The 259941-nt window shown below is 53.3% G+C and overlaps 58 protein-coding genes across 58 annotated transcripts; 29 read left to right on the forward strand and 29 right to left on the reverse strand.

The window, feature by feature from the left end:
* Positions 1-313: 313 nt before the first annotated feature.
* On the reverse strand, positions 314-4948 carry HER10_EVM0012863 (uncharacterized protein). Its single transcript, XM_035482243.1, has 4 exons — positions 4244-4948; positions 3343-4178; positions 2635-3282; positions 314-2582 (listed from the first exon to the last, which is right to left on the reverse strand). Exons 1-4 carry the CDS (start codon positions 4909-4911, stop codon positions 2308-2310), a joined length of 2427 nt encoding a protein of 808 aa, XP_035339049.1. The 5' UTR covers positions 4912-4948; the 3' UTR covers positions 314-2307.
* A 1002-nt stretch (positions 4949-5950) lies between these two features.
* HER10_EVM0005159 (uncharacterized protein) lies at positions 5951-7538 on the reverse strand. The gene is made up of 3 exons (XM_035474783.1): positions 7374-7538; positions 6780-7312; positions 5951-6725 (listed from the first exon to the last, which is right to left on the reverse strand). Exons 1-3 carry the CDS (start codon positions 7464-7466, stop codon positions 6650-6652), a joined length of 702 nt encoding a protein of 233 aa, XP_035338323.1. The 5' UTR covers positions 7467-7538; the 3' UTR covers positions 5951-6649.
* A 183-nt stretch (positions 7539-7721) lies between these two features.
* On the forward strand, positions 7722-10319 carry HER10_EVM0002277 (DNA polymerase alpha/epsilon subunit B; the record flags this gene model as incomplete). Its single annotated transcript, XM_035471996.1, has 2 exons — positions 7722-8604; positions 8657-10319. Exons 1-2 carry the CDS (start codon positions 7874-7876, stop codon positions 10317-10319), a joined length of 2394 nt encoding a protein of 797 aa, XP_035338069.1. The 5' UTR covers positions 7722-7873.
* A 740-nt stretch (positions 10320-11059) lies between these two features.
* HER10_EVM0002316 (uncharacterized protein) lies at positions 11060-15171 on the forward strand. The gene is made up of 2 exons (XM_035482889.1): positions 11060-12676; positions 12727-15171. Exons 1-2 carry the CDS (start codon positions 12338-12340, stop codon positions 14929-14931), a joined length of 2544 nt encoding a protein of 847 aa, XP_035338072.1. The 5' UTR covers positions 11060-12337; the 3' UTR covers positions 14932-15171.
* A 2306-nt stretch (positions 15172-17477) lies between these two features.
* Positions 17478-18962, forward strand: HER10_EVM0004761 (uncharacterized protein). The gene has a single exon (XM_035474394.1). It carries the CDS (start codon positions 18107-18109, stop codon positions 18626-18628), a length of 522 nt encoding a protein of 173 aa, XP_035338292.1. The 5' UTR covers positions 17478-18106; the 3' UTR covers positions 18629-18962.
* HER10_EVM0000566 (uncharacterized protein) lies at positions 18940-19934 on the reverse strand. The gene is made up of 2 exons (XM_035470341.1): positions 19484-19934; positions 18940-19416 (listed from the first exon to the last, which is right to left on the reverse strand). Exons 1-2 carry the CDS (start codon positions 19710-19712, stop codon positions 19313-19315), a joined length of 333 nt encoding a protein of 110 aa, XP_035337916.1. The 5' UTR covers positions 19713-19934; the 3' UTR covers positions 18940-19312.
* Positions 19935-20535: 601 nt separating this feature from the next.
* On the forward strand, positions 20536-22010 carry HER10_EVM0010280 (domain found in IF2B/IF5; the record flags this gene model as incomplete). The annotated part of the gene is made up of 5 exons (XM_035479745.1): positions 20536-20547; positions 20863-21004; positions 21062-21703; positions 21777-21800; positions 21865-22010. 5 exons carry the CDS (start codon positions 20536-20538, stop codon positions 22008-22010), a joined length of 966 nt encoding a protein of 321 aa, XP_035338827.1.
* Positions 22011-22706: 696 nt separating this feature from the next.
* Positions 22707-24458, forward strand: HER10_EVM0011758 (FAD dependent oxidoreductase; the record flags this gene model as incomplete). Its single annotated transcript, XM_035481180.1, has 2 exons — positions 22707-22982; positions 23184-24458. The coding sequence occupies 2 exons, from the start codon at positions 22707-22709 to the stop codon at positions 24456-24458; spliced, it is 1551 nt and encodes a 516-aa protein (XP_035338951.1).
* Positions 24459-25275: 817 nt separating this feature from the next.
* Positions 25276-29593, reverse strand: HER10_EVM0006254 (allergen Asp F7). The gene has a single exon (XM_035475845.1). It carries the CDS (start codon positions 26667-26669, stop codon positions 25797-25799), a length of 873 nt encoding a protein of 290 aa, XP_035338427.1. The 5' UTR covers positions 26670-29593; the 3' UTR covers positions 25276-25796.
* A 1363-nt stretch (positions 29594-30956) lies between these two features.
* HER10_EVM0012676 (uncharacterized protein) lies at positions 30957-32387 on the reverse strand (the record flags this gene model as incomplete). Its single annotated transcript, XM_035482066.1, has 3 exons — positions 31905-32387; positions 31547-31714; positions 30957-31272 (listed from the first exon to the last, which is right to left on the reverse strand). Exons 1-3 carry the CDS (start codon positions 32186-32188, stop codon positions 30957-30959), a joined length of 768 nt encoding a protein of 255 aa, XP_035339029.1. The 5' UTR covers positions 32189-32387.
* Positions 32388-33731: 1344 nt separating this feature from the next.
* On the forward strand, positions 33732-36215 carry HER10_EVM0004301 (polarity establishment/cellular polarization; the record flags this gene model as incomplete). Its single annotated transcript, XM_035473950.1, has 1 exon — positions 33732-36215. One exon carries the CDS (start codon positions 33732-33734, stop codon positions 36213-36215), a length of 2484 nt encoding a protein of 827 aa, XP_035338254.1.
* Positions 36216-38443: 2228 nt separating this feature from the next.
* Positions 38444-41496, forward strand: HER10_EVM0003710 (protein phosphatase 2C). Its single transcript, XM_035473375.1, has 6 exons — positions 38444-38995; positions 39306-39615; positions 39733-39806; positions 39873-39957; positions 40019-40225; positions 40282-41496. The coding sequence occupies exons 1-6, from the start codon at positions 38960-38962 to the stop codon at positions 40578-40580; spliced, it is 1011 nt and encodes a 336-aa protein (XP_035338207.1). The 5' UTR covers positions 38444-38959; the 3' UTR covers positions 40581-41496.
* A 271-nt stretch (positions 41497-41767) lies between these two features.
* HER10_EVM0006514 (uncharacterized protein) lies at positions 41768-44716 on the reverse strand. Its single transcript, XM_035476097.1, has one exon. The coding sequence runs from the start codon at positions 44624-44626 to the stop codon at positions 41942-41944; it is 2685 nt and encodes an 894-aa protein (XP_035338456.1). The 5' UTR covers positions 44627-44716; the 3' UTR covers positions 41768-41941.
* Positions 44717-44913: 197 nt separating this feature from the next.
* On the reverse strand, positions 44914-46942 carry HER10_EVM0007714 (meiotically up-regulated 65 protein). The gene is made up of 2 exons (XM_035477260.1): positions 46062-46942; positions 44914-46003 (listed from the first exon to the last, which is right to left on the reverse strand). Exons 1-2 carry the CDS (start codon positions 46420-46422, stop codon positions 44955-44957), a joined length of 1410 nt encoding a protein of 469 aa, XP_035338582.1. The 5' UTR covers positions 46423-46942; the 3' UTR covers positions 44914-44954.
* A 1056-nt stretch (positions 46943-47998) lies between these two features.
* On the forward strand, positions 47999-48513 carry HER10_EVM0006870 (uncharacterized protein; the record flags this gene model as incomplete). The annotated part of the gene is made up of 3 exons (XM_035476443.1): positions 47999-48107; positions 48171-48274; positions 48346-48513. The coding sequence occupies 3 exons, from the start codon at positions 47999-48001 to the stop codon at positions 48511-48513; spliced, it is 381 nt and encodes a 126-aa protein (XP_035338500.1).
* A 275-nt stretch (positions 48514-48788) lies between these two features.
* HER10_EVM0010919 (PRP1 splicing factor) lies at positions 48789-51623 on the reverse strand (the record flags this gene model as incomplete). The annotated part of the gene is made up of 1 exon (XM_035480363.1): positions 48789-51623. One exon carries the CDS (start codon positions 51621-51623, stop codon positions 48789-48791), a length of 2835 nt encoding a protein of 944 aa, XP_035338880.1.
* Positions 51624-51988: 365 nt separating this feature from the next.
* HER10_EVM0009516 (dimethyladenosine transferase) lies at positions 51989-53508 on the forward strand (the record flags this gene model as incomplete). Its single annotated transcript, XM_035479002.1, has 8 exons — positions 51989-52087; positions 52140-52196; positions 52253-52390; positions 52445-52552; positions 52606-52773; positions 52833-52961; positions 53014-53088; positions 53143-53508. The coding sequence occupies 8 exons, from the start codon at positions 51989-51991 to the stop codon at positions 53506-53508; spliced, it is 1140 nt and encodes a 379-aa protein (XP_035338752.1).
* Positions 53509-60394: 6886 nt separating this feature from the next.
* On the forward strand, positions 60395-64799 carry HER10_EVM0001293 (phospholipid metabolism enzyme regulator). Its single transcript, XM_035471048.1, has 2 exons — positions 60395-62238; positions 62482-64799. The coding sequence occupies exons 1-2, from the start codon at positions 61083-61085 to the stop codon at positions 63912-63914; spliced, it is 2589 nt and encodes an 862-aa protein (XP_035337975.1). The 5' UTR covers positions 60395-61082; the 3' UTR covers positions 63915-64799.
* A 1048-nt stretch (positions 64800-65847) lies between these two features.
* On the forward strand, positions 65848-66746 carry HER10_EVM0011892 (uncharacterized protein). Its single transcript, XM_035481305.1, has 3 exons — positions 65848-66224; positions 66386-66470; positions 66595-66746. The coding sequence occupies exons 1-3, from the start codon at positions 66007-66009 to the stop codon at positions 66676-66678; spliced, it is 387 nt and encodes a 128-aa protein (XP_035338961.1). The 5' UTR covers positions 65848-66006; the 3' UTR covers positions 66679-66746.
* Positions 66747-67170: 424 nt separating this feature from the next.
* HER10_EVM0004940 (uncharacterized protein) lies at positions 67171-70183 on the reverse strand. Its single transcript, XM_035474567.1, has 2 exons — positions 69099-70183; positions 67171-69048 (listed from the first exon to the last, which is right to left on the reverse strand). The coding sequence occupies exons 1-2, from the start codon at positions 69721-69723 to the stop codon at positions 67781-67783; spliced, it is 1893 nt and encodes a 630-aa protein (XP_035338308.1). The 5' UTR covers positions 69724-70183; the 3' UTR covers positions 67171-67780.
* A 1720-nt stretch (positions 70184-71903) lies between these two features.
* Positions 71904-72731, reverse strand: HER10_EVM0004379 (ribosomal protein L7Ae/L30e/S12e/Gadd45 family protein). The gene is made up of 3 exons (XM_035474027.1): positions 72593-72731; positions 72349-72535; positions 71904-72193 (listed from the first exon to the last, which is right to left on the reverse strand). Exons 1-3 carry the CDS (start codon positions 72637-72639, stop codon positions 72095-72097), a joined length of 333 nt encoding a protein of 110 aa, XP_035338264.1. The 5' UTR covers positions 72640-72731; the 3' UTR covers positions 71904-72094.
* A 218-nt stretch (positions 72732-72949) lies between these two features.
* Positions 72950-75717, forward strand: HER10_EVM0007856 (ribosomal protein L10.e). Its single transcript, XM_035477398.1, has 3 exons — positions 72950-73082; positions 73333-73717; positions 73778-75717. The coding sequence occupies exons 1-3, from the start codon at positions 73038-73040 to the stop codon at positions 74011-74013; spliced, it is 666 nt and encodes a 221-aa protein (XP_035338603.1). The 5' UTR covers positions 72950-73037; the 3' UTR covers positions 74014-75717.
* A 748-nt stretch (positions 75718-76465) lies between these two features.
* HER10_EVM0012228 (uncharacterized protein) lies at positions 76466-79335 on the forward strand. The gene has a single exon (XM_035481626.1). It carries the CDS (start codon positions 77353-77355, stop codon positions 79078-79080), a length of 1728 nt encoding a protein of 575 aa, XP_035338986.1. The 5' UTR covers positions 76466-77352; the 3' UTR covers positions 79081-79335.
* Positions 79336-81582: 2247 nt separating this feature from the next.
* HER10_EVM0001329 (uncharacterized protein) lies at positions 81583-85677 on the forward strand. The gene has a single exon (XM_035482854.1). The coding sequence runs from the start codon at positions 82336-82338 to the stop codon at positions 85237-85239; it is 2904 nt and encodes a 967-aa protein (XP_035337981.1). The 5' UTR covers positions 81583-82335; the 3' UTR covers positions 85240-85677.
* Positions 85678-85806: 129 nt separating this feature from the next.
* Positions 85807-89933, reverse strand: HER10_EVM0012472 (ribosomal protein L19). Its single transcript, XM_035481866.1, has 4 exons — positions 89493-89933; positions 87459-89403; positions 86750-87406; positions 85807-86692 (listed from the first exon to the last, which is right to left on the reverse strand). Exons 1-4 carry the CDS (start codon positions 89544-89546, stop codon positions 86067-86069), a joined length of 3282 nt encoding a protein of 1093 aa, XP_035339009.1. The 5' UTR covers positions 89547-89933; the 3' UTR covers positions 85807-86066.
* Positions 89934-90188: 255 nt separating this feature from the next.
* Positions 90189-91288, forward strand: HER10_EVM0010192 (haloacid dehalogenase-like hydrolase; the record flags this gene model as incomplete). The annotated part of the gene is made up of 2 exons (XM_035479660.1): positions 90189-90428; positions 90658-91288. The coding sequence occupies exons 1-2, from the start codon at positions 90298-90300 to the stop codon at positions 91286-91288; spliced, it is 762 nt and encodes a 253-aa protein (XP_035338814.1). The 5' UTR covers positions 90189-90297.
* Positions 91003-94740, reverse strand: HER10_EVM0007822 (uncharacterized protein). Its single transcript, XM_035477366.1, has 4 exons — positions 93496-94740; positions 93286-93443; positions 92703-93234; positions 91003-92646 (listed from the first exon to the last, which is right to left on the reverse strand). Exons 1-4 carry the CDS (start codon positions 93769-93771, stop codon positions 92059-92061), a joined length of 1554 nt encoding a protein of 517 aa, XP_035338599.1. The 5' UTR covers positions 93772-94740; the 3' UTR covers positions 91003-92058.
* A 3121-nt stretch (positions 94741-97861) lies between these two features.
* Positions 97862-102787, forward strand: HER10_EVM0005683 (SH2 domain-containing protein). The gene is made up of 4 exons (XM_035475289.1): positions 97862-98272; positions 98330-98503; positions 98555-102182; positions 102239-102787. The coding sequence occupies exons 1-4, from the start codon at positions 98102-98104 to the stop codon at positions 102499-102501; spliced, it is 4236 nt and encodes a 1411-aa protein (XP_035338372.1). The 5' UTR covers positions 97862-98101; the 3' UTR covers positions 102502-102787.
* A 370-nt stretch (positions 102788-103157) lies between these two features.
* On the reverse strand, positions 103158-106632 carry HER10_EVM0007502 (beta-1,3-endoglucanase). The gene is made up of 5 exons (XM_035477057.1): positions 105556-106632; positions 105432-105498; positions 105183-105375; positions 105089-105127; positions 103158-105019 (listed from the first exon to the last, which is right to left on the reverse strand). The coding sequence occupies exons 1-5, from the start codon at positions 105951-105953 to the stop codon at positions 103209-103211; spliced, it is 2508 nt and encodes an 835-aa protein (XP_035338566.1). The 5' UTR covers positions 105954-106632; the 3' UTR covers positions 103158-103208.
* A 1019-nt stretch (positions 106633-107651) lies between these two features.
* HER10_EVM0006926 (meiotic recombination protein DMC1) lies at positions 107652-109450 on the reverse strand. The gene has a single exon (XM_035476497.1). It carries the CDS (start codon positions 109424-109426, stop codon positions 108485-108487), a length of 942 nt encoding a protein of 313 aa, XP_035338509.1. The 5' UTR covers positions 109427-109450; the 3' UTR covers positions 107652-108484.
* A 407-nt stretch (positions 109451-109857) lies between these two features.
* HER10_EVM0012493 (MOSC domain-containing protein) lies at positions 109858-112486 on the reverse strand (the record flags this gene model as incomplete). Its single annotated transcript, XM_035481887.1, has 2 exons — positions 111346-112486; positions 109858-111278 (listed from the first exon to the last, which is right to left on the reverse strand). Exons 1-2 carry the CDS (start codon positions 111563-111565, stop codon positions 109858-109860), a joined length of 1641 nt encoding a protein of 546 aa, XP_035339012.1. The 5' UTR covers positions 111566-112486.
* A 5573-nt stretch (positions 112487-118059) lies between these two features.
* Positions 118060-120842, reverse strand: HER10_EVM0011374 (BAR domain-containing protein). Its single transcript, XM_035480807.1, has 3 exons — positions 120174-120842; positions 118818-120063; positions 118060-118753 (listed from the first exon to the last, which is right to left on the reverse strand). The coding sequence occupies exons 1-3, from the start codon at positions 120207-120209 to the stop codon at positions 118731-118733; spliced, it is 1305 nt and encodes a 434-aa protein (XP_035338910.1). The 5' UTR covers positions 120210-120842; the 3' UTR covers positions 118060-118730.
* Positions 120843-121330: 488 nt separating this feature from the next.
* On the forward strand, positions 121331-123052 carry HER10_EVM0007941 (cysteine desulfurase IscS; the record flags this gene model as incomplete). The annotated part of the gene is made up of 2 exons (XM_035477479.1): positions 121331-122431; positions 122630-123052. 2 exons carry the CDS (start codon positions 121331-121333, stop codon positions 123050-123052), a joined length of 1524 nt encoding a protein of 507 aa, XP_035338607.1.
* A 1416-nt stretch (positions 123053-124468) lies between these two features.
* On the forward strand, positions 124469-125078 carry HER10_EVM0011719 (uncharacterized protein; the record flags this gene model as incomplete). Its single annotated transcript, XM_035481142.1, has 2 exons — positions 124469-124765; positions 124833-125078. 2 exons carry the CDS (start codon positions 124469-124471, stop codon positions 125076-125078), a joined length of 543 nt encoding a protein of 180 aa, XP_035338949.1.
* Positions 125079-129988: 4910 nt separating this feature from the next.
* HER10_EVM0013389 (FACT complex subunit SPT16) lies at positions 129989-134345 on the forward strand. The gene is made up of 5 exons (XM_035482750.1): positions 129989-130760; positions 130869-130953; positions 131016-131137; positions 131195-132800; positions 132856-134345. The coding sequence occupies exons 1-5, from the start codon at positions 130581-130583 to the stop codon at positions 133959-133961; spliced, it is 3099 nt and encodes a 1032-aa protein (XP_035339103.1). The 5' UTR covers positions 129989-130580; the 3' UTR covers positions 133962-134345.
* Positions 134346-134349: 4 nt separating this feature from the next.
* HER10_EVM0002393 (LEM3 family/CDC50 family protein) lies at positions 134350-136642 on the reverse strand. The gene is made up of 7 exons (XM_035472106.1): positions 136449-136642; positions 136307-136343; positions 136143-136239; positions 135694-136087; positions 135297-135638; positions 135081-135243; positions 134350-135018 (listed from the first exon to the last, which is right to left on the reverse strand). The coding sequence occupies exons 1-7, from the start codon at positions 136546-136548 to the stop codon at positions 134904-134906; spliced, it is 1248 nt and encodes a 415-aa protein (XP_035338077.1). The 5' UTR covers positions 136549-136642; the 3' UTR covers positions 134350-134903.
* Positions 136643-138875: 2233 nt separating this feature from the next.
* On the forward strand, positions 138876-141490 carry HER10_EVM0011849 (cAMP-dependent protein kinase regulatory subunit). Its single transcript, XM_035483160.1, has 2 exons — positions 138876-140584; positions 140638-141490. Exons 1-2 carry the CDS (start codon positions 140099-140101, stop codon positions 141337-141339), a joined length of 1188 nt encoding a protein of 395 aa, XP_035338956.1. The 5' UTR covers positions 138876-140098; the 3' UTR covers positions 141340-141490.
* Positions 141491-141576: 86 nt separating this feature from the next.
* Positions 141577-142529, reverse strand: HER10_EVM0010692 (breast carcinoma amplified sequence 2). Its single transcript, XM_035480144.1, has 2 exons — positions 142296-142529; positions 141577-142233 (listed from the first exon to the last, which is right to left on the reverse strand). The coding sequence occupies exons 1-2, from the start codon at positions 142330-142332 to the stop codon at positions 141644-141646; spliced, it is 627 nt and encodes a 208-aa protein (XP_035338860.1). The 5' UTR covers positions 142333-142529; the 3' UTR covers positions 141577-141643.
* A 1645-nt stretch (positions 142530-144174) lies between these two features.
* Positions 144175-145875, forward strand: HER10_EVM0009380 (CFEM domain-containing protein; the record flags this gene model as incomplete). Its single annotated transcript, XM_035478869.1, has 4 exons — positions 144175-144288; positions 144343-144478; positions 144532-145204; positions 145262-145875. 4 exons carry the CDS (start codon positions 144175-144177, stop codon positions 145785-145787), a joined length of 1449 nt encoding a protein of 482 aa, XP_035338735.1. The 3' UTR covers positions 145788-145875.
* Positions 145876-146650: 775 nt separating this feature from the next.
* HER10_EVM0012879 (uncharacterized protein) lies at positions 146651-148593 on the forward strand (the record flags this gene model as incomplete). Its single annotated transcript, XM_035482259.1, has 4 exons — positions 146651-147181; positions 147249-147653; positions 147702-148108; positions 148194-148593. The coding sequence occupies exons 1-4, from the start codon at positions 146855-146857 to the stop codon at positions 148591-148593; spliced, it is 1539 nt and encodes a 512-aa protein (XP_035339051.1). The 5' UTR covers positions 146651-146854.
* A 1180-nt stretch (positions 148594-149773) lies between these two features.
* On the reverse strand, positions 149774-151988 carry HER10_EVM0003485 (uncharacterized protein; the record flags this gene model as incomplete). The annotated part of the gene is made up of 3 exons (XM_035473160.1): positions 149774-150026; positions 150156-150312; positions 151964-151988. 3 exons carry the CDS (start codon positions 151986-151988, stop codon positions 149774-149776), a joined length of 435 nt encoding a protein of 144 aa, XP_035338185.1.
* A 4775-nt stretch (positions 151989-156763) lies between these two features.
* HER10_EVM0011879 (bZIP transcription factor) lies at positions 156764-158942 on the reverse strand. The gene is made up of 3 exons (XM_035481293.1): positions 157939-158942; positions 157694-157879; positions 156764-157632 (listed from the first exon to the last, which is right to left on the reverse strand). Exons 1-3 carry the CDS (start codon positions 158110-158112, stop codon positions 157291-157293), a joined length of 702 nt encoding a protein of 233 aa, XP_035338959.1. The 5' UTR covers positions 158113-158942; the 3' UTR covers positions 156764-157290.
* A 4683-nt stretch (positions 158943-163625) lies between these two features.
* Positions 163626-166448, reverse strand: HER10_EVM0005927 (TPR domain-containing protein). The gene is made up of 4 exons (XM_035475529.1): positions 165968-166448; positions 165227-165909; positions 165060-165164; positions 163626-164991 (listed from the first exon to the last, which is right to left on the reverse strand). The coding sequence occupies exons 1-4, from the start codon at positions 166324-166326 to the stop codon at positions 164621-164623; spliced, it is 1518 nt and encodes a 505-aa protein (XP_035338395.1). The 5' UTR covers positions 166327-166448; the 3' UTR covers positions 163626-164620.
* Positions 166449-166650: 202 nt separating this feature from the next.
* HER10_EVM0000044 (cytochrome b5-like Heme/Steroid binding domain-containing protein) lies at positions 166651-167772 on the forward strand. The gene is made up of 4 exons (XM_035469841.1): positions 166651-166871; positions 167170-167207; positions 167264-167321; positions 167376-167772. The coding sequence occupies exons 1-4, from the start codon at positions 166781-166783 to the stop codon at positions 167555-167557; spliced, it is 369 nt and encodes a 122-aa protein (XP_035337881.1). The 5' UTR covers positions 166651-166780; the 3' UTR covers positions 167558-167772.
* A 1009-nt stretch (positions 167773-168781) lies between these two features.
* HER10_EVM0000052 (uncharacterized protein) lies at positions 168782-169879 on the reverse strand. The gene has a single exon (XM_035482819.1). It carries the CDS (start codon positions 169602-169604, stop codon positions 169353-169355), a length of 252 nt encoding a protein of 83 aa, XP_035337883.1. The 5' UTR covers positions 169605-169879; the 3' UTR covers positions 168782-169352.
* Positions 169880-172438: 2559 nt separating this feature from the next.
* Positions 172439-176273, forward strand: HER10_EVM0002718 (uncharacterized protein). Its single transcript, XM_035482903.1, has 5 exons — positions 172439-173758; positions 173821-174093; positions 174157-175014; positions 175067-175709; positions 175770-176273. Exons 1-5 carry the CDS (start codon positions 173202-173204, stop codon positions 175917-175919), a joined length of 2481 nt encoding a protein of 826 aa, XP_035338115.1. The 5' UTR covers positions 172439-173201; the 3' UTR covers positions 175920-176273.
* A 6948-nt stretch (positions 176274-183221) lies between these two features.
* Positions 183222-185831, forward strand: HER10_EVM0007786 (uncharacterized protein). Its single transcript, XM_035477331.1, has one exon. The coding sequence runs from the start codon at positions 183821-183823 to the stop codon at positions 185636-185638; it is 1818 nt and encodes a 605-aa protein (XP_035338594.1). The 5' UTR covers positions 183222-183820; the 3' UTR covers positions 185639-185831.
* Positions 185832-189833: 4002 nt separating this feature from the next.
* HER10_EVM0012823 (NADH-ubiquinone oxidoreductase 24 kDa subunit) lies at positions 189834-193909 on the reverse strand. The gene is made up of 3 exons (XM_035482205.1): positions 193676-193909; positions 193256-193546; positions 189834-193069 (listed from the first exon to the last, which is right to left on the reverse strand). Exons 1-3 carry the CDS (start codon positions 193799-193801, stop codon positions 192695-192697), a joined length of 792 nt encoding a protein of 263 aa, XP_035339043.1. The 5' UTR covers positions 193802-193909; the 3' UTR covers positions 189834-192694.
* On the forward strand, positions 190498-192258 carry HER10_EVM0001537 (kelch domain-containing protein; the record flags this gene model as incomplete). The annotated part of the gene is made up of 1 exon (XM_035471281.1): positions 190498-192258. One exon carries the CDS (start codon positions 190498-190500, stop codon positions 192256-192258), a length of 1761 nt encoding a protein of 586 aa, XP_035337995.1.
* Positions 193910-196227: 2318 nt separating the features above from the next.
* Positions 196228-197983, forward strand: HER10_EVM0012691 (AMP-binding enzyme; the record flags this gene model as incomplete). Its single annotated transcript, XM_035482080.1, has 2 exons — positions 196228-197853; positions 197909-197983. 2 exons carry the CDS (start codon positions 196228-196230, stop codon positions 197981-197983), a joined length of 1701 nt encoding a protein of 566 aa, XP_035339030.1.
* A 216-nt stretch (positions 197984-198199) lies between these two features.
* On the reverse strand, positions 198200-200432 carry HER10_EVM0002916 (uncharacterized protein). The gene is made up of 4 exons (XM_035472608.1): positions 199922-200432; positions 199575-199864; positions 199406-199517; positions 198200-199353 (listed from the first exon to the last, which is right to left on the reverse strand). The coding sequence occupies exons 1-4, from the start codon at positions 200154-200156 to the stop codon at positions 198635-198637; spliced, it is 1356 nt and encodes a 451-aa protein (XP_035338129.1). The 5' UTR covers positions 200157-200432; the 3' UTR covers positions 198200-198634.
* Positions 200433-200715: 283 nt separating this feature from the next.
* Positions 200716-203985, forward strand: HER10_EVM0010880 (Spc97/Spc98 family protein). The gene is made up of 2 exons (XM_035480325.1): positions 200716-201014; positions 201093-203985. The coding sequence occupies exons 1-2, from the start codon at positions 200869-200871 to the stop codon at positions 203626-203628; spliced, it is 2682 nt and encodes an 893-aa protein (XP_035338877.1). The 5' UTR covers positions 200716-200868; the 3' UTR covers positions 203629-203985.
* A 608-nt stretch (positions 203986-204593) lies between these two features.
* HER10_EVM0002482 (uncharacterized protein) lies at positions 204594-210559 on the reverse strand. The gene is made up of 3 exons (XM_035472191.1): positions 207170-210559; positions 206283-206914; positions 204594-206229 (listed from the first exon to the last, which is right to left on the reverse strand). Exons 1-3 carry the CDS (start codon positions 209136-209138, stop codon positions 205465-205467), a joined length of 3366 nt encoding a protein of 1121 aa, XP_035338091.1. The 5' UTR covers positions 209139-210559; the 3' UTR covers positions 204594-205464.
* Positions 210560-215485: 4926 nt separating this feature from the next.
* HER10_EVM0001551 (uncharacterized protein) lies at positions 215486-218261 on the reverse strand. Its single transcript, XM_035471295.1, has 2 exons — positions 217512-218261; positions 215486-217453 (listed from the first exon to the last, which is right to left on the reverse strand). The coding sequence occupies exons 1-2, from the start codon at positions 217893-217895 to the stop codon at positions 215798-215800; spliced, it is 2040 nt and encodes a 679-aa protein (XP_035337997.1). The 5' UTR covers positions 217896-218261; the 3' UTR covers positions 215486-215797.
* A 493-nt stretch (positions 218262-218754) lies between these two features.
* On the reverse strand, positions 218755-222767 carry HER10_EVM0010702 (KilA-N domain-containing protein). Its single transcript, XM_035480154.1, has 3 exons — positions 220981-222767; positions 220792-220924; positions 218755-220727 (listed from the first exon to the last, which is right to left on the reverse strand). Exons 1-3 carry the CDS (start codon positions 221630-221632, stop codon positions 219401-219403), a joined length of 2112 nt encoding a protein of 703 aa, XP_035338861.1. The 5' UTR covers positions 221633-222767; the 3' UTR covers positions 218755-219400.
* A 22429-nt stretch (positions 222768-245196) lies between these two features.
* Positions 245197-246308, forward strand: HER10_EVM0001272 (BRCA1 C Terminus domain-containing protein; the record flags this gene model as incomplete). Its single annotated transcript, XM_035471027.1, has 3 exons — positions 245197-245252; positions 245364-246095; positions 246164-246308. The coding sequence occupies 3 exons, from the start codon at positions 245197-245199 to the stop codon at positions 246306-246308; spliced, it is 933 nt and encodes a 310-aa protein (XP_035337972.1).
* Positions 246309-247881: 1573 nt separating this feature from the next.
* On the reverse strand, positions 247882-250265 carry HER10_EVM0013179 (AMP-binding enzyme; the record flags this gene model as incomplete). Its single annotated transcript, XM_035482543.1, has 4 exons — positions 249801-250265; positions 249209-249738; positions 248410-249151; positions 247882-248324 (listed from the first exon to the last, which is right to left on the reverse strand). The coding sequence occupies exons 1-4, from the start codon at positions 250180-250182 to the stop codon at positions 247882-247884; spliced, it is 2097 nt and encodes a 698-aa protein (XP_035339077.1). The 5' UTR covers positions 250183-250265.
* A 2654-nt stretch (positions 250266-252919) lies between these two features.
* Positions 252920-255188, reverse strand: HER10_EVM0005744 (mmc protein). Its single transcript, XM_035475348.1, has 2 exons — positions 254438-255188; positions 252920-254282 (listed from the first exon to the last, which is right to left on the reverse strand). Exons 1-2 carry the CDS (start codon positions 254591-254593, stop codon positions 254010-254012), a joined length of 429 nt encoding a protein of 142 aa, XP_035338379.1. The 5' UTR covers positions 254594-255188; the 3' UTR covers positions 252920-254009.
* Between the last annotated feature and the right edge of the window lie 4753 nt (positions 255189-259941).

Below are 259941 nucleotides of genomic sequence, written 5' to 3' on the forward strand. Positions count from 1 at the left end.
ACAGAAATGACAATGGGACTTTCAAAGCTTGCAAAAACTCGGTCGGTGTGGTGTGCTGACAATCGGAGTCTGTGGCCAAGAAAGTGAGAAAAGGGCAAAGTATAGAGCACGTTTCGTCGCTTTCTCGGTCGTCCCTTGGTCCTTGTCCTGATCTTCGGTGACTTTGCAAATCTTACATCTGGTGTTTTCTCTCCCCCTCCCCCGCGCGTGCCCCTTTCCCGCCCTCACTTTCTTGCTGGCGCTGCCACTTCGCCGCCCCCTTCCCGTCCCGGGCCCATCCCTCCTTTGGACCATTTTTAGTAACCTGATATCGGCTGGGTGTCGTCCTTAACTGCAGAGTTGCGACCGTTGTTTCCCTGGGAAATCTTGCACTGGATGGACCCTCAAAGAGGGGGACCAAGGGAACCCTACACTATCCGTACGGTAGTACCGTAGTATGGATACACGGACACGGACGATGATCGTTGGCTTGGATATAGATTGAACGGCGAGAAGTCCGTGATTCCGCGATGCGCGATGCGCGGCACCAGGAATACGTGTAAGTTGTGATATTGTCAGCATCACTAAGACGAAAAGCAAGCGCCCTGCCTTGATCAATGCTGCTGACTGCGGCTGCTACCACGGATACCATACTATGGAAGAAAAATATCCGATCCGAGGCAGAAAGTTTCCTCAAAAGCCGATTCGAAGCTAAGCATGGTATTCCTCCGAACCTCGAGAGCGAAAGAGAAACAGAGAGTATTCGAAGACTCAGTATTGACCTTGCTGCCAAGTGACCCGCATCCCATTTCTTGGCATCTCCACGTCCGGTATTGTGTCGTGTGAGCTTCTGCAGGTTCGCGACTCGCAGTCGCAAGCAAAAGGCGGGAATGCCGGTTTCTCAATCGGATTCCGGCGGGATGGCAAAGGCCGGCTGTCCCGGAGATTATCGACCGTTGCCGTAAAAAGGACTCCATAATCTCCACCGAAACTTACAACTCGCCGAAACGCGCCCTCGGTCGGCGGGATGTTAGGTGGCGGTGGTGGCCGACGTGGTCGTCGTATGTCGTCGTCAATATTCCACCTTCGGCACAGGAGGGGACGTACGTAATCAAACCCCTCCCCATTCCGTGTGTATCGTCTGGAGTTCCCGTCCCGAGCCCCAGAGTGTATCGTCTGAAGTGGTCCGCGACGTCCCAAGACCCGAGTCCTGTGGGCGGGGGGCCGTCTTTCTCATCCAGGGCCTCTATCAGTTGTCCAGGGCCTCCATCCAGGGCGAATAAACATTCACCCACCCACCTGTGCTGGGAGGGGAGAGGAATCACCGTCATGGTTCGTTGAAACTGACACTTACCCCTTTCAGGGTCCATTGCCGCTGCCTGTCTCCCTGCCCACTGCCTTCCTCTTTTTTGACTTTCTCGTGGCACACCGCACAGGACTCGCGGACGGAGGTGGATTCTGCTTTGAGCAGAAAAGGATTCGGTCTCGACTTTTGCATTCCTCTGCCCGTCCCCCGTGTACGAAATACGGACACAATTCAGGGCAGTCTCCAAAGTTTATAGTTCAATCCTTTTCTTGGCGCTTGTTTCCATGAGGCTCTGCTAAAACACGCCCGAGGGGTCAGCATTTCGATTTGATCTTGAGTGCGGGATCCGTAGGTCTGAATAGTGATGATCGTCTCTAGGACACACACCACGGAGCTGGCTGCCAATTTGAGCCAAGATCCTCGCCGCCTTTGCGCTTTGGAGCTTCATATTTCGCGGCGTGTTAGTCCCGGACTCTAAAATCGTGAGGCTCTGCTTCGGTGCCGTGGCCGCCGATTGATGCACTGGCTGTAAGGGGTCTCGGGCTCGAGTTGGTCTCCGAGATGGACAAAGTTCTCGTAATGATGCCGTGGTCGCGCCGTGGTGATATGATGCTTGACGAATTCAACTCCTATTCGTGATGCAAAATAGTGTGTCTAATTCACCCCCACGCCTCGTTTCGAGTACAACCCGATGTCCTCTAGATCTCGACCTGGTGGTGTGGAAACACACGATTCCGCTTTCGCCTCAGCTGAGACGACTGGACCAGAGCCACGCTCTTCTGCTGCCGCTGTGTACTGCCCCAAAAGAAACCAAAAAGAACACCACACACCATCCCTCTCCCCCGTACCAAAACTCCCTTGTTCGCATATCCTAACGCTGTGACATGACCGATCGATCGGCATGTCTTCCCATGTCTATCGCTGAGCCCACCGTTTTCAAAGTACTTCCCAAGTTAACCCCCTGAAGAAAACGGAGGGGAGTAAACATCCTCGAGGGATAACGGATCAACCAAGACGGATCTTCAGTCTGCTTCGGCTAGTTGCATTATCAACCTAGCAGCCATATCTAGGAAAGGGAAAGGACTTGTGACATCCTTTTCTTCGAGCAGTCTCTTGTCGGCCGTCTCGTAGCCAGAGCATTTGAAGTCCACGAGATAGACGCCGTGTTCCATCTCGTATATTTGGATGTCCACGTGCAAGGCTACAAAATCACGCTTGCCCTCATCATCGCCAACAACATGAAAGCTATCTGGGGTCTTGCTACCCTCTGTGGGGGTTCCTGAGGCCTGATGCAGTGCTGTAGTCTGGTTAGTGGGAAGCTCCAGACCAGGAAGTATGCAAAAACCTACTCGACGTCTCCCATCGGACCTTGATATGCCAGGGGTCGGCTGGTAGCTTATATCGCTTGAGAGGATCAATACTGCTGGTTGAATCATTGGCCCCCTGCGGAGCGTATTCCTCCACGAAGCTACCGTCGTTGCTGGGTTGATCGGCCTCGTTGCCGTGGACTTTCTCATAGTCTTCGTCTGGCACATAGGTCGCTCCGAGCTTGTTCAAGGCCTTGTGAATACACAAGAGGGCTTCCCAAGGCGCATTGCGCGAGCGAATACCGAATTGCCACCTCACAGGCTTTGTCTTCTTCGCCTGAACGACGGGCGTCATGCCTTGTGGCCGTTTGCTAGAATCGTCGAGTCTGACCTGACTGTTCCTGGAGTGAGGCTTGAGATGCCTTGCTGTCTCTTCCCTTTCTGCATCCGTGCGGGCAGATGAGCCTGGCTCGTTGACGACGATTGTTGGCGCCGGATGGTCCTCGGGGCCAGCCTTCTCACGCTCCATGTACTCTTTATGATAGGTTGGCAAACTGCTCGGCAGAATTCCGATCTTGCTGATGTAGGGTCGTTGTCCACCGACGGTTGAGCCACCCGACCTCGCGGATGATGCACTTGGGAGTGGACTACTAGAGCCATCTTGATCTACTGAAAGTGATGACATAGCCTCTGTTGAAATATTAGACGGGAATTCATCGTATGGACAGGCCCTCACTGGTATATACGTACCATTCACTTGCATGAGTTTGTTCTCGCGAACAATCATGTACGCGTCTTTAATGGCCGACGGTTCCGCAGCCTGCAAAGCCTCCTCTACGTCCTTCTTTCCGTAACCCATGGTCTTACTGATCTTCTCTGTGACCTCGTTGTGCAACTTCTCCTGGACTCTAGGGGGGGCATTGGGTGCAATGTCACTCTTCTGGATGGCCTTGTTAGGGTCCACGCCTGTGTTGAAGAACTCCTCGACCGGCGGCGCCAGATAAGGCGGCAGGTCAGTCATGAACCAGGGGTCCTGACGGATATCATCAATAGTGGCACGTTGCACAGGATTGACGACCAGCATCTTCTTTATGAGGCCTGCAGCACCAGAGTTCATCCACTGCGGTATGCTGTATGTGCCGCGTGCAATCTTTGCGAAGAGACTGGGTATATGCTCATCGTCAAAGGGGAGTCTGCCCACTAGCAGGACGTAAAGAATCACGCCACAACTCCACACATCCACCTCCGGGCCAGCGTAAAGCTTGCCACCAATGACTTCGGGTGCGGCATAATTTGGACTACCGCAACTCGTCTTCAGGAAGTTTCCGTCCGTCATGATGTTGCTCAAACCAAAGTCGGCAATCTTGACATTGAGGTTATCGTCCAGAAGAAGGTTCTCGGGCTTCAGGTCTCGATGCACGATCTTGTGTCGGTGGCAGTACTCGACGGCGCATAGCATCTGTTGAAAGAATCTACGCGCCTCAGGCTCCTTCATCCGGCCGTTTTGCACTATATAGTCGAAAAGCTCTCCGCCTGCATATTCAAGGACCATGATGATCTCGTTGGGGGTCTTGATAACAGTGTATCTGTGTTGATTTGGGTTAGCGATAGGCCTGAAGCGAGCAAGCGTCGTCTCAGATATGCCACATACAATTTGATAATGTGAGGATGCCGCAGAAGCTGTAGGTATTCGATCTCACGCTCCACGCGACCAGCCATATCTCTGCTGATGAGCTTCTTCCTCGCGATTATCTTGAGAGCGACCTGTTGGCCAGTACCATTGTGGATAGCCAGCTTCACTTTTCCAAAGGAGCCCTCGCCCAAGGTCTTGATGATCTTGTAGGCACCAATGCGCTGCTCCGTCTTGATCTTCTCCCGCAGCGGGGCGGTGGTATCGACGGGCGGTCCCATATTGGCGATGTTTACGGCACCGGGCACAGGCGGTTGGAGTTCGTGATGGCCGGCGGCGGAGGCGGCAGCATCGGAGGCGGCACCGTGCTGCTGGGAGCGTCGTCGGATCTGGGAGGGCGAGAGACTGATATGGAGCTCCTCCTCATCGAAACCGGAAGCCATATTGTCGGTCGGGAGGGGGGATGGGGGGGGCTCAGGTCGTTTTGTTTGAATGGGGTTGTGGCCGGAGCAAGCCTTTGGACCACACTCAAGTGGGCATGACGAAGTTGGATGTGGATTGTGGAGGGGAACATGGACTGGTGAGGTGGAGTGGCTGCCAAGAAGCTCCCTGGCTCGTCTCGTTTGTGCCAGGCTGTTCTGCACCTTCAGGCTTCCTGACCCCCCTTCTTTTTCCATCTGCCTGCCCATGCCAGGTGCCACCCGCCGACTCTTGCCCGCAATGGTGGGGAGAAAGTGCGCTGTGGTCTGTGCTTCAACGAGTCCCGTCCCTCCAGGTCATACCTATTTGTGCCCCAACCTACAGGCTATTATTACTCACCACAACCTGATGAAAGAATCATCGCGAATTACCTACCTTAGGCAGATATTTTCTGCTGCAGGCTGAGCCCAAAGAATAGTATACTTAGCAGCGCTGCTCTCATTCTTAGTAACTACGCTTCCAAGGTAGCTCAGAAAGGTATTCATTGATATGGTCCTCCTGACACCATCTCAACCCCCGTTCCATTGGGCCCAACATGGAAATCCAAGTAGAGTTTAAGGTGGGTGAGCAGATAATGGCTAGAGAGATAATCCAACTCACCTTGGGTATCATATCCCTCATTACCACAGGCTGCGGTGTGAGGCGGCCGCTGATAAGTGACAGCTCATAATCATACCGCTGAGTGAGCCGGTCCAACTATATCAGGTCGCATCATCAGTAAGGTTGGTGGCTGTAGCCTCATGACTACATGATACTTACGCCCGTTCTGAGAACAGACAGACACAACTGCCGTTGCAGGATCGAACATCGCCTGACGATATCAATACTTGCTCATTCGTCGGCATTGAATCAAACAAATATCAGGATCAGGTAATCCATAGTTACTCTCCGTCAGGTTGTATGAGCATGAATAAACATTCGTCCCAAGTCATATTCAAGCGCACCAACTACACACAATGACACGAGATATTCGATGTTGATAAGTAGTGACTAGACCTGACCAGTAGATGGATCGCGGCTCGAGGCATACTGTGGCAGCGTATCATTTTCACATACTGCGCCAATGGTCACAGAACCTCTTACGCAGTAATTACTACCTTGGGTTTGGATACAGAATAGGCTCTTGGCCACAGGAAATCCCTCGCCCTTGACTCAAGGAAGCAGAGCCCAACTGATCGCTGGCATCGCTACCCGTCTGCATGTCATCCTATGGACGGCCCGGCAACTCAGGCCACCCAGGGATCAAGGCGCTGCAGCTGCTTGCATCGGCTAAACAACCCTGATCAATCCTACCATCCAAAGGAACAACGGCCCTGTGACCCAAGTATCTGTACCATTTGGAAAAATATCGAGATGCAAAGATTCGAGGATCAAAATCTTTCAAGACTATCGATGACAATTCCAGGGTTGGTCGGTAAAACATACCCGAACTGACTCAACCGAGAATATCAACCGGCGGTCTGGAATCTGGTGCATGTGCCCGCTTCTGTTCTTGGGCTCCTTTCGTCCATGTGCATATTATGGCGGGAGTCGAGGACGGGGTTGTGGGGGGAAACCGTGTCTGCAGGACGAAAGATTCTGCAGCAACTCCATTCCCGAGGTTAAAGGAGCAAGCTCACGATCCCCTCCGATGGCTTGTTCCTTGCCAATTGCTCAAATAAAAGACCAAGTGGAGGCGGGTGGGTTCTTCAAACTCGCGTAGGCTTCGTCTAGCCTTCTTCCTCCCAAGTTACAATTCGATGCCAAAAAGGTACCTATTCGCCGAAGAAAGTGACCAGATGTTCATCCTGGAAACCGACTGACAGAATCTCGTCAATATATGCAGTCGTAAAGTGGTGAGCTACTATTACATGATGAGTGTACAATTTTACAGCGAGCATCCGGGAGTCGGCTAGCTGCTCCCCCCCCCCCCCCTGATGCTCTAGTCCTCCGATACTTGCGGGGCGATTACGAATGGTCTTTGTCGTCTTCCTCGCGAAGTCTCTCAACGAGCTTTTCTGAAAGATAAGGACTCAATCCGAGACTATTCGTGTTAGTCTGTCTGTCAAGTTTGTTTCATGGAGGCTTCGCAACTTACATTCCCTCGTTGGTGATAATTCGATATGTTCCACTTGGCTCAAGCTGACCAATTATGTTGCCGCTTTGATCGACTTCAACGCTGCCCAGGATATCTTCAGGCCAGGCAATGCGACCAAAATCTGGAGGGTTTCTTGAATCACTAAGGTGGACGTAACCACCATGCCCACCTCCTCCAGCGCCGCCTTGGGCACTGGCACCACCAGCACCACCGCCTCCGGCGCCGCCGCCGCCACCGACCTTGCTCGACGAACGCCTCTTGTTCTTCTGGGCAAAGAGTGCTCCTCCAGAGCCAAGATTGGCCCCGCCAGGCCCTGCAAAGGCTTGTGCCTGTGCTAAGAGGTCCTTGTCTTTATGCGCATGCTCCGCAAGAACTTCATAGAGGATCTTGGTAAAGGTCTGGTTCTCGATAAATGATCGTGGCGTCGGAGGATCGGTCGTAGAGAATCCAATGGCTATTCTCTGGTTCGGTGGCTCATCTTCGAGGTAGGATAGGAGGAAAGAGGCTCGTGATGCATCGGCAGGGAAGACTTTCTGCGCGGTAGAAACGGTCAGCCGCTTCATCGGCACGCATGGCAGGGGGACAGGAACTCACGATGCGCGGGTTGGACGGCAAGCTGGACATGGGACGGAAGAAATTGATTCTAGAAACATGCCTCGGCATAAGTCGAGCTACTGGTGCCAGCATTGTGAGTATAATGGTCGGAGGGGTGCGAAAGACAGGAGCGGCGCTTTGCAATTGAGAGGCTTTGTCTTGTCGAATTTTGGCGCAGATAGCTCCGATTTCCTTCGATGACAGCATGCCAGCTGCCCGGAGTCCAGGAAGCTTGAGCCACCACCTCCTCCAGCCACAGCCACAGCACTCAACCCCACTTCCGCTGACTGTGGCGCGGGGTTAAGAGAGCGCGATCAATTAATCAAGACGCGTTGCTTCGCTGCGATGGACGCGTCTCACTTAAGCATTTGGCGTCCCTCGCGACTGTTCTCGACAACCGCTCTGTGACAAGTGCGACAACCGCCACTCCGAAGAAGATCCTCGAATTTTGATACACTGCCAACTCCATACCATTCACATCACGAAGAAACGTCGCAGTCATGGATCCGCCACCGTCAATATCTCCTAAGCGCAAAATGCCCATGGCCAACATCTTTGCCGCAAGGACGCCTGCCCCTCCATCTTCTGCGATACCCTCGTCCTCACCCGCATTCGGCACCCCGGTCCATCCTTTGAAGCCTTTCAAAGTCTCAGCGCCGACGAAACACGCGATCCTCCCAATCATTCTACCCCCAGCCACACTACGACCACTGGCATTCCGAACCTTCACGAAGAAACACAGTCTAACCCTTGCCTCCTCCGCCTTACAAGAATTGGCTACATTTATCGGCCGGCATTGTGGTTCCGCATGGCGAGAGGAGGGACTCGCAGAGAAGGTCCTGGAGGAGGTGGCAAAGTCATGGAAAAGCCGTAATGGCGGAGTTATCGTCGATGGCGCAAGCCCAGAGCTCAAAGATATCCTGAAAAACTTGGAGGGGAACATGAGCGGGGGCAAGATTGTGGCCGGCGCCAGAGGCTTGAGTCGACAGAATAGTCTTTTGATCGAACCAGGGCAAGATGTGGATATGTCAAACGCGAGATTGGGTCTGCGACCGGCACAGGCATCCTTGGCTCGAGAGGACAGTCAACAGAGCTTTGGCATGTCTAGTCTGGGCGTCGAGGAAGAAGAGGACGACGAGAGTATCAAGGATCCGCGGAAGTGGTTCAACGTCGTTGATGCCTACGATCAGCCAAGATACTCCTACAACGTTGCCAAGAAGCATTTCGAGAGGTGAGACATAGGTTTTGCCCGAGGTAGGAACTTACTCTCTAACGATGAGCAGGGAAACTTCAAAACCTTCGCTCCTACCGCCAGCATCACACAAAACTGCGCTATTCAGAAACAGGTACAATGTCATACACCAAAGATTGCTCAGGAACGAGTCCTTCCAGACGTCAGCAGTTGCAAGCACGAGGGCTCCTTCGGGCAAACGGTCATCATCAAACCAACTGAACCACAAGATTACCCCAATCGCCAATCTTTTAGGTCGCCACGGTAGCCACCACATGCTTTTAGGCATATTGAATGTGTTGCCTGCGGGAGGCCTCGCGATTAGCGACCTGACGGCCACTATTGCCCTAGATGTGTCACAAGCTGTTGCAATCCCCGAAGATTCGGCTTGGTTCGCTCCTGGAATGATTGTGCTCGTGGATGGTGTTTACGAGGAAGAAGAGGAGTCCGTTGGCAAGGGACTGAGTGGTAGCAGCGGTGTCGGAGGAACACTAGGCGGCAGGTTCCAAGGCTTCTTCATCGGTCAACCCCCATGCGAGAAGAGGAGAGCCACATTAGGAGTCAGCGGTCCCGATGGCGGCCAGGATCACACCATAGGAGGTGGATTCGGCTGGATCGATTTCCTCGGCGTGGGAAGCGAACGAGCCGTCGGATCCAAGATGCGGAAGCTTGAACAGCGGCTACTGCCCCGCCACTCTGCCGAGGAGGTGCCTAGTAGAGGGCGGATGGTGATCATCGGCGAGTTGAACCTTGACCAACCACGAACGTTGCAAGCCTTGCGGAGGATACTCGCGATATATGCAGCTGAGCCCGAAGGCTCAAGTCCAATGACTTTCGTTGTCACGGGTAACTTCACCCAGCATGCTGTTCTTGCCAGGGGTGGTAGCGGCGGCAGCATTGAGTACAAAGAATATTTTGACGCCTTGGCCTCGGCCCTGTCCGACTACCCCACGCTCCTCCAAACGTCTACCTTTGTGTTCGTCCCTGGAGACAATGACGGATGGGTGTCAGCGTTCACTGCCGGCGCTGCGACCCCGCTGCCCCGAAAAGGAGCACCGGATGTCTTCACATCACGCATTAGACGCGTTTTCGCGGCGGCAAATGCAGAGCTCGGGGCCAAGAGCGATGGCGAGGCCATCTGGACATCGAACCCAAGTCGTTTGACACTCTTTGGCCCAAATCACGAAGTTGTCGTCTTCCGAGATGATATCTCAGCCCGTCTCCGCCGCACGGCAGTCCGCCTCAAGTCATCGAAACAGAATGCCGGCGAGGATGAGGAGAACCAGCGTCCCGAAGACGGAAGCGGAGCAGACGACGTCATTATGGCAGGGAACGACCAGGTTGAAGCAGACGAGGCTATGGACGTTGACATCCCTAGCGAGAAGCCCGCTGTCAAAGAGGTCAATTCGAGCCTGCCTCAAGACATCCATACGGCGCGGAAGCTCGTCAAGACGATCTTGGACCAAGGGTATCTGTCGCCTTTCCATCAAGCGACCCGCCCAGTACACTGGGATTTTGCGACGGCTCTGCACCTTTACCCTTTGCCAACATCAATGGTCCTTGTAGACACGACGGCGCCGCCGTTTTGTGTGACGTATGAGGGGTGTCATGTCATGAACCCGGGCAGTATTCTTGTGCCTGGACGGACGCGAGTCGGTCGCTGGATAGAGTATGAGATTGGCAAAATTGGCAAGTTACGGGAGACGACTTTTTGAGTTACAGCATAGCGGTCTGGCGTTTTTCAATAGACCTGGGGCCGGAGTCGTGGCTACCTAATAAGGGCCGTTGGCAATTGGGCTTGAGAATAATACCACCATTTCCAAGAAAAGACAAATCCCTTGAATGATGAGATGAATCCAAACATGAAATAACGTCTACTCTGTGTTTATTTCGTCCTTTGATGGGCACGTATTCACCAGCCTAGAGTTATCTCTCCAGTGTTCAACGGCTGGGGCGTTGGCTTCTGAGGAGATGGACGTATTGGCTCTTAAGCTACTCAAGACAATATAACAAAGTGATACTTCTCTCAAGTTGAGGGGTCGGTCACCGTTGATAGAAATGGCAGCCTGCTTCCGGTGCCTGAGCAGAGGCCATAATTGGTTGAAATCCTGCTTGAGAAGTTTTTGATGATCTCTTCATGGGCTTCATTGGCTGCGTGGGCTCTATGCAAGTAGCAATGCAGCACTCGACATGGCTATGCCGCAGACGCTGCTTCCTAGCACAGACCAGGCTACTCGAAAGATATGCTATTGGGTTCCGGCTCTAGATACAGAGTTCGAGAGGTACAAGCTGAAGGTCTTGATTATCACCAAGGCATTAGGTTGAAGTTCCACTTCCACGTGGAGAAGCATGTTTCCCAAGCACGCGGGAGGAATGAGCTGCACGTGAGTCGTCACTCCACGCGAACTTTCCTGGCTTAGCGCACCGCTAGACCACGGGAGGCAGGAGATTCGTCCAGCTGTGAGAGAGTAAGGTAGGTTGCGTAACGTGAAGATAGGTGACATTCTCTCTCTCTCTCTCCAGACTCCAGCCAGTCATAGCAGCCCAGACCTGATTTGCGCTTGACCGCTGCTGAAACGGAGTTGTTGACCAAAATGTGGAAGTCGGCCCACGTACTGGGTGTTCTTGCGGCATTCGTTCCCGCACTTGGACACATTTCTGCGATTCCCTCCCAGATTGCCCGTCGAATTCGAGCGTGCACTAACAGCACATACCGCTACCCTGGTCGACATTCCCATAGTGGGATAGGTACCCGATGGTCTTGTCTCTCTATCCCATCTTTCTTCCGTCTCAAGTCCTAGCATCCGTCGGACCCGACCTTGAGGTACCTTGGTATGCTGTGGTCTCGGCGAGCGTACTTCAGGTGTCCAACACTGTCCGTCTGTGTTCACCCAGACACAGTTTGGCTTTGTGTATTGTTATCGAGGAAGAACACAATACCTTAGAACAAGAGATGAAAGTCCATGGCGGCCCAGACCGCGGGCCAAATTAAGCGAGAAAGCACCAACGCCAAGTTCGGCCGGGTCTGGCCTCCACTCCTCCGCAGCATACCTTCCAAAACACAGTGCTCCGGTTCGGCCCAATCAAGTCAGCGGCAGACCACTCACCTTCAATCGCCTCGCATCGCCTTGTCCTGGGCGCCACTGGAGCACGCCCTGCATCGTGGGGAATCTCGATCGAGATCTCACAGAATTTCCATATCTTCCGCCCAAAGCCCCATTCGGCCTTCCCGGGCAGTTTCGACCGCCGATCTTCCTCCAAGACGACGCAGGAGGCACAACTGAATGACTTGGCTTTCGCCAGCATCGCGAACACCACTCGCCAGCACTGCGTGCGCGCTTGCGTTGCCATCCAGGTTGTGTGGGCAGCCTCGGCCTCAAGCTCATCCTTGCTGACTGACATTGTCAGTGACGCCAGCTCCGTTTTCGAACAATCTACCTTGTTTCTGCATCTCAGCTTGGATTGTTGCTGCCGCTCCTGCTGCTCTTGACGCTTGTTAGAGCGTAAGAAGAAACGCTTGGTAGCCTTTCAGACGCCACTTCACGAGCCGTGGGACCTACTATTTGGTTACCATCGTCAGCGGTTGCTGCTACCTACCGTCTGAATCCGCCGCAACGACGTTGCACCCGTTTATTTTGGAGTTCATGGGTCTGGACATCACGGCATTCCGTCCCCGCTCTCAGTGAACCGCCGTTGGCAGGACCGCGCCCTCACAAGCATTCAAAAAAAAGCCATGGCATTGTCACCGGGTGGCATCGTTCCGGCTCAGCTGGGCTTCCTTGCCATCTTCAACCCGTCGTTGGGTCATTCTGATGAGACTCTTGACGATCAAATTGTTTACTACTCTTCAGTCAGCACCCAACGACATAAACGGCGTCACCGCTCACGTGCAAAGCCAACTGAGAATCTGTCTCAAGAGGAGCGCAATGAGCGTCTTCGTCAGATTGGTCTTGCCCAGGGCATGGTTGAGTTCAGCAAGAGCTTCTCTGGCGGCCAGCCTGTCGACTCCATCGACACGGACAAGACACGTGTGGTCCTCCATGAGCTGGAGCAAGACTGGTGGATTCTTGCGGTACGTTTCACCTTACACTGACTTGTTTTTCCGTTGCTGATTGCCTGCAGTCCATTGATCTTACTCGTATTCCTTTGCCGCCCAAGCTCCAGACAGGGAAAGCACAAGAAACCCCAGAAGAGGTTGTCGAGTATTCATCTAAGGAGATTAAGCCGTCATCTCTTCTGTTGCAGGATCTGCTCCGTGCTCATACCATCTTTCTGCTTCATCATGGCACCTCACTCAGTGCCTTGTTTGTTCGCTCCCGAAGAATGAAGTTCGTCAGCCTGCTTGGTCGGTATTGGGACCTGTTTTTGTCAACTTGGAACGTAATGCTGCAAGGAAACCCAATTCGCACAATATTTGGAGGCATCAACATCGCTGCCTCTGGCGAACTGGGCATTGGCGTCGGCGAAGAGGAGCGGGGCAGTGGAGAACGAGAGGTGTTGGAAGGGCTCGTCACTAGAGTTGAGGGTCTTAAAGACCTGGTGGTCTCAAAATTTGGATCATTGGATGCCGATGGGGAGTCGAAAAACGGCAAGGAGCCGAAGAGGTCTTGGCTGGGTACCGGACAAGACCCAGGCCCTGAAGACGGTGCCATTTTTCTGGGAACAGGAGCGTTATCTCGCAAGTCCGTGAGAGATATCACCCTATGGATGGAAGACTTGTATACTTGGGGAGAAAATGCCTACGGCGTCATCGATAGTCCGACATCTCTTCGCGCTGGCCGACGGGTGAAGAGATCTGAGCCGGCCCCGGAAGCCAAACCAGCACCAGCCCTGGCGCCTGCGACGAAGCCAGCAGTGCGGCCGCCGGTTCGCCCCAACAACCATCGATCAAATTCCGGCTCTGCTTCTGGGAGCTCGACCTCGACGAGAACACTGGCCGAGCGGCGTGGACTTGATATTGGTACGGTGAAAGAAGCCAAAAGGCCAAGCGACACCAAGGACAATTCGGCCCCGGTTCCCAAGGGCGACGACACCGAAGCCGACACTGAAGCCGCTACCGCCTCTACCGCTACGCCAAGTCAAGGAGAGAGCGATGGCCACATGGACAAACTTATGACGGTTATGAAGTTGGGGTACGGCACGTATTGGTCAATCGGCAAATCGGATACTTCTTCGTCTGCGGTTAAGAGCCAACTATCTGCCGTTGCTGCGTTTCAAACTGGGGAGTCCTCTAAGGCTGCGGCGAACCCGCATTTGAAACCTAAGCAGATGGAAGATGACGAGGGACACTACCTCATTGGCCTGATGGGTGATGTCGAGGAGGGTAGTGGCGATGAGGAAAACGGAGCCTCAGATGAGGCAGCTGAGCCCGAATCGAACTCTCGTACCATGCTACGCACCGTCCACGTTGAGCTTGACAAAGTTGGTACGGATCGCCTAGAGTCAGATGTCGTGAGGAACCTCGGCAACCTCACTAACGACGTGACGCCTCTCGGAGCCAACGCCGTGAGCTCGAACCCAACATTTGGAAACCAGGACTCAAACAAGGCAAGCAAGATGCGCGTCGTCGTTTACGTAAACAAACCCTTCATATTTACTTTCCTCTTTGAGTTGAGGACCGATTCCCTAGCTTGGAACTCGTTCTACAAGTCTCTTCATTTCCAGTTGGCGCCTTTACGAAAGCCACTTTTATCTTCGATCCAATATCGGCCAGAGAGGCCGGAGTCCAGTTCCTCATCGTCCAATATCTACGATCTCGTATGGGACGCTGAGGCTATGACGGTACACTCGACCATACCCAATATTCCGGACCACACACAAGCATTCCTACCAAACGCAGCATTACCCTGGTCAAGGGTGGAAGCGATGAACACACATATGCAACTACTCAATATTTTCAACCTTACCAGGCCGGAAATGAATCAGCTCGAGAGAACTTGCAAGACCAACCGTGGCTGGTGGGTCGTCTGGCAGCGCATCCTGAATCGACACGCCCCGAGCGGCGATGCATATCAGCCAGCGCAGAATTACGAGGACGACGCTCAGTCGACGTCGGATAGGGACATTTCCCCAGCGAGCGGCGATGGATCCAGCACAGCGCGACCGACATCGCCTACGCCGCCGAGCCCAACGGTCAGCAAGGAGATTATCCTGATCCGTAGGGCGAGCGATCACGCCGGCTACCGCGGCGTCAGCTCGTCGTTCGCCGAGGGCGGCGTAGGACTGACGGGATCTGGGTGGGGCGGTGACGGCGCGGGCCGTCTTGCGTCGGGGATCGGCATTGATACACGGAAGTATATTGAGGGGCTTTTGAACTTTAGCCGGTAAAGAACATGATGTAGTTTTTCTAGATTTCTCCAAGATCTAGGGCGGCCGGGTGGGTGGTCAGTTTTCCTTCCCTTCTCCGACTTCTAGGTTGAGAGACACGCGGAGTACGCGGGGAGCGCAAAAACGGATTAGCTATGGCTATGGCGGTTGGGTTCATGTCAATAACAGGGGAGACATCATGATGATACGCATCAGCGGTGGATTTTTTTTTTTCCTCGCCAAGAACATGATTAGATGCGGGTAATTTTTTGTCAATGAATGACCAAAGGTCGATATCTCATGACCGTGCGTAAACCCATTGCACTCAAGTAACGTCATGATTCCTTTCCTGGCGTACTTTTTTAGGACGAAAGTGCCCGGCTTGGCTTCGGGCTAATTTTGAGCCCACGGCGTGTGTCTGTGTGTCTGCTCTGTTTTACCGCACTAGACTTGTTAGTAACAGCAGGTCATAGTATCTGCGCTAGAGAAATTGTAATTCTTCTATTGCCGCAGTAGCTTGACAGCGGCTCGGTAGCCATGACGCCATGGGATCTAGAAGTGCGACTCGTGACATTTGGATCTGGGTGTTGAGTTGAGTGTGAGCAAGTGTCCTCAACGTCACGATCCAGGGCTGTAGTGTAAGGCGAGCAGGATCGGCTTCGGCCCTGGGCAGAGGGCTTCCTGAAGGCGACAACAGGTGGGTATCTGATTAGGTCTGGAAATGGGACATTAGAGGGCTTATGAAGAATGAATGACCACTTGGCAGAGCGAGCTACCTGGACGAAAGAACTGCAGGGTGACTCCAAGCCCTTTAGGTTGGATGAATGTGGTTTCTTTTGTCGGTGCCGCCAGTCACCATGGCTGCTTCACTTGTAGGGACAAAATACGTCTCAGATGCCGAGAGTCGAATGTTGTGAGGGGGAAACAAAGACCGTGATACTTCCAATGCCACTAATGAGCGGCTGAGGTCTCTCATCGCTCCGTTTTATATCCCCAATGGAACTAAACGAAAGTTAGAGCGCAAGACACTGAATGAAGACGTACGAAGATTCAAAGAGATCTTCTGAATCTCTATGTTCATATGATGCTAATTATAACTAGAAACTGTCCGCTCTCAAAGGACAAAAAAAGGTCAATCAGGACCTAGGGGACTATGGGCTGGTAGTGAGGGTGTAAACCATGACCGTGAGTTCACCACGCCGGAAGCTTGTTGAATAGTACGCGGGTGTGGCTGTTTGTCCGTGGGAAGCCACCTCGGGTTTTGCTGCCCATGCGTTTCCTGTTATTTGCCTTGATTACCATTACTCCTGGCTGAATATCCGTGAGGGTCTGGATGGATGGCAGCTCAAGTTCGACGCGACAGACTTTCCCAAGCGCGGGATATGCTGGCTTCACCTTGTTTCACCGAAGTAGTCGCACAAGGTTCGATAGGACGACAGCGATCGCAACAAGGGTAGAGAAACAATTGACCAGGGCTTAGATGTGCTGCGGATGGCTGAAATGGATGCTTTCTCTAGGGGTTGCTGGGCTGCGGCCGATTTCCCCCCCCAAAGCAACAGCGAATCGCCAGGAAACAGAGGGGGATTTGCTGCAGGGGCCGGCAAACGCACGGCAGACATGGGCGAATCGAAGGAGGGGCAGAAGGATTTCCAAGGATCCCAGAGAAGTGGGAGGGGGACTGCGAGGCTCTTCACCTGCCAACCGGCATCACCCCGCCGGTAATAACCTACGGAGCGCAGCATGTGGGATTGCAAGGTAGGGAAAGAGTCTGACAGAATTGGCAGGGCTCAGAGCACCGAGAAAAGTCTTTTCACCTTCCATCCCTACCACAGGAAAGCTGAATGGGAAACTCATGAACCCTGCAGGAAGGGCGAAAACAGAGCCACAATTGCCAATGAGAGCCGCCCAACCACGAGCGCTGCGGCCTTGCTCCCTTTTTGCTTGCGGCCTCCCAAGAGTTTCCCAACAAGTCGACAAGTTGTCCGAGAAGAGGGCCCAGTGGTCCACGGCTTTCGGGCACGTCGGGAGCGGCGCCACCAGAAACGCGCCACCATCTGTAAGAAATCTTTCCCTCTCAGCTCCGAGTTGCTCCCTCCCCCTGCAAAAGTTCTACTGCCTTGGTCTCAGAAGCTAGCTATTGCCAGTTGGACATGCCCTATCCGTCAGTACGGGGCAGGTCGGTGGGCGCGAAATGTATGACGGTCGCGGATGTCCTAGGGATTCGTTGGGCTGAACGCGGTCTCGTCCAAGCCGTCTAGCGGCATCGTCGGAGCCGTCTTGGACCCTTGGATGATGCCATTAGACCGCGTTAGGCATGTCAGGCGCTCGAGCAATGTCAAGCTTGAAGCTGCAAAGCAATGCGTGGGAGCTCGCGCCCTACAGAACGGTGTCATGTACAGTGTCCTGCGTATGCGTATGTGTAAGTACATCGAGGCTCAGATGCCAGTAGATAGAGCACGGAACTGAGGTAGGTAGGTGGAGGGAGGTACGTACCGTGTTAGTGTTGATGGTGTTGTGTTGTATTTTGCGCGCGTGAAGGGAAGACATTGGCTGGTGAGGTCATAGTTCCCGCAAGTGCCGATCCATCATCGAAGCTCTATTGCCCTCTTGTCCTTGTCCGCGCGCAGCTTCCGCAGCAGCAGCGCACAATGTCCATGCCCGGTGCCGAAAGAGTTCTTCTTCACCTTACGCAGTAGAGGCGGCTTAGGTTAGGTTACCATCCATGTCCGACTGACTTTTCAACCTGGGAAGAACCCTCCTCGACCGATCCCATCCCACCCTCCCAACTTATTAAAGATACCCTTGTCTGCTGCTCATTGCGACGGCCTTTCCGCCACGACCTTAATCACCCGACAACCAAAGTCCAGATCCAGAACTGTCTTATTTGTCCCACGCCACCTTTTAAGACTCTGTTCGACTTTTGTCCTCCTCCACATCATACACACAGTCACAGTCCGAAATCAACACTTCGTTGTTTGTCTGACAATACCATCAGCAAAGATTCACCATCGTCATCAAGCACCAGTCACGCCACAGCATCCAGCTTCGTCTTAGACACAGCTATAAACCAATCGTCGACATCAATCATACATCCCAGTGCTTATAGAAGACCGTTCTCTCGGCCTTTCAAGCTCTCTAGATATCTGAACTCGCTTTTGCCGAATACCCACGACAAACGATATACGACCAGCCCAACATGATGGAATCAATGTTGCAGGTCCTCGTCCGAGGTGTACAGATCCTCTGGGTCCTCCTCGTCACAGCACTGATTGGCAATGTCATCGCTCTCAACATCAATAGCGCCGGCTCCGCTATGGCCGCCATCAACTTCTCCATGTTCGTCGCCGTCCTCAGCTGGCTGGCGGCTCTCTACGGCCTTGCCGCCGCCTTTGTCTCGGCCATCGCCATCCCCATTGTATTGCTGGCCCTTGACGGCGCCGCCATTCTCTTCACCTTCATCGACGCCATTGTCCTCTCCGCCAAGCTGCGCGCAGTCAACTGTGGCTCTCTGAACAGGAGCGACCTGCCGAGCGACTACATCGTCTGGGGTTCCGGCGATGATGAGAAGCGATGCCGCGAAATCCAGGCCAGCACCGTCTTCATGTGGTTCCTGTTTGCCAGCTTCTGCGCAGGAGGCTTCTTCACCTTCATGAACTTCCGTCGCGGCGGTGGCTCTGTCCGCAGCTCCCGCCCTAGCATGGCTCAAGTCGGCGTCTAAGTCTACGATTTTCTCAACTATACGCGACGTAGACTGCAATATGAAATAGAAAACAAACGGGGTATGGAATTGGACGGATTGGCTGGGTAGGACATTTGGTCATCGCAAGACTTGCGGCAAGGCCACTGAGTCCTAGCGGCGTTGGCGGCAGGTTATTGTTTAACTTTACCTTTCACGATGGCATGTAGTAATAATGAATGACAGGATATGGGTACGGGATGACATGGATATACTGTCATGGATACGGCGGGGCCTACAATGCCGGGGCATTGGCCATGGAGCCATCAACAGCTCTTTGTAGTACAACAACGAATTGATATCATTCCACGACTTTACCCTATTCTTACTACATGTGATGCCAACCTAGGATCATAGGATACCGGTTATGTGATCACCTCCGAGCATGACCAAATGGAGACTGAGCCTACTGCGATTGTGAGCCAGTTGACCCCCTTGGCATCGAGATATGCTTGATTAATTCGTTCAAATGTTGATTTAGATCTAGTTCTCTGGGCCGGGCTGGATGCCTCACCTCAATATGTGCCGCCTGATCTTCTATGACGGCTTGCCCTCAACGCCAACCATGTATACACGCCGAACACCATGCAGGATGTTCCAGGCTTGGTAGTAGAATGCCCAAAGTCTCGTTTTTCCAAAGAGCCCAGTAAGCCCCAAATGCGCTTCTTATAATGTTGCCGCTGCCTCAGCCGCGCCGGCGGCCTTAAAGGCGCCCTTGTTCGTCCACCGCACCTCCACGTTGTGCATCCATTCCATGTATCGTGACCAGCCTGTGGGTATACCGTGTCAGCATCTTGAACGACGACAAGAGATTTGAGAGACCGGGGCGAGGCTTACTCCAGTATGCAAACTTGCGACCAAAGTATTTGCCGGCAAAGGGTACAACGATCATGGTCAAGAGGAGCTGAACCTGCTCTAGACTACGCTCCCATTCCTCCTGGGCGTCTGATTCGTCCTCGGAGTCTAGCACGCTGCTCGATATTGAAGGCAGGGAGTCAATCTCGTCGTTATCGGAGGAAGGTGAGACGTCGTCGTGCAGGATGAAGGAGTCGGTGGATGCCATCATGTCGGGGAAGGCAGGCGTCGTCGGCAGCTCGGTTCTCGGGTTCAGGTGGTATCGAGCTAGGTCGGCACGCTGCTTCTCGAGGATAGCTAGAGACTGTCCCTTGCACGCGTCCGCTTGATGTTCGTAGCTGTTGTGATATAAGACGACCCTCTTGATGGGCGTTCGCGGGGGAGGGTTGATTCAAGGTCCGCGATGTCTCTCCAATGGTTAATGCCGGTGCAGCTTGAATGGGCCAACAGCGGAGATCGGAACGCCTGGAGCTCTGCTCCCCCCCCGTTTCCTCAACCAGAAACGGCAATCAGGACGGCCACTCGCAGACGTTGGGAACCTCGATTGTAATTGGCTTGCAAGTCGCTTTTGGTGGATCCTACTGACGCTGCTGCAGGCGAGGGGGCGACAGACGGCAACGGGCCTAAACGGAGGGAGTCACCTTACGGTCACGTGAGACGTACTATCACTGAGTCACAGCCCACCCTCACCTGTCGGGCGCGCAGCCGCTACCTTACAGTGGGCAAAGATAGTCGTCTTCCACCACCCTCACGTCACACCCCCTCAAGAAAATCTCCCAACTGCTGCAGCCAATTCTCAACTCTGCTCTAACAAATTCGCATTACCGAACCATTTTGTGACGGACCACAGACAGCCTCCTTCCGCCATTTCACAGACCGGTCGTTTGGGATTTCTGCACCATATCGCGCCGACAGTAGACTCGTTCAGTCGCACCGTGGACCAGCCCAGATTAATACCAACCCAAAGGAATTCGCCAGGCGCCGCCCCAGGATACCTAACCGAGACTCGGTTCAGTGAGACACAGGCCGCAATCATGGATGTCGAAGTAAGTTACCGTTGCTAGCCCTCCCTCATGCGCACTTCTGAGCACCACCACCCACTGGCCCCTCCACCAATCCCATGCTTAATTACCCCACTGCGAACCGGAACCAGACACGAATTGAACAGAACATTTTCCGTGACTCAACCTCTGTCAAACCGCCCGAGCTGCTGGACATCATCACCACCTGACCGTTGTTCGACCCCCCGTCCCCTCCTCTACAGATCCAGTTTTTTTTTTCTTTCTCAATTCCTCAAACGGAGAAAAAAGATCCAAACATCATTGAATATCGTTTTCTAACATAGGTGCCTCCCCCCACAGGATACCACTCCCGCCCCCGAACGCAAACAGCGCAAATCCGTCGCCTTCACAGACGAGCAAGTAGTAGTCGACGCAGACGGTTCAGTCACAATGGTCAACGCCACCGAGGAACCCAAGGAGACAGCCCAGTCGCACACGCCCCGTACGCCGCCGCTTACCGCAGCCCTTGAAGCCTTACATGCTGATGCCAATTCTCAAGCTGGAGCCGAAGATGCGACGGCCCCTGTCCCCGATGTTGCTGAAGATGGCGGCCTCGACCTGTCAATGAAGAAAAAGAAGAAGAAGAAGGTTCCCAAGGAAGGTGACGACGCTGAGGAGGCTGCCGCTGGCGAGGATGGCGGTCTTGACCTGTCGATCAAGAAAAAGAAGAAGAAGACGAAGGTTCCCAAGGACGGCGATGAGGACGAGTTCGCCGCTAAGCTCAAGGCCCTGGAGCTCAAGGACGAGGAGGGCGGCGCCGAGGCCGAGGGTGCTGTCGACGATGGCGACATGGACCAAGGTACCGGTATCTGGCAGCACGACGAGACCAAGGCCCTCAGCTACAGCCTGCTCCTGAACCGCTTCTTCCACCAGCTGTCTCAGAAGAACCCCGACCACGCTCTGAGCGGCTCCAAGAGCTACAAGATCCCGCCCCCGCAGTGCATGCGTGAAGGCAACAAGAAGACCATCTTTGCCAACATTGCCGAAATTTGCAAGCGCATGAAGAGAACCGAAGAGCACGTCACGGCCTACCTCTTCTCCGAATTGGGTACCAGTGGTTCCGTCGACGGCAGCAGACGCCTTGTTATCAAGGGTCGTTTCCAGCAGAAGCAGCTCGAGAACGTGTTGCGCAAGTACATCAGTGAGTCTTTGCTCCGTGCCCCTGACGTTTGCTGCCGCGTAGATGCTAACTAAAGTTCTTTTCTTTCCCACAGTCGAGTACGTCACCTGCAAGACCTGTAAGCTTACGAACAAAATACCCCACCGTTGCGTCTCGATGCGATTACTAACAACCGACTCCAGGCAAGTCCGCCGACACCGAGCTGTCCAAGGGAGAGAACCGTCTGTACTTCATTACCTGCAACTCTTGCGGTTCGAGACGTTCCGTCACCGCCATCAAGACCGGTTTCTCCGCCCAGATCGGAAAGAGAAGAAAGATGCAGGGTTAAGCGACGACAACCAAATTACGACCCCACAGATCAGATACGAGAAAAGAGTTGGAGAGGTGTTTCTTCTACGCTATTTACGTCCTTTAGCGTACTCTTGTCTTGTAGATCTGACCTTCGCTGGCCCAGGCAGTGTGCACTGCGGCATTCACGGCTGCGGCGCTCCGGGTGGCCAATGGATTGATGGCACAATAGAGAAAATTGGCGTTTCCACCCTTAAAAATTGGTACGGTAGTCGGGCAGTAATGTCAAATTTCTTGATGATACTTATGTCTTTTGGCAATTTTGGAACACGCGTATCTGCAGTAAGCAGCAGTCTGTGGATATCTACGATAGCAGTGACGCAGGCCGCGGACGTGTGTCGATGATGCCGCGTTTCGGCTTTCGTATGGTGGGAGGAGTGCAAGGGCCGGAGGGGCAAGGCCGGCCGACCTCACATGTGCGGCGACCTATGGTCAACCACCACCACCACTTTGCTCACGCAAGCACATGACTGATCAGTTCACGCGACCAACATCACATAAATACCCACATTGACGACTGCATTTTATATCGAATTCTGGCTGCAGTACAAGTCTCTAACATCCAATTCACAGCATTCGAAAAACGGCACATCGCGGCTTTAGCAGGCTTATCAACAACCCCTCAACCCCGATAAGAAACCCCGAGCACATCAACCTAACCCTCAACAGCAAAGCAATGACAGGCGAAACTCTCCAGCCGGGCCAAGCCGACCTGCCCTCGGCCAAGAGCACGGCGTCGTACTGGCACCGCGAGCCATCCAAGACGCTGCTCGGCCACAGGACCACACGAGACCTGCCGCCGACCGCGGACGTCGTCGTCGTCGGCAGCGGCATCACGGGTGCGTTCGCTGCCAAGGAGTTGCTGGAGCGGGCTGGTGCCGGCGCTGGTGGGGAGGGAAAGAGGATTGTTCTGCTTGAGGCGCGGGAGGTTTGTTGGGGGGCTACTGGACGGGTGAGTTCTTTCAATTTCTTGTGTATTTTGAGGATGTCTCGTTATGGAAGTTCTTCCATTATTTGGAGGGGTTTAGACGGGTGTGACTTTCTTATTATCGTCTCACTCACTCATACACGCCGTACTATCTATCCCCACCAACATCCCAAGCCCTTCAATTTACCTTGAGAAGAAACCATTAGGACTAACTTGACCGTCCAGAACGGCGGCCACTGCCAACCGGTAGCCTACAACCCAAACACGGCCATCGCAACCTTTGAGCTCGCAAACTACGCCCATCTCCGCGACCTCATCGCCAGCAACGCCATCCCCTGCGACTGGGTCTCCCTCCGCGGCGTCCACGCCCTTCTGACGCCCGACCTGGTCGACGCCGCCCGCAAGCAAATCGCCGCGCTGCCGCCCCGCTTCGCGTCCCTCGCGCGCCTCGTCACGGACGCGGAGGAGCTCGCAGACCTCCGGATCCCGGACGCCGCCGGCGCCGTCGTGCAGGAGGAGGCGGCGAGCGTGTGGCCCTACAAGCTCGTGTCGTGGATCTTTGAGGATCTGCTGCGGAGGTTTGGAGTCGACAAGGTTGATGGCGACAACGGCAAGCAAGGTGTCTCCTTCAACATCCAGACCTCTACGCCCGTCACACGCCTCCAACATCTTGCCCCCTCGACCCCGTCCAGCGCACCATCATGGATCCTCCACACCCCTCGCGGCCAGATCGCCACCGCACAAGTCCTCCTCGCCTCAAACGCCTACACCTCGCGCCTCCTCCCCCGCTTCGCAGACCTCGTCGTCCCCGTCCGAGGCCAGGTCGCCGCCCTCTTCCCGCCCCGGCCGCGCGCCGAGCTCGGGAGGAGCTACGTCTTCATGGCGAGCTCTGACGCTGTGAAGGGTGAGCCGAACCAGGATGATTACCTCATACAGCGGCCCGGCCCTGGGCTGGAGATGATCCTGGGCGGTGGACGGGCGAATGGGACGCTGCGCGGAGTGGGCATTTCTGATGATGATGAGGTTGATCCTGTTGTTGCTTCGTATTTGAGGCGGGCTGGGGCGAAGAACCTCGACCTTGCTAGTACTGCTAATAATACTGACGGTACTAGCAAGGCGCAGGACGAAGAGGACAGTGCCACCAGCACCAACAGCAAGAAGGAGCTTGAAGCGAGTCACGAGTGGACGGGCATCATGGCTTTTTCACGCGACGGCAGGCCGTGGGTCGGAAAGGTGCCAGCCGGCACCGTCCTCGGCGGCGGGGAAGGGCTGTGGGTCTGCGCCGGGTATACTGGGCACGGGATGCCGCAAGCCGCGCTGTGCGGGCAGGCTGTGGCTGGTATGATGATGGGCGGCGGCGGCGGTAGTAGTAGGGAGAGTGACGTGGATGAGGAGGAGAGGCTTCCGGCTGAGTTCTTGGTCAGTGAGGAGAGGGCTGAGAAGGCGAGGGCTTTGCCTTCCATCAAGGAAATGGATGACCTGGACATGTTTTTGTTGTAGATAGAGGTGCCTGTCATGGCTAATCTCTGTGCAACTTCGCAATAGGGGCGTGTGTAAACGACGCATTTCCTCTGCGAGTTTTCGATATCATCCCCTGTACAGCCTAGGTAGCTCTTCCAGCTACGAAAGTCCCCAGTCTGTGGCAATGAGTAGATCATTTAGACCTCGCCTTCTAACTCAACGGGGTATCAGGATATCGGTCCTCCGTGAATAGATTCCCTCGCCAAAATGGAATAACAATGAGGGCAAGGCGCATTGTGAAGATGGGACTGAACTTGGGCCATCTCTCCGTCTCTCGTCCTCGGCTCGTGAAACCGAACTGTACCAAACAAGTCAAGTCGAGTGAGGCGCAGGCACATGAGGAATGCTGAACCGCCGCCCGGCTCGCTGGACTGGCCCAGGACGATCCGGATCGTTGCGGAGCGAGACACCCACAAGCCTGGATATCAGAGACAATCGCCTCCGCAGACTCCAGGGAAGAGGAGGCTTTGGCTCTGGGGCTCGACGGCTAATACAGCCACGGTAACAGATGCGATGCAGAATGTCTCTGTCAGGCTGGGCGATGTTTGCTTTTTCTCTCCTCTTTGGAGTTTAGGACGTCACCTGAGCTGGTCGTTGGAATGTTCAACTGTGTCATTTTGCGAACCAGTGGGAGGCTAAGTTTTGCCCCTCCTTTGCCTACCATGGTGAACATTTCGTCAAATGTCATAAATGTCATTGCGTTTCGAGGGGAATCTCAAGAGGGTTCTCAGACATTCGGAATGCTAAGACGTGAAAGAGGGCAGTCACTCGGCCGATTGTCCAGGAAACGCGGAGAGTGGGATTGCAGATCGAGTTCCAATGATGGGATTTTTTCTCCTTTATATTTTCGTCCTGGAAACCATACTGGTCCCAATAGCCCATTCGGGGATACCATATGGTGGTAACCACCCCTAATAGATATATACATTGAAAGTTAAGTTTAGAAACTGACCGGTGGACAAGCATACCCACAAACAGAACACCAAATGCATCCGCCCATGATGGACCCACGAATGGAGTACGCATCCACAGGTATAGAGATATTCGTCATCACGTCATCAAAACCGTAGTTTTGTTTGTTGTCTCTTTGTTATCCAATCCAGTCCCGTGCTGTGAACCAGGCGCCGTCCCCATTCAAGAGGGGTGAAATGTGACCATAATTGTTATTGAGATTCGGGTGAAAAATGGCTGTCCTGGGAAAATACCATGATGGGTGATCAGCGCGGCACGTCCATTGGGAAGCGGCATGGCAAAAGACGATGAAGCACCCGCGGAACCCCAGGGAGGCTGGAGCGAGAGCGCGCACCAGTGCGCCTCTTAGTCAAGGAACTTCCACTCGACAGTTCCGCGACCAACGCCAAGGTCGCCGAAGAGGTCGAGGAAGGTCTTCTCGCTGACGTCAATGTCATCCGCCTTGCAGCCCATGCACTTGTCGCGGACGGTGGCAGTGGTGGTCTTGCCGTCGCAGGTGATCTGAACCTTCTTTCCACAGTACGGGTTACCGTTGGACTGGGCACCCATGACCGCGACAGAGATGGCAACGATGTTCTCCGTGTTGTCCTTGCCGCTGTCGTCCTCACCGCAGGCGCCAAGACCAACAGCGTAGTAAGTCAGGTCACCAGTGCGCGTGTTGCCACCAGATCCACCGCCGGAACCACCAGAAGCAGCGGAAGTGGTCGCGGGAGCAGCCTGGCTGGTAGTAGGTTGAGGCGCGGGCGCGGGAGTAGTGGACGTGGTAGGAGCCGGCGGGGGAGCAACGTAGAGAGAGGTTGAAGTCGGGACGGGCTCGGGAGTCGGGGTCTGGGGAGCAGGGACGGGCGTAGATGTGGTGGTGGGGACGGGAGCGGGCGCCTGCTGCTGAATGGATTCCTTGATGGGAGAAGCAGCCGCGGAAGGCTTGGTGGAGGTTGACAAGGTGGTGTAAGACGGCTGGTCGGCGGGCTCGAAGAACTGGGCGGGAACGGAGGTGGTAGGAAGCGCCGAGCTGGTGGACGAGACCTCGGGTTCAACCCAAACGGTGGAGGTTGAATCAACATATTCGGTCACGTAGGCGGTCTCGGTTACCCACTCGGTGACGAGGTGACGCTTCTGGTGCTTGCCGTGGACATGGCGGCGTTTGCTTCCATGCTGATGGGGCTGGGCAATGGCAGTGGTAGCCAGGACGGCGCAGAGGAAGGCGGCGGTCTTCATTTTGGCTTGAAGACTGTTGGTTGGTAGTCGAAGTGGTTTTGGTTTGTGTGATTCAGGAGACTTATACGGCCTCTTGATAGTAAAGTTGGTGATCGTCCTTTCCGTCAAGGTGGAGTTGGAAGCGAAATGAATGCAATGGGCTAAGCCTCTTGATCAGGGAATGTGCTTGCTACAGCGTGGAAAGCCTGGTTGGGTTCAAGGTTGTCGATGGGAGCTCGGAGCAGTCCTCGGTATGCACTTGATGTTTTGAGGCAGGCTGATTGGTTCTGTAGAGTTGGGATGAAAAGGGAGTTCACTGAACTCTCTGTGTGACGACAAGACGGGATGAATCCGTTGGTTGGTAGTTTGGATGAACCTCGAAACAGTCTTCTGTGAAGGAATGAATTGGTAGGACTGATAGTTGGTCGAGCACTGCTCAAGGGTCCAAGAAAAATGAATGAATGGGTTTGTGGTCAAACAAGAGGGAGCGTTGTTGGATGAGGAAAAGAGAGAAAAAAGAAAGATCAAAAAAGGTGTACGAAACTGGGAAGCGGATGTCGACCGGGATTTGTATGGCAGGCAAAAACTGCACCAGACGACAGGCACACAAACACGACACGACGTTGGAGTCTTGGACAGCAACATCCAGGGCAGGCCGCAGGGCCAGGCACAGGTGAGCCACTTCGGGACTGGCGAGACTGGGCGAGGTGGGAAGAGGGGGGCGCGGAAAGCAGGGCTCAGGGGGTGTGCGTGGTGGAGGAGGAGGAGGCCTGCAGGTCCTGCTAGCGCTGGCACCATTCATCCAATGCCACCACCCTCTCGCCCAACCAAGTGACGAAGGAGCTGCTGACGGTGCCATCGGTACCTGAGAGAGCATGGAAGCGCTGTCAAGGCACAACCAGGGCCGCACCGTAGGGACGGGTAGCGTCCTACAGAAGTCGCAAAAGCCCCGAGAGGGAATAAACAGCAAAAGTGGGGGGTGACTGCAGTTCCTCCACTGAGAATAGCAGTCACCAAAGATGGACCAACCTGGCATTAGGATGAAGTGCGAAGAGAATAACCCTGTGGTCTTAGAGATCCTCCACCTTGGCCGAGGCAGTTTCTCTGCATTTTCTGTACGAATCGTGAATCGACACTGAGATGGTTGACTCCACGGCAACTGTTGTTCGCTGAACCTGGCTCTGGGGCTGGATGTCCGAAAAAAGAACGTACCAAGACAGAAGAAGCAACTTGAACGGTCCATGGAGGTGCGAGAATAGCCCGTTGGATCCGTTAGCGCAGCCTCTTGGCCGACCTGCTCGCTGCATCATTGGCAACGCTCCACCAAGGGACAATCCTCACAAAAAAAAGACGTGCTTCAGGCCATTTCTGGCGGGCCGGGCTTGCTTCGTAGCCTTGAAGGGGATGGACTCGACTCCTTGATACGGGCGTGGCCCCCTCTTGACCCTCCAACAAGGCTCGATCGATCCGCCATCTTGATGTTTGCTGGCCGTTCGCCTAAACAACCCCAGGACCCCAAAACTGTCGTTGTCTGGAAGTCAAGCCGTTAGTCATGGGAAGCAGGGCGGACTACTGCACGCTAACCCAGACATCAGACAAGCGGAACTGGGTGCCGAGGAAACGTCAGCCGTTCATCGTTCTGGCCAGTCATTGAACCAGCAACTGCCAACGTCGTGACTCGTTTTGGGACTGAGAGGAAACCATCGTCGTGTGGACGGCAATTGGGTTGTCGGGAAGTGGAAAGAAGATCGGACAACACGAGGTGGGCAGCGAGGCGCAGGCCATGGATCTTGGAGTACGGGGGCGGCAGGATATAGCCGAAAGTCGTAAAGTCTTGCCAAGTCAGCAAGCATCACAAAGCCAAGTATTGAGTCCATCACATGTCTCTAGGGCCTTACCGAGACCGATTCCCTCGCGGCTGGTCTGGTAAGTTCTGTCTGGTCTCTGCCAGCTGAGGTGCTCTGCTATTCTGTCGCGACAATCGCTTGATGGCGGTAGACGGCTGATGGGCGAAAGGCTTGACCACACGCCTCCTTGTCCCCAGTGACTGTGTGACTCCGTCCCATGTCCTTGCTATTGCCCGCTCGTCCAACCTTTCACTTCGTCTCCCCACGGACTCAAATCTCTCTGTCCAACTTGCTTTGTCGCTTGTCACAATGCCATCTTGTTTCCTTCCCCGGCATTGCATGATTGGATGAACCGTCGGACAGGTGCTTGTTCCTTGAAACACGCGGAAACTGGGAAAAGGGCTCCAGCTTTTTCCGCTAGTCAAGAGTCCAGGGGGGAAAGAGGCCCAGACAGTGCCAGGGTCCGAACACCGTTGAACGTCCCTCCTTGGGAATCCTGGATGCGAAAGAATGACGATCAGCCGGTGGCTCCGGGGGGGCCCAGAGAGTACCGCAGTCGAGGACGGGTATCTGCTTGTCACCCGCCAATCTTTACGCACATTCGGTAAGGAACTCTGTACTGCGCGGAGGCCTGCGACGTATTGCTGGAATGTGGACGGCTCGTTGCCGCGCTGGAAAGACAGGAAATATTCCAGTGCTTCTTTTGCTTCTTCTTCTTTTTTTGGTCGGATGAAGCAGTGTCCAGCGCCCATGGCGGCTGTATGCGATGTAACATTGAACAGACTGTGCGCCCACGGAAACATTGAGAAACAATGGTCGAGAAATTGGGGATGTTACCTTGCCACGCCGCGGCTGCCCCCATCAGCGCAGGTATCCGTATCCATACCCAACGTCAGCACCACACTGCAGCGCATGTGTGGATTGTTCCTGAAGTCCAGGCCAGTGCCGAGGGGCCGTCGTTGGAACGTCAAGTCGCGAGAGAGAAGAGAGACCGAGAGTAACACTAACAAGGCTCCCGAAGGTATACTGTGTATGTGCCTGAGGCATGGGATGGGCACCTGCCAGCCCGAAGGAAGGAAGGGGGGAACTTGGCTGCTTGGGAAAGGGCCCAAGGGGGAAGAAGAAAATGGCAGGAGAAACGAACAGACAGAATCCCAGGAACGATACAACAATAGAACCGAATAAGGCGACGTCCAGCGCCCACGGCTCCGAGCAAATCCAGCCTGCACGGGTTCCTTGCAGCTGCAAGGTACGCGCCAATCACAATTAGACTTTGCCCTGAGCCCCCTCTCTCAGCGCAACCCTCACAGCCCGTCTGGCCCCCTGGCCCGGCTCTGATCCCGGACGATCAGCAGCTCAGGCAATGCCACATCACTTTAACCACTCACCCACTGGGCCAGCAGCAGCTCTTGCAAGCCATTGCCCTGGAACTGTGTTTGTTGGTTCCCTTCAATCCCTCCCTCTCCTCTTTGGCCTGACACGACACGCATCTTCTCTGGGGGCCCATTCTGCCACTTGCGGACTTGCCAACCAACCTGCAGTAGTCGGTGGGTATTCTAACACGTCGGATCACGTTCCACGAGCGCCAAATCTGCAGACATTTTCCACTCTGGCATCTCACTGGATGAGCCCTTAAAGGGCGTGCAGGAGCCTTCAGCTGGCTGAAAGCCAATGTGGAAAGAAAAACCCTCACACCTTCTTCATTCCAGTTGCCGGTGTGTGTTGGACGTTGAAGTTGTGATACTTGACCAGGTCACCAACATCGGCCGCAGCAACTGTTGTATCTCATTATTCTTGATGGTCCCGGGCAAGTCGAGTAATACTTGTGCAGAGTGATGGCATAGACCAAGCAGTCGAACATCGCAGTTCGGGTTGTTTTTAAATCCCGCTCCATCGTCTCCACCGTTCCTGACGATCAACATGGCGTATGAACTATTAATGGAATGGTGCATTGATGAATTGCTTTCTATTGATGTTGATATTGCCCATCTCACTGACGACACGGATGGAACTCCCTGCCTCTCGTCGTTGATATTGACGTAAGTTCCGGGGCATAATTGCCGTCACTCAAAGTCACCCACTCGAAATGCCGCAAGCTGGTCTTTGCTTGCCGGGGTACGGGATGCGATCAGGGAACCACGTGCAAGCTTGGCCATCATCTGGCTCTTCTGCGGTCTGCATTGTGCCGCTGGGTGAGCCACTTGCATGGCAGAATGACGGCCTCCGATATGTTTGTATCATCTCCGACGGCCACCTTGAACTTTGCTTGCGACTACGTTCCCTCTGTTGTTAACCCATGGCTCGAGTACTTTGGCAGATATGGCATCGTCTAGCAGAAGCAGAGTCTCTTCAACCGATAAGGAGCTCTCGTGCTTGTGAACATCTGGTGTCCCGCGGCCGAGTCGCAATGCTCTATCGCTCCAGAAATGGGGTCGCCATTCGAAGATCACATCAAATCTCATCACTTTCGGTTCCCGTTTGAAGTCGGCTTCTTGCTTGCAAAAGTGTAGAGGAACAGGCCCTCTCTGCTGAAGACAGGGCGATCTTCGTCGACAATTTCCGTCACCAGGAACGCCTTTTGTGCCTTCTTGAGAAATTGCATGTCCGCACGTCTCCTCTTCTTGAAGCAGAAGTAGATAATCGCGTCTGGTTCCAACGCTAACAGGTTTGTCAGAGTCTCCAGCAAAAGTGGGAATGCCGGCTCGAAGTAGACGCAATCGGCTGCCAGAATGACATTGGGCTTGAAATCGACAACCTCTTGTGATAGCGGACCGCCCCTAAGCTATTGATCAGTCATCCGTACATCAGCCGAACGATAGCCCGAGTCCCTTCGAGTTTCCTGCAGAAGAACGCCTTCGGACGTTCATGTGGACCGTGTGAGTTCGAATCCATTCGAGGGTCTCGAGCATCTCCAAGATCTCGAAGCACCCTAGGCTTCATACCGTGCACATAGCCATCTTGGCCCCCGTGGCGTCCAAGTCCCCCGGACGGATCCTCTGGGGATGGGTGCGCACGGCTGGGAGCAAGCGAGCTGGGGGGTAAATTACTCACCAGTTCAGGATCATGGGCTTAACTTTGTCTTCGAGGCCATTCAACTTGGTGTTCCGTTCCATCAGCTCGAACATCTCGTCTTGGTCTGTGAGGTACAGCGTTTCCTGCAATCCACAACCTAAAGCCACAGCCAGTCCGACGAGTCCGCCGCCGGCGCCCAGCTCAAGTCTGTTTGCTCCGAAAAGCCCCGAGTCAGCTCAGTCCATAGAAATGATGTCTCATCGTGCGATGACGGCGCTTGGACTAGGGCCCGATATCATGCTGCATGGTATGAACCAGTAGTAGAACATGACAGACCACGAGGCTGAGAAAAGAAGCAGACGTGGCAGTACGCAATAGAGGTGGCTTGATAACTAACATTCTCGCGCCCTTGAGGTTCTCTCGGTGGTAGCGCAGCATGTGTTTTGTAAGCACCATGCCTGCAGGCCAGGTTTGACCGCCGCATCCCGAGGCGAGATCTTCATGGAGTTGAAGGGGAGTTGACAGGAGGCCGGACATGTCATAGGCTGACGTAGTTGCGGCCTTGTAGGTGGGGAGCGGTGTGAAGTCTTCGCCGATGGCCAAGGGCGAAAACTCAGGCGAGGGAGAGCGGTCGAGTGACTCCATCTTCTCTGGTATGAGGGGGTTGTTGAGAATCTGCATAATGCTATTGTGTGTGAAAAGCAGCCCAGGGAGCGCACGGAAACAGCTTGAAGTAATAAGGCGAGGCAAAGTCAGTTGAGCTTATTGGCAGTAGGTCGACACAAGCGGCTGAGCGATGCTCTTTCTACTTAGGCAGGCAGTGATTGTCGGGAAACGGTGCAGATCAACCTAAAGCAAAGGTCAGGTGTTAGAGGTAAAGATGGCAGGCACGGAAGAGCGGTATCGCTGGCCTTTTTTGCATGGGATTTTATTTTTATTTTATTTCAACGTCCGTTTTGCTGAGGCCGACGACAATCTAGACTTTCCGATAAGGGGAGGTGCGTTTTGCCTCAAGCGGGGTTGCCCCTTCCTCTCTGCGCGCTTTCCGCTTCAACCCTGTTCAGGGTCCTGCACTCTCCGCTCTTTCCAATTTGTCTGGCAACGACGGTTGATTTGAGCCTCACTGGCGACTGGGTAGAAGCGTGGCTTGTGTGGGTGGAAATCGGAAGAAGCCTTCGTTACACTCCGATATTGCGGGATACCCAAGTATGGCTTACCTAATAAACAGAGAACCACACATCCTGCTCTCCTGCCTCTCCAAAGTACTCCCGATTACACCATCGTATGCTCCTGTCAAACACAAGACCGAATAAGCTTGACGAATGTATTGTCCAATGTAGAGCAATGGACTGTTTAATCAACCCTTGAACTAACCCGCAGAACAAACCTGATACGTTCCGGACCTCGTTCAACCACACGTTCCGAGTGGACATGTCTCATCCCGCCTCCCTCTATGCCTCAGGGCCTAACGTATCCCCAACACCTTTGAGGCGCTTCAACCCGCCGCTGGAATGCAGTTCTCAATTAGTCGCCTTCTGACACTCCAAGTATGGCAAGTGAACCTTTGCCACGCTGAAACGATTGCTTCTTCGAGTGAAGTAGTACCCTCCGTTGACCGACCACATGGAAGGGCGGCAGTTCGGGGAGGACGCGCCCACCCGCAAATCTCTTCTCAGGGCGTGAGCACTGGCACGAAGGGAGACACGTAGCACCAGAAAATGAGAGCCATGGACCACGAGATTCGCGCCGAGGATATCCTCTACGGGTAAAGTTATCGTCCTAGGCTTCTCTCGTTTCTGATGAGATAACCTTCTGTTTGACATGGTCTTCTCTGGTTGATTTTGTTTTTGTTTTCCGCTTCTCTGGCTCGCAGATGCCGCTCCTTTCGTACAACGCATCAGTCATGGCAATGTACGTGATGTTGTCTGTGTTCCTGAGTCTAGCTGCGCTTGCAGGAGCCGTACCAGTCGTTTACTTCCCATTCAACTCTCAGCTACCACCAGCGACGAGGATATCGGAGCCATTTTCGTACACTCTTTCACCTCAAACGTTTTCTTCGCAATCCCGACTATCTTACAGCCTACTGAACTCGCCGGCATGGCTTTCGATCGATGCTAGCACCGGCCGGCTCTCTGGAACCCCCGAGGATAAAGATGTTCCGGCAGGAGAAGTGGTGGGCATCCCGGTGGACATCGTTGCAACAGACGATTCTGGGTCTGCTACGATGACGGCCACCCTCGTGGTGACGAGGAGGCCTACACCCAAGCTCAGTATCCCGCTTTCAGAGCAAATTAAGAATTTTGGCGATACATCATCTCCATCTGCCGTCGTGGCTTCTCCCGCCTCCGACTTCTCCTTCACATTCGCCAAGGACACGTTCTCTTATGCTGGAGATGGGCTAAACTACTACGCCACTTCCGCAGATAGCAGCCCTTTGCCTTCGTGGATCAAGTTTGACGCCGGCAGCCTCACATTTGCCGGGAAAACACCACCATTCGAGTCTCTCGTCCAGCCGCCCCAAAAATTCGACTTCAGCCTCGTTGGTTCTGATATTATCGGATTCTCGGCTGTATCCGTTGTGTTCTCTATCGTTGTTGGTGCCCACAGATTGACAACAGACACGCCTACCATCGAAATCAACGCAACGCGAGGGACGAATGTGTCATATACGGCACTCGCCGGCAGTATTAGGTTGGATGGGAATTCCACAACGCCATCCGAGCTGAACCTCACCGTATCCGGCCTTCCGAGCTGGCTCTCGGTCGATAATAATACTTTCGAAATCCAGGGTAATCCCCCTGAGGATGCGAAATCTTCAAACTCTACGCTCACTTTCCGGGATGTTTACTCTGATACTCTTGACATTATTCTATCGGTGTTCGTCGTTACGCGAATCTTCCGGAACACAAACTTGAGCATCGAGGCGACACCGGGAAAGAACTTCACATTCGACGTGGAACCGTATCTATGGACGCCTTCAGACATTGATCTAAGTATCGACTCCTCGGCAGACTGGATCAACGTCGATGGCTTGGTCATATCGGGAATGCCGCCTAAGACTACATCCCCCGAGAATATTACAGTCAACGTCAAGGCGGCATCCAAAAGCTCAGAGGAGACCGAGACGGTGACGGCAGACTTGGAAGTCTTACCTCTGCCAGCCACTACTACCACTGATTCCCCCACATCTTCTACTAAGCCAACGAATCCTGCGCCTACAAGCGACCCGCAACAAGGCTTGAAAGCTGGTTATATCGCACTGGCGATTCTCCTACCACTTCTATTCCTCGCCATTGTTGTTCTCTTAATCATATGTTGCCGGAGGAGGAGGCAAAAGCGAGAATCGATCCACGAGAACTTCAAAAACAGCATATCGGAACCAGTCCCTGGATCGTTTGTGATGAACGGAGGGGCTCACAGCAGAGACGGATCATCGGTTGGGGATATGAAGAAGCCTGAAGACAATCGACGCAGCAGGGGTTATTTCAACTCTGCTGTACAAAAGATGAGACAATCGAGGACGCTTTCGACCATCACCGGCTCTCGTATGTCACAGTCAAACACGAACAACCGCTCATCATACTGGAGGGGATCCGAAAGAAGCCCTACGCCGAGATCCCCGTCCGTCACGTCGTCTTGGCTTACAGAGGGCGTCCTGTTTCACCCTCAGCACACGCATCAGGGATCGACGAGCACCTACGACGGCCCGAGTGACGTATTATCTGGGTCTTCTGGCTTTCTCCAGGGTCAACGAGATGACTCTTTCCGGAGCGTGCTCGACGTCACCATCCCATCTATCAACGCGGAAACAAGTAGTATCCAGGCAACGCCTGACCTTGCTTACACGAGCCCGTGGGGAGAGCCATCCAGATTGACCCTCGACAGGTCGCAGTTGTTGCCGGGCGCTTCTGGCTCTGACAGTCTGGCCTCGATCCCAGAACAGCCAACGCCATTGGGCTCAAATCCCACGAATGGCAATAGGTTTTCGCCGTCACAACGACCACGAAAAGCATTCCCTATCATGAGTGACTTGGGATCACAAAGCAGTCTTCGCAGCTCGAGATCGGGATCCGGAAGGGGCAGGTTCGTTCGACAGGATTCAAGGCCGGACTCGCGTCATGGCTCAGTTTCACGACCGATCAGCAGGAAGTCTGACTCAAGTCCCTTCTTCGGCGGTCGCTCTGTCGTTCCCTCGCGCAATAGGTACATTCTGGACAGCGACGACTCTGATTCCCTGGAGTCGGCAAGGGGCACAGAGAACTGGCGGACGATACCGCCACCGAGAGACTCGCTCGGCATCGCATACGAGGAATTGACACGAAGCTCTCCCTTTATGAGGCACACGCCATCGCTGTCTCCTCGGCCCCTCAGCATCATCAAGAAAGACTCGAGCGGGCCGGTGAACAGGGACAGCCGGGTAGGCAAGCAAACTCCTCTGTCACGGCAATCATCATCCAGCTCCAACATCATGGCAGGACGCTGGAATAGGGACTCTCTCATGCAGCGACGTGCCTCGGGCAACCGGCCTGATTACGCATCATCAAGGGCAAGCAGCGAAGTGCTGGGCAAGGGGAAAGGGCTGGCGCGATACTCGTCAGGGCCCGAGTCGGAGGGATCTGGCTGGGTGACGGAAGCCGGAACAGTGGGGAACAAGGGCCCTCGGAGTCGGCGGGACAGCAGCAGTGAGGATTTCCGCGTGTTCATGTGAGAAAGGGTGACGAGGATGGGCGGGATGGCCACACCTCGTTACCCCGCGATATAACTTGTCTCTCGTTCAGAAGCGTCTTTGCGATTTTGTTATACCCGCCCCGAGCAGAGTCGCTTGCTCAAATGTTTTGTTTTTTACTTGATTTAGTCCGTTCTTTGACGATGGAAATTGGGAACTATGGATATGAGGATCTAGTAATATTTTTGCATGGAGAAGAGATAACGACCACTACCCGCAACCCTGTCCAGGGAAACCCAGACCGTAATGTTGAATTGGCGATGCCACAAAAGTTTATTATCTAATAGGGCGGACCCCTTTTTTGTGTCTTTGTTTAGCAAAATCCCGCTGAGTCTGTGCTTCCGGAAATGGAAGGCTTGTAAGTTGTGGGGGGCTGGCTACTCCGTAACTTGGCTAGCATCGCGCCCAAGGCAGCACCAGATGGCAGATGCCCAGCAAAATGAACGGCTTAGGTAAGCCAGTCAAAGTGGAGACCATTCACTCTCATGGGTCCCTGCCTGTCCTGTGCCCCAGCCTCGGATTGGCACGATTGGATATGTAGGTAGGTATTTTAGGGAAAAGCGGCCTCTGGGGTTAATACTAGTCACTTAGATCGGATTCCCCGAAGCGACAGCAAAGAGCTTGGACCTCCTTTACCGTCCATTCATGTCTGGTTGTTCAGGTCCTAGCTTCGCTCGGGCCAAGAAGGGAACGGGGGAAAGAAGGAGCACAGGAGAGAGGGGAGGGCCTGAAAGGGGAGGGGGGAGATGGGATTGTTTTGTTTTGGCGGTAGAGCCAGAGAGGGGCGGGAGGCCCTTGCATGAGAACCGTGCAGTACCCGTAGATATGGCAGGTGGGTAGGTTGGACTTTGACTAAACGCGATGATGGAAGTCTGTGTGTTTCTCGATGCTTTGGTCGTGGCTTGCAGATAATAGCACTCGTGCTCACCGAGTTCAACATTGGTTCCCCATGGTCTGAAATCCAGACTCTCGTAGCCGGTCACCTCCATGGATATCGGCAGTGAGAGTCCAATAGAACCTGGACCTCGATCCAAATGCCTTACCTTAGCTTCTGTGTGGATATTTGCCCGCTTGGGTAGCATGATACGGTAGGTTGTTTGTGGTAAGCTCGCGACGTCGGGTATGACGCAACTGCAGGTAAAGTCGTCTCTTTTCAGCAGGTAGTTCCGTATCGGATCCGTAGCACGCAAACCTTGCTGGGTTTTTCTTTTGAGCAGAACAACTTACAGGCAGGCAATGACGACGAAGTTCTTGCACTTGCCGCCTCCATGAGGGTTAACGTGTCTCCTTGGGTGTCGGCTAGGTGGCGGCCGTTTGCCAGTCTCACTGGGGCGAAATATGCAAGTAAGAATGAGAGGCGCAAGCAAATCCCGCTCCGGCCGGAGACGTTGCGTTGGTCTATGGAATTGGCTACCTACACAGTTTCGCCTTGTCAAATCGTCGTTGTGAGGCTCGCTAGAACTTCGGGTCAAGTTTGTTCACTCGGTGAAATACGTTCTTGGTAAATAAGGTCTTTCTTACAAGTGTTCAAGGTGACTGACTCCAGGTAGGCAAGGTTGATAGATACCCACATACGCTGTTGCTGAAAGGGACTGAGTTGAGGAGACATTGGTAATGTGACCAACCCCTCGTACAGATTTGATTGTTGTTGGTGCAAGGCAGTGGATGCCGCGAAGAGACCCAGACTCATACCCAGACGTAGCACTGCCAGAGAAGGTATCCGTAGCGTGGCCTTTCTATCCGTACCCGATTTCGCCTCACAGTCCTGTCGCCAACTGACCTTTGAACGGATATACAAGACTGGCCCCTTTCCTGTCGTGCGCTACCTTGGTTCCTTACATCAGGATAGTTGGTAGGTAAGTAAGTAAGGTAACCTACCTTAAGGTGTGTAGTATCTTTATGGTGGTCGAGATTGGTAGTACGTACCGCCTCCTCGCGGCGTTGGAGTCACCACACTTCCGACTTTACTATGGAAGGTACCTACCTACCTACCTAGGTACCTTAGGTAGGTAGGTAGAGCAAGTCGGGGCCAGCAATCCGGGCAAGCAACTGCTTGCCCCAGCTTAAGGTAGGTTGTTGTCCGCGGCTGGGCTGTCCTATCCTGCCCTGTCCTGTCCCGCGTTGCTTGCGCTTTCCGTATCGCACTGTTGACCCCGGGGCTACCTACCGCTACCACACACGCTCTCGCTCTGCCTTACAACACACCAACTCACCACTCACCACAACACGCGACCTGGTCTCTGTTCATCACCCATCCAGAAAACTCTTCCTACTCACAACCTCACCCACACCGAGCTACGATTGAGTTCGGGTCATTTTTTCCCTCCTTCTACCTCCCTCACTTCTCTTGCGCAACCTCACAATTTGGGCGCGACCAATTTCCTCGCATTACCGCACCCCGAACTCGACCCTCTGCTACCTGTGATAGCAGACCCAACATCTCTTAGGGATCGACGCCTGTCCCCTGCCCATTTCCCTTGCGATTCGGATACCCCGCTTCCTCTCGAGTGTGCGCGATCTAGAACCTTTTGCTACCGCACCACCTTCCTGTCACCTCGCCTCTTTTTTTCCTCACAGCCTTCTTGCGCACGCACGACTGGCCCTGAAAAAAATTTCTCCTCTCTGGCAACCTTACGATACCGACGTACGCTTCCGACTACGATTTGACCGACCAAACATCCAGTCGAACCCGGTAGCTGCGCTGCCGACTCATTGCATCCGTCACCATGGGTCAAACTCTCTCCGAGCCCGTTGTCGAGAAGGTATGTCATAATCTACCGCTACCCTCACCTCTCCCGAGACGCGCTGCTTTCCCTCGATATGCCCATCATTACATCCTCATACTTAATCTACTTCCTTTGCGGCCTCTTTCTCTTTGTTCGCAGCCAGCCCCGGGGTCCCCTCCGACCCCTCGCTTGCCTCGGCCGTTCCTGCCTGTGACATCGCGCGGGCAGGCGACACAGCAAGGTGGCTTGGATCTGTTTTTTCGCAGCAATGTTCACCCGATGACGTATTCCTACAACTCAACAGACTCTTGGTTCAACCTACTAACTTCACTTTCCACAATTATAGTCCTCGGCCAAGGGCGAAGATGAGCGCCTTCTCTACGGCGTCTCTGCCATGCAGGGCTGGCGCATAAGCATGGAGGATGCTCACATCACCATCCTCGACCTTCTCACCCCCGGCAGCGACGAAGCCAAGAAACACGAGTCAAAACTCTCCTTCTTTGGAGTATTTGACGGACATGGCGGCGACAAAGTAGCCTTGTTTGCTGGAGAGAACATTCACGACATCATCAAGAAGCAGGAGACCTTCAAGAAGGGCAACTACGAACAGGCGTTGAAGGATGGCTTCTTGGCAACCGATCGGGCGATTCTCAACGGTAAATTCACAACCTAGGATCTGGCAGTACCTGGAGGCTCAGCTGTGCTGCGGTTTTGGCCCTCACCAATTGTTGCCCCCTATGCTGCATACATGAGCTAACCTTGGGGTGTACCAGATCCCAAGTACGAAGAGGAGGTTTCTGGCTGCACTGCCTGCGTTGGCCTGATCTCGGACAACAAGATCTACGTTGTGAGTTTGCTTACGTCCGCTTTTGCGCGATGTATTCGCATTACTTACCGACCGTTCCGCGACTAGGCAAACGCTGGCGACTCGAGAAGCGTTCTTGGTATCAAGGGACGGGCTAAGCCCCTGTCCCAGGACCACAAGCCCCAGCTCGAGGGTGAGTACTAGGCCATGGCAAAGGCAACAATACCTGAAGCTGACTTGGAATCCTCCCATAGCCGAGAAGTCTCGTATCACAGCCGCCGGTGGCTTTGTCGACTTTGGCCGTGTTAACGGCAATCTTGCTCTCTCCCGCGCCATTGGTGACTTCGAGTTCAAGAAGAGCGCAGAGCTCTCGCCCGAGGCCCAGATCGTCACCGCCTTCCCTGACGTCGAGACCCACGAGATCAGCGACGACGATGAGTTCTTGGTCATTGCTTGCGACGGTAAGCTGGAAGCGCCGGATATGAGGAAAGAGATCACAGGCTGACAACATTCTTAGGTATCTGGGATTGCCAGTCTTCTCAGGCTGTTGTCGAGTTCGTCCGTCGTGGTATTGCGGCTAAGCAGGAGCTGGACAAGATCTGCGAGAACATGATGGACAACTGCTTGGCCTCCAACTCGGAGACCGGAGGTGTTGGCTGCGACAACATGACCATGTGCATCATCGGTCTTCTGCGCGGCAAGACCAAGGAGGAGTGGTACGAGGAGATTGCCAAGCGGGTTGCTGCTGGAGACGGACCTTGCGCCCCTCCCGAATACGGTACGACTGAATCCACGTCCGAATCCACATCTTCCTAAGGAGTTGAGCGCGCGCCGACCTCCATTTGCACTATCATGAGACCACACTCTCTATCCCCATAATACAACCATTATCCCCCTTTTTGTAGCCATCGTTTGTTTTTGTGTCCCATAATTTCTTTCCAAAGGAGGAGCGCTGATCCATCACCTGCAACTAGCTGAATTCCGCGGTCCTGGAGTTCACCACAACTTCGACGACAGTGACAGCGGCTACGACGTGGATGTGGAGAACAAGGGCAAGCCCTTCGGCATTGGTGGCTACAAGGGCCGCATCATCTTCCTTGGCGACGGCACTGAGGTTCTGACCGACTCTGACGACACGGAGATGTTTGACAACGCTGAGGAGGACAAGGACCTCGAGAGCCAGGTCTCCAAGGCCTCTTCGGCAACCAGCAAGGATAGCGAGGCTGAGGACAAGTCGGCCCCGAAGACGGAGGAGGTCAAGGCGGCGGACAAGACCACGGAAGAGTCAAAGTCGGCCGCAGTCCCCGCGTCTACAGAGGAGAGCAAGGAGAAGTGAGCTCAGCGGCCGGGAATATTGACTTTCTATACCTTGATGAATGACGTGGGCGTGCACTCGGGCCTGAAAGAGACCGGACTCAACGGATCCGTATGACTTTTAAGAGGCTTGAGAGACTTTTTCAATGGCTTGGCTGGAATGGATGAATGGATGTTTCTCGTGTTGTTTTCCTCATCATGTTGGGTGTCCCGGAGGCCGTTGACAGGGTTGTGATTAGGCATAGTGGGATGATGAAAGCAGTCGCGGCAGCTCGATGGGGGAGAGAGGGAGAGAGAGGGCTGGCCGCATGTTGAGAGAGTTCAAAAGACTCAATCTTTGCGTGCTCCTAGCTAGTAGCCCTCTGCGGGCTTACCTAGTTGTCACGCTTACTTATGATCATTTGCATAACCCCACCAACCCCTTTTTATACTTGCTACTTTCTTAACCTTCCTCCTATTGAGAAGAGGAGTCTTTCTCTCTCATTGGCCTCTAGAGATCTAACGTGTCTTGTTCTTGAACCAGCTGTGAGTAAAATTGGCCAAAGAGTATCGATACATGCATACCTTGGAAACTAGTAACGAAGACATGGAATGGATGAATACAGTAGTACACTTATATCATACCAGCTCCTTTGGTCATGCTCAAGGATGCAATTTCACATTTTGGAAAATATTTATCATCAAAGTATGTCTTTTTGTACAGAATTCTATGGGTATTTTGCACTCCCCGAGCCCCAGCTGCCTCTTAGCTATCCAACAAGAAGAAGGGGGTTTTGTTGTACATAGTTGTCTCTAATATAAATAATTTTGCAAAATGGCTGTTTTCCTAGGTAGACGCTTTGACTCTGGTCCCCATTTTGAGCCTACACGTCTTGAATTGCCGGTATTGTGAGCCCGTCGGTCGGCACTATCGTTGTCTTGTAATTGTCAACAGACGGTGATGGTTGGCTGTCTGTGTCAACCGATGAAGATGGCTGGCCTTCTTTCGTTGACGGTATTGTGATACCTTCAATCGGCACCATTGTCGTCTTGTCCTCGTTCACGGACGATGATGTTATCTGGTCGTCTCCATCAACGGATGACGGTGGCAAGTCATCCGTGGCTGCAACATGCTCAATCTTCAACTGCATGTGATGCGTCCGTAGGCCCTTCCCGTTCCGCTGGTACATAACCATGATTCCCGGCGTAGTGACGGTACGCAGTGGCATGGGAGGGGAATGCTGCAGGCTCTGCCGCTTGGCCTTCTTGACCGCTGCGATGATTTTCCCGTCGGCTTCCCAGGCCCACGAGAGGAGCTGATGGAGCGGGTACCAAGGTCGCATTTTGTGCTCCCGGAAATACTCGTGCGTGGCCTTGCTGATCCGGGCACCGTTGACTTGGTTCGGCCCTGTTACGTCCTGATCGAACCAGGTTGGCAGAGCAGAGGGGGCCGCGTGGGCTTTAGCATTCGGCTCGATGGCGTGCTGCAGAACATTTTCCGGGTTGACGCCGTACCGCCAGTTGCTGATTTGATTGCGCATATCTGAGCTGGTTCTGCCCGCTATACAAGCATAACGCCAGATGACGCCCATAGCATTGGGCCTGTCGAGCCTGAAGGCAAGGAAGAAGAGTATGTGGTATGATTGCTCGTTCATCGCGACGAAGTGCTTGTGGGCCTTCTCCAAAGCGGCCGTGGCGAATATGAGATGGCGCTGGGTTTTCGCATGTTGAAGCATCGTGTTGAGCGTGAGCGTGGTAGGAAAGGTATTTCGAGACTCGGCCATGATGTCCCAGAGGTCGCAGCACGAGGCGAAATTGCCCATACGTCCGAGTTCGTTCATAATGGCGTGCATGACTGGCCTCGATGACCAGCCCGTACCGTACTTGGCGGTCAGGGTCTCGAGGAATGAGCGGATACCAGGCCAGTTGTGTTCCAGCTTACGTATGTCCTCCGTGACGAGTTGCTTCGTGACGAGTGGCACGACGCCGGGATCCAGAAGCAGGCCGAGCGAGTGCATGAGTCGAAGAACATGCTGAATGATTTGTTTGCTCTCAATCATCTCCATATATAACGCCCATGTTTTCGCGTTTGGCTGGCAACCATAGCTAATCATCATCCCTAACACGCCGTGAAAGTTGCGGAGATCTTTCAACTTGGCACAGTTTTCCAGCATAATGTTGAAGACGCCGGTATCCATCGAAAAAGGTGCATCTCGCTGGCTCTGGAAAAGGTCCCGGGCGTGATTACGATAGGCATTACCACGTAGCTCAATAAATCGCAAAGCCTGTTTGAATGCGCGCCTCGACCGCGCATGTCTTGAAGACTCGTCTGTGAACGCGCTGAAAAGGAGCTTGAGAGCCGCGTTGTCGGCAGCAGGGCCCGCACCGTACATCTTGTACTTGTCATGCGTAGTGATCCTTGCGTTTGTGATGGCGGTTATGTAGGCCAAGAACGAATCAGGCGTCCATTCTTTCGGCTTCGGGATACTTTCGTATTTGTGTTTGTGTGAGTATTCCCTCATATACGCTGGACGCTGCTCTGCCTCGGAACTTTTCCACACAGTTTCATTTTTTGCTCCAGCTACCTCGTCACGCCGTGTTGTAGAGAAGTTGCTGCCGATAGCTCCTTCTATGCTGATCGTGCTGTCGGCTCGAGCGGCGAGTCTAGAGATTTCTCGGCTCGCGTGTTCCAAAGCATCCTCGTCGCCTGAGAGGAAAAGATATCCCACTTCACTGAGTGTCCCTTCTTTATCCTTTGGCCATCGCATCTCAATATGACATCTCGTTTGTTCGTGTATGTCCCAAATAGTTTGATCGACGTCGTGAAGGAGCGTATATGCGAGTTCAACCCCGACTGTGATCTTACGCACATTGCGCTGCCATGGCCCCTTGACAGGCCGTGTCTGTCGTCGAAGAAGGTCCAAAGTATTGCGCCAGTTGCTGAATGACCCCTTTTTGACCTGTCGGACCGTCTCGAGCCAGATTTGCCTGGTTATGCTTTGGTGAAATCGTTGAACACTGGCTCGAGATTCTCGCTGGGGCTGGTAACGTATCGTCGGCGTAACGAGTATAGAGTCATGCTGTACTTGGGTAGGGCCCGTCTTGTTCGGTCGTTTGAACTTGCGTTCGCTGGCATCTTTGAGCAGGTACTCAACAGGTTTACGACGCTCGCCGATGGTATCAAGTGGATGCAACGTCGTAGGTTTACGTGTTTCCTTCGGCTTTGTGTCCGGACCGTCACCTAGCGTCAAGTTCTCAAATCTCGGTGGCGTCTTGATCTTTTCATCTTCGACGGTCGGGACTTCCAAGGTAGTATTCACGGCGGTATCGCAGGTCGGGTTGATGCCATGGTTCGCTTCTTCGTCTTCGATTCGAGATCGCGGCGTGGGAGTCTCAACCGCGCTGGGCCTGACTGCATCGGTAGCTGTGTGCACCCATTGACGAGGAAGTGGTAGTTGAGCTCGAGGCGCCCGAGACCATCTTTGAGGAACCCTGGAAATCGGAGAGATCCCAGAAGAGCCGATACGGTGAGATCGGACTCTCAATGATAGCGTGATTCCCAGGGACATTTGCTATGAATGGCCCATGTTGTGTGCTGGGCTTGAAATTTGTTGCATTTGGTGTGATGGAACCAATGCCATCAGTTTCGCTGAAGTCGCGGGCAAGCTATCCGCAGAAGAATTTCCACTTCGCGCCGATTGATCCCGGTCTTTCGGCCCCAGAAATTTGACCCGACCCCTGCCGGCCGACAACAGTGTGGGCGACACTGATCTTACTATTTTGCACTGTTCATTCAACTACTTCACAGCAAGGTATCCGTACTGCAGGCAATGACTAGCAAGTTTGTATATATGAAGTCGGGTATACAAGAAAAGAATGATTACCACACCGTCCCTATTACTTCTTTGGCGAACCAGGTAAGGCACCCGAGTTGGGCTGCGCAGGACCGCTCTGATCAACACCTTCCCACCCCTTATTCCATCCCTCATCTTCTGCAACAGCGTGTTTGGCTTCGCCATTCTCTGCAAGCCCCTTGACATCGCTCCAATACGAAAGCCTCTTGACTTCTTCGTCTGCGTGCTTGATTGCCGCTGCAAGGTGTTTCCTTCTCTCTTCTCTTTCTTTTGCCTTGTCTGCATCTTCGTGCTTCTCTTCGTCTGCAACGACAGCTTCGTCATAAATCTGGGTCAAGCGACTCAACAGCAGTCTTCTCGAGGCCTGAAACACAAATATGCCCATAACATCGTGCATCTCCTCCTGTAAGTGCTCAAGGTTGTCTTTGGCATGCGCGAGATAATTCTCAAAAGCCTCAATCTTTTCGCGGTCGATGCGAGAGCCTCGAAGTACGGCCATAAGAGTCCACACGTCTTCAATGTCTTGCTTCTCCTCTGCCACACTGGTCTGTACACTCGCCTTGCTGACGCTTTCTCGCCGGCTACGTGCCACACTAGAGGAACGGCTGTGATTGGCAGGCGTAACGGTGAAGTAGTCGGAGTTCAGCATGTGCGGGTCTTCCGATATGTCTTCCGGTTTCTTCTTGATGCGCTTGCGAACCCAGCATCTCCTCCGGACGAAGGAATTCCACCATTTCGGACCATGCCAGGAATATCTCTTGGAGAACATAAACGAGTACTCCCAGCCGAACTCGTCCATGGCCACACCTTCTTCGCGATGTATCTTCCACTCAGGCCATACCCACTCCCAGGATGGGTCGGGTACTTGTGCTGTCTTGGTTGTGGTGGGACTCGTCTTGTGAAATTGGTTCGTCCAAGGCGACGGGTCGAGGTTGCCCAAAGCCTTGCCGGAAAATAGGGCAACCCGGCAAACAAAGCAGCCTCGCTCGTTCTCCCACAACACATCAATAGCTGTTTCTCGATCCGCCGTGGCTGGCCTCCGTCGTTGACTGCTGCTTCTGCCGGGCATTGTGCCTTCCATGGGCGTGGGTTCTGTTTCAATATGTAGTATCAGAACCTGCACCATTAGTTAGACATGGCTATCTCTTACCTTCGACTTCGATAGACGGTGCTGTGGTGGCCGTTGTCGTTTGGGGTTCAAGAGTGGGAGCACTCCGATGCCCAGCGGCCTTCGACTGCTGACTTTGTTCTGGCTCTGCTGAGCGTCCAGACGTACTGGCATCCTGATCGGTATTGTGTTCCGTACTGCGGTTCCCATTCGGTTCCGCATCGTGACTCCCAGTAGTGTCCTCATCACGGAGTAACTGCGAACCGGTCGACGCGCGGGTAGGTCTGCTAAGGCTTTCGGTGCTCGGTGAACCGCGGTTATCGTGGTTGACTAGGCTGATCTCGTGGTCATAGTCACTATCTTTCAAGCCGGTGACCCGACGAGAGCTTCGAAAGGAAGGCATCGCTCTAACGCTGTATCGCAGCCTCGCTCGCCCGGTGTCTGAGCGCTTCCGTGTTGATGCCCGCCCTGAGGCTCAATGCCGGAGTGAGACCCGAACGGCACCCTTGAGGGTGAAAGGGGGTTCGTCGTTGGTGGGGGGAGAATTGGAATCCGGGCCGGAGGTGCTTTAGCTTCCTTCTCGGAGGTGATTGGCGGCTCTCGCCCTGGAATGGTGGAATACAGAAGCGTAGTCTGAGTGGGCTACCTGAACATTGTGTCGAATCTGCTCACACAAATGATGTTACCAAGCGCGCCCCGTCGACGGGTGGGAATGGAAAAGAGGCCGTAGAGGGAGAGGGCCGATGTGAGGCTACAAGGTCGATGGTCCGACGAGCGAGGAATTCAGGGAAGTCAATTGGGACCTCTTCTTCGGACCTAGCGTGGGCTAGACCACTATCGGCTGGCAGTGGCCAAATGGAGGACGCTGAACAAGGCTAGCACGATGCAGCAATAACAATAACGAAAGGAAAGCAGGAGGCGTTGGCTGGTCTTGGGGGCCTAGACCCAAAAGCTGAACACGGGTCGGCTCATGCACTCCACGGGCCTGTCAGTCAGTCCAGGAGCCTGTGAGCCTGCGAGGTGTCGCGTACTCAGCTCCGGCGATGATGTAATGTCCCAGCTTTTTCCAGCGAGCGTCGAGCCCCCCCCCTAGCCACCACCTCAGCTTTGCGTGCCAGAGAGTCAGCTCAAACAGGTGTTTTCATGCTACCTAACGTGCAAAACCTCACTGAAGCACATGGAGCACTGTAAAGCCACAGGCGACGGTTTGACGGGCACGATCGTCGGCTGAGAGGTCCATCTGCGCTCAGTGGAAGTTGTAAGGAGACCTGGATGAATAGAGTAGAACATTACTCCCTACCTTAGGCATACATCGAAAGTGACAGCTGATTTTCGGAGCTTTGACAAGCTGAGGTGACGCTGGAGATCCAGTGGATGCTGCACTCTTACCAGGGTCAGGTCTGAAGAGGTACGTCACAAATACTTCATTCCTCCATCCGGTTTCGCGTGATCGCCAGGTATCGTGCCCGTCCCCTCTGGAGGTGATGGCCTGTGCATGCTGAGTTCGTGGTTCCCGTCCCAAGTGGAGCTCTTCGGCCAGGAGCGGCTGGGGGGAAGTTATGTATGTACTTCCCATTCCCCGCATTTATGCTGCTCTACGTCATGTATCCCTCACACCTTCACGTCAACCGGAGCTTTCGTAGCTCCAAATGTTCCTCGCCTGCTTGCCCCAGGTCGACAGCATGTCGGTAGTGCAGCTCACTGGTGTGGTTTGGTTCCAGGAGGCGTGTGGGAAGGAGTGTAACCGCGCAAGAAATGAGACAAGAGCTGCGGCGCCAGTGATTCGATAGCAGGGTACTAATAGATCATGCCATCCTGCTCTTTCTCGTGACGAAGGCTGCTCCCTTTCTCCTCTCTCTAATTCAATCAATTAAATCACACAACCACGACGATAGCTTCAGGCTTCTCCCGATCGTAGCTCAGAGGTCACACGTCAATCAGCTCTACTACACCCTACACTACACACAAATCCAATCAATATGTCCAAGAAGGCTCCCCTTTTCCTCGGTCTCACTGCCGCTGGCGGTGTCGGCTACTACCTCTACAGCGCTGGCGGAAACCCTACCGCCGCGGAGAAGAAGTTCGAGAGTATGTTTTACCCGTCGCATCGCCGCTTTTTCATCATCTCAAAGGCTGACCCACGTTATTTAGGTGACGTTCACAAGGCATCCGCCGAGGTCAAGTCTCATCTTCCCGGACGCACGCCCGACGCCCAGAACAAGGGCGCGCAATTCGGTGCTAAGCTCGACGAGGCCGTAAGTTCACCTCTGCCCGACCTGCCTCCAGCACATCTTCAATGATCAATCGTCGCTGACAATCTCGCCAGGTCGCTGAGGCCGACAAGAAGTTCTCTGCCACTAAGAGCAACGTCGAGGCGTATGCCAAGGACGCAAAGGCCGAAGCCTTGAAGAAGGTCGACGCCTTTGACAAGACCGTCGAGACCGAAGCCGCCAAGGCCAAGAGCGGCATCTCCAGCTGGTTCGGCGGCAAATAAGCCCGACGACTACTCTGGCGATCATTTTCTTGTGTTCTCTACGTAATGGATCAATCATGACAATGGGCATCGGGTTTGCTTTCTCAGCTCTGGGTTAGGAGTCGCAGTACGAATCAATTATAATACTTTGAATCATGTTCAATTACTTGAAAGTCCACGGGGCTTCCTCGTGGCATTCTTCACTGCCTGCTCGTTGATTTTGAAAGTGACCTTTTCTCCTCTATCCTTCCCGACCGACCCGAATTTGACGTTTGATACACAGGCTATTACATAATTCATTTCTCCAACACTTCAGCAACCAACTTCAAGATTTCCTCGGTTCCCTTCCTTGCATTGGTGGGCTGTTTGGCAATCGCTTGCCAGTGTTCGCCATGGCGTGGCTCGTTTAAGACACATTTGTTGATGACATCCGCTCGTTTCTCCTGAGATCGAGTTAGCTTACGAACTTCACATCGATAGCCATCAAGGCAGCTACTTACGTCTGTTCCGTGCTGGAGCAAGAACTTGTAATACCAAGCCCAAGTGTCGCCATTGTCGCTGTCCAGCACCAGCGCCTTCTCGAACCAATTCTGTGCCTTCTCGAGCTTGCGTTCGCCCCAAAAGATTCGGGCCACAGCCACAAACAGGATAGGGTCGTTGTCCACCTTCTTGATAGCCTCTAGTGACCGCGGCTTGCGCTGAGTCCGTGGTTCCAAGTGCCAGATCTGTTCACTCCACAAGAGTCCGCTCTTGGGCACCTCTTGGAGTGCCTTAGCCATGAGAGACTTGGCCTGGTTGAGATTGCCCGCGCGTCTTTCGATGCGGACAGATTCGCACCAAAGCTCGGCCGATTTGGGTATCGCAAGTCGGGCTCGGTCGAGAACACTGCGAGCCTTGACGACAAGTCCGGCCTTCTCTTCCAGTCGAGAGTAGAGCAGCCACAATGGAATAGACTTTGACACCGCCTTGACACCTGTGCTGTAGGCCTCGCGTGCCTGGCCGACCTTTCCAAGGTCCTCGTAGATTTGTCCCTTGAGCATCCACAACTTCGCCGTTGCAGGGAAGAACTGCAGCGCCCGTTGGACAAGATCCAGTGCCGCATCGCTGTTGCCCAGCACTCTCTCGAAAACCACACTCTTCATCCACACGCGATCCGTGGGGGCCTGGTCGCGGGCTTCCTCCAGTAGCTTACGAGCGCGCTCGGTCTCTCCGTTCTCGGCTTCGAGCTTGACAGCAGCAAGCCAAATGTCTTCGTTATCCGGGTTAGACTTGAAAGCCCTTGCAAGTACCAATCTGGCATTGTCGACCTCGCCGGCTTGCCACTTCTCTTTGGCCAACATCATCCACAGGACCTCACTCTTGGGGCATGCCTCGACAGCCTTCTCCAGGACCTGGGCGAGCGATTCCTTTGTTCCGTGATTTCTTTCCAGGTCGGCGGCAGCCATCCATAATGTCCTGCTGTTGACAAAAACACGCAGCGCATATGAGTAGATGGCGCGTGCTGTCTCGTACATGCCGCGATTGATGCTGCCTCGGGCGTCCTCCGTCCAGGTGTCCTTGCGGTCGTCGTCTTCGTCGAGACCATAGCCAAGTGTTTCTCTGATAATATTTCCGCACGTAATGACAGCGCCATCCTCCTCGCACTTTTCTGCCTCGGCAATCCACTCCTCGCGCTTGGGCATGGCGGACTCCTTGACCAGAACTGCAATGGCACGCTTCATGACGTTGACCTTCGTACCCTGGCCAAGCTGCTCCTGCAGTCGAGCAGCCGCAATCCAAATCTCGTGAGACGTAGGCACTGCTTTTCGTGCCTTATTGAGCACCTTTTGGGCGTTTTCAGGGCTCTCCAGTCTTGCCAAAGCCAACCACAGATCAACGGATAGGGGTATAAGCTCTGTTGCCTTGGCGAGCAGCAACCGGGCATCTTCCGGATCTTCTTCGAGGTTGACCGCTTCCTTCCATAGTGCCTCTGATTCCGGAATATGATCCAGAGCGAGTCTGATGACCTTCTTTTTCGCCCTAGGCTCATTCTCCAGTCTCATTGCCTCGACCCAGAGACGCACAGATCGATCATTCTTCTTGATTGCCTCGGCGGCAATAATCTTGGCATTTTTTCCATCGTTGAGTCGAATATATTCCAGCCACACATCCTCACTCTTGGGGCAGTGTGTGCACCCGCGTGCTATCACATTCCGTGCAGCTACCGTCTTGCCGGCCAGTTCCTCCAAGCGAGCCGCAGCGATCCAACCCGGCGCATTATTCGGGTTCGTTTTGATCACCGATGTTAACAGCTCGCGTACACGGTTGATGTCGCCGACTTGCGCTTGCGATTCGTTGAGAACGCTTTTGTTCAGACTGGTGATGTAGCCCTTGGGATCGATACTCGATGCGCTACCGGCGACTGATGATTCGGTTCCGTCCTGTGACGCTTGCTCGAGCCTAGACTTGAGGACTTTGTCTCTGGCAGCACCAATCTTGGCAAAATTCGTCATCGTGCCGTCCGCTTGTTCGGAGCTTGATGCTGCTCCGTCATCCGCAACCGTGGTGCCCAGCTCTGATGAGTCCCTCGCAGCAGCCAGAACGCTGTCTGGAACTGCGTAGAAGCGTTGTCGCAAGGTCTGCTTGCTTCTCCTGTTTTTCCCTGTCAGATCTCCAACTTCAGGAAGGCTCGCCCATTCCTCGTCGGTAACCGTCGAAAGCGCTCTCTTGAGATCCGCAAATTGTTGTGCAATCTTGGGGTTCTTCCGTTCGTATTCGTCTTGCTCGGCCTTTTCGCGCGCTTCTCGTTGCTTCTGCCTTCTCCTCGCCATCTTCTCGTCAACTTCTTGCCATATCCTGTCGGCTTCCTCGTCATCTTTGTCGTACACGCCACCTGCGAAAAGGCCGACTTCGTTATCGGGGTCCTTGAACCGGTCATCGTCATCGTCCTTCTCCTCCGCCTTCTTGCCGTCGGTGCCTAAGCCGAGTTGTGCTGCGCGCTTGGCGACCGCTTCCTTGATTTGGTCCTCAGTCGGTCCTTCGCGTGCAGGACCCAGATCTGATCGCGTAGTGAAGCCGGTAGCACCTCTACCAAGACCAGCGACGTAGTTTTCGGGAGCCGGTTGGCTCAGGAAGTCGCGCCTGCCCGACATATTGGCGATTGAACAGGTGGCTCTTCGGTGCGGCAGCAAGATCAAGAGGGCGCGCCTGATGGGGTATTTGTAGGCACTCAGTGAGGTTTGGCCTCACTCTATGCTTGGAACCGGTCGCGCAAGGCTGAAGTGGTACTAAAGTTTTTGAGCTGCACAATCCCTGTCGCGCCAGGTCGTAGTGGGGCGAGGGTCCACTAAAATTTCCAAAAGGCTGCCCCTCCATCTTCACCGCAGACTTCGACATCGCGAAGATTTCAGGGTCTCAAACTTTGCGCTACCGGATACTGTACGCCAGAGGTCGACTGCTTCTCACAAACCTGGATTCTTTGGTATAGCGCGACAGTTCGGAAGTTCACATACGCAATATGGGTAAAGCGAAAGCTGGTAAGCGGAATGCCGCCGCCGCCTCGGGAAGCCCGTACTCTCGACCTTCTCAGAAGACGAACAATGTCTTCAAGTTCAACGTGCGTCGCATTCTATAATACGTCTTGGAACTTTGACTAACTGCCGTCACAGACGAATGTTGGTCAACATATCTTGAAGAACCCCGGTGTGGCGGATGCGATTGTTCACGTACGCCCAGACTCCCCCCGTCCATAACGAACCACGTACTAAGTGCGTCTATACAGAAAGCCGAACTTAAGCCCACGGATACTGTGCTCGAAATCGGTCCGGGAACTGGTAACTTAACAGTGAGAATTCTCGAGAAGGCGAAGAAGCTCATTGCGATCGAGTTCGACCCTCGAATGGCGGCCGAAGTGACAAAGGTTGGACAAAACGCCCTCAGGACGATACTCGGAGGCTGACGGGACCCAAAACAGCGTGTGCAAGGAACTCCGGAGCAGCGCAAGCTCGATGTCATGCTCGGAGATGCCATCAAAGTCGAATGGGTTCCTTTCGACGTTCTCATTTCAAACACACCTTACCAGGCACGTTCTTTGATGCTTTTGATGCCAGCCCGGCGTAGCTAACCTGTCGTTAGATCTCTTCGCCCCTGGTGTTCAAGATGCTTGCGATGCCAAAGCCGCCACGGCAAGCGATTCTCATGTTTCAGCTCGAGTTCGGACAAAGACTTGTGGCCAAGCCCGGCGACAAGCTCTATGGTAGATTGAGTGTGAACGCCAACTTTTGGGCGACATGTTCCAATGTGGTGAGTAAAGATGCTCGGGAATGCATCTTTGCCGACGGTTTTCTGACACTCTGCAATAGATGAAGGTATCTAAGGCCAACTTCAGGCCGCCGCCACAGGTCGACTCCTGCGTTGTGCGCATTGTGCCCAAGCAGGGAGCCGAGCGTCCCACCATCGCCTTCGAGGAATTCGACGGCCTTCTCCGCGTTGTAAGTAGTTTTAATGTCACTTCGTAGATCTCACAGCTAACAAACCACTCAGTGCTTCAACCGTAAGAACAGGACCATGCGAGCCAGCTGGCTCGGTACGAAAGAAGTTCTCCAGATGCTGGAGAAGGTGAGTTTCAAGGTTGTGTGCCTCCAAAGGATAGAGGTACTGATTTGCTACTAGAACTACCGCACATGGGCTGCCATGAACAACGTGCCCCTGGACGACTCTCTTGTCGAGGATGACGAGGACGACGCCATGGAAATGGACGACGACGCGGACGCCGGCGGAAACGACGACGACGATGCCGAGCCCATGGACGATGACACACCCGAGTTTTTCAAGGAGCTCAACGCTACAGCTGCCAAGGCGCCTGAGAAGACGAAGAGCAAGCGCAAGAAGACCAAGGTTGCGGCGCTCGTGCGGAGCAAGATTGAACGCGCGCTCGAGAGCACCGAGCTGATGGAGAAGAGAGCGCGGTTGTGCGACGAGACGGATTTCCTGAAGCTGCTTTCTGCTCTCAACTCGGAGGGCATTCACTTTGCCTAGATGTCCGTCTTCAGACGGAATGGCCGGTCTCTGTTGATGAAATTGCTTTTATAGAACGGGCAGTCATGGCCTGGCGTTTGGGCGTACAAAATGAGAGGAGATATCAGGTTGCGGAAACAATATGATGGTAGAAGGCTGTGGATCACATTCATTGAAGAGTTGCTGTGCTTTCCCCATGAAGCTCGAGTGGTTGTCTAACCTGTGAGCCATTATGATGCCCCTCCCAAAGGTGTTCAGACCTCCGTCCTTTCTCTCCTTATTGGAGACGTCGTAGCATCAACCGTAGACAGGCAAGATATACGCAAGATCTTAATTAGCTTCGGTCTGAACCGTTGTTCATTCAGCCGCTTCATACCACGGCCGTCTTGGGCAAAGATACATCGAAAGCATTTTCACCCCATGGCATGACTTACACAACAGCTCACTACCGACACCGAGGCACATCGTATTATCTCGAAGCATCCCATCCGGATTCTAGAAGACCTTGAAAACCATACTAGTCTCATTCCATCTCTCCCCTTACCGAGGTAACCCATCACGGCATACAACCCCCATCAAGATCACCGACGCAGTCTCATCCGGGGGAAGAAGGTAGGGGGGGTTGGTTCCGGACCAACCAACGCCGAAAGGTCTAGGAGTCATCATTTGTCAGGCAGTCATCATGATGCCGTCTCGTCCACTCGGGAGTCTGTCATACTGCCACTACTACTCTCATTACTGGAATAAAAGATTGAGCCTTTGGTCAGCCATGAGCTTCTCAAATCAGCACCCTCCGTCGGGCATAGATTGTGGCTGTTCGCCCGAAACGGGAATTTTATTTTCTGTAAATGCGTGCTCGACTTCACAGCACCAGTTCTCTCCATTGACCCGAATTGGACCGATGGAATAGGAAGCATCGCCCCTATTTCGGGAAGGGAAGGGAAGCGTAACGAGACAAAATGGTACTTTAGCCACCTCGCCCGGGCCCGCAACCAAGTATAGAGTGTCATGATACACCTTATTTGGAAGGGGGCAGAGAGCAGGTACATCACCGCCGTAGGAAACCGGAAGGAAATCACGAGAGACTAAGCAATCAATAGGAGTGAAAGGGGGGATGGAGGGGCGGACCAACGTGGCTCTGTGCATGCAGTCAGTTCTTTCGAAGAATATGAACAAATTACAACAGGCCACGCCCACGCTCACCCAATCCGACTGCGCCTTATACCACCACCACCAAGAAGTGACCGGGCCAAAGACTCCCGCCCAAGGATGCATAGGTAACGTAAGTACTGATTCATCGGGCGGGTGGTAAGCATTAGACAGAGAGGGAGAGAACAAGGCTGCCTTACCCGCGCGGATTGCGTTCCCGCCAGCGCATCGCGACGAGACGAACAAGGCCCGTCCCATCTGACAGGCGCCAGCCTTTGTCTTTCCCAGAATGGCGGGTTATCATCTACCCTACCAGTGGGATCGGGTGTGGTTTGCGCGTGGGCTGGCTGTGGCTTTGAACTTGTTCGTCTGCCTAATAGCGCCCATCTTACCTACCTACCCTCTCGAGAACTGAACCTCCCCAAAGAGGTGTGGAACGTCATTGCATACTAAACTGCGACTGTCCCAACCTATAGACTTCCGGGTTCCTGCGCAGATGATCAACGCCCGCCGCCGGCGCGCTGACACGCGGGGGGGAAGGGGGCTGTTGGAGGGATTCGGTAGGTGGATTCTGGAAAGAAACCTTTTCTATTCCTTGGAAGAATCAACATCACGCGCCGGACATGAAAGTTTCAAAAGCCGTGGGAGACGTTGACGTGGTTTTGTCTCTCTTTTCTTTCACGCTTCTTGTCTATGTGTGTGAGGGCCCAAGGAAAGGCATCTGGTTCGGCCTGCCAAGTAATGCGGGAATGGAAAGCAAGAGACAGAGGGAGGACAGCTTGGACTGGGAAAGCCAGCAGAGCGAGGCGTGTTTCTCATCAGACAACCGCAGCTTGGTTTCCCTGATTTGTATTGCCCTCTCTAAGCTACAAGTCTACGACTGGTTATGTGAGCCCCGCGGCTTGAGAGAGGGCTCACCACTTCCGCACCATCGCACGGGAGGGTGAGACCTGCCAGGCCTACCGATCCTCCCGGACACCCTTTTTAGACGGATGGAATATGTACTACTGCATCGTATATTCTGACGTACCTATTTTTTGGTACGGAGCATCATTCCCTCTACGCCTGGCTGAGCCACACCTTTGGCGGTCCTCACTTCCCTCCCGTGCATGGTAAGCAGAGGCTACCTAGAACCGGAGGCTGGAGGCAGCGTCTTCGATGCAACGTGGAGAAGAACCGAAAGAACGGCCTGTCAGCGCCGCAGCGACCTGCTCAGCGCTTCTGTCGCACAGCATCAGCTGCCAGATCAGCCGTTCGTCGGGTTTCGGTGCTCAGTATGGCCGGTGAGCACCTCGGTCTGGGCGGGGAACGGAGCCTGTCATTCTGTCTCGCGGGGGCCGCCGCGGCCCATCATACGATGGGTCAAGGTCGATGGGCCAGGACCGCAAAGGGATTGGCGTCGATGAAGAGAGCACCAGCAACGGCAGCGTTTGACATAGCCCAGATCCCACGCTTGCACCATCATCGCAGCGAAGGCGGCGATGACTATGCGATGTGAGTAATGGGCAGATGCGGGAAACGTCAAATCGACCTGGTAACGTTCACCGCGCATTTCAAGTTGTTTTCTTCTGCCTGTCCCCAGATTGTGGGATCCGAGGGGAACGGCCGACGACCAATCGAACGTCGCAAAAGCCCCCAATAGCTCGGTACCATCAGGGCATCGTGGGCGGGTGGGTTTATTGTGACGTTCTGTCCGGAGCATGGGGTCGGTACAACTTTTCCTCGCTTTAGGAAATGTCTCAGGTTATCCAGAGAACCAGAACCCAAGCACTCAAGATGGCGGCCCCCTAAAACCAGAGCCCAAGGTTGGTTCACATGGGAGATGCAGCCAGTTGTGTGCCTGCCACGTCGTCCACTTGGCTGTCTCTGAGAGGCTCAAGGAAGCTGGCGGGAGGAACGTTGGCTTCTTCTTGATCTGCTGACCTGCAGACATTCCGTTGTTGGCAAAGACAGTGTTCTTGTCGACAGCCGTATCCGTAGGTAGAGACGAGAAACATTACGGACTGGAACGGTGTACACTTGGTACCAGCCCTTTCCTATTGACGAAAGTTATATCTGTTCTTCTCAACGAGAAAAATGCTGCGAATACCACATTCCGAGTCAATGAAGCCATGCCTCATCTCGTAAAAGTCGTAGTGTGCTCCCGACAAGAACCTTTCGTGTTGAGGATTCTGACACAACACCGCCATTTCGACCTCAACGGTCGACTGTTGGAAGCGAACAAGCAGGCATCCGATCGCGGCGGGCGTTACGGTCCATAGTTTGTAAATTGTGGCAAAGGCGGAAGTGTAAGTTGTGCCTGGTTGACTAAGATAGGGTAGAAGCCTCAAGAGACATGCGTCAACTTCAATAGTGCTTCGGCACCAGGTCCGAAGCCCACGTAAAGGCCCTTGATTTGTTTGCAAAGTACCCTGTATGGAGCAGTGGCATGCGTCCCCGTCCCTCGTCAGGGTACCAAAAGCCACAGCATGGCTGTTTGCTGTCTGTCTGTCCTGTGACTCTATTTCAAGTTGTTGTTGACTGCAAGCTAAGCAGGTTGTGTGGTAGCGAAATGGCGGCAATCAAACGACTTGTTAGGAATTTGCTGAATATCACTGGGTTCTTCCGCCTTGGACTTGGCTCCCGAAATTTGGAAGTAGGCAAATCTTGAAGCAAGAGATGCACCAGACTGCAGGTCCCGGCCATGATCCCGGTCCTCCAGTTCCTGACTAGAGCATTTGCGACCCTTGGCCCTGGAAACTGCGTCCACAGCAGCGCACATCAGCCAAGATGGAAGACTCGAGAAGCTCGAGTGCGATTGCGGATAGAGAAGAAAGAGCTTAGTGACAGTGTACTTTGTGGGCGGTATTTGATGGCAGCTATGAGTTTGTAACTTTGTATCCGTACGAATAGTGTATTTCGCAGAAGCCGGATTCTTCTGCCTGGGAACAGGGGATGGTGACTAGAAGTCTGAAGAAGACCAGGGGCCTTGATTGGAAGGAAGTTGTCCCGAGGTCCCACGATGCCCGATTCTAATCAGCGGTGATGGCTCCCGGGGGGGGGGGGGGTCGGTGACAGGCCGCCGGTGCAACAGAATGGGCGATGTTACTCCGTAGTCCGCACTCATGGGAGAGAAGAAAAATACGCCAAAGGCAAAAGCAAGAAGGGTGGATTCCTGGATGAAGATCAGCTGCGCCGTGTGTCCTGGCTTTGCCTTGCCTGGAGCCCGGGGGAGGGCAAGGGGGGCCGACGATGAAAGTTGCATCCAGAAAAATTCCAGATTGCGTGGGCGAGTTTGGGCGTCGTGGGCCAGAGACTTGGGCTGCATTTGACATCCACTCTTGTCCACAGCCCAGCGGGCAGACTCACTACGGAGTACCTTAGTATGTAAGTACCTACCTTAGAGCAAGTGGGTGATAGGATTCTTGGGAAAGTGGTAATATGGAGAAAAGCATCCGGGAAAGAATTGCGGTCTGAGGCATCCCGCGTGGTTTCAGGGGGTTTGCCGGTCGCAGTATCTCCTAACTTCCTAAACTTATTCGACCCAAGCAATTTGTTGGACGGAGAAGGAACTCTACTGACGACCTAGTACCTCTCCGTACACTAGAAGAAGTGAGGCAGAACCCAGCAACAGCTCCCAGCCTACACTACTGGATGGAAAGAGACAAGAGGACCAAGGGCAAAAAAGGTGCTTTCCTTTGTACCTGTGTAGCCGTGCCTCCTTGTGTACCTCCAAGGATCCTGGAAGACGGGACTCCTCCCCCGCCAGAGTGGTCCATGTCTAGCGGGAACGAAGAGACGTACCTAGAACTTCTGAAGTATTCGCCCGGGAAGGTCACTCCGTGTTGTCGGAATGGAGAGCAAGGTAGACAGGTACGTACCGTGGGCCGGTCGCGACTGTTGCAAACTCCGAGGTTGGGCGATGGGCACCTCATGCTGGTCACTGGTGCAGCGGTGTTGACGTTGTGCCTGGCACCGGCTTGGCCTGGCACCTGGCCTGTTTTTCCTCCCCTCTTTTTTTCTGCCCCCTCTTCATAGTCGCAGTCTCCCAGAGTCCAGTGTCAGTTGGCAGTCGCAATATTCCTTTCCTTCGCCCGCCGGGCCTTCCGCCTTTCGCCCTGTGCGACGCTATGCTGGGACCTGCAGCAGAATCGGGTCCATTTCTCGCGTTGGCTGCTGAAGGAATCCGTCCGCTGCGCCGCCCCTCTCCAGTCTCCAGTCTCCAGTCTTCAGAGATCCGATTTTTCTGTTCGGTGGAGGGGAGGAGAGGAGGAGGAGAAGCCCAGGATGCCGCTCACCGTGACCCGTAAACGCAATTCGTTACCCGGCAGGACTGGATTGGACTGGACAAGACGATACGTCGAGCACATGGCTTGAGCCCTTCTGCCCACGGCACACCGCACGAGAAACTGAAAAAGAGAGAATCGGCTGAGACGGGAAAAGCTTCGTTGCTGACTTGTTCTGATGGGTCCCAGATACAAGCTTCTGATTGCTGCGGACTTTCAGGAACGCTTCCGCGGTGCCTCGAGCACCAAGCTCCCTCAGACCTAGACCTGTCCATGTCTCCGTTGGCCCTTACGCTCTACAAGAGGCGCCGAAGATGAGCAGAAACATTTCTATGCCAGGATGGAGCTGGGAGGTGAGAGAAAATTTCGTGCAAAGTATTACGGAGGTAAGAAAGGTAGAGACGGAGACAAAGGCGAGGAATGGAGGGAGACGGAAGCGATATCGAGTGCCAATAAGAGGCATCAAGCAGTCAAAGGAGCCTAGGGGTAGCGCATCAGGGTCGCCCTTCCCTTCATGAATCGGTGCCATTTCAATTTTGCTTTTTTGAATTTTTCTCTCCCTCACATTTTCATTTTGGGTTTTTTGGTTGTCACTTGTCTTGCTGCTACTTACTCGTTGCCCTGCCATGTCTTTGTCACCTCGCCCACAGAATCGATGATAGGGCAGCCTTTCTGATGGGCCTCTGTCAAAACGGTTGTTTGCTTCACATCCGTGCCGTTCCTTTCAAAGACACTCTGCATCGTGGTTGGTTAGCCAGCTCCAGGGCATGGTTTGATACCAAAGGTGTGTGTATGATGGATACGTAGGATTGTGTCTATACAATTCGACTCGATTGCACGGGAAGCGGCAGTACACAATACCTACTCGTTTACGCTTACTGCGTAGGTAGGTACGCTCAAGGGAATCTCGATGGCATTTGGGCCATGTCCTCGTGCAATGCGAGAGAGCCCAGTAGTAGAGGATAATCATCGGAGGGACCATCAACTCTCTTCAGTTCCGGCGGAGTAAGTGACGGCAGCGGCAGCATCAGTGCATTGCCTCTGCCCTCTGGAGAATTATACCTGAAGTACCAGCAAAAGTGCGCCCCAGAGCACCTCAGCCAGAGCAGGGCGAGCCGGATACTTCGAATCAAGTAGTCGCAGATGTATCCTCGTACCTGCCCTTTTGATGACTGCGGCCGGCCCCCGGCAACAACAAGGCGCATGGGTCCTCACGGGTAGCTGGCTACTTGTAACTACGTACCGACCGCATCACGAGCCATGTACCTAGGTACCTTGCCTTCCTTGCTCCCCTTGCAAACAAGGCACTACTTTCCGGCAGGTGCTTTCTTGCCCAACTTTGGGCCGCTGAGGTCTTTCTGAGACTCTCTCGCTGGGCAGGTCGTAGGCGTCACACGCTAAGAGCCCGCTCCTTACCGACCGGTCCATCCCAGCACACACCACCCGACCGACCTTCTCTCTCACCCAAAGCCCAGTCCACCCCCCATTCCCCAATCACCCAGTTGCCAGCCATAACAAGTGCCTTCCTCATCAGCACCGACGCCATCCATCCATTCACCAGTGCCAGCGCACCCTGCAAATTTTGGCTTACCTTAGGTTTGCACTGACTGACCTTACTGACCTCATTCCCGTCTGGTCTCCCACAACCTCCACCACCACCACCTCCTCCAGCCGTCTTCGTCTTCGTCTTTTACATCAGACACACCACACACTCCTCTTCTTAACTTACACCACCACACTTGGTTTCTTCCCCCCCTCCAATCCCCTCATTTAGAGCTTCTTACTCTTCGTTGTCAACCCGTATTCTTTTCTACTCAGGAAACATTCTGCGAATCACTCTCACTCTTGTGTTCCTGTCAAACAGCTCCACAGCAGCCCAATCGCCAGTAGCTTAGCACCCCGTCACCCACGAAACCTAGACACGACCGCGCATTCGTCTTGCCTCAAACCGGTCCCAAAGCAGCACAACAACCACTCAAACGATATCTCCAGATTCCCGACAGGGTCCCAACCTTCCACCCAGAAATCCATCCTATACCACGTCGCATTGTCGAACATCATGATAGGCCTGCTTCCGAACTACGATTGCCGGCTCCCGAGTTAACAATACCCACATTCGATTGGTATGAGGACTAGACGAGGCTCCATTCCCTTTGCTGTCTCACTTGAAAATCCTCGGCCATGGAAAAGACATTCAGCACCACAAACGGGCCCTCTGACGCAAGCCAGTCACGCATAGAACATACAGAGACGTCCATCACTACCCCCTCAAACAACGCCGCCGAGACCCAACCGCACTCTAAACCATCCTCCGCCACAACCTCGTTAACACCGTCACCATACAACTCCCGCGACACCTCCCCGTCACGAAAGGCACAGAAGCCCGTTCACGCGCCCAAATCCGCATCTACCCCCGGCCTGAGATCGCGCAAGAGCAGCCAACAGGACTTGACTGCAGTACGGACACCCAGGTCCAATACCAACATCCCAGGGCCGGCGACGTCGTCCAGGACGCTCTCCGCAGCGACAACTCCTACTTTACTCCCGAATTCACAAGAATCCTTCCTTAGATCTATCAATCCTCAGAAGGCACCTCTCAATACTGAGGTAGCTCAAACGAGAGACAGCCCTCGCTGGCCTGTGTCGCCTCGCTTGCGCTCACCCCCTCCTCAGCTCAATAAGCCTCACATTCCGCCCACCACACGAAAAGGCGAGCAGGAAGCCCCGAGGGTGAATCTCACGAAAGCCTCCCCGACTCCACAACCGGATCGCCTCCCTTCCATGTCAGAGAGCGAAACCGACGACTCGCTACTACCATCTGGCGTGCGAACCCCAGTGACCGTAAACGGCTCAACTCTGGAAACAGTACAGGAAGTGAGTTTGCCGAATTCGCCAGGGCAAATGGACTCTACGCTGGAGCAGGTCAACGAGAAGTTGGCCCACGAGGCTGCTGTGAGTGCCGAAAGCCTGGCGACGCAAGTGGACAACAATCGCACTATTCGCCTTAGCAGGGGAGCCCTCCAGGCTCACGACAACATGGGCGACAACGGGACACTCAGAGTGCGATCGCAGAGCTCCGCTCCTGCCCCGACGGTTACGCGACAGTCTAGTGTGCTGTCCAACAAGCAAGGCAAGAGCAAAGCAACGGGAGAAGGATCTTCCCTCATAGTCGAGACGGAAACGGTGTCGTCTATTCCCCAGGTGGCATTGGCACCTGCTTCTAAATTGGAAGTCAGCAGCGGCACACTAAGGGCGAAGCCAAGTACCGAGACGATTAGGCCCAAGAAAGACAAGAAGAAGACGAGCCGGAAGCAACCCACAGTCAACTCTGGCAACGGTGAGACACCAGATTCAATTTTGTACTCTTCTAGGACTCTTCGGCATCACCAGCACAGTCTGCGATCAGTGTCTGCAGCAACTGATGCTTTGTCCCCGCTCGAAACAACGTTTTCGGGACCGCGAGCAGAGATAGTGCGCCCTCCGCGGCAGTTTCGCTATCGCATCTGGATTTCTCTTTGCAGCTTACCCATTATACGGAATCTACCATTTATGAGCAATTTACTGACTAGACTTGAATCAGCATCCTCCAAGGCGGATATTTTTGAGGCTAAAGTGGCCAGCGCCGTTGACGAGGCGAATACGTCAGACTCAGAGGAAACATTCGTTTACGATAGTAACCCCCCGGATGTCGACAGGCGCAGATTTCACTCGCGGACACCTAGCGCTACTTCGATGATTAGCCAGGCTGACAGACCTGGCGGTATGGGGATGCGCTCAATTCATGAGGCTCTGCAAGGCAGCGGCGCCGCCGCCGCAGCCGTCGGGCTGAAGAAGAGCATGAAGTTTGTCAACACGTTCAACAGCAATGGAGCAGAGAGCCTTGGCGTCGATGAAGATGGTAAGGGCAGCGGCAGGAGTGTAGGCCCAGGATCGGGCAGAGGTACGAGTCGGCATCACCACCACAATCACTTTGGTCGCTGGGGGCGACAGCCAGGAAACTCACACCCCTCACTTTTCGACAACGAATCGCTCTTCCCAAATGCTGCTCGGTCTAAGCTCTCGGGCAACACCTCGAGACAGTCATCCGGCCCTCCTAGTCCTAGGGTTGCGAGCTCTGCTAGAGGTGGACCTCACGCGCTCGGAAAGCGATCGTCGATTCAGATGGCCCGTTACGATGCGGCCGACGATACTACGACCACTGGCGCTGACGACGAGCGCACCCCGTTGATTTCATCTACAGTCAGGTCTTCCAGGAGGAGCAGACGTCAACCTGCAAATCTGCGGAACCTCGAATCACAAACGTACAGGCAGCAACCATCCTATCTGAATCGATTTGCAGCTTGTTTGGTTGTCACTATGATGTTGCTCCTCGTCATTACTGGCGCGATTGGCTTTATGTTCGCGACCTCGCAGCCGCTGACGGACATTCAGTTGGTCTCTGTCAAGAATGTCTTGGCTAGTGACCCAGAATTGATGTTCGACCTGACGGTCAAAGCCCACAATCCCAACATCGTGGTCGTCTCTATCGATCAGGCGAATCTGGAGATATTTGCAAAGTCGCCTCACGCGGGCACTGACTTTGACTGGTGGAAGCGGCCACATGAAGGGGAGTTGGGAGACCCAGACATGCATATTCGAGATTATCCCCCCGACGATCCACCAGACGAAGACAATGCTCCGAACATGCGACTCGGAACCATTATGGAGTTTGATAGCCCGCTATCATTTGAGGGGTCTTTCTTCAATAAGGGTGTATCGGCATCGACAGGCACCATGAGACTCCATCTTCCAGGCAACCACTCTGCTGGAGGTTCTGAGCGATGGGGTCGTATCATCCAGGATGAATTCGACTTGATCGTCAAAGGTGTCGTCCGTTATTCTTTACCGTTGAGCCAGCGGGTTAGAAGCGCACCAATTTCTGGCAGAACAACAGTCAAGCCAAACTCGGCTAATGACCCTTCTCTCCGACCAAACACAACACTCCCTGGAGAAGTACCTGGTCTTGAACCGTAGGGTGTCTCCCTTACTGGAGGTCGGCACATTCGATCATTTTCTTTGTCAACTTGTTCTGTATATTGAGCGTGCATGGCATAGCATAGTATTTCGGGGAAAAGCGGCGTTGAGCGAGGCTTTCCAGCAATAAATGCTTCGGAACAAAGACAGACAAAAGCGAACTGTATATACTTCTCTTATTGAGAGCATCGCTGACCACGATGACTCTCGGATCTCCAGCTAGCGTGCTCACGCAGCTTTTGTTTCTTGCGTTTGACTTTCTTCATCCAGCCAGACCACGACTTTGGTGGACCACATGCCATTCCTCGGCACAGCAGATCACGGGACAGGACAGCGAAACGCACTCATTCAGGCACAGGACCGTTCTTCATATTAGGGCAAGGGTTAGGACATTTGGGTTTTGCGTTGCTTTCTTTATCAGTATGGGAATCTTCTTTGCAACGGCCTTTTTCAGCTCTTGGGTTCATTAGAAAGGGAAAAGTAGCAACTACGCTGTTGTAATTGTAACGAAACTTCACGACCAACAGAGGAGATCAGAAGACAAGGAGTCAGGTCCGCCCACAGAGGTGCGCGACAAAAACAAGAAAGTCAGTTTTGACGTGGAGGTTGTGCAGTCTTAGCGAGGTTCGTGATGGACAAGGTAGCCCAGAGCTAGGTAGACAGCTAGAGAATGCCGATACTAGCTCTCCTGAGACTGGACATTCATTTGCCTTGAAGCATGCCTACCTGCTATGTATTTACTACGTCTCACGAGGCCCACACGTGTTGACAATCATGGCATGGGCAGAGCCTCAGTTGTTTGGCTACCATTCCGCCAGCCAGCCTGCAGATCCGAGGAATAAACAGACTACCCTCCACAACCATGCACCCAAGGCCCCCATCCCATCCCGAAACATGTTTGTGTGCATCTCGCATGACCCTGCCAGCTGGCAGCTCATCAAAAGGACGAGGGCTTTCCCACTGACCGCCTTTACATCACCAAGGGACGATCTGTGGGTAAAAAGTAAACAGATCCCCCAAGCAACGTGGGGTGGGGGTTAGGAGGGGTCGATGCCCGGGCACCCTGGGAGTTGACCTCTCCGATCGGAGGCGGGCCGGGCCCACCGCAACCCTCTATCTTTGCTTTTTTGTGCACATCTCCTGTTTGCTTTTTGTGTACAGAGTGCAGAGGATTGCCCTCGGATTCTCGTACGTAGTGTGCAGAGTGTGGAGTATGGAGCAGAGTATGAACACTGGCTCTCTCAGTACAGGGCACCCGGCGATGAATGTGTCAGACCGGTCAAGGCAGAACCATCTACTGGTGGAGATGGAGGGGGCGGTCACGATGGCACAAAAGACTCATAAGAGGGAGAGGGTTATTGAGCTTCCTCTGCAACTGATTCTGGCATCCACATCTGATCCACTCTAGATTCTACGAGCGATTCGGAAACGGGCAACTTGGCCGAGCGGTCTAAGGCGCCAGACTCAAGATAACAGGCTTGTCTAAAAGCAACCTACGTCTTCCCTGATACCAGGGAGCATTCTGGTCTCGAAAGAGGCGTGAGTTCGAATCTCACAGTTGTCATAAATATTTTACTCTTTTGACCAATAGAGTAAATTTGTCAGGCATTTGGAGTGCTGACAATGTTCGTACAGTTCCATGGGGGGTTTTACTACACTAGACTATGTGTTGTTGCAGGGTTTCCGTCCTTCTCGCACTCACGCGGGCTGGCGAATTTCCAGCTTTGCGATGGCTTACTTACTTACGTCCAGCAAATCTTATTATAGCCAGAGTCGCTAATTAGAGATGCCCATTTTCACTTCACACGAGAGGCGTTTGTGGTTTTCTGCCGGGCTCGAGAAGAGCACGTTTTGTGTGAGGCATTCGGATAAGCTTCGGGACATGCCATCTTGCGTATTCGTGAACACCCCTCGAAATAACGCAAACGACTCAGTGTATTATGCCATTCGCTGGCTACCCTTCTTCCCGAGTCATATAACACTTCGAGAACAGCAATCGAGTCGCTTATTTCCACTCGCTTTGAACTAGATACTTGCTCACATTTAAACGTAACTATCTTGCCCATAAGAAAAAACCACATAGATACACACCATGCCCGTCATCACCACAAAGGAGCCCGCTTCAGCCGTCGCCGCGGCCCTCGTGGCCGAGGCCAGCGAGAGCAAGCCGGCGTTCCTCGTCGTCTACGCCTCGCACCGCAACGGAAGGTCTTGGTGCGGCGACTGCACCGCCGCGGAGCCGTACATTGAGAAGAAGTTTGGCGGCGGCGAACAGACCGTCCGGGTTGTTTACGCGGGGCTGCCCGATGAGTGAGTTGAATCTGTCTCCCCCCTCCCCCCCTTCTTCGTGTATAGTATAGTAGTTGCATTGAAACAAGCTGCTTTTTATCGAGTCTGCGGGAAACCTTCCCCTCAGAATCGAGACCGTTAAAAATGAAATTTTTTTTTGCTGATGACTACTTTCATGACAGATGGAGAACGAAGGAGAACCCGTGGAGACAGGCGCCGTTCAACGTGACTAACCTGCCTACCCTCATCAAGGTCTCAGGAGACAAGGTACGTCATTTGCTGTCTGGCTCCAAAATTGTTCCCATTCTCCTCCCTCATTTTTCGCCTATTCCCTTTGCTGTCGCATTAGGAAAGACTGATCGCAGCTTTACTAACCCATGTGAAATGATAGAAATGGGAGAAGCTGGTGGAGGCGGACGTCTACGACCAGAAGAAGCTTGACGCCTTTGTCGGCAGCGGCAGCAGTCGGTTGTAAGCGCTTGGAGAGCACTGATAGCCCTTGAATAAAGAATCAAGTGAAAAAAATAAAGTCACAACAACAGCATACTTTAAAGCAGGAAGTTTTCAAGTCCCCCTATCAGTGAATCACAACAGAGCCAGCAAGGTGTGAAGACGAGATCGCGGTAGTATGAAAAGTCTAGACCACTCACGTGTATGCAATGGTTCCGTTTCTATGGAAATAGACAGTGGAGACAGCCTGGAGTGTTTCTAGGCTCACGCGGATTTCTGCATTGAGTATTCAGTTGAGCGAAGATGAAGCATATTTCTTGTCCTTCTTCCTATCATCTTCAGCTTCGAGCTTGATAGGAAATGCATCTTACAATGAACCTCTTGGACAGTCAAGCCTCCTCGCGTGCCGGAGATCTTACAAATCATACAACCTGGTCCGGACCTGGAGGCTACCAGTACACGGCATCACAGACATTGCGAGAGACGAGGAACAAAAGTCTAACTAACGTCAAACCATCTTAGCATTACTCATGTATCTATCCAACATTGCGTCTAGCCCGGCCATAGCCAAAAGGACTCATACATCCGTAAAGCCATATCGTAGTAGCAGACGCTTGTCATCAAGTTTCCAGCACCCATTCAAGGTAATGCTGCCTGTTCATGATTGAAGAAGAAGCAAAACACCGCCAGGGAAGCTCCCCTCTCCATGTCAATCATCCACATCCATCTCCAGCAGTCCATACAAATGTCCCTGCGTGTCTCCCTTTCCCCCGTGAAAACTGAAGAGTAGATATAGTGTAGTGTTTGATACCCAAAATATAGAAAGGCATAAACATATAGCCATAAGAAGAGGAAAGAAGCCAAACAATAGTATCCACAAAATGGACAGCGCCTCCAGACCCAATATTTCGTCGTACACTACCCGCAAATGCCAACCGAGACCCCGTGTGCATAGAGAAAACCAAGCAGCGCAGATCAGGGGGTATCCCGTCGTGTATCTTTTTTGCTTTCCTTATCCAACAATGCCCAAGTCCGGTACTAAGATGAGGTTGGATAAGAGGGAAGAAATCTATGCGATGCAAAGCAAAGAAGGAGGTCATAAACATAACGGCGTCAGTATGTGCCGATTACTCGGGGATGGCTTCGTTGGATCCGGGGGCAGCGGCGCCCTCTTCCTTCTTGCCCCAGCCGGAGGCCCAGCCCATCCAGCTGGATCGCTTATTGTTCTCCTGCTTGGCCTCGTTGTTCTCCTGCACCAGGCGCAGAGGACGGGGCTTGTTGCCAGCGAAAGTGGTCTGCTTCTCGTGGTGAGACCGCGGAGGGGACTGCGAGGGAGGCGTACCAGTGAGGTCGTTGGAGTCGCCGCTGGTGCTCGAGGTCTCGCTGCGCATGCCGGGGAAGTTACCTGCTGTGGGTGCTTGCTGACCGCTGGGTGCCCGCGCGGCTGCGTTGGGGTTGCCACCGAAGAAGGTCTGCGACGTTCGCGGAGTACGAGGGGAGCCGAGCGGCGGGGAAATAGGTCCATCCGGTCCCCGGTACATCTGATTAACGAGGTTAACACCAGTGAACTGCTCGCTCATCGGGCGCGCACGGCGGGTGCTGGAGGAACGGGTCATATTCCCGATAGGAATGCGAGGTGCCGTCTCTGGGTCCGTATGTGCCGAGTTGGCTGGTTGGGCCGAAGGCATGTAAGACATGGGCCTTTGTTTGGGCTTGTTCGGGCCGACGGCCATAGTCTTGGCTCGCTGCAATAGCGACGCTCCGGACGCGCCCTCCTTCGGCGGAGCGGGGAGATCTTTGTTGGTGTTTGCAGCCGGCTTGATCTCGGTGGAGGTATCCAAGATGTGCTCGAAATCTTGGTGCTGCAGAAGCCTTTCAATGATCTTGTTGATGTAAAGGGTCAACGCCTTATTCTGGTCCTTCATGGACTTGAGCTCCGATTCGAGGCGGCGGGAATGCTCGTTGTCGTTACCACCGGCATCTGATGCATCCTCGGACAGCTCATCTGCCAAGCTTGCGCCTCCGGATCGGCCCTCCAGCGCGTTGAGCGCATCCTGGTTGGCGGAAACACCCATATAGCTGAAATCATTCTTAGAGAAATCGCCATTGAGCGTCTTTTCCTGGAGAAGCAATTGGTAGCTCTCATTATCCTCCATGAGGCGGGCATTGGCCATGCGGGCTTCCATCAGCAGGCGTTCGACCTCCTGCAGTCTGCCGCCACCCTGGTTCTCAGACTCGACCAGCTTGATTTGAGCCTCGGCAAGTTCGAGCCGCAGGGATTCGATCAGCTTGTCCTTCTGGAGCAAAAGCTTCGAGTTGTTTCGTGAATCGCTGCGGTTGAGGGACGAAGGAGGGGCGAAACTGCCGTTGTCAACGTTGGGAGATGTTGCTGCTGCTGAAGAATTGTTAGCTTCGGGCCTTCTAGCTTGACAGGGTCAAACTTGCATTGTCTTGAAGGACGGCCCTCCTCATCATTTCGCTGCGACAAGTTGTCCTTCAGTCTTTGGATGATGGTCTGCATCTCCTCCTCTCTGTTGGACATTTCTTCCTTCTCCTTGGTCATGGAGCTTCGCTCGGCCTCGTAGATTGCTTCCATCTCTCGCATCTTCTTGGCGGCATCTCTCTTCTCATTTTTCAGCGACTCAATCTGCTCTTCAGTTTCGTGCACCTTCTCCTCCAACTTGGAAGACTCCTTGATTGCATCGTCTAATCTCGTCTGCAGCACTTCGACCTGTTTCCTGTACTGATCAGAGGAGATTTCGGCCTTGGAAAGGCGTTCCTTTAGGTCGTCCAATAGCGCAAGGGTTTCGGCTCTCGCAGCCTCCTCGGCCTCAGAACTACCGTTGCCATTGCTGTTGCTCAGGACAGAGTCTCGCCTTGTTGCAGCTGCACGAGCGGAAACGGGAGTTCCTGAGCGAGCTGGTGCTCTGCGCGCAGCAGAAGCAGCCGTGGGCGTGGAGGATCGCGTTGGCGTTCTCGCAGGAGAAGCAGAAGGGTTTGATGCAGAATCTGTCGAGGAAACGCGACCGACGCCCGCAGCGGGCGGTTTCTTTGCTGTAGCAGCGGACATGGTATCGCGGTGAGGCTTTGTTGTGGCGATGATTGTTGTTGCAGTTCGCAGCGGAGGGTTACCTGGGGAAACGGAGGTAAGCGGGGAGACTCGTCGGGAAGGGGAGAAGGAAAAAAAAAAAAAGAGTTGGCGGTCAAGGGCAGTGCGGAAAGCTATTTCTGTAGTGACGATGTTCCGTTCCAGAGAGAAGAGGCTATCTCACCAAATGTATGTAGTTGCTTATGCTTGGAACAGGTGACGCGGAACACACAACAGCGGGAAAGTTGTCGATCGTTGGGCTCCCCAGATATGCGAAAGGCAAATGATAGCCAAATAGGAGTGCGGTGCAGAACGGGAGGGTGTGCAGCAGATTTGCAAGCTTAAGTCAGACGGTGTCAGCCCAGCAGGAAGTGCCTCTTAGACAATGGAAGTACTTTGTATTCCCAAGTAGACACTTAGGTTGGGTTCCTCTCTTCTTTCGAGGGGAAAGTGCAGCGAGTGTCGGTGTCGGTGTCGGTTGTCCAGTCCACAGGTTGCAGTGAATTTCCGATATTTCGGGGCTGCTCCAGGGGGTCTAATTCGCTAGCCCGTGCAGGAAGGGGAAGACGTGGGCCAACCAGGAAACGAGGAATGGAACGAGAACAATGCTCTTCACCCTTCCAACCCCGGCGCCACTAACCGTTTTCGCCGGGTTGCGTTGCTTGTTGCTTGAGCACCCTGCAGAGTGCAGACTGCAAAAGAGACGGGAATGCCGTGGACGCACTAACTAACTTTACCTGTGAACGCCTCTGAAGACTGACCGTCATCCAGCAAAGCCTATCCGTAGGTACCTGGGGGTAGTTTGCAGGCAGGCAGGTCACCGTGGAACTCTCGAGTGGTTTGACACCTTCTTGACGGCGCAAATTAGTGTGGTAGGTCAGGCAACGGAAACCTTCTCTGGCGTGCTATTTTCGATGAATCCTTTCGCTGCCTTTCAGGCTTGTTCGGTCCCGTATTGCGTTGCGCTGAGCTGAGACTACACTCGTTGGGATGCGTCCGAGGTAACTCTCGTTTCAGTCCCGTCTCTTGGTCACGTGGTGCTCGAAGCTTGAGTGGATGGCGGGCGATGACGGCAGTGCCAGGCAGTGGCCAGCGCTGCGAATGTGGTGCTGCAGACGCCGTCTCGTCTTTGGTTGAGATGGGATGAATGATAACCTTCTTTGCTGTATGGTTTCTTTCCGAGTTCTTGGGTCACTCGGAGAGCTGGCTTCTAGACGACCAGGTATGAAATTGAGGAATACTAAGTACGTTTATAGGTCGAATTCAGTGATACCAGCCCATTGCGTTTCCAATAACAATAACACGTAGACCGCAAGAACCATCATGAACGAATAGGATCGCAATGCTTTCTGGATCTCGACTGAAACACCCTCGTTCGCCGTCCAGACAGCCAGGCATTGCCCTTGGTGAGTAGCTCTTGGTCACGTTCGCTTCACTTTAGCCTGTGCTCCGGTCGTCTGCTGGTTGACTGTCAGGAGCACTGGTAATCAGGTACCTGTCAGTAGTAGACAGCCACCAAGCTGTCTTAGCAAGCACATGCAACGGGTAAGGGTCTCACGCAACCTGCACCCCTATTCTCCCCGTCGTGAGCAGCTGGAATGCGGAGCCCGTCGATGTTAGTGGGCTCGGCCCGTCTTTGTACCCAGGGATCCCATCGAGTCATTGGACGGCACTCTGCACGAGACCGGCCAGAACTCACCGTGGTGGGAACCGTGAAATTATTCTCATGTTGCCATCAATGCAAAACTTCTGACGGCCTTCCAGATTCAGGCTCAAGGCCCAGAAGCCCTGTCAGATCTCCAGCTAATTTCCTGACCATGAGCCGGTAAAATGGTAAGCATTGGGCTCGACAGACTCGACAACCATGGGGTTGTTTACCTTCCGAGCACAGGGATGGCGGGGTGGGTAGCCAACTTTATGACAAAAAAAGTCCCTGGTGCCGAGGCCGGGTTGAAGTATGATATCGGAATAAAGAGTCACCCGCCAGCAACTAGGGATTATTCAATATGTCAGTCATTGTCAGTTGCTGTCTTGCCTTTGACTGCCATTTCGCTTTTAGGGCTGGCATGTAACAATGCACCTCGTCTTCTCAGATTCCAGCATAGTAAGGACATTTGTTGAGTGGTCACGCGATCCAGAAACACCGAATGACATCGTAAAATGGCTGAGTAACAGGCGAGTCCTTTTTGATTCAAAGTGCCTATGATCTTTCATAAAGTCATGTCCTTTTGACAATCCCGAGGTATCATAGCGGCATATCCCAAGCCGCGATCCCGATTTGCGGGATGCATTTTTCCGTTTCCTTCGACCATATTCCCCAACGCCGTTACCAGCCAGACCGGACTCAATCCACTTAAGCGACCTGGTCGCTGAGGATGTCGGAGTCACCGGCATCGATGATGGCCAAGGTACCGCAGCGGAAGAGCTTTCCGACGGCAGTTCCCATCTCGATCTGAAGAGGGGTAGCAAGTTAGCTTTGTTCACCCTCCAAAGCCTGAGAGACTTCTTCGCTGGGTTGACCAAGAGACTGGAGGTCTTCGAGATCGGTAGCAAGAGAAGGTCGGGAGCGAGGCAGTGCCAGCTCCCATCTGTGCAAGAACAACTTACGTTGGTGCCACCGAAGTGGTGAACGGGGACCTTGCTCAACATGGCGTAGTACTCGAGCTCAGACTTGCGGAGAGGAGGAGTGTTGCCAGCAATGAGGACGAGCTTGGCCTTGCCGGTGCGGAGGGTCTTGAGGGTCTCCTTGTATCCCAGCACGATGCGACCAGACTTGACAACAAGAGCAAGCTTGCTACGAGAGGGTTAGACCATTGCCAGAGCAAGACATTTTGGATGCAAATCAGCATACCTGTTGATGGAGTTCTGGTCCTTCTTCGCCTTCTTAACGGGAGCCATTGCGAATGATTTGTCGGGTGAATTGGCTGGGTGGTTAGGTCTGGTGGTCGCTGGGCGTTGAGGCTGGTTGTCGTTCGCAAAGGGAAAAAAAGATCGCGGAGTTTTGGAGTTTATTTTTTCGATTTGTAAGCCCCACACGCCGGGGAGTCACTTCGGCAAGGCGCATCCAATCAATGGTGCGTATGCACCGCGCTCTTAACCCTAAAGTGGACCCCCAGCATGGCCACCTGCTCATTCCGCTTTGCTGAGAAATCAATCGTATTGTCCTTGTCTGATCGCAATCGCCGCAACCTATTCAAAAGTGAGTGACGCCCAGGTTCTGGAGACGAATCCCAACCCACCAACTAACCAACACATAGCAGTAACGAGTGATCCCGTGAGATCTCAATACCGTCAAAATGGCCCGTCGTCCCGCCCGTTGCTACCGGTACTGCAAGAACAAGGTAAGCGACTCCTGTCAAACCCTGGACTCCCGCGAATTCCGACATCCCACGAAATCCCGCGCATCGAAAGAGGAGGATCGAAGTACTGCTTGGGAAGAGGCGACGCGTTGACGGGGAACTGGGCAACAATTTTTCTCTGATTTTCGACGATCGGAATGACGCACTTGATGAAGTGGGATGGAGGGGATTATCGCAGGCTTGGGAGCAACATCCAGACATCGGTCGTTATACTAACTGATCATTTCTTCAGCCGTACCCCAAGTCGCGCTTCAACCGCGGTGTCCCCGACCCCAAGATTCGCATCTTCGATCTTGGCCGCAAGAAGGCGACTGTCGATGACTTCCCTCTCTGCATCCACATGGTCTCCAACGAGTACGAGCAGCTGAGTTCCGAGGCTCTCGAAGCCGCTCGCATTTGCGCCAACAAGTACTTCGTCAAGACCGCCGGAAAGGAGTCCTTCCACCTCCGCGTCCGCGCCCACCCCTTCCACGTCGTCCGTATCAACAAGATGTTGTCTTGCGCCGGTGCCGATAGACTTCAGACTGGTATGCGTGGTGCCTGGGGTAAGCCTAACGGCACTGTCGCCCGTGTCAACATTGGCCAGATCATCATGTCCATCCGTACTCGTGACTCCAGTACGTCTCACCTCCCTCAAGAAACCAACGAGAAAGTGATATCACTAACACACACCACAGACAAGGCTGTTGCCCTCGAGGCCCTCCGCCGCTCCCAGTACAAGTTCCCTGGTCGCCAGAAAATCATTATCTCCAAGAACTGGGGCTTCACCCCCCTTCGCCGCGAGGAGTACCTCGAGAAGAAGGCCGCTGGCCGTGTCAAGGTCGACGGTGCCTACGTCCAGTTCCTTGCCAACCACGGCTCCCTCGAGCAGAACATGAAGCGCTTCCCCGATGCTTTCGCCTCCGAGGCTTAAGTTAGTGGTTTCAGCTTTCTTCTGGGATTTGGGTTTCTACGGGCTGGCGTCTAAAGTGGTTGCATGTCAACATGATGAGAGTCATGCCGCGGCAGACTCTAGATAGGAATTCAATCATTGACACTTCACAACATCATGCCTCTATGCTACATGACGAATGGGAACGGGATTATCAACTGCGTACTAGCTTCATGAGTTGGGCTTCAGAAAACGCTTGATGATCGAGCCTAGCGGGAAATAAAGACAGATACCATCCATCATTTTGAGACCTGCAGATGAGCCAAGATACGTGAGGCTGAACCAAGGATGATGTCAACCTGAAATGGTAAGTTTCTAAAGTGACATGCTGCGCCAGACACTTTAGAGCCCGTGGATCACCCGCAGCAGAGTGTGACACCACGAGGCCGGCGGGCACGGCCTCAGCTGGGTCACGCGGACGAACCCCTCCATCCATCATCTGCTCAATTTCGCCTGGGATGTCTTGACACTGACAGGAGTCACTGAGAGGGAACCACCATCTAATTTCACAAAAAAAAAAAAAGTGGCGAGGTTTGATGCTGTATGGGATGGAGCCTTTGTGAGGCAAATAGTACGTAATTCATGCTGAGAAATGCACAGAAGAAACGAAAGGAAAGGAAAAAAAACTTGTCCCTTTTCTCTCGGGGACCCGGAAAGCGACCGTGATCTCGTAAGCGCAACGGCTGAATCAGACACCGTGAGCTGAGAGTCTACGGACACAGGTCCTGAATACATCGTATGGACAAAGTACGCAAGAATAGCATCTTACTTGCGTAATTGCGGTCATGTATCGTAGTATTGGGAGCCAGTGCAGGAACAGCCCGCCAAACCGCCTGAACAGCAGCGCCCTGTCAGAGGTGCAGCAGCAGGTGTAAGCGCAGGGCGACGGGATGGGTGCGCGCCAGTCAAAGGCCGACATCAGATCTGGGGGTGAAGGGCTGGTTGGCGGGAATGAGATTGGGGTGCAGACACCGACCAACGGAGAACCTGGAACAAGCAGGCGGTCGAGCCGACGGACTCAACTCTCTCAGTAGTAGGACTCAGGAGAGGGACGGTGTGGTGGTGCAGCGTGGGCGGCGATCAGGTCCCACCGAGATCCCAGGTGACCTAAATGACGTTATCGGGATTTCGGATGGTGCTCGGTGTGAGACTTTCTTGGAGAGACGTTGGGATAGGGAGGTAGGTACCGGTCCGCGAAGTTTGAAATGTCTTTCTGGGCTCTAGACTGTCCCGGGTTGTTTGGTTGAGGAGACCAGAAAGTACCTTTGGGACCTTCTGACTCCTGAGGGTTTACGACTCGTGAGAGGTTCGAGAAACCTCCCCAAGCTTGCTCCGAAAGTCGGCATGAGGGTCGCCAACTACCCGAAAATGAGCGAAAAGAGTCAGTTTCCAAAGCATCCAGAGTGGAATGGGTGACACATTGCACAAAATTTCTCTCCTTTCCCTTCCCCCTTCCGATGCTGAATGGGGCCCTAGCATATCAAAGTAGACTCGGAGCTGGGAGGGGCATTGATCTCGGTGATAAGCTGGTGGGCGGTTGTCTTCCATTTCGATGGGATTTCCTAAACTGCTGCGACTAACAAAGAAGGCATCATGGCAAGCATGGATCTGCTTGTTGGTCGGGGAAAGATAGCCACCAACGTGACACCAACCCCTCGGTGGCTTTACGTACGAGGCAGATGCTATTCTACAGGAAGAAATGGCCAAGGGGATAATGCTCCATAATTCGTAGTCTCCAGTTTGGAAGGTGTTCTTAGGATGATGTTGGCTTTATCTGCTGAGCGTATCTGCAACCGTCGTGCGAAGCTGGCGGTATGATTTCGAATGCTCCGAGAAATGACACCAACATAACCTGACCTCTCTCTCTATCCCGTCGTGCCCGCATCCGCTCTAGAGGCGCTCCAACTTGCGTTTACCAGGGAAGAAAACACAACAGAGTTCATAGCCCCCCCTCCATTCGAGTGCTGCCGCCATGTCTCATCAATCATCATGTCCGCCGCTCAGGGCGCATCTGAACTATTGCATACGGGAAAGGTGTGGCAGACCCTCCGCGTAGCCAGTAGACGGCGAGCCAGCCAGTCTCTAAGAGGGCCCTAACGCCATCAGCACCTCATCAGTCAAATCAGCCCAGCTCACAAGTCTGTCCATGTATGAGGTGGGTGAGTGGGCTGTCACTTTTTGGGCGCTCAGGCATTCTGACACTCTGGGGGAAGCATGGCGGATGGACGTCGTGGTGATCTCTGGCCTTCCCTTCTAAGTAAACCACCTCAAATCAGGACGGAGGACAAAAAACCGGTAGTCCAAAGCTTGTACCTATTCCCCTCCTCAAAGCTTGCTCAGCGGTTGGAACCTGGAACTTGGGTACCTCTCCAATCCCCACCTTGCGTTTATTTCTTCTTCCTCTTCTCCTATCTGCTCAACCGACAACCGGAATGTCCCAGAGTCATGGATCAAAAGTCAAAGGTTCCGTGGAGTTGAAGTGGTGGTTTTGTCCTTGGATCCCTTGCCCGCCGCACGCGAGCACATCATCCACACCCCATTTCACTCCGACCCTGCGCCATTCACCCGCCTGGCGCCCCCTTCCAGACTCCAGCAGGTAGCCGTAGTGTACACTTGTGGCTCCTCCAATCTGCTTTTTCCCTTGGGCTCTCTGTATGTCTCTGTGTCTCCCCGGCTTGAGGTCGTTGTCTGAGAATACCGCGCCTGTCCCGCCGTCCCGCCGAGTTCGCCCACTTCTTCGGGGTTACTCGTAACGGCGCGCGGTGTAAGGTACATGACCGAAATGGTAGGTAATGTGTACTGAGGTACTTGGCCCGCACCCGCCCTTTTTAGTCGGTGACGCCTTAATCAGTGACAGACCCATTCACCGTCATCCTGTACTTTCTGGCTGTGGCCCAGCAGGAGAGATCCACCCCTCACACCCCCCTTATCCTCTTCTTATCATCCATCCCGCTTTCTTCCTTCCTTCCTTCCTGTCCGCTGTTGGTTCCAGTAGACTGCTGCCACATATATCCTGTGTGTGGCCTGTATTCGACCACTTCTTGACCTCTTTCCTATTATGAATGCCTGATCGACCTCGACCTTGAAATCCTACTCTTCACCGACTTTAGGACGTTGTCAAACGACAAACGTACAACACTTGAACTAAACACGCTATTAATACGGGGCGCCGTTATCGAGGCGTCACTGCGACACCGCGACTGGGGGGGCTTATCGTGATTGTTCGCCCATCCTTTATCGGACGAACACAACTCAACTACTTACATACCTCTTCGGCTTGTGTTTGTGCCAGATCGACGACTTGGTAACAACACAAACACTATGGCTTTCCATCAACCTACCCGGCGGCCTTCGCAGCAGCGTGCTGCCCGCCCCGTGCAAGAGGAGGATCGCGACATTCCTCAACTCCACGTTCAAGATCCTACTGCTACCGATGCCTCCCACTCGTGGGTACTCTTCGAACCGGCCGATGACACGACGACAGCTTCTTCCTACCTCAGCGAAGAGGAAGAGTCACTTCCCACACCGGGTCGATCAAGACTCAGTGACATAGGTAGCCTCAACACGTTCCTACACTCGGCCCGCGACACAGAGTCCCGGCAGTCGGGTGTCCTCTCAAGTGCCATCGATGAAGAATCAGTCGAGGACGATGCTGAGCTTGACAGCCTCGACAGCCATCTCCCTGAATTCAGGACGATCCCAAGCCTTTACACACATTCTACTGGTGCTGCTGGGGCGCAAAGCGTCCCTGTGCTCCCCACACATGATGGCCTGGGCTCGTTCAGGCTAGACAACCCTGAGGTCCAGGAGCAGCTCTATGCATTTGAGAGATTCAATCCCAGACATGTGCGAAGGCGCCGTGAGAGTCTTGAGCTAGCCCAGCTTGAGATGGAAATAGAGGAGGAGCAAGAGACGCACAAGATGCAGAGGATCGAAGCTTGGCGACTGGAGCAGAGTCGCATCTTATTAGAGGAAATTAGTAGGGAGACCAGACGGCGGCGGCAGTCCATGGTCTCAGTCAGACCAACTGTGACGACAGAAGAGAAGAAGGCCGAGGATGTTGCAAGCTTGAGTGTCATCGGAAATGAAGACGATGCTGACAGCATGGACTGGCACTACGAGTCGACTGACACCCAGGACAATGAGCGGGGCCTGCTCGCCAGGATCACCCACAAGGTTCTCAACGACCTGGGCATCGACGAGAGGTTACTCTCAATCTTGCTCGGAGAACAACTACCGTCAGACGATGACTTGTCAACAACTCCCAAGACAGGCGCAGATTTATCCAACACACCCACTCAACAGTCCAATGACTCATCTTGGCAGCTGCGGGCGTTGGATCGTGTCGCAAAAGAGCTTGGCCTGATGGTCAATCAGCTTTCGCCGCATAACCACCCTGGTGCCTTCTCGACTTACACTCGCATGCAGCAAATGCCTATTCCTTACGCAGGTCTGCCGGCTATACCAGAGTCGAGCGCTGATACGGCAATGGCTCCCGTAGCACGAGAAGCATCGACCAAGATGCCCGAATTCCAGCCAACAATGGTTCAACACGCGCGCCCCATCAACATCCCCGCTACCCGGCCCCAGTTGGATCCTCCCGTGCCTTTGACTAGGGATGAGTCAACCCCATTGCCTGCTACTTTTACCCAGGAGGAATGGGAGCAAGACTTGGACGTCAACCTCGTCTTCAGATACTTGCGATCCCGCTTCAGCTCGCGGTCGACGCCTTCATCTACTTTCACAACCGGTACTTCCCATCTTGCCACTTCAAGCACGCCAGATGCAGCAGCTAAGGCCGCGCGGGTGCGCCAGCATCACCCGCTCGTCTCCCGGGCCCGACAGGTAGAGCGGAGGACTTTCAAGGCGACGACACCATCTAGCCCCGCCGCTATGAGACACGCCTCCAGCTGTGCGAGTCAAAGTACGCGACGATCGGCGAGACGGAGCAGCGTTTCATCACGGCACTATTGGGATATCGGAGGTTCTATCGGAACGGGATCAGTCATCGCCTCGGTAGGCCCGATGGGCAGTTGGGGCGAAGTCTAAGTAAACGAGATCATCAGCAACAGCCGGGCAGAGTCATTCGTCCCATTTCTACTCTCTGCGGCCGGCTGCTACCGGCCATGATCGGGCGTCTGTCTACAATAGATGTATTACTATTTGGGTCAGCGGGAGTTACTGAGAACTGTCGCTTGTTTGACGGATATTGGGCACAGCATTAGCATATCACATCATGACGAGTAAGGGACTTAGAGTTACTAAGCATCTACAGATCATATAAACATTATTGAGTTTGCGTAATTGAAACGTCTTGGCTATTCATCTCAAATTACTTACTTGCGTGATATTGCTGGAGATTAATGGACGTCGTTTTTCTGATGATTTTATCAGTGGATGATGCGTAGACTGAGATATGGACCTAGAATTGACGCTTGCCTCAAAGAGTGAGAAAGACGTACCGGCAAAAGAACGAACCAGTCCTCCGGAACTCTGGCCGGTGGACCGGCTAGGCGGCGGCATATGTGGATCCTTGGCCCCGAGCGGGACGGGTCGAGTGACACAATCAAACTTGGCAGCTAAGCCGACGAGTACCAACCTACGTGCCTACCAGCCTAGTCCACTGTCCGCGGCATATGGAAGATGAAAGTGAGTCTGCGACAAACCATTCGCACTTCACAAAACTTGTCTCGACTCCGCGAAACGAACGATCGACAATGGATTATGTCCCTCAAGACTCGTCACAGTCTCCACCTTTGACCAGTCAGCGATGCAGATGGGCGCCATGCTGTGACTCCCATTTCCCAAAGCCATGTTCACAGTTTCCTTTCTTGGGGTACACCTCACCATGCGATAGGGAGGAAAGGGCTTACACTCAGTTTGCAGCCAACGACGCATGGCGAGGCTTGACTCTTGAGATTTGCACAACCTAGACAAATGTCGACCTGAATTTTTTTTTGGATAAGGCTGGCGGGGGATTTTCCCACTTGCTGCTTTTGCCTGGAAGCCAGTCATTTGATCGGGGCGCCTCGCGTACAGGGCGGGATCGCCGTGCGGGACCCCGGACGGACGCCTCACGGGTTTGCGAATGGATAGCATCATTGAGCGTCAGCCTAGCGTGGTCTTTTGTGCTTGGTCTGTTCTGCCCATCAAGCGACTAACACCAGGATCTGGAAATCCAGGGTACTGCTGTCTATCCCATGGTCCGTCTGTGTCGTTCACGCCCATCACGTCCATACATTCTGTCAGCCTTTATCGAGTGCGCAACCAACTAGGTACGCGGAGAACGCGTGCTTCGCTACTTTCTTTACTGTGCTTTGCCGCCGTCCCCGGACTCTGATCTGTGCTGAAATAATTGGCAAAAGGAAGGGTTTACGGATAGTGTATAGTCGATCCAACCGCGTCGAACCAACGATAATGGTTCGGATTCTGTCCTTCCATCTCTGGAATGGAACGGCCATCTTAATCGTTGCTTCTTTGACCCTGCCCCTCCACAAAGGCATACCCCTTGCTCAATGCTCATCGTGGTCCCGCGCTGTTCTGTAGTGGAGCACGTTGTTTGGAACTAAGAAGCAGGACTGGGGGCCGATCAGAAGGTCATGGGAAGAGAAACGACTTCTGGTTGATGGTATCAGAAACGCTGTGAATGTTGGAGTTGCGACTCGAGAAGATACAAAGATACCCGGTCATGCAGAGTTGCGGTGGGAGAGAGGCTGGCGTGGGAGAGTACCTCCTCCGTACTGCGGTATGGGAGGAACAGAAGAGGGGTGCCCGAGTTGCTCAAAGTTGGCGTTGAGCCAATGGGATGCTTCCGCTGGATGCCAGTCGGGGCTCCGAAGACGTGGAGCTTGCAAGGATACGCGGGCGGGGCCTCACGCCGACCACTTTAACCCATGGCAGGCAAGCAAGACGAAGACGCGTTTCTGGCCGTCGACATCCAATCACTCCTGATCCTTGCATCTTTCTTTTTTCTGCTGTCTCTTCCCCCTGCTTCTTGGTCTGCTGGTCTGCTCTCGCGCCTGCTGTGGCCATCCATCCCGTCGCCTCCCAGGCAAGTTCCCATGGTGCTATGGAGGCCTGGCCGGTTAAGATCTTGCGCGGCAGAAGCGCCCAAGCAGCACGGCAGCTTTTCAGGTTCGCTGAGGTAGCTACAGACTTACATTGATGCCCACCACATCAGAGTGAGAGGCGTCCACTGGGCTTTTGTGTACCTATTGTACGACATGGCGCGCAGCATGGGATATCCATATGCAAGCGAAATCCTACGACATCAGGCACACCAACCCACACACACCTATGGTACCTAGAGCACTTAGTCACTTAGTGTTATGCCGCATCATAGCTTGAATTGCCGCCATCTAAACGCAATTCACACCACGGTTTATACGAATACACAGAGCGTTTACCTTGTTCTAACAGATATCAAACGGTAGCCTTAGGACAGCGGCTGAGATATCAGAGACCCCTGTAACCATTTTCGAGTCATTCCTGCCAACTTGCATAAGTCCACTCGCTTCGCTAATGCACTGTGACCTCGAGCAAACGGTATCCGTAAACCTGAGCGAAGCTTGCCCTGCTGCTGCTTTAACTTATGTTTCTCTTCTCCACCTTTTCGCATGCCTCGTTCCTAATTACCCGTCTCCCTCCTTCCCGGTTACTTGTCGCGCATTTCCCTTCCAGTGCTGTTCCAGGTTCCCACTTCCTCCGCCTCGATTAGCCCATCCGCACATCAACCAGCGCCAGGTTCCTCGGTCGTGCTTGTGCTGCCCAATCCAGTAACCGCCTCACTTTCTATCAACAACATCTCCCCCACCACTCCATCGTTCGCCAGTCTCGTCCGCCTGCTGCATTGCTCAATCCGCGCATTTCTTCACCAAGCCGGCGCATGCAGATATAAATAAGCGGAAGCTTCTCGCGAAACCGACTTCCCTTTTCCCGATTTGTTATACATCTATTCCGTCGCGGGTGCGTGTTTACGGCCTGAGGGTTTCCCCAGTAGGCTTGCGAGTGCCAGCTTCAATCCAGGACATAGCTCCCATTATTGGACAGAGGATAGAGGGCTAACTACCACAGCAGCTGCAATGTTCTAGGTCTCTCGGATTGCGACCCAGCTGGGCCCTGGTTTGGGCCGCGTAGGCATTTCCTTCGTCTCGTTTCAATCAACTTCCTCCATCACACCGACACCGACCTACGATACCAATATCGTCGACCTCTCATCCCAGCTCACCGGGACCCAAGCTCCCGCGCCATCCCATCGCCGTCCGAACATCTCCTCGACCTCCCCGATGAGCATTGCTGCCGCCAATGGCAACAACACCTTTTGATCCCCCTCTGCCGGGCTCTTCATTTTTCGATATCTACAACGATGGCGCTGCCCAGCGCAACCCTGTCCAACTTCCTGGAGGAGCATGCAATTATGTGGATTTAACACCTGGAGCCAATGGAGCGAAGTGCGGATGCCGTCGATTCTGGAGTCGCTTCGCCGCCGGGAAGGCGTATACAGATAGCCTGGGATCTGATAACTCCGTCTGGTGTATGTGTTCGCATCATGCCTGCTTCCACGATGACGGACGCGCCGCGAGCGAGGCTCCAGCACCCGCGCCTGTATCTGCGATTCCGCCCACACCCACCACCCACATTCCTCGCCAGGAGAATGAGAGATCAAGGATGTCCAGGGAACCGCTTAGCCCGGTACAATTGCCAGATATGTCGTTTCGTATGCCCACCGGATACCCCCCGACAATGGACTTCATGAACCTGGATACTGCCATGGCTATATCTCCGAGCAAGCCCGAGGAACCAAGGCCCCGTCATATGGACCATGTTAGCCAGCGCCCGGAGTCTACCTTACAGGATACGTTAAGCTGGGGCGACTTTATTCAGTCCCAGCCCGGAAACGGTTCTACTTCGTTACCGCCAATACCAGCCCAATGTCTAATGCAGTCTCAGCCCAGCTCGACAACATCTTCCAGCCAGGCTCGCTATCTTCGTCCGTTCTCTGGGAAAGGTCTCCAAACACTTAGTGGTGTTGCTACTTCTAACATGCAATCTCTACGGAAGGACAGACTCCAGGATATCGTCACTTCTGCCCCACAGGACCAATTTACCAAGGACGACGCCAGCGCTATGATTGTCCACAGTGATCATGGTGCAGACACTCCGAGGGCTCTGTCTCCCTGCGTCCGCAAGGAGGATGCTGTTTTTGCCGGGCCTTCTCGCGATACATTCCGCAATCTATCGGATACAGTTCAAGGTCACGAACACCGTCTCGAGAGACTCGAGAATGTTTCATTCTCCGCTGCCGGGCACGATGAGTGTCATGAGAAGCATGACGCCACGGATCTTCGAGTGACCGACCTTGAGGTTCGCTTCGAGGAAGTGGAAAAGCTCATTAATGATAACGGCAGTGTTGTAGGGCGCCTCGCCGACCGACAGACGTTTGACGAATCTACCAACAGCGTTGTTTCAGTCGCTACGAGTACGACTACCGCACGAGCTGGCCATTCTGGCGAAATCTTCAGCCAGATTCAGACGCTGCAGTCTCAGATCCTCCAACTTCAGTCACAGCTTCCCACACTTACTCGGCCGTGGGAGATTGAAGTCGTGTATCTGCCTTTCCCATTGAGGAGGGTCTGGGTGGAGCTCCAGGATTTCAAATCCGATGGCACTTCGAGCTTAGATGAATGGACTCAGATGCCCAACACCATGAGCTCTCACACACTTAGAGCACAGTCACCCTTCTGCGCAGAATGGGCTGATCCTGGACATGACTACGCGTGGTTGATGGCAAAGGCCTGTAGTCCTACCAGTATTATCAACAGCAGACTCAAAAGCCGCGGCTTAGTGCGAACTATATCTATTAGAGGATCAGATGCACGAAGTGTCCAGGCAGCGATCCATACTGCGTTCGGTACCGCTTTCACCGAACTTTCTGGCGGTCATCGTTCAGCCTCACGTCGACGCAGCCTCGACAATAAGACAAGTCGCTTTTTGGGCCTGCAGCAACCATGGGTACCGCTGCGCAAGATCCACAAAGACTCCCGTCTCCGATTTTTGACGCCGGCAGAGATGGTAACGCCTGCCCTCTGGGACGTGTCGTTTCTCAACTCTGTAATTATGCGATCATCTGAGCCGCGTCTGTTCATCACGCAGCCTGAGGCCTATCTCCAAGATCTACCATCGTATGAGAGCGGCTGGAGTTGGCAACGCCTTCGCGAAATGAGCCGTTTCTACCCCGACTCTCAGGCTACTCAGGAGGTCCCCGAAGCCGACGCGAAAGAGGATCACTGGACGTGGCATGACCATCTTGACGAGACCGCGAGCGCGCCAGCTTCTCTGAATATGCGTCAAGCTGGTCAGCGAGTTTCAGCATCCCCTTCGCTGCATCATATTGCGATTCAGTCTTCGATGCGATCATCTAGTCCCATGGCAGCCCGTGGGCAAACCCCTGTGAGGGACGGAAGGATTACAAAGCCACCGTACATCCGCACCGCCTCGCTTCCTCCCTCAGTCCCCGCCAACATGTCGCCGTCGCAGATCAAGCGTCGTGTATCATCATTTGGCCAGAGGGCAGCTGTTCCAGTCCGACCTAACCCTCCCAACATCTCGACTGCTTACAAGCGGCGCCGCACGACTCGTTCGCCGAGTCGCCCTCTCAACACCCCCCGATGGACAGTATCGCCAAGCCCGATGCCCGGTGTCATTCCCTCTGATGAGCGTCACCCGTCAACCCGTGGCATCACGCCCCATTACTATGCGACTCCGTACAGCAACGCACCGCTAGGCGAAACCCGACCTCGGGGCACGGGCGTCGTGGTGGATGATTCTCCCCCCGACGATGACGAAAACCTCGATCCGGATTACGGAAGCACCAACCCTTACGACGATGACGACGACAGCGACTACAGCATCGAGATGGTAGCTCGCGTGCCACCGGAGCGTGAGGGTGACTCATCATTCTCGCGGCAGGTCCATCTGCCTGAGGATGAGCCTTGGCCCGGCATCGAGGACCAGGAACACATGTCCGACGGCGAGAATATTGACCCGCTCTTCTCGCCGACGGCCGAGGACGACGTTCACTCGGAGGTGAGCAGCCAGCCGTCCGAGTATCCTAGCACACAGCGTGGCTGGCAAGTGCCTGGCGCCGACAATGGTGTAGGCTTTCGTATTCACGAAGACACCGATCGGATGCAGCATGGCTGGAACTAGGCGTTATATCTGGTGCTACCATATTTCCATATACGTTGCTATTTGTTTTATTTTTGACGAAGATGACGCAGCGAGTTTGGGGGGGTTCAAAGCTGTTTTTGTAAACAGTGACGTGTGTTGGTGTGTCTATTATTCGGCGTTTACAAGGCGACTTTTTATCTATGGCATGGCGTTCAGATGGCGCTAGGTTGCATGCTTCTTTCGTCCCCCTGGCATCTGACGATCTATGAAGGCTCGGATACGTAGTGAAAGTCGGCGACGGAAAAGAGGCTTATCAGATTGGGTTGTCAGGTAGAAAAGACGGGAAAAGCGTCGTGCGTTGCCGTCAAGAACATGATTGATGCCATGCCTAGCGAGCCGGGAAAGCTCGCAAATCTACACTTTTCTTGTTATTGTACAGCTAGAATAGCAATGACTCCAATACTACAATACAACCAAGTAACATTACATCGGAACCCCCTACCCGGTTGGAGAAGCATGGCGATTTTTCAATCGAGAGACAGCTGAGAGTGGGTTTAACAATGTTCAATGACTATTACTACGACTACTTGTATGTATGTATGCATGCATGCCTTGTAACCCATGCTCTTGTCGCTCTTGAGCCCAAAAGCCCCTTGAAAGGTATCCCTAGTAATGTATGTATATAGTGTTGGAACCAAACGCCATGCCTGTTTCGTCAAGTCAATCAGTCAGTCAGTCAGTCCGTCCAGTCACCCCTTTTTGTTTAGTTCATATTCACTGTCTCAATCTCTACTGCTTGCATGCCACCGCCACCTCTCTACCCAGTAACATCCTCTTCTTCTTCTATGTATATTGGGGAACTCTTTTTACTGCAGCAAGAGCGCTTCCGTGTTCAGCACGCCAAAGAGGTTCTCGATCTCCCTCTGCACGTACTCGAGCTCCTGCGCGACCTGGGCCGTGACCAAGGTGTACGCGTACAACAGAGCAAAGTCCTTCTCTTCCAACACCACACCATTCTTGGTAATTTGGTTGTTGTTGTTCTTGCTGCTGCTATTGTTGCCGCCGACATTGCCGTTTCCGTTGCCACTCTCCTCCTGCCGCTGCTCCTCGAAGTCATTCCCAACTATGGGAGAAGGAGGCTGGTGCTCCTTGCGGAACTGATAAATCTTGCCCAGCAGTCGGTCCTTGTTGCCCACCACCGACGGGATCGCGTCGGTGAGCGGGTACTCTAGCATCATGGAGCTTGCGAGCACCTGGAACACGTGGCAGATGCGGTCGCAAAGTTGCGCGCGCTCTGGTGCCGTGTACTCGAGCAGAGCTCGTTCGCCTGCGGACAACTGCCCCCGTCTGGAGGTCACGAGCCGCATGGCGTGGAATCCGTCGAGAATCTTGCTAGTGGACTGCATGATGCGGCCGTAGGCGGCATCAGGAAAAGGGCCACGGAGTTCGAACTCGCTCTTTGCGGAATTACGCAAGGCTTCAAGCTTGAAGGCTATTCTCTGTGTCAGCGATATGCGGTATGCTCGGGTTTAGAGAACAAGTCTCTTACCATAGCGTTGCAGTGCTTGCTCTTCTCCGGCTTTCATGTACGACCTCGTGTTGTCGCTTCGGAGTAGAATAGCCAGCGGTCCTCTCTTCCAGATGAGGCCAAGCTGGAGATAGAGTACTGAAAGACCTTCCTTGAACTTCTTCCTGCCCGAGATCGGCCAGATTGCCCGGCAAACAAAGATACCCCATAGAATACCCAAAGACACCGCAACAAATCTGTGATAGACAATTTCAAACATCAAAGGGTTGGAACCTCCCTCATCGTCATCGTCATCATCCACCTTTTGTGACAACGAATAGGCGTAGAGAACAGTGACGTTCCAGGCGAGAAGCGTAATCCTACCGAAGGGGGCATTGTTCTTGACGAGCATCATGTAGAAACTGAAGAAGCTGACCATCCAGCCCAGGAACGCGAGGACGACCCCGTTTCCTTGGCTGATGGCCCACGCCGTCAAGGAAAAGGTAGCTCCGGCAATGGTGCCAATAAACCTTGCAGTGCCCGTGGTGTTGGCTGCTCCGACAGTCATAGACGCGACAATCATGAAAGATAGCAAGCCCCACTCGCCTCGCCAGTGCTGATACGTCGGTCTCGTTGCCGGAATGAAGGCACATGCTGCCCAAAGCATCGCTCCAAAGCCGACTTTGACACCAAATCGGACTGCCCAAATTATTAGCCGTGTCTAAGCACTCTTTGAGTACCAGTCACTTACTGTCATCGCGAGCCAAAACTCTCAAACCCTTGAGAAGCTGCTGCGAGAAAAATCTCATAATCATACTCGCGTTGGGAGCGGCATCCCAGCTGAAAGTATCTCTGCGCTTGATCATCGTGTCGGGAATACCCCTGGGAAGAGCCGATTTCCTGATGGCACGAACAGGCTGCTCCGGAGGCTCCATAGGTTGATGCAACAGACGCTCAGTATCTAGGTTGCTAGGGTCGGATTCCTTGGGTTGTGCAGGCGAGGAAAAGTACTTCCAGACCTTCAGCCAGTTCCAGCTGCGAGAGCCCATCTCACGATTATACTTGAGTTCTTCCAAGGCTGTCAAGTATGCATCAATATCCTCTGCCACGTGCTGCAAACTGAAACTGAAATGTCCGCAGGCGGCCGCAACTTCCTCGATGTCTGCTTGAATCTTTTCTGACCTCGCCCGGCCCAGCTCGATACTAGTGTAGAGCTCTTGCAGGGCGTGAGTTCTTGCGTTGCTGTACAGCGCCATGGCGTCCTTTAAACTATGCTTAAAATGAGGGTTGACTGTAATCTTGGAGTCTGCTCCCTTTGCAAAAGCTTGCTCTCTCAGGATCTCCGAAAGAGTGTATGCCAAAGACTTCATCGAGGGGCCCAGCAGCGCTATGAAGAGCTCAAAGATCTCTGACGGTGAGCGGAAAGTAGGCAGTGGCGCCGGAGGGCCGTCTGGGGTTGCCTCGGGGCTCGGGTGGCTATCCAGATCATCGTCGTATTCGTCATCTTCCTCGATCGACGCCAGTGTTGCGAACCGATCCCGGGCACCCTTGAGGTATTGCGACATGGCGCGAGACAGCGTTGGTGAGAACACCGTGCTTCCGGGAGAAAGCTGTCCGCCCATGGGATCCTGCGGCATCTCCTTGAGTAAGGCAAACTGCGTGTTCGCCGCACTTCTCAAACCTCCTATGGCTTGCGAGAGTGACTCCAACGACTTGACGAGATTCTTTTCCAGGTTATAGATTTTCTCCCGTCCAAGAACCCAGTGTTCCAACTTCGACTCCCTAAGATTCTTTGTCATTTTCCCGTACGTCGTTTTGTACAGTCTCGCAACCTGGCCAAAGTCTCCCGACATGATCTCGTTCTCAGAACCATTCAGGAAGCCACGAGTAATCATGGAGAGCATGTCCGCGAGTGATACTGCGGCCGAATTCATCGAGGAACGCAAAAGGGCCCGTGCCGACACCCTCCAGACAAAGAAGTTGACCGTTGCCGTGATTGTAATGCCTATAGCCAACATCTTAAGTACTTGTACAATCTTGGCTTCGGAAAAGTGCCCTTCGTGGATTGCTTCCTCTCTAGTGACCACGGCGATGATGGCAATCGAAGAAAGGGTACATCCCACGTTGACCAAGGGGTTGTTCAGCCTTTGCTTCACCCACCCGATGAAACCCATGCCGCCGCCGATGCAGAACGTCAAGATGAGAACGTGAGACAGCGGGATGAGGCCGAGCTGGCCTCCTACCACAACGGAAAAGGCCATGGCGAGGCAGGATATGATTTCGGCATACAGAACGGCTATGGTGGCAATGGCGACGGCCTCAACCATGGAGCCCCACGTGCGACTGGCGTGGAAATAGACCGTCAAAGTCGCGACGACGTGCTTCCCATCAGGCTTGCCCAAGAAAGCCGAGATGGGCGAGAGGAACGTCGCCATACTGGCCAACAGGTATGCCAAGGTACACTTCAGCACGCCCTTGCCCGCCGGAGACATGAGCCAGTCCCAGAGGTGCAGGGCACTGGTCTTGATATTATGCTTGACCACATTGAGAGACTCGCCGGTCGACTCGGCGGCCAAGAGGGATCGGTATCCGTTCACTTCGGGCTGGGGAATCTCGATGCTCGATCCGCGGAGAGAGAATTGGCGGCGGCTGCGTTCGCCGGTGCCTGGGACGATGAAGGTGCCATTTCGGAGCTTCTAGAATCACACCGCGCGGTCAGCTACGATTTGCGCAATACCAGCCAACAAGCTTCACCGAAAAAAGGACGACAGCCGATTCAACTCACGCTCCGTTTTGAGGGCCGCCTAGGTGGCCATTGGTTGTTGTTCGACGAGCTCATCACGGTTGGGTGTTGCGCATCACCCAAATGTCAGCCGTGTTGGAGCAGTCGGTCTGGTTGCGCTCAGCAAGGGAGCTCGCAGAAGCTTGTCTACTAGTGGTTCGTTTTCTAGGTTGCAGCGATAGGGATTAACTTGTGTTGCCCTCTGGATGTTTTGTTGTACGTAAGAAGAAAAAGGGTAGGTTATAGCTGTCAGACACAGACAGACCTACTGCCAACTGCAAAGGCGTCTAAACAAATATTCCCAACGACCGAGCATCCACGACACACTGGCACTGGTCTAAATTGCTGCAGGTTGGGCGTCGCCACATGGAAAGCTCCTCCCACCAGCAGCAGTACAGCAGACCTCTCTTGCCTCAAAGATTCGCGCCAACCATTCACATCCCTAGACCCATGTCATCTGGCCGGCTGGGGTCCGGAATTGTGCAACATTTCAGTCAGTCAGCCGGCACTGTGTTCCCACTCCCCGATTCCCCATCCAGCCCAGTGTGGGGTTTTGCGCAATCGCCGCCTACCTATCTTACACTAGTTAAGCCCGCAGGACGCATTCCCGACTCGCGGTCATCGATCCAGTGCGGGTGTGTACGTACTCTTCCGTCTTAGTTGAGGGTTAAACGACTCATCGCAACAGCTCCTCGTGCTCCTCTATAGAAGGTATCGCAACCACCGCAAACTCTATCTCAAAGTCGGGAAATCCTAATCGTCGTCTCGCCGTTGGCCTTGAGCTTTCCTCAGCACCAGATCTTCTCCCATGAAGAAATTCGTCTCGAGAATGGTTACACACGCTCCCCGGCAATTTGCCCCGTTGAAGCCAGGCGCTGCAGCAAACTCAACTGCACCGCGACTCAAAGGCATTGTGTTCGATGTTGATGGAACGTTATGGTACGTGATCAGGTGTCTCATTGCTTATAGCCATCATACTTTCTCATTCTGTATCTTATTCGAACCCCAACTTTGGCACCCCCGGCAGAGCAGAACTACTTCATCCCCAGCGGCTGGTTTTTCAGACAAGAGTCCACGAAATACCATACATTTCACATATTCACAAACTTATTAAATACTCTTACAAGCCGCATATACTTTCTTACGAACTTTACTGACTATCATCAAGTGAACCTCAAACGTACATGTTCGGCGAGATGCGTCAAGCCCTCGGCATCACAAAGAAAGTAGATATCCTCGACCACGTCTACTCCCTTCCCACAAAGGAGGAACAAGAGACAGCAATGGAGTCCATTCGCCACATCGAGCGTACGGCCATGGCCTCTCAGGTGGCCCAGCCGGGCCTCGTGGAGCTCATGTCCTACCTCGACAGCCGCGGCGTCCGCAAGGGCATCTGCACCCGCAACTTCGACGCGCCCGTTGCACACCTTCTCGGGAAGTTCCTCGAGGGGTCACTTTTCGAGCCTATCGTAACCCGCGACTTTCGTCCGCCTAAGCCAGATCCCGCAGGCATTCTGCATATCGCGCGAAACTGGGGTCTCGTCAAAGAAGCAAACACCTCGACTGACGCGAAGGAGACAACCGTCGGTGATGGTAGTGAGCTGATCATGGTTGGGGACTCGATCGATGACATGACGGCTGGGCGAAGAGCTGGCGCGGCGACAGTGCTCCTTGCCAACGATGTTAATGTACATCTGGTCGACCACGAGCACACTGACTTGGTGATTCGCCGATTAGACGAGCTGATTCCTATCCTTGAAGAGGGTTTTAGCAGCAGGGAGCCAGTTTCATCGACGTAAAAGAGAAACAGGAGGAGGGACTAGATGGCACCTTGTCTACTGTCACTTTGATGTCTATTTAGAAAAAGTTCAAGAGAGTATAAGACACCATGGTCAAGACAAGCAGGACGAACTGCTCAATCATTCGTCTCTGTCTCATTGGCATATCAGCCACCGTCGAACCCATCCTCCAAGTTTGCTAGATACATGGTACCCTACATGAGAGGCTTTTTGTGTCGACATATCCCTCCTGTCTCGATCGCGATCGATGATGAATGCCCTGCACAAGCTTTCTAAAGACTTGACTGATGTGCCTTCCCATGGTGCGTGAAACCCCAAACTTCCCGAAGTCTGCAGGAGAATGTTGTCCATACATGCGCCGAGTGATGCTGATGAAAAGAGGGTAAGAAGCTTCCCTACGATCGAATCGACACATTTCGCCGCTGGAACTTGATCTGAGGCTTCAACCCAGCTTTTCTACGCGTCTAGATGAAGGGGTCTTCTAAGCCGGCGACATTGTCATCGCGACGCGTCCTGCAGCTTCTGTTATCGGGCATGTCCATCTTCTGAGACGAGTAAAGCGGAGCTGATGAGATTGCACGTTGAACCCGTTCGTCAGATGCTGGTTGAAAAGCCATCTGGGTAGAAATATTGCAAGTTCTCGGTCCTTGGCTGAAAGATGGATGTGGCTGTTGTGGCGGAATGGCGCGATTTGATGCTCTATCATGCAGTTGGTGAGCTTGGTGGGATTGAGGCCCAATGCTATGTGTATAGTCGAAGCCCTCCTGCGACTAGTTGGAGGTGCCGTTGTACACGTCGCTTGCGTAGCTTCTGGGCGCCGGAGGCATGCCAAAGGTAGCTTGTCTCCGGTTCTCTCTTCTCGGATCATCAGGTGTGCCCTTTCGAGGAGGGGCCGGAGGTAGAGGTCCGCCAGGAGCCGGGCGAACAGGCAGGCTAAATGACGCAGCATTGGCGCTCACCGGACCAGCACTGTTCGGATACTCGCCAACCTTGGGGATCGAGTTGGTGGTAACAATTCTCTGTCCCATCCCAGGATGGCCACCCGGCTGTCTACTGCTCATTGTGTTGAGCCCATTTCTAGTGGGAGAGCGGTTTGAGTGACTGGCGGGCTCTCTCGGAGAAATAATGCCAGCGCCGGCAATAGGAATTTCTCCTGAAGTAGGGGTGTCCAGGGATCGATCGTTTCCAGAACCGCCATGATATGTTGGGGAATCATTGGAGTTGAGCAGATCGCGTGTTGCTGGAGAAAGCTGGGGCGCCAAGTGAGACTTGCGATTGTCCCTCTCCATCATACCAACTGCCCACTCTCTCAGGTCTACTGGTGTTCTCTTGGCAGCTTGGACGAACGGATCACGGTCCTGGTGGGAAAATATGTTAGCGGCACGGTTGATTCATGTTTGGGGGATATACTTACAAAGAGCTCCTGAGGAGTAGGCCGCTCGTCAGGAACCTTGGACAGGCACTTTTGAATCATGTCTTCCAAAATCGAAGGGAAGGCATCGCTCTTGGGTAGCCTGGGCGCAGGCTCGTGGACAATTTGCTGCAAAAGGTCCAGAATGCCGGCGGGTGCGCACTCGCCGTCCGAAAGTTGCTCGCTTGCGTTGAAAGGGAACTTTCCAATGGCCATTTCCATGATGGTCAGACCGAAACTCCACACATCTGACTTTACTGTGTACTTCTCGCCCTGGATTCGCTCGGGTGCCATGTACGTTGAAGTTCCCACAAAGGTATCAGCAACAGAGTTAATGAGCTCTCCAGACACGCCAAAATCGCAAAGCTTGATGCTTCCCCTAGAGTTCACCAGAATATTGGACGGCTTGATGTCTCTGTGCATGATGTGATGCTTCGAGTAGAGGTAGGTCAAGCCTCCCAAGGTAGCCACGGCAATCTTTCCGAGGACATCCACTCGAACAGGCCCAAAGACCTTGGATACCCGATCCAAAGCACTGAGAGACATGTTAGCCAAGGTTGCTGAAGTATATCGGACACTCGCTTACCCAACGTCCATGTACTCCATACACATAATGACGTCGTTGTGGTCGTTCAGGAAGGCTCCGTAGAAGTTGACAATATACTCGGATGAGCAGCCGTGCATAATCTGAAGTTCACGCACAATGCGCTTGCGCATCTCTTTCTTTGCTTCCACGTGGATGACCTGATATTGGTGAGTACTTGACCTTCCGAGCAGGACAACAGCAATGACCGACCTTTCGTGCCATGACAGTTCCGGTAAGAACATGTTTGACTTTACTGACGGTACCTCCATTTCCTGAGCCGAGCTCCTTCAGAATTTCCAGGTCCTCTGGTCGCAGATCCAGCTTGTACTCGATGCCAATCTCCAGCTGTGCCGACTGGTCACCGCCGTCCTTATCGCGGTGACTGCTGGTCTCGGCGGTCGGTGGAGGCTTGGGCGCAGCAGGTGTCAAGGCCAGGCCTTTGACGTTCTTGCGCTTCATAGAGCGAGGCGCGAAAGGGTCAGCCATTTTGGGCTAACAGGTCTCCGTCACAAAGTCGTAATGCGGAAAACGGAAAGTAAAGCTGAATAACGCCAGCAGTTACAACGACGAACAGGTAATTATCATGCCCTGTTCACGCTGTTGTAAAGAGCCACACCCTCCAGTGTGTGTGTGTGTGTGGTCTCCTGCGCTGCGATTTAAGCTATTTGCCGTCTCGGATCGTCGGGAACTGTGATTCGCGTATTGGGTAGCGTTCGCACACGAGTTGACCTGGGTCGAATCGGTTGTGCCGAGGACAGATGCCAGGAACCAACGGTCTCGTGTAATCAAATACCAAAGACTGGCCTGTCACTGTAAAGGAATCGTGAAATCGGGGTTGCGTCGGGAAACAGGAGGGGGGAAAGGCGAGCTGCGAAGGTTCGTTGATGCTCGGCGGGCAGAGGTTGAGTTTAATATCGCTTTGGCGGAAGAAGCGATGGACGATATCCGGAGTCGACGACTGCGTGTAAGAAAGGAGAAGGAGGAAGAGGGGCGTAGACGACTCGAAATTTATTGGTGTGATTGTTCTCGATGGCGTCCCCGTTTCGGCCAAGGTGGGGTTGGAAGGTAAGGTAGGGAGGCGACTCCGAGAAATGGCGAGGGGGGAGGGGTAGACGAGCAAGAAATAGGCAACGTGCTCCGTGTCGCTGGATAGGAGTAAATGAGAGGGCCTCGTAGAAGTAAATGAGGTTGCTCTCGATAGGTAAACGGGCGGAACGTGGGTCGCGGGTCAGGATGGTTAAGAAGAGGATGACGGGGAGGGGATGGATGAGTGGATGAATGGAAGAGAAAGTAAAGCAGTAGAATGATGGACCAGTTTCGAGCGCTTGGAGAACAAGACGCAGTTGCAGTAGGTACCTAGTCGACCTGAGAGGTGAAGAGTAAGTGGTGTCAGATCAAACAAAGGTTCGTTCTGCCACACAAACATCCAAAGCAGAACAGACCTGAGGTGCCCGGGTGCGATGGAGTGGGAGACCCCCAACCCAACTGGAGCGCAGTGGTACACCCAGTGGAGGGGGAAAGGTAAGGTAGGAAGGTACCTAAGGTGATGGTGCACAGGTGCCTGAAGTGAGGTACCTTACCTCCACTTACCCGTGCCCGGAGTACGAGGTGGCAGGAACAGCCCACAAGAATCACGGTCCAGTCCGGTCCCGTCCAGTCTAGTGTCGAGACGCAAGTCTCCAGCACACCCCGAGTCGACAAATGAGGGCTCAGAAATGGTTTCGGATCACACAGCGCGGCTGTATCTGTTTAAGACCTGAACCTGGGACCAACCGGGGGCGGCATCCCCTCCAGGTTCTAATCCGCGCTCCAGTAGCGAGAGCGACGGTTACTCGTCCGTAAAGTCTTCCAGGCCTTTCCCACCTTGGTCTCGGTCCGTCAGGGCAGGTTTGGTCACTTGTGTCATTTCCACTGATTTCCTTGCTGGCCAGCCGACGCTACGCTACATCGTTTCTACCTATGTACACAAGTTGAGACTGGACGTCTCTTTGGCTTCTTGGTTCGTCGGCTTCGTGGTTTCCTAGTGTTGCAGTTCGCTGTTTCTTTCTCTGCGACAATGGCGGATACGATACAAATGGAAGCGCCCCACCAACGCTGCGGTACTGTATCCGAATAAAGCTACGGATACTTCTCCTTACTAATATCTACAGACGTAAAGCCAAGTACCCAGAGTCCCCAACATGCCTTAGGTAGCTACCTCAAGGTCAGATGCAGAGTGGCTGGGATCAGCAACGGATAACAACAAGAGGACCCAAACGGGCCACAGCCCAGCACTAGCCCGGGCCAGTGTTTTAGAGACGTCGAGACCCAGCTCCGGAGTACGGGATAGAGATGACTTGACGCACGTTTTAGAGCTACAGTAGCAGCAGAACGTCTGAATCCTCTAGGGGACCTTGCAGTTCCGTGGAGCCATCGACAACCCTGGGTTGGCGACTGAGGGGTCTCTGGACTGGTCCGTCCAGGGAAGGACATCCTATTTTACCTCAACTCAACGTAAGATATCGGATCCGTGATTCTTCCTCGACAGCACAGACTCAAAAGCCCAGAGCCCGCCTCGATCCACCTCACTCTACCTATCTACGGGGTACCTCCCTCTGAGTATGTATACGAGCCGGGAATCGACGGCTATCCTTTCCTCTACGCTCCAACTTCCCATCAACATTAGCAGGTTGTCAGCGAAAAAAGGCAGAAATACAAGTTCGACTATGACTTGAAGAGAGCTACCGGTACCTTACTCTCTGGCCTGCCGCTGTATCCGCCTGCATTTGACACCATCGGTCCCAACCATTGCCACAACATGGCAGAGACAACGGAGTAAGAAATAAGCAGTACGGGAGTGCAGATCTACACGCCAATCAAAGACAGCTAACTGCCTCTAAATTTATCTGCTTCCATCCGTTCCTACCACTATCTGTACCATCCTTCAATGATGGCCCACGATTCATCCCTTCACCCTTTAAGAAGCCGTCAAGTCCAATTGCGTCGCTGTCTCCGTCACCCTTTCAACCCATCACTCAATTCCATGACAGGGGCTAGGAGTCGTCTGGGCACTTCATATAAGCCGGTGGGCTGCCACGCTGGGTGTGATGAGGCAACTCGAGCCAACAGTGGTGAGGCATTGAAGAAATCCCACTTTGTTTTGTACCAGGGCCTTGAGTCGCAAAACAGCCTGGTGTCTCAGTGTCTTGCCGCCCGCCCTCATTGCCCCTCCCACACCAACCAACAAGCCTCGAATGTCTGTGTGTCTGGTCTGTTCTGCTTCCCGACAGGCTCCAGATGGCTGCCCAAGCGCGGGATTGTGCCATGAAATGCTGCATGATGGGTTCATGGCTTGCTAATTTGTCGTTGGCTGCAGAATGCGCTTCCCTGCGGCGCCAACATCTGTGTCATGTTGGCAGACGAAGATGAAAACTCTTGAAAGGATCCTCCTTCGCGATTTCCTGTTTATGCTGCTCATGCCAACTGTGATCTCGAAACAGTATCATGGACGTAATATCGCCTAGGGTTGACAGGTTCTTTGCATCCCCTCTGCCTCCGCACAACTAGCAAGTGACTGGAGTTTGTTGCATTCGTGAAGGAACAGCTGGAAAGAGTAGGACTACGCTGTCCGCAGGCAAGCCAATCCAAGCCGGTTAGCCAAACGCTTACAGACTAATACAGGTTGCCGTCTACACCTAGTATCGATCATTCCAAGAAGCCTCCCATTGTTCAGCTAAGCTACATGAGCTAGCGGGTGTCCCAAGAAATAGTCACTGAAGCTTCATGATTCTCTGAAGGATGCTTGAGCTGATGCAGTGACTCTTCTCAATGAGACCATGTCGGATACATAGAGTCATGAACAGCGACTTGGAATAGCGGAAGTGGATAAATCAGCCTAAGGTAGCTAGTCTTCGGAAATCTGGGATTCACATCGCGAGCAGGGGACGCAGAATCACTTTGCACGTGGTAATATCACATACCTTACCTTACGCAGTAGGTACCTATGCGGGTTTGGGGGGGGGTTTTCAAAAGTGGTCCATCCCTCTGCCCCCTTAATGGACTATGCTGTATGTGCACCCTGCTGCCCGTATAATGGTCCAACTATATACAGATTCTAGAATGAGCCCAAGGGTCAGCATTTCTAATAAAAATCACGATATTACTCAACATCTGTTCTAATTCTCCTCTGTTCGAGCACTCGGAGTGATCATATATGTACAGAGTGGGTCCATTCTGAACTACAAAAACAGAAGGAGGAAGGAACAGTGTTTGCATGTTTAACTCAGCACACATACTGATGTGGCTCCTACCTGTTCTAGTAGATACTTATGATGCCTAAGGGCATTAAGGGTACATACTTTTGGGGCAATGTTGAAAACCCCCCCCTGCGCGGGTAGGTACCTTAGGTACAGTGTTACATTTCGGATAAACCGATAAGATAAGTGGCTCTGTGCGGAAGTCGGATCAACCACCACCAGCCACAGTGGGCCTTCCGGGTCTGAGGCTGAAGATCGGGTCAGCGAACGAGGCGCGCTGGGAGAGCCATTGGAGGTCCAAGCTTTCAATTATTCCAAGTGCAGGCGTGCTGGAGAGGCAACTGAAAATTGCCTGGTCAAGGACGCCTTCCTTCAATTCTTGCCCACGTTCTTTCCTCCGAATTTGAGCGAACCCATCTCGACATCGATTCATTAATTCGGGCACGATACTTTCTTTTCTAATCAAATTCTGAGCCTAGTCGAGCTCTCTCAGCGATCGCAACGCGCCTACCAGGTATCGTCCACCGACGAAGGCGTCGCTTTCACCACGCGCTGCGACTTCGATTCTAGGCAACTTCAAGATGAGCGCCTCAATGCGTGATTTCGTCGACGGCGAGGCCGAGCTCGATGATGAGGATGAGGAGTCTGTAGATGAGGATGCCGACCCTAGATCTGCGCGCAGAAGAAATGCGGCCCCTGAGGACTCTTCCGAAGAGGAAGAGGACGATGAAGATGAGGAGGAAGCGCGCAAAGTAGGCGATGAACATTTAAATTACGTTGACGACTGACTAATTGTTTCTTTCACTCAGATTCGCGAAGGATTTATTGTCGACGAAGATGAGGAAGAGGAAGAAGGTGAGGACGAAGATGCTCACGAGCGAAAGCGGAAGCGAGAGCATCGCGACAGAGAAGAGGAAGAGCGGCTGGACGAGGATGACCTGGAACTTATCGGGGAACAAATCGAGCGCAGAGCACCAACACAGGTACGATGCCCCCACGGATTATCGCTACCGGCTGTACTAACGTGTCTGTAGCCTAAATTCAAGCGTCTCAAACGAGGACATCGGGACGAGGACGACCGTGGCCCCGAGCGACGCGGCTTAGAGGACATGTTCTCTGATGACGACGAGGAAGCCAACGACCAAAAACCCTACGGCCGATCGAACTACCGCCCCCAAGCTGACGAGTTCGAAGACTTCATTGAGGAAGATTATCCGGAGGATGAGGACGAACGAGCGCGTCAGCAAGAAGATGCCGAAGTCGCCCGGCCCCGCGACAGAGGAGTTGGAGGCGTCGTCGACACCTCAGGCCTCGATAAAGACGCCTTGGAGGACATGGAGGCAATCTTCGGTAATGGCGAGGATTACGAGTGGGCCCTCCAAATGGAAGAAGAGCAAGAAGACCGCGAACGCGAAGAGCAGGTTATTGAGCTCAAGGACGTGTTTGAGCCTTCACAGTTGAAGGAGAAGCTCTTGACCGACGAGGACAACCAGATTCGATTCACGGACGAGCCTGAAAGATTCCAGCTGGACCGAAAACCGTTCAAGCACTTGCAAATTAGCGCTGAGCAGTTCAAGGAAGAGGCTCGGTGGATTGCGGGTTTGATGTGGCCCAAAAAGCTGCTCCAGTCCGAACTACACGGACCCTTCACCAAGGCGATTGGCAAGGTCCTCGAGTTCTTTGTCGTTGACGACGTTGAGGTACCCTACGTCTTTCAGCATCGCAAGGATTACCTGATCCATGCCAAGAAGACCAAAAATCCCGATCATCGCGACGACCCTGACGCCCCTGAATGGATTGTCAGCGCAGACAAGCTTCTTACTCAGGACGACTTATGGCGAATTTTGGAGCTTGATATCAAGTTCCGTTCACTGATCGAAAAGCGGAACGCTCTGGAAAAGACGCTGGAGAACCTTAAATCTGCTGCTAGCATCAAGGATGATGTACTCGAAGATATGATTCCCCAAGCTGCGACCATGGAAGAACTGCAAGATTTGCAGGACTACCTCCACTTCCAGTACACCAACGAGCTCAAGGATTTGTCTTTCATGAACGGAAATGGCAACCAGATGAAGCGCCCAGGCTCCAAATCAAATCTTGTCGACAGAGTCAGGAGGAGCAAGGCTATTGGTTTTGTCCGTGCCTACGGTATCACTCCGGATCGGTTCGCCCAAAACACTCTTCGCGAGGGCAACAAGGTCTGGGCCGACGACGACAGCCAGCTTCCTGACGACCTCGCCGACTCCCTCACGGATGAAGAATTCCAAACCGGTGATACTGTGATGTACGCTGCTCGCCAGATGTACGCAGAGGAGCTGTTTGTCAACCCTCGTATGCGGAAGCACTTTAGAGTCAACTTCTACCAGATGGGCGAAATCAGCTGTCGCCGGACAGAGAAGGGATTGAAGAAGATTGACGAGTCACATCCATTCTACGAGGTCAAGTATCTCATCAACCAGACAATCGCCGACGTTGCTCGCCAGCCAGATCTGTACCTCAAGATGATGAAGGCCGAGGAAGAGGGTCTCATCGAGGTTAAGCTGACATTAGAGAACGACGAGGGCTTCAAGCGCTCGTTGCGCCAAGAGTTCATTTCAGACAACTACAGTGAACTCGCGGATCGATGGAACGATGAACGTCAGAAGGTACTTGATCTCATTGTTCCTCGGCTTTCTAAGATCATTGCCAAGGGCGTCAAGGAGTCTCTCCGGACTGCATGCCAAGAAGAAGTCCTCAAAGCCTGCCGAGAAGAATATTCAAAGAGGCTCGATCAAGCACCATACAAGCCCAAGGGTATGATTCTTGGCACACTGCCCCGAATCATCACTCTCTCCAACGGAATGGCCGATCCAGCTCGCGACCCTACACTCTGGGCTTCCGTTGAGGAAGATGGCCGGGTCATTGAGCAGGGAAAGCTGGGCAATCTAGCTCGTGACGAGCGAGCTCGCGAAGAATTTGTGGAGATCGTCAACAGGCGCCGCCCGGATGCCATCGGTATTAGCGGATGGTCTGCAGATACGCAGAAGCTTGTGAGAGACCTAGAAAGTCTCATCAGCGAGAAGGGCTTGATGGGGCCTGAGTTCGATGACCCTGAGCTTGGGGAGTACCGCACTGAGCCTCTAGAAGTCATCGTGGTAAATGACGAGGTGGCTCGTCTCTACAAGGACAGCCCTAGAGCAGTCGCAGAGCACCCTACTCTCAGTTCACTCACAAGATATTGCATCGCTTTGGCGCACTACATGCAAAACCCTCTCAAGGAGTATGCGGCTCTTGGTAAAGACATTGCATCGCTGGCTTTCCATCCTTGTCAAAACCTGCTACCCCAAGAGAAGCTACTCAAGCACCTCGAGTCCGCGATGGTTGACATGGTCAATCTCTGTGGTGTCAACATCAACGAGGCCGTGGGCGATTCTTACACAGCAAACCTCCTGCCCTATGTCGCCGGTCTTGGTCCCCGAAAGGCTACAAGCGTCATCAAAGCCATCAACGCGAACGGAGGAGCTGTCGGCAGCAGAGATGAGCTGGTTGGCGACCCCGACAGTGGCAAGCTGCCGGTTGTGGGCCCAAGAGTCTGGAACAACTGCGCCAGTTTCCTCTTCATCGACTACGATGCGACCAACCCCGCCTCAGACCCCCTTGACAACACCCGTGTCCACCCAGAGGACTACGAGCTGGGTCGCAAGATGGCAGCCGACGCCCTTGAACTTGATGAAGAGGACGTCAAAGCGGAGACGGATCACAATGGACCCGGTGCTATTGTTCGAAAACTCTTTAAGGAAGACGAACAAGAGAAGGTCAATGAGCTTATCCTCGAGGAATATGCGGAGCAACTTGAGCGCAATTACAGCCAGCGGAAGCGCGCTACGCTCGAGACAATTCGGGCTGAACTTCAAGCCCCCTACGAGGAGTTGCGCAGAAACTTCTCAAGCCTCGGTCCGAACGAGATTTTCACAATGTTCACTGGCGAGACCAAGGACACACTCGCCCAGGGCATGATCATCCCCGTCAACATCCGAGTGGTGAAAGATGACTTCGCCATAGTGAAGCTTGACTGCGGCATAGAGGGCCGCATCGAGTCGCACGACGGCCCTGATGGTGTTCGAGTCAGAGGTCTTCTCACGACCGGACAGACGGTGCAAGCCAAGGTTCTTGAGGTAAACTACAAGGACTTCTTGGCCAAGCTTTCTGCAAGAGAAGCCGAAGTCAAACGCCCTTACAAGCGTCAATTATACCATGGCCATGGCCAGTGGGACGAGAGACTGGAGGCAGCTGATAAGGAAGAACTCCGCGAAAAGGACAAGACCACCGGACGCACCCAGAGAGTCATCAAGCACCCGCTGTTCAAGCCGTTTAACGGATTGGAAGCTGAGCAATGGCTTGGTACCCAAGCCGCCGGAGAGGTCATCATTCGACCTTCCTCAAAAGGTAACGACCATCTGGCTATCACCTGGAAGGTCGCCGATGGTGTTTTCCAACATGTCGACGTGCTTGAGCTCCAAAAAGAGACAGAGTTTTCCGTCGGCAAGCTTCTCAGGGTTGGTGGCAAGTTCACCTACAAGGATCTGGATGAGTTGATTCACGAACACATCGAGGCTATGTCTCGCAAGGTGGATGAGATGATGCAGCATGAGAAGTTCGAGAAGCGGTCCAAGACGGATCTTGGTATGTGCCTCCGTGATTTACCATTGACATGAGCGACGACTGATCATGCAATACAGAGAAATGGCTCACCACATACATTGATGCCAATCCCAACCGGTCCGCTTATGCGTTCTGTATCGACCCCAAGCATCCCGGCTACTTCTGGCTTTGCTTCAAGGCGAGTCGTGGATCTCGTGTCAACTCGTGGCCTGTTCGTGTTATTCCGGGTGGCTTCGAGTTACTGAAGCAGGCCTACCCTGACATGAGAGCGCTGTGCAACGGCTTCAAGATCCGTTACCAGACCGAAATCACCAAGATGCAGAAGGGCGGTGGTAGATAGGGTCCATCTACCCACGGCACGAGGCCTTCCGCCCCTGTGACTAGAGACTACGTCACAGCTAGCTCGTCGCTTGAAGGCTGCTATTGAGAGCGGGATGGCAAGAATGGACGACACTTGATAATGATGAAGAAGAAAAAGACTACCTCAGATGTGTGGGCGGTTGGACAGAGGCAGGGTCCCAGTGAAATAGTGCGTGGAATTGTCTTATTTGGGAACTCCTCGGTTCCCTGGAATCAGTTTGGGGGGGGGTTCACGGAAGCGAACGGGGGTATCACGCATCATCATCATTCATGTAGATTAGTAAAAAGGCCCTTGAAGGTCAAAAAGCCAGTAGACAAAAATTGGAATTCCTCAATGACAATAGTCATCACTCAGCTCAATCATGGGACTCTCTCACATGCTAAACATGAGGTACCGACGTTAAGTTCTTCGGGGATCACCCTCTCGTAGGTGAAACCTCGGTGCACATCATGAAGCTCGATGCCTTTGTTATTGAAGAGTTGCAAAGCAGCCAGGCAGCTAGCTAGGTTTATATGTCTCTAAGTCTACGTTGATGTGCCGATCATGTACTAGTACTAACAAAAGGAAAGAGCATGGCTGTCATCGATCTCTTTGTACCAAATTATAAGCAACTCAGTATACATTAAACATTGTTCTAACATCTACACCGTCAACATCGCCGAAAGGAACTAAAGCGTTGTAGCCATTCAAAGAGCCAAGGCTGCAAGGGCACCAACAGCCATCAGCAGGAAGCTGGCACCTGCCTGAACGGCCGCATTGACAACGACAGCCGGTTTGGTCGGGGAGCTGGCGCTAGAATAGCTAGTTGTTGATGCACCGGGGGCCGTCCCCGCGGGCTTGGAGGCAGTGAGAGTGGTAGCCTTGGTGACCGGGACGGTGGCGTTGAAGCCGGTAGGAGGCTTGGGGATGGTGCCGTTGCCGGAGCCGGAGCCGTAGTTGTTGCCACCAGGGGCGCTGGGCTTGGGAGGGACTCCGGATGGGGAGACCGTGGAGAGGGTCTTGGTCAGGCCGGGGGCGGAGTTAGGGCCTGAGGCGGCCGTGGGGACGACCTTTGTCACGATGGGCACGGAGGTGCCAGCGGAGGGAATCGATGTTGTGACGATCTTGGTGGTGACGCTACCGACGGGGCAGTTTGTGACTGACGGCGGGCACTTGGTGATGGTGTAGACGGTGGTGAAGGTGGTAGTCGAGACGCCAGGGGCAGGGCCAGGGCCAGGGTTGGGCTTATCATTGGGCTTGTCGTTGGACTTGTCGTTGCCCTTGACCGGCTCGGTGGGCTTGGGAGCAGGGACAGATGAGACGGGGCAGACGGTAGTGTACAGAGCTATGATCTGCGTCGTGACCTTGCCGATGTGGGCTGGGCAGTTGGTAACGGTGGGCGGGCACGCGGTGATTGTAGACACCTTAGTGGTGTAGACTGTCGAGGTCGTAAGCTCGACGGGAGGAGTTGTTGTCGCAGCCGCCTGTGTCTGTTTGCTGGTTACGCCAGTCTTGGTGCTGATGGCGTCGCTCTCGGTGCAGACATCCTCGCCGGACTTGCTGTTGGACTTGATGGAGATGGAACCGGACGCGCTGGCGGTAGCTGACTTGGTGCCAGTGGCACTTGTGGTAATTCGGCCAGTGGGAGTAACAGAGGCGGAGGCAGACTTGGAGCCGGAGACAGAGGCAGACCCAGATCCAGAGGCTGAACCAGAGGCTGAACCAGAGGCTGAACCAGAGGCTGAACCAGAGGCTGAACCAGAGGCTGAACCAGAGGCAGAGGCAGTTCCGGAGGCAGATGCGGTGCCAGAAGCAGAGGCAGTGCCAGAAGCAGAGGCGGTGCCAGAAGCAGAGGCAGTGCCAGAAGCAGATGCGGTGCCAGAAGCAGAGGCAGTGCCAGAAGCAGAGGCAGTGCCAGAAGCAGAGGCAGTGCCAGAAGCAGAGGCGGTCTTGGAGTCAGAGGCACTGATGGACGTGTCCTTTGCCGTGACCGAGCCGCTAGCAGAAGCAGAGATTGAGGCGGTCGTTGAGGTTGAGGCGGAAGCAGACGCGGACACCGAAGCAGATGCCGATGTGGAGATGGTAGTCGACGTGACTGCAGACGATGTCGAAGCCGAAGACGTCGAGGCGGATGATGTGGAGGCAGATGATGTCGAAGCAGACGACGTTGTGGCAGATGTCGAGGTAGAGGACGCAGAAGTCGTCACTGCTATGCTGCCCTCCTTGAACACACGAATGTCCTTGATCTTGAAATAGGTGTCCTTATAGGCGCTGGGATTCGCCGCGACATAGGACGAGCAGACAGAGTGGCCAGTGGACGCGGCGCACTGGTCCTTCCAGATGTACTCATTGCCGGCGAGAACACCGCAGAAGTCAATGTTCAGAACGAGTCGCTGATCGGCAAAGTGGCTGTTGATGTTGCACTTGTCATTGGCGATGAGCATGGAAGGAGTTCCCCAAGAGGAGGTATCGGGCGAGTCGGAGCCAATGTTCTTGGGAGCTGCGGAATGGGTCCAGGCTGGGTGCGATGTTAGCTACATGTTGTGTACACGTTCGCATTATAAAGTAGGGCTTGGAGGTTACTTACCAAAGAACTTGATGTAGTCGTCTGTCCACTCAACAGCATCTATGTCGAAGGATTAGTTAAAACCATCCCAAGACTGATATGCTAATCCACTTACAGATACCACCATCGGACGAGCCCCAAGGGTCAGCAGAGGTGGCTGTAGTAGTACAACCCTCATTGGTGTATTGTCCAGGAGCCAGTTGATCACAGTTTGCTGTGTTGACCTTGGCTGTCTGCCCGGTCTCACTGATGACACACTGGCCCTGTTCGGACGTGAGGTAGGTGTGGGCAGCAGGCTTGTTGGCAGCCTATCGTAATTGTTTAGCAAGCTTTTGGAGTGCAGACATGCAGACTATATCCTTACCGCGTTGTTCCAGCCCTCAAAAAAGTCAAGTTCGCCCTTCTTAGGCCATGGAGAACCGTAGGACCAACTTCAATGATGTTAATATAGGGAGAACTGGATGTTCACTCTGAGATAGAGAACTTACAAAGCAGGCCAGGCACCGCAGACAGGTTTAGGAAGATGAGAAAAGCGGGCGACCATGAGAGACTTGTTGTAAATTGCCTTGCTCTCGAGTCTCACACTTGAACGGCCAACGCCGGGGAACTCGGTGATGTTGTGGGCATCAGGACCCACGTAGACCTCGCCATCGGCATTGCTGATGAGGCCCAGCTTCTGGGCATCGACACGGGTGCGATAGTTGATGTAGCCCGAAGTGAGATCGACGTCATTATAATCTCCCGTGCCGTACTTGCTCTCGAAAAAGTCAAACTTGTCGAAGAAGTTCGTGGAGTCGTATGTGTCATCGAGGACGAACTGCTTGGCGACAGCGTCACCAGCCAAGGCCAGGGCAGCCGTGCCTAGGGTAAAGAGTGAAGGTGCCATTATGGCTGTATTATGATTATCCAAAGAGAGACTTTGTTAGGCTGTATAGAGAATAACGAATGGCTTGACGTGAGATACGTCGTTGGACGAGCAAGAGTGCTCTAGGAGATGCTGGACGACACGGCTGTTGGCGGAAGTGGTGCGTGAGGTGAACGGGACAAGGCCCATTCTAGGCGGACGAGGTGCCGCTTAAGATGTCCTGCCATCACGTTGAATGCTCGAGCATCTGTCCCGCGCCGCTGGTTCGCAGGCCACTTACATGACCAGAGGCACAGCGGCACCGCGGGCTAGACGTCCTTGAAGGGCTAAGCGAGGTTCTCATCTTGGAAATATCCTCCTTTAGGGCCCGCTGAACAGAGTCTAAGACGGCCTGTCTGGTCGTGCTGGACTATTCGCCATTGCTGTCTGTATGTCCCGGAAGGGTAAGGAGGTTTGCAAAGGAAGTCGTCTTCGTATGCACGACTCCCATGATGGCTGCCGAAGCCAAGCATCGTGAGGTCCGGGCACCAGCCGGAGAGTCGACCCTGCCTACGCCAAATCAGGTGCGGAAAAGGGGCCCAGGAAATTACAGAAATGGGAAAGATTGACAGTGATTGGGGGGATCCCACGATGGGTGCCACGGGGGCGTCGAGCGATGCGGCTGTGGTGTTGGGCTCTCGACTTGTATCGGCCGATGGACTAACTCAAAGGGGATGTTGGTTGGCGACTATTGTTACCACGAGGAGCCAGGTGCGGCTGGACTTGGTGGCTTTTGCGGCTAATTGGGTTATCCCCTCCCCTCGACTTGATGCAGCCGCTCTTTCGGTTTACGCACAATGTGGGTGGGAATAAGCTGCAGGTACGCACACACACGATCCTGAGAGAAAACAAGGGTTCCTCAAATTCGCAAAGTACCGTGCATTATGCTCATAAGAGTAGACTGCGGCGCGGTATGAATCCTCAACAACCTACCGGATCCTGAGTCGTTTGCTCAATCTTACATGGTTCTCGCATGTCATGAATCCTTTAGTTGGCAATCGCGGCCCATCGCGTCAAAGTCCGTGTGACGAGCGGCAGGATTCTGTTTCCCACGCTAGAGACTTCAGGCGAAGATGGAAATGCCATTCTCAACTACGATGCTATTCTCGGATGTAGCTGAAGACGACAAGCATCGGTGCGCGAGTATGGCAATGCTTGGCAGGGCCTCAGCGCTCAGGAGTGGGTATGTGGAAGTCATAAACACCACGGGAAAAGGGCTCAGAGTGACCCCATGATGAATTCGTGGGTGTTGCGGGGCTTCTCTTCCTACTTTGGCCTATGCCGAATCGGATACAGACGCCGAGGCAGTAAGCAACTAAGCATCATTTAAGCCCTTGTTGGTGAGGTGAATCCGGCGACGATAACCGTAAACCCGCATCGTGCCAGGATCTTTCCATGAATTAGACGTCGACGTGCGGCACAGAGTAGGCAGATACGCATAAAATGGATCTTTTTGCAAGTCACCGGAGAGCAGCTGTGAGAGAGCGGTGGACATTGTACATGTTGGAACCGTGGAACTTTGGTGACACCCGAAGAAATAAATTTTCTCTTCTACTTCACCCGCTCGTCGCGATTCATGAGAACCAGCCATGTGGTAGCCCAACACTGGCGCATCCAGTACTCTTCCACTAGAACCAGTTGAGAAGTATGATACCCCGGCTCTAGCGCTAAAACATCGTGGCGGAACTGGAACCCAGACAAGGTGGAAAAAGTAGAGAGGCACAGGGGCAGCAAGTAAAATACAATCAACACCTGAAAGGGAGTAGTGTCGAAAAGAACATTGACGCCACGCGCTGCACAGAGGAGCGTTTGATTAAACAATAGGCGTCCACTGGTCCAGAACCTGAAAACATCGCGTTGCTCAATCCAGGATTGCGGGAATTGTGTTGGGAGAGAAGGCCACGACTGGGAGACATCGACTTGCCGCACACGTGGCTTTGTATTTTTTTCTACCGAGGACGCTGAGCGGCGTGGCGGTCGCGAGTATCAGACCAATCCGTGATCGCCTGTGCCGCGGCGGTTCTATTTTGCGACTCGACTCGGCACGAGTTTCCTCATTTCACCCACTCGACCTCCCTCACTCCTGGGCAAAAGGGCGTGGAGGTGTACGGCAAGTCTCTTCGGCGGAAGTGGTCCTGTTTCCGCAAACGTGATTCTATGACTCGAACAACAGGTCTCTTGCTGTCGTAAGAGCCAGCCTGTTTGCTCTCTAAATCTGGTGGTCTAGCATTGCGTGAGTCTTTGTTTTTTCCAAGCGTTATCGTTAATCGCAAAAGAAGAAAGCCCCGATCGAAATGTCAGACAAAGTTGAGAAGATATATATAACGCGGTGTTTGTCGGCACTGCACCACTGGCTCTGGGACAAGCCCTTCGCCTACAGGTGCTTCGCTGGCCCCGCGTGCGTCATCATGTAAAGCGGAGTACACTGAGAAAGAGGAGAGACCACTTACGCTGAAGTTGATATTTTTTACATGGGTATCTTGTGTAATGTGTTGGAAACGTCATCTGTAGATTCATGTTTCCGGCCTGAACTTGCCACGCTTCTCCTTCATGGCATCGACCTTCTTCTTGTCCTCGTCGAATCTCTTCAGCATAGCGGCTTGTTCCGCCTTGCGACGCTCGCGCAGTTGGAAGCGGTAGAAGTCCGTAGTCTCGTCCTTCTTCTTCGAGGCCCTGTCGATCATCTTCTGTCGGGCTTCTTCGGCCTCGTTCTTGTTGGCCGGAGCAACACGTCCACCGCGGACAACTGTGACGAAGCCGTCCTCGTCTGGCTCATTGCGCAACCTCTTGGCCATCTCTGCCGCTTCCTTCTCCTTGCGATTGAAAACGTTGAAGAAGGCGTGAACCGACTTCTGCGTTGCCGCCTTGTCACAGCGCGACAGCTGAATGTGTGCAGATACCCATTCGGATCCAAGCTCGGGCTCATCCTCGGAAACACCCTGTCCCCAGACGGGAAATTTTGTCGTCTTGTTCGCCTTCCTGATGGCCTTGAGCACGAGCTCGACGCTCTTTTCATCTGCGAAGAGAGCAATGGCGCTGCTACCGCTTTTTCGTAGCCTTCTTGTCCAAGTCTCGGGCAGTCGTGCGATTTCTTCCTCCCGGGCTCTCTCCTCTGCTTCCTGTTCGCCGCGCTTGCGCTTCTTGCCTAGACCCATAATCTTCGCAGCGTTGACTGGGTCGACAGCTGCGGCACTCTTCCGATCATCCTCGAATGCAACGCTTTCGAAGCGACCTGGACCGACGAGAGCGGAGAAAACTTGGCGAAAATGAGCTTCGGTGCTGTCCACGGGGACATTCTTGAGAAAGAGACTTCGATCATCGATCTCGGTCGGGATCCTGGGCGCATTTCGTCGAACGCGGATCTCGTGAAGAGCGGTGATGGGGCACGAGGGAAGTGCCGGGAGCTTCACTGGCAAGAGAAGGAAACCATCCCCTTGGGACTCGGCGGTTGACATATTGGCGGGGGATCGGCTCAACGCGAAGAAATGTTGTCGTCCTATGGAAGTAAGAGTGAGCAGCCAGAATTCTTGTCACATCGAAGCCTGAGAAAAAAGTCAAGGTGGGTCTCTCATTCTTATCAGAAGCTACCATCATTGGCCTGATTCAGCCATATGGCCCGTGCTCTATACCCCACCACTCTTATCAACGGTAAGGGCGGTCGACACCGAGCTCGGTGAGGTGGGCGATCTCTCTCCGTTTTACTTACCTTACCTAGTTAAGGTACAAAGGTTGTTTCTGTTGCACTCTCGACGCAGTTGGAGTACAGTGGTACACAACGCTCTAGCTCTAACACTCTCTATTTTGGTATCAAATACGATGTGAAATCAAAGTGAAGTTGAACATATTGTAGTCACCTAGCAGAAGGCGTGTTAAGACTGGTGTCCCATCAAATCTCGATGGCTATTCTTCCAATACCACGACTCACGCAACTCAGCATTGACTCAAGTTTGTCGTCGCCAGATAGAGCTGTGCCTCTGTGATCGACTCGACCGCTCTTGAGCGCAACTTTGCAAGTTCCACAGTTACCAACTTCGCAGCTACTCTCCACATCGCCCCCGATCTCCCGCTTAAGTACTTCCAGCAGCGTCTCCTCCTCACCCACCTTCAGGACCTTGCCGCCTCGATTCAGAACCTCTGCCTCAAATGGGTCTCCCGATGTATCAGCAGAGAAGGCTTCGTAATGTACATCGCCCTCATCGAGACCACACTCCTCTGCGGCTACTCTTACAGCATCGGTCATTCGCGTAGGTCCGCAAACGTAGACGTGGCTGTTCCACTTGAGCGTCCTGATGATCTCGGCGATATCCATCCTCTCGCCTTTACTACGGTCGTAAAATCGGACACTACTCCCAAGAGCATACAAGCGAGAACGAAACGGTATATCGTCGTCCGAGCGAACGGCGTAGTGCATCTCGAAATTGTAGTGGACTTCGTGGTAGGCCTCGGCAAGGACCAAAAAGGCGGTAATACCGATACCTCCAACAATGAAGACGTGATTGCTTGAGGCGCTGGCAACTTTTACGTCGGTTGTCATTCGCCCAACCTGAAGGATGTCGCCTGCAGACATAGAGTTGTGGATGTAGAGGGATCCTCCACGGCCCTTATCCTCGAGAGCAATGCCGAGCTCGAACTTGTTGCGGTCCCCAGAGATGACGGAGTAAGATCGAAGGAGGCCATTCGGCAGCTTGAGCTTTGCGTGAGCCCCTTCGTTGAGATATTCTGGGTTCTCGATCGGGTTGACGGCTTCGAGGACAAACGATGAGATTCTCGGGGTTTCTCTTGTCTTTTCGATAATCTTGAAGTCTCTCCACTGGTCCCCCTTTTCCCTCTTGACTTGAGCTTTAGCCTTGGCCACTCGTCGCTGGAATGCGCCACGACTTTCTTTGCCCATGTCTTCAATTGATGCAAGCTCCTCATTCATAGCCGCATCAGTCTGGTTCCGGTGCAAGTACTCCTGAACCCTCTCAATGGTCCACTTGGGCCATTTGCGCTCGACGAGCCTGATTTCGTCGCCAGCCTTGACTGTTCCCTCTTTCAGAACACGATAATACCAGCCAGTCCTACTAGACTTGAACGTCGTAGGCGCAAAGTTCTTTAACTGGAAACGATGATTGAGCTTGTAACATGGTTGTCGTGGCAAACTGACTTGGAGCACGACTTCGTCACCAACGGCGATGACATCGCCAATGCAAACGTTGCGCTCATTCATGTGTCTGGTGACAAAGTTTTCGCCGAAAGCTCCCGGTCTGAATCTTTCCGCTGCAATTGGATGCTCTGCCTTCCAACCAGAATAGTGAGAGGAGCAATCTGGACTAAACTTTCAGAACTGCGTCATGATGGCAGAACGCCTGAGCCAGCATCATGATGTACTCACAACCGTGTATCGCCTTATCCGGTCCACCATGGAAAGTTGGATCATGCTCATCCGCATCGAGTCCGAGATATGATACGTGAATGGGACCATGCCTCAAATCCTTGTCGATTCCGGACGTGACCTCTAGTCCGGGCATCTTCTTCATCACGCTGGTGCGAACCTCCAGCAGAGTGTCGCTAGTAAAAGGGGACCACAGGTCAATTCCTTCTGTGAGACTCATGGCCGTTGAATTTCAAGGGAAAAACTGCAGAATTGTGTGTCTTGGAAAGGGTTAAAACATGAAAGAGGAAAGTCGCAAACCAGGATTGGAGATCCTACCTAGCTAATTCGCATTCGGCAGCATGCTGCTTTTATGCTCTCAAATGGCCGTGCGGAATACCATCCCGCACAGTAGCAGGCTCTCCCATTGCATACTATCGAACGGTGAAAAAGAGGTAAATGTGTTTTGGAACTTTTGGGACAAGGGCTCTATACCGCCCACTACTATTTAACCAGCAGTGAACATAATCATGAACGGGAGGTGGTCTTCGTGTCCGCAGAATTATAAAAGGCTGTAGGAACAAGCTTGTCAAGCCCAATAATTACAAAGACGAGGCGGGTGATCATGAGCCAAAGTGTGTACTTCCTGTTTGACGTATCTAAGCAAACAGTCTATTGAGCTATTTGAAGATGACATAACGAAAGATGCTTACCATATCATGCATGAAGTGGGCCAAGGATCAACAATGCCCTAATAAGCCTGAATATCTAAGAAGGCAACGGCACCAAAGTACCAAAACCCAAGTCAGTAAGCGCTAAGGTAGTCAGATAACGGGGTACGCCGGACAAACTCCCGGCGTGGAATACACATAGCTCCGGCCCCAGGAAGCGCAGGGAGCAATGTAGTACACGGAATGCTGAAGATATTGGCCGAGGCACCGTCCATTTCGACCTCATCGAACTACAAGGCTGTCGGTCTGTCGGAAATTCGGCGAAGCACCGTCCAAGTTTCTACCAATGGGTCAGAAATTTCTCATTGGGAACTGCTACACATAGCAAGAATCTCTCCTGGTGATGTGAGGGACTTGATATAGAACACTTACATATGGGCTGTTATTTGTACAAAGACTCGCTCTTTCTGTACTGTTCTCCAGAGTTGTGTTGCGTGACATTTGCAGTAATACATGCACTCCTTTGGGTTTCTAACCAACTTCAGGATGGAGATGATCCGAGATTGAGAGATTGAGAGATTGAGGGGGAGAGAGGGTGGGGAGAGACAGAGAGACGAGGATGTGTGACACGCTTGGAGCTTGGGCTGGCGGCCCTTTTTCCTTTTCTCAGTCTTCAAAAGGACAATATTCGATGAGAAAGACAGGAAGGCCTCAAAACGAAAGATATTGGATACCCCGAAGTTGGCGTCTTCCACACAGACGCCGAAAGACTCGAACATCCAGCCATCACGTCGAACTTTTAAGCCTCCGGTCATAGAATCGAGGGGCCGGTGTGGTTGAGCCCAAGTCAGCGCCCAAATCTTGGGCATCAACGGAGACCTTGTATCATGCCGCGTAGGGCATCCAAGCTTTTGCTGGATTTTGCACTTCTGTTGCGTGGAAATCCGTTATAGGGAGAGCACAAGGTACCCGACAGTGAAACGTGACCAGTGCAGAAGGAGCTGGCGCTACCATCCTACGATACGAGACCTCACTGGAATGAGGCATCACTAGGTGACGCCAATCGGTGTTACGATGCCCGGCGAATAAGGCATTGACACATACTTTGTCCCAGTCGACCGTAGCCCGAAATTATGCCCGCTATTGGTACTTCAGCTATGTTGATGCACTCAAGGCTCGGGCGTTGTAGGAAGCAGATCGTGATGTAGGTTACCACATCTGACACAGTTGCGCTAGTTGATGAGCCCGACTGATGTTCGAATCAAATCAGCCAAGCCATGCTAGCCTCATGTTTACTGAACTGAGCAAGCTGAGGCTCCAGTTCGACGATGAGCAGGGTTTCTTTCGGCACATGCTTACGAGTGACGGGCGTAGATTGTGATTAATTTGGAAAGTTCCCATGCTGCCGAAGCTAACCTGGTGGGACTGTTTGGCATGACGATGATCTTCGAAGGATGATGAACAAGGCACGCCAATAGGAACGTAGCGCAGTCAGATATCCCATTAGAAATTAGGACAAGCTGATGATACTAAGGACAAACTCCACGTGAGGGGTGTACGCAGATGACGGAAACTGCTAGATCCAAGTTCACTAGGATGACACCTCGTGAGACAGTGACGATGCTTCCAGGGAGTGTTAAGTGAAAATCCGGCCATGTGTTGGCCTAGAGCCGCAGAGTTGCAGAGCCGCACTAGTAGTAGTCGAGAAGTCCATCCACTGGAATAAGTTCGTCTCGCTCAATATGAACAGGCATGGCACCGTAATCAGGAAGAGGAAGTTTAACCGGAAAGCGGAAAGCATTGGGTGCAAATTGGAGAGGAGGCCCGGAATGGGATGAGGCTCCGCATGGGGGCGAATGAACGATTCAACCAATCATATAGCATTTCCTTTGAGTTGGTTTCTTGCAGGGACCAGGGTTCTTTGAGAAAGCACAAGCTACCTCTTTTCGGTGCCCACGTATTAGCGCATCTCCGATCCTTGCCAGCATCTTAGGTGGAACAGAGCCTCATCTTTCGCTTGCCGGGCTGCGAGACGAGTAATGGAGTGCTCCTACCTTTTCTGATTGCTGGCCAAACGGCCGGGCAAGTGAACTTGGGTGCCTTTGTGCAGCCTTGTCCCACACCTCGTTGGTCCCCCTCTCTCAGAAGCTCTAAACCACTTCAGCTTGCTGAGCCCTTTACATGCTCCAAATTTATCAGGCAATGTTGAATGGCCCTTGTCTTAAGCAGGCAATGTCATACTACTGACCGAAGTATTTGGAAGACACGCCCTTCCGGTACCCCGCCGGTCACTGACGCAGGCTGCGGCTGATGTTGCCCCCAGTACAGGCCCAAGAATGAGAATGTTTTGACTTGAGATATTGATGTCGGAAATGAAGGGGCAGTGTTCCCCTCTCAGCGACTCGTGGCTGGGATCTGGGCTCGAAGGGTTCTACGTAATGTAGATGAGGCTCAAGTGCTGCCACCTCCATCCGGTATTGAGATGAGGGGACACAAGGCTCTACCGCTCATCTTAAAAAGGGCTACGGTCGTCCCCTTTGAAGGCAGGTTCGACCTGCATGAAAAGCGGCCGCCTCGTCAATCAATTGCCTTGAGGTACATGTGACTTCTAGTTTCCTGCGAAGGAAGTTCCGAACCCCGGCCACCCCTCCTTCGAGCTACATACAACCTTCACAGCGTGTCCAAAGTCTTTTGAACGCTTGTTCCTTCATCCTTTCTTAGCTTCCCAACCGAATGGTCGAGGGACGGGTTCATGGCAGCTGTCGACTTTGCAAGGATGCAAAGGCTGCCTATCGAGATTATGACTTATATCGCAAATTCTTTAAACCTACATGACATATTCAACTTGAGCCTCGTTTGCCAGCAGTTCAAGTATCTCGTGGACAATAATGATATTTGCCGGGCCGCATTGGAGGTGAGCATCGCCTCAACAACAGTGTCCACGTTGTGCTGCGCTGACTTAGTGGCTTAGACTCATGCGCCGTACTCAGCTGATTTCCTAGCCACCCGCTCCTCTAAGCAATATGCTCGTTGTTTGCGGCGGCTGGTCAAGCTTCGGGACGCTATCGCCACTGCCAAGCCATACACCACAGCTCTGGTCGCTCATGCAGTTGACTTCATCTATTGCAATGGCATGCTTTGTTATACGGAAAGTTACGAGGTGCTGCGTCTCCTCAACTTGCATGCCTCATCGGACTCAGAGGACATCATCGATACTCGAATGCTGCTCCAAAACGTCCCGGGGGCGAATCTCACCAACAACAAGTACAAGTTCCGTCCAATACACTTCGCCCATGGAGTATTGTCTTGTCTCTACAGCCCACCCAAGACCGAAGGCCGAAGTCGCCTCGTTGTCATCAACGTGGAGAAGAGGGCGCTTCTCACAGCCCAGCGCCTCGATTCGACCTCCAAGCTATTTGTACGTAACAACCAAGACTACCTCTACTACGGCACTCACTCGGTTACTGGGGATGATGGCTTCAAACGATGGGTCTTACGAAGATTTGATCTACGGACCAAGCAATGGATACCTGGTCACTTGGATCTCGAAGACCTAGCTGGTTCAGACATCGGAGCCACCGTTTGTTTTGAAATCATCGATGGCTATTTCTATGGCTTGTCCAGCCTGAACAGTTTCGAAGTATACGAAACAGATTCGCTTTCATATTATTACGGCTTTCGGTTGCCTGTCGGCAGTACCCAGCCTGGAGACATGCAGCTGGCGTCGAAAGAATCTATGCTGAGACGAGATCACAAAGACGGGCCGATAGATGATCGATGGAGTACTTTGCAGCTCGCGAAAGACTTGGTCACGGGAAATATTATGGTGTCAGAATGCCGAAGAGAATGGCTTGTCAACGAATCTTCCAGCGCGAGAACAGCCTACAGAAAGGAACTCGTTTTTGCGGCTCCTCCCGTTGACCCTGGTGACAGAGATACCGAAGCTGACACACACCAAAACGCATATATATCAACCCCGCGCTGCTCATCTACTAAGCTAGTCTCATTGGAGAAGAAAGAGGACACAACCTACGCTCACAGGGGCGATGACGGCTCAACATTGCCGACTATAACCCTGAGCCACTGTTTTATACGTTCTTATAATCAGGCTTGCGGATCATTCGTTGACCTGGTAAATGATCCAGTCGCCACCGAAGCGATGACGCAAAGACCGCAAATACGTTCAATTTCTCGTTTCCCCCAGAGCGGAATCGGCCGGGTTCCGAAGGAGTCACCAGCTGACAATTCTGCTCAGGTCTCCCACCAGACCCATTGGCCTAACGAGATCTCATCGTGGCCACCAGAGGTCGACGTGAGCCAACGAAATGTGCATCTTGACGCATTGGATAACATACTCTGCCCCAAAGGCCAGAGTACATTCGGTAACATCTCGGGGGTAATGGATGAGCGCTCTTTGGTATACGCCATTGGGCAAAGGGGATCTCAAACCAGACGGCCTTTGGTCTTCATCTGTTTTGACCCTTCCATTAAGCTTACCGGACTCGCTCGGTGGCCTGGCGGCCCAACAAGACCACCTTGCAACCACAAAACGACAGAATGCGACAATGCGAGAGATCCGGAGCCCTATCCTACGCCGCAGTCCCTGCCGGTGTCTGCTCCTGGTTCGAGAAACGCTTCCTTTAGTGAAGGGTCCATTCCTGACCCGTCACAAACATCTGCCAACGTGCAGACGGGCATCAGCAGACCAGACGCGCCATCCTGGATGAAAAGAGCCTCGGCCGCATACTTACAAACCATATCTGCTCTTGGGAATCCTGTTGGTTTCAACTTTGCGTTTTGCAAGGATCACTCGGTTCCGTGCCGGTGTTGCTGATGAGAGCCTGCCGCGGGCAGCTCTATCAAACGTTCTAGACGTCTTGCAAGCATCCCTCACCGGCACGATCTCATGCTGGTACTTTTTCAACAGGGTTACCAAGATGACGATCCCATAAAAAAAACCTTTGCATTTTGCGCCATTCAAAGATGCAAAAAGTTGTGGGACGGAGGTCTTCGGCCGATGACAACTGCACCTACGCCCTCTCCTATCGTTAGTTACTGCAGGCTGCCCCCTCGAGCTTCACAGTAGCGTCCGCCTGGATTCTTTGCTTTTGTATTTGGACAGGGGGATGGATGTCGGTTGCCTTGTTTTCTGCTCTGAAAGCCCTGGCTCACCCCGCTCAGGAAGGGCGGATGTGGTTCGCACGATGGGGACTCTAGTGTATAGATGCCTACGGAGTACCCCGGTTTCTACCAAGGGGATAAGCGAGCTAGCCCGACCCCCGTTCTGAAATCTATCTTCATTAATTGCTCCGTATCTTACATTTGTTACTTTGAGTTGCGTCAGTTAACCAGCGAGACAGGTGACAACCCGACCCCTGGCGTGTAGGACTGGAGTAGAAGCTGATCTCCTGTTGGACGATATTCCCATGGGAGCTGATATTCCTTCTGGGATCTTACTCCTCAACCTTTTCCCATGAGAAAGCGACAGCTAGCCTACCTTCCAAGTTCTTCCCCGCCGATTGACGAGACAGAGACAGAGTTGTCACTACTGGCAGACCGAATGGGAGCAGAACCCGTCGATAGTCTGCTCGCCTCGCCCAAGGAGCCTCACATCGTTGTCCCACGTCGAATCTGCACTTTGACAAACCAAAATATAAGGGTGGATAGGGCCGAGCTGCATGTCACAAGCCCCGAGACTGGCGTAATGACCAGCTAAAAACGCAATGGTACCCTCAGAGTCAGGGGTCAACGGGCTTGGGTTCAGGACTTCTGGGGAACGAAGAGGTCACGCTGGCCGGCAGACTATGGATGCATACGTAAATACAATTCAACCAGACCTCAATAACCTGCATATATCCCAGTGCTGTTTATGCACCTTGCCGATTTCGAAAGGGTTCCTGTTTGTCAAATTGAAATTACAATGCGAAAGGGCGCGCCCTGGATCATAGCTGGACTGTTCAATCTTCAAAGACTTGCTATTCACACCACCGCCGGCCGGGACCATACATGAAGCTATAGGCAGGCTGAGCCGCAAGCAAACATGTTTATCGAAGCTCAAAGAAAAGGGGGTGAAATACCAAGAGGAGAGTGAGCCTCATTTGTCGGATCCCCCCAGCCTTCCCGCACATCTGATACGAGACATTTGGAACCATACAAACCAGTAAAAAGCAAATGGGCAGCTCTCTCATGTGGAGTCACGCAATACTTACAGCACGCCGATGTTGCTCGCAGAATCACGAAAGTCCTTGTGATTTGTGACAACACAACAATTGCAGAATCGTTAGAAAAAGGCGTAGTAGGTATGGGATCAGAAGGTCCTCCTTTGCTATGCCATGGCCTCCGATGCCGGTCTCTCTACACCGAAAACCTGGAGAAATAAAAGTGAGGCGACCAACAGACTCGTGTGTCACATGGACACTTCTCCCAGGGTAAAAGCAAAGCGACGTCTCTCCTCGGCCTTTCTCCCACCCCTCCTCCCTTCCCCTACATCCAAGTTTCCCTCAATGTCTCTCCATTTGCCTTCGCTCCTCTCCCAAGTGTTTTCTGACTCGAAATGATGGGGCAGTCCCTTCTGCGTACGCCGAAGATCCCAAATGCAAGTGTTTCGCGCTTCCCTTTCGATGCCCTAGCAGTTGTTCATTAATGTGCCTCTGCGGCACAGTGTATTCGAGTGAAGATCACGGGTGTTGATCGTTATTGGTGGGATGAGAGTCTTTATTAATCAGACGCTCCCGCTCAATTCAGTTTCACGTAATTCCCTGCGCAAAGAAAGTCAGTCTTTGTCTCTATTTAAGTTTGTGCTGGCTGGCGTCGAAAACTCACCTGGGAATTGCCCAGTCTTTCCGTTCAATCTACCTTGCCACCATTCATTCTCGTTCTTTGTTCTGCTGATGATCTCGATAACATCGCCCGTCCTGAAGCTCAGGTCGCCCTCAGCTTGTGCAGCGTAGTCGTACAAGGCGGTGACATGCTCCGCCGCGGGCGCTCCGCTGAGTCGGCTGGGTTTGGGCTTGGGAGGAGGAGGCTTTGACTTTGCTGCGGCAATAGCGGCGAGTCCTCCACCAGAAGTTCCGTTCGTGGGCGGCGGAGAGTATGGAGGCGGCGGGTTCGCGTCAGCAGCTTCTCCTTGCTTGGTGTAGCCACCGTACTTTGTGGGCGCTGCTGAGGTTGTTGAGGCAGCTGAAGAGGAAGAAGGTCCAGCAGTAAGCAGGTGTTGAGGCTTGCCCTCGATTGCGGGACGGCCGCCGTATTTTACCGGACGTCTCTGACCAGTCGTCTTGAACTTCACAATGGATAGCTTCTCCGCCTGCTCTTGAATATCACCTCGCTTCTTGTGGAATGCCTCAAGTACGTCGAGCGTTAGGTCGAAGTAGCCAATGTCGCAGTGTTGCATCTTCTCGTGCAACGTGTAGAAGATGTTGAGTTGCATGTAGTAGAAGGACTGGAAGAGGGGCTGGATGAATTGTTGCTCGAGCGCAAACAGGCGTGGCAGTTCCTCCTTGAGAAGATCGTTGAAGTAGTTGAACTCCTGAGTCGCCTGCTCCACGTCGTTCTCCGCTTTCCACAGAGCCTTTTCATCCTTGGCATTCCGGTCCTTCTTGTCTTGCAGCTTCTTCAGGGTTTGCCTGTGTCGGTCGTAATCGAGCTTCTTATGTTCGCGCTTCGCTGCTGACTTGCGAATGACCTTGACGACATCGAGGAGTTCGTTGGCTGGGCGAATAACCCTACTTTCTATCATCTCCAACTCTGGCGCAAGAGTCTCCTGCAAATCCTTGACGACGGCCTCGTACTCTTCGCAGGCACGGATACCCTCGGGGTTGCCGCGAACCTCCAAACTGTCGGGATCCGACATGCGACCGGAAATGGGTTTGTAGATTTCGGTCATGGCCTTGCTGAATTCGATCTGATGGCTGAGCATGCCGTTGATGGCGTCGAAGTATTTCTTGGACTCATCGTGCAATCGCTTCGTTTCGGTTTCCAGCTCTTGAAATCTGCGCTCGGAATCGATGTAGACGGCATCCTTTGTGTGCTCGCCGATATTGAAGCGCGACTTGAATTGCTGGGGCGCCTGTTTGTCGTGGAGAAAAGGAGATCAATAGTCAGCCAGATTTTGTGTTCCGTCTTCACGTCACCACGCGGAAGGGACGGGAGGACCCCTCATTAAGTGGACACACGTACCCGAATGACGCTTTTCTGGAAGCCCCGGAAGCTCATGGCGGGGTGATTTTGTGGTGGTGATGTATCGGATTAGGTATTCGAAAAAGTTCGTGCCAATAAAGGGTCGAGAAGGTGGTATCGTAGGCTGAAAGTTTTGACGAGGGTCGTCGCTGCTTGAAAGTTGAGGGTATTCGACGTCCAACCTTATGAGGTGTGGGCTCTCGCAACCTGATTGTCGCTGGTGACGACGTAGGCGTGGCTGTGTCAGTCAGCTTCTGCGCAGTGTCGCTTGGCTGTGGCGCATGAGGTGCCGAAAGACAGGAGCTAAGGCGCTACTATGCAGAAGCTAAGGTACCTAAAGTAGGTGCCTGGCGGGGTCAACGGGAAGAACGGAGCACTGCGAGGTGAGAAACCGATGTTTCGCGGTGATGACGCTGCGATTTGTGGATGAGAAAAAGAATTTCAGAAAAGGGTTGGAGGGAAGTAAGGGGATGGACTTGAGGATATTCGGAGCTTCGGTTTGGGAAATTGAACAATGCAAAAGGAAGAAAGGCAAGTGGCATACAGTTGCTCGGTCGCGGCGAAAGCGGTGGAAGAGCAGGGCGACTCCGAGAGCCCGTCTCTGCAAAGATCCTCGTCCCCAGTCCGGCCGCATTCAGCATTTCAGCAAAGACCCAATTCACTTTGTCCAAGTCCTGGGAGGCCTGCCCGTTTACGTTTTGTTTAGCTAATCATCCTTGAGTAAGGGCATGTTAGGTAAGGCACATTACTTGTATGGCATGGGAAGGTACCGGTAAGGTCCAGGTAGGGACCGTCCCTTTACAACCTTCGGCTTCCCTACCGCGCCCGCCTGTGCTTCTTGACCTTACGAGGCGCGGCCCAGTCTTGGGCTGCTGCTTTTTCGGGGGTGTCGGTCCTGACAGGTGCCGTAGCCGAAACCGCCTCCCAAAAAGGACTGCAGCTGAATAGGGAACGTCATCCCAACAGATCTGGCCAATCACGGCCCGTGTGTTTATCCCCGACCCCGAGGCGGTCTCCGATGCAATTTGTCACGAAAAAAAACTATCCCCATACTGAGTAGGGTAGCTTCTCCTCTTTCTAGAATTTCTCTTTTCCTTTTTCCTCTCCCTGAAGCTCGCGTCCCTCTTCTTCCCTACGCCATCAACATCAAACACATCATGGCTAGCATCACATCATCCGCCTTCAGGCAGGCTGGTCGCCTTTGCCGCTATACGCAGGTGCCGGGTGTTCCCTCACGAGGCATTTCCTCATTATCAAGGGTGGCGGTTGCGCCAACCCACAGATTATCTCAGCAGCGCAGATACGTCTCGGAAACGAAACGGGATAATGCACAGGTTAACATCGAAACGGCCATCAAGCTTGACAAGAAGGACTTCATCGATGTTGTCCCTCAGTCTCCTGATGCCTCAAATGTCATGGTTAGCCCCATGGCTGAGGTCCTGAAGCAAGTCACTACAATGGAGGAGGGCCAGCGGCCCATCTATCTCGACATGCAAGCCACGACTCCCGTCGACCCTCGCGTCCTCGATGCCATGTTACCGTACATGACTGGTATCTACGGAAACCCACATTCGAGAACACACGCATACGGATGGGAAAGTGAGGAAGCCGTCGAGGAGGCTCGAGGCCATATTGCGAAGCTTATCGGTGCGGATCCCAAGGAAATCATTTTCACAAGTGGTGCCACCGAGAGCAACAACATGAGCATTAAGGGAGTGGCAAGGTTCTTTGGCAGATCTGGAAAGAAGAAGCACATTGTCACTTCGCAAACGGAGCACAAGTGCGTTCTCGACAGCTGCCGACATCTCCAGGATGAGGGCTTCGAAGTCACATACCTCCCGGTCAAGAACTCTGGCTTGATCGACATGGATGAGCTAGCTGCAGCAATTCGCCCGGATACTGCTATCGTCAGCATTATGTCGGTGAACAACGAAATCGGAGTTATCCAGCCATTGGAGGCGATTGGAAAGCTTTGCCGCGAGAGGAAGACATTCTTCCACACGGACGCTGCACAAGCTGTTGGAAAGATCCCCATGGACGTCAACAAGATGAACATCGACTTGATGTCTATCTCCTCACACAAGATCTACGGCCCCAAGGGCATTGGAGCTTGCTACGTCCGCCGCCGGCCCAGAGTCAGACTTGACCCTATCATCAGCGGAGGCGGACAGGAGAGAGGATTGCGAAGCGGTACTCTCGCACCGCCACTGATTGCTGGCTTCGGCGAGGCGTGCCGCATCGCCTACGAGGAAATGGAGGTATGCTCAAGGTTTCATTCAGTTCCCTTTCTCCCAGCCTCCCCATATGATGATTCGCTCCTACATGCATGGCTTTCTGAATGTCCCGTGACAAGGACGTCCATGTTGAAAAATAGCAACCTGTCTGACCCTATCCCAACCCTTCTGCTCTGTTCATGGTATCTCGCATCGGTACACAGCAGCTAACAATTTTATTAGTATGACTCGAAGCGTATCAAGTTCTTATCCGACAGACTCCTCAATGGCTTGTTGTCGTTGGAGCACACCACCCAAAACGGCGACCCTGAGCACTTCTACCCTGGATGTGTCAACGTTTCGTTCGCCTATGTTGAGGGCGAGTCTCTCCTGATGGCCTTGAAGGACATTGCGCTGTCTTCTGGCAGTGCCTGCACCTCTGCTTCTCTGGAGCCCAGCTACGTTCTCCGTGCTTTGGGTAATAGCGATGAGAGCGCGCACAGCAGTATCAGATTCGGTATTGGCCGTTTCACCACCGAGCAGGAGATTGACTACGTCCTCAAGGCAGTCAAGGAAAGAGTCGACTTCCTGCGCGAGCTGAGCCCGCTTTGGGAGTTGGTGCAGGAGGGTGTTGACCTCAACACTATCCAGTGGAGCCAGCACTAAGGGCATGCTCGACATGATGCACACCTCCGCATCAACACCTGCACTCTTCAGCACTCGACCCTTGTGAGCCCGTCGAGGATCTTGCAGGAAGACACCCGAGTTTTTCCTACCCGGAGTAGCTTGTATTAAAACCCACATTTGAGATACCTTAACAGCCAGCCTTTCGTTTTTGCTCAGGGATATTGGAGTTGGGATCGGGAACCATGGAGAGTCGAGATACTGGTTGGAAAGACCAGGCGCCGGGAAGAGCCGGCACGGCGGCAATCGGCTGTTTTTACCATGAAGAATTTGGCCTGTATACTACGGTTGTGAGCGATCTCATCAAAAGAACTTCTCTCAGTATGAATTACAATAGAGAAGCTTCGAGCTATGGACAAACACGCAAGCGAGAGCTCTATGTACTGGTCGACGGTGTGGCCTACAAGTGACAGTCTGGTAGACTTCGTAAGCCTTGACATGATTCCTCAGGCGCCACGGGTCTCTGCGGGAACATCAAGCGTGTCAAGAGTTCGTTGTCTCGAACCGCCAATCACTGCAAGCAAGCTAAATAGAGCAAGCGTAATGTCACCGGTTGTTCCGGCTTCTTCAGCGGTCTAATGCAAGGATGAATTTGCCTTGCACTGCCTACAGTACGAATGCTGTCTTGATACCCTGCTTGCCCAACCACGATGGCATAGACAATATGGTAGGCAGGCAGATAGGCGTTGTCGTTGCGGCATGGCCATGTAGATGACAACTTGCAAGTTGGGGGGGCAGCTCTTGCCAAGGCGGGCGGAAGAAGTGCATCATCAACCATTCCTCAAATGGTAGTGTGTCGGAGAGGGAAGGTCCAGACTGGCCCTCATTACGTCTGTTGTGGGCTCACATGGCCTACCTACCTTACCGGTAGGCACCTTACGCAGTATGCAGGGCGTCTCATCTTTCCAGACGAAAAGCGTGAAGCCTGAAGGTGTGTTGGGAATTGGGGGGCACGGGGAAAGGGGCGACGCCGCGACGATGGCGTGGTCGTTAGTTCGGAAGGCGCGAAGTCGCAAAATGACATCATGGAAGGTGCGCAGGGTACGAAGCTGCCCCTCCATCCCGCGTTTGTCCTCCACAATGACCCAAAGTGGCCCCCTCCTCTGCTCTTGCAGCCACAGGAACCATCTCCAAAATGACATCACACCTTCAGCTTCGTCTGGCAAATGCCATCGCTGTTGCCAGAACAATGGCGATTCACATGCTCCCTGCCTAAGGAAGTGGAGGAGCCTGGACGTGGTTCTCTCCATTCATAAATACCATCCATCCTCCTCAGCAACGCCATCACTCTGTTCCCACATCAACAACACACTCCATCCATCAAACGCAACCTACAAGCATTACACATTATTTGATCAATCAGACTCATCAGAGCAATCAAACCACACAATCTTCACCATGGCTGCCAACAACGATAACACTTCCACCCTCAAGTCGTACGTCGACTCTGCCACTGGCGCTGCCCAGAACCTCCTCGGCTCTCTTACCGGCAGCACTGCCGATCAGAACAAGGGAGAGGCCAAGCAGGACAAGGCACAGCTCGAACACGATGCTTCCCACGCTACTGCTAAGATTCCCGGCTTCACTGCTACCGCTGGTGGTGTGACCAAGGACGACCCCGATCGTGCTGGCGGCTCCTGGAACCAGACCGTTGGCTCTGCCAAGGAGACTGTTGGTGGTCTCGTGGGCTCCGAGGTAAGCTTGCCCACAAAGTCCACTCCCTGTTCCATAGGCACCCAGTAAGCTGACAGCGTGGCTACAGAACTTGAAGCAGCAAGGTCGTGAGCAGAACCTCGAGGGCCAGCAGCAGGAGGCTAAGGGCCAGCTCAACGATTACACTTCTGGCATTGGCAACCGTGTCCAGGGCACCATTGGTGGTGCCGTCGCTGGCCTTACCGGCGACAAGGCTGGCCAGGCCCACTACGAGGGTCTTCACGACACGGGCAAGACTCAGCAGCGTGGTGCCGAGCATGACATTCAGAAGCAGGCCGAGGCCAGACAGCACTAAATTCATCGCCAATTTGGCGTGGAGCGTGGCAGGACTGAGGAAGCAGATGGAATTTGATACCCCTTGCACGAAAATGCATATCTCCAGATAATCCTGCAGGTAGAGATGAATTGACTCATCAACCTCACTTGATTGTACCTATTTCGGTGTGATAATACGTGATTTCCAAACTCACACAAGTGAGCCCCCTCAAGAATATGTTGAGATCTAAAGGTCTAGATTGGGAAAGTGGATCTGGGGATGTCGACACGTTATCCACTGCTCCGTATTTCATGCAGCCTGGGATTATCTAGGTCGGCGCGATAGGTTACATGCGCTCCAATGCGCCTGCTGTTGCGCATCTTGATGATGGCAAACCCGGTGGCACGTTTGGGGAAAGATTGATTTTCACAGCAAGTCTTAATGCCGATGTTGTTCGGCTTGTCCTCACGAACTTAAGTTCTGCTTGTATTCTGGTCGCGCCAAATGGTTAGTTAACATGAGCGTCCAGTTGTTGTGGCGGCTTGGCTAGCAACTAACACTCATCCTGCACCTACCGGTGATCCAGTGAGCTAAACATCCCCGCTGACCTGAAATGCAGAACAAACGCAGCGCAAGCGCAAGGGTTAAAAGTCAGTAAGCCACTCAAGATGCAAGTGTCCAGCCTCTTACATGGCCGGTGCGTGGAGCCAAACAGAACCCGCAGGTTGCAGTGTTCGGATGGCACATTATGGCGCTTCCAAAGTATGTAAGGTACCTGACTGAAATCAAGGTATTGGAGACAAGCGAACAATCCTGCAGCTGCACACTTTGATTACACCAAGTTGTAACTAATTATGCCTTCCATGCCTTTCATCTTCTCTTCATCACGATTTCGGCTAGACAATCGCACCAGCACCAGCACCAGCACCAACAGAAGCAGACATGCCGTTCCGTCCCGCCTCGCCCAGTCGTCTCATCTTGTCTCGCTCGCTGACCGCCAGACAACCCCTCACCATGGAACTTACCCCTCGCCCATCGCCCACCGCCGTCCGCAATGCTGGGTTCCAGGTTCCAGGTTCTAGCCCTTCCCGTCGCGTCTTCTACCGCCAAAAGTCACAATCCGCCCGAGGGTTTCTCCCCATCTTGACACCAGTCGGTGGACTTTGCCCACGATATGCATCACAGTGGATACGCACAAATCCACCCAACGAAGCCCCGAAGACGAGGGCCGCGATGATGAGTGCTACTGTTGGTCACAAGCTCAGCCCTCGACTTCCAAGTTCCCACCGTCTAGGGCAGAAGAAGAACACCGGCCCCATCGGATCGGTTCTCGAGCCACGTTCGGGCCACAGTGAAGCCATGCTGGATACAGAAGTTTACCCTCGTCTGTCCAGTGACAGGTGACGCTCCAATATGCAGCTGCAGGGGAGACCACCAACCATGGGAGCGTCGCATCCCACAGTCGACGAACAGGACCCGTTAGGAGCGACCTCGGTGCCATTTATTGGCTCATGCCGCCCAGTGGCTGCACCTCACGAGCAAAAAGATGCAAGGGAGGCCGCATCCAAGAGGGGCAGGAAAAGGCAAGGAAGAGGAGGCATTATTTGATTGCGCTGCATCTGGAACCCGACTTACAGACCCTAACGTCGTACTGGCGCGCACAGCACTGCGCGGAGCGGAACGACCAACTCCTGCCGTCAACGGTCATGACGGGAGTACAGTAATACCACCGCGAAGCCCTCCATGCCCTCCTTGCCCTCCTTGCCCTCCTTGCCCTTCCTCTCCTCCGATTTCGTGTACACACTTCAGTCGTCATCAACGTTGCCTCCTCCCTCCTTCCACATCTTGACTGTGCCGTCTCTCTACTTTGAACACTGCCTTTGTCCGTCGCGGATCACATCCTGGTGTAGGCCTACGCATACTTATTGACGAATAACCCTTCCGTCGCATCATGGTGCGATAGTCTCTCGCCACTTACACTCTTCTCTTACGTGCTTCGCTCTCCGCCATGGCCGAGAACGAAGCGCGCCAGTGGACGTTCGTCCTCATTCTAACCGCGCTCCTCCTTTCCCTCGTCGTACTCTCCCAGATCCTGACAACGTATATCACTGCTTATCGTGTCGCTCCCAACGAGATCACATCTTTTATCGATGCCGTCGACTTTTCGGTCGAGGAGAACGAGAGCTACGATCGCGACGTTGCCAAGGTTCAGCGCCTAGAAGATAAGCTCCGCTTAGGTCGACTTCTGCGCGAGATCCAGAAGGGCGGCGATGACCTGCGTGAAGAGATCAACTTGCTGCTTCTCTCCGAAGACACCACTTCTCTACGCCTGAGCGCCCGCCTTCTCTGGGCGAGCAAGCGCCGCGATCTCGAGGAGCGTGTGCGCCGGCTGGATCTCGTGAGGATGCGCTTCCTCGTAGTATACATGGGTGTGGTCGCGGATCGGGCAAACGTCACAGCAGAACGTCAAATGCCCGTCGCAACACCAACGACACCGCAAAGAGACCCGGAAAAGACACCTGTTTCCCCTTTCACACCCCCAATGACCAACCTAAACGCCCACTTGACGCGCGCCTTGACGGAGGAGATTCGAGAGCGGCCGCCGCTGCGAAGGCTAACTACCCAAGCTATCGGTCATCGCGAGACTACGCAACCCGGGCACAAGCTGGGTTGGGCGGGGGTGGTTCAGGAACTGCAAAAGAGTCCCCGGATGCACAAGCGACGCTCCTCCATCGAAAGATCCATCGAACAGGAGTTGGCCAACTCCAAGCTGACGATCTGATACGACGATGGATTCAGGGAGTGTTGCTTGTAGCAGACATGGGAAAGCGTCGAAACTCTATAGACGGCACCTACATATACGCAAACTACGACGAAGAACGATTTACCGGCTTACGACTACAGGTTACATGGCACTAACGACGTATGAACACTTGCATATACATATTGAACAGACGACATATTATCTGGTGGCACTCAGCTTGAGGCCTCGGAGAAGCTTCTTTGGTGGGCATCATTGGCAGACTATCTGTCAGCTCTCCCACGCCCGCAGTTCTCACTGCGGGCACGAACTTTATGAAGAAAACGGAGGGGTCACAGGCGCAAGGCGGGCACGGAGGTTCACAGGAGTCTCACGGGAGGTTCATGGGAGGTTTACGGAGAGGATTGGGGGTGAAGAGAATTTTTTACTTTTTTGAACCGTTTAGCAGGAGGATTTACACATCACTTCACTTAGATGAGATACCCCTTTTTCACAGCATTATTAGCCCCATGGCATATTTACACTACACTTGATCAGTTAGTCTTTTCATTTTCCCAATTCAATACAAGATCCCCTGGCTTAAGCATACTGTTTGGATCCTGTCTTGCGCGTTCTTTGGCTTAGTGGGAAGGCAGAGCCACATCGTCAGGCCCAGTGCTGTTCCTCTCACCGACTGCTTGAATATTAGAATCGATTCGACTTGAAGACGTAGGGGGTCCCATCTTACCATCGAGAGCCACCAGGAATCTGCTCACACAGTTATAGCACGCAACCTGGATTCGTTCGTCAGCTTCTCTCACTTCCCAGCCTCAGCCCCTTCTCATCCCCCCTTCCACCGAGAAGAAGAAGAACTCACCGTCGTCGTAATCTCCACCACCTCCCTCTCATTAAACAGCTCCTTGAGCTTGGCAAACGTCTCGTCCTTGACCCTGACGTTCCTCGTCATCTCGTCCGAGTAGACGAGCACGGCCCACTGCTTCTCGCTGAGGTACAGCGCGGGGCGGCTGGCCAGGTCGAGCGGGGTCTCGGTCTTGATGGCGTCCATGCCTTCCTGGGAGACGCCCGCGGCGACGGCGAGGGGCGCGTGGTGGCCCCACTCATACCAGGCCTTGTTGACGACGGCAACGCGGGAGATTGCGAGCTCGCGGAGGTCGGCGGGGATGGTGGTCTGGGTGCGGACGGCGCCGAGGAAGGAGTTCCAGCCATCGGCGACGGGGGGCGCGTGCAGGAGGGTCAGGTCTAGGGCCTGGAGAGGACGGGGCGCGCGACGGGCTTGGATGCGGGAGACGATGGCGGCGTCTTCGGGGGTTGTGGTTTGGGGAGGGTTGGGGACGTAGGGGAGACGCATTTTGGATGGTTTTGGGGGGTTTGCGAAGGGGGAAGGGTTTCTTGGTGATGGTGTTGTGAGGGGTATGGTTGGTTTCTTTCTGGGTTTGAAAAGGTTGAGGAACCTTGAGAATGAGCTCATGTAACCCGATGTGGTTGGCGGTTTTGACCTGTGAAGTGATGATATCTTCAAGTTAGGAAAGTGAGGTTTACGGAATGCCTTCTTTTATTTCATCCGAGGGGTTTACGCGGGGTTGCGTATAAGTCCCGTCTCCACATCCCGAAAATCGGACGGGCCGAGCGAGCGTTCTTCCCCCCTCTTGCCAAATTTCTGGGTCTTCCGGTTGAATGCTGTCCCGGCGCGATGCCGGTGTCGCTTGGGACACCCGACTGTAACCTACAAGTCTCTCAAGGAACATTCGGGCAATTCGGCAGGGCACTCTCGGGTACGGATACTTCCTGAATATGTCGGTGACAGGTGGGAACACTTTTTTCAGTGGAGAGCCGTCTCGTTTATCTCCCTGGGGATTGGGGATGACTTGCATGGAGTAAATATGGAGGTGATACTATAGAGTCAGAGAGGTGTATTCTATTAATGTTGTTATGCCACCGAGAAGAATCGAGCATTAGATACAATGAAAATGGTATTTATTCATCATTGCCAACCAAATCGCAAAGTCTACAGGATTAGCAGGAGCGAGATGGATCTGTTGTTTTCCAAGACTTAGGTTGACAGTGACCCGTCCTTCTTCTGTCCCTTAGTACCTTACGGATGCTTCCTTGCGAGCACTTGGTCTTCATGAATGGAACTTCGGAATAAGTACCTGGCTGTCCGGGACTCTGATTTTGAGTCGCTAACGCTCCTAGCAATAATGTTACCTGTGCCCTGCTTGATCTGTTGCGCAACGTGCTGGACCTGCTCCTTCCCTCTCTGGGTTTCTGAGGATTGGCTTTCTTTGCTGCCGCCTGAGAGAAATTCCATGGTGGACTTCGCAAAGAACTCCAGTTCAAGGTGCAGGCCTGGGCAGGAAGCTTTGACGTCCTACCAGTTGCACAGCAATTACCAACTTACCACTGACACCAACTGGTAATTAAATACCTTAGGTCGCCAAAGCTCCCACTCCTTCAGCACTTTCGCGCTAGCTCGCCACCCGAACAGTGAACAGGCCCAACTCACCTGCTCCGTATCCCCGCCAGCTTCTCCACGGTACCTTACTCCACCAACAATCGCGCCGCGACCCCCAGCAACTTGCAGCCAACTGACGTGACTGCCTACAAGTAAGAACCTTAGGTGGGAAGAAAGTGAAAGCGCGAGGCGGGTCACGTGCAGAGCTCCTACCTCTCCCAATTTACGCGGTGGATTTTTCGGATCTCGCGTCGCCAGCAGCAACCTGGAACCTTTCGTTCTTCACCCCTTCTCTGCCAATAAATCCGTCACTCACTACGCAGCGACGATGGCGGAGATCAAGATCGACAACAAGGCCTTCCACGAGCGCACTTCGCGCCTCGCCAGCGCCTGGAAGAATGACTTGCGATCCAAGGATGGCAACATCTTCCACGGCGCCTCGTCCATCGTCGTGATGATGGGCAAGGTGGAGGAGGTCCCCGAGCTGCACAAGAACAACGCCATGCACGTTAGTCGCCTCCCTTCTAATCCGCGGCGACACAGCCATTCCCATTGTGTTTGCCATCGTCACCATGCACAGATCACGAGCTGACTTTCTCTTTTTTTCCGCAATTAGTTTTGGCTTCTTGGCTACGAATTTCCGACGACGATGATGCTGCTCACGACCGAGAAGATCTACATCCTCACGACTGCGAAGAAAGGTGAGGAGTTTTCGCCATCACTGCGCCGCACACACAACGAGCGTCAGCTAACTCAATGCCAGCGAAACATCTGGAACAGTTGAAGAACGGCCGATTCCCTCTTGAGGTTCTCGTCCGAGGCAAGGACGCCGCAGAGAACGAGAAGCTTTTTGTCAAGCTCGCTGAAGTCATCAAATCCTCGGGCGTAAGTCGTTGCTACGTGCGACCAACATCGATCGTTACTAATTCAATCGTCTCGCAGAGCAAAGTTGGCACCATTGCCAAGGACACCTCTAAGGGTCCCTTCATCGAAGAGTGGAAGAAGGTTTTCGCCGATCAATGCAAAGACATCGAAGAGGTCGACGTTTCCCAAGCCCTTTCCCAGCACGCCTTCTCCGTGAAGGACGAAACCGAGCTCCGAGCCATGCGAACCGCTTCCAAGGCCTGCGTCGCCCTGATGACCCCCTTCTTCCTCGAAGAAATGTCGGACATTCTTGATAAGGAGAAGAAGGTCAAGCACAGCGCACTGGCAGACAAGGTCGACAAGAAGCTCGACGATAACAAGTTCTGGAAGACGGTTGAGCTTCCAAACAAGACCAAACTTCCTGCAGACCTGGACCCCGCACAGCTGGACTGGGTTTTGGGCCCTCTTGTGCAGAGTGGTGGGAAATACGACCTGAAGATGAACTCAGAGAGCAACGACGACATTTTGCACCCCGGTACTATTGTTGCTGCTATGGGCTTGCGCTACAAGTCGTATTGCTCGGCTATCGCGCGCACGTATCTCGTTGACCCCAACAAGTCTCAAGAGAGCAACTACAAGCTTCTGTTCAACATCCACAACATGATCCTCAAAGAGGTTCGCGATGGCGTCGTTATCAAGGAGGTCTACAACAAGGCCTTGAGCATGATCAAGGCCAAGAAACCTGATTTGGAGAAACACTTCTTGAAAAACGTTGGTTGGGGTGTCGGTTTGGAGAACAGAGACCCGACCTTGATTCTCAACGCCAAGAACTCCCGAGCGCTGAAGGATGGCATGACTCTTGTCATCACAACCGGCTTTAGCGATATTGAGAACCCTCAACCACAGGACAAGAGCAGTAAGATCTACTCTTTGGTCATCACCGACACGATCCGTGTGACATCGAGCGAGGCAGTCGTTTTCACCGGAGATACTCCCATTGACGCGGATTCGAATTCCTTCTTCTTCAAAGACGAGGAGGAGGCTCAGCCTACGCCCAAGAAGGAAAAGAAGGATTCCCGAGTTGGTGCTGTTGCTACTAAAAACATCACTTCTACGAGGTTAAGATCCGAGCGGACAACCACAGTCGATGACGATGCGGACAAGAGACGCCGAGAACATCAGAAGGACTTGGCGTCAAAGAAGCAAAAGGAAGGTCTGGCACGCTTCTCTGAGTCCACCAGTGGGCAGAACGGCAAAGAGGTGAAGAAGTTCAAGCGCTTTGACTCATACAAGCGCGACAACCAGTTCCCTCCCAAGGTTCGCGAACTACAGATCGTGGTTGATGCGAGAAATGACACAGTGGTGCTTCCCGTCATGGGTCGTCCTGTGCCGTTCCATATCAACACGATCAAGAACGCCAGTAAGAGTGATGAGGGCGACTGGTCGTTCCTTAGAATCAACCTTCTTTCACCTGGTCAGGGAGTCGGTCGCAAAGACGACCAGCCTTTCGAGGATGCGTCAGCCCATTTCGTCAGAAGTCTGACATTCCGGTCGACGGATGGCGACCGCTACCAAGAAATCGCCACCCAGATTTCCAATATGAAGCGGGATGTGAACAAGAAGGAGCAGGAGAAGAAGGAGCTGGAGGATGTTGTCGAGCAGGACAAGCTCGTCGAAATAAGAAGTAAGCTAGCCCCTTCCTTGATCGCCCCGAGAAGCCTACTAACGAACTTTGCTAGATCGCCGTCCTGCTGTGCTCGACAATGTCTTCATTCGCCCTGCCATGGAAGGAAAGCGAGTTCCTGGCAAGGTGGAGATCCACCAGAATGGTATTCGATACCAGTCGCCGCTTAGCACGCAGCAACGTGTCGACATTCTGTTCTCAAACGTTCGCCACCTATTCTTCCAGCCTTGCCAGCACGAGTTGATCGTCATCATCCACATTCACCTGAAAGACCCCATCATGGTGGCCAACAAGAAGAAGACCAAGGACGTGCAGTTTTACCGCGAGGCGACTGATATCCAGTTCGATGAAACAGGCAACCGCAAGAGAAAATACCGTTACGGTGACGAGGACGAGTTCGAGCAGGAACAGGAGGAGCGTCGTCGCCGTGCCGAGCTTGACCGGCTGTTCCAAGGCTTTGCCCAGAAGATTGCCGAGGCTGGCAAGAACGAGAACATCGAAGTAGATGTCCCCATCAGGGACCTTGGCTTCCACGGTGTGCCTTTCCGAAGCAACGTCTTCATCCAGCCCACCACAGAATGCCTGATCCAGGTTGTCGAGCCGCCTTTCATGGTCATCACATTGGACGATATAGAAGTGGCTCACTTGGAACGTGTGCAGTTCGGTCTGAAGAACTTTGATTTGGTTTTCGTCTTCAAAGATTTCACGAGAGCACCTTACCACGTCAACACTATTCCAGTGGAGTTTCTCGACCACGTCAAGGAGTTCTTGGACTCTTCAGATATTGCATACTCTGAGGGTCCCCTCAACCTGAACTGGCCGACCATCATGAAGACGGTCACGGCTGACACCCACCAGTTCTTCATCGATGGTGGTTGGTCCTTCTTGCAGGCAGAGTCTGATGACGAGGGCGAGGAGTCTGAGCCTGAGAGTAACTTTGAGATCGAGTCTGACGAGCTTGACGAGGCTTCCGAATCAAGCGAGGAAGACTCTGACTTTGGTTCAAACGTCTCTGACGAGGAGGATGACGCCGAGATGAGCGATGAAGACGAGGGTGAGGACTGGGACGAGCTCGAGGCAAAGGCCAAGAAGCGCGATCGGGAGGACGCCCGTGGCGGTGGTGACGATGACGACCGCGGCCGCAAGAAGAGGAAGCACTGAGCATTTGGCTCGTGGAAGGGCACCATTTGATGAGAAATGGGGAATCGTAGGTACACACGGAAGCGTTTTTCCATGCGTGCATTGTTTTTGGTATCAATTGTATTATCAAATTTGTTGTGTAGGCGTCTAGGGTGGAGAGAGTATGGAGAGGTCCTTGGTGAACGCGGGCCGCCTCTTGCGGCCTTCAGGGCGACGGAACAGATAGCTTTCTTATTAATCCATGATGATTCCCGAATGGATATGCTCGGTCCATCCCTACCTTGTGATTGCATCATGAAGGCCAGCGAGGGCATACATTATTCTCTCTTGACACCGCTTATTGACCTCGAGCAACGACGCAGTGCAATAGACGAGCATAAGTTTTCCAAATGAAACTGATTTAATCATGCATCGAAACAATAATTTGATGGTCTACCTGACCCTTGACCCTCGAACTCCAGATTCCCTCGGTAAGCTAAGGAACGTTTTTGGTTTCTGCTGGTTGCCTACCTCGTCCTCCCTTTGTAAGGGGGGGCTGAAAAAAAGCTCATCATGCAGGGTCGAAAACCCAAAAAGTTCATGAAAGGAGAAAGCAGAACAAACAATGCGCGTCCTTGACCAGCCGGTAAAGAATACCATAAACAAAAGTCCCCCTTCCTGATCCTCTCCTCGGCAGCGGGAGACGCTGTGAAGGACGGGGTTTCCCTCGTTCAGTCGAGGCCCCCGTTACTCGTACAATTTCATGTCATTCCGTACAAAAACGCCGCGATGCTAGCCTTCCAAATCAATGCTGCGTTGGCTTGCCCAGTCTCACAAATGCGACAGGGGGAAAACGATGCGCTGGCCCCCGACTGACGACGATGCCGTCACACTGTATGCCAGTCTCGTCGATGTCACAAAAGGTTCGGTTGAGTCAGATGCTGCACGCGCACGAAGAGGGCGCAGCGACTCATCGCGGGCCTTCTAGGCTTCGCCGGGTCGTACTTCGCGACCTGAAGCCATTGCCGAGCTGGGACCGGCTCCCGGCTTGGAGCCAGGGGCATTGTTCCAGGAGAGGTAGGTATGATCACCAAGCTTTCTAGGTGGGTTATCAGTATCGAGGTTTTGAAGGGGCGTGGGACAGCAGCATAACTTGCTTACCTCGGCTTGATGAGATGGGTGACAGTGAAGATCACACCTAGAAGGATGCACATGCCGCCGACTACTATGTAGGCGATGCCCAGGAAAGGGTTTCTGCCACCCATGATCGTTCGTGTGGTGATAACGATGGACTTGCTTCCCTTGTACTCAGTGGTTGGGAAATCTGCGTCTGGATTAGTACTGAACGATGAGTCGGGTTGTTGAATAGATACTTACTATCGGTGATGTTAACCTCGTACGTGCCGGCCTTCATCGTCTCGTCGTCGTTGCGCTGGTAGAGCTTGCTGAAAGTTGGCAACCCAGCAGTCCTCATCCAAACCTGGAAGGCCTGCCACTCGGCGATGTTGGGCGGAGGGTGCTCAGTGGTGTAGTTAGGGTACCGGACTCTCCAGTTTGGCGGTGGCACGACATCAGCTGGGTCGTACTTGGTTTCCCCATAAAGGTCAGCGTCGGACGCCCAGGCGATACCCGAGTTGTTCTTCATCGGGTAAATCGAGTCCTCTTGGAGCATGCGGGGCGAAGTAAACGTATCGTTGAACATGGAGTTCGCAATCAGACCTGTCGCTATGTGAATATGTGATCTAATGAGCCAGTAGACTGCGTAAAGACTCACCACAAGGGTAGTACGGCTTCAGGGCATCCGAATCCCACTCCAGGGGCTCACAGGAAGAGCTGTTCACGTTGCTTGCGGACTCGGCATTTCCCTTAAGCTGCTTGTCGTAAAATGAAGCGACATAACGTCTGTGGTTCTGGTAGAAGTTCGTCAGGTGGTAATAGAACAGGACAGGTGGTCCCATATCCTCAGGAATTCTGAATTGAATTCTGCACTGCTTCGCCTCGTATGTAATCGGTCCGTCGGTGACATCGACAGTTGTCACAGCCCACTCGGCATTCTTCGTCTGGTCGTCGCTCTTAAACGCAGTGCTGATGTATTTCGAGTCCATTTCACCGAGAGTCGAGGTCGCTTCGGTGAGGCAGTTTGTGTAGTCGATGCGAATTTCCTTTACCTTTGAAGCGCGCGTTTCAGTAGTGGCTTTTTCGCTGTATTAAGGCTATGCTTACCTTCGCGCTCGCGTAGAGCAAGAGTCCACCGATCGGAGCAAATATGATTCCGATCGTGAAGAAGAGAGGGAGGACGGTCTTGGGCGTCAAAATCGGCCTGTAGCAGTCAGCCACCGATATTCCCTTGCGACTAGTCGTCTCCAAAGAGCTGTTGCCAAACTTACTGCCATGCCTTCAACCGTTGTTGTCTGAATGCCGTGTCTGTTCAAAAGCATGTATCAGTACCATGATCATCGGTTTCATCGTTTCCCAGCGATTCCGCGATTGCCGAAGGGAGGTTGGCTTCCTTCCGGGGCTTCCACATACTCGCTGGGCGGCGGCTCTTCTTCTTGTCTTCCTTCTTTCCAGTGTCATGTTGCGATTCGATGGAGTCGGCGTGGTTGACGCCAGGTGATGGATCGGGCATCTTGGGCAATCGTGCACTCAGAAGGTATGCGCGCGATTGATGTTGGTGATGTTGGCGATCTGTTGCTGTCGAAGAAGGCCAAACTAGAATGCGCTTACCCGGACAGACAGGAGAGCCGGAAGTCAGCGTAATTGTGGCTTGGCATTGGGTGCGTATATTGGGTCTAGCGTTGTGGCTGAGCAATCCACTTCCTCGTCGACACGGAGCACTGGCAGCCGCCGTTCAGTTGTTAACTGGGTCCCTGCAAATACCTAATGCACTGTACGCAGAACTCCGTACAGTCCTCTGTACATACGTACATGCGTAGGCATAGGACAATGGATGCAGCCAATCAGTCAGAGGGAACAATAGACGTCAAAGATGCATTGAACAAATATAAGTTTTTTGGTACCACAGAATGCCTTATGATTGTTCTGTGTAGTTATTTGGTGAGGCCTGCCCAGTCCAACTCCCAAATGGTTTCTATGAATGGAACACTCGTAAAGAAAGATCCATAGCCCCACCGTAGTGCTTTTCAGTGACATTCAGTGATTGCTTATCCACCTTGGGCCTACTGCTATGTACAGAGGCGTGAACTCGTCCCTTGAAAAATATAACCACAATAGCACATGCACGTCAAGAGAAAGTGCAAATTGCTTCTACTCTGAGTGGTTAAAAAAAACTTATAGAGCTCCACATATGAACAAAATTTTGTCATCATTCGACTATTGTGCACCCAAAAGAGCAAAATGTTCCGAAACCGAGAATCGAACTCGGGGCTATGCCTAACCTCTCATGTGAGATGAGAGGGCATCATGTTGGCCACTACACCATATCGGATTGCTGAAAATTGGAGAAAGTTTGCTGACTATGATCCCTACTGTAAGCCCAGTTCGTCGCCAGGATCGTCGCCCAGTGCCACAGCTCGGACACTGGATGGTCTTCTCCTCTTCCTGGCTTCCAATGACGATACTGTTCATGTTTTTTCTTTCCGGTACGAGGGGTGATGTTGTCTTCTTGGTGTGCCTTGAATTGTAGAAGACGAATATTACTGATCTTCCGCTGGTCCTAGCTAGAACTCTGTCATAGTGCTTTGGTTACTTTTGGTCCCTGGCTGTCTGTCGTACGCTCGGTCTTCATTTTCCATCGTTGTCTCAACTTACAGAGTATGTTCATCATATGGCCGCCGGGTTGTAATTAGTTATGAATCATAGTTCTCAGCCTTCGTATACCAGGCGGTAGCTGATGTAGAATGCAGTTGTAGAACGCTTACGTTGGACGAGCACCTGATCCAATTGTAAGTATTTGCCATCAGGAGCTTTGAAGGGCAGTCTCGTCAAGGGACACTTATCACGGCCAAGGGACATGGACTTTGATGAAGCAGTTGCAAGTCACTGCTCACCCAGCCATGAAAGATGGTTCAGCGTAGTTCCCAGTGTTTCTAGAACAAGTCACAGAACATCCCAGATTGACTCTGTCTTATATCACACCTTATAGGCCATTGCTTAAAATGACGATTTCGCAAACAAACATGGGCCGTCGTAAAGCATTAAGGATTCAGCTGTAGGCGAGACTTGGCTGTCTGAAAAGGACTCGACAATGCGGCCTGGTGAAAGCGGCAGGCCGAGGTGTCGTTTGGAAAGTGCATCCTGAGACCAAGCAGCTCCCACAACTTTGGCTGGGAAAGGGATCGTTCCCCCTTGCCCGTACCCCTAAAAGGGTTGTACCGGCTTTGATCAGCGGGCTATCGAATGAAGGAGCCACTGGCAGGAGAGGTTTGGTGAGGGGCAATTGCGGGTGGACGGGGTAGTCCCACTGAAAGCGCCCTGAAATTCCACGGGAGGCCGTCCCCATGATGACATGGCCGAAACCAGGGGATCCAAGATGCCTCAGTGGGAGAGTACGTACCGGCCTGGATATCATCTGAGGCAAGGAGGCAAGGAGGCAATGGAATGAAAGCAGGCAAGGTGTCCTGGGATGCCTGGCAAGCCTGGGTTGATTTGCAAGTTGAGCCAGTCAGAGGCGTCGCTGAGAGCTGCACAGAATCGCAACCGAAGCGGCTTGGAAGGTGAAGCCCGGACACTTCGGGCTGCAGGGAAGGCAAGCGGCAGCCGGCCACAAGCTGATCTGTGCGCCTTCTAGAACTCTTCGACGGTCATGACTGGCCAACCGGGGCAGCAGGGCCCCTCAAAAGCTAGGACCTCACCGTCACCTTGTGGAAGGAGATGGGGACATTGAGGAGCAATGGAAGGAGGGAAGGAGGGGAGCACCTGCTTCTTTGCTGCTGTTGTTTGACTGGAAGCAGCGATGCGTCAAAGGCCCTCCGTGCCTCCTGCTTCTCAACCCCCCCACCTTCTTCCCCCCCATCCCAGAGCAATCCACGTCCCTAAACCGAACCCAAAAAGCTTCCCTTCCCTTGGCCTTTTCCACTTCTGCCATTCTTCATTTCGTGCTCTCATCACGTTGCCTCCTTCCGCTTCCCTCGACCTGAACAAACAAGCGAACGCTATCCTCGTGGCCAAACCTTGAAACCGGACGACAGCACGAGAGCAATCGGCCACTTGCTTCGCCCCTCGTCTGTCCCATTTCTCAGCTAACGGCATTCACGACCTCGACCTTACCGTACCCTTGGTTGCTTCACCGCACGAAGTTGACTAGCGACCCTCTCTTCCTCCTTCTCCCTTCTCTCACGTATTGCTCTCGGAGATCTTCATCCGCGTTTGAGCTATCAATAAATCTCCTTCCCGGTCCTGCCAGTTCTTCGCTCCAGTATACGGTTGACAGCATCCTCCTACCTCAATAGTCGGTGGCCAATATCACGAAAGCTAGCGAGCTCCCCGCCCAGATCATCATCACCCTACTAGCTAGCTCCTCCCGCTGTGGTAAGTAATAGCTCCCGTCCATTTATTGCCACGCGCAGCCCCAGCCCAATTGTCAAGGTTAAGCCCATCAAACACCGGCCTTCCCTTGCTTGTCATCTCGCTTCAACAGCTTCTGCTCTTCGCAGCCTTCTTGTTATCTGCACCGGACTCTTGATACCAACTTGAGAGTCCCTGGTATTCATCTTATCCCATCTCTCCTTCCCTTGTTCACGTGGTATCTATTCGGAATCTTGCCACCCTACTACGTCAGAGCTCTTCCAGCCTGTTGAACACGATCCGCCTCATTTCATTTCCTTGCCTGTACCCTACGCAGTCGTTGGCCAGCGGTGTCCAGCTTGATTGGTGCAGCCTGAACGCGGGGACGAAGCATTAGGTGCTTCTTTACTTGCACCCTGCTCAACGACCCCACCAATTTCGCAACATTCTTTTATTCACCATCCACCCCGAAGACCTCAGCGAACCTGGCAACCCTCTGGCAACCCTCCAACATTCCTCACACTACTGCCTGGACGTCGTGGGCCGAAGCTGATCTGAGCACAAATAGTTCGCATACAGCTCTTTACCAACTTACTCGCTGTCAACGTCGTTGCAAGCTGCGCCGGCCGAAAACCTTCCTTCAGGCGATTCGTGACGGTCTGTTTCCTCGAATCGAAAACATCCATCCTTGTACAAGTAGCTATACTGCAACCATGTCCGGCATGTTCAAGAGTCCTTTCGGGGCAAACGCCAATCCTTTCGGAGGACCTACCGATGGACCTCCTGCAGGAGGCAATGCCATTCACCGTGTAATCGAAGAGGAAGAGAATGATACTGTTACTTCTCCGACATCACCAAATTTCGGTATGAATACTGGAATGACTTTCAACGGCCCATTCGGCGGTGATGCCGCAGACGACGCCGCGCCTTCTGCGCTGAGAAGCCCACCGAACCCCGAGAGTTACCCTGCCCAGTACAATTTTGGCCGCCGAACCTCGGTCTCTGCTGAGTCTCTCAAGCCTAGCGCCGACACATACGACAACTGGTCGCCCCCTTATCACGAGAAGACCAAAGAGCAGTTGGGTCGTTTGCAAACTGCCATTGAGGGCAATTTCTTGTTCTCCCACCTAGATGAGGAACAGAGCGGCCAGATTCTGGGCGCGCTGAATGAGAAACCCATTCCCGCCAAGGATATCAAGGTAAGTCCAGTTGATAGGATGGTGCTTTGGAGCTGCCTAACACTCCGCCACAGGTTATTAGCCAAGGTGACGCGGGCGACTTCTTCTACGTTGTAGAGAAAGGGTCATTTGACGTATATGTCAACAGCAGCGGTACCCTGCAGCCTGGCCCCGAGGGCATGGGCCAGAAAGTCGGTACCATCCAGGCAGGGGGCTCATTTGGTGAACTGGCCTTGATGTACAACGCTCCCCGAGCTGCGACTGTCATCTCTGCCGAATCTGGATGCACCCTGTGGGCGCTCGATCGCCTGACGTTCCGCCGTATTCTCATGGAGTCGACATTCGCTCGGCGACGGATGTACGAGAGTTTCCTCGAAGAGGTGCCTTTGCTGCAAAGCCTCACCCCGTACGAGCGATCCAAGATTGCCGACGCGTTGGAGACTCAGAAGTACGCCCCTGGAGAGACCATCATCAAGGAGGGAGACCCAGGTCACGCGTTCTTCCTTCTGGAGAGCGGTGAGGCCGATGCCTACAAGGGCGGGGTCAAGGAATCTGTAAAGCACTACAGCAAGGGGGATTTCTTTGGTGAACTGGCGCTTTTGAACGATGCCCCTCGCGCCGCTAGCATTGTCGCGACGACGGATGTCAAGGTTGCGAGTCTCGGCAAGAACGCCTTCCAGAGACTTCTTGGTCCCGTTGAAGGCATCATGAGACGGACAAAGTACGAGGAGGTCGAGAGTGGTGTTGAGGAGATGGATCCGCTTCAAGCAGCCTGAGAGGAACTTGAAGATATTTGTTTTTGCGTATGATCCAAGTTTGGATGGCAGACATTGGGAAGGTTGAAGAGGGTGAATGTCAAGATTCACAACGGCGTTAGGCGGAACCCCCTACCTTCGCTTCCTAAGAGACACGGCTAGTGACGTCCAGATACCTGTTAGTAAAGATTATATTTCTTCCATGGTGCATGAGCATTTGGCGTTTGTGAAAATAAGTGTTACAGGTGGTATCATTGGCTTGGTCTTTTGTTTGGTACAGCTGCAGCGGCTGCCTCCTTGCGATATATGCATGGGGCGGTGCTTCTCAGCCGCCTCTTACCCTCATTTCTTCTAGGACTTCTTGTCTCAATTGCTCGACTGCGATCTCAGTTTCGAGCGTCCTTCCAACGCCCTTCTTCCAATTCTCCTCCAGCCCCTTCATCTCTGCTGCTATTTCTTCCTGCTGGCGTCTCCGGGCGACGGTCAGCACGTCAATGAGACGCTTTGTTTCGGCGAGGTCGCGCTCGAAGCCTTTCAGCTCGTTTTCGAGCCCCCAATTGCCGATCAACCACGCGTTCTTTCCCCATTTGTCCAACAGGTTCAGATTTTGAGCACGAGTATCGAGGTAGGCGTAGGAAATGTAGGCCTTCTGGAGTGAATCGGCGAGGCGAACACGATCTTCTGCTGTAGATGTTGCCCCGGAGTCGGGGAAAGGCTCTTGCGTTTGATAACGCTCGAGATCGATGGCTTTGAGAGGCTGTTTGGAGGCGACGCGCTCCAGCTCGAGTTCGACGAGGGGGGAGAAGGAGGGTTCTTTGTAGTTTGGCGTAGGCGCCGGTGAAAAGGTGGATAGTTCAGCTCGGATTAAAGACTCGGCAGCTTCGCGCTCTGCTGGTGTGGGCTCGTCATCAATATCTGCGGGCGTAGTTCGTTAGTCGGAGGATATGCGCTGCGGGCGATTGGCATAACAAACGTACATGGCAGCGACTCGTGGAAGGCGTTCAACGTAGACATTATGCAAGTGCTCCCCCAACGAGGAATTCCTAACCGTAAATCGAGGATAAAGACAGATTCTAGTCTGTCAAGCGGTCCGTATTGCCGGTGGAGGGGTTCGGAGGAGTTGATGGTGTGGGCGATTTCCGTAGTGGTAGGTAGGTGTCTTCGCTGGTGTCAAACAGGCGCGAGGCTGCCGCGATCGTGGTTCAGAAATTTGGAACCTATGGACGCATTGACGCACTGACGCATTGACGAACATTGGATACCCACATACCTTACCTTAGCTGCCCGATAAGAAGATAAAGCCGGCTACAAGGAAGACGGGCCCGTGCGTGCATCTGGCTTTGTGGGATCGGGCGCACAGGCCATCCCGCCGTCGATCATTGGTCCGGGGTGCGAAGCTTGCGAAAGGTCCACTCACACAGACGCAACGCTTGGGCAGCCAGATTGCCTCGGCAGGCAAATCAGCCCTCTCCAGCAGTCGACTAGCGACGCTTCAGTGCTAGCGGGCTGAAAAGGTCCCCTGGCTTTAGGGAACCCCACCCGCCATCTGCTGCCCCGAGTGCCTGGGCTGGACTCGCTCTACGCAATCCGTCCCGACTTTCCAGTTCCATGAGAGGCGAGCACGCAAGACATCGATTAACTTGGCAGATGCATGATGGGACGACGCAGGACCTGACGTGCAGGCATGGCGTTAGTTGACGATGGCTTCTCGCCTTGCCCCACTGGGACCTTTCTTCTTTCTGGCTTTTTCTTCAACAGCGCTGGGCTTACTAAAAGGCTGACGCAAGGTGCTAAAAATCTGCACTTGCCTGATGAAACTGCTTGTTTTCTTTGACAGCAGCAAGCCTCACATTTATCCGAGAAACATGACAACACCAGAAACACCACAGAGGCGTCGACGACATCGGAATGGAAGCGTTCATTACGCCTTCATTCTTTCTAGACGGCTTCCACGTGGGAGCAGGCGTAAACAATCTCTCGTAATCTCGTTTTTCCTCGGAATGAGCGTCTTCCAGATAGTCCATCGCAACCCATTTCCACCGGTCGAGAACTATTCAACATTCCCAGTGGATTCTCCCATCGGCACGTAGTACCCAAAAGAACGGGACGAATTATTTCAGCTAGAGAATGCACCCGCGTCCCAGATTCGATCCACCCGAAAAGTCATCGTCTTGACGCTTGGTTCCTGATCGCTCTTCGTTCGTCGTTGCCGAAGCGCTTTCCCATTCCGTCGCCATCAAGTCGTGCAGGACGGATATGGCGGATGGTGATCCGGGATGCAACCCGGGGGCCTGGAGCAACCCAAGAGGCGACAGTCGCGAGACGTCGTCCGCCCGTCAGTGGTCCGCTATCCCGAGCTATTTGACCTTGGTGTTCCATCCGTGCCTCGCCCCCGTCGGACTATGGAAAAGTGGCTGTCACCGGCCTTGCCGGAAGCAGTGGTCCGGGTACGCTCTGTTCGCGATCTCAGCCTGGATCGTCATCTTCTCATCGAGTCTCCACCACGTGAGAGGGCTAAGAGGCGGCCGCCTCCTTGGCTTAGTGTGGCGCGCTCCTGGCTGAACTATCGCATGCGGCACATCATGTTTGTTGAAAGGAGGTCTTCTCGGGAGCTGCGAAGGATTAAGTCGCCTACCCTTAAATGTTGCTGGCAAGGCCAGCCCGGGTGGTGCCCCCTTTTGTGGTTTGTTGTTTTGTTGTGGACGGTGGCTAGAGAAGAAGAAAAACGTGACAAACGGCCTTGTGATACCAATACTCCTTCTTTAAGAAGCAAATATCCCCATTGAATTGGTCGAGGTTCTTGGGAAGGTTTTCTCGAACTTTATTTGACGTCAAAACGGTCTCACCTCGGATATCATGAGGTTTCCACTGTCTTTTGCCTTTTTGGTAGCTGCGCTACTAGCTGTTACGGCCGCAGCTCAGAAAGTCAATAGCATCACGGATGCTGTAGCCCAGCTACCTACATGCGCGGTACGGTTTCTCATGTCTCTAAGTTCGGTCCGCCAATATCTAACTTTGCTCTAGGTTACCTGTATTCTATCGGCTGTCAAGGACTCGCCATGCGGGTTGACGAACACGACGTGTATCTGCAACGATGCGAAGTTCGAGTCAGATACAGAGACCTGTATAGTTGGGGCATGCAGTATCAAAGACACGCTTCGTCAGTGATGCTCTTCTGCTTGGCTCTGAGTGGCATGTGCTAACAGCCTTTAGATGCCAAAGCTGTGTTCGAAACCACTTGTGATAAACCTGTCCGAGATCACAGCGCCGAATATGTCCGACTTACATGGGTCCTGCTGGGGCTCACCACCTTTGTGGTCGCGGCCCGTTTGATTTACAAGTATTTCTCGTCAGCAGAGCTTGGGCTCGACGACATGTTTACCCTTCTTGCCTACCTGGCCGTTCTTCCGTCGTTCATTATCAACCTCGTTGGGATTGTCCCCGCCGGCCTCGGTAAAGACATCTGGACCCTCACATCACATCAAATCGAGAGCTTCGGTTATTGGTTCTACATCCTAGAGCCGATGTACTTTGTACAGATGGGCATTGTCAAGATGGCAATCCTATGCTTTTACATGCGCATCTTCGACCGGGCTGGTCTTGGAAAGCTTCTCTGGGGCACAGCTGCCTTCAATGCCGTCAACACCTTCGTGTTTCTCATGGTTGGCATTTTCCAATGTACACCCATCCATTACTACTGGACGAGGTGGGACGGCGAGCAACAGGGCACCTGTATCAACATCAATGCAGTTCCATGGGCGAACGCTATCATCAGCATCTTACTGGACCTGTGGATGCTGTATCTTCCTTTGTCGCGAATCCGAACTCTCAACCTGCACTGGTGGAAGAAGCTAGCCGTCACCCTAATGTTTTGTGTCGGTACTTTGTGAGTTCTCACTGAATCCATGACTGACAATGTAGACGTTGTACTAACATCACCAAGCGTCACTATAGTCAGTATCCTGAGACTTCAGTCGCTTGTGCGGTTCGCAAGTTCCTTGAACCCTACATGGGATCAATTCGATATTGCATTCTGGACGTGCCTCGAGGTTCCCACCGGCATCATTTGTTGTTGTCTTCCGGCCATCCGTCTCATTCTCATCAAGGCCTTCCCCAAACTCTTTGGAATGCTCACCAAGCGCTACGACACTCAAAAGTATGCGGAATCCCCCTCAAGCGCCGCGGACGGGAGCCGAAGCACGAACCGCATGTCTCGTCCTCTCGGCGACTCCTCCACCACGGAGCTGCAATCAGCCCTGCGAGGCGGCAAAGGCATCGTTTGCACTAAGCAGTTCGCGCTGGAGACACATGACACGTCGAGCCTCTACGCGATGCAAGATCTCGAGTCTGGGAGTGCCAAGAATAGCCTTTCACAAAGCCACCGATCAACGTCGATCTCGCACACCTCAAGCGCTGTCTCGGATTACGGCGCGCCTGGACGGAAACAGTCTGGTCCCTCCGAGCACTAAGCACAACCAAGCATCGGTCTTTGAATAGGGAACGGTACCCGGAAAAGCATAGAATGTATACGGCTGAAATTGATGACTAGCGGCACTTCAACAAGCGACGCAAGACTCTTTATTACATATTCTACTTTGTCATTTTCCGGATAGAAACAATGCGTAGGCGTTAGGAGTCATTTGGGGCTATTCATCTTCACAATTTAATACCCAGTTATACATGTACCATATTGAGATCAACGGAAAAGGAAAACAAAGAGGAGAGCGCTTGATGAGCAGATGACAATTAGCGGAAGGGAAAACTGCCACATGACGGTTTTGGACGCAAGTGCCATTGTGTAACATAACAAATCCTGCATCTCCGGGCATAGCAGGGCCCAAAGAAAAACCCCCATTTGAAATACAATAGCCGCTCTAACCGCTCTTGATATTGGCTGGGCGTTGTTTGTGGTGATGCAAGCAGCTTACTTCCCCCACTGCTTTGTTCGCATGTAAAGATGCCATGATAGCCACTCATTCAATCACAAACAGCCCCTAAAGGCCTCTAGACTCTAGCAGCTCGCATTTCCCGCCGTCAGTCTCGTTTCTACTTATACGATGTACGAATACGAAGATACCATCAGATCGCACGCGCGAAGGGCCTACCTTACTTCACGCACCGTTACCTGGAAGCTACGCATATCTGGGCTTCTGGACCTGATGCCTTTGATCTCTGTCCCAAATTGCGAGCTTGATCACCCCGACTAGGTACCTACCTGGTACCCAGAAATTTGGCCTGCCATTTCCAGTTGCATTTTTGAAACGCTGTAAGATCCACAGAAACAATGTTGATTGTATCTTTCCTCTGTTCATAAGGTATCTTAAAATGGGAAAGGCAGGCGCAGGTCAGGCAGTGGCTCCTTCTGGCGACTGACATGCAAAGGCAGCCCTGCCGTTGTGGAACGTACCTAGCAGTCGGAGAAAGTTCTGTCATGTTCTACACTGAATTGTTTCTCCCACTTGGTCTTCTTCGATGAACCATCGCTCTAGATATCTTCCACGATCGATGCGTATTATACCCTTCCGAAGCAATACGCATGATGTCGGCTCCATCCATTCAGGCATTCTATCAAAGGGACGTTCCTGCCACGCCTCAGGATGCTTCGAGAGACAGGACGGGATTTCCGCGAGCTGGCGGCTTCACACAAGCAGAAGTCGAGTCTGGACACAACCCCCTTGGCCGAATATGGAACCCATCGGAAGAGTACTCGGAGGTGCATATCGGGGAAATCGAGCCAGGCCCGAATCGAATATGCTTCACCGGCCGCGTCGTCAACTACGCACCGGCTCTGCTCGACTCCAAGAACAACTACAGCCGTCCGGCACATCAGCTGATTGTCGTTGATGGAACCGGTGCAATAGCAGTATTTACGACCTCCTCTTCTCGAGTGCACTCCCTCTAAAGAGACACTTGCTGATTCCTTTACATAGGTAAAGGTAGTTCCCATCGGAATTCCAGCATCACTTCTTGTAATAGGACAGCTCGTCACCATATGGGCCACTTGGGTAGGATCCACAGGAGGTTCACATCATACGAGCATTCCATATGTGACCACGTGGACGCCCATCAATCCTACGAATGTTGGAAGCAAGCAGTTCATTCAGTTCCTCCCGGGCACTGTTAAAAATCAGCAACTCTACAGGATGCCTTTGGAGTGCGACCGAGGCAAACAGGATCCCAAACCGCTTCCAGGTTTGATGACTCTCTGTCAATATCTCAAAACGGGACACGAAACTGCAGGGGCTCGGATTGTTGTCTGCGTCAAGAGCATTGGATCTCGAAAACGTGTGAAGTCGCGAAACAATCCGAGGGAGTTTGAACTTCTCGAGGTCACAGTTTGGGACGACACCGCCAGCTGCCTGTTGACGCTCTGGGAAGACAAGGCAAACTCCGCCAGGTTCTGGAAGCCCAACGAGACCATGCTACTCTTTACCAGTCCGAAGTTTGTACCCCCTTCCGACAACAAGTCACTACCCTTGAGCGCTAGCATCGGTCTTGATCACAATACTTTGATTGATGTCGATCCGAACTTCCAGGATGCCAACTGGCTTCGACAGTGGGTGCAAAAGAGAGTCAAGAAGGAGAGTGTCTATGTGCCTTTTCCCAAAGACATTTGGAATGCAGAAGAAGCTATCCATGGACCAGTTCGGGCGCTCTTTACCCTAGCCGAGGTGGATGATTTCGCTCGCGCTGACCCGGCCAATGACTTCACCGGCAAGCTAAACCTGACCATACTCGGTATAGACCTTCTTGGTCTTCATCGCAGAAAGATGCTTTGCTGTATAGAGTGGTGAGAATAGGCCCTTCCTCTTCGAGTCAAGTCTACTCGTAGCAATGAAGGAAGCCACCATGGCTGACGAGTGCGCCTCCTCTAGTTGTGGAGTTCCCCTATATGCGAACCAAATGTCCGCGACTTGCAAGAACTGCTTGCAGGAGAAGTCTCTTGTTCTTAACCCCCGAATCATGGGTATCCTGGCAGACGAAACAGGTTGCGTTGCACAGGGGAAGCTTGTCTGGAGTAACCAGGCCTGGAGCGAGCTCTTCTTCCCCGCCTTAGAGTCGAGTGACACGGTGAACGCGGAGCCGGAGGTAGCGGGCGAGGCGAATATACTCGCATCTTGGTCTCGTCCTGTCGCTTCGTGGGAAGAACTTACTCTAAAGGATGCCAGCGTACTCCGAATCTTGGAAGAGCAAATGCTGTATGCCCGTTTTACTTTGACATTCGGCTATTCCCCATTTGTCGAACGACTGTGTGTGCTTGGAGTTGAGTGGTGAAGGGTTCGTATTTTCCAATAGTGGCTCAGAAGCGGGGGTTGCAGTTCTGTTTCGTCATGGTGTTTGTGGTGTAAAGGGTTGCTTAGCTGGCGATGAGGGGTCAGGACGAGGAACTCAGAGGAGATAGCCCGCGTATTGAGGGGAATATGAAGGAAGGCAGATGCGACGAGAACTTCGCTTTCTGATGGCGCATATGACTATAAGTGGCATTGAAGGCGACTTGCCTATAGTTGCCTGCTCATAACAGGCTGAATTGAAATTGTTTTAGCAGATGTATGCTCCGGCGAAGTGACGGCGTGGTGATGCTCTGTCAGCTGTCAGGCTGGTGTGGTCATGCTCTGTGCCAAAAGAATATCGCTGCCCAGCAGATTGGATTGGTCCCAAGTTGCTGGGCGCCTTACCTTGAAAAGATTTACCTTTTTGATGGCCGTTGTTGCTGGAAAGCTTTGGAGCATTGACTTATGAATCCGTATTGATTCCTCAATTTCGTCCGTAGCTGGAGGCCTTCCTGTCAACGTACTTGTATGATCAGTGCGGGATTGCAGTAGGTTTTGGGCCACATTTGTGATTCGCGTTTACCTGTCCACAAGCGTGGTGGGAGAGGCTGCTGCGAGCAGTCCAGAGAAATCTGCCATGGGGCCTTAGAGGATTAGAACAATGATGACCGACATTGGATCAACAAAACGCACTATGAAGTAACGGCGTCATTTCCTTCAGTTGGAGTGGGTCGCGATATCACAGGCTCATGAAGCGTCACGAAACAGATATGGCAAAGAGAATTGGTACAAGGCATGGGTCTCTTACTGAGACCATTGGCCGTTTGATTTGTGATAATACAAGGGCGATTATTTCATCGCCAGGTCATGATAAGTTCGTGATGCATACTGTCATCCGCCACCGAGGCAGTCAATCTTTCGAGCGGAGATCCCCCTAGATCCCCATTCTGTTCCTCGAAATACAAAGTCATATGTCGCCGAATCCGTTTCGAAAGAGAGATGATTGAAGCAAATAACAGAATGTCCTCCCATGCATATTGTAATGTGTGTTTGTGTTGTAGTGTTTGTTGTTAACGTGGTTCGTAGGACGAACAAGTGAAGCCTTGAGGTGAACATTGACTGCCTTGCCGGATGGCGGTTGTGAAAGTGATTGCACCCGAGTAAGAGACATCACAGTCATACAATTAGTGCTTGGTGATCTTCTCATCACCGTAGGCGGAAGAGCGACCACTCTCGGAGGACTCGGTCTTGGTGAGGTCCTCGCCGTCTTCCTCGGAGGGGCCGTGTATGGACTCCTCAAAGACGGGCTCGGGTTCGTTGACGTCGAACTTGGTCTTGAAGGCGCCAATGTTATCGGCGAAGCCACTGCTGTTGGTGCGGCGGCGAGCATTGGTGAAGCGGAAGTCCTCATCAATGACTTCCTCGCCAGCATTGCCCCTGTGAAACATGAAAGTTAGCAGTTGAATATAGTTCAAGTCAAGCTGACGTGCGTAGGTAGGAAACGGCGGAGCTTTGAAGTTGCCAAGAAGGGCGTGTGTAAGTGGGGTAGAGGAGGTCCAAACTTACCAATTGCTTCTGCCGCCACCATTCTTCTTCACCTTCTTGGGATCGACGCCCTCGTGGCCGTGCTTCGCAAAGTAGCGAGGCAAGTGCTCTTGGGGAGAGGCAGTTCCGTCGGCCAGGCCGGCGTGGTCACGGTCGTTGTACTTGTGAGATCGAGTCACTGAGACGAGTGTTAGTCGAAGATGCCAGGTGCCATGGAATTGGGATGAAGACACAACGATTCAAAGGTTGAACATTGCCCGTAGAAGAGGATGTTGATGTTAGATTGGGCAATGGACATCACAAGGAGTTGGGAATGATGGGAAAGAGCATCACAGAAAGGGTGGTGATGCGGGGGAGGTGGAGGCTTCACAGCGTTAGGAGGGGAAAGGGATACTGACTCTTGATGGAATTGGTGTTGTTGAAGAGTTGGTGTAAGCGTGCAAGGTGTTTGAAGGGGTTCAAGAACAGCGTTGTGAGATTGGGGAGGGTTGTTGTTGGTTGTTGTTGGTCAAAATTGATCGTCGTTGATGAGTTGATTCGATGGTTTGAGGAACGGCTTGATGGGTTGTAGTGATGTGAGGATGATGGAGGGGAGGAGGGGAAGATATGTAGATGAGGAGAGCTACTCAGGATGCTTTTAAAGAACGAATGCTCGAGAGGAATGGCAGCCTATCATATCACGCGATCATCAGATAGCTTGCCCAATGGGGTGGCATGGCAAGGGGGGAAGTAGCGAGCAGGTCCGGAACGGCTGGGGGTTCCTTTGGGAAAGTTGGATCGCGTGACTTGATGCAACGGACGGAGGGGCTGCTGCAAGGGAAGCACATCAGGACGACAGGAGCGAGCTGGACGAGGAAAGGCAGGCCCAAAGAGAAACGGGGTGCCACTGGGAGCACTGGGACACTGGACGGGGGCCGGCCGGCATGGACTGGGAGTGGCCGGGAGTGGAGATGGACGTGGACTGACGCCAGACCAAACCTTCATTATGCCACCTTTTTGTTGTCCCTCTCTCGCGGCATTGAGAAATTGGAGACTAGGGAAGGCGTTGTCTTTGCTGGCCGGCCGGTCTCCAACACCGCATAGCTCCACGCTTTACGTGCCTCGACGTACCTTTCCTTTGCTATTCTATCACCCACCCCTCCCTCTCATCTAGTTGCTTGGGGTTCTTGGTTACCAGAGCTTCTCTTGTTGCCGGATCATCCAATATTGACCGTTTCCCGTCTATGAGAGATGCTTCCAATTGTTCCTTCCTCAAAGAAGTCTCGCTTGTTCTTCTGACAGATGTCCAGCCATGACTGATTGACCACGGGAACACAGTGACGCAAAGGGGCCCACTCGGATCCGGGGTCTCAGGTACGAGCCCGCAGCTGGGACGGGTGGCCAGATTGCGGGGTAGTGGATACCTGAGTACCAGCCGCCGCTAACCCGGTACATCGTCCAAGCCACTGCATCGCAGCGACCACCCAAGTACCGGAGCAGCACGAGACCAGTACCCACGAACCCTTGTCATCGAGCCATTTCGGGGCCGCAACTGATCCAAAACTGCCCATCGTCAGTCTCGTCTCACACCCGTTGGCTCCTTTTTTGTCTCTCCATCAGTCGTCGCTGTTGTCGTCGTCGTTTGCTCAACCGCTTCTTTTTCGTTTGTTTACATCCATTCCTGCAAGGTAACGCCGCAAGGGCCTCAATTGTGCCATTCTGCTGCTTGGTTCCGAGGTCGGGGGCCCAAGCTGGCACGCGTGGCTGAGGCAGCTTCGTGCCTCGTTTGGGCCAATGTGGAAGCTTCGCTATTCTGGCCTGAGCATGGCGCCTTGCAATGACTCCATCACGGCAAGCTGCATCAACGGGGCACATGATCATGCTCATGCTCGGTGACTGCCGTTTCCCTTCCGTTTCCCACTTTCTAGGCTTCACGTCTCGTTACTGCCCTTTGCTTTTACCTAACGCATACTGCCTCATGGAGACCTTTGAAAGCTCCATGATAAACTGCTCCCAGCTTGATGGGGAATGAGGATCCCCAATGGGTCCTCCAAGCCGTCAGCTGCCACAACGTCGCCTCCGTACCTTAGACCCCCAAGCCTCAATAAATCCCGTCCCAACAAGTCTGAGATGCCGCTGCATCTCGCGGAGAATTGACCGTATGACCTGGAATTCCGCGTTTCAATCTCGGTCCCCGAAACCCCTGGACCGGCCAAGCTTGTCAGGTCCGAGTCAATTGACCAATGGCCCCCACCCTGCTCACGCGGAGAGCTTTCTAGAGCTATCTCGAACCCAACTTCGCCTCCCCCGATCTCGCAATACATCCCACGCTGAAGCCTGCTTCGACTGCTCAACTGCCTTCCAACTTCAGACATGATTGGATTCAAGGGTTCGATTCGGCGCATGGATCGGAGAGCTCACGAGCAACAGAGAGATCCTCTCTCTTTCGGCCCTGTCCATCGATTGACAGCTTGTATGTACAGTACATACATATGGACACATCCGCTAGCCCCCCTGACTCGCACGAATCGGTTCCCCGCCGTCTGTGCACTTGGCAACACTCCTCCCATTTACCCTGCAGCTGGTTGTCTCGACGGCGCGCTTGACGTGTCTCCCATCTACCTGCCGCATTCCTATCAAGGCTGTCATCCCATTCGTCAGTTGACAACCGGCCGATGGGGGCCGGGTCCATCTTCTAACGATCTCCGGCTCCGTTTGCCAGGCTTTACTACCGCTCGGCCCTATTGACTTTATCTGGTCCGGATCTACTGTCGTATCTATCTGGGGCTCTATCTTCTGCGGGCCAGATAATGCTATCAGTGTGCGTGGATTATATAGTCATGCCGACGATTGCGGAATCGATGTTGGCAAGATTCTACCCGTAGAGTCACGAAGGCAGAATTGGCAGGTAAGTGACAAGGCGATTTCGGAGTGCTCGTCATCCTGAACTGCCTCGTTAACAGCGGGGTCCGGTCGCTATCGATGGAGCTCGACGCAAGCGGCCACGCCTCAGCTTCCCCACGGGTCCCGTGACAGTTGTGCCGTGATTGTCCCACTTCTACCCTCGCATCGATCAGTCTCGACCTAGTATCGCTAAGGATTGTGTGAGTCAAGTCTGTAATCACGACAACTTGCCGTGAGGCCTCAAGCTTTCTCTGTACAGCAATGAAATCTGATCGGCGTCGTCGTGATTGAGTCATCGAATCTTCGTCAAAGTTCCACGCTACAACTGTCGACTCAGGGCGTCGCCCTCAACTTGCCGGAGCCCATCTTTGCGCATTTCCAACCCGCTAATCTAGCGACATCATTCTCTTTATCATGAACTACTCATTATAATATGGTGATAATGTCGTGATAAAGAAATTTCAAGATATTTGCATTCAATTCGCTCTCAGGGTCACCACTGAGGCTTGGTCACACAATGGAATCGATTTTGGAACATGACTCTTGCGTCCGTCGACCATCCGAAGATCGCTTCCGAGGCCTTGGAGCCACGTTGTTCTTTACACTCTGCCCAGGAATACTATACTATCATCACCGTCAATTGCCTTGACAACTTACTGTGCGCCCAGATCAGCCGACGCAAGCCCAGACGAGATCTAGGCAACTTGAACTGAGATGTACCTCACCACGCTTGCTCTTCTCCCCATTTCAACCTGGCCAGCTAAGATTCAAGTTATCGATTTAAACTTTGAGTATTCCTGTTCAGGTGAACATAGAAATTAGTTGAAGAATAATCGTTGCATCTAGTGGTCTGTTGCTCCTTAAGATTGACTTGATGAGACTCACCTCGTCCTGTGAGCCAGCTGAGCGTCGACGCATCTCGTAGTTGTTATCAGGATATCATCCACTTGAATAAAAGAAAAGAAACATTTCTCCTGACAGTCATGTAGCATTTCAGCTATCTTCTAGTAAAGACCACGGCGATCTTTGCTTCTTGATTCTGTGAAAGACAAGGTTGATTCCGATTCGGGCTTATCTGCTTCTTTCCTGGCAGACTATAGTGCCATTTGCCCATAGCTGGTCACATAAAGTTCGCTAAGGCGTGAGCTCAAGCTTAGTTTGAACTTCTGGAAGGGACCTACGACAACTGTCAGTCACAAACTTGTCTTGGTGGATCCTCGAGTCCTCGACCATGTGCCATCACAACAGATAAAGCAGAAAGCAGATGTGTATGAGCACAAGGCCTGGCATTGCCATATACGCAACAGGCGAAGGTATTTCATTCGTTGATAAGATCTGAGATAGTGTTTCCCTAGTCAGTGGCCGGATGCGTTGAGACGAGTACTTGCAGTGTTCCTGGAGCAGGAATGAGGATTTTCCTGCCGCCGCGCATGTTGCTACTTGGTCAAGATCACCGAATTCACCGAAATCTTCCACCGCTTCACGCTGCAATTATGTATGAAGAAACACAGGACCCATTCCACCACATAGGAGGTACCTGGCGATGACAAGGGTGGATAGCAAGGCTGAACTCAGCGAACGAGGGGGGTTTGACAATGAAGAATCGTCCAGACTTGGTGAATAGCGCCAGACTTCATTGCTAGACCATTTAACAAGATCCGTCAATGACGACGAAGAAATGATCTCGGATATCAGGCGGGTGACTATGACATGGTGTTCCAGACCAGTACTATTTCACTCGGCTCTAGTACATGTCTTGCAAAGATGAGACGGACGACCGACGTCTCGACAGCGGTTTTGCGGCTCTTTGAACCCGGTATGTTGAATGTCAGCGTGACAAAGAGTCGTCAAATCAGCTTCGGAGTTCCCGAGATATCAAGGCTAGTAAGGGGCAACGTCGCATTCCGAGCTCGGGATTACCCACCTATCACATTACATGGGAGTGATTCAATCGATGCTAATATCTTTGCAAAGACTTGCAGCAATCCGAAGAGTCTCCCACGACTGAGATTGGCACACCAGCGGAATGATGTTAGCTGCAAACGCGGCATGCAAGATCGCTTGTCAGTAGAAGCAAGAGATTGATCAACTGTCAAAAACTGTCCGTATTGTACTGATTTCTGAGTCTGACTTGGGTACATAACGTGTCGGCAGCTTCCGAACATCAACATCTTCATGCCCAACAACGAGCTCAGATTGCCCTATACCCCTGCTGCAAGAAGCCTCGAAGAGCCAGAATCACCATTCGTCCCATGTTGAGAGATACAAGTACAGCCATTATAACGCCACTCTATATTATTAATGATCGTTCGTGTGAGACGTCAACGTAAGCAACACACAAAAACCCAAAATTCTGGAGTCCACAAGCTATTATCTCGGATCATCTCAAACAATTTGCCACAAGCTGAACAACCACAAGTTTACGGCGCTTCGCGCACATATCCAAGAATAAACGATGTGGCCCAAAGACACTGCAGATCTAGCCGCGTCCCCTTCACAGCCACACACGTTTCAACGCAGGCGCGCTTCTTAGACTTGCTCAAGCTTCAGGTTCGTCAAGAAAAAGCTTCATTATTTACGCATGAATAGGGAGGCTTAGATATCTCCAGGTTACATGTACGAGCGTCCTAAACAGAGCTGGTCTCGAAAGCTTAGCATGGTGAAGGAAATAGCATCAACTAGGAAGGCAGGTAATGGAGCCCGTCCCAGGAGCCAGTAATCTTTGCTTGCTCGCCAACATCTCCTTGGACCCCCAAAATGGAACGAGGCTAAAAATGTCGTTGTCGTCGAACAGGGTGCTGACGTGAGTCGATGATGAGTAACATCCCGCTTTGAAAGATCAACCCTCCTCCATCCACACACGGGTTTAACAGGGCTGAGGCCAGATGTATGCATACGCAAACAAACGGCTTGCGCTACCGGCAAGGTGAGGGTATAGGCAAGGGGACCAACAAGCCTTGTCCCTTCTCCTTTAGCTTTACTGTTTTTTTTTTTCTGGCTTGTCGGCCATTCTTGCTTAACGGTTGACGGATTTTATCCCGGTGAGCCAATTACAAAAGCCCCCAAAAGCTTGGGAGGTTCAAACCTCCGCCCCGGAGCTGGGTTCTTCCCACGAGGATCTCGGCAAAGCCACGCACACCACACACAGACCTTGAGGTCCCCCTCCCCAAACTCGAACCCAGGTAAAGGGAGAATCACCTGGCATATACCCATTCCAGAATCGCATGTAAGTATCTCACCAAGAAAGCTCACTTCCGTCCTGCATTAAGAGATTGATCTGCAACCCACCCTCCCTCTCGGATGGCTGTACCTTAGCATGGTGATATTTATAAACGTAAAAACCCCCATCTTCCCAGCTGAACAAGGTTATCAAGAACTAGGCAGAGACCGAACCCACACCCGTTGTCCTCTCCGCCCCCTCTCCCTCGGCCATGCAGACCGAAAGGCTCCCTCTCCAGACCGAGGAAGAAAGACCCAAGGAGGAAAGAAGAAAAGATCTCTGACCGAGAAACTTACAGACCGGGGAACTCTTGTACGATTCTATCGTCATTGAGTTGCGGGGTTGCCTATACTAGTCCCAAAGTTTGAGAATCCCACAACAAGGTAATTTGGAAATGCGCAGTCTTGGATGGGAATCTCACGTGTCATTTCATATTCTCCTCTCGACTAAACTTCCCTAAAGTTTGTTCTCCCATTGCCCCCCACCACCACCACCATCCGAGCCTCCCCTCTCTTTGAACGAGTGTGTAAAAGACTAATTGTGTGCATCGTGACATTCGAATGCGGGGAAAGAATTTCCTCTCGGAATGGCCTCCCATCGGTGTCATCATCATCAAGAATAGTGGAAACCAGACTCCGATATTCCCAAGAAACGCCAGATAAAACAAGAACAGAAGTAGAATGAAGTCCGATGCCAGCCAGCCCATGTTTTCCATCTAATAATAGAGCCAGAAATCTCAAGCACGCCGGGACCCAAAGCAAACAACAAGAAACCAAGAAAAAACAAAGCTGATGAGAAGAGTGAATGTGATGAAAAGAGAAAAAATCAGGCGAACCTCCGCATTCGTCACGCCAGTCGGTCGTATTCCATCCGTACGTTTTTGACAGTCATGTCATTCGATTGCGCGTCCATATTTTGAGCATCCGATCTTTTCTTCTTTTTCCTCGAAAACGAGTGGGATATTCTTCGCGGCCCCTGTTTTTGCGTTTCCCTTGCCGCTCGCTCAATTGCCCATTATCCGACCCCTCTCTCTCAGGGCAGCTTTCCCACTCTTTAGAGGGTGTAAGTCTGCATATCCTGAAACATGAACATGTTGTCCGCGAATTCCATCGCGCCTGGGTGTGACGACATGCCCATGTGGGCGGCGGCCGTCGGATCGTAAGCCATTTCCGGCGCGGCTGGGTGTCGCGGCATGTGTTGATGTTGCTGTTGTTGCGCCGCCCTCGCTTGCGCTCCCCGAATCTTGATGAACTCGGCGTGGAGGGCAGAGTAGGCTTGGCTGAGGGAGTCATTCTTCTGCTTCTGGTCTGAGAGCATGACCTCGAGATCCTTTATGCGCTGATCTTTGCGCTCGCGGTATGCTCTTTGTGAGGCTCTGTTTTGTGCTCGACGACGCTGTTGAAGATTTGGGTTAACCCACTGCTACAATTGAGTTGACGTCAGGTCTGAAACCTACTGAGAGCACCGAAGGGGGCGCATTCTTGTACCGATTTTCACGCTTTCTCTTAGCTGGGCCCTTGCTTGTTCCAGCTTTCTCGTCCATGGTAGGCTGAGGTGATGCTGTATCGCGGGAGGAGCTCATTGGGCTAGGATAAATGCCTTGGTCGGTGCCATTGAAGTCGTTTACAAAGGTCATGTCAAACTACGACACGCATTGGTCAATTTGAAATCTTTTTCTTTGCGAATCAGGTTCCAACTCACGGTAGAGATAATGGGGCTCGTTGACTCAGATGAGCTGGCAGTGTCCAAGTACTGCTCTGTTTCGTCATAAACGTACGGTGCTTCCATATCCAAGAAGGCGTCCATGTCGTCGTACATGTTGAGTGGCAGTGAGTGGTCCATGTGTAATGATTGGGTGGCAGTGGGGCGAGGCATGGAAGAGTTATGGGGTGTATGAGGTGGGAAACGGGTCGACTAGATGTTGTCTCGTGGTCCAAGGGGTGTGAAGTCTGGGCGAAGAGTAGGATGATATATACGAGGAGGTAGATGGGCAACGCGTCGTCTGGAAAGGTGTGTCTGGAAGGTGATGTGTAATGCGAACTAAGCTACACCATGATGCTTTGCAACCGGGCTGGGAGGAAATATATATGGCGCGACGCATGGGAGAAGAGACGCAGCAGACAAAGCTAGGCCCCGGACAGGGTGCCGGTATGTCAAGACTCGGGGAAACTAGTTAGCAGAGCAGAAGCTACATGCACATGTGTGAAAGCAGCATCCTCTGGTTCGTAAGTACGTAGGTAAGCAACATTTTGACAGACATTGCCAGGACCGCAACGTACATACCGGCAACGCAACAATCCAATGGGGTCCAGGGTCGTCGATTGGGCCCCAGACAGCGCACCAACTCGTGGGCTGCTTAGAAGCATAGCAGTCCCTCTCGCACCCTCCTTGTCCCTGGTCCCTGGTGTGGTGCTCTGGGTAGCGTGATGGAGAAACCAAGAGCGAAAGAAGAATCGCCGCCGCCGCCATTCTGGGCCTGGTCGAAGAGCTTGAACCGGGTGGAGGGGTGGTGATGGTGCGGGCAGGGATGAGTATGGAGACCGCCGCTGTCTTTTTTGCATCTGCCAAGGACCCGCTTCGAACGGGCTGCGATGTTGCAAGGGGTCCCAGCAAGACGGAACCAGATTTGAACGGGTTGACGGGGCAGGACGGGAGACGGTGCGCAAAGACGGAGGTGAGGGGTCGAGTAAGCCGACGCGGTGCCGTTTAGCTTTGGCTCTGCCGCCGTTGCATGATGCTGAGCCTTCTCGACCACGACGTCGTGTGTAGGCCAGTTGGGATAGCTCTGCGTCTTCAGGTTCTTAATCTGACGAGTCGAAAATTCAGACGACAGGTTTACGAAAGCATCGCCGCAGCCAGATCTAGCCTCTTCGTCTGGTCTGCTAGATTCTTCATGATCCTAGCCTCAGCGAGAAGAATTTAGAAAACCTGGAAAGGCAAACGTCCGTGGTCTCGCCTCTTCGGTCTCCTCTTCGGTGAAGACGACGCCAAAGTTATCTTAGACTCGCTTCTTCGGTGCCAAAGAATCATGCTCGCTGCGAGTCAACAGCAACGCTGCATTGCCAACGGTTTTGAGAATCTTTTCTACAAGCCCATCCATGGCTTACTGAGTTGGCCAATCCGTCCGGCATGCAAAAGGTGTTAGTGACTGGCGCTGGAACCACGAAAGCAGTCTCTGAATTCGTCGACGTCGCCAAAGACCGAGAAGGCAGGGGAGGGATGTGGCAAGTTGGTGGGCTGCTGCCGAGCGTAGGAATCGCAATCCCGCCTTTTGGGATTCGTTTCCCAGCAGCAAAGCTTTATTCTGGATAGACTTCTCGTTCTAAAGGGCGGAGCCCGATTTGGAACTGAGCTGTAGGGGGGGCAGCACAGTAAGGGTGTATGCATAACGCGGCAGCAGCTTGGTGCATGCCGTTCTGTCGCCGTTCTCCGAGGGATCTCGAAGATGAGATGCCCAGTGCGTCAAATACCATTATTGGGTCGCCTGCTGGGGCGAAGAACAGGACGACATACTCCGAGATTGGATGGAGCGTTGTTATGTCTGGTTGATGACATGTAAAGTTGCTTGACGGTGGTGGCTGTTACACACTTCGGCTTGCCCTGTTGCCCATGCCAAAAGTCCTTTCCTTCTGGGCGTTCGTCTCAGTCACAGCCGGCACAGACTCGGGGCTGCGGTATCTTGTCGGCTTCTAGCGAGAAGAAGTGCCCAAGCAATATGACGAAGGTGATGACTACGTTGCACAGGCTCCGCATGCTTCCGAATCCCACGAACTTGGGTAAGAGTTGCCAATGCTACTGAACCCCAAAAGAAGCTGTCTGCGTTTGCTGTTCTTTCCGTATGCATTTTGTTACGAACCACACCTACAATCAATGGTATGCAGGAAAGCGGCACATTCACCGCGTGAGTGCAGCTTTGGCAGGGGGTCGTTGCCTTGCCAGGCTGGCCCGGTCCCAGGACCCAAAGCTAAGGTACTCCGCAATGCCAACAATAGAAGCCTCCTCGAGTCTCGCTTGCGAACAAACGGGCACCTTACGTCAAAACTGCTGTGACGGGTCTGTCAGCTGTCAATGGTGGTTGGACGTCTTCTGGATAGACTTTAACTCGGTCGGAGCTAGGGCGAGGCAGCTAGAAATCCTACACTAGGATACAAGAGAGATGCTGGTGGGATCCTATACGCACTTCCCAACTTAATTTCCGCCAGAATGGCCAATCCCTCCCGTCGCTCTCTTGATCTTGATAGACGGCATGGTTTACCGATATGTATCGAGGAACCTTGCGACAGTGTTGCGACGCTGTGCTTCGGTCTACGGCGCATTCAGCCAGTCGGGACAGGGAGTGTGGTGTGGAACAACATGCGAGAAAAAGAGAGAAAGAGGGGGCGCAAGTAACATGGGATTTGTCGTCTTCTCCAATTTCCTCCAAATCTTGTGAGAGTGGACTCTCAATCCGGGGTGGGACATCGCGGACAAGTATCCGATGAGAGGTGGTGTTGGTCTAGGCCGTGGGGTCAATTCTGCAACATTGGCATAGTGGAACACTTGGGAACTTTGTGTCTTCTCATCCGCCCATGTCTAGTGAAATTCGCAAGGACCGACGGTCGAATACCTTGTTGCTCCTTGCTCTTGCAGCACCCGTATATTGCACGGATCTTCATCTGATAAGCGGTGGCCCTGCCATGCCAGTCTGTCTGATGTCTTTCGCCCCCACCACAGCCACAACTCAACCATTTGAGGCTTGGATTTCTTATATCGTATAGTGTAAGCGATGAATCTCGGTCAAAAGAAGGGAAACGTTGCCTCATTCCTTGAAGGACTCATTGACCAAACTGTGAGGAAAGTTGGGTACTGAAAATGAGTGAAGAGCGTGTCCATTGGCGTTCAACGGGACAACATGAGTGTGATGTGACCTGTGTAGTGGAATTCCGCCGCACTAGCGGGCGTTGTTCTCTCATTGCAACGTTTTGCCGGCTTTCCTTACCAAGACAACTGCTGTTGATCTAATGCGCCGTTTCAAACTGCTCCTCACCGTTATCGTAGTCTCGCTACTCTTTTTTGCGAGTCGATAAGAGGAGGCTGGAGTAAATCGGTAAACGCCGCGTCCGTCTTTCCCCTGTAACATGATCTGATCCGCCGCTTCTCGCAAGCCGTGAGGTGACCTCGTGGTGTCGACCTCATCGTTGCCACCTCTAAATAACCTTAAGGTGAAGCGGCCGAAGATCAACATTCCTGTTCCTCCCCGGATCCGAATCCTATTACTCGCAGCCCGTGCTCCCGGGTGGAACTCCACACCGGAACTCCCGAAAACGGTCTCTTACACTTAGCCTTTAGTTGAAGTCCGCTTCCCAACCGGAAATAGCAGGCCATTGTGACAATTATGGCAACGGAAGGATGCCAATAGTTTGCCGCTCGTTGCATGATTTCTGCGAGATTTGAAGGGTAAGTTTCGCCACGGGCCGGTCGCTATTCTCGAGATCAGGCAGCCATATATTGTCCCTGTTGAAGTCTTCTCGACCCCATTCTCCGCTCCCGAGCTCAGCGGAAGGGCGGGGTTCTATCGCATGGCTGTATTATTCTTGGTGTATTTTCGAACCCTAGTCTTCCACATGTGTACGAACATGCCAATCACAGGCCCAGCTTTGTTTTGTCATGCTGCAGCCGTTAGCGTTACCCGCGTCCCCATTTCCCGTGGAACCATACTTACGGGGATTCGGGCGTTGTCAGGGCGTTCGATGGGTAGTAGCCCCCATAATGCGAAGGAGGCTGGCTTGGGAACCCGTGGTCTCTGTTGCCTCCACGGCGGGCCATGGATCGTGAGTATTGGTGGGTGACGACAGTCGTAGACTGGTTTATCTGGCCTCGACTAAGGATAGAGTGACCCTTGCCCGGGAAGATAAGACTCAATCCGTAGAGCTGGATTGATGACGGACGGATGAGGTTAGAGCTCGGCCGAGTCAAGTCTATTTTAAAAGCTGCCGACCCACCTTGGCGACAGCAAGTGAGTTGCGGATAGCTGAGCCAAAATCCACGAACGTAGGCCTTGATATACAGTCCCCGTAGCACTCTGCTACGAACCCCGGGCGAGGAGCAGAACAACATAGTCGAATAAGATACTAAGGCCTCGTCCGTCCATGTATCCATGGAGGTGTCTCTCAACTCGGCGTTCGCCCGCAACATGTGAGTTGGTGTTTCTAATGCGACGGGGTACATGCTAGCAGAGCGGAATTCCGTGAGAAACTTCGGGTCCAATCTCCGTCGACTCTTTGATAGGTAGGTGTAGGCGCGCTATCGGCTGTAGCAAGAGAGATTTCTCTGGCAAAATCAAAGGCCAGGTCCCTTCATTGCTGTTCTGCTAATCAAGTGTGATTGCTTGCCCAGTCAAGAGCTGGCCAAGGTGGTGCAACGCAGTTGTCACAAAGGGAAGCACTCCGTTGACTTGATGAGAATTGTTTCGTCCTTGAGATTCGTAGAGCATGAAAGGCAGACTCATCTTCATGTCCAGGTACATGAGCCTTCGCTCTTCATGGCGTGCATGAGCCACGTGCCACGAAAGGCCAGGGAAGGAGGGTAAGGAGAAAATGCGCTTGAGATATGGCGGGATGGATTTCACCCACAAAGATAAGGGCTGCTTCCTGAAGATCGCGGTTGAGCGGATGCCGGCATGATGTCCCGAAATGCCGCAAGCTGCAAAGGGCTGTCACATTTTGTGCCGGCGGCCATATGACCGTCGGAATGTGCCTGCCCTGGAAAGCGAGGACCATGAGATGACGGAAATTCTCGCAAATTTCTGCAAGGCTCTGTCCTTGAGGCCATGACTCGTTATTGGCGACTATATGTTGTTTGTTGTATCTGAAGGTCAACACTGGAAGTCGCAATGGCTACAACAGCAGAATAATACGTGGAAATCGCTTCTCGAAGGCGACCAGACATATGCTGTCTTCAGATTGTCTCAAGACATCAGGCGCCCACGGAGTATATGGAACGGTCGAATGCGCGCCTTACACTGCCAAGATTGTAAACACCGGTGAGAAACGCGAACGGCCTTCAGAGCTCAAGTTCAGAAGGTGCAGTGCTCTCCCAAACCCCAGGAATCCAACGCGACATCAAAAAACTTGACACGATGTGGTAATCCCTCATTGTTGCTGCATGGTATGGCAACGTGAATGACGGTGGCGTAACGAGCACCGTTTTGCCTCGAGACTTTGAAGTTTGGCAGTTTCGTCTCGGGGTCTGCGGGGGCGTGCCACATGGTAGTTTCCCACTATAGATTAGGCAGAAGGAATCTTTGCAAGTCAGTGTCAGATCCCACTCTGCGGCATCCAGGCTGTTCAACCGCTGGTAGGTGGCTGGCAGCGTTTTCTTCGTCCACGAAGACAGTCTCTTTCCATCTCATCCCAACTATTTTCCGAAAAGGGTAATTTTTGTCTGCCCCAGCACTGGACTTACTGGGATGAACATGCAGGGGGTATTGGACCCATCGAGCTGCACCCGCCTTTACGCTAAGCCGTTGCCATTCGCCCCTTTGATTGGTGAGAGCACATTTTGGCTTCATGCGAGTTTCTGGGCACCTATGGCCCCAATTCCGACGATGAGTTCTCTCGGACCGTCAGAATCATGGCCTTGGGCTTCGGGAGTGTTTAGGGGCTCATAGCAGTCCTATGTTTGATCAAAATGTCGCCTTCAATCATGAGAGAGACAGGCTGAGAGACTGTGAGAGGCTGTGGCGGCTTCGTTTCTCGGGCCTCGCGTAGCTCTTCAATACGGAAAAGTGCTCATTCAACGGCTCGGATCAAATTCTGTTGTTTGCAATTTCGTTGCTATTGGTGTAATGGGACTGCCGGTACTGAATCGAGCTTGATTGGATCCGTTTCTGGCTTCCAAGCAACTCGATTCATTTGCCATCTTGGTAGATGGGCGGTGGCTCTAACAATTATGACAGTCGAGACTTCCTGCACCGGATGCAATGATGCTGCTGAATCCGACCTAGTCGAGGTCTCGTGGCCCCTGGTTACCGTCGTGGTATGTCTCCGTCCTCATATGCGCCCCAGTCAAGAATCCTTTGATACGGCGTAGGAAGGCATTAAGACCCCATCATCTACCTATTTTCGGTTCAGATATGCGGACCCATGCGAATCGATTTGAAAAAGGTCCATGTCGATAGAAGGATGCTGCAGAAGCGGCTTCAGGTCTCTGTTGGCCAAGTCCTAGCCCTATGCAGGGTCTTTGCGGGCGCGAGGGGACCATCACTCTCGTCTCTTTGATATGTTCATATGCTCGCCGACATGGGATCCTGATGCCCCCGGTTTGCCCCGGCAATACCTCAAGCGAGGCAAGGAAGACATTCCCCGGGCGGTCCAGCAGTCTGTATGGCCGTATCTCCACAATCCTAGAGTTTTTGAAGTCCCGCTTCGGCCTGAGAGATGCCGGGACCGAAGCCAATCTTCCTGCTCATGTCGATTGCCTGCTGAAAACGCTTTCTTGCGTCCTCCTTCTTTCCCAGTAGGGCAGCGATGTCACCCATGTTTGTGAGTGCTACGGCGCAAGCTTCATCACACTCTTCAGTTCGGTCCTCTCCCTTGACATCCTTTGAGTGTGAGTAAGCATTACTAGCCCAGTTCTTCGCAGCTTCCAAGAGTCCGGCTCGGTCTGTTGGCATGTCGGGACTGACTATTGCGTCGGAAGTGGCAGGCGCGTTGGGAATGGCGTCCAGCGGGGTCTGAAGAGGATGGTGGGCAAATGCTGCAGCCAGATTGTTCACTGGAGAGTGTGTCAGTTTGATTTTTTGAAATATACTCGAACTCAAGTCTAGGGTCCTGAGGACATACTGATAGTTACTCGGTGACAAGGGCTAGCACAAAGGCGTAATGCTTGAAATAAGAGAGGTACTGCCAGATGGAACTGGGATTTAGTCTCATAGTGTTGGGCGAGGGCTATTCAACTCTGTCAGTAACCTGAAAGTGGGTACGAAATAGGGGGCTTATGGGAGACTAACACTCCATAGCACCGCCAATTTCTTCTGGGCTCATCCAAGAACCTTCATCCTTCTTGACGCCTTCCTTGTGGCGTCGTTTTGACTCTGTCAGTGCCGTTTCGACGGCCCATGTCAGTCGGGCCAGAGAGTTTTCTGGCTCCAAAACATGCTCGTCCGAGTAGAGGGCACCAAGCTTAGTGCTAGTTCCGACGGCTTTGGCCAGAAGGCGGGTGCGCTTATGCCACAAGTTTTCGACAACCTTCTCCTCGCCATTCTCCGGAACTGCGAGTCGTTGATTCTCCGACAGAGGCTTCGCGGCAGGCGGCTTTCCTGACTTTTCTACTGTTCCATCTGCAACGGAGTTCTCCATCCATTCCACCCACTTGAGGCAGTCTCTGAGCACAGAATCCAACACAGTAATGGCTCCTTGGTAGTTTCCGATCTTTTCGAGCCATGCCGCGGTCTGGATTCTAATGCCCAAAACATCATCTGAGAACGGGTCTAGCTGGAGCTCATTGCATTGTTCCAGTGCTTGCTTGTAGTATTTCCTCGCGAGATTCGGATCGGGACTGATGTTTGTGTAGTAAAGGGCTCGGCGAAGAGATTTGGCGACGGGCTTGGGATACTTGGTGAACTGACGGGCCATAAAGTAGTCGAAGTACAACTTGACGATGTAGATGGAAACACCTGCCAAGCCAGCAAGACTGAGAACTTCGGGTCAGCTAATCATCCTAGAAACAGCGACGGCTTGGGATATCTCACATTGCTAGTGCTAGCACGAGCTCCTCTGGACTTTCTCTGAACATCCTCTTGATGCCTCTCGGCGTCAGGGAAGTTAACAGCGAGCGAAAGGATATCGCCCTCAAAAGCTGACTTGCGGAAGGTGGTGGCGGTGGCGGCGGCGACGGAGAAGAGGCGTTGTTTTTTTTAGAGCCATTATAAGAAGAATTTGAAGTACTCTGGTGTCTCAATTGGGTACGGCTGCACACATTTGAAGCATTCCGAGGTGTGCTTGCTCGTAAAGCTGCTGTGGGCGTTCCGGGCGACCTTGCGAGCTGGCGAAGCCCCAGGCCATTGATTGCCCGACATGCCGCAATGCGCGACACGGCCATTGTTGTCATCAACTGAGAAGCAGGCACACTATCAATTCCCGAAGCTCGATCAAGCTGTGCAGTATGGGCCAAGCTCGTGCGACGGAGCGTGGTGATTGACTGTAATCGGGCGGCTGTCAAGTGACGTATCAATCAAAAATCAATGAGAGTTTCGCCTACATTGTTCGGCAGGTCTGGAGCTCTTGCTCTGGTGGGTCCGTACTGATCAATGCGCGACCAATCACACGAAGGCAGTTACTCCGAGGCTCAGCCAGCAATGTCGCAAGTGCCCCCCACCTTGACCGTGGGGAAGAGCTCCGGGCTCAGAGGGGCAAATACCGAGCTTCTTTCTCCCCGCCATCATCTATTTTGTGTGTAAGAAGTCGACGTCTTCCTAACCCTCGCACTCCATATCCAACATCAAATCGATATCTCAATAACTTCAAGCTTCACAACAGTTCATAGCCAAGCAAAGGCCAGTAAAATGTCTGGAAAGTTTGAGCCCAAGAACCCAGTCACCCTGGCCCCTCCCAAGGATGACCCCATCACCCTCGAGGAGTTGGCCAAGGCCGATGGTAAGTCGAAGTGTTCTTGCCTTTATTTATCCGCTACGAAACTCTCCGGCAGCATGTTTTTGATGCGATCATCTTGAGGGACCTTGTCAGTTGTTGAAGAGAGCGAGGCTCAAGATCTTGCTCGAGCTTCTTTTCCAATCCGCAGTTCATGAACACATGTTTGTGAACCTGGAAACGGTTGCGGCCCAGTCATTTCTTTCGTCAAGTAGTCTCGAAGATGCCTAGATATGTTTGGCCTCACTTGCAACTGTCTTATCATCGTATAGACCCCACGCCAACAATCCTAACAATATAACAGGCTCAGACCCCAATGGAAAGACATACGTCGCGATCAAGGTATTCAAACACGCCGGCGTTCAGCTTTTACGCAAATTTTAATTTTCATGATCCAGGGAATCGTATACGACGTAACAGGTAACAAGGCATACCAAGCAGGAGGATCCTACAACGGTAAGGAAAACATTCATCTCATTTTGGAGTCTATCATGACTGACAACCCTTTAGTTTTTGCTGGAAAGGACGCCTCTCGTGCTCTCGGAAAGACCTCAACAAAGGCTGAGGACGTCAGCGCCGACTGGCAGGATCTTCCTGACAAGGAGAAGGGTGTCCTCAACGACTGGATCACATTCTTCTCCAAGCGCTACAACGTTGTCGGCCGCGTCGCCGGCGCTACCAACTTTGAATGAAGATTACCAAAAGCTCGGCTCTGAAGCTCGAGCGAAGGGTGAAGGAGGTTGTGGGAGAATTGGGAGGCTAGGGATATCCGTCATTTGGCCGTGAGACGTTACCATGAGCGAGTGTAAACGTAAAACATAAAAATGAATACCTTGCGCCAATGATTCCACGACGAGAAGTGAGAGAGAGGACATCTTAGGTGACCCTGGTTACTTTTCTGTTCTGTAGCCCTAGACATTCGTTGATCTCTTCACTCGTCTACAGCTGAAGATGTGTTTCAATGCTACCATGATTTCGAGCCTTCATCGCACATTACAAGGCTCCGATGTAAAGCTGCCTTATACTCAAGGAAGTGTGCGATGAAAATTCCCAATCCATCCATGCACATGTGTTGGAACGTGTACTGCATACGTCGTTCATATGCGATGCCACGGTTCTTGCACGACGTCGCGTCACAGTCCCGGGCGTAAGTAGTTACCCCTCCATCGACGATCGGTGAAATTACGCCCAATCGCCCATGGCAAGTATTTACTTCGACTAAAGAAACAGCCATATTTCGGGCACCAGTTTATATTGAATACGAAAATCATGTGGGTGAGCAGAGATTTCCAAATAATTAAGTCGTTGAACAAATGACAAATGACGTGTCCTAGAGTCACTGCAGGCTCGTAGCCATTAACATCACCTTGCGTTTGAGCTCTTGATCCCTTTTCCTTTGACTTGCCCTGCAGAAAGCTGATCGCGTTAGCAGGGTTCCAAATTCCGTTTCATAGGGGCAGCTCAGTCTCTGGAGTCCCGTTGTACGACATACCTTGCAGAAGTACTTGTTCATCGTGCTTACGCACTCAGCTTAAGCCCGACATCGTATGGTTGGGCACCTTGAAAACCGGTTGTTCCAAAGTAATTCATGCTAAATGAAATGGTTCTTCGTGACATAGAGTATGCTTCTGCCATCTCTGATGGGACCTAGAACGGACGGCGCGAGTCTTGGGACTCGGTGAGCTTGTTTAGGAGATGTCAAAGTATGGGACTCTGCACTCGAGTGTGCAACCTTTGAAAACTGCTTTAGCCCTGTCTAGCTGAAGAATGGTCAGTAGTGCAATTTGGGGAAGTTTTGCCACGAAGTACGAATATTGATGGGCCCGAGGCTTCAGCGAAGCGTGTAAATGGACAACCTCAATCACAGATGAATGTCCTCTTCGTTTCAGGGTTCAGTTCAAGGTCATAAATATTGTCCAGTATCTATCTAATCTTGAAAAGTGTGTAACGAATGCTTGCAGGACCGCTTCGGAGTGAGTCTTAGTACTTTACTCCAAGCACTCCGGAAGCAACAAAACCCAGAAACATCAGACCGATGTCAGTCCTCACGTCACTCCTCATCAAAGTAATAACATGCATAAGCCCGCGTAAGACTTGGGTCGTTCCTACAGAAATCTAGAACCATGTAACACAACTTCTCAGGCTCCTCATCATCCTGCTAGAACAGGGAAACACTGTCATCCAACCAACTTCCTTGTAAGAATTGAGAAAAGAGGACAACTACACTGAGCGTGACCACCAGATACTTTTCGTTCTACCGTCTCCCGACAAATCAAGTAAACCTAATATTCTGTGCGGGGCAGAAATCCTTGCGATCTCTAGCTATTGAAATATCTTCGAAAATCACAGTTGCTCTACAAACAATCTGGCGTACACATGAAGGCCCTGTCTTCACGATATTCGCACCTGACACAATGAATATACTCCATGCCACTCTCCCTTGACGCGCAAGGGTGCTCTCAAAAACTTGAAAGCGACTGGACTGAATTAATGACGACGTTGTTGCTGGCCGCCAATGAACTCCTGCTGACGGTGCTGCCCGGCGGCGAAATGCGGGTGACCCTGGCCCTGCCAAGCCAAGATGCAATTATCGCACGGAACGCTTTGCTGCCACGAGTTGCGAAGAACCTTGACGCCGAAGCATTGGTGGCCGGGGTCGTTGCGGGCAAAGTGGCAGTATGATTTGAGCCGTAGAACGGAGTGGTTGCAGGTGAAGAGGAACTCCTCCCAGTCGCACATCTTGAGATGGGGGGTTTCGGTCGGGGAGTACCTCGTACTCTTTGTAATTTGATCAAACTTATAACAGCAGCTGCGACTCTGAATTAGCTGGTTGAAAACATTATGATTGCAACAGAACGTTAAGATACGTCAAGCCTGGCCGTCCAGATCCGTTTCAAGGGATGTCCTACAACTGAGACTATTCGAATAAAGCGTGATTTTTCAAGAGCCGTGAAAGCTAAGAAGTGCTGCTCAAGGACTTATGATCTGAACGAAGTCGACGATGTAAGTAGAGGTGAGCATGATGAGGATCTCTGTGGTTATTCTTTGGCGACTTCACTTGATCTTATATACATCACATCCCCGAGCTTCAAAGTATCGGCCGCAATAATATCTGTCATTTTTATCTAAAAGCCGATCTGCATATGGACGCAAAGGGCCCTGCCCAAGGATGTTGAGAAGCCTGGGTACATGGCACACTGTGCGTGTGTTGCTGCCATATTGGTGGCATGCCATGTCGAAATGCCTGCTCGTGAGGATGACCAGATTTAACTTGTAGTGGCGGGGGCGAGATCACCCATTACTTACTCCTTGCGAGCTCCAAAAGCTACCTGAGGGAGACTAGCCTTTGGTCATAGAGGTGATGGATCATGCAGGCCGGAAGAGAAGACTGCATCCGTTGGCCGGGTAGATGAAGAGAATGCAGGAACTACTTCGTTTCTCGGCACGAGGCGCTTCGAAGCCTACCTCGGGCCTTGAGGCATAGAATGAAGTCACCAGTCAGCCAGATATACTGATGGAACGCCAGGATGTTCCTTCCACGTACACGTTGCAAAATAGATTAAAGTTGAAACATCTTCAGTTGACATTACGGCTTTGCAGTAGATGTTTATCAACATGTTTTTTAATAACATCGATCTCACGACGTTGAGCGGCCCTCCGGAACCTTACTGGGCCGTCTCGTCAAAACGCAGTGCTGTTCAGTATATCGGCAGATATTTGCTATTCTCAACCGGACAGCCACCACCGTTGTTATTACCTTGTCAGTTGTCAATGGTCTACACTCTTGTTCCTTTCCTCCCACCATCGCATCAAGTTCGTCTCGCAATTGGAAGTAGTGTGTGTGACATGATCAACGTCAAGAATTTGACGGCCGAGAGGGTGGTACCTGTGCCACCCAATCAGTCTAGACCGTCAGGTTGGGATCCAAGTCGCTTGCATCTTGCGGAGCGGCCCGATAGGCGGGTTTAAGTAAGCTGAGAGGGACATTCGCTCCTTGGCAAAGAGCAAACATCGAATATCCGTCTGCGGAGCGGGCGAGCCACCAGGCGAATCCGAAGATACGGCCGAATGATCCCCTTCAAGTAAAATCTATGGATGCCATAATCCTGGAGACGTAAGAACACAATGGAGCCGCGCGGCGCAAAAGCGAAGGCTCATGTGGTGGGGAGTAAATGTCGTGTCCAACATGTTGCACTCGTGATACTGTGCAACAAGGGACAATGCCCCGCTCAGTTGAGCGTGTTGTAATCGCATACATATGTAGCCATCCATGACTACCGATCTTCGAGTGAACGGTAGGTCATCGGAAATAGAGAGCAAGCTCCGAAAGACTCCGTACGCAGCGAAGGTCTGTACCATCGGAGAGCGACATCAATAATGACATATCATATCGTTTCCGAAGCACACTCTCGTTTCCTGTGATGCTTATCCAGCCTGGGTCTTGCTCCCCCACATGGGCGGTCACGCTCCAGGATATGTGCAGTTGCCCAACGAAAACGAGGGGACAGATACACATGGATGGCTGCGTGAGAAGAAGTGCGGCGGAACCGTGAAAAGGGACATTGCGGTGCTCACGGCCGTCAGTGTGTTGCGATGAAGACATTGCTGCTGCGTCGTATTTAAGAGTATGCGCCCTTGCGTAAAGCTTCTCGACAAGCTTGGTCAGCTTCTTTGTTGGAAACAGGAGCGAGCACCGGTGGGCGGATAACCTCAGGTGACTGATAGTTGGCCGAAAATTGGATGCGATGATGCCCAAAAATGGCGGCTCAGGCTCGAGGACGTCGCCTACCTACCTCATTTTCGCAGCCATACAGGTGGTTGCGGCCCGGCTCAATGACAAGGACTGACACTATCGAGACCATGGAAGTACGAATAGATGATAGCCCATGGTCTAGCGATTGCCATCTAAGCCTTTGTACTCTACATTGAAATAGGGGCTACTGATGACCTCATTGGTCTTGAGCGTCCCAGCCAAAATTGGTTGTGTCAGCCGAGAGAGACAAGAGTCGATCTCTCGTGTAGATATGCCCCCAGACAGCAGACTCAGGGTAAACTTTCCGTAGATGGCAGAGCTGTTACATAGGAATGAGTGGGATAGAAAATATGCCCTCTCAAGTTAGGTACCTTGGTTTACGTTCAATCCTAATCGCGTTAATCCAGATATTTCGTTTTCCCTCTGGACTCAGGACGATTTGGAAAAAAAAAAAAAAAAAAAGAGTGTTCAGGCATTCGAACAAATGATCGTGGACCTCGTGTAGGGTCTTTAGCGAGTCTGCTATCTGTTCTTGTCTTTTCTGAACGGTTGTGCTTCGGCTTGCTTTTTCTTGCTTGTTCGGTCGGCCCAGGTTGCGGCGGTGATGGAAGTGGAAAAATGGCGAACCATTTTTTGGGACGCCTGTAAAGGTGCGGTGGTGGTTGCCTTGCTGGCTGCCTCGTGTGGTTGCCTGCATTTCTTTGACTTTGATTGGATGGAATGAGGCGACGGCGTACTCTGCTCACCGAGAATTCCCCAAAAAGCAGGGCGGACAAGCGAATGACTGCGCCCTCGCGGTTGCCTCATTGGCCCGGTCCCCCCAAACTGTTCCCCCAAGCCGCCGTACCTTCCTCAACATCAGTCACGCCCTTCATCCTCTTCCTCATTCCTGGCCGCCAACTGACTGCCTTTCCTCTCGCCTGAATGACTACAAGTCCTGCCCGTGCCCATATCGCCTGAACAAACCTTCGCGCTTCTTCCATTTTGTCGTCTTTCACCCTGCGATTTGCGTCCTGCGATACTTCGCCCACTCGGTCGCCCAGCTACCCATGTCTTGCTAGTCCGGCAATCTCCTGTCCTCCCGGCTCCGACCGACCCACTACGGACCGGTAATTGAACTGCATCAACCTTGCCCCCTTCGCTTCGTTGTCCGGATTTCTCTTCGTCCGAAGACATCAATCTAGAGGCCAACGCCCCCATCTGCGCCGGCCTGAGGCTTATTCGGTCGAGGAACGGCTCATACTTTGGTGGACTTGGACTCGGGTCGAGTCAAGCACCTCTTCGCCACGCATTGAACATAGGAAAGGTGGTTGGGTATCAAGTTTAGGTGACCTTGGTTCAATCTTGAGTTGGTTACCCTCCTCTCTTTATCCATCAAATGAGCCCATCAGCACTATAAGGTTATCACCTCATTTCGGGCCAGTGCCTATTGACTTGATACTATACACATGCGTTCTTCTAGTCAATACAACATGTGCCTAACGCCATGCGAATAGTTCCCAGTTGGAGTCATCAGGTCTAGTCGGTTCCTACCAAATTTCCGCCGAGCTCTGGTCGATGAAAGCCTGCCTCAGACTATAATCATGGATCCTACGAAGCAAAACCAGATGGCTTCTATGCATGGCTCAGACACACGAGCCAGTATGGATAAGACGACAAATCAGGGCTTTCCTCCCCAAAAGACGGCACCAGTGCCATGGGCATTGATGAACTTCTACGGAAGTGACAACCCACAACCATGGGTTCCTGCCGGAATCTTTCCCGACTCTCATCAAACTCAGCAATTGAATGTCTCAGGCGATCCTCGGCGCCGCAATCAGGCTCACTTCGGGGGCGGATGGAGGAGCCCTCTCGCTTCAGAATGCGGTACCGTACCACAATACTTGCCTTCAGACTCTGGTTATGAGAGTAGGACCAAGCATAGCGTTGATAACGCATCTGTCTTCAACGATGTGGACCGAAGTCAAGACACTCACAGTATCTCGGGCCAACTGTTGGACTTTCAACTGGGCCCAACGCCTGCCGAGTCTCACTGGAACCTAGGGGCTACTCCCATGTCAGTGACACATCATGGAGCGGCCGATAATAAGCTGGTTTGTGACCACTGCCGTGCTATCTGCAAGACCAAGTCGGAATTGAAGTGAGTACCGAAAGCATATACTACTCCGTTTTAGAAGCACATCGTTAATACTAATTTTGTAGCAAACATCACCAGCGTCATCAGAAAGCCTTCAAGTGTGATGTTCAAGGATGTACCCGTGCAGAGGGGTTTGGCACCCAAAATGACCTTGAGAGACACAAAGGAAGTGTGCACCCCGAGCTCTTCAACTCGGGTCCGCGATATCGCTGCCATAAAGGAACATGCTCAGCGAAGAGCAAGATATGGCCGAGAGCCGACAATTTCAGGCAACACCTGAAGCGGGTGCATAGTATCATTCTGAATCCCGAGGATGATCTTAGCGAATATGTTGTCCAGTGAGTCAAGAAACATAAGTCAAGAAACATTTGTAGCTGTTCAAGGCGCCTAACAGGATACAGAAGCACCCAGAGGCCATTGGGAGAAACGTATCACCAAAGTACACAAGACGTCCTTGAAGGTGTGGGCGTGGGCTCGGAGGTGTACTACCAGGCTCCTTCTATTGCCTGGGGCGATAGTACATCGCCAATGTATGACGATGTTCAACTCTCCCCTCAGCATCCAGGAAATGGCTTGGAGATCAGCCTCATCGACCCGTCCTTGACGCAGATTGGCGGCTCAGCGCGAGACGTCTGTCTTGAATCATCCATTGCGGATAAGGCCATTCCCAACTCCCCATTGCACGAAATTGATGGCCAATCGGTCTGCGACAGCCCTCAATCTCACCACCAATATGTGCAGCCTGGAGAAGTTTCGAAAGCGCCATCTCCAAGGACCATGATTGGAGAGCGGATGATCCAAAGATCCAACTTCAGTCGCGAAGGCAATTCCGCGAGCGTTCCTGCCGCCATGGATTTGAATATGAACCTCAATACCAATGGATCAAGCAGAGCCCGCAACGAGATTTTCGAGACCTCTCCGATAGACCCCTTGAATTCCGAGATCACTAGCACTAACTCGATTCCTTGTGCTTCGGACGAGACTATTCTGAGGAGCCAGCCTGCCAACAAGGATTCGGCCCAGGGGGAGCAAATCTTCAACCAGCCTCTTCCCGCATCTCCAAACAAGAGTATGAGTGAGCAGGCCATGCTTGAGTTCCTCTCAAAGATGCCTCAAAACGTCATTGAGACATTTATAAAGGCACGGATGGAAACGCCTCTTCAGAAATCCACACCGACCACAAACGGCAGTGCTGACGGCCAGCATCGGTGTTCGGACTCTGCCTGTGATAAAGTGTTCAACCGCAGGTGTGAACTTAAGTGCGTATTACTCCTGTCATTTTACATGTATCGGCTGCTAACCAAAGGATAGGAAGCACATGAAGCGCCATGAAAAGCCGTATGGATGCACTTTTGCCGGTTGCAAAAAGAAGTTCGGCAGCAAAAATGACTGGAAACGTCACGAGAACAGCCAGCATTTCCAGCTTGAGGTATGGAAGTGTTCCGAAGGACGGTCTGAAGGCGACAATGAGAGTTGTGGCAAGGTTTGCCATCGTCGGGAAACTTTCCGAAGTCATCTTCAAAAGGAACACAAGATGGACGACTCCTCCAATATCGAGAAGGTCCTCGAGGAGTGTCGCGTTGGACGAAACGGAGAACCAAAGTTCTGGTGTGGCTTTTGTGTCAAGATCGTCGACATCAAAAAGAAGGGTACGAACGCCTGGGGCGAAAGATTCGATCATATTGACAACCACTACGCTGGACGTGAGGGCTTAGTCAAGAAGGACCACTCCCAGTGGGTAGCTGTCGATCCTGACTCGCCAGACGTCGACCTCACCGGATCTTCGGACGACTTGAGCGATGCAGACTCGGCCGATGACATTGTTGTCATCTCTGGCTCACGAAAGTCGACGATCAATGGAAGAGGTGTCAATCGTCAGTCAAGAAAGAGAGGCCTGGACGATGGCGCCGAGCAGCCCAGCCGTAAGCGGATGACAACATTCATGTGGGAATGCGTGAGTAAACCTGAGACTTCTTCGCTCTGGCCTGTCAAGATATGCTAACATGACGTCTAGTGCTCGTGTAAATGGGACGCAGACCATAAAGTGCATTCGGCTTGTGTGAATTGCTCTCACGTGCGTTGTGGTCAATGCAGTGGGAGGTGGGTTGAGATTCAGGAAGACAGGGACGCCAACAGCACCGGCGACAGCTCGAACCAGGTGTAGAGACATTGGAAGTCCATGAATACAACAGCAAAAAGCGACCCCTAAGAGGCATGCGCTGACCCAATGTTTTGTAATGGATGACATGGAGTTATGATGGTAAGGCAAAGGATGACATGCGATGGAAGTGCTCCACGATGGACAATGATTCCCCTTTTTTGCTTCGATTTGGCCAGGCTCCAAACTTTGGGACTGATGTTTGGCTGCGTTGGATTTTCAAGTTACCTCGTTATAGTAGAGAAGAGGGGATGACATAAAATGGCGTCTCGGGTAGCGCCTATCAACAAGCAATGATTTTCTACCTTCAATGTCACAGTCAGCAACTTATCAAACGTTGCACCCTTCACCCATGCCGAGTTTTCCGTTTATAATCAGCCCTTTATTTTGTATTCAGGGATTGTCTACCACATGGTCATATGGCATCCATGCCTGTGGCAACGGCATATGTGTTCTGTCTGTCTGCGTGTGTACATGTCAAGAACTAATAACCATGTAAGTAAGCAGAACCCCTGGAACCAGACATTAGCTCCTTTCCGAGATGTCCTCCTCTTCCTCGGGCCTCGTCCAAACACTTGATCGCAGTGGGTAGCAAAAGAGGCACAAACAAACCCCAAAAGGTCCCACAGCGGCCGACGCCGAAGAATCTTCAGGGGTACGGCACAAGAAGCCAGTAGAAGCAGCGATCCCGTAGAGGGACGTCGGGCCTTTCTTCGACGGCAAGCGGTTCCCAGGACCTGGGCTTTGGGTACGGAGTGAATTGAAATGTTTGCTTCCTCCTGACGAGATTCCGTGTCAAAGAGAAAAGGGCTGCGTGCGCCCATCGCCCATTGGAATATACGCGACGCTTTTCGTTCCTACGGACTCCCGTCTGGGACCCTAGACCCCCCTTGCTCACTCACACGTTGCTCCGATTCCGTAGGACTGGTTTGACGACCACCACCACCATTACCGCTGGGAGCAAAGGTCACAGACACCCCCTCCATCTCCTGTAGATCTTACGCTTCTTCACCTCTGACATCCACGACACGAATTCTTCGGGACAGGTCTCACTTTGCGCCTCCCTTCTCCCCCTCCCCCTTCCTCTATCATCCAAACATGCCAGGTACACCTTGTAAAGATAACCTACCCGTCATCCGTGCTGCCCTCCCTCCCCGGGCCTCCATATATTTGGGGGCCACAAGACAGGCTGGTCCAGCCTCAGCGGGAGCAAACAGCTCGGTATTGGCCCGTAGTCCAAAAGTCGAACCACCGTCCTGTATGGACTCTGGAGGAGTGATCCATGTTGTGTAACATGAGGAAGCTGGGGGGTGGAGAGAGAGGGGGGGAGGCGCCAGCCGCCAAAGACATGGCGAAGGCAGGGCAGGGCAAGGGCAAGGGCAGGGCAAGGTTGAAGATTGAGAAGGCGCAGACGAGTCCGAAGCAGCAAGCAAACAGTCAAGGCAAGGAAGGGGGGCTGGTGGAGGGCGGCAATGATGTACATGCAACACGCCTCGTGGAAGATGGAAAGACGTGGCTGTGCTCACTTGCTTCCTCTCATCTCCCCCGAAGTCTTCTCAGCCCTGGGCTTGGATCTAGTAGGGATGTGCGTGTGTCGTCACAATGCTTCGTGCTTCGGGATGGCTCGCTGGTCGTTTGGGTGAAAGGAACCGAGGGGCTTGAGTCGATGGAGAACGTTCGATGTATGCAGGAAAGAGTCCGCTTTCTGTATCATGGCGGCTACCTTGATTCGACTGTTCATATCTCCGTCGCGCGGTAGAGCTGCTGAGAACCTGGGTAGAGTTGACGGCCGTACGCTCTGATATTGGTCAAATATGGTCGCTGGATCATTTCTGACAACCAGATAACAGCCGAGAATGAGTGAGCACAGTATTCGCAGTAAATGCAGATGGTAGACGATACCACTGTCCATTCAGTACAATCATGAACGGATATGTTGGTCGACCTAGGCCTCGACCAACAATATGCAGTCCCGAGACAATAAGCGATCACCGTGTTGGGCGCTACGCGAGGGTTGGTACTAACCTGCTGTCACCATACTGTTCTAAAGCTAGTTTAGAGAAAGACCAGTCTCCAGACTATCAATAGCCAGCCTAGATATTTCAGCTCTTGTCATGGACCCCGCCGATCCGAATCCAACAAACTCTTCTTGTTAATGTGCCATCATGAGCTGGCCCAATCTCGCATGCCACCATCTACTAATCATTTGTCGGTGGCCGCAAAAAGACCAGGCACATCTCGACCCCGGAAGAAGCCCGAGTTCTGGATGCCACGGGGATCCTAGTTTGTAATGGGCCTTGAGAGAAACCCTACAGGACCAACTTTGGTCAGGCCATCTGCAGGGGGGCCACTATGAAGAGAACCATGAGACGATAGAACACCCTTGAGAGCGTCAACGCAAAGTTAACACGAAGGCCTCGATCTGGATCATCTGTCGACGCTGTACTGGACTCCTGGACCAACAAGCCGGTACCACCACGGGCGTGTTGTCTCCTTTGGGAGAATCCTTCCCCGTAGATGCTTGCAGATCGTTTCATAACAGAACATTTGACCACCAACACGACTCCGCCTTGCCGAGTAGAAGTGATTAGAGCTGCCCAAGATCTATCTCGTTTCTGATCTGCCGATTCGAGAGGCAAGGGGTTGATGAATCGAAGAAGTAGGTCTCAGAATCCCGATGCCTAATTAGCGAGCAGGGCCCTGGAAGAGGGCTTTGGCGTTATTGGCGTCGATTGGTGTAAAGCACGCAGTCTTGCGTACAGGAATAGAATTGCCGCGCACTCCGCGCCAGTTTAACAACACTTGCATTTGCGCGAACTGCGCCAGTGCTCCAGACTCGCGCGTACAACTCATACTCGCAATGCTGCAAGACCCGCGTGTATTGAGGGCTCAAGAGTCAAGACATGGCTTCACGATAGACTTGCGAAGGCGCGATCTGCTTGGTCTGTGAGCCCCCCGATAATTGCAGATGTAACAACCGCGAATCTGACAGACAGGGCTCATTGCCTCTTTTTGGGAGCGTCGAGGCCGAGGAACGGGCGAGCTCATTTTGTGAGATTTGTCTGCGGATACTTGTGTAACGATGCAGTATGGACGCAAAAACAAGGATCCAGCGGAGCTGGCTCCTGTTGCGACTTGACATGGTTGATGTCTGGGGAGGATTTTGGTGGTTTAGTGATTTCGTGTTCAGCTTTGGCTTGGCCAGCCAATGAAGTCTGTGCCGTGCCATCCTTGTTCGAGATGTTGGGGTCTGGAGACAGTGGAGAGGAGCCTACTTGTATGAGCCCTGAGATGGGAGATGAAGCCACTGAGTATACATAGTGTACCCGTACAGACTTAGGAACCCCTAACCTTGTATCTGCTGTTGCCGCCCCGGCAGGCAAGTAAACTTGACAGTGCTCTGGACGATACCTATGAGGAATCTCCGAGCAAGTGGTCGCGTAACAGGCCTGGATTAGAATTCGCGCAAAGCTGCATACCGGCGAGGAATCGATTTTGACGGAAGTCAAATTACTTGGCTAGCTACTGTTGGTGAGACAGCAGATCCGGACAAGGAACAAGGAGGAAGCGGGCAACGGCGTGCCATCGTACGGCCAAATCCATGAGCAAGCGCTCTGCTTTCTGGTGCGCTTAAGCTCTCTCAAGGGTAGCAAACTCCTCCTCCGTACTCCTGTACTAAAACTCGTTTTCGGTGATGTCGGTCGAGTCCCCACGAGAGATCGACAGGCAAGTCCGAAGGAACCAGGGGTCTCGATCCCCGACACTTCACAAATTCGCACATTGCCCAGTCGGGTGCTGATGCGTGCTTCTCAAGCTCAGGGTTTGCTGGTCACTTAGTGTGTGTGTGTGTGTCCGTACACGCATACCTAGACGGATCATCTTCAGATAATCAGCGTCCACTACAGAGCATAAAGTGCGCAATTGTGCGTGTACTGTACCCATAAACGGTAATCGTATCGATAGCATACCAGTTGACTGGGAGAAGAGGACGGGACAAGGACGGGAACAGGAGCGAAGGAGCGATCGTTAAACGGACCCTGGAGCCCTGTGAGATGCCAAGACTCGCTCTTTCTGAAAGGAGCAGAGGCGTGCTGATTCACGCCATTATTGCAGTGAATGGGTGTACGGATATGGAGGCTTCCATTCCCCAATGGGTGTGGATTCCCGTAGTGGATGTGACGCGTTGGGCGAGTGAAGCCGGGAGGTAGACACGACCAACCACGTTCTCTCACTGAGTCGTAATGACTTGTTGGCAAGGAGGAGCGGGAGCCAAGGACCCCCGGGGGTAGGATCTGCAAGGTAGCTGAGGTTCCATTTCTTGTGATTTGGATTTTGGAGACTATGCGGTGATAGTGAAGTGTGTTTCAAGGTGTATGTAGCGATGATGGAATCAATCAGCCAGCGAGCGGGTGGGCAGGGTTGTTGGCAATATCAATAATGTTCGGGGGTCGTCGGTGTTTGTGGGGCAGGAAGACAGTCCGAATATCTGCGTCTAGTGTCCGTTTTAGCGTGGCGCCGCCCATCCGTCAGTTCGTCCGGTTTGCTATATCCGGGCAGATAGTTGGACCTCGTGGGACGTGGAGACGGCTTCAAGGTTCAAGCCAGGAGCACCGGGGTGCTGGTGGTAGGGAGGACTGGGATCAGTTCCAGACTTCCCAGTCGTGCCAGTGTATGTAAGCCCGTTGGCCGAATGGCTTGCCGTAAAAGGCGCTGGGCAGGGTATGTAGATGTGGGATGGAGCTTGTTGCGGGACGGTCCCGTCCTCAATGATAACGAAGTCAAAGAGGGATTGAGTGGGTGCCAGATGAGAGGCGTGGACCGCGTGGTCATGGCAGAATGGGCTTGGGAGGTTACACAAGAAACCCACCCTTGGCGGGATGTAGGATTTGCGTTGCGTTGCTTTGCGATGTGAGGACGGGAAGAAGTGAGGGGAATGGTTTTTTCTGCCCAGTGGCTGACGGCAAGCATTGATTGAGGTTCAGGGCAAGTAAGGTCCGTGGCAGGCGTGGATAAGGTAGTGAAGTAAGCTGTCACGCTGCGTAGCATTTGCTTAGCTCACCTTTCTTGCCTTACGTAAAGCCTGTCCATCAGTTCGCAGGTAATCAGTACAATTACTTAGTCCGTACCTGCTGAGTAAATACGGACACCTTCTTCCCCGTAAGGCAGTACCCAATACTCCAGGCAACGAACAAGTTGCATCGATGAAGGCGCCATCTTTCGGCTACAGGCCCCCCATGGAGGGAGGAAGGAACAGATACACTACGGATACATCGTAAGCAAATCATGGAGCCATCGACGGTGAGGTGGGGTCCGTATCTGGAATTCTGCTCGACTGACTTCTCTCGAATCCCTCGATCCTCTTCACATCTCGCTCAGTGTCTCCCCCACCTTCACCACTCACTCGTATGCCTAGTCCTTTTGCGACTTGCGCTAGTCAGCCTGCGGCCGCCTTCTTCGGGAGTAGGTATGCCTCATGGGTCGATGGGACCAATGGCCTGGACACGTCAAGCGGAACTCTCGCGCAGCTGCGCGATGCGATACCTTGCCTTCAGTTGCTGTTGCTGTCAACCCTTTATCCTCAACCCGCGCAGTCGCTACCTTAGCATACCTACGTCTGCGCCTGCAGGTGTGTGAATACCTTCCGATGGCTAAGGTACTATAGACTAGGCCTACCTAGGTATTGATACGTATCCTAGGCTGTTTTTTCTTCTGTCTGTCTCTCCTGAGTCTTGGATCTCCGAATGTCTCTCTCCCTCTCTCTCTTCATCACTCGCAACCAAGCTCCGTCCGTTCCACTCTCCGTCTCCGTCTTGCCCCATCCCTCCTCCACCCGTCAACTTGCCAATGCTCCTCCTACCTACGTGGAGTGGTACCACAGTAGACTCCTGTCCGCTCCTCTCCACCGCGACGGGCCCCAAGCCACCATCCTACACTACCTCCATAGTATCCGTCACTTTCGACCATGGACCACCTCAAGGCAAACCAGCTACGGTGCTACGGCAGCTTTACATTCTGACATTCTGACATCCTCCGATCCGAGACATGACCTGGCCAAGCGCTGTCTAGAATCTCCCGTTCCAACTTCACTCCCCTGTTGCTTCTCTCTCCTGCGCAAGTGCGCGGTCCCTGCTATCTTCTTCGCCCATCATCTCTTCCCTGCACCGTCATTTTTGCTTTTGTCAAATCTCCGTACCTTCATCACTTCCAAGGGAAATGGGGATATGACCACCTGGCGCATGGCCTCTATGCCGCCCTGAGACCTTTGCTCGGTATTCAACTCGCCGTCTGGCCAGTCAGGGATGTCTTCGATTACCTGGTAAAGGTGTTGCGGAGAAGCAAAGTATCTCGAGTCTCGACCGACTCCTCATTTCCTCATTCCTCAACGGAACACCCGGCACACACCTTCTTCCCACGTCTTCCTCATTGAACCCCTTTGACGCTATCCAAGCAAGCCAAGCAGCTTCTCGACCCGGACCATCATCCATGAAATCGAGAGGGTCCGACGCTCGCAGTACGTCGTACAGATGCAAATCTTGCTCGACATGATTCAAACCCCTGGCTCAGACTTGCTGAAATGGATCAACTACCTGGCCTGTGGAGGACCGGTCAACTTAGCACGTCCAAGTGCCAATATCACAGAAACACAGCTGACCGGCCATCCCCAACAAGGATCATCAGTGACGTCCGCAGTGCTCTCTTGACAGACACAACCACTTTGTGGCGGCGGCTGAGGCAGTCAAAATAAGGGTTGGGACAGACAGTGTGTCTCGCAACTGTTGACCCATCTGTCGAGGATTGCGTTGTCAACTTGGGTCGACTCGCACGCAGACACTGACACTGACACTGCAATTCGCTGACGAGCTTCGGTGATGGTTCCTTAAAGTCATTCCCCATTCGTCAGAGACAAGGCAACTTCGAGTAAGGCAACCCAGTGGTATCTGCCTGGAGGCAACGGATGCCATGGCGAAATTAACCCATCAGAGGCAAGCTCAGAAGCTACCCGTCCCGTTGGCCGTGGGTTCGTCTTCCGAACCAGGCGCAGCCGCAGCCCTGGCGGCTCCCCTCGTCCACCCTCTTTCAACACCACCCTCCATCTGCCACCCTTGACCGGACAGTGGTTCGCGAACCGGCCCCCAAAGCGGAGCTGGACCAGCCAGAACAGAACTGTATAATTTTATACAGACAAATACATACATCTGCTGCAGCCACTAGAGACTAGTCCCTGATGGTGTGCCAGCCCGTAACCACACGTATTCCCTGCCACAGTCCTGGCTCCAGGGGTGTGCATATGCGCTCTGCAGCGCCTGATGATGATGGCCCTCCACTGCAAATCCTTGCCTCTTCCTCCTCGTCTCTCAATCTGCCCTCTCGCACTCCTCGCTGGCCCACATGAGGCTCTGCAAAGAATACGTACCCGTGCTTTTGGGGTTTCTTGCTCTCCCCAGCGCTCTCCCAGAGCTTTTGGCTGGGTCCGCCTAGGCGACTGCCCTGCGGTATCCCCTGTGCTACCGATATGCCAACCCACCTCATTGACTTATATACATCAAGCTCCGCCACGCTGGTCGGTCTGCGATGACATTATCGTGTCTCTTGCTGTTCAGACCAAGCACGGAAGCAGCAACTCTCTAGATTCTTACACTTGTTGCATTGTTCACTCACTTATAACTGCCTCGTCCTTTCGTCTTAGTCCGCGGCACATCCTTCAACTTTCCAACATCAACAGCCCTTTGGTCTAGCCTTGGACATATAACCCAGTACGATCGGATCAACACTACAACGTCTTTCCATTGGGATACTCCCTTGCCACTTTCTCTTCTAAGAAGGTCTATATTCAGGATTCTGTCCTGACCCGTTGGAGTATACTACCACTGGAATCTCGGATCTTCCATTTTGAGCAAGCACGCAACATGGCCTATTACTATGACAATGTCCATGGAGGACATTTTACCCAAGACCAGGTACCTTACTACGAAGAACAGAGTTACAGCCAGATGCCCATGGCTTACCTTGGAAGCTCAACAACCTCGAGCTCCCCGACACCAGTCGACCCTAGCCTTGGATCTTTCTCCCATTCCCAATGCCAAACTCCATGGCCGACACATCAAACCCACCAGATTCAACAATACATGGATGGACCACGAACGGCCTTCTTCGTCCATGAGAATGCCCAAGTTTTGCTCGGTGTAAGCCAATCTACCAAGGAGTCAAACCCTCTACCTCCAGCTTCACAGAGGAGACACGGTTCCCCGTGTTCTCAGCAGACGCTGTCCAGCAGCGATTCCCATAGCCCACCCACGGAGAGTGACGTCCTACCCGCAACTCCTCCAGACCACTCAGCCACTTCTCCTTTCTTGCAGCATAAGCAGGTCTTTGGAAACTGGGAACCCCAACTACAGTCCCAGACGCTCTTTGGAATGGCCATGGAAGGGAATATTTGTGTTAATCCTTACGAAGTGAACGACATGTTCGAGAAGGAGGTAGTCCCAACGAGCTTTGATACTGCAACCTTCAGCTTCTGCTGCTCAGAGTCTGATGAGGCCAGTATTACCCAGCACTCAACTTTGTCGTCACGGCAAATCAGCCCAGAGCCCGTCATCAAGCAGGAGGCAACCATGGTCGACCTACCATTCCATCCAAACTACCCTGACCCTGAATCGAACGGTACAAACATCTTTGAACCAGAGATCAAGGCCGAGCCTCTTGCCGCTGACGACGACAAAGACCTGGACTACAAGCCAAAGCCTTCGAGAAAACGTTCCCGCAACACCACTACCAGATCTCAGGCTCACCCCTCCGGTTCGTCTCATGAACGAAAGCGGTCCAAGGTTAACAACGACATCGGTAGTCTATCTTCAGCGAGACTAAACGCAACACTTTCGTCGATGAGGAACCCCAAGATCCTTTGCAAAGAGTGCAAGACCCCCTTTTCCGATGAGAGCACCCACCAGAAGCACATGAAACAACATCATACCCGCCCCTTTGTGTGCGTCTTCAACTACGCTGGCTGCCCATCCACCTTTGCCAGCAAGAACGAATGGAAGCGTCACGTAAGCTCCCAACACTTGGCTCTCCAGTACTGGCTCTGCGAGCAAGACGGTTGCTCCAAAACTACCAACCCTCCCACCAACCGACGTTCCTCCTCCTCTTCCTCCTGCTCCGTCACACCAACGCCCCCCGCTCTACCAAACGGCGCCATCTTCAACCGCAAAGATCTCTACACACAGCATGTTCGCCGCATGCATGTGCCGCCACATGTACGGAAGGCCCAGAAGCAGAAGAAGCCCACCCCCGAGTGGGACGAGCACCTCAAGACTCTCCAGACGGACGCGGAGAAGGTTCGCTGCGATCTTCCAACATACATGCGCTGTCCCGCTGCCGACTGCGGACACGACTTCAACGGACCCCAGGCTTGGGATGAACGCATGGAGCACGTTGCGCGACACCTCGAGCGCGCCGCCGAGGGAAAGGAGCCTATGGTCCACTTTGGCGGAGACCACGACCTGACACTCACACAATGGGCCTCCAGCGCTGATGTCTACGTTGTCCGGCGGGTACGAAACATGACAGCCGAATGGGAACTCATTAACCCGCTCAAGGGAGAGATTGGTCCCTCTGCTGGCAACGGCAAAGGGGGCAGCAGCACCGCCACAAACTCAACTGTTCACAAGGAAATTGTTGTTGCAGTCTGCTCCGACGAGGATGCTGAGGGTGAGGACGAAGAGTGATTTACACTCCGTCACCCAGTCTTCATGGCTGTTGTTGATCATCTATACGTTACTTGCTACTTGAGAGTTGTTCAAACTGGCATCTCGGTAGTTCAAGGCTTGTTCATGTTTTCATTGAAGTTTCTCCTTTTTTTGAAGTTTCTCCTTTTTTTGTTTTTAGATACCTTTTCTTTTACATTCTACTTGCTTGGCCCTCCACAGCCGGAGTTTTCTGCTTCTACAATCAGGAAGATCGCGAAGGAGTAATGCGACTTGGGGAAAAAGACTTTCACTTTTAGCGGATATACAATTGGCTGGCATACTGGAGCGGGAATCAGAACAGGATATAGCCCATAGTCATGATTTGGCACTTTTTGATAGTTTCTGCATTGATACCAATTTGCTGTACCTCCGTTCCAATTCAAATGCTCGATCCTCTCATAGTGCAAGAACTAGTTACCTACCTAAGGTACCCTATGCCACCATCGACGAAAAGAGAGATGCCAGTCTCACAGGATCACCAAGCTCCGAATAAACCGCCATAACCCCAAATCTCACTGAAGAACTGAAGCTGGCAAGTACAGGAGAGACGACAACCTTCTTCCCCCGTAATCTATGCAACAGAATACCATCCTAGTTCAGTCCCCAATGCCTCGCTGCAACTCTCCGTCGTAGAGTCCTCCCACGACGCGGCCAAGCAACCAACTCAAGCGCGCTTCTATACCGACCGAGCCGCCAGTCTCCAGTACCTCCACGTCTACGCGCCTGTGGCTGCTTCAACCATGGGTTTCCGCTGGCGTGTGTTGGAGCAAACACCTAGCCTGGCCAGCGGCTGCTCGAGGGGAACGGCAGCGGCAGCGGCAGCAAGCAGCCGTGAGGCTCTATCGTCCTTGCTCGCCCACTCGACATACTCGACCATCACTTACACCACTATACACGGGTTCACACGTCCCACACTAGAATCCCACAAACCACACCTACCTACAACTGCACCAACAGCGTGCGACCGATCCGTTCACTGAGAGGGAGAACCGGAGCTGGGTGGGCAGCCAGCGAAACCCCGAGTAATGCGGCTCAAGTTGGTTTCCCAGCCCAGCCCAGCCCAGCCCAGCTTTCCGCCCTGGGCGCTAATCGACACGTCCGACGTAAGGGATGGGGACGGAGGGTGCAGAGGAAACGGGTGGACGGGAACGACTCTAAGCCTCTGAGGATGGGTAGGTAGAATGCTGACTTGTTCTTCTGTTGGCTGTAGGACTCTACAGAGGAGGTACCTTCTGCTCGCCCTCTCCTGCAGAAGGAAATTGTTCCGGATCCTTCTCCCGTTTCCTATGAGTGAACTTGAACCTATGAGGTAGAACGCAAGCAGTAGGTAGGCGGGTACCTTGGAGAGGTGGACGTAAAGACAGAGGCAGGAACGCAAGTAGCCGTACCCGCCGCGCGTGTTGGGCCGCCCATCGCCCATCGCCCGTCCATCTAAGTTCTGACACGCATTCCTTCGCTTCCATTCCTTTCATCCCATATTCCGTAGGGCTCGCCAAGGGCGAAAGAGCATCCGTAGGAATAGGAAGACCGGGGGGAAGAGAGAAGAGTCGGGAGAAGGAGGGGGGCGTGAGATGTGTAAGACTTAGACGCAAGACCAAGTACATGCGGTTGCCTTCCCCGCGGCCCCCAATGTGTCGAAACACGGAGTTACAATCTAAAAAACCGGATTTATTCCCTTTTCTTCTTCTCTCTGCCGTTTATGCATTTCCTCCCCACCAGACACCCATAGGGTGGTTGCGCGCTGGCGTTGGCTGTTGGCCGCAGCGGCGCGGCCCAGATGGAACGCTAGGTACTAGGTAGTAGAGGGGAAAAAGAAGACGAGACACGGAGTCGAAAAAAAAAGGGCAAGACACGGATCGAGAGACAGAGACCGAGAGGGCTAAGACTGGACGGGGAGGGAGGGAAGCGTGGGAAAGCTCCCACGCTCTCCCAAAGGCGGAACCGAAAAGCCGTCAGCACTAGTACGCGTTGGACACACCGGCCGGCCGGTCTATGCAGAGCTGAACTCCATCGAACACATCAGCACCCAGAGAATGGAACAGAGTGATTACCTACCTTACCTTACCATGCATGCCATGCTATCCCACCCGCGCCGCGTGCCATATGCGAAGACGGAGATGGCGGGGCTTGGCCACGCAACGCAGCTCTTTCGCGTACCGCCAACGGTTCTCCGGCTTTGGGGGGACTGGGCTGGTCTGCCAGCACTGGACAGACACATCTACGGTGTAAGTCTTGAGTCTTGCCCACACCTCCCCCCCTCCATTCCGTGCGCGACTGCGCGAAGCGAAACGAGCACCTTGCAACCTGCGACTTGTTCTCTTTTCTTTTTCTTCACTTTTGGTGACTGCGCCGCGGCGGCTGCTACGGTGGGTACGTTAGCCGACCGATGCAAGCACGGCGCTCCAGAATGGATGGCCCTGCGCCTGCAGCGTTTATCTAGATGAGCTCTTTTTTGTTCCCCTTCCATGCGTGGGCAGTGCCGCGGATGTGTTTCTTCTTGAGGGCAGTTTTGCGCTCGATGGATGGTACGTTGCAAATCGGGGTGTGTGTGTGATCACGGCAAGCATGGCATGGCGGCATGGCCCCCAAAAATAAGGTACAACCAACAGGGCTGGGGATCTATGACGACGATGGTGGAAGCTTTGGCGTCGCGAGGCGGCCATCTTACTGCTTTGGAACTTGGAGAGTTGGATGGAATGAAAGGCCTACTGCCTCGTAGGTAGGTAGAGTGCACTTTCCGCGGCTGAGGTTCTCTGTGCCGGCATTTACACTCTCTCTGCTGCGCTACTGTACGCCGCCTCGTGTTCCAGCATAGGTTGCAGCCCTCCAGGTCTTACTTTCTCTCCTTGGCTTCTACTGATGACGATGTTCTTCAATGGCTATGTTCGATGTAAGGGACTTTTCGGTCTCAGATTCTATCTTGGATAATAGCCTGCTAGTCTTACGAAAGTGTGGTTCGTATTCCTCCATAGCTGAGTGCTAGCCTGGACGTCCAACACGCCGCAGCCCTATTGAGATCGCGGTTGACGAAAGGTAGGATCGCGGATCTAGAAGCTGAAGACGAAACATGGCTCCGGAACACTCTGCTTCTTTGAAGGAAGGGGGCGAAATTGCACTTACAAGCTGTCACGCGTCGTTGGGAACAGCAGGGGGTGGAATCCAGCCGGAATCCTTCTCGGAGGAAGAACGCCACGGTAAGCAGCTACGTAAGCCGGTTCTCTCGGTCCAGCGGGTGATTTTGGTTGCTTACTTGGTACGTTCCAAGTCGTCACGGCGCGGTGTCGGCATTGCCATTTTCCTAGCCCGGGATCCGGACGGCCCTGGGTTGCGGGACCGGATTTGGTGTGGGTCAAGGGGACCGGCGGAACCGGGTGGTCGTTGTCGCGGAGGGGCCGAGGCCATCCCGACCGGAGAGCCGACGGACAGACATACTTCAGGTGCGACTACTTACCTTGTGTTTAAGGTACTTTATGGAAGGCACCGAGGCAAATAATACCTGCCCACTGACCTTACTTGTTTCTCTCCCTACCCAAGGCAGGTAGTTATTGTAAGGAAAAGGCGCCCAGCTGTCAAACGGTCAAGCGAACGAACCGGATCCCTCTATCAAAAACTGCCTTGAAGCTCCCCAAAGAGCGAATGTTGAGATAATGACCAAATGCTGCTGACAGGAAAGAGACAAAGCGATAGAAATGGCTTGTGCCCGATGATTCGGCGGCTTCGGTGTACCGGGGCCCGCAAATCTCAAAAGCGAATGCAAGGAACGAGCAATACGAGGGATTTATATCTGCTGTTTACGGGTGGCCTGTAAGGCGTTTGTCGATGGGATTAGCTCGTGATTGGGCATCGCCGTCTCCAATATACAGCTATTGAGGGGCCGAGGTGGGATCATGCTGAGTCGTGTCTAGAGGGGAGATGTTGTGACACCATTGGTGTTCTCACGGTTGGGCTGCCATGAGTCTGGCGATCAACAAAAGGATGCCCTGGGCTATATCCGTAAAGTTTGAGAAACATGTTTTGACGACTATGTTTCCCTGGCGATGAAAGCCAAGGATCGCTGCTGCCCGGGTCGAAACAGGTTGGCTGTTGGCTGACTGTACACTTCCGTTCAGTCCCAATTCCAGCTTAGTTCTCCGAGGAACACCTAGAATCAGGGTCTCTTCCTACCAGTAAACCCCCCAAAACGGGAGGTCCCCTGCTAAGAATCCGGCGACGAAAACCCCACCAGCAGCACTGCCGACCTCTAGGTGCCTGGCTCCGTCCGCTAAGATACACCGCAGACGTGCGTCTGACATCCCTGATAGGACGAACAGGACGGGTACCTAGCTCTTGGAAGCCTGCGCCCGCACCCCGCTTCCCTCTGCAAGCTGAGCCATCCTCCATCGCACAAAGCCCGCGCCGCTGGCAACAAGCGCCTGTGTGATACGAGAGAACGAGATGGCAACCTACCTTACCTTGGATAGTTTAGAAAGGGGGAAACTCTCTTTGCCAATTATCCATCTCCCATATCATCTGTCGGAACAGCTTATGCCTTACCTTTCATTGCCCTTCTTGCTCCCTCTTTCACCCATTCATCGCCGTTGGATCCGCATCCGGAGCTTGTTTACACTGCCCGCTTACAACCCACCAAAAAAGAGGTACCCTGAGCTGAGCTGAGTAGAGGACCGCTTCGCTACGTCATTTCATTAAGGCCAATCCTCGAACATCACATCAGCAAATACAGTCAGCATACAAACCCGACTTCATCTCGACCCAATTCCGCCCACTCTTTTCTATCCTTCTTCTCAATCACCTGGCATACGATATCCCATACCCTGAAGCAGCAGCGCCAGGCAGCAACCATGGAGTCTTTTGGAGCTCTCAAGCGGCGGACGACCGAGATACTACAGTCTCTCCCGCAGAACCTACCCAATATGCCCAATGTCAAGAGGCCGTCTCTGTCCAGCGGCACCGGCCCCAAGCCCATGAAGGGCACATGGGAACGAATCGACGTCCCGCCTCTCGCCCGCTCCTCCCACACTGTCAACGTCGTCAACGGCTCCGCCTACGTCTTCGGCGGCGAGGTCAACCCCCGCGAACCCGTCGACAACGACGTCCACGTTATCAGGCTTCCCTATAACAGCGCTGGTGCCGACTACTACAAGATCAAGTCTGCCCCGGCAAAGCAGTATACCCCGCCCGCCGACTCCGAGCCCACCACGACGCAGACGGAGGAGAAGATTGACGACGAGAAGCCCGAGGCGTCCGGCGACGACGTCGAGGAGAAAGCCGCTCTGAAGGAACAGCTCCTCGACGAGGTGTCTCTCGCCTCACCAGGCGTCGCTGGAGAAGAAGGAGAAGAATACTCGTCCCTCGGAGCTGGCGAGCAAACCACAAGTGCGGCCACGGCGGCAGACAAAGGCAAGGGCCCCGCCCTACCCGAACCCCCCGTCCTCGGCGACGTCCCGGGCCCCCGCGTCGGCCATGCCACCGCCGTCATCGGCAGCCGCATCTTCCTCTACGGCGGCCGTGGCGGCTTAGACATGACACCCCTCGAGGAGGCCGGCCGCGTCTGGGTCTTTGACACCCGCACAAACTCATGGTCCTTCCTCGACCCCGTACCGCCCGCCCCCGGCGTCACCAACCTCCCCATGCCCTCCCCGCGCAGCTACCACTCCGCCGCCGCCACTGACCGCCCGCGCGACTTCGCCCCCAAGCACGCCCGCGCAAAGCAGACCTGGCGGGCCTGGGCCCAGGGCGACAGCGCCGACGTCGGCATCCCCCAGGCGCCCATCGTAGGCCACGCTGCGACCAACGCCACGGACGAGGAGGACGACGGCTACGGCACCTTCTTCGTTCACGCAGGCTGCCTCGCCAACGGGGAACGCACAAACGACCTCTGGGCCTTTGACGTGCGGAGCCGGGTGTGGAGCCAGCTACCATCGGCGCCCGGCCCCGCGCGTGGCGGCGCCGCCATCACCGTCAGCAAGAGCCGGCTGTTCCGCTTCGGCGGGTACGACGGCAAGGGCGAAATCGGCGGCCAGCTCGACTTCATCCACCTCGAGATGGACACCTTTGACGACGGCGTCTCCAAGGGCGAGATCGCCGTCCACGGCCGCGGCGGCTGGCAGAGCATCGCCAAGGGCGCGGGCGCAACTCCCGGTGCCGGTGCCGGTGAGCAGGAGATCCACCTCGTCCCGGGCCAAACATGGCCCGGCCACCGCAGCGTAGCGGGCCTCGAGGCCGTCACCGTCGGCGCAGGCCGGGAGTACCTCCTCCTCATCATGGGCGAGCGCGAGCCCAGCGCGGACGGCCATGCCGGCGCCGGCGCAATGTGGGACGACGTGTGGGCGTTCCAGATCCCGCCGCTCGGCATGACGGCCGCCAGCGTGCGCGACGCCATGTTGCAGGCCATTGGCCGTCCCACGGGCGAGGGCAAGTGGACGAGGCTGTCGATGGAGCCGTACGACGACGATAACGACGACGGCGAGCCCGCGCCGCGCGGCTGGTTTGCGGCGGCGGCGATGGGAGACGTGGAGGAGGCTGGCGTCGTTGTCTGGGGAGGATTGAGCTCCGAAAACAAGAGATTGCGAGACGGCTGGATCTTGAGAATCCCCGAGTGAGATGGTCAAGTCTCGAATTGCATAAAAATTGCATACAGTAGATGGATATGTTTTTTTTTTGGTTTCCAAGGTTCATATATCAAACAGAGCAGATTTCGAGCAGCAACTCAATAGCAAATTGTGAATGAAGAAAAACTCATCACGTTTTAACAGGTTAAAAGAAAAATTGGGAAATTAGGCAGATATCCGCGGTCTCCGGGGGGCAAAGGAACAGAAGACAAATGAATCTCTAAACCGATCCCATGCATTCCGAATACAGCACATTTGTGTTTTATATACAAGCCGGACTCCCACCGGCTCTATTCCATTTCGCTTTGAGGCTCATTTCGTGGCCTTGTCCCGAACGTACGCGCGTGCGTCGAGGTTGTTCTCCTCGCATATCCCCCGTTCGTCCGCTGCCCTCTCTCTCTCTCTCTGGGTCGTCACACTACTTTTCTTACAAATCGCTCCGCGTCACCTCGGGGCCCCACGGTTCGGATGTGAGGTTCGTCAGACCCTTTGAGTTTTCGCAGGTTTGGCGACCGCTCTTGATGGGGCCGGGCTTGGGGACCTGGGCGGCGGCGGAACCACCGGTGGCGGCGGCGGTGGCCTTGAGGGCGTCGAGGAGCTGGACGGTCGTCTCGGGGGTGAGGTCCTCGTAGTAGTCGTCGTTGATCTGGACCATGGGGGCGTTGACGCAGGCGCCGAGGCACTCGACCTCGAGGAGGGTGAAGAGGCCGTCCTTTGTGGTCTCGCCCTGCTTAATGCCGAGGTGGTCAATGATGGCCTTGACAATTACGTCGGAGCCGACGCCGCCAAGTTGGCAGGGGGTCTGTTTTTAAAACTGTCAGCGACAATGCCAGTTTCTGCTTGAAAGTGTGATATCGGTCCGAAGATTCCCGTAGCCATTGGGTATATCAAAGACATCGCCTTCCAGCCAAAGGCTGACAGCGGGGCCTTCGGGGAGTGCCAATTGTATAGATCGAGCGGAGATATCGCACAAGAACGGCGGACTCACAGTTGTGCAGGCCTGGATGAAGTACTTTCCGACGGGAGTGCGGTTGTACATGGTGTAGAAGGATGCGACTTCGTAGACGCGCTGGGGGGGCATCTCAAGCATGCGGGCGACCTCGTTCATGACGCTGATGCTGGTGAAGCCGTGCTGGCGCTGGCCGAGGTCCAGAATGGGCATGACGGCGGCCTTCTTGTATTGCGGCGGGTAGCGCTTCAGGATCTCGTCGATGACGGCCTCATTCTCCTTGGTGAACTTGAAGGGGACGTCGGCGTTGTTTTTCGGGGAGTCGCGGTGCTGATCGGACAGAAGAGCGTTAGCGATTGACTCGGAATACACGATCTAGTTGTAGCAATTTCTGGATATCGGAGAGCTCTCGAGGCATTGCTACAAGGACAATTGACGTCGGAAAGCGAGGCGGCTTACCACTTGGAGGGTGTCGCTGGGGCGGACGGCTGTGAGGGAGAAGGCGCGGAACTGAGGCCTCGCCGCCCGACACGTTGCCGAGCGGAGGGCTGATCTGAAGAGGAGAGGAGAGAGTCTGGAGGCCATGGCGAGGGACGGTGGGTGGCTGCTCAATTGGCGATGGCGACGAGAGGGCGAGGGGAACAGGCGGCGCTGGGCTTTGGGATATTGCGGATATGTGCTGTTCGTTTAGATTCGGGAGGTTCAAAAGTCGTGAGCTCTGCTTGGATAATGGATCGCTGTGATTGGTCGAGCCGGCTACTGCGTGCTTAGGTAATGTTCTGGGTCTGTGGAGGCACAAGAGGCAAAAGGTCGACGAGTAAGCGTCATTGAGACTTGCACAATTAGATCATAATTGGGATTATGCAGAGACCCGCTTTTTCCGCGGCGTTGGGCCATTTGGCCAATGCTTGTTCAATCCTTGGGATGTAGCTTCTCAGCGTCTTTATCTCTACATAAGCTGGACTAGGAATCCATCAACTGTATACGAGTTTCCGCAACAAGGAACGATGCGACAGACGCCAATTGCAGAGGCCTTTTTAGCAAATGGTGCAGCCCTTTGGTTGAGGCATGGCCTTCGATTGGCGTTTCTCTGCCAAGGGTGGAAGCAATTCACTCTCTACCCGATGCTTCGTAGTTCCCAATACGGGGGAGTTATGAGTTGATGACCTACCGTTAACTCTGCTGCCCTTCCCCGGTATCAAGCGGACTAGAATCTATAAAAATATGACCGACCGCCTTGGCAAGATTGCCCAGCTATGACGTGGCTCCCAATGTCACCGGCACAGTCAGCTTTTGCGTGTAATCATTCGCTACGGTCTGGCCTGGGCAGTTGGCCAAAGAACCCAGCATAACAGCGATGAAGTAAGCTAATTGAAGCCGATGGAAGGCTGGCGTACTACTAAGGAAACAATAAGCACCTAAAAACCACCCCATTTCTCGCAGACGCTGCTAATGATACACAACCGAACCTCTACCTCGGAGACAGGCGGCTTCAAAGCGAGACTTTGGCCGTCTCTGGATTAGTATGCTTACAAAGATGGAGAAGTTGTCGAAATCACCCAGAATGTCGGTTGGAACGGCGGCGATTGGCCCATGCAAGATTGACTCAAGCCCCAAACCTCGTGCGACCACAATCTTGGGGTACTCATAGATCCAACGGGTTCGGGTGCGAATATTCCCATTTAACGAGACGTCTAGTTTAAGCTCGCCAAGAGATACACACGAGAGAGGGCACAACGGTATCCACGTCTGTCCGCTTACAAGGTCACTGGATGACATCAAGTGGAACACCTGGAAGATCTCGCGCACGTTCTTGGCCATTCCGGCAGTGGATTGCCCAATGGTGGCTCTATCTACCTCAGCGTCCGAGACAACTCACTGCAGAACTGAGAGCTCTGGTCTCTAACAGAGACAAGAAAGCACAACTCGCTGTATCTCGGTGTTTTGAACAAGCGAGTCTCCGGGCCTGGACTGCCTGGGATCGGTTGGTACCCTCCCCGTCCAGAGTCTTTGGCCGCGATTCGTCCTAGACCTTTATCAGACAAGAGTGAGTGGGTGTGGCACCCAATCGCGAAGTTGAACGAAATGGAAACCCTTTCAGGAAATAAGACGTGTCGTTGTCCGTCCGGTCTTTACGCCGTGCTTTACTCCTCCTCAACCCCCAACTTTTCCGGTAGCTCGTACTACTGCGTACGGATTACCCGCCATGCCTCGGTTCTTCTCCCATCTTCCCCAGCTTTACACAGACGCATAGCTCAGAACCCCCGCATCGACAGGGGTCTGATGCGGAGATCTAGCGTCACGATGCCTGGAGGTGCTTCCCCCCCAGGTTTAGATGCATCACTTGCAAGCCATGGTCTCGCCGGAAAGGACCCGGCCATTGGCCGATAGGAGCGCGGGGGGTCAATTATCTGGGGTTTCGTCTGGAGCTCCTTCGCCTGGAAGGGGATCCGTAGGCATGCAGTGATAATGAGACTAGAGAGAAATCCACTTTGGAATTGCCGTCTTCCCCGTCTCCTCATGGTCCTGGTGGTATTTATTTCAACTGGGCGTCTGCCGACTGTTACCTGCCTTGGTCCCTCTTTCCTTGTAGACAAGAAAAAGACGAAGACAGATCCTCTCTGTGATAAGACAAACTGTAAGTTGCGGGTCCTGCCCTTTCTCTCACAGAGACACCCCTCACGATTGCTGACTCAATCAAGTTCAGTAATATCATATTCTTTTTTTCCAATCCGACGAGCCGCGGTCAATCCAAGGACTGGGATCACCAGAGAAGCTCATAACCTTATTGCAGCAAGTCCCTTCAAACAACGGCGTCCGTTCGCCTTCCGTCCCGCATCCGGGGAGAGCTTCATATCACGCTCGAATCTCCAAAATACGACAGACCTACCTCACAAACGCCACGCTTTGTTTGGAATTATACCCTCATCTTCTGGGGTAATACTTTTCTCTTGGAAACACATCCAGCGGCAAGCCGTCGTTTGAATAAAACCACACATCTATACTCCAACATGCCTATCGAATCACGGTGGTCGGAGCCCATTCCGAACTGCTCCCTGCAGACATGGATCTTCGGCTCCTCCAACGCTCCTCTGTCCGATCGCAAAGCATTCTATGACGCCGACAGGCCAGACACCCACTTCCTGACCTTCTCCGACTACCGCCTCGTGGCGAAGCAAATCGCCCTCGGCCTACAAGCGGCAGGCCTCAAGCCCGGCGACCGCGTCCTCCTCTTCTCGGGTAACAACCTCTTCTTCCCCGTCGTATTCCTCGGCGTTCTCATGGCCGGCGGCATCTTCACGGGCGCCAACCCGACCTTTGTGCCTCGCGAACTGGCCTACCAGCTCAAGGACAGCGGCGCAACCTTCATGGTCGCCGCCGAGGGCAGCCTCGACACAGCCCTCGAGGCGGCCAAGGAGGTCTCCATGCCCGCCAGCAACGTCTTCGTCTTCGACACCACGGTGCCCGGCTCCAGTGCGCCCGAGAAGCCCGCGCGGGGCGGCGCCCGCCACTGGACGGAACTCATCGCCCCTCGGGCGCGGGCCGAGACGTTCGAGTGGGTCGAGCCGGCCGACGCCCGCACGACGACGTGCTGCCTGAACTACAGCTCCGGCACGACGGGCGTGCCCAAGGGCGTCGAAATCTCCCACTACAGCTATGTCGCCAACGGCACCGGCGTCGTAAAAGTCGCGGCCCTTGAGCCGGACCACGAGGCCACTGTCGCCCGCTCTGTCGGCCTCTGCTTCCTGCCCCTTTACCACGCCTACGCGCAGACGTACTTTGTCGCCAACTTTGCCAAGCAGGGGATCCCCGTCTACATTATGACCGGCTTCGATTTTGTCAAGATGCTCACCTACATCCAAAAGTACCGCGTCACGCAGCTCGTCAGCGTGCCCCCGATCCTCGTCGCCCTCACAAAACACCCCATCACATCCAAGTTCGACCTCAGCAGCCTCGAGACCGTCGGCTCCGGCGCCGCACCCCTCGCGGCCGACGTGGCCCGCCAAACGGAGCGCATCCTCAAGAAGCAGGACCTTATCGTCCGTCAGGGCTGGGGCATGACCGAGGTTACCTGCACGGCCATGACGTGGGACCCGAACCGCCTGATCCGCAGCGCCTCCGTCGGCGAGCTCATGCCCAACTGTCAGGGCAAGCTCGTCGATCCCGAGACCGGCAAGGAGGTGACCGAGGCAAAGGTCCCTGGCGAGCTCCTAATCACGGGCCCGACCGTCATGCGGGGCTACTGGCGTAACCCCAAGGCCACCAACGAGACCATCGTCACCGATGCTCAAGGCAACCGCTGGCTGCGGACCGGTGACATTGCCTACATTGAAGAATATAGCACGGGCGGTCTCTTCCACATCGTCGACCGTATGAAGGAGCTCATCAAAGTCAAGGGCAACCAGGTGGCCCCAGCTGAGCTGGAAGCATTGCTTCTTGAGCGTCCAGACGTGGCCGATGTTGCCGTCATCGGGGTTACCATTGACGGAGAGGAGTTGCCGAGGGCATATATCGTCCGGTCAGCTGATACTAATGCTTCCGAGGAGGAGATTGCAGAGTGGTTGGCTGGCCGGGTCGCCAAGCACAAGCGACTCAAAGGCGGTGTGTCGTTTACCGATGTGATTCCCAAGAACCCCGTAAGTCTTGTTCCACTATTGCTTGTAAGAAAATGAGCCTAACAGTGTAAACCAGTCTGGCAAGATCTTGCGAAAGATTCTTAGAGAAAAGGCCAAGAAAGAAGTTGGCGACTCGGTTGCAAAGCTATAGAAAGAGGATTATTGACAAGAGGTACTGTTCCTATTATGGTAGCGCATTCAAAGGCGGAGAGGGTTTACATAGCTTTAAAGTAACATAGCAACTCAGGAAGAACAAAGTCACCAAACCTTAAGAGTGGCTCCCCATTGGGAACTTCCGATAATGTTACATAAATTCGTCTATAACGTTCCACTGACTAGAGCTACCTTTCGCCCACCTTCCAAATATGTGGCTCACTTGAAATGAGCAATAGGGTATCGTCCATACTGTACAGAACCCTTCCGTTGCTAAACAACCGTGAACTCCCTGCCCCCTTGTTACTTTCACGAGAGCGCGCACAAATCATGCCGCCCTCCTCTATCCCTCAATGCAGGATAAAGAACGATGAAAAAACCGACCAAACTTGCCAAATAGCGAAAAACCCAATGACGCCTTGCCTGATGCCAATGCTTATGAAGCTCGATGCTGGAAACCATGATCTTCGACAGTGTCAAGATGACACCTCGATCAACCCTTTCGGCTTCGACGTGACCGAAGTGACCTTTTATTCCAGCCCCACAAGCGTCCCCAATCTTTGTAGACGGGACCGATACCCTTGAGAAAGCGCTTGGTGTAGACCTTGTCTCTCTTAGCAACCCATGACCGTGTTGGTGGTTGTCCGTACTATGAACCAACTGCCAGACACGAATCGAGAACAGAGTCAAGGGAGCTCATATCTTGAGGCTCTGCACCTTCCCACCAGGGCTCCGAGTCAATTTCCATTGCATCGACATGGCCGTTGGGTAGCTGCTCTGTGATGACCGGTTTGATATCGGAAGCTTCCTTCTTGGCTCCAGGAGGTTCAAGGCCTGGTAGCCAGGTGTAGTCGTGCCAATTCTCGAGCTCTCCTTCACGGTAGCCATACGATATAGCCGTATTTATGATGGGGAACTGCGCCAAGCCGCTATCAGCCATCTCCAAGGCAATGCGTACGTCCGCCATGCCAAGGGGTCCGCGCTCGCTTGCTGCCTTTGACTCAATAGGTAGAAGACCGCTCTTATCGCGTGTGAGGTCACCTCGAAGGGCAGCGTCCTCCTCCTTGACGAGCTGGTGTCGGTACTTGTGGGTTTGGATCCATTGGGTTCCTGCTCCGAATCCAGCAGTGGCGCCTTCTCCTGGGCCATTGCTCTTCGTCTTGGCAAATATGGCGGCCAGTGATTCCTTGATGAATGTTTCGGTCGCAACTGTCATAAAATGTGGCGCATCCTGAACGTGACCACTAGTAAGTCCTGCCTCGTAGCAGAACGGCAGCATTCTGCCTTCGACTACAGGGGCATCGGGGAACTCGCCAGACTCCCCAGCCAAGGGTTGCGCAAAGCGCTTGCGTATCTCCAAATCGAAGTCTTCAACTCAGTCAGCACTCAACCTTTACCAGTAAGCCAAGGCTCCACTCACTCATCTTGTTTATACCACCAATGCCTCCTGCGCTTGGTGGTACGTCGGCGGGTTTGGGCTGTCGTCGATGGTGATCCATGAACACATTGGAGAGGCTCTCGTAGGGGTCGAACTGATGAACCTTGACGTTAGCATATTGAACTTTAACGAGCTTGAGACGTGTACTAACGTCATTTCCAACCAAATCCTTGATACGCCGACGATCTTTGGTGGGCAACTGCATCACATCGCCCTTAAGACGACGCTCCGCCGCATCCCCAGATACAGGCTTACTGCCGACGGGAGCGGTGGGCTTGTCGTTGGCGCTGACCCAAGGGGCAAGCCCCTGGTCGGGCATCTCCCTTGTGACATTGCCGTATATTGCAGCAATTAGCTGATTATGGAGGTGTTCCTTTTCGCCATTGGGAGATGTGAGGATGGGGTCGATCCGTTCTGAGTACTCGGTCTGATTCAATCGACCTAGGAGCAGATGTTAGCTTGCGAGTGATGATTGCGCGGATATCCGGAGTTGCTTACCGATGAGAAACTCTGTGGTTGACTCCTTGTAGATGACCCATGCTTCCGGGCCGATGGCCTGCTTCAGGGCGGTATAAAGCGGCTCTAGGTCAATGCGGGCGGGTATGATCTGACTTGTTTTGGCAGCTTTGAGAGAGCCCGGAGGTTGAACAGTGATGGATTTGGTAGAAAGTGTCGGCGTGGAAAGATTTACTGATGGGCGGCTGCTCAAGGCCGCGGGGTCGATGTCGGGCATTGCGACACGGGATGCCAGACAGGCAGATCACGTCGTCGAGCGTATTAGTGGAGCTGAGCGACAGTCGCGTGCAGCAGCAGCGGCGGCGGGCAGGACTCGGCGCAGGGTGGAAAAGATGTTCATGAGTAGCATAGAACGAAAGAGAACGATAATGCGATCGTGAATTCGGTACTATCTCGATGAACGGGGCATGTTGTGGGCGCAGGCGTGATGACGAAGGTCGGAGGTGATGTCCAGTGGTTGGGTCCGGCTCCGTCTCGTACAGTGGAGGAAGACGGGATGCGATTGAGAGGTGCTGCACTGCTTTGTCGATGGAAATTTTGCCGAACTGTCTGACGACGAAAGCCAGGGGAGGGCCGAGCCTGGGGAAGAAGTAGCGGGGACCACAATCCAGTATGTGAGCTGGCAGGGCACAAGGGTTCAGAATACATCCGCAGGCGCTCTGACCACTTCGTCGAGCCCCTGTAGGCTGCTTGCAATTGGCATCGGCAACACTGCGAGCCTGTGAGGTCGCGTCCGGCGCGTCTCTCTCAGCGGGCTGTAATGCTGCGAGTACAACAACGAAATCAATGCGATATATGACAACGACCGGCGCATGTTCTGCTCTTCACCTCGAGCTTAACCTCTTTTTCTCCACTAAGCGTGGCAGCCCACCCAAGAAGGCTTCACCTTGTTTTGAACCTCGAGGTGGTCAGTGTTCGGCAATGCCATCATGTCCGCCAACCGCGAGCATCGCATTGCCGGTGCCGTCGACAGCCTAATCGCACACTTGGTACCCAACGACCCTCACGAAGACGATGCTGCAGCCCAGGAAAGACACGACAACTGTTTTGAGCTGGTCAAGTCAATTCTGGATGCGTAAGTCCTAAAACCATTTGCAAAGTCGAGCGATGCCCGACCACTTGTATGTCATGTCGCTGACCGGTCAACATCTAGCCCCGCGTCCCCCGCCATTTCCTCCGATGTTAACCACGCCTCCGATCTGATCAAGCGGAAGCTCATACAGAGCAACCCAAGCCAAGCGCTGCGCTTCTCAAACCTCTATACCCGTCTTCTCTCCTTACCAGTCTTGGGCCAGAAATGGGCTATCCTCTACCTCCTCTATCAGCTCGGCGACTCACCCGATCCAAGCGAGCCGCTGCCCCTCGTCCCAACGAAACCTCCACAAACGCAGCGCGACCCGTTCAGGAAACATGAACGAGAGCGATCGTCCAAGAACTCTACACCGATATCGAGGCAAGAAGAAGAGCAGTTCGACGATGCTTTTGCGCCAGAGGGATTGAAGAACTTTCCCCCAAATCACAATAAGAACAGCAAATCTATTGACGAAAGAGAAAAGGACTCAGAAAAGGAAAAGGAGAAGGAGGCAGATGGCGCTGAAACGGACAAGCGACAAGTGAACTTGAAGTCCACCTTGCTGGCCGATAATTACGTCGAGATCGACCCTTCCGAGACGGTGCTCTTACGAGATCTTCCCTTTACTCTCCAAGGATTATCTTCGACTACCTTGCCCTTCTCGCGGCCTGACACCATCACCTTGCCCCCGACGTTACCATCTCCGATCATCTCTCTCCTCCACACAGTAGCCGAGCCGTCTTTGTTATACCGACGTCTCGATGTTTTTGTCAAGTCCCCCGCACAGGGCTTGCTGAGACAAAGTATTCGAGCCGCCATAGGCGGAGAGTTGCGGTCTTATCTTAGCCTCGTCGCCACTTTGGAGGGTCAAATCCGCAAAGCCTTGTCTTCCCTAGATGAATCCGCTCCAAGAGGTGGCATAGGAAAGGCAGGCGTCACATTGAAGAGATGTGTAGTATGGACGCGGGAAGCTACGATGGGTTTGCGGCTTATGAGCCTCATTGCCGAAGAGTCTGAAAGTAAAAGAGGTGGACAACTCATCTCCCTCGTACACGGATTTTCTTCTTCGCATGGTGACCCCATGGTTGCAGCATTTGCCGAACGCCTACTCGTGCATGTCACACGCCCTTTTTACGATATCCTGCGTCGGTGGATATACGATGGCGAGCTACTCGACCCATTCTGCGAGTTCTTTGTCAAAGAACAGAAGCAAACGGACGAGCCAAAGACGGGCGGAAACAGTGTATGGGAAGATAAGTACGAAATCGACAAGGACATGGTCCCAAGTATCATCACTCAAGACTTTGCTCAAAAGGTCTTCCTCATTGGCAAGTCTCTTAACTTTATCAGACACAGTTGCGGCGACTCTCAGTGGGTCGAAGACTACTCCAAGGCGGCCTCGAAGGAATTGCGCTATGGCGACACGGCGACCCTCGAGGCTTGGATTGATGAGGCATATAAGACGACAATGAAGCGTCTCATAGACCTCATGGCCAACAAATTCCACCTTTTCGAGCATCTGCAGGCGTTGAAAAATTACATTCTGCTGGGACAAGGTGACTTTATCGCTCTTCTTATGGAATCTCTCGCCGCGAACCTTGATCGTCCTGCCGGCGCACAGTACAGACATACTTTGACGGCTCAGTTGGAACACGCCATTCGCGGGTCCAACGCGCAGTACGACTCGCCTGAAGTCCTTCGCCGCCTTGACGCCCGAATGCTTCAGCTATCCCATGGCGATATTGGCTGGGACTGTTTTACATTGGAGTACAAGGTTGATGCTCCGGTCGACGTTGTCGTGACCGACTGGGGCAACCGCCAATACCTCAAGGTATTCAACTTTCTGTGGCGCATCAAGCGTGTCGAATTTGCCCTCGCCTCTACTTGGCGCAAGTGTATGACAGGTTCACGCGGGGTGCTTCAGAATTCCGACCCCGTCGTCGTGCAAACGTGGAAATCAACGCGTGGCATTCTTGCAGAGATGATTCACTTCATTGGTCAGCTACAATACTACATCTTGTTCGAAGTCATCGAGTCGTCTTGGAACGAGCTTCAGAAACGGATACATCGCGAGGGCTGTACGCTCGACGACCTCATCAAAGCACATACTCGATACCTCAACGACATTACACACAAGGGCCTCCTAGGCGCGCGGCGTAGCGTCCGTCACGCTGATATGGCCGCTGGCGAAGACGATCGTACCTCATACCTGTCTCAGCTCGGTGACCTTCTGCGCGCCATGCTCAGCTACCGCGACTCCGTCGACGGCCTCTACAGCTGGAGCGTGTCCGACTTCACGCGGCGGCAGGAGGCCGACGTGATGCGCATCTCCACCCGCGGGCCGCGCCACCAGAAGAAGGAATCCATGCCGGGAGGAGACGGCGAGGACGAGAACCCGGCCGTCGCGTCAGAGTTCCCTGTCCTTCAGGACCGTCTGCGCCAGCTCGGCGCCACGTTCCGCACCCGCCTCCAGATCCTGCTGGGCGACCTCGCGTACCAGCCGGACGTTGACATGCGTTTCCTCGGTGTCGCCATGAATTTCAACGATGTCTATCAGCCCTCGCGGAGGAAGACAAAGACAACCTCGACGGCCTCTGCAAACACTTCGAGGGCTTGAAGTGTGGAAATTGTGCAAACGAGACATGGGAAAGCTGAATCGAAACGTTTTGGGGCCAAAAAGGGAACTGGCATTGAATCCGAATCAAAGCTGAACATTAAGACACGGCATAGATGGAATGGGAAACGAACGCCCAAAGTGAGTTCCATTTGACCAGCCCCACATCCGCAACGTGATCTCGATCGCGCGGAAAACGTTGCATTCCCGACTCCAATGTCAGAGTCGGTCAGTACGGAGTATTTTATTCTTGGAGGGAAGCTTTGGGGGCCAAGCGAGGCATTCGGGGGGCTTCCAGGGCTAAGACAACATGGCCACGCGATTTCGCGGAGTCGGCGCAAGCTCCGCGGGAGCAAGGTGGGAGGTGAACAAGGCGGTGGGTGGGGAGAAATTCCACGTTTCCCGTCCGCGCAATGGTAGAGAGACATTTAGAATTAGGGCGTTTGCAGCTTTTGCATACCTGGGTGAGCGGATGGGAAAGGCAGAGAACCCGATACTTGATTGGAGCTTTTACGTAGAAGCAAACTGCAGAGAAGCCTCTCATGAATGATGAACTATCTTACCTACCCATCCTCACGACAATTTGTCACGTTGCAACGAACCTTCCTTTACAAGGCTGTTCATCTACCCTGTGAGGTTCGCCAAGGGCTACAGCAACGTCCAGTTCACAAACAATATAGATAGGCTGAGACAGGCAAACGGCAATCACACTTGAACATTTGGGACCTTGAGTGAATTTTTAATGAAAAGTTCATAACTATCATGCCATTTCGTCATGGAATCATGAGCCAAAAAAGATTGCAACCTTCCCAATGACAAAGGGAACAGGCGCAGTCTGGCCAGGAGATGATCTATCTGATCCTTGGGTGAACACGTATGATACGGTTACCATGCAGAATTTCCTCACAAGAGAAGAAACATGTAAAAAAGACAACAACCATACCCAGGGCTATGAATGCGCTCGAAGGCACAGAACAAAAGAAAAGCCCGTTTGGATTCCTCCTCTCCCAATCGCCAGCCGATACTCTGACAAAATTACTCAAATGTACATGTTGCGATGCACGCGCAATGCAGCCCGGAGCCTCCGTTTCCCATCGAAGCCTTTTTGGTACCGTCATTGTCCTATGGTGCTGTGAACCAGAGACCCAGAAGAAACCGCGTGTTTCGAGTCTCTCTAGAGACCGGTGTTTTTCCTGGTTCCCGTTTTTTTTTTTTCGTACTCGACGCCAAGATTGTTGCTGAGACGGTGCCTACTCGGACACGTCTCCCAGAATCCATATCTAGTCTATACACGAAAGTCTCGTGGCGGCCGCAGCCATGGCAGAAAAGGCTCAACAATTGATGAGCCATGCCACCGACCCGCCAAACTTTCCAACTTTCTTTTTCGAAACAAATATCTCTGGCGATGCTTTGCAAGCGAGTGCCCGCGTATAGGCATGCCAAGAGGATTGACGCCAAAACTCGTTCGCGAAGTCGAACAGTCTGAAATCGTGATATGCCGCTGAGCGTACAACCAAAGAGGAAGGCCATAATGGTCTCCACAGCAGATAGTGCTGAACTCGCCACAAGGCTGAACCGTAGCATCGTGATTTCGTAAGGTGTACGCCGCCGTAATAAAGTAATTTCCGATAGCCATCAAAGACTGCGAGACACATGCTCGCCTTCCAACGCCGTCTTCCAGAATTCCAATTCGAATTCGCCGTATCCACTTGCAAGAGAGATCCAGCCAGAATCGATCAATCCAGACAATGCGTTCAATAACTCCACCACTCTGCAAATACAGAGCCGTGAGTAAAATTCCAAGCCGAGAAAGAAGGCATGTTTATGTGACGGACGTGTCTAGACGTCCATCATTTCTGTGTCTTCGTCCACCAAGGTGGGAAGGGCTGTTGACTCGCTAGGTCCCCAGACACCTTCAAAGACAGTCGCAGCTGATCTGCGACGTTCGGCGACCCACGACATCGCCGTAGTGGTCAGTAATTGTTGAATGGTAGGTCGCTCGCCAGGCTCGGGCCTGACCATCCAGCGGACGATTTGATCCAGCGAGCTGGGGTGGAAAGGGTCGCTCATAAAGTCCGGGGGAGATCTGAGCTCGGTGCGCTTTCGCGTAATGAAAGGGCTGCTTTCGTCGTCCATGACCACGTTCACCCGAGTAGGGGCGATTCCCGAATGCAGGCTGATATCTGGAGCACTGGTCTGACCGAGGAGTGGGTCGTCCAACGATTGCATAGTAGGAACACCAGCGGCGTCTCGGTATGAACTAGTCGTAGTGGTGGCGCTGAAGGTCAAGCTAGGAACTTCGGACAAGTCACCAGAGCGAAGAGCAATCCACGTAGGGCCGTTGTCGGGGAGAACGACGTTGGCAGCCATCTCAATCAGGATGAGACCGAGTGAGAAAATATCCGCAGGCTTGTTGAAATCGCCGCGAAGGATTTCAGGACCAATGTACTCCCTGTCTCCCTCGGCGTCGACGCCCTTGGCAGCAGGCCACTCGGTAGCCAGGCCAAAGTCGCCAATCTTAAGGATACCCTCAAACGTGATGAGAATGTTCGCCGGCTTCAGGTCGAGATGAATGAAACCAGCTTCGTGAATGCTTTGAAGACCCTATCTCCAAGTCAGTCGTCAGACGTCACAAAAACAAGGCAATCTTTACTCACCAAGCCAATGTCGTGGATAACCTTCCAAATACGGAAGTCATCCAGTCGGCCTTTGCGACCAACGTTGCTCAAGAACTTGTCCAAGGTACCTTCGTCGCAGTATTCGGTTTGAATGTAAAGGTATTGGTTGTATTCCCAGCTGTCGACGTAGTGGATAACGTGGTCTGCGTGTGTCAGGGCCTGAAGTGCGTGAACTTCCCTGAGCTTGGCCAGACGATCCTTGGGTCCAGTGAATTGGCGGCGTGCCTTCTTCACGGCGTAAATACGATCGGGCTCGGGACTCTCGCGAGGGTTCTTCGTCGGAGTTCCACTAAAGACAGAGAGGAACGAGGCGCGGGAGTATCCGTTCTTGACCACGCGGAAGACGGAAGAGAACTCTCCCTTGCCAATCATCTCGACCTTGTCAAACCGCGAATAGAGTGAGTCTTCGACATCGCCGCCACCACGACCGGCATTGACGGGGGTCATGAGGTGTGTCGAAGTGCTTTGAAAGGATTCTCGCCCGGATGGAGTAACCGGGGTAGTAGTGCTCCGCGTTGACTCGGCTGGGTTCGAGATTGACAGGCAACTGGCATCGGGAAGAACAACGTGAGACGAGGGAGTCCTCGGGGAGCGCTGTTCCACAGGGCTAGCTATATGGTGAGGAGTAATCTTAGCCAAAATGTCCTTTTGATGATCACAATCCGTTGTACTGGTACAAAGTCGGGTCCGCAATGGCGAAGGAGCACTAAACCCCCTTCTAGACCTCGATCGACCAAAAGACGGCAAAGAAAGACGCTGCGTAGGAGACGGTCCATCGGTAAGAGAGCTAGTTGAACCGAGCGGAGAACTCGGTAGGGGGCAACTGGCACTCTTGTCGTCGGACCGCTCCCGAGCGGTATACATACCAGTAGATTCTCTAGAAATCATCGGCCGCACAGCTGACATGGGAGGTGGAAGTGACCTCTTGGCGCTGGGACTTTCGATGCTCTGCTCGCTCAAGTTGCTCAGACTGGGAGTGAGGCCCTTGCTCGGTGTGAGTCCATGTTTCGTAGGAGTAGGAGGGGCGTCGATGTCAGCCCCAAGGCCGATGTTGAAGTTGGTGTCGAGGGAGAATTTCTTATCATCATCCAGACTCAAGACACTTCCTCGGCGTGCATGGCGCGATCCCAGCCTTTGGAAGATGCCCAGACCCTTTCCGGGATTGCCGCCGAAGGTGCTGCGTGACGGGGCACCGGGGGCCACGAACGGAGTTGAAGGCATGCCGCCAAAAGAGTAACGGTTGTTCTTCTTGATGGCGCTTCCGGGAGGAGGCGGAAAGGTGGCGAAACCGTTGGTTGGCTTCTTGCAAGGCGTATCAGGCATCGTGAGCTTGTTGTCTTCCTCGGGGTTGCGGTTGACCTTCGAAACGAGGCCTGTAGACATGAAAGCTCCCGCCCATGGCTTAGCCGCCTTGAAAGGTGTGACAGTCTCATTTTCCTCCTGCATGAAGAGTGGCCGAGAAGAACCGTAAGGCATCGACTTGGCGAAGTTGAGAGGAGCCCGTGGCTTTTCAAAGACGTAGGGAGGAGGCATGCTGTTGTTCTGCTCCTCGAGACTGTTGCCAGACGTCGAGGTCACCAGCGTCTTTGACAGCGGATGAGGCTGATGAGAAGACCGCTCAACGGGATGAGCAGAGGGGTTGGGCAAAGGCCCGTTTGAATTGAAAGGGCTGTCCCGAGGAAGCTGAGGAGGGAGGAATTGATCCATCGATAGGCGGGGCCGGTTCTTGACATTGGGAGTTGAAAAATCTCCGCTCATCTGAGCCAAGTGACTCGCGCCAGACTTACGTCCCCACGAACTCCGATCATGCTGTCTCTGCTGCAACGTTGAACGTCGTAGAGAGCCGGTTCTTCTCGGAATCTGAGGCGGGGTAGGGGATGGGAGTGGCTCTCTGGGAGCAGGAACGGTTGGCGAGCCAAAGAGCTCGTACTCACGCTCACGGTTCGCCTCATCGTGGATGTCAAAGTTGGTTTTGCTCGGCGTGTTGCTGGTGTTATCGAAAATGGTGAAGTCAGATGTGTTTTGACCAAAGCTTGAAATACCATGTAAACTTCTTCGCTTCGCGACTGGGCTACCCAGCGACGCCTGATCCAAATTCATGATCGCGTCGCTGCGCTTGAGAGCGCCCGATCCTGGTGCTCCTTGCGAATCGCCCTGACTTTCCAGATGCTTGAAGATATTCGACTGTTGAGCGTGGCCGGATACGTCGAGATGAAGGCTATGGCGTGATGATTTTTGGAGGGACGATCGGGAACGCGGGCTCTGTTGTGCAGAAGACTGGTTATTTTCCTGGCCCGAGGCCTCCGAGCTTGAAGATGAGGAAGGAGTGGAATTTACCCCCGAGTCTGTTGTAGCGTTGAGCGCGCGTTTGAGGGGGGATTTAGGCGATGTCCTTAATCGAGTCGCTGGCCTCGAGGGGCTGCCGGTTGCCTTTGCTGATTTTGCCGAGCGTAGTGAGAGCCGAACACTGGGGCGAAAGGGTGTCGCAAGGGTTGGTGGAGAGCTAAAGGGCGTCGTTGAGGTCATGGAAGGAGGGAGCCCCGCTGGTGTATGGCTTTGGAAATCCCCAAAGTTGATGTTGTTGTGGCTGCTGCTAGGAGGCGTAGGGGTAGGAGTGTATCGTCGGCAGGGCGATTGTTCTTGCACAGGCGTATGAGAACCGCTGTGTGAGCTCTCTGAGCTGGGGGAACTCGTACGCGCCAGGCTGAACTTTGAAGGTGATCGGGAAAGAGACCTTCGCAGGCTCCGGACTGAGGATGCGAGCACATCTACATGGTGGACGTGCGTGGGGCTAGGAACAGTGAGTGTTCCGCCACTGCTATTGGAGAACGACATGGTGAAGGTGTTCTTGGTGTCGTAATGATTGGGTGTCTTTCTTCTGGTGTTGTTGTTGGTCGCTGTCGAAATACAAAGAAGAGCAAATTCACTTGTAGGAAGTGATGTGATTGTGTAGGCGGTAGGTGTGCTCAGCAAGCAATGAATCAATCCTTGTTCCAAACAATCTGTCGCTGGTATTCGTCGTCGTATACTGTTCCGCTGATGAACCTATGGTGTTTGGTAGGTGGTAGAGCAAAGCGCGGTCGATGGTGATATGCCGTAGGTGTTGAGGTGAGGGCTAGGTAGAGCGCGTGGTGTTCTGCCGTTCCGTGGACGATCGGAGGGATGCTGACTACGATGACGAGACGTGAGGGCAGTAGTCCCGGGTGCGCGGAGGGTAGGGAGTACGGAGTAGTGTCGTCGTTGTTTTCGTGGGGTTTATCCCAAGATGGTGATAGGACTGGACGTGTGTTTAAGGGTCCAAGTTGTGTGTATGTGCCAGTACTGGTTACACGTGGACGAGGCGAAGTGGCCTGGTCAGCCAGAAAGGGCGCCCTCGTTCTTGGTGTGATGATGGGTGTGGACGCGATGTTGCAGAAAAGAAGGCTGAAAGAGAAGGAGGAAGAAGAGGGTCCAGGCAGGAGGACAAGACGAGGCGAGGCCGAGTAGGTAGGCGTAGGCAGGCAGAGAAAGAAGGGACGGGACGGGAGCGCAAGTGCGTCTACTGCATGGCGCTAAGGTCTGAGGGGGATGGTTTGGATAAGTCGAGCGAGCAGGAACGTTCAGGTATGCGTCTTGCTTCGCATCTTCATTCCGCTTCAGTTGGCGATTCGTGATCGGCAGAGGACCTTGTCAAGTCATCGCATGAAGGGACGGTACCGGTAGATGGATGGGATCTTGTTGCGTCCCGTCGTCTGATGAGAGGCGCGCGCGCGAGAGTGGCGAAACGACAAGACCCTTGGGGGAAAGGTAGGGTGAGTTTTGTCGGGAAGGGGACCAAAAACTTGGAAACGCGGCAAGGAGATGGACGCAACGAAACGCACAAAACGGGAAGGGAACAGAAGGAGTTGTGAGGGTAGGAGAGAGGTAGGCGCAAATAGGATTCGGGGAAGAGGAGGATGCGCGGTGAGTGTGTGCGTCGGGTTGTGTGCGTCAAGAGCGAGCGGGTGGGTGAAGTGGGTGGTGGTTGGGTTGCGGGTTTGCGGGTGTAAGTGCGAAAGGTGCAGCAGCGCAGCGCAGCGCGAGCCGAGTGGGTTTGGGACAGTACGGATACGCGAGTACCTAAGGTAAGGAAGATGGGAGAGACCACGACCAGGCAGGTAATGGGTGAATGAATGGTCGATGCAGGCGGGTGGGCAGGCAGGAATGGCACGTCCAAGCCGGGGGATCGCAGTCAGGATGGAGACTTTCCTTGCCAAGGTACCTTACCTTTAGGTGGTGAAGGCGAAACTTGACTGGTCTCTCTGGAACGGGAGTGAGAAAGGGCGTGCAGATGTGGACACTGAGAAACCTGGGAAGTCGCTGCTTCTTTTTTCGCGATGGCGCGCGTGGCGTGTGTTGTTTACAATATTTCCCAAACCAGCTAGATTCACACGTGACTACGCGCCTCGAAGTGGATCCGGTCAGTTAGAGCAAGACCGCAGCTGAAGCCGTTCAGGAAGCCACAAGGTCGCAGATGCAGGTCCCGGATTGGGGAAAGAAGAAACAAAAAGAAAGAAAAACAAAATCTCATCACCCAGCTCTAGACATGCAGCGTCTCAACTGAAGAATCTCAAGGCTGCAAACTTGTCTTGCTTCTTCGTGATGATGGCCAACTTTGGGCCCGAGTCTGTTTCTCTTGTCCCTCATTATTATGTCCACCCACTAACTACTAGTCACAAGCCAACAAACACACAGATCCACGACCTCTTTCTAACCCTGACATCACTAAACCCAACTTACCCAACGGTCTGGCGTCCAAAAGACGCCAGGGGACCCCCCAAGATTGTGCCGGGGGGGATGCCTTTTTGGAGGTCTACAAGCATCGTCTATTGGTTGAATCCTTCCATCTGCCTGCAGGGTCCCGCCCACGCGTCTGAAGTCTCCTGCAGCCCAAACCTCACCAGACTCCAGACAGAGGAAAATATGGGCAAGACAACGAGGGAGATCAACACGCTCTGGAGACGTATTGGACAATCAAGTCTGGCGCACTGCGAGAATGCACAATGTGCGGGACTGATCCATATCCATCTCGTCTAAGCGTCCGCACCGCACCGTCCAACCAAGACCAGACGAGGCTTGCGCTCCTCCCTCTTACACGGAATTCTTCTTAGTTCTGGGGCATCCATCTCTTCTTCCTCCGGGACGGCCTCACGCCTATTCGCCTCGTCCAAGATCCAGCTTGCCAGGCCCAACATGCAGTCACACACTCTGCAGTAGTCGCTGCAGTGCCAAAGGGGGCCCCCCTTTCCCCTTGGTCTCATAGCCACGACTCAACTGCCACTTGTTCACTCTGGACTCCATCGACACGCAGCATAAGCCAGGAACGCTTCTTTTCTTTTCTTCTTTTTCTTTCCAACTCGTCATTCTCGGGCTGTACAAGATTATCTGCGTCTCGGACACGAGTGACCACATTGGCGAGCCGCCTGTCGGGCAGCGGGAAAAGGTGGGCTCATCATCAAAATAGAAAAGACGGCTGACCCATGGCTGATGGAGCCAGGCCACTAAACAAACGCGACAAGCCACAGCCGGGAACCAAAACAAAACAAAAACACCAAAACAAATACTTCGTCAACACAACCTCGAGGTACCTCGCCGCAGGTACCTTACCTTACACTCACATACGCGCACACACTTCGCCGTAGGTACACAACTCGTCGTCACCACTGGACCGTCATGACCACCACACTGGCACACACACACACACACACAGGCCGACAGCCATCAACCTTGCCTCACCAATTATTGCCTTCCCAGCTGTCCGGTCCATTCATCATGCAGCATGCCTATAGTTCAATATTCCCAACATATCGACTGGGCTCTCCACAGTATCGCTCGCAGCTTCCGATCTCAATGGGGAAAGCAGCAAGGTCAGCGATTGATTGCGCCTGATATTACGATTTCATGCCTGTGACCGCGTCATCTCGCTTCACTGAAAGTCTGGAGGAAACGTGAGAGAGAGCACCGCAAGCTGCCCAAAGCACTCCTTGACAACCACTAGACTCCTAGAGATGCCAGATGGCATCGCAGAGAATCGAGGGCACGGTCGAGCTCGCCGGGCTAGCGAATCTGGGACGACCTGGAGCCTCCTGCCCGGCCCCTCGTCTGCCTCAAATCTCTTTTTTAGCTTACTGCCCACCAGCCAACGTTGAAGCTCCTGGAACGTTTGGGAAAGGTCAAACACCATGGTGCGCGGCAGCGGCTTTACAAGGTTTCCTCTAAGAAGAAACTGGTGGTTCTCTCCATGCTTCGTTCTTGCTCTTCTCAGTGATTCAAACTGGAGCTCTTCAACGGGCCGCTTTTCAAAAATAAAACGGGCGTACCGCGAAGAGAGTCAAGACCACGCACGCCTTTCTCATTCGGCCCACCACGCGGGCAACTCAGTAGGACTAGGGCGGGGGAGGGGGGAAGTGCTGAGCTTGGATCCCCGTTCGAGCCTCGAAAGCTCGGACACTCTTTGACCTTCAGATGGAATTCTGGTCTCTATCTTTCAGCACAGTCAGTAGACTCCCGCATGTCGTTGGGACGGCGGCCGCAACTCTGGAATAGAGACGGGAAGGGAGGGCGCTTCCCCTCCGAAGAGACGGGCACGACTCGCCGCTGCAACACAAAGGAGACGGCAATGCAAGTCAAGAAGATTTCGAGGTAAGGGGAAGGTGTCAGCCAAGGTAACACCAATATTCCTCAAGAACCGGAGCACACCAAGAACGCAAGAAAAGATGGGATGACTTTGAAATTGGGTGTAAGTGAGTGGACCAGCTCAGCTGAACGGTGAACCCCATCGGCACCCTTTCTGTGCGTCAAATCTCTAATACGATGCAGCATCGCAGATTGCGCAGCCGCGGCCCGCCATGGTAAAAGCAATGTCCTCGGTTCTCGACAATGAACAACCGCAGACTTCCGAATAGCCCGTTGGCAGTACCGTAACTGTTTGGCGGCCGCCAAGCATTATGGGTAAAGATGGCCAACCCACCCTGCCCTTACACAGTAGATCAAACGGCTCCTCTTTTTGACAATCTGCAATCTGCGTGGACACTTTTTTCGCGGAGCCAACTATCCGTACGGAGTCTTCAAAGGTTAGGTACTTACGATACTCGGTAAAGATGGATACCTTGCCTTCTATCTAATCAAGCAAGCGATATCCATACAGTACCCGTCGCCGTCGTTGTCTCCGCCAATCTCCTCCCCAGTCCGTCTCCAGATTAATCGGATCTCCCGTCCTTGTTTTGTTTGGAGTACCCGATTTGTTGACTTTCCCATTGTTTATTGATTTGCCGTCAACAACAATAGGTAAACTACCACCAAGAAATCTCCTATCGATACTGGAATTCCTCTCTCCCCCTCTAAAGACCCTCTTCGGGCCCCAAAAGCCCCTCCCTTTTCCCCCCCTCTCTCGCCTCCTCGGATCCTTCTGCAACTGGCACAGCACAGACTCCCGAAGACAGAACCAACAGCCAAATTGGGGCGGCATAGGCGGGAAGAAGGGAGGGGCAAAAACTGCCCGCATCTGTGTCATTGTGTCAGACATGAGGCTTTTGCGAATCATGGTACCCAAATGGTCAAGACAGCACATGGAAGAAGAAACGACTTTTTTGACAATATGTATTCAATATCCGAATTATCGGCATCCAACCGTTGCGACCTACGCCCAATCAAAGACTGGTTCGTAGTAAAACTTGGACAAAGAGGTAAAGTTCGGTGACCGAACTGCCGGGTAGCCTAGCAGAAGCCAACCATCGTTCGCCCCGTCTATTCGCAGTTTCGCGCCCCGGGGCTTACTGTGGACCGCCGACGGGCGCCACCACTCCGAGGATAGAAGAACGTCCCGGATCACCCGTCTCATCCGCTTTGCTTCTTCAACCTCGTCACTTATATCTGTCCAAGATACCTTATATATCGCATTGTCTCTATTCAGTCTGTCTCGAACAGTCCTCGTCTCAGGTAGGCCTTTGTGCCGGGACAGAATTGTTGCAAAAACCCATCTTCAATACGGTGAACTTGGTAAGCATGGTAAGGTGGGTAAAGAACCTGCTCCTCCTCCAGCTTTATGAATCAAAGGGATGACGAGGTTGTGGAAAAAAACAACATACCCAGAAACGCATCGACTCTTCCAGCCCGCCCTTCCCTCCGGTTCCCCCGCCGTTTCCCGGCTCTTTCGTCCCTGATTCTACCTTTACTGCCCTGTTTTCTTCAATAATGCCAGACCTCAACCTCGTGAACCCCTTCCTCTCGCAAGTCTCAAGTCCGATATATTGAAAATTGACTCAAAACCCCCCTTCGAGGCCCCAACCCATCCATTCATCCATACCGCACTAGGCCCGTCTCGCTGCGACCCAGAAAGACCCCGAAAAACAAAAAGAGAACCCAGCTCAAGAAAACCAATCTTGCATCCAAAACATCAAGGGTCTCTCAGGGTCCTGCAGGGTCTCTTTGCCAAAGTTTACCGTGGTATGAGGCATCGACGATCCGAACTACATTCACCCACTGGCATCCAATCCATCATCATCGCCCCACCCTTAAGGATGCCCAAAAAAACAACATGTAAGTCCACTGGGGTATGGGCATGGCATGGGGAAGAAAGTGGCCCTGCAGTAGGAAAGAGGGCAGTTTTGCAACTTTGCGTCCGTACCGTCCGGCCACGGCCACGGGCACTAGCGTAGAAAACATAACGTCACAGCCAGGGCGGGTTCTCAGTCAGGCAGCAAGACCCGTCGATCACATCAACAGATCAACATCAAACAACCAAAACATCGCATTCACTCAGCCATGCAGCCACGCAGCCAGGGCACGCTAAAGTATGGTCTTCCCGCCGGGCGGCGGGGAAACTTAAACTTTTCTCAAGATGTGCCGGAAATACCCAAGCCTAGCAAAAACAAAAGAAAGAAACGTCATTATCACACTTGTCTTCTTTCAGACCTCTTCTTCATGCAGTTGCTTTTGTGTAAGAGAGTGTGAAGCTTGGAGGGTAACTGGGAGCCATTCACCGCCCTCAAACTGGTTCCTGTTTACTTCAAGTGTTTCCTTTGTTCGGGCTCACACTACAGACTACCTAGTAGGCATCTTTCTCTGCCTAAACCAAGTGGGTGAAAGGCCAACCTAAACCACCATCCCCCCCGCCCGTCAAACCCAAAGAAACCCAAGACCCAACGCCTCGGAACTGAACCAACCCCAAATCATCATGCAGCTTGCATCGCTCATCTGTTCCCCTCACCTCTAGGCCTTGCCTTTTCCAGAAGCTTCGTAGGTTGGTATCCATAGGAGATACCTGAAGCTCGCTTTCCCCGTTCCTTGTCTGTCGAGAAAAGACGGGAGAGGGGTTCACTTGGTAGACCCCGTTGATCCCGCCTGGGTATCAATTATACAGAACAAAAAACAACAACCCAAAAGCCGATCCAGACGTCATGTACTTCTACCGGTCATGGCCTTTTTTGTGATCAAAGAGGTCGATCGATCGATCGTCCATCTCGGCAGAGCAACGCTTACGACAGGTTCTTTCGAATCCATTCTGCCCAGGAGCAGAGGTCCTCCATCACCTCGAGCAACCTGCCCAAGTCCTGCGGGGTAAACTGCTTGCCCTTCCCCTTGTCAGCCTCCGCCGCATCACTACCATCGGCCGGCACGATGTTTTGTGACACGACATGTACCACTCCGTTCTGCTGGATTTGCAGGTCCACGTTGGCGGTTGCGCCGCGGAAGGGAAAGACGATATGCAAACCAGCAGAGGGATGGACCGTCAGCACCACGTCCAGAGTAAGCTCCTGCTCGTTCTCGTCATAGCTCTTGGACATGAATCTCTCGTATTCGGCCTGCGTTGTTGTCGTATCACTCATTGTGATATTTTCATGAACCTCGGGTAAAGCCTCGCCAGAAATATCAGATCCGAAGCTTCTCTCCAATAGCGTCGAGATCAGCGCATACTGGCGGAGGATGGGTAGCATTGCTACCAGCTGCCGTGGGTGCGAGAACGATAGCTCGGTGACTGTTTGTCCATACACTGGTTTGTAGATAAGCAGCGTGTTCTTGTGTTTCCGGGATGAGACGGTGCTATCATTGCTCGGCATCGGAACACTCCTCTTGCAAGAGATGACTCTTAGCTCGCTTGCATCATGGTGACTCCCTTCGGGTATCGGGAAAGATATGCTATCAAACGTGTAGGTCGGCAGAGGCATGGGCTGAGCCTGAGCTCCTGTGAGGGTGTGTAGTGTGTTCCATACCGACTGCGGCACGATGACTGAGGGGGTGAGTGTCGCGACAAACTTGACGTTCGGGTATTTGTGCGTCGTGCCATCCGCCTGCACCACGTCGATGCCCGAATCCTTATTGTCGTCCGTCTGTGGCAGCGTCGTAGGCTCCGGTTCCAGCCAGTCAAGAGCCGGCCCAGAAGCTGCAACGAGAAGATCCTCGGGTCCAGGCTCGGTCTTCTCAACCTTTTGGGAAATCCAATTCTCAGACACCCGAACGGGAGGGAACATTTCACCATCCAACGCCTTACAGCCTATGAGAATCGACCAGGCCTTCTCCATGTTCTCGCAGTAGCGCGCCGTCTCTGGTGCTTTGGGGATGACATGGCGCCTCTCCGTCCAATACTCGATGCTTAGTCCCACCATACCCCTCGAATGCATCCTCGGACAACCGCTCTTGGTGCACATAGCAGTCGTCTCGAGGAAACGTTCGGGCTTGCCGCTCATGGCAGGGTCTTCCCGCAGCTTCGACATTTCCCACTTGTGGAGTCTTTCGAGACTCTCAAAGATGCCGGCTAGAGCCTCTTGGCAGTCAACTCCCGGAATGACGCTCAGCTTGTCGAGAGTTGCCAGACGTTCAAGATTGGCAGAGAACGCTTTTAAAGTCTTGGTTAACGGGCTCTGGTCAGGGCGAAGTTGCAGATCCTTGAGCAGGATGTTGCCAGCTTGATCCTTGTGTCTTGTGACAACTGGCCCAGATTCTGGAAAGCCCAGCGAGACATTCTCCACGATGTTGTTGTTCAGCTCGATATCGATGGTCAATGCCTGTCCGGCGATGACGAGCATTTTTGTTTTCCTGCCGTCGGGCGACCGATGCTCATCCCACATGCTAGTAAGACCAGTTCGGAGCGTAAGTCGTTCGAGGCCTGCTTCGCTGACTCGACCTGTTGCCTTCTACAAGGACATCGTTAGTTCCCATTGTGACCACGAGAAACAAACACTCATGACTTACGCTGAGAATATCAATGACGGTATCAAACCTCTTGAGCTTGTCGTCCTCGCTGCCCAATGCTCCCAAACCACCGAAGCCCGCGATCCCGGCATGATCTAGCCCCATGTCCAATCCACCACTGATCCCAAGCGCACCCATCGCGGCTGCTGCGGAAGGGCTATCGAAGTTGAGAGCACCATTAGCTGGGTGGCCCATCAAAGTGGTCGAGGTCGCCGGCGATTTCTTGAACTGCTGAGGCGACGACTTAGGTCCTCTCGGCGAAAAGGCTGTGTGCGCTTGCGATGCTGAAAAAGGCGTCGACACCGGCGGGGTCGCTGCTGTAAGCTGCGAAGGGGTTCTACCCTGCTGGGAAGCCGCATGCTTCATCTGCGTCGGAGTAGCCATGTTGTGATTCGGTCAATCGGTCGGTCGATTTCGATCGTGGTTGAAGGTAGGAGCCGTGGAAGGGTAGAGTCGCGCCGTGATACTATATCTGCACCCTTGCGGCCATCAATTGAATATTCGATGCCAATGCTTCGTCTCCAAGTTCCGTATTTGTTCAAAAGTAGTGGTAGTGCCGCAAATAAAAAAAAATGTGACTTGAAGATAGGATTGTCGCTCCAAGCCCGAGTTGAGCCGCAGAATAATACTTGAGCTGGGCTACCTAAGGTAGATCTTAGCTCGAGCGAGGTACCTACCCCCGACGCAGGTGGTCAAGGTGCCTTAGCGCTACCTTAGTGGAAGGGCAGGCGGTCCGGGTTTTAGCCGACGGGAGCCCTGAGGTACTGGCGAGCCTTCCCATCTTACCTTACATCGGTCAGTCTCCACCAACATCTGGGCTGAGGTAGATTGAAGGCAATTATCAATTGATCATTCTTTGTGTTACTTTGACCAATGTGTGCATTGATCTCCAGCCCCGCTCGAATAAACCTGGAACGGGAATTGAATTATCACCTAGTCGAGTGAGTCTTAGTCCTCCTCATCGACCTTCGTCCCGTTCTCAATTCCAATATTGAACCCGTATTGGATAGTTTAGAACCCAGGACGTTGAAGTCAATCGATGCCGAGACCATTTGTGTACCCGTGAGACCGACCGACATCAACACTAGCCAGAACCATAACCCAGTTGCTAGTCAAATTCGTTCTCACATTTGGCTAGAAGGACTCTGCTCGTCCAACTAACATGAAGGAGAGATTGCCTTCAACATCACAACTTCACGATTTCCATGGCCTGTGGTTTTGAAGCAGCAACAGCTTTTTTTATTTCCATTCGTCAAGTCATTACCTAAAGAGACAGTTTCCAACACACGTCTCACACTTTTGTGAAAGGAACAATCGTCATAAGGTCATCATCCTAATCCCCCATCTCTGACACATTTCAGCGCCAGATGATCCTCCACTGTATTCGAAACCAAAGCAAAGGAAAAGATGTCGGTGATGTTGATGGTCCGTCCTCCGGTGTGGTGTTCGCATGCCGCATTGCCCGAGTATCATAACGGGCCAACAGGCCGTAGTTTCCAACCCCACCGTGCTCTTTCGTGTATGTTGTCCCGAAGATCCGGAAAAAAGAAGAATGGTCGAGTCTTTAGGATTACGTCCTCCCCCATGCAAGGCGTCATTCATCAGCATCTACAGCCGTGATGGGCGTTTAAAAAACAGGGAATGAGAAGTCGTCAGCTCGTCAGCGTCGTCTCCAGTGGGTCCTCGATGCCGAAAAGTCGTCTCGCGAATAAAAAGACAAATAAGAAAATTGGTGTGCAAAGAATGTCAAGAGACCTCGCACTCGAGGCTTCAGGATCATAATCAGTTTATCATTATGCCTCAAACCAAATGTCGCCACAACGCCCACCAATGAAGTGACTGAGGTTCAGGGCTGATAGAGTATGGCCGGCCCACAAATGTCGCTGCCACTACCTTCCTTGCTGCTGTTGAGCCATAACAGGAGGAGCGCGAGCCATGGTGTCATACGTGGGAACAGCCGAGTTCATGAGCGTCTTTCTGCGCTTCATGTCCATGCCGCCACCGCTCAGCGGACGCTGCAGGTCGTCGTCATCATCACGACCACGCTTGATGCCACTCGAAGCACCGTTCATCTGTGAGGGGTACCCGTTGGGCATGGAGTTCATGTCGGACTGAGGCTGGTAAACATTGTTACCGCCAGCAGCTGCAGAATTGCGGTCGGTGATTACATTAAAGAGGTTGCTTGAAGATTGCTGGGCGACACGCGGAGGCGTGCTGTAGCCGGCCTGCTGGGAGTAGTAAGGCTGAGGTGCAGCGGCGGTACGGGGAGTAGCACGGCCGGATGCAGGAGGGTGGCTGGGTGAGCCTGTCATCTCAGGAGAGAGATGTTGGTGTTCGTTGGAGAGGGATCCAACGGGAGGAGCGGAGTAGTTGTACGATCCGCGGTTGGCATCGTAGGCGCTGCTGTCGTGGGTGTACTCGGCGTCATGCTCGTGGTCAGCCTCTTCCTCGCCCGCAGGCTGAGAAGCATTGGAATCAGGATGCATGATGCCGTTTGAGGGCTTCTGATCCTGGGAGGCGCTCGTTGCAGCGGGCCGTGCTGACGGAGGACCCATATCACTCTTAGCGTATGGGTCGTTCTGGCCGTATACGGAGCGATCTTGCGAGCCCTGGCTGGTTTGGTAAGGGGACTGCTGAGAAGACTGGTTGTACATGGCCCTCGAGCTGTCGTATTGCTGTGTGCCGGTCTGATAGGGCTGCATGTTCTGAATGGTGGAGCCAGGCGGTGTGGAGGCAGGAGTTGCCGGCATGGAACGGGCATTGCTGAGACCAGTGTCAATAGACATGGGGTTCTGGGGCTGCGCGTTGGCCATTCCTTGAGATTGAGCCCATTGGAATCCGTTGTCTGAGGCACCCATGCTGCCACCCATTACGCTAGAAGCGCTAGTCGGGGGAGTAGGAAACGTGTGGGCGCGGTCGAGAGTGGGACGGCCCATGTTAGCATGGGACGGCAGAGGTTGCTGAGGTCCAGGCAATCCCATAGAGTGGTGGTGGTGCTGTTGGATAGACGGCAGCCCAGGTGCGCCGTTCTGAGGAGCACCGCGCATCTGGCTCTGTTCTGCCTTGCGGCGTTCAGCAGCAGCCATGACCTGGTTGGTGCGAGTCTGGTTCGTGGGGTGGTAGAGCAAAGCGCCAATGTTGTGGACGAAGAGGGGATAGAGCAGTTCGGTGATCTTCTCCTTGTTTGCAAAGTCCAAAGCTCTCTCAAAAGGGATCCTGTTATTTTTCTTCGCGTTAGACCTAGCCCGGCCGGATTTGTCTTGGGGCACATGAAACTCACCAGACACCCTTCAGGTGCATAGGGCCAATCTTGACGACGTGTCTCACTTTCTCGCTCTTGAGAATTCCATCGCGGCGACCACGGGTCATACCCGCGACGTTCAACAGCTTGGTTCCATTGATCATGTGATTATCTAGTGTGCATGTTAGCAATGCTTCGGCGACCATTGGATATGCCAATCGAACTTACCCTCGCGACGCGCAACACAGATGCCTCGTGCCTCAACCTGGAAGCACAGGCTGCCTTCGTCCTCCCACAAAGTGGCTGTGACTCTGGGCTTCATACCGGGAGGAGCGACTTGGCCAGTGGTGTCAAAACCCTGGAACCCTCCAGGGTTGACACCTGGGAGAGGCAGCACGTTTTGTCCACCCATTCCGTTGTTCACGGGAGCGCTTTGGGGCGAAGTCAGGCCATTGGCATAACCGTACGGCTGGCCGTATTGAGTCTGCTGCTGATATTGAGGCAGATGGCTTGGCTGTAACGGCGGTGGCTGGGAGTGGTAAGACATTGCGCCGGAGGTCACGGTCTGGGGCGGTGGCGCTTGACCGGCAGAAATATGTTGCTGATAGTACATGTCTGCTGCAGGTTGATTCATGGCGGGGTAATGCTCGTAACCAGGAATTGGTTGACCGGAAGATCCAGGAATCGCCGCGTTGATGGGCAGAGTGGGAGAAGGTGTCTTGGGTCCGTGGGAGGATGCGGCCGACGTGAAGGACGACTGCGAACCTGCGTGAGAGCTTGAAGCGGAGCCAATGGAGCTGACCCGGGGTGACGAGGTACCCGATGAGTACGCCTGATGCAGGTTGGGCAATGGAAGAGACGGCACTCTCTCGCTGTTCATGTACGACGGCCTCTGAGCCGGGTGAGCGTTGTAATACGACACGTCGGTCGGTCCCCGGGTTTGCACTGAAGAAATCGACGGTAAATCCAGCTTCACGGTTGTTGCCCCGAAGGTTCTACCACCAAGCACCAGAGGTCAGTAAAGTCCGGGTCGCCTGGCGAGCCTCGAAACTACGACAGCAGCAGGATGTCAGACGTGCGGAAAGAGAAAGCAATTCTCTTTCAAGGAGTCTTGTCGTGGTGCCGGATTGGATATCCGAAAAAGCTTGGAGCAAGGGCAATTGGGAGCAGCGGACGGGGCTCGGCGGCGCAAAGACTGCAGTTGCTTCCAGCGGTGACGGTGCTACAAAGTATGGACGGAATAATCCGTACAACACACAATGGTTCTTTTGAGGAAAAGAAACAGATCAGGACGGTCGTGGTCGTCGTAAGCAGTCGTTAAAAATCAGGAGATTCTATCTTCGTAGCATCTGAGGTTTGATGGAGATGGCGGCGGCGGTTTGGTAGCTGCGGTGTCTTGTCGAATTGGCGGTGGTAAGCCTTAGGGTGCAGGCTGACTGATGGAGAAGACGTTTGTCGAGGTGGCAGAAGAGGAGACTTTGTGGTGAGTCTCTCGGAATTGCAATGCGGGTTGCACGAATGGAGCCGAGGACGGTGACGATGCGAAGCGAGGGAATGCCCTTTTTCTTCTGAAATCGGGGCTGAGTAACAAGCGGTGGAGGGCCGTTTGTATGGAGGTCTCTATTCAGGCAGGTACCAGACACAGCACACAAACACTCGCGGAGAGCAGGTGGATCGTCTTGGTCTTCCTTGATCTTTGCTTCTCTCTTTTTTTTTCTTCGTCGAGCTCGCCCAACTCTTCTAATGCAGGTACATTAGCTACGAGTTTGGCGTATATAGGAATGGGGGGCGGGTGTGCAGTAGGAGGTGCAGCAGAGGAATGAGAAGGGGAGTTGGAGGTTAGGCGGGTTGAGGTGAGGAGGTGGAAGAAGAGGGTAGAAGAGGCAGTGGAAGTGTAGAAGAAGTTCAGACCTACCGTCCTCGCCTCTTTGGCTATCCTGAGTGGAATATTGGAGGTGGTTGGTGGAGTCGTGAGAGGTAGAAAGAAAAGAAAGAAGACGGGCGTGGGAAGGTTTTGTTTTTGGTGGTGAGAAAAGAAGAGGAGGCAGGTCGAAGTCCATCCATCCACAATCCACACCACACACGCCCTCTGGCCCATGTCCACGCCCACCCCGGCCGGCGCAAGTGCAAGGTGCAGGTGCGGTGCGGGTTGAGGATTGAGGGTTGAGGGTAAAGGTACCTTACTGGGGTACTGCGGTATCCGCACTTTGGTCGATGCTGGTGTGGTACGGCGGTAGCGGTACGGACATGGCAGAGCTCAAGAGCATGGGGCAGGGTCCATGGGGCACCGAGAGGTCGAAGCAGAGAGAGCGCAGACTCCAGGACCCAGAGACTCAGAGCGAGAGGTGCAGAGAGGCGGAGAGGCAGAAGGGCGAGGTACTGTTGGGCAACATTTCGCAGGTAAGTACTGTGTCTACCAGAAGAGCGGCAGGGTTCTCTCTGTCTGTCTGTCTCTCTCTCTCTCTCTATCTTTTGCCCGCTCGCTTGCTTTCTTTGGCCCATGTGTCTGTCTGTCTGTCTGTCTACTGTGAACTGTCTGGCCCGTACTACGTACCATACTTGCGTAGGTACGGAGCCAGGTAGCGCGGCGCTGTGCTGGGAGGGCAAGTATAGCAGCGAGGACTAAGGTATCTCACGGGCAAAAGATACGGACTCTGGTAGCGGCGTTCGACAAGGTAGGTGGGCTTGGGTTGGGAAAATGGCACAGGCCAAGGGCCTGCCCCCCCTCCCCGGAGGAGCTCAGAGACTGGTGGGTTTGGCCGTTCAGTGCTGCTGCTAAGTGGACAGTCCGGCCGACCGGGGGTCGAAGATGAGGGGGTCTTTGGGGGAGGGTGAAGGACGAGCAAGCTGGAGGGCGAGGATAAGGCCGAAAGTACCGTGGTACGGAGACCGGGGGGGTCTCTACCAAGTGGGATGGATGGGGGGGGGGAGGGATTGAATGGGATGCTAGATGGGAGGAGAAGAGGAGAAGGAGGGGAGGAGGATGAAGAGCGGAGAAGGGGGGTGAGGTGGGGGGTGGGAGAAGGAAGAGAGAAAAAAAACCGAATTAGAGCGACGACTGGCGGAAAAGATACGTACCCAGTTTTTTTCTTCCCACCCGGTAAGGTAAAGTATCGGCGGACAGATGAGCGAAAGTTGAGGTGCGCGAAGTATCCCGGTACTTCGGTCGTCGACGACGAAGCCACACACACACACACATACACACACTCATCCGCGGCACACATAGAGACACATACAGCCAACAGCCAACGCACACGCGCTCCAAAGTCCAAAGGAGCGAGCAGACAGCAGAACCATGGACCCTACTACCAAAGGAGCCTTCCCTTGCCTACCTTGTGTGTATTCACATTCAAGTTCATGGAGCTGGGAGCTTAACCTCGATCCGTCTCTGGAACCAAGGTAAGGTACGGACGTACTGCGCTGTCTATGTTTCTTGTCTTGGTACCCAATTCTCGTCAGCTCCTTCAACTGCTCTCTCCCTTTGCGTTTATTTTCTTTTCTTTTGCCTCAATGTCTATTTTGCAACGTCTGTCTACAAAGTAGGTACTGTTGATGGCATGGGACGTGCACTTTGGGATGCAATGTAGTCGGTACCTACAACTCCTTCGGGGTCTCATGTACCTACGCAGCATGGTCCTGGTCCTTCCTCTGGTCGCTCGTACGGCCTGTAATCGGTACAGTATTTTTTTTTTTTTTTTTGGCTGTTTATCTTTTCTTTTTCCCGACTCCAAGTCCCAGGTGTGGGCTCTGTTTCTCGTATGTGGACGGGACGGAACTGACAATGTTCCCCCAGTCTGTCGACTTATCCTCAGCTTCTGGATGGAGCGAACGAGAAGAAGCCTCAGGGAAAAGTGGAGATATTGACTCGTACGGAGTACCTTGTGTTCACGAGTGCCTAACGACTCCGCTTTCTCTCTCTTTTTCTCTTCCAACAAGCCGTACGTCTGTCTGTCGCATACAGCGTGCGGTGCCGGTACGCTTACTGCGTTTTGCCCTGTCTTGCGTTCCTCTCTATCCATGTGGGAATGCGAACCTCAACAGCACATCCATCACCTCACCTCACATTGCCTTTCCGTACCTTGCCTTAGCTGGCAGCGGGCCTTTTTACTCTGCTTCTGCGTCCGCACCTCGAAACCTGTTCCTCCCTCCAAGTACCAGCTCCAAGCCCCAAGCTCCGTCTCTCTCACTCTGACTCTCCCTGTCAGGTTGATCCGTGGCTGCGTCGGTAAGCGACTCGACCGCCGGCACTCGCCTCTCTTTTTCGTCTCTTCTTCGGCCTTGACCATTGGGTCGGGCTGGGGCGCAGAGAGTAGGTATTCTCAGCCAGCTACCCGAGCCCTGGAAGGGTGGTACGGCCAGGCTAAGCTAACCGTCGCCGTTCGGTGGGTGTAGGGAAGGGCAGCGACAAGAGTCGGGAAGGGGGGGCGTGCCACGGGAGTAATGGCGTCGAGGACCTCGTTGAACGTGGGCCTCGTTGTTGTTTCCCGGGGCCCAGTGTCGTCGCTCGAGGGGCGTGGTCAGAGTAGGGTGACACCAGGTAGAGAGGGGTCTGTTGTCCTTGACCAGGGTGGCCCATGGCCTGAGTTCAAGCCCCAGTCTGTCGCGGTCGGTCTGTCGGCCTTTCAGAAGGAATACTCAACACACCGGGCCTAGACACTCTGAGGCGGACGGACAACGTGGAGGAGCAGGCGTACGGGCAATGATGGATTCCCATCTAGACAATGTCCAGACTACGCAAGTAAACGCAGTTCAACGCAAGCAAGCAGGCCAATGTAGATAATGCCAGGGCCTTGTATTGGCAGGGAAGCCCGCCAGGCCTAGGGCCTACTCCAAGCCCAAGGACTCTCTCTCACGAGACGAGGTACCAATACCTGTGCGAACATCGTACCTCACCCGACCGCAACTGCGACTGAGCAGAATGCGGGCGTGGACGTTGGCTGCTCTGTGCCAAACAACCTCGACCGACCCTACTGTTCCCACGCTACGGATCCATGAGACCAGAGCAACTTATCCCCCGGCGAACTGAGAGCCAGGAGCACTGGATGGACGGTGTGTAACTTGCACAAGCATCGAAACGAAACCAGACACAATCTGTATCTCGCTTGAATCCAGTATCACGATCCCGACGGGACGTCGACTGAGCCTGGCCTTGTGCGGGGACTTGGGAGATGAGAGACGAGCCTCGACAGAGATGGGAAGTGGAGTGGGGTCCGATCTTGAGCCCTTGTATCTATGTGCCGTAGTCCAAAGAGTGCATATCAAATGCTCTTTCCAAGTCCAAGTGACGTCGGCCAGAGACGAATGACGATTCTCATGTCTCTGGGCCGTCGCCATTGCGCCGATACTCGAGTTTCTTCGTCTTTTCTTTCTCGTCCTCTTCTGATTTGAAGAGAGGCGTCTTGAGTTCCTCTCTCTGCACAAACGCACAGAGCATGGCAAATCAAGAAACTGTCAGCTTTTGTTTGGAAACCCAAGTCCAAGGTCTTTTCGGTTCCCTGGGGACCGATCTGAAGATCCAAAAGCACTGATCGCTTCCACCCGCTGGTCAACTTGTCTCATTGATGTGTATCCTGCACTCCGTAGTTGATTTCTCTCCGTGGCGATGCAGGCTGTTTTCGAATTGTTCTTCAACCCCGGCACAGCCCCGGGCATGTGGACGGAGGTCGTCGGTTCCAAGTCTCCAGCGACGCTGTGACCACTGTCCATTGCCAGTCACTCAGCGCGCCGCCGCTAGAGCCCCGCAACTCGTCAGTGCCTTCTTGTTAGAGACATTGAGAGTAGAGTGTGCTAGACTTCAAGTCCCAGACCTAGGCTTTGGTGTCATCCATTTCCTCAACAACGAGCAAGACCGGCTATAACTCACATCACTCGGACCAGATGGTCAAACCAAGATTCTAGAGGCTGCAGTAAAGTCCGGCAAATTAGTAAGGCGACCCGAGCGGTTCAGCAGATGGAGATGGTGACCGCAGCGGCAACAGCGGTTGACAACATTGTAACAAGGCGGGCTTAACGCTGGTTGGCACAGTGTCCCGGCCGTGCTCCTCGATCCATCCATTTTATCTGCCTACCCTTGGGCCTCGGACTTGGCGTTGCTTCTTGTGCTCTCCTTGACCCATTGGCCGTGTCATTGTTGTGACCTTTGTTGTTCGACCGAACCTCGAAGGCCGCCGGGCAGACAGTGGACTGTGCGTTTGGATGTTGGATGTTTCCGCCGCAGCTGCCAACGAAGCACGGCATCTCCAGGGCCTGTTTTGTCCCGGACTTGAGTTCCGTCGCAAGGTACTGCCGTTCCAACAAAAGTGTCATGTCATCCGGTCGGCGCATGTAGGGTTCGGGTGTCCATTGCTTCGAAAGAAAAGTTAATCGTACCCGACGCCAAGGTACGGTCCATGTGCCATTGGCGGCGGCCAAGGCCATCATCTCAGAGCGGCGCAGTTTCTCCATGGTTAGGTGAGGTAGTGTAGCAAGCGGCTATTGCTCAAAGTCCCGGTATCAAAGGTCAACAAGACAAGAGCCTCAATAGCGGATGGTTGACAACAATGGCCTCACTACCGGTAGAAGCACCGTTGCAAGTCTAGGACCCGAGGCAAGGGATAAAAAAAGACGAGAGCGAGCGGCGAAGGAAGAACAAGAAGAAGCAAGCCAATAGCGCATCGTCGTCTTCTCGACGCTTCTGATGGACTCCAAGCACAACGCCGTCAATTTAGCGCAGCGCGCAGCGAACCAGGAGACAGAGAAAGGGGGGCGTTCACTGTCGATTGCCGAGCCTACACTACTAGTACTCGTTAAGAGCAAAAACGACTCTGGGCCGGTTTGGGGGTAGGTGTCTGACCATACCGCAGTTGGTCCTCCCGCGCTCCCTCGTCTGTTGAGACCAAGGGTTAAGGGTTGGCTTGCCGCTTGATGCATCTCTGATCTTAGTGCGCTGGGCTGGCTGGGGGGGGTTCCCGACAATGGTGCTTGAAAGCACAGACGTTGCTGCACTGTGCGGCAGAGGGCCATGCGCATGTCAAAAGGCAGATCTTGTAACGCTATCTTGGCTGACCCTGCTGTTGTCGTCTCTCTCCATGTACGTATTCATACGGAGTATCCGTAGGGATATTGGTGCTGACTCTCCACAGGTCTGTCATCGTTGTCGCCGGCCTGCTGGCTGAGAATCAGGCTGGCTGGCTGGTTGGTCTGATCAGGTCTGGGTCAGCGGATTCTGTCGTGTCTTGCTTTGCCTTGCTTTGCTTTGCCTTGCCTTGCGTTTCCACATCTCGCAGGAAACCCGCTTTGCTCATCTGTCTCTCGTGTGCGGCGTGCGGCGTGCGACGTGCGTCGTGTTGCTTGCTCAATTGCTTGCTTGCTTGTTTTCTGTCATCTCGGTGCCCCTCCCACGCCTGCCCTGCCGGTTTGACTGAGTGAACCTGTCCAGTGCCTTCTCCGCGCCGGCCCCGCTGCGAACCCTATGTGCCTTGCCTTGCCCTACTTTCCCTTTGCGGAGCAAGAGTGGATGATGACTAGGGTATAGAAAATCAACATGGGCAGGAGTCCCCGTCACAATCGCGGCAAGGTAGTGGCTGGTAGGTGGGCGCTGCAACTTCCACATTGGTCCTTTGGAGCAACAAGTGGTGGACACCGCGGCAGGAAGAACCATGAACGGTTTGTGGGAAAGAAAGCCGACTTCACGGATATAATGTCTGTACGTACCTCACTTTCCCTTCCAACGCCTTATCTTAGAAGGCAGTTGCGGGCCGAGTCTCTTTCGCTGATAGACGACTGTCATCATTCATGACCTTTCACTTTGCTCAGTTGCGCAATATGCGACGGCGGCCATTTCCTGTTATTTGTTAGACATGTTGTTATCTCGATCTGACTGTAAGATGCATTAGAAATGTAGTTGATTACATAAGACATTGTATGTACTCGCGCTTTGCATGCGTCAGGCAAGATGTAGGTAGGAGGGAAAAGGTATGGAGTACGGTACTGGCATCGAGCTCACGACACCCTCGTGTTCCGTACTTACTTTCCCTTTCCTTCTTGCTAGATTTCTGAGGAAGGAAGGGCAAACTAAGAAACCCGAAAATCTTTGAGTCTTCGGCAAGCACGCAGGTCCACCCTTCTTCCCCGGCCCCAGATGTGATGAGATTCTTTGCCTGAGGTTCCCAACGCGGCCGGTCTTGCCTACAATTTCGCTCAAGTTTCCATTCGTGACATGGTCGACCTTCAGGTCCATCGAGCCCAGGAAGGAATCGTCGACGATCCATGTCCCTCCCACGTCGTACCACAGAATATACCTCCTGCCCGTCATGGTTGGGTACCTAGGTTGAGGTATCACAAAAGTCCGCTATCGTAAGCAGGTGCCCGTCAACGTCTCGAGGATATCCTTGGTACATTGGTGCTGTCGCCATCTCCCCCAGATAAGATCCCTTAACTGCATCTCAGGCAAGTGCCCTGCTCACTGGAGGAGGACAGACTGACTACTTTGATATCTACTTTGAAATACTGATACGCTACAACTACCAAGACGTACTCTGTACTCCGTAAAGACATTCAAGTCCCAAGCTCATTCAATTTGGACTTGCCAAGGGTAGCCCACTCCCTGCTGCTTCCTGATCCGAGAGTGGACTAATACCTACCTTACGAGTGCAGATTGTGAGTAAGGTAAAGTAGCGACGTCCCGACAGCATTAGCAATCAGCCGGCCAGTTCATCAACCACATTTCTTTTTTCTCATCGTTTCAGTGTCTCATGCCCACCGACCCCTCTCCAACCTATCGCACGCCTCCACGCTCTTCTGCCGATTGAAGGGGCCTCACCTTGCCTCTTCGAATCGCCCGTCACCGTCTCCTGAGCCGTCTAGGGTGCGCAATGCGCACAACGACAACGACAACGACAGCCAGACTGACAGAATCGCCGGGCTTGTGTCAATTGCCAGAGAATCGAGCCAAGAGACCTCTCTCTCCGCCAATTCGCTGCAAGAACCTGAGAAGGCCGGGGTCCCTTCGCTCTTCAACATTCGACCCGAGTCTCTCTCTCTACTCGGATATTTGCAGCGACCTGTGTACGTTTACCTTCCCCTGCAAGCAGCAAGGCAGGCATGCGTTCCAGGGCTCAACTCAAATGAAGATCAGTTACCAGAGCTGCCAGGCACGTTGGCGAGCCTCACTCAATGTCTTCCCGAGCTTCCCGGGGAATGCACTCGGGGCCACCCGTTGCACAAATGCATCGTGTTCTCATACAACAAAGATGAGCTATGGCCTCGGTCTGCTTCAACCCACATAGCAGGCAGATAACCTGGAATGATCGAGTACTGTTGTTTGTTTCCACAGCGAGACATCTGCGGAAGCACGCCTTCAACTGCATCAACCTCGAACCGCCTGCTCTTCCCAGCATGGGCTGGTTTGTCTCTGGCTCCCGTCCTCCAGATTGCCCTCACACTTTTTTTCTGGCGCATCCGGACCCTCGAGTCCCGTCATGGCCAGACCCAAGCCAGCGGACTACCCTCAACCCTGCTGGAGCCCCGAGTACGTGTACGGGGACACTTGTTCCCTCCAAAGCTCCGGTGCCGGGTCGCTCCCAACCACCTCGAGCAAACATCGGCATCACGGACCACATCATTCGTCTACTTTGTACGGATACCTGCCACCTTGCTCATCCTACCTAACGCTGGCAATTCAACCCTGCTCCGAATACTCAAGCCCTAGCTAGTTTCTCACGGATCTCCGTTGCGCCCGAGCTTTTTATCCAACCCTCCACCTTGACCATGACAGTACCTACTACGTAGGTAATAAGAGCGGCAAACTGGTCGCAAATGCCGGCTTAGCCTTCGGCCGGCGAGACATTGTCGTAAGGATTAGAAAACACGCACCACTGGTCGACTTGCGGACGGCCGCCGCTGACAATAACCAACGGCTGCCAAGACTGTAAAAAGAAACACCGTCAAGCCCGCCTATCCCTCTAGTTCCACTCGTCACGCAAGGTCCGAAGGTCGAGACTCCTGGCGCCTAGCCAAGCTCAGCCAAACCTCTTTGGTAGGCGCAGCTAGGTGACAGTCATAGACCGGCTTTTCAAACAAGGTGGTTCATAAACCTTTCGCAACTTTCATGGCTTTGGGTCTCACTATGCCGATGACGCCTCTGAGTTTGCTTTCTTTTGTTCAAGCCATCCATTTCATTACGCGCAGTCGGGCTTGCACATCACCTCGTTCGCGCTGTCGCTTATGGGAATAGCAGACTTGCTCACGAAATGGCTTCACAACCTCTCCCACTTACCCCGGCCTTTTTTACGGCAGCGTTAGTAATGCCCAGAGAGATCAAATCCTACGGCGAGGGTTTCTCTCATGAAGACCCACAATTCTGCGCTTGTCACAGAGCACGTCGAAGCTGCCAGCCGAAACAGATGTTCAAGTGAGCAAAAACGCCAAACGCGCGACGTTGCTTAGGAATTGCAGCATGACAAGGCTTGTAGCCAGGCATATACGGTGGCTTGTGGCGCCACTGCCTCGTGCCGTATTGCGAAGAGTCATTTCTCTTTCGTGCCGCATCCAAGACGACTGTGACGGGGGATAACGCACAGCGACGATACCGAACTCTAATGTAATATGGATCGCAAAGTGACTGAGCGGCGTCAAGTTTACAGTAGTTTCAAGCCGCATCACTCTCATTATTGAAGCAAGCTGCCAATCGGTCAGCTACCTCCAATCTAGTGGTCGATTGTAACGGCGGACTAATTGCTGGCTCTGCCATGGGGCAAATGTTCCGATGGGCCACTCTGCAATGCAAGATTCCTGCAGATGAGAAAAATTTGGACCTGCCAAAGACCTTTGTGTGCTGCCTGAAGTTCTTTCGATCTCCTTGTTCTGCCACGCCCACATACAGCAAGCGGACTCGTATGCGTGGTTTGGTAACCTCGATGGCCGTTCTCTCGACACAACGCTGATGAGGCTTGTGATACATGACAACTTCGACGACATGCTTGTTGATGTTGCACATGAAGAGACTGGAAAGTGAAACACACTTCCGTTTGTTCAGGCGTACAAAGTTCCTGCCCAGCTTCCTGCAGTGGAAGAAGGACGACAACTCTCGGGATGCGGTGGCTTTCTACCGGCCGCGTACGGCTTGAACACACGCAAAGTATTTCGACTACTTCTGGGCGTCACGATCCCATGAATCAAGGATTTGTGCCACTCTACCCAAAAGTGGCCGAGGACCAGATCCTCTTCGCCTACAGGGATGAGCTTCTCCCAGCGCGATTGACGTGCGTGTCTGAGGTCCAGCGATTAAGATCAACGACAGAGCCAGCTCAGATCTCTAACATAGGTGGACGGCAAGGTGGAGGTCGTTCATCCTCGTGGCTGCATGTCGGGCAATGCATGCAGCTGCGTCAACGTGGGTGGTATGCTAGACGGTCGACGCTCTTCTAAGTTCCCGCAGCAGGGCCCCCTAAGGCTTTGCCTGGCCCTACAAGACTGCTAGGAAGAATCGACACTTCAGATACGATATATCTCTACGTTACGGTCCGACTTCGGTGCGACTTTGAGGTGCGACGAAAGCACGGATATGAGTATAAAAGATATATGGGTCACGGAGCGACCAGCTTCGAGGCTCCCCCTTTACCAAGGGCATTCCGGAAGACGAACATCTTTTTCCAAAAGATACACGATGAGAATCGACAAGCTCAGTCACGAAGGCACGCAACCACATAGCAAATGCCAACGGGACAGGCCGGTGCGGGGCATGTCGCATTAGGAGGGACGGTGGATGTGTGTTCCGGCGTTGCTTCTAGCCCGGTGTGATGCAGAAGCCTGTGGGGGGGCATGTGCAATCCAATGCAAGATTCCGTCCTGTACGCTGCGGCCCGTACATGAGGTACCTACACTCTTTGCAGGGTCACTGCCACCAGGTCGCCTTCTCCAGCGGCAACCATGATCTCTCTCTCTTGCTTGTATCCGAAGGCGTACCTATACGGATTTGAGGCGGTTCCTCGTGCTGAGCTCGACACGCAGCTGTGCACCACATTTAGCCGTTATTTTGGGCTTACCATGGATTTGGTCCTAACATCACCTCGCAAACCCAGTCACGAGAGCTGCTCCTTTTCTCTGGCCCCTGGCTCGTGATCACCGCCCGACTCCAAACGGCATCACGAATACAGAGACTTTGTGGCCATACACTTGCGGATACATGGTGATCGGTCCGTCGCAAAGAGACAAGCAGCCAACCCCTGTCTCGTTTCGTTTCTGCTGCCTTTCAGACCAGGGATATTTTTGCCAATATAGCAGCTAAGCCAATGCGGGTATCGGTGGAAGCGCAGTCCATGACTAATCACCTACGCAATGCGTTTTCTATCAACGTACGGAAGCTATCGTCACTGTCGGTTATGAGCCTGGCTATTTGAGACGTCATGAGACGTTGTTCCACACATCGGGGGCTTGAGATCGTGGCCGGTTCAACTCTCCTCGGTGGTCGGTTTCGTAGTCGATTTAGACTGGCTATCCCAAAGAAGTGTACACGCTCTCAAGAGAAGAGCAACGAGTCCCCGTTCAGAACAGGAAAACCTAGTACCTGAATCCTCAGTCATGTCTCACAGACAACATGGCCAGCCACACTGTCAATGGCTTCAGTCATTCAGGGTCTTTTCTTTGGACGAGAAAGCTCTTTGTTACCAGCTCTGAATCCTTGTCTCACTTCGACAGCTTCGAGAGGGAGGGTGAGACCTGCTGGTGGGGACGGCGGCGACAACCGTGTTCGAGCCATGGTGATGACAGGTCCATCGACATCGCACTGGCTCTCGATCATCTGTTAGACACAATGGCAAAACCTTGCGGAGCATTTTAAAGGCCGTTGATTAGACGAAATTGCCCCCGTTGCAATGCCAAAATGTCTGTGAGCACTGAAAACCAGGAGGAGCGCTTCCCCCCCTGTGTCGCAGCAAGACGTGAAGCACAACGGCAGACGGTGCTTTCCACTACTTTCCACGGTTTGGATATGTATCGCCACGAAACTTCGAAGACGGACGTTCACAGTTCTCACTCGATCGGACTCGGCACGTCGAAACGAGCTGTGGCCAACGTTGCAAAACGATAGACCGCTTGCCGCTCGCCTTGTCATAGTTCCTGCCCTGCGACCGTCGGCGCGCCGTGCTTGAGGCGTAGAACGGCAGTAGTCGTGGCGTTTTGAAGCCAATGGATACAACGAGAGTCACCCGATTCGGCCTGGAGTTCTCGAAGGAAATACCAATGGCGTCCCGAATGGGGTTTCAACAACGTCTATGTATTTTCTCCTGACTTGAATTCCGGACTTACACCAAATGAGGTTTATACCTACAGAATATGCAGACGACTGCAACTTTGCTCGCGAACGCACATTCCATCCCGGGAAGCGGACTTGTCGTCCTTCCCGCGCACTACTGAGTATCTCCTCATCGCTGTGGGGGCTTGGCCAGCTTCTTCATGTACTCCGTATGGAGTACGGATACTTGGTCTGGGGACACAGTATCCGCATGGTGGCATTGCGCACGATAGCAATTAGCAACGCAGCTGACGAACCCTGGTCCCCATGTCGTCCAGACCCTGCAGACATCTTAAAATTCTGGATGCCAAAGATGGTAGATTCAACAGGGATTAGTGTGTGATGCTGATGTTGGCTCGAGCACTTGCATGACCCAGCTGCAAGGCGGCTAAGCATCTCTAAAGCATGACCAATCAGCATGTTTATCTGACGTTGAGGAGGGAGGGGTGCGTTTCAGTGCTCTCGAAGAGCACCCCAGTCCTCCAGCCCTTCCTTTCTAGCTTGTACCGAGATACTCCGTACATCAACAGCCCTAACAGAGTCCTCCTGGAGAAGCGATGGCAGACTGCCATAATGCAACTTGGGCCTCAGGCTATGAGACATTGTCCTCCCAAGAGTTCAGGGCTCCAAGGCTCGAAATCTCCTCTCTTGCAAGGAAGTGTAGGTAGCTGCTCGCTGAGGGCATCTCCACTACCCTCCAACCTGGTTTGTTGATTTCGGCTCCATTCACGGCGAAAGACGGGTCCGCAGCCCCGACGTCTAGTTCCGTTACGAAACTACTATCAAGCGTACCACAGAGACGAAAAACACAGATTTGAACGAATCCGTGTCTTTACACCAGACTTTTCGGTGGTTGACAAGAGACAATGCCAAAGCTGTTGGCATCAATTGCTATGTACTTGTCGCAGACCAAGCGTGCTCAACTTCTCTCTTCAACAGGGTCATCTTCTTTTGCAATGAGGTGCCAGAACTACGTTGCGGTCGCAGAGTGGACAACGGTAGCCACATGCATTGGCGCACTTCCCAAATGTCCCACTCACACAGCAAACTACTCCTCCGTACGGATACATGTTCGAACGTCCTGCGATCTAGTTGAGATACCGTACCTCCACATCGCTTGCCTACATGCGAACCACTTGCCGCTTTTGAAGCTAGTACACTGGACTGGTGTCAGTGATCTGGCGGAAGAGTCTACCTTCTCCGAGCCACATTAGCCTACCCGTCAACTCTCTCTCTCTCTGCAAGGTACTGGGTACGTATCGGTCGGTCACGATACACGTCTCTGCACCACGACTTGCTTCACTTTCTCTAGCCTTTCCTTGGTGCCTAGGGACAATGCATTTCAATGTGCTATCTTTCGCCAAGCAACGCAACAGTTGATCGAACAAAGTCGCACCGACTTCATTGAGCTGGATCAACAGACTTTGCTTGCACAGCGAACTTTCCATCGCCCACGACACATTCCGGTCTCGGGAATTGGATATGATTCTAGTAACATACCCATCATTCGAGACTGCATAGCACATAACATCTTGCAAAGAATTGTGTTCAAGCAATGATGGGTATGACCGGAGGGTCTCCCGGGAGTTTCTTGACGTCTATGCGCACTCTTCATGAATATCCATCACCAAAGACACCATTGGACACTTGTGTCAAGTTGCTAACAAACCATAACTTACATACGGACGTATCGTACAGGATAAATTAGGGCGGCCATGTAGTCTGTACTCCCTGGATATTTTCTTGGTTCACCGACCGGGGCCAACAGCAATTTGGCTTATCAGTTCAGCGCCATCATCGCTTCTTTGGCCGATATGGGAGAGAGAGGGAGACGGAGAGAGAGTCCCAGCAATTCGAATTTGGGCGAATCAAAGCAATCCACGTCGACGGCAGCCACACCATCCATCTACAACGCACTTGGGCCTGCGTCTACGCCTACGCCCATAACCACGCCGCAACTCCAAAGTACCTGTCCCGGGACTCTTGTCCTAATCTGGCAACGCGTTCAGCAATTGAATTCGCAATCTGCTCAGAGACGTAGACAAACCTAGCCAGCCAGCTCAACCGACCGCAAGTCAACGTCGAATGTCCAGGCTCTCTTCCTATTCGACTGCAAATACATTGTTGCTCTCAGTTGGTTGTGGCCAGAGCAGTGTCACCCAAGATTTGGATGATACTACAGCTTGAGTCAAGATTTTGTAGCTTCGCCCCCATGTATATGGATAGCCGATTTGGCTTTACTACATAACAAGAAGCACAGCCTTAAATCGCGGACAACCTTTCCCTGGCGACGTGGAGGCTGCCGGCAGCAGATTCCTTGAGGATAGAAGTCTTTATGCAAATCATATTGCCATGAGTATTGTCCTCTGCTACTCTCAATCATCAATAAGCATGCATGAGCGGACCGTTTTCCGCCTTACATGAGAAGCACGAGGAGTTCTTCCCGCAGCTGCGAGGAAGGGCCAGGTCAGACGGCGTAGCGTTAGATGAGGTCTGACAGTACCCGAACCGTTCCAATGGGTAGTTCCACGTCGCCGACGATGCTGGTCCAATGGGAACATGGCCGGGGCTGAGGGCTGGAACATACGGTCTGCGCGACATGACATGGGATTGATGCCAGCGATGGTCAGCGATGATGCCTTTTCAACGACTTGAACGGGCAAATGCTCTCCGCTGTCTGACTGGACCAGAACGCACCGAGTCGAATTGACATTGTTATTGCCCGTGCAGCTCTCATCGCAGAGATGGCATTTTGTGGTCAAACACGAGCATCGCACGAGAGTTCAGGCAATAGCAATTATGACAGCAACCCTCACTTCAGTACAGTACTCCATAATCAGACTCGGATTACCATGCTGGCACCGGCAAGCACAAAGAAGAACGCTGGCGCAAGCACAAGTCATGTCTCTATTGCTTGAATCAAGACCGAGTGCCGATTGACTCTCATCCCGCTCTTTGCGACTGTTATATCCCCGACACTATGCGTGCCCATCCAGCCAACGTTCAATCACCGAGACAAGTCTGTGTTCGTAACAGACGACGGACTGTGAGTGTCGGTTGGAGGTACAGATTGACGTCTTCTCTCGACACTGTGGCGTTGAGGCGGCTCGGTCGAGGTTGGCGGAGGTGACAATGGCTTCACTGATTGGGTTTAGCATCCTCTTCACCGCTACTCTTGTGGCCTCTTTACGGCGACGCCCTCTCCCCGCTCCCCGTCCACGCTTGCTCTGGGGCCTCTGGCTGCTTTTCTTGCCAGGATCTGGGGCATGGTGATAGAGGCACACTCAACCGGGGGAGGGAGAAGAGGAAGAGTGATTGAGAGTCTCTCTGAGAGTGAGAAGAGAGAGCACCCAGGAAGGAAGAGGAGAGAGAGACCCAGGCCTGGACCCCCCGGCCCACTAACCTACCATCGCTTGCTTCTCCGCTGCGGTCGAGCCAATAGCCCTATACCCGAAAGAGCTGGCTTGCTGACCCCCCACTGGAGCCACGCTGCGCTGGCAGGGCTACCTTGCCCAGTGTCTTTCCCGCCGCCTGCTGGACGTTGAGGTTTTATGCGCATACCGGTGGTTTTTCACGTGGAGGCAAGTGGCACGATGCGATGGCGAAGACGACGGAGGAGGAGGAGGAGGAGGGGGAGTGTGCTTGTACCTGTACATGCTCCCAAGGTGGTCCATGGCTGTTCCCCTCACTCTGGGCTGCTCTTGAGTCTTGTTTCCATCTCCACCCCCCTCCTCCTTCTCCTCCTCCCCAGTCTCTTGAGTCTTGAGTCTCCAGTGTGTTTTTCTCTCTACGGAGTACTCACTTTTGCTCAGGTACTCTTCATCCCTACACTACCTACACGACCTCGTACCTCCATCGCCAGTCAGTCTTCCGATGGGGCCCTCGTTTGTCAGTTTGAACAATTCAAGCCCTCCTCGCAAAAACATCCTGGCAAATCGCGCATCCGCACACCCATGACGAGATCCCGACTGCGCTTCTCGCCGTCTCTCGACGATGGGTGGGACTAATGGCCAACACCAACACCAGCACCACGAGACGTGGGGCGGGCGGACGACAGCGGATTCGATTCCAGCCACGGTCTTTTCTCTCTGGCGTTCGATCTCTTGTCACGACACGACTGGATATCTTTTTTCGTCTCGTCTCGTGTCTTCTTCCGCCCCTTGTTGCGTTACATATAGTCACCTCCATCGGATCATAGGCCCATCGGTCGTCAGTCACTCAGCTCAGCTCAGTTGTCGTGTTGCTGTTATTTTCTGACGAAAGCCGCCGTTGCCTGCTCCTTTCACCATCCGGGCCCGGCTTGGAGAATGCGAAATATGAGACATTTTGACGAAGGAACATCCACATACGGCGAACAGCCCGCTGTTTATGAAGAGCCCCGCATTCTTAACACCTGGACCGTTGAAATTGTCTCGATGATGCTTGGTATGTTGATACCGTTGAAACTTGAGAGGAGGCTCTTTTGACGAGTCCGAGATGGGCCATCAACACTGCGTCTAACTGATGCGAGCCTTGCTTGGTGTCGTCCACCCGCAGCGGAGTCCGGTAAGACCACGCGTCTGACCCTGTCCATGATATGCTGGGTAGTCGTGCACCTGGAAAGCATGGGCGGACAGTATGTACACCACCAGCATTCCCCCCAAAAAAAGATCCACGATCCGACGACAGAGGTTGAGCACGGCTGTTGTAGGCTGTAGCCTGTCCGTCTGTACTCTCACGATCGGCCATGGCTGGACTTGACGGGACCTTTCCTGGCCCAGGATCATGTCCCGGGTGCTTTTGGCCCCTCCCTCCATCAGACATAGAGGAGCAGCGGTGCCTCACCCCGCCGCCCGCCTTCCGTCCTGTGCATATGTCGGGATAGCTGCGCGCTTCCCGTAGCCTCGCATCTGTGTCGTGGGAGGATCTGATGGGTAATCGACATGTCTTACATTAGTGTCCACGACAGCAGCAGCAGCTCGCGGGAGCCCTGCCCTAGCCTGACCTGCGCTGCTGTGTTGTGCAAAGAGCTGAGCTGGGCGCGTTCATGATACAGTTTGCTTGTTTGCTTGGCACCCATCGTTTGTCCTCCCGTCTTCACAGCTCGGCGCACCGGGGAACGGAGGCATTTCCAACGACGGCTCCTGTACGGAGAAAACACCGTGCATCAGGATATGTGTGCAACGGTCGTACAAACCTACTAGTTGAAGAGGCAAAGACTGCATCTACATCCTTCCACCAGCACACTTGAGACAGGCCGAAGCCGGTATCTGCACCGACACACATCCAGATCTACACTGTAGGTGTCTAGATGAAGGATGGCGGTCCATCTTGGATGCTGTCAGGAATATCTCCCTCTCACCCGCCACCCGCGACCCCCGGGACACGCATACACATACAGGTTCACATATCCGTCCATACTACTCTGTACACACACTTCTTCGCATCTTCTCCCGATCTCTCCTCCCGGTCAAGCCCAAACCCACTCGATCAAGCAAGCGGCCGGCGCCGCCGCAGCAGCAGCCGATTGCTTCTCGTCGCGGGTGGATTGACGGCGATAAAAGTCCGGGCTCTGTGCGGTCGCCAAAATTGGCCGCCAGGTGCGCACATCCTTTCCTTGAAGTTCCTTCAACCTTGTCATTGCTTGTTCCCCCAATAGGTTGGCGTGAGATTTTTCTCTCCTTCGGCCGCTAATACTCTGTGCATACGGAATACATACACAGACAAAAAGTGACGAAGGAGGAGAAGGGAGCGGGCGGCGATGGGCGGAAGACCTCGCCTGTCAAGCCCGCGTTACATTCGCAACCCCCCATTTCCACTTTATTTCTGCTCCCCCTCCCTTTTTTCTCACGCCCTCGCTCAAATTTCCTGCCCCCAACATCTGAGAAATCTTGCCCGTTTGCCTGCCTCGCCTGCCTGGCTTACCTAGCACCTTGGTGTCATACCATGTGCGGCTAGAAGAGAGGGCTGGGGACTGGGGGGGAGGAGTGGTTGTGGATGGGACCCGCGACCCCCCCTTGCGCGCGTGCGTGGGAGCAGCAGCGCCAGCGTCCGTGGGCAAAGATGCGCCGTCGCCGCCGCCGCGTCTCGGGTGGTAACATGTCAGATTTACAAGCGCTAGGTATCCCGTAGCTTGTTGCTTGCGAGGAGAAAGTACACTCTACACTACATGGCGGGTGGGGAGAAGGGAGGGGGTGAAGAGAGGAAAACGGGAACAAGAAGGAAAGAAACAGAAAAATCACAAGAGATTACCGTACGTGCAGGGAGATGCCGCAGTATGACAGAATAGTGCGTCTTCAATCCTCGTCGAAGCGGAGAGAGTAAGTAAACTAGGGAAAAAGTTCTGGAGTTCTCCCGTCTTGGGGCCTCTGGGAGCTAGGTAGTCTACGGATAGTCTAGTTTCTAGACGAGAGCTGAACTTCTGAAGAGGCTGTAAAAACAAGTACAGAATTGTCCAACAGTTTGAAGGCGGCGTTGTCACTTGTTTGATGAAGCCCTTTTGCCACCACCATCACCTACCTGCCTTGGTCCTTGCGATACGCACGATGCAACCGTATCTTCGACTCTCCATCGACTCCTCCAGGCTCTCCTGCTAGGAAAAAAAGGTCTCAGAGTCGTTGAGCAAGCATGTGGCCGGGGGGGGGAGCAAGAAGCATGGGCATTGCATACGGGAAAAGAAAGGAGGAAGGGCAACGTAGACGCGCCCCCCGGATTTAGACTGATCACAACAGCGGCGGCAGCAAAGTTTCGTGTGTGGCATACGGATACTGGCACGACTGGCAAGCAAGACTGGGTGGTGGTTCCAACCCATCTGCCCTCTTGGATGCAAGTATGCTTCGCATAATGTGTGTCCCGTCGCCTGCTGCTGGCTCCGTTGGTGGCAATCCAGCAGCAGCAGCAGCAGCAGCAGCATGTATCTATCTGTAAGGCAAGGCAATGCAACGGCCCTTGCCTTGGGATACCACGTATGGAGATAGTGACAGACAGCGAGGAACACAGAGACAGAGGACGACGTTACGAAATGTCTCTCTTTTTTTTTCCTGCCCTTTCTTCCACATGTCCAAGTCTCTCTCTTGTCTCGTCTTCAACGTCGTCCCGTCCATTGTTGGGGAACAATCCCCTTGTTGCATAACTTTTTTCGCCTTTGTTTCTCGAACTTCTTGTTCTTCCCTCCCTTTCCTCCGTGCCGCCTCCCCCCCTTCTCTCTCCCTGCCCTTTACCCGCCTCTGGTTTCCTTGTCCACAAAGATTGACTTTGGTCCAACAGAGATTTTTCTGCCCATCGGGGACCACATGGAACGGCTATACTCTACCGTTTTGGGTCATTCGATCGGCTCGCCGCTCTCTCTCTCTCGAAAAAAAAAAAAAATGCAAACTAAACTAAACTAAAAACACAATGATAACCTCGGCGTAGTTAGACTTCTGACAGCCGCCCTCCTTCCCTTGTTTGCGTTGTGTGCCGCGCACGTCTTTTTGGGAGTGAGAGAGAGAGAGAGAGACAGGAGGGTCCCCCCCGGTACCCGAGTACGTATCCGTGGACCGTAAAGAAGCGGTAGACGGGCGCCAGTCCAAGACCAAGCAAGCCTCTTCCCAGCCATCCATCCACTCTGGCACCTCACTCTCCGCCATCAGTGCGTCTTTTTTGTGCCTTTCTCTCTCTCTGTGTGTCGCCGTCTGTCTCTTTGCCGGGACGGGAGGGTGTGAGGTATAATGTTCTGACGCGCGCCGTCCTTCCCTCTCCCCCTACCACTCAACCTCTCTCTATCCTGATTTAGCTCCCGAGACGAGACACACAACCTTTCTGTCTGGGACACGACCGGTGTGAGCCAGGAAGGTGGCAGAATCGTACAATAACAATGACAGCACCAAATCCAATTATTGGCGATGTCGGGATCGGTTCTAGCCGGCCTCTTTTTTTTTTCCTTCGAGGATACCCACTTTCTCGTCGAGATTCGGGAAGAGGAGAGAGAGGAGACAATCCCTTCCCCCGCTCGCTCGTCGCGTCCGCTTGTCACGACCCGGGTCGGCCGCGCGAGGCGAAGCGAAGGCGGATAGGATTCGCCAGGTAGATGTAAACAGACCAGTCTCGACTTGGCCAGGCGAGGAAGGTAGATAGGTCTTCCGAAGGTCTTGATTTGCAGGGCAAGCAAGGCAAGGCAAGGTACAGCAAGCAAAACACCGCAGCAGGCTTCCTCACCCTCCCCCCTCCCACCCCCGGAAAGCGAAAGGGTACGATTGCCTGCATGCGCGTACGGGTATGCATGCTGCTCAAACATGGGGTGGCGGCGGCGAGATCACGGATCACAGAGGAGCCCTGGAAACTCTCGCTCGCTCGCTCTTCCAAGCGGCCTAGGAGTGCGCTACGGACTACGGAGTCTGTATCCGTACGGAGTGTTGGGAACCTCGTCCTCGCTCACGGAGGATGCCCCCTCAGGAAACAGAGCAGGTGTCGTGAAATGGCTCTTGCGCACCTGGGCCGCAGCAAGCAGGCGCATGCTGGGCAGATCATGTAACTGTCAGGGACGGGGTCAAGCGAGCGTGACGTGGACCTTTGACCTTTTTTGCGCGCTCGAGCTGATATCCTCTATGCCTCTCTCTCGCGCCAGACTCTGTGTCTCCTTGCCGTCCACCTGTGAGTGGCGCTGTCATGTTGGACATTGAACACCGGATGAATCGTCAAGTCAGGATAGAACTTGAACGCTTGAAACGGTTCGCCCCCTCCTTCACGACCCCTGTGCTCGTCCCTGACGTCCCTGATTGATATCACATGAGAGACGGGCTGGAAAAGGGAGCTTGGGGCTCGGCGGTGCGAGATTGACTTTTTTTGATTACCTCGCTACGCAGACTGTCTTGCTTCCTCGTGGGTACCCCGGCACCAGTGGCCTCCCTGCAATGGCTGGTATGACCAGGCTGTCTCGTCTCGTTGTGTCGTGACTTGTCTTGTCTTGCCTTTATTCCGACATGACGAGGTCGACCGTTGAAGTAGTCGGTTGCCCGAGGTATGATTACGTAGTAGAAAGAGAGCGGTGCATCATCGCGCAGCGAAGCGTTGAAGAATGCAGCAAGTATAGCGTGCGCAGAATATGCAAGCCTCGGCATCCGTCTTTGCGACTCCAGCTTTCTTTTCCGGGGGGACATTTGCGACTTGTCGTCGTCGTCTTGTCATTTCTCAGAGTTTTCACTAAATGGCATGTTGGTGGTTTGATGCAGGAGAGACGGCAGGCCAGGCCTTGCCGCCATGGCAGGGCCCGGCGCATCGCATCGATGCTCCCTCACCTCGCTCCAGCCCTGTCCCGCCCGCCCAAGGCTAGCCGCGAAACACGGCGGCGGGAAGAGAGGAGGCTCGGAAAGTAGGTTGTAAGGTAAGGTAGTGGTATCCGCAGTGCTGTGCGCAGCGGTGCAGCGGGCATCGTGCATGAACTGCTGGTACGGCATGATAAGATGGGTGTGTTATACATGTGACGGAGCACCGCCTGGCTTCTCTTTTCTTCGCCTTTCCAAGGGTCGACCTGGACAACGTCGGAAGAGGACGAGGAAAGAGAAGGTTAGCGGGCCTGGAAGCTGCATTCTCTTGGTGTCGATTGGCAAATGCAGGCGCATGTGCGTGTAGTGGCCTCATGGTAAAGGCATATATGGCAGACATGGGAGTCCCCGAAGCTGGAAAGTGTGCCATGCCAGGTCCGGGGCGCATGAGACGGCTCTTTCGTTTGGTGTTTCCCGCCTCCCGCCGCGCGGCAGGTTTGGCGATGCAAGTCAATTCGAGACCCGAAGCTAGGTGCACCTTTCTTCGAGGGAGCTTGGATACCAAGCTTTTCTCTCTCGCCTTCTTGTTTCTTGTCGCCTCTCTGGCTCCTCCGCCGGATGTGGGAGTATGGGGGGAGCTACGGCGCAAATGTGAAGCAGCCAACATCGGCTGTGCAAGCTTTTTCTCCCGTTTAAGGTGCAACCTTCGACCGATGACTGGTCGTGATGTGCATGACTGGCGTCTGTGGGGGATGCGCTGCCACTGCGATCAATGTCCTAGGCCGATTGGATGGCTTTAATTTTCGCCGCACCAAGGGCCCCCGGTGATATGGTTTGGCGATCCAAAGGGTCGAAGTCTGATGTCGTCTTCTTTGGGCGTATGTACCCAATACGTCTGCGGAGTCCTCAATATCATTTCCACAATAAGATAGAAATAGCCTTCTGTTGAACCGGATATTGAAGGGGGTGTGAAGTGAGCGGCATCCGGGTCAGAGACTTCGTCCACGAGTAGATAACGGCGACAGCATATTCGTAGTTGTAAGCAAGGACAAAAAGGTCCAGAAACTGAATTTCGCACTCGCATCTGCCGAGCCCAGACTCCAATATGGTCCCCTGACTGAGCGTTCCGAAAGCCGTCAGATAGAGGCGCCGAGGAGTGATTGGGCCTCTGCAGCCCATCATTCCAACATAGTGCAAGGTATGACCTTCTTCACAGCCTCTTTTCCACTCAGACCGTCCCGAATTTCAGCTCCGTAGGCTCGTGGGTAACCTCGTGGGCAAAGGAAACATGTCGCTTGTTTTGGGGGAGGGCGAAGAGCAAAGAGGGTGTGCCCAGGTGTGTCTGATCCGGTGTTTAGGCCTGATGTCGGTACCTGCAGGAGATTGAGAGGTTGAAGGTGAGGTGAAAGGTCCCCTGAGGTTCGAAGCGTTCGGTCTTTCTTGCAACAAGAAGGTTCCAAGGGGACTCTGACGTGCACATGCATTCTTTCTGGGATTTGAGGAATGACGGGATTCAAGCTGGGGAAACATCGGTGCGCCGACGCTGCTGCAGCTCCTGCATTTGCCTGTATGGCAGGCGGAGCAGCTGGCATTGACGTCTCTCGGTCCAGGAACGGCACTTGAGTTAGCTTCGCCTTACTCGGGAAGCTTTGACTGCATGTCTCTGTCTCTACACCTTCCCGTCATGTAGCTTCGATGAGATGTGATTTGAGTTTAGGTGTAAGTGACAGATGACTAACACGAAAACCTCCAAGGTGACCGAGGTGGGTGTCGGTGGCTTTCGGTGAGACAAAGATCATGTGACCCCGCGACCGGTACGTGCCTGGATCGACCTTGGATGTAAATGCGCTTGGGACTCTCTAGCCTGCGGCGCCGCGTGATTCGCGTATCGTTGACGACAGAAAATAACCCCTTTGTTTGCTTATGGAGACACTAGAGGCAAAATCCAGCATTATGACCCTACGTTCCTGTTGTGTGGACCTAAACGACATTGCATGCCCAACGCGCATGTGCCTCGCATTGCAGCGTCGTTTGGTACGTCTATCATGCTAGCAAAGCAAGAAGGGCAGAAGAGAAAAGAAAAAGAAACATTATTGCACCACAATAATCACGTGTGTCAGAACCGATATGCCTTCGCCAGAGAAGACACCTATTCCACCAGCCGCAAAGCCGCGGTTCGGCAACAACTTCGATCCATACAACTCAAGCGCCACCGGACATCAACGCCCGGATCACGTCCCAGGCACAGGATGGCGGAACAGCCGCGCCCGCAAGCTCTCGGAGCAGTTTGCGGGCGGTCACACTGGCGGTGCCCGCATGAGTGACACGTATGGCGCCGGGAGCGAGGACTTTGACGAGAAGCTGAAGATGGTGGTGCCCAAGGACGTCAAGGCGAGGGCGAAGATGAGCGTGGCAGACATGCTGGTGCGGCCGGGGCTGATGAGGAGCGGCTCTTCAGTCTCCGAGACCGGATCCGCGACATCTAGCACGTCTGCTGCAGCGTCGGGAGGGTTGGCGAGGATGAGCGAAGAGGAGGTCATGGAAGCTCGGCGGAAGGAGGACGAGGATGTTGAGGCGACGAGGGCGGCTGGTAGGGGATTGTTCGAGGGCGTCACGGTGTACGTCAACGGGAGCACGCATCCCATCATCTCGGATCACAAACTCAAGCGCGTCTTGGTCGAGAACGGTGCGCGCATGTCTATACATCTCGGACGGAGGCAGGTTACGCATGTCATTGTCGGGAGACCGGCCGGCGTAGGCGCTGGAGCCGGCGGAGGACTCGCGGGCGGCAAACTTGAAAAGGAAATTCGCAGGATCGGCGGGTCTGCCGTCAAATATGTTGGCGTCGAATGGTTCGTTCTTCCTTTGTCTCCCTATCTCGCCTGCTCGTATGAACCAGCAGGTGCTAATACTTGCGCAGGGTAATGGAGAGTCTCAAGGCGGGAAGTCGATTGCCCGAAGCACGCTTCGCTCCTCTGAAAGTTGCGAGAGAGGGCCAACGAAGTCTGTATGGAATGTACGGGAAGCAGGCCTCCAAGGAGTCCCCTGCTGGGTCGGCAAGTTGATCTGGTTAGTTCATGGAGCATTGTCGACGTCGGCGAACGCGAACAGTTTTCACCTATTGCATTGATGAGTCACTGGAGGCACAACGATACCAGGAATACATTGGGGGGGCATGCTGTGATTCGGCATACAAGGCGTTGGTTGGGAATTATTCTAGTTGACTAGTCCATTTGAAACTTCATAATCACCATTACCGTATCGCTCGTAAATATCCGATCCATGCCTATCCCGTTCTGTCCTCTCAGTCGAACTTCCGTAGGTGATGCCCCGCGTCTCTCATTTCACCGGAACCCGAACCGCCATTCCCGAAGAACCTATCCCTGGACGGAGATGAGAAACAGCCGCTCAGCTTCGAACACGGTTACACGTTCGACGGCCCGTGAGCAAACATGGTACGACGGCCGTGACTCGGTACGGGTATCAGGTTTTCCTTCGAGCCTCGTCTTCCCGCCATGGGATCGTATACATTTGAATTTCAATGGTCCTGGAGGAACGACCTTACGCTCTCTTTTCGTCACACAAGCTGACCATGACGAGGCCTAGGGCGGAAGGGCGTGACCGAGGAGATCGTGAATACGGGACGGCGGGCTCTCAACTTTCGTCGTACCATCCATCCTGCGGGCGCGCGTCGCTTTGAAACGACGCCTTCATGTCGCACGATGGTCGTCGTCGTCGGTGGTAATCGCTTCAGGGGAAAGATGGTGGTCGGCCTAGGCTTTCCTGGCTCAGTGTCCTTAGTTTAGTTAGGCGAGTCCAGACCATAGGAGCTCAGTGTCCGGCGGTCAGGGTCGAATGTCCCGACATAGCTACCTAGCAGCTACCAAGGAAAGCGAGACGAACGTGTTGACACTGTTGAGTTCGATGTATGGCTGGCTACGAGGCTCACGTCTACGGCGGATTCCAACCATGACGAGGCAATGACGGAAGCTTCAAGGGGTCGGCCAGCAGCGTGCTGCAGTCTTTCATGACAACCCCTCATACCTCCTCATCCCAGTTCCCTGTACATAGCTTCAGAATAAAGACAAATGACTGGATTCCCGAAAACTATTCAGAGAGATTAAAATCTTATCAAGAAGATGATATCTTTTAAGCCATCGAGATCGAGCAGACTGAGTTTCTCCTTAATTAGCAAAACATCTACATATGTTTTCCTGATAAGCTGGACAGCTCTTGACAGCACTAGTGAACGATGGTGATTTGTATTGTTCGTAATCAAGACGTTCTAGGTTCTTTGACGGATTCGGATCATGACGGAAACAGATCCAGCGCAGTGCGTTGACATCCTTCCTCACCAGTTTCAATACATATCCACCGAAATCGGATACTTAGTAATAAGGCGGTCATATTCTCATTACTCAGTATCTCAGAATAAAGATATCACATACGCTTGTTGATCACTCCGGCTTGTCACTGGAGCACATGATATCAGTCGCAACGGTTGTGATTGTACTACCTTATCTTGGTCAGTAGAATGTCTTGATCTGTGATCTTCAACAACAAAGCACATTTACGAACCGGCGATGACACGTTTGGCAGAGGATTCTCTGCCGTTCGACTGGTAGCAAAATGCGATATCTACAACTTCGCTCTAGCCTCCGTACTCTTATGTCCATCCCCCCTCACCTCCCAATACTCCCTCACCTTCTCCCTCGCAACATCCACCGCGCCAGCATCCTCGACCGTACTCGGCGCCTGGACCTCCTTCTCAAACTCCTCGTGCACCGCGTTCTCCAACAGCTCCCTCAGGACGCGGCGCAGCGTCTTGCCGCTGCGCGTCTTGGGAATCATCCCCTTGCCCTGGATGAGCCCGCCCAGCGTGGCGATGGCGCCGACCTGCGACCGCACGAGCGCGTTGATCTCGTCGGCGAGCTTCGCGTCGGGCACCGCCGAGGTCGGGTGCTCGGGCGTCGAGAGCGTGATGAAGGCGAAGGGGAGCTGGCCCTTGAGCGCGTCCGGGATGCCCACCACGCAGGCTTCCGCGACGAGGGGGTGGGATGTGATGGCTTGTTCGAGGCCGCCTGTTTTATCTTGTTGTTAGCTTCGGGGGCTTTCTATTTGGCATGGAAAAGAACTTCCAAGGATGAGGACGAGGACGATGCTTACCACTTGACAAACGATGAGCGCTGACATTGAGTACGTCGTCGTTACGGGACATGACGTTGACGTAACCCTCGACGTCGATGTAGCCTGCATCCCCTGTATCCAACCACTTGCCATTGAAACGCTTCAGATAGCCTTTGTAAAACCGCTCCTCATCTTGCCACAGGGTTCTGAAAGCAGTCGGGGCAAGAGGCAACCCGAGGACGATGTTTCCCATCGTGCCCCTCGGCAGTTCCTTACCGTCATCGTCCACGATGCGGACGTCGAAGCCAGGCATGGCTTTGCCGGCGCTGCCCGGCTTGATCTTGGGAGGCGGATGGCCACGCACATCCGTACCGCGGTCTTTCCCGGCATGCGGCACGAGAGCCCGCCCCGTGATGGGCGACCCGGCTTCCGTTGACCACCAGTTGTCGACAACGTGGGCGTCGACCGCGCCGTAGGTTTCAAGGAGCTCCTGGTACATTGTGATGATTGCCGGTTCGGACCGTTCGCCCGCCAGGAAGAGCCCCTTGAGCGTCCGGAGGCCGCCACGCTCTCCGATCTGCTTGAAGAGCTTGTTCTCGGGGTCATCGCGCTTGATGGCGCGGAGAGCCGTCGGCGCCGTGAACATGGTGTTGACCTTGTACTCTTCCACGATGCGCCAAAAGGCTGAAGCATCTGGTGTGCCGACGGGTTTGCCCTCGTAGAGGACGGTGGCGGCACCCGTGAAGAGGGGGGCGTATGCGATGTAGCTGTGCCCTACGACCTATACCACTTAACATTAGAATCTGACCCAGCCCCGTGAGAGCTTGACAAAACGTACCCATCCAATATCTGACGCTGTGAACGAAACATATCCGGGGCCGTGAATGTTGAACAAGTAGCTGATAGAAAGATGCAGCCCGACAGCGTGTCCAGCAGCATCCCTCAACACGCCTTTTGGCGTTCCCGTCGTACCAGATGTGTGGATGATGTAGATCGGGTCCGTTGACTTCACAGGCACGCAATCGGCCCTGACGCCTCTCGCACGACAGCTCTTGACAATGCTCTGCCAGTTCCTCTCGCCGTCGTTCCTCTTGATGGGGTTCCACCAGATCTGCTCGCGCTGCCATACAACCACCTTGTCGGGTTTGTGCTTGGAGATCTGGCAAGCCTCCTCCACGAGCGGCTTGTAGCTCATGGGCGGCTTGTTACCGTCGATACCACATGAAGCCGTCAGGATAGCCACGGGTTGAGAGGCCTCTATACGTTGGGCGAGAGCGGCCGGTGCGAACCCGCCGAATACGACGGCGTGGATGGCACCTAGGCGACTGACGGCGAGTATGCCTATCAATGCCGCGGGAATCATGGGCACTAACAGTAGTGTAAGTTTTGGATCGGAAGACTTGCTATCCGACAATGAGAAGAATACTTACTATAAACCAAGACGACGTCGCCCTTTTTCACTCCCTCTTCCCTTAGCGCCCCGGCAAAGGCCTCAACTTCGTCGAGTAGCTGCTTGTATGTGAGGGTCTGCTTGGTATTCGTGACGGGACTGTCATAGTATATTGCCGGCGCATCACCCCTGCCATCGTGAACGTGGCGGTCTACACAGTTGAAACAGGTGGAGATTTCTCCGTCCGGAAACCACTCCCAAGAGTCATGGGTGACGCCGCTCTTGAGCGTCTTCTTGGTGACTTTGAGTGTTGAAGAAGGCTTCTTGTGCCAGTGCAGGTGTTCGGCCTGGTGAGCCCAAAAAGATTCCGGATCCTCGAGGGAATGACGCAAGACCTCGTCTTGAGGGTGTAAGTTGTCCATATTTACAGTGGCTTGCTGTCTGGCGTTCCCGAAGGGGTGGTAAATTCAATTGGCTGTGAAGAAATGAGACAATAAGCGCTGATGAGATTACAACAGAAAGATGAAAGAGGTCCGAATTAGCATCAAAACTATAGAAGCATTGCCCGTGGGGACTATATGAGTCTTCTCGGCTTCGGCTCGCTCTCAAACAGTCGGACGGCTGGAAGTTTGGAGGTTGGGACGGCGTTGAGATACGTGACAGCTCTACCCTTGTAGCAGCAGCTGACGTGCCCTCTTTCCCCTTGGACCTTGGTGCGTTGGCTGGCTTGACCTGGGGTTGCCATTGAGGAGGCACCCTTCCCCGCATTCCGTTGACCCGGGGTAAGGGGAGCGACCGTCATTGCCGACCACGCCGACATCGCCAACCGACCTTGGCTTCTTCCATCGGCCGGGGACCCCACGGGGTTCGATCTTCGTCCGATTGCTTATTTTCGCTTGTAGCTCACAGATGACAGCTTGCAGACCTTACTTTATCTTCGTTGGGGGTTGAACAATTGTCTTACAGGCCTTGAGAGACGATTGATAAGTGCCTAACGCAGCCAGACCTTACACAGTCAGACCTAACGAAGCTCTCACTCTCGAGAAAGAAAAAGGCATCAATCAAAATCATTGGAGATTGGCTTCTCTGATAGTTCCGTTAAATACTTGTCCAGTCTCACTATGCAGCAAGTAAACGCTTTATAAGTGAGCGCCTGCTTCGTCAATTCTCCTTCAAGATGCTGGTGGTGAAGTACCTGGGGACTATTTCCCCAGAGACGGGCGATGGTCCCACCCGGCTCCCCGCAAGACCCATCCGTCCCGTGTCGCGCTTGTTTGTCTGCGCAGTCAAGATCACCAAAGTGTAAACTCCCGGAAGTGGCCCGAAGTTGAGTGTAAATGTGAAGTAGACCATTTCCAGTACCATTGCGGTTGCAGCAACTAAACTACAGAAATGCGGTCAATTCAAACAAGGCTTCCTATTCCTAATTACCTACCTAGGTGATGGGAAGGAGTAAAGATGCGAAGCCTTTAGCAGCCAGTCTGATTATAACAGAGCAGAGTGAGACACACCGACGCTCCCCGAAGCCCTCATCTTACTATCTCGGTACACTGTTGAAATTCCACCTCGATCGCTCCAGAAACTTGTCCGGACAGGCGATTACTCGCAAACCTGAGAGTATTCAGCATGCCTGATAAAGTCCCGCGGCAGAAAGCGAGAGCCACCGCTTCAAGCGGCACGACATGACCAACCGCTCCGGCCCAGCCGGCTTCCACCGGGTTCAACGATCTCCACGCCCTCCAGGATCCGATAAGATCACCCACAGGTCGAGCGAGTATAACAAGACTCTCTCTCACGTCGCGTATCCGTGCGCAAGCTTGAAGGTGGGCAGCCAGAGAAACGAACCCAAAAGCCCCCCGGCCCTTGGGGAGGGTTACCCATGAAGATTCCCTTCCCCAGCGCCAAGCTTCGACTGACAGGCGTCAAGCAAGTGACAACTGTCTATAACCCTGTCGCCCTATGAAATGTCATCCGCATCCGTGATGCTTCTAGCATTTATGCCTCATTTATTCCGAAGTATCCTGGGCGACAATCCGTGTGCTCTAATGCATTCGTGGAAATTCGATTGATGGCGATCAGCGCAGAGTGGCCCAGTTGGGTTGTTAATCTCGCTTACGTCCGTGTTTGCAACACCGCTTAGGTGCACATATGGAGATCGTTGACAACCCCGTTAGAGGAATACCACTCTAGGACAATAGTCTAGTAGGGGGTACGCCGTACTCTTCACCTAAGGTAGGTAGGTAGGTTGAAATCTCACATTCCTCCTACAATGCGTTGTGTTTGGAAAATAAGCATCGCCCACATTCCCAACCCTTTCTTTCCAGCTCACCGTTTTTCTCATTGTGATCTGGAATGGCATAGCCAAAACCATGCACCTGGAATTACCAGCTGCACTAGGTACGACTCACGAGTATCCGTACTAACGATATGTTTCCATTTCCAGCTCAGCAACAAAGACCCACACCTCCATGATCCATCACAGCATGTTCGTCCCGTCCAATCCGGTTGTACCTTTCACCGCTGCAGTAGCGCCCAGACGCAGGTACAGCGCGGCGCCACGCCTGTACTCCGTACCCCCCGAACACCCCCTATTTCCCATAAGGTTCTTCTCCTTAACAAGGTAAACAAAAAATACACCACCAAAACAAAACAACCTTAATCGATCTGGATGCAACGATAGTAAATCTCAGCCTCGGGATAGCGGTCTGTCAGGCGGGCTGCAGCGCTCAGCTCCTCCTCAGACCTCTATTCACCAAGAGACAATTACGTCGCCCCCCCTCCTCTTGGCTGGAATGCCGCGTCTCTCCCAAGACACTCACCGAAGAGAGAAAGGTTTGTACCTCGTATGCGCTCTAGGCACGAGGAATGCGGCACGGCTGCGGCGTAGAAAAGGGGTGTGGAAGAAATCCCAAGACCCAAGCAGAGGCGCCCAGTACCTAGGAGTGCTAGGCATGCGGGACTGCGCCCTCTTTCCAAGATAAACACTCAAGAATCCTCCTCCACGCAGAGGATCTTTCGAAGGTGAATGGCCTTGTCCATCCTTTAGCGAAATGAGGCCGATGTGTTCCCCTCTTCTCTCTCCGTCAGTTCATCTTCGAAATACATCCTTCACTCTCACCGGAATCCGTATCCGTCAAACCTCGGGGAGTCGAGGGGGGGGGGGGGGACCTCACATCAAGCTCCGCGCTATTGCTAGACTATTTCCATTCCGGCGTCCTTGGTTGTCTTGAACCTATTTTCGTCGTCACAGCCTTTTTGTTATTCCCCAAACAAAGAGTCACCGAGTTTCCGATAATGTGATAATGCTCTTGCTCGCCTGAAGTAGACTAGACGTACATGGAGTTCCGGATCCCGGAGACCGCTTGTGTAATTCTGCTTCTTCGGGATACTAACCTGCGAGGAACTTCTTGAACGGACAGAGGTCCGAATGCTTACAGCAATGTCGTATCATCCCCAGGGCAAGCGGGCATAGCTTAAGAAATTCTCCGATATAGTCAAGCTCCCTACAATTATGAAATCATCCATTCACTTGACGTCACGTCGGAGTGATGGGCTAGCAACAGCACATTTGGACAGTTGGACTCATACACATTACACGGCAGTTCGTTTTGGCAGTAGGGCGTGATACACATGAGAATGAGTATTCAGTCGTCAGGCGAGAGGAGAATATGATGTGAATTGGGTCAAACAGGTTACTCTGCCGCGAGTAAAGACGAGACAGTTGAAGAATAACCTATCATGGTCGCATTATATTCCCATTTTCTAAGCCTCTCGAAAATGAAGAAAAAGAGGATGGTATGTACCGCACACACACACGGATATAATCCTCAATTGGCGATTTGACGGAAATACCGAGCCATAAAAAACCGTTGTTGGGGCGAAGGTTTGTTTGCAAAGCAAGTACAAGAAGTTGCAGTATTGACAGGTGTGAGTTTACTGCATGGCTTGGACGTTCCCGTGGTTGAAAACTCCATGGCGCCATGCAGGCAAGAAAATGTACCGGGTATTCTGTGGGCGTGTCGTTTCCTTTCTCCGTCGTTTTTTGGGATCCATTCCCAAGCTCTCCCTATCCAAGGAGACTCCCAAAACTCCCATCCAAAAAAAGTACCCATCAAGTCGATTGCGTATCGGATGGGTTCACAACCGCGCTCCAGTCATTAGGTGTCGTAGGCTCCCCACGAAAATTAAAATATTATCGTACGTCAAAGATCGTAGGGGGAGACGTGGATGGCGAGACGTGAATATTGATTTAGAGGACGAAAGCAGCGAATCCGAGGACACCGGCCAGACCGGCGCCAGAGAGGGCAGCGGCCTTGCCAGCACCGGCGGTAGGGACGGAGACGGGCTTGGTGGGGGTAATGGCGGCGGTGCCGGCGACGGTGGTCTTGCTGAGGGCGGGAGTAGCGACGGGGATGGTGCCGTTCTTGGTGGGGGCGGCGCAGTTCTCGCACTTGACGATGGAGGAGGTGAGGACGGGCTTGGTGACAGTGCAGGGGCAGTCAGTGATGGTCAGGGTGGTGGCCTGGAATGTTGTTAGCTTGGGGTCGAGATCGACATGTTTTTGGAGGTGAAAGGTCGGGCCATCTCCGAGTCTATGTGGGCATAGAAGCCGGCGCTTGGCCGGCGAGCGCCGAGACACTCTGAGATCCTCCCGTCCACCTCCCGGATTCGACGTACCTTGGTGATGGTGTAGGTCTTGTCAGCGTGGGAGATGACAGTGGGACCAGGGCAGTAGGTGGTGTAGGCAGAGACGACCTCAGTGACGTAGGTGACGTTCTTGTTGGCCATGGCGCCGGTGGCGGCGAGGACAAGGGCGGCAGCGGAGAACTTCATTTTGACGGTTGTTTGGGGAGGAGAACTTGGTATTAAGACTCGAAAGAGTTGTAGATGCGAGTTGAGGATTAGGTGGTTGGGTTAACGAGTGAAAGCGACTAAAAAGTCTGGGTCGGTACTGAATGAGTGAGTGTGGGTGAGGAGGGAAAGGGAAACGGGAGACGGGATGGCCTGGAGGAAATGAACTTATATACAGAGATGGGCGCAATGGAACACGACATGGGAACTGGGGGCAGTGGACACTGACTGGGCTCTCTACCTTAGTGCCTGTGCTACACTACCTTGGGGCCCTGCCTTGCGGTAAGGTAATGGGATGGGTCAGGGACGACGGTACCTTCGCCCGGTCATGAAGGGTGGAGCAGCGCATCTCCTAGGCCTGGAGATGAGAAGAGGAGCTGGACTGGGAGGGCGAAAGAGAGCACACGCCGCCTTTCCTCCAGACCCCTGCTAAGATGGACACGATCCATGGCTGAACAAGGGAGGCTGGTTTCTGTTTTCTTTCGCTATTCACTGACCAGCTTATTTCACTTGGAACGAATCAGAAGTGGGCTAGACGAACGGGTTCTTGGTAACGAGGGGAGTAAACACGAAGAAAAGACCATTGTGGATGACTTGTGTGGACGGACGAGAAAGGGGGTAGACCAGGTGTGGTGTATGTGCTTGTGCGTGTTTTTTTCTTGCGCTTCCTACGTTTGCTGCTGGTGGCTTTGGCAGTCCAGAATTGGCCAGGCAGACGAAGCGGCTACTCCCCTTTGGCCGAGAGGGGGGCGGGAAAATAGGATTGACAAGTTTGGTGGTGTGGTTGCGCAGAGAAGACGGGAAAAGCAAAAGAGAAGTCGAAAAGACTGGGCTAGAAGTTGATGCTTGGAGTACGTACCCTCCAAAATGGGATGAAATCAAAGGGGGGTGTGAAAGAGGATGGGAAGAATATGCACACAAAGGGGACCGACCTTGGAGCGCGGGAATTGAGGTGTGGGAATCATTTACCTTTTGACCCACTCGGACCCAGATGACCACTTAGATCCGGGTATTATTGGGTGTAGCAAGATAGAGTACGAATAGAGCCACGAGGTGATTGACCAGCAAGCGCTTGCTTTGCTTCATCAGATCGTTCGTTGATCGTCTGTGTTTTGCTTCACACTGTCGCTCGGAAGCACCCTTTGAAAACTCCTTGCGTGGGAATCAGTCCTCGACTCTGGTCGCGGCCCTCTTAATCGCTCCGAATCTGCAAGGAGTTCGGACGAGCGAGATGAGATGACTCGAGCCCACCTCAGGAAACAGAGTCAAGGACTCAAGGTAAGCTTGAGCAATTTCAGCGGGTCGGCCAACCGTCGACCAGCATCTGGGCAGCGAGCTGGCAGTACTCCGTCGACGCGCGAATACCCGTACACGTACGCATCGCTCTTTCCCGTCATGCTGGCAGATCCAATAGCACTGGCCAGCCGTTTCTGGGCAGAGATGCCTGCTCAAAGGCGGGGGAGTTTTTGCTTGATGCGCAGCGCAGCCGTGATCCGAAATTCCAGGCCGCCATCCGTCGGCCAGCATTGCCAGTGACAGTCGTATCTTTGATTTGACTGTCAGACGTTCTATCAGGCCCCTGCCGACATCTCCGCCTTCGCTGAGTGGACGCGGCACGCATTCAGACGTGTTTGCCAACTCACCTGTGGCCGCGGCAGCCGGTGCTGACGGCTGACCTACCAGTGTCAAGCAGTGTGCGAATCAAGTCAGGATTCAGGAACAAAACCTCGCGCTAATGCAGGTACCATGCAACGCCCAAGTTGACAATGCCCGCGTCGGATGTGGAGACAGCGACAGGTTTACTGTTCCAGACTCCCAGCTGACGGCCTGATCCCACAGCGACAAAAATAAAGTAGTCGGAACTACTATGAGAGTCCAGCAGCGAATCTTCTTCCGTAGAACGTCTTTCGGGGCTGCTGACGGGGCTGTATCGAAAGCTGTGGCTTGCGTCTTTTCCGATGGACGAACATGCTCAAGCCACGGAGAGCCTGTCCAACGTTGAATTCGCATGCCAGTTGGCTGTTCTCAGGCGGGCAGCAAGCCACGAGCTTTGTCCGTTCGCACGGCGTGAAACTTTCGATGAGACAATTGTCTGCATTGCACGGAGGTGTCTTCATAGACGAGAAGTTATGGCTGGCTTCGACGTCGTGGTTGCCAGCTATGCCGCATGCCCCGGGATGTACGATGGAGGAGATGTATCCGTAAATTCGCTATCGTTCCCGTACTCCGTTCCATGAAAAGCTGCCTTTGTCATGGATTTGCAAGGGCTATGATAGGTGGTAGAAGAGAGGAGAGGGGAGATCAAACTGGAGATGTTGGGGGCTTGGAGTCTGGGACAATGGTGAACGGAAATTCTACCTAAAGCAGCAACAAGACAATCTCAGAGAACTTGTGTATTTAAGAGATTTGATTGGCCTAGCCGATGGGATACTCAAAAGTAGCCAACCTGTTTGGGCAAGAGGAGCTGGCCGCTATTGCAGACCTCAACTTCAATTCTGAAGTACGGACACTCCGTACCTTCCTTTTCCTGGAGAATCGTGCAAGGCGTTCGGGCCCTGCGGGTTCCAACTTCGACTTCATCTGGGCAATCTGGGCAGTAAGGTAGTTTACAGTTTACGAACCGGCAAAATATGCCGCAGCCGACTCAAGGTCAGGGGCTCGAATTGAATGCCAAGTCTGGCAATGACGAGCTATCGGGATCTGAAAGCGCATTCCTTTTTTCTTGTCCGTCGATTTCCTTTGCTGCCATGGTGCGTCTCTTACCTTTCGCAGTACCTACCTCAAGGCAAGTGTGGCATGCAGCTTCTTGTCCGTTCTAGTCAGTTGCCACTTGTCAGTGATGCACCATACAATAACATCCTTCCCATCTGACCGAGGACACAAGTCGAAGGAATGTTTTTTTTTTTTTTACAGAAACATCCAAGAGCCACCTGCCCGCCGCCGTTGAGAACACCGGACGGATCGCCCATCGGATGAAGGCTCCATTTTTAGCCACAGTTCGTCTGAGGGTCACGCTCTCAGACATAAACACTGGACGATGACCAACATCTCGAAACACTAGAAGGCGACCCCTCAGATCTGCCCTGAAGCACAAATAAACTTCAGGTCTCCCGTCTAGGTCAATCGAGGTCAGTGTCATAACATTTACCTACAATGCTGCTCAGCTACCTTATACTGGCACGACTGGGTTTTGGAAGATGTGCCAGGGCAAGACAGGGTTCCTCCAGGTTTCCTGCACAGGTCAGATTCTCGCGGGGTGCAGGGGACACGTTCAAGAGGTCACACTCACACCCCAAAGGTCTCCGGAGCCCTAGCACTCTCTGGCCTCCGTTGCGGCAGGTTTTCTTCCAAGTTCTAGAGAACCGTTGCCCGCCGTTTGAGTCTAAGTCGTTGCGTACAGCGGAGACAGCCCATATCAATCGCCCGGATAAAATCAATGTTGATCATCGCCTGTCACCGCATCGAGATCCTGCCATGTTGCGAGGTGGAAACTGCGGTCAACTTCTCCACGGACCCCGAACGATGTCAACAGGTTATATTTATCTGAACGAAGGACCGATGCGGATACTTCACTTTCAGGCAGAATCGACACATCTGATCTGAATAGCGCCCAAATGTATCTCATCCAACATTCTTACCACTTACAGGGAGCTCATCTGGCTCATCCCGAGATATCACTACCTAACTCGCCCGACTCAGCGGCTTCACGACCGACCCGTCGTTCGACTCCGAGGGATCTGGGGTTTGTATTCGTATCAATACAGTTTAGCGAGCTGAACGATTTTGATCTAGCCAGGCACGCTCGTTTCCAACGGCCTGAAGGCTCAGCGGGGCTACATGTTCCCGGCCGCCTGCGCGGGTTGTAGTGGTGTGCCCGGTGGCCTGTGCAGCAATCTGGCCAGACCAATCCGGGGTGTTACAGCGCACCCTGACCATCAATTAATTTCCACACAACACAGACTTTGATCAACTCAATTGGGACTATTGACCGATCTTCATCCTTTACCCCTCTCTTCGGCTCACTTTCATCGCGTTTCCGTGCCTGTAGCTTCCATACTCTCTTTATGCTTATCGTTATATGGAGGTACTCAAGAGACCAGTGGCTCGTATAACTTCATCAACCGGGCAATTGCAACGCGTATCAACCACCTCATTCCATCCATTTTCGAGTCTGTCAAATCCAAAGTTTGCGTATCCAGTTCTATAGTCTCATCCATCAAGCGGTATACCATCTCCTAGTTCATGCCAGCCTTGCACTATTAGCTCCATCGGCTCCCCGTAGATAGACCAGATGTCAAGATCTGGAGAACCACTCTGTGCCTAGGGAATCCTTGATCTGACCTCACTCCAATCTTGACAGCCTGATCTGTGGTACTGCAACTTGTGCTAGCTAGGAGCTTACTTCCATGTGACCAGGCTAGAAGACAACACCATTCTTGCTCGGCTCGCATGCCCGGCGACACCGGGCGCGAAGTGAGAACGTTGTTGTCCCGCTGCCGAGTATTCCTCTTTCATGAAGCTTCACAAGTCTTGCACGACTTGGAAAACAAAAGATGTTGAAAGGACTGAGCGGACGGCGAGGAAGAGTGTTCTCGCTTGTCCTTTGCGGTGGTTGGTCTAGTTTGGAATCGCCTTATGAGCTTCCCGGCCCTCGACAAGTTTGCTTCCGACTATGCAAAATCGTTAGCTGCCGGCGCCATCTTGCTGGGTATCTTACGAGGCCATGCACCACGATACTAGCTCACCGTCATTTGATGTCGCCATTATAAAGGCGCCTCAATCTCATGATCGATAGTCATTTTGGCTTCAGGGGATACAATATCAAGTGAGAAACATGGATGACTGATAGTCAGAACCACGAACGGGATTTATATCAATCCCACTCCTCTTCCCGCAGTCTTTCGGTACCGAGGAGTTGGAGGCAATCCTAGGGAGATACGTTGGATGTATGTCTCGACGAGCTGCAGCTGCCCCTGAGAACTCCATGAGTATTTCAGATCTCTGGGGCTGGGACGTCTTGAAATATCAATGTGGTAAGTCGAGGAAGTCAACAGGGTAGGAAAAATGGCAACAGACTAACTTACCCTTGAGATCCTGCGGAAGACCGATAGAATACCCCAGAAATGCGTAACTCAGGATATTGCAGGTCCAATCTAGCTTGCGTTTCTTGAGAGACTTTCGGAACACAGTGACTCACGCGTTCACTTCATCGAAACCACCATTTCAGTAGGGAAATTGACTAGAGATGATACTGAACTAAGCCTGTAAGCTCGTCGTTCAAACATGGTAGTCTCAGTCCTTCCAATTTGGGCATATTCCAGCCTGCGTAA

The sequence above is a fragment of the Colletotrichum scovillei genome (genome assembly GCF_011075155.1).
Source record: "Colletotrichum scovillei strain TJNH1 chromosome Unknown Contig00001, whole genome shotgun sequence".
Taxonomy (NCBI): Eukaryota; Fungi; Ascomycota; class Sordariomycetes; order Glomerellales; family Glomerellaceae; genus Colletotrichum; species Colletotrichum scovillei.

Bases quoted from the DNA above. Each gene is read 5' to 3' on its own strand.
- HER10_EVM0012863 (XM_035482243.1), bottom strand. From the start codon at position 4,911: ATGGGCAGGCAGATGGAAAAAGAAGGGGGGTCAGGAAGCCTGAAGGTG. The intron at 4,179-4,243 runs GTATGTGGCATA...AAATCAACACAG, and splicing joins CATCCTCACATTATCAAATT to ATACACTGTTATCAAGACCC. The intron at 2,583-2,634 runs GTAGGTTTTTGC...ACCAGACTACAG, and splicing joins GGTCCGATGGGAGACGTCGA to CACTGCATCAGGCCTCAGGA.
- HER10_EVM0005159 (XM_035474783.1), bottom strand. From the start codon at position 7,466: ATGCTGGCACCAGTAGCTCGACTTATGCCGAGGCATGTTTCTAGAATC. The intron at 7,313-7,373 runs GTGAGTTCCTGT...TCTACCGCGCAG, and splicing joins TGCCGTCCAACCCGCGCATC to AAAGTCTTCCCTGCCGATGC. The intron at 6,726-6,779 runs GTAAGTTGCGAA...TAACACGAATAG, and splicing joins ATTATCACCAACGAGGGAAT to TCTCGGATTGAGTCCTTATC.
- HER10_EVM0002316 (XM_035482889.1), top strand. From the start codon at position 12,338: ATGGCATTGTCACCGGGTGGCATCGTTCCGGCTCAGCTGGGCTTCCTT. The intron at 12,677-12,726 runs GTACGTTTCACC...GATTGCCTGCAG, and splicing joins AAGACTGGTGGATTCTTGCG to TCCATTGATCTTACTCGTAT.
- HER10_EVM0004761 (XM_035474394.1), top strand. From the start codon at position 18,107: ATGATGGAATCAATGTTGCAGGTCCTCGTCCGAGGTGTACAGATCCTC.
- HER10_EVM0000566 (XM_035470341.1), bottom strand. From the start codon at position 19,712: ATGATGGCATCCACCGACTCCTTCATCCTGCACGACGACGTCTCACCT. The intron at 19,417-19,483 runs GTAAGCCTCGCC...GTATACCCACAG, and splicing joins TCGCAAGTTTGCATACTGGA to GCTGGTCACGATACATGGAA.
- HER10_EVM0006254 (XM_035475845.1), bottom strand. From the start codon at position 26,669: ATGAAGACCGCCGCCTTCCTCTGCGCCGTCCTGGCTACCACTGCCATT.
- HER10_EVM0003710 (XM_035473375.1), top strand. From the start codon at position 38,960: ATGGGTCAAACTCTCTCCGAGCCCGTTGTCGAGAAG. The intron at 38,996-39,305 runs GTATGTCATAAT...CCACAATTATAG, and splicing joins CCGAGCCCGTTGTCGAGAAG to TCCTCGGCCAAGGGCGAAGA. The intron at 40,226-40,281 runs GTAAGCTGGAAG...CAACATTCTTAG, and splicing joins CTTGGTCATTGCTTGCGACG to GTATCTGGGATTGCCAGTCT.
- HER10_EVM0006514 (XM_035476097.1), bottom strand. From the start codon at position 44,626: ATGTCCCTGGGAATCACGCTATCATTGAGAGTCCGATCTCACCGTATC.
- HER10_EVM0007714 (XM_035477260.1), bottom strand. From the start codon at position 46,422: ATGCCTTCCTTTCGAAGCTCTCGTCGGGTCACCGGCTTGAAAGATAGT. The intron at 46,004-46,061 runs GTAAGAGATAGC...ATATTGAAACAG, and splicing joins ACCGTCTATCGAAGTCGAAG to AACCCACGCCCATGGAAGGC.
- HER10_EVM0001293 (XM_035471048.1), top strand. From the start codon at position 61,083: ATGGAAAAGACATTCAGCACCACAAACGGGCCCTCTGACGCAAGCCAG. The intron at 62,239-62,481 runs GTGAGACACCAG...GACTTGAATCAG, and splicing joins CACAGTCAACTCTGGCAACG to CATCCTCCAAGGCGGATATT.
- HER10_EVM0011892 (XM_035481305.1), top strand. From the start codon at position 66,007: ATGCCCGTCATCACCACAAAGGAGCCCGCTTCAGCCGTCGCCGCGGCC. The intron at 66,225-66,385 runs GTGAGTTGAATC...CTTTCATGACAG, and splicing joins TACGCGGGGCTGCCCGATGA to ATGGAGAACGAAGGAGAACC. The intron at 66,471-66,594 runs GTACGTCATTTG...GTGAAATGATAG, and splicing joins TCAAGGTCTCAGGAGACAAG to AAATGGGAGAAGCTGGTGGA.
- HER10_EVM0004940 (XM_035474567.1), bottom strand. From the start codon at position 69,723: ATGTCCGCTGCTACAGCAAAGAAACCGCCCGCTGCGGGCGTCGGTCGC. The intron at 69,049-69,098 runs GCAAGTTTGACC...ACAATTCTTCAG, and splicing joins GGGCCGTCCTTCAAGACAAT to CAGCAGCAACATCTCCCAAC.
- HER10_EVM0004379 (XM_035474027.1), bottom strand. From the start codon at position 72,639: ATGGCTCCCGTTAAGAAGGCGAAGAAGGACCAGAACTCCATCAACAG. The intron at 72,536-72,592 runs GTATGCTGATTT...ACCCTCTCGTAG, and splicing joins GACCAGAACTCCATCAACAG to CAAGCTTGCTCTTGTTGTCA. The intron at 72,194-72,348 runs GTAAGTTGTTCT...ACCCCTCTTCAG, and splicing joins ACCACTTCGGTGGCACCAAC to ATCGAGATGGGAACTGCCGT.
- HER10_EVM0007856 (XM_035477398.1), top strand. From the start codon at position 73,038: ATGGCCCGTCGTCCCGCCCGTTGCTACCGGTACTGCAAGAACAAG. The intron at 73,083-73,332 runs GTAAGCGACTCC...TCATTTCTTCAG, and splicing joins ACCGGTACTGCAAGAACAAG to CCGTACCCCAAGTCGCGCTT. The intron at 73,718-73,777 runs GTACGTCTCACC...CACACACCACAG, and splicing joins CATCCGTACTCGTGACTCCA to ACAAGGCTGTTGCCCTCGAG.
- HER10_EVM0012228 (XM_035481626.1), top strand. From the start codon at position 77,353: ATGGCTTTCCATCAACCTACCCGGCGGCCTTCGCAGCAGCGTGCTGCC.
- HER10_EVM0001329 (XM_035482854.1), top strand. From the start codon at position 82,336: ATGGCAACAACACCTTTTGATCCCCCTCTGCCGGGCTCTTCATTTTTC.
- HER10_EVM0012472 (XM_035481866.1), bottom strand. From the start codon at position 89,546: ATGAGCTCGTCGAACAACAACCAATGGCCACCTAGGCGGCCCTCAAAA. The intron at 89,404-89,492 runs GTGAGTTGAATC...GTGTGATTCTAG, and splicing joins GGCGGCCCTCAAAACGGAGC to AAGCTCCGAAATGGCACCTT. The intron at 87,407-87,458 runs GTAAGTGACTGG...TAATTTGGGCAG, and splicing joins AGTTTTGGCTCGCGATGACA to TCCGATTTGGTGTCAAAGTC.
- HER10_EVM0007822 (XM_035477366.1), bottom strand. From the start codon at position 93,771: ATGGCTGACCCTTTCGCGCCTCGCTCTATGAAGCGCAAGAACGTCAAA. The intron at 93,444-93,495 runs GTCGGTCATTGC...CACCAATATCAG, and splicing joins GAACTGTCATGGCACGAAAG to GTCATCCACGTGGAAGCAAA. The intron at 92,647-92,702 runs GTAAGTATATCC...TTTTCCCACCAG, and splicing joins CTACTCCTCAGGAGCTCTTT to GACCGTGATCCGTTCGTCCA.
- HER10_EVM0005683 (XM_035475289.1), top strand. From the start codon at position 98,102: ATGAGCGCCTCAATGCGTGATTTCGTCGACGGCGAGGCCGAGCTCGAT. The intron at 98,504-98,554 runs GTACGATGCCCC...ACGTGTCTGTAG, and splicing joins AGCGCAGAGCACCAACACAG to CCTAAATTCAAGCGTCTCAA. The intron at 102,183-102,238 runs GTATGTGCCTCC...CATGCAATACAG, and splicing joins GCGGTCCAAGACGGATCTTG to AGAAATGGCTCACCACATAC.
- HER10_EVM0007502 (XM_035477057.1), bottom strand. From the start codon at position 105,953: ATGGCACCTTCACTCTTTACCCTAGGCACGGCTGCCCTGGCCTTGGCT. The intron at 105,376-105,431 runs GTAAGGATATAG...CAATTACGATAG, and splicing joins TTGAGGGCTGGAACAACGCG to GCTGCCAACAAGCCTGCTGC. The intron at 105,128-105,182 runs GTAAGTGGATTA...CCTTCGACATAG, and splicing joins CTCGTCCGATGGTGGTATCT to ATGCTGTTGAGTGGACAGAC.
- HER10_EVM0006926 (XM_035476497.1), bottom strand. From the start codon at position 109,426: ATGTCAACCGCCGAGTCCCAAGGGGATGGTTTCCTTCTCTTGCCAGTG.
- HER10_EVM0011374 (XM_035480807.1), bottom strand. From the start codon at position 120,209: ATGAGCTTCCGGGGCTTCCAGAAAAGCGTCATTCGG. The intron at 120,064-120,173 runs GTACGTGTGTCC...CACGACAAACAG, and splicing joins TCCAGAAAAGCGTCATTCGG to GCGCCCCAGCAATTCAAGTC. The intron at 118,754-118,817 runs GTGAGTTTTCGA...TTCTTTGCGCAG, and splicing joins AAAGACTGGGCAATTCCCAG to GGAATTACGTGAAACTGAAT.
- HER10_EVM0013389 (XM_035482750.1), top strand. From the start codon at position 130,581: ATGGCGGAGATCAAGATCGACAACAAGGCCTTCCACGAGCGCACTTCG. The intron at 130,761-130,868 runs GTTAGTCGCCTC...TTCCGCAATTAG, and splicing joins ACAAGAACAACGCCATGCAC to TTTTGGCTTCTTGGCTACGA. The intron at 132,801-132,855 runs GTAAGCTAGCCC...GAACTTTGCTAG, and splicing joins CAAGCTCGTCGAAATAAGAA to ATCGCCGTCCTGCTGTGCTC.
- HER10_EVM0002393 (XM_035472106.1), bottom strand. From the start codon at position 136,548: ATGCCCGATCCATCACCTGGCGTCAACCACGCCGACTCCATCGAATCG. The intron at 136,088-136,142 runs GTAAGCATAGCC...CGCGCTTCAAAG, and splicing joins TGCTCTACGCGAGCGCGAAG to GTAAAGGAAATTCGCATCGA. The intron at 135,244-135,296 runs GTAAGTATCTAT...ATCCAGACGCAG, and splicing joins CGAGGTTAACATCACCGATA to ATTTCCCAACCACTGAGTAC.
- HER10_EVM0011849 (XM_035483160.1), top strand. From the start codon at position 140,099: ATGTCCGGCATGTTCAAGAGTCCTTTCGGGGCAAACGCCAATCCTTTC. The intron at 140,585-140,637 runs GTAAGTCCAGTT...ACTCCGCCACAG, and splicing joins TTCCCGCCAAGGATATCAAG to GTTATTAGCCAAGGTGACGC.
- HER10_EVM0010692 (XM_035480144.1), bottom strand. From the start codon at position 142,332: ATGTCTACGTTGAACGCCTTCCACGAGTCGCTGCCAT. The intron at 142,234-142,295 runs GTACGTTTGTTA...CTACGCCCGCAG, and splicing joins CTTCCACGAGTCGCTGCCAT to ATATTGATGACGAGCCCACA.
- HER10_EVM0011879 (XM_035481293.1), bottom strand. From the start codon at position 158,112: ATGCCTCGCCCCACTGCCACCCAATCATTACACATGGACCACTCACTG. The intron at 157,880-157,938 runs GTGAGTTGGAAC...TGCGTGTCGTAG, and splicing joins CGAGCCCCATTATCTCTACC to TTTGACATGACCTTTGTAAA. The intron at 157,633-157,693 runs GTAGGTTTCAGA...AATCTTCAACAG, and splicing joins CGCCCCCTTCGGTGCTCTCA to CGTCGTCGAGCACAAAACAG.
- HER10_EVM0005927 (XM_035475529.1), bottom strand. From the start codon at position 166,326: ATGACAACAATGGCCGTGTCGCGCATTGCGGCATGTCGGGCAATCAAT. The intron at 165,910-165,967 runs GTGAGATATCCC...CGAAGTTCTCAG, and splicing joins CTCGTGCTAGCACTAGCAAT to TCTTGCTGGCTTGGCAGGTG. The intron at 164,992-165,059 runs GTATGTCCTCAG...CACACTCTCCAG, and splicing joins TTGTCACCGAGTAACTATCA to TGAACAATCTGGCTGCAGCA.
- HER10_EVM0000044 (XM_035469841.1), top strand. From the start codon at position 166,781: ATGTCTGGAAAGTTTGAGCCCAAGAACCCAGTCACCCTGGCCCCTCCC. The intron at 166,872-167,169 runs GTAAGTCGAAGT...ACAATATAACAG, and splicing joins GGAGTTGGCCAAGGCCGATG to GCTCAGACCCCAATGGAAAG. The intron at 167,208-167,263 runs GTATTCAAACAC...TTCATGATCCAG, and splicing joins AGACATACGTCGCGATCAAG to GGAATCGTATACGACGTAAC.
- HER10_EVM0000052 (XM_035482819.1), bottom strand. From the start codon at position 169,604: ATGTGCGACTGGGAGGAGTTCCTCTTCACCTGCAACCACTCCGTTCTA.
- HER10_EVM0002718 (XM_035482903.1), top strand. From the start codon at position 173,202: ATGGATCCTACGAAGCAAAACCAGATGGCTTCTATGCATGGCTCAGAC. The intron at 174,094-174,156 runs GTGAGTCAAGAA...AACAGGATACAG, and splicing joins CTTAGCGAATATGTTGTCCA to AAGCACCCAGAGGCCATTGG. The intron at 175,015-175,066 runs GTGCGTATTACT...ACCAAAGGATAG, and splicing joins AACCGCAGGTGTGAACTTAA to GAAGCACATGAAGCGCCATG.
- HER10_EVM0007786 (XM_035477331.1), top strand. From the start codon at position 183,821: ATGGCCTATTACTATGACAATGTCCATGGAGGACATTTTACCCAAGAC.
- HER10_EVM0012823 (XM_035482205.1), bottom strand. From the start codon at position 193,801: ATGGCCTCCAGACTCTCTCCTCTCCTCTTCAGATCAGCCCTCCGCTCG. The intron at 193,547-193,675 runs GTAAGCCGCCTC...CTGTCCGATCAG, and splicing joins CCAGCGACACCCTCCAAGTG to CACCGCGACTCCCCGAAAAA. The intron at 193,070-193,255 runs GTGAGTCCGCCG...TTTTAAAAACAG, and splicing joins TCATCCAGGCCTGCACAACT to ACCCCCTGCCAACTTGGCGG.
- HER10_EVM0002916 (XM_035472608.1), bottom strand. From the start codon at position 200,156: ATGCCCGACATCGACCCCGCGGCCTTGAGCAGCCGCCCATCAGTAAAT. The intron at 199,865-199,921 runs GTAAGCAACTCC...ATCTGCTCCTAG, and splicing joins AACCACAGAGTTTCTCATCG to GTCGATTGAATCAGACCGAG. The intron at 199,354-199,405 runs GTGAGTGGAGCC...ACTGAGTTGAAG, and splicing joins TGGTGGTATAAACAAGATGA to ACTTCGATTTGGAGATACGC.
- HER10_EVM0010880 (XM_035480325.1), top strand. From the start codon at position 200,869: ATGTCCGCCAACCGCGAGCATCGCATTGCCGGTGCCGTCGACAGCCTA. The intron at 201,015-201,092 runs GTAAGTCCTAAA...GTCAACATCTAG, and splicing joins GTCAAGTCAATTCTGGATGC to CCCCGCGTCCCCCGCCATTT.
- HER10_EVM0002482 (XM_035472191.1), bottom strand. From the start codon at position 209,138: ATGTCGTTCTCCAATAGCAGTGGCGGAACACTCACTGTTCCTAGCCCC. The intron at 206,915-207,169 runs GTATGTATACCG...CTCACCATATAG, and splicing joins GATTTCTAGAGAATCTACTG to CTAGCCCTGTGGAACAGCGC. The intron at 206,230-206,282 runs GTGAGTAAAGAT...ACTTGGAGATAG, and splicing joins TTATCCACGACATTGGCTTG to GGTCTTCAAAGCATTCACGA.
- HER10_EVM0001551 (XM_035471295.1), bottom strand. From the start codon at position 217,895: ATGGCTACTCCGACGCAGATGAAGCATGCGGCTTCCCAGCAGGGTAGA. The intron at 217,454-217,511 runs GTAAGTCATGAG...ATGTCCTTGTAG, and splicing joins CCGTCATTGATATTCTCAGC to AAGGCAACAGGTCGAGTCAG.
- HER10_EVM0010702 (XM_035480154.1), bottom strand. From the start codon at position 221,632: ATGAACAGCGAGAGAGTGCCGTCTCTTCCATTGCCCAACCTGCATCAG. The intron at 220,925-220,980 runs GTAAGTTCGATT...CATGCACACTAG, and splicing joins CTGTGTTGCGCGTCGCGAGG to ATAATCACATGATCAATGGA. The intron at 220,728-220,791 runs GTGAGTTTCATG...GAAAAATAACAG, and splicing joins ATGCACCTGAAGGGTGTCTG to GATCCCTTTTGAGAGAGCTT.
- HER10_EVM0005744 (XM_035475348.1), bottom strand. From the start codon at position 254,593: ATGAAGTTCTCCGCTGCCGCCCTTGTCCTCGCCGCCACCGGCGCCATG. The intron at 254,283-254,437 runs GTACGTCGAATC...ACAACATTCCAG, and splicing joins AGACCTACACCATCACCAAG to GCCACCACCCTGACCATCAC.